The sequence below is a fragment of the Dama dama genome, chromosome 3 (genome assembly GCF_033118175.1).
Source record: "Dama dama isolate Ldn47 chromosome 3, ASM3311817v1, whole genome shotgun sequence".
NCBI classification, from domain to species: domain Eukaryota; kingdom Metazoa; phylum Chordata; class Mammalia; order Artiodactyla; family Cervidae; genus Dama; species Dama dama.
In genome coordinates, this window is record NC_083683.1 from 22,400,945 (window position 1) to 22,689,302 (window position 288,358).

The 288,358-nt window shown below is 37.7% G+C and overlaps 2 protein-coding genes and 1 pseudogene across 2 annotated transcripts; 1 reads left to right on the plus strand and 2 right to left on the minus strand.

Annotated features, from left to right (window-relative positions):
* Window positions 1-9,758: 9,758 nt before the first annotated feature.
* KCNC2 (potassium voltage-gated channel subfamily C member 2) lies at window positions 9,759-238,139 on the minus strand. Its single transcript, XM_061124653.1, has 6 exons — window positions 237,978-238,139; window positions 236,134-236,812; window positions 19,235-20,162; window positions 17,023-17,187; window positions 11,494-11,588; window positions 9,759-10,419 (listed from the first exon to the last, which is right to left on the minus strand). The coding sequence occupies exons 2-5, from the start codon at window positions 236,791-236,793 to the stop codon at window positions 11,527-11,529; spliced, it is 1,815 nt and encodes a 604-aa protein (XP_060980636.1). The 5' UTR covers window positions 236,794-236,812; window positions 237,978-238,139; the 3' UTR covers window positions 9,759-10,419; window positions 11,494-11,526.
* LOC133041378 (transcription factor BTF3-like) lies at window positions 156,804-157,552 on the plus strand. Its single transcript, XM_061121950.1, has one exon. It carries the CDS (start codon window positions 156,819-156,821, stop codon window positions 157,305-157,307), a length of 489 nt encoding a protein of 162 aa, XP_060977933.1. The 5' UTR covers window positions 156,804-156,818; the 3' UTR covers window positions 157,308-157,552.
* A 44,373-nt stretch (window positions 238,140-282,512) lies between the features above and the next one.
* Window positions 282,513-283,500, minus strand: LOC133049103 (cyclin-G2-like; annotated as a pseudogene).
* Window positions 283,501-288,358: the final 4,858 nt, after the last annotated feature.

The window sequence follows — 288,358 nt, forward strand, 5'->3', positions numbered from 1 at the left end:
ATAAAGTGAGTACAGTTATCTGTTAATTGCTGGTAACCTCCAAAGCCTGCCTCCTTCGTGGCCTTGGTGAATTTCACCCTTCCACAGAGTGAGCAGTTCCAGCTTTTGCCCTCCAAGCATGTATTCTCCTCCCCCATGGAAATAGCAAGCATATTCACTGCAAATGAGCCTTAGACCCTAAACTGAGATCTCTTTCAAAGGGTGAGACAGAGAAAGAAGTGAAATAGGAAAAGTAGAGAATGATGTTAAATACTTTTTTTCATATTAATTGCTCAGTTACACTGTTATAACCTATCCTGCTTTGGCATAAGCGTTGATATTTAATTTAGTCATTCAAAAGAACAATTTTAAACTCCAGAGTCTGCCTCAGTTAGTGAGCAATCACCTGAATGATAGACACACCTAGTATGTTGTTGGTTAAAATACCAAATAACAAATTGCTGTGTTTCAAACCTTAAGCTTTCCTATACAAAAACAATCACAGACACAACCAAAGTTAATTTGAAAACAGATTTTATCACCAGGGATAAAATAAAAAAGTATGATATCAACTTTATGTTAGCCACTTGAAATCACATTTAATCCAGAGCCTATGTCTTATGCTCATGTCAGGCACAATTTAAAAACATCTACCTTTATCTAGAAATAAGCAGAACTTATTTGCAAAGTATTTAAGAATATTGTCTCATTTTTTTCTGGCTAAAGAGAAATGATGTCATTTCTTCCATTTATTAAAAATAATCACTCAACTCCACTTTCCACATCTACAGTTGCCCTATTTCTCTGCTCCTTTTTCTAAAGAGAATTTCTCCATGTGTTATCTCCAGTTCTTCATTCTCTTAAACCTATCTTAATCAGATTTTTACCTCTAAGTGTCACCAAAGCTGATCTTGTCAAGGTTGCCAATGTCTCCTTAGTGCTAAATCCAATGATCAGTTCTCACAATTGATTGTTCCCTCCTCCTTCATTCATTTTATTTCTAAGCTTTCAGTTCCCTGCATGCTTTTGTTTCCATCCCTCCTCACTCTTTGGTCATTCTCAAGCTCATTTGTTGGTTGTAACAATCTCTCCCTACCTGCAAGTGTCCCAGGAATCCGTCACTAGATCTCTTCACTCTCCCATCTACACATAACTTCCTGGGTGATCTCACCCATTAGGATAGCTTTAAATGCCATCTTTATGTCAACAACTCTCAAAGGTATGTTTTCATCTCAGACCTCTTACTCAATCTGTCATATCTAGCAACCAAGCTGATTTACCCATCTACATCTTTACACGATCCACTTGCTGTTCATTGGAAATCTTATATTTATACATACGTGTGTATGTGTGTGTGTAGTCACTCAGCTGTGTCTGACTCGTGACCCCGTCGACTGTAGCCTTGCTGGCCATGGAATTCTCCAGGCAAGAATACTGGAGTGGGTTGCCATTTCCTTCTCCAGGGTATCTTCCCGACACACACACACACACACACACACACACACACACACACACACACACACACATATACGTAAAGAAATTAAAAATCAATTTTCCTAAGAAGCCAAAATACACAGTTAATTAACTTATTTTCTTAGAAAGAAATTTACAAGTAAAAAATATAAATACACTTTTTGTGCCTAGTCAGTTTCTTCAATAACTGAATCTTTCACATATTAATATGAAGTTTTAGAGACAGTGTTATAGATATTCTAGAAAGTGTTTTTACATTAGTAAATGTGCTTTAGAATAAGTTTTCTTTTCCCAAGTGTGCTCTATTTTCCTTCATTCAAAGAAAAATATGCCAAGTTATATGCCTCAATTTTGAAAGAGTTAGCTTATCTTTGCTTATTTTTATCTCAGAAGAAAACAAAACCAAAGTCTCTTACTGACATTGTTAACAATGCTGGCCACTGCTTCCACCCTTCTCAAGCTAGATGAGGACGTGTTTTCCATTTTCACAGGATTGTGAGAAATAACTAAGCAAATAACTATGTTACTACAACCATTGCTTTAACCAGTTCAGAATTAAACTCCCTCTTAATGTGAAAAAAAAGACAAACCACTTTTGTGGACTTGGTAATTTTTTACAGAATTCTCAATAAACTAGGGAAGTACCAATACCACATCAAAGATTATGTCAAATTTGGGTGGTCCTACTGTGACCCTGAGGATAATCTTGCAATCTCTTAAGCCTACTTTGCAGAATTAAATAGAAGTTATATATAATATTTTTATGTCCTTCAGAAAATATGCTAAGACTTTCTAAATCATATTGAACCTTTAAATTACCAGAGAGTTGGCTGATTTCTATTTATTGTTATAAAATGTAAACAACTCAATCTTTGCAGATTTAGTTTGTAAACAATAGAAAAAAAAACCTTTGAAAATACATTCATTTTTATGCTTGGATGAATTTGAAAGGAAGATATCATTATCTTTAAAGGCAACCTGGAAATGGATTTAGAAACGACTGCCAAAATTTTGTTACATAATTATTACCTGCACACACACAAAAAAACAATACTAGAAATAAAAACTATGCTACTACACTATGAAAATTCCTTGGAAAAAAAACGATGAGATAATAATTATAATCATAATTGCAGTTGATTTACTGAGCAGAATCTCTGTTTCAATGCTCTGCTAAGGATGCGTGCGTGCATGCTAGTCACTCAGTGGTGTCTGACTGTGTCACTCTCTGGACTGTAGCCCCCGGGCTCCCCTGTCCGTGGGATTCTCCAGGCAAGAATACTGGAGTGGGCTGCCATGCCCTCCTCCGGGGGACCTTCCCGGCCCGGGGATCGAACCTGAGCCCCTCGTCTCCTGCACTGGCAGGCGGATCATTGACCACTAGTGCCACCTGGAAAAGCCCCTGTGCTGAGTATGCTATGTGCATTTTCTCATTTATAACTCATGACAAAATCATGATTAGATATTACTGTTCTCAGCAGTTTACAAGTTTCTGTAAAATTTAAATTACTTGCCCAAAATCCGTATCGCTAGTAAAGGAGAACAAGATTCCAACTCAAATATACTTTGACTCTAAATGCCATTTGCTTTACCATAGGGCAACAAAGGTCCGTCTAGTCAAGGCTATGGTTTTTCCAGTGGTCATGTATGCATGTGAGAGTTGGACTATAAAAAAAGCTCAGCACCAAAGAATTGATGCTTTTGAACTGTAGTGTGGTGTTGAGAGTCCCTTGGACTGCAAGGAGATCCAACCAGTCCATCCTAAAGGAGATCAGTTCTGGGTGTTCATTGGAAGGACTGATGCTGAAGCTGAAACTTCAATACTTTGGCCACCTGATGTGAAGGGCTGACTCATTTGAAAAGACCCTGATGCTGGGAAAGATTGAAGGCAGGAGGAGAAGGGGACGACAGAGGATGAGATGGTTGGATGGCATCACGGATTCAACGGACATGGGTTTGGGTGGACTCCGGGAGTTGGTGATGGACATAGAGGCCTGGCGTGCTGTGGTTCATGGGGTTGCAAAGAGTCGGACACGACTGAGCGACTGAACTGAACTGAACTGAATTGAAGGGCTTCCTAGGTAGCTCTAGAGGTAAAGAACCTGACTGGCAATGCGGGAAACGTTAAGAAATGCGGGTTTGATCTCTGGGTCGGGAAGATCCCCCGGAGAAGGACATGGTAACCCACTCCAATGCTTTTGCCTGGAGAATCCCATGGACAGAGGACTCTGGCAGGTTACAGTCCTGCCAGAGTCACAAAGAGTCAGACAGGACTAAAGTGACTTGACACAACACACACCACAGGTTAAGTAGGTTTATCTACAAATTACAATAGAATACTTATTTGTGCTAATTGGTGGGGGTGGGGGGGAGGGTAGATCAGGGGATATTTTTAAAGTGAATTTCTGATCCTAGAAGTTAATTCTGGCATTGCTGTTGAAAAGTTTAGATAAATATATAAGAAGTTTAAAATAATAGTAAGCAGAAAATCTGTGGCAAATTGAAGTTTAACTTAGACAGTTATTTAGTGTCCAAGAAGGTCCAAACCAATAGGTGAGGCAGGACAGCAAGAGGTCCAGGGTCAGTGATGACACTGTGTCTACCATATCCCAGAGACTTTATGAAGCCCTGGAGATAGTGAACAAAGGAACGAAAGAAAATAATGAATTACTGACTATAGACAAACAAGAAAGAGCCAAATGGTAAGATGTGTTGAATGGTAAACTTAAACATCTGTTTTATTCCAATGTTGACAGATTGACAACTAGGAAAGAACATGGTGAGATGCAAATTCAAAAGATTCAGCCTAAGTAACAGTTCAATTTAACAAACATGTATTGAGATTCTTCAGTGAACTTGGAAGTTTGCCATGCAGTAGGGATACAGTGATGAATACACCTGTTGGGGGACTCTAAGGGACAGTGTCCAGAAAAAAGTGGATCTAATGAAATCATTTTATCATATTTTGGGCAGTAAAATGAAAAGAGATGAATGGCAGCAACTTAGTTTAATCACAGCTCCTTTTCAATTTGATCATTTCAAAAAAGGAAATTTAACTTTTTCAAAAAATGAAAGCTGTTTTTTTATTTCTCAAATTATATTTAGTATAAAAAATCTTCTAAATGTCTGTTTCAAGACTAACTAACAGAGAGGGTGGGATTCCTCCTCACCTCTGCTCTACCTGTGTAAATCCTCAAAATGCTTTCTTCATTCTGTTTTTGTGATTCACTGCAACTTACAATATCGACTGAGGAACTAGACAAACTGCATTTCACTGGACCAGTTAAACAGGCAAGGAAGATTTTATTTAAGATTATTGCAATAAGATTTTATTTAAGATTATTCAACTACACTGAAACATAAGTGGTAGAGTTTTTAAGCCCTGGGGTGAGCCAGTAAAAAATATCAGAGGACATTAGAGAGGAGGTTGGGTAATGTGACTGGATCATAGGTGTTTGCTAGTTGGCACTTAAGAAAGTTAGGCTCCTACCTTCCCAGAGAGACTAGGAGTTAGAGGTGCTATCTTTTGTGATTATTATATTTCAAAGAAATGGCTCCCAGGAACTTGAGAAAGGTATTCCTGGGTTGTAGAAATGGTGAGAGCTAGAAGGCTTACTACCCTTCCAAGGAGCAGAGAAAGAATTTACACTAGCAAGTTTTCAAAAGTAAATACTCTTAAGAAAAAGGGCTGTCAGGGGCCAACGCCAGAAAGAAACATGTGGTGACCTAGAGGGGTGGGATAGGGGCTCGTGAGAAGGAGGCTCAAGAAAGAGGGGCTATGTGTATACTTATGGCTGATTCATATTGTTGTAGGGCAAAAACCAACACATACTGTACAGAAATCATTTTCCAATTTAAAATAACTTAAAAAATAGCATTTTGTGGAATTGAGGGGCACGTAAGGCATCTTGGTCATAACCATTAGTTGGTAATTCAAAAGATAACATTTGTGATCATGAAACAGCCTCACAGTTAACCTGGTTTAGTTAGATGAAGGATTATTTGATGGTGTAAGGCTGCAGAAGTTTCTGTCTATGGATCTCGAGTGAACCACTGACGTCAGAAGATGCTTTCTAAGAAGTAATTCTGTGTCCTTTTTCCACAGGTCCAACATACTGTGTGTCCATACCAGAACATTTGGTGCCAAGAAGAAATGATATTAAAGGCAAAAACGCTATTTTACCTTAACATTTTGACACTCAATGTTATGGTTGCTATGTGTTATCAGTTCTAAAAAACAAGTAGGTGGATCTGAGCCTGAAGAAATTTAATTTTGGAAAATAAACCTTCTACTGATATTATTCCTAGGAATCTCATTTGTGTCATTAGGGAATTTCACATTAAAAGGCAAAGTGTTCTCAGTAGTACTCTGTCATTTTGTGCTCTTATAACAAATTTTTTAAAAACTTATGTAAATTCATTTTATACAAATCAAAACAAATATAAAGTCAGTAGTATTAAAGCCAGTAGTATTTTATATTTTGACAACTAGTTCTGAAAATATTTAACATTAATGTAAAAGTAAAGAAAGGATATTACTTTGTCAAAACTGAAAGAAGCAAATTAAAAACAGAGCATCTAAGAGGAAACTGTATAAATTCACTAGAGAATACGAAAATTCATAGTCTCTTCTCTAGCATCCCTGTGACGGAATGTGAACCTCTCAAGGTCTCCAGTGAAAAGAATGTCTGGTCTTTTTGTGCAGAATTTATTCTAATGTGACTTATGAAGCCGAATTATATAATTATTTCTTTACCTGTGACTTGTCGTTTTGTTTATTTCACACTAGCTGACCTTGCTTCAGGCGATATTCAGTGTTTGCTACTTTATCTCTGGCTTTTCTTTGTGTTTGCAGCAGTGTGTGTGTGTGTGTGTGTGTGTGTGTGTGTGTTTTGATCATTATTATCTTAGACTCTGGGGGGCTCTCTACCTGTCATCCATCTAGAATTCCTACAATTTTTTGTTAAGCTTCCTGCCACCCAGTGTGAGAAGGAACATCTAGTGCAACAGGAGGAAATATCACTGTACAGTGTTTAAACTAGTGTCTTTGTTTCCAGATAGAGACCAAATTACTGGTAAAATGTGGCATCTCAGGGAAAAAGAGAAAAGAAAGGAAGAAATACACAGTCAGTCCTTAGGTACTGACTTCATGCTTAAGTCTTTGCAATAAAATTACAGGTTTTGTTTTGTTTTATTTTTTATCAGAAAATTAAGTATATATTTAATCAATATACTTTCTCTTGGCCATTAAGAAATAACTGGTTTTAAATTAACAGTTCAGTTCATTGCTAACAGATCTCAAAAGGAGATTAAAAACACAGAGACCATTGATTAAAGTTTAATCAAAGGTTTTAGGAACTACGATCTTCAAATTACATTAAGAATCCTTTTATATCCTAGCTGTTATATCCTCACTATTCACTACTCCTAAGACAAATGTGAAATTGTCACTAATGCCAAAGTCATTTTAATCATTTTGGTGTGATGACAACTCTTTCTAACTCAGAAAAAACTGCTTACCAAATTTATAAGAAAAATTAAAAAAATTATTTTTCCTCAAAAATAATTTACTTGAGTTAGATGGAATGTCCTTATATCACTTCTTGATCATAAGAAATACACTGAGAAATGAAGATTTAAACTCTATGGATTTATAATACACCTACAAATTTTTTTTAGTGGCATCTCAATTTGGAATCACATTTGATGACTATGAAAAAAAAAGAATTTCCTAATAAAGGTACTTGGCTGATCTGCTAGTAAAAGACTGGCTAACGTATATGGTAAATAGGGGCATGATATTTATCAAATCTCCAAGTTAAATTCATGCTCATTTTTTCTTTGTTATGTTTCATTTGTTAATAATATACATGTAAGTCTTCTGTAAAATAATATATATGCCTAGGCCTCATCTCCAGATATAATTTAAAAGGGTTAGAGTTGAGCACTGGCATTTGTTTTTTTAAGTGACATCAACAATTTTTCTGATGCACAACCAGGATTAGAGATCAATATTCTAGGTGAAGTTTTCAATGCTTGGAATGATGTCTTATGCATCTGTGCTGCCCTGGGCTGCTCTGATGGAAACTATGGACTTTGGATACGCATATATCAGTGCAGATTCATCAATTGTAACAAACACCACTGGTGTAGGATATAGAGAGTGGGGGATGTTGTGCACGTGTGGGAGCAGGGGTAAATGGGAAGGCTGTATTTTTTGCTTAATATTTCTATGACTCTAAAGCTGTTCTAAAATATAGTTCATTTTTTAAAAAATTGAGTGCTAGGCACCTGGGGTTCTCAATGGAGAGGACATAGTCTTTGAACATTTTAATGTTCAAAGTACGTATTCACTGGTCTGTCACTTTGCCATGACAGTTTGATGAATAAAGAAACCATGCAATACTAATGCAATTAAATTATTCAATCTTTAGATAATAATGAAAACTATCATATTCTCAGAAAAAGCTGTTTCAGGGGAGAACAGGAAATAAAAGTTAAGATCAATAATAATGATACTGCAACTATGTCAGAGAAAATGTATATAAATCTATAGTATTCCTTTAGCTCTGTCTTCAAACATGTTATAAATCCTCCAAAGTCCTTGCTTTGTATTATAGCCTTTTAATATATTCACTGTCTCTTTCCAAGTTAAGTTCATTCTTGCTATCCCATTCATCTGTCTTGTGATTTATTTCAAAGATAAACCGAATTTCTTCCCCTTTTTTCTATAACTATTTAATCTTGATTTTTTTAATCAAAATTTGATGGCAATTATCTATTAAAATGCATTCTTTCCCCATCCCATATATTTCTCTTTTTTACAGTAAATCCTACATCCTGACACCATAGTTAACAACTTCTTGTCAGTAATTATTTTTAGACAGATTTCCTTTTCTGAATATTGGTTTCTTAATAGTCTCTTAATAATCAACAATCTCTTAATAAACTTCATAAGCAATAGTCTCTTAATAATCTAGCTCTTTTAGAGCTAGAAAAGATTCAGTAAAGTGTTGGATTTGTCAACCTTATTTCTCTTTTCCATTTTCACTTTCCTCTGTTCCTGTTGGTGACATAGAATTTACATGTAAATAAAAACATAACCCCGCCATGTGAATGGAATGCCAGCCACGTGTGGTATACTGCCGAGACACTCATCTGTTACCCAAAAGCGAGAGAGAAGTCATATTTAGAACATAAGGCCTTTACAAGAGGGCTTCCCAGGTGGCAGTGGTAGGGAGAAACCTCCTGCCAGAGCAGGGGACAGGGGCTCAGGGAAGCTCCCCTGGAGGAGGAAATGGCAGCCCACTCCAGTACGCTAGCCTGGAGAATCTGTGGTCAGAGGAGCTGGGCAGGCTACAGTCCATGGGGTCACGCAGAGTGGATAGCACTGAAAGGGCTTAGCACAAGAAGCTCAGTAGATAGTTAAACAAGAAGAAACTATGACAGGAAAACTGTGACAAATACATAAGTGAACAGTCTTGCCTCTGTGATCTTTCACTTCACCACCAATAAAATGAAACAAAAAATATTTACCTCCAGAATCACTGTGATGATTAAGTTGGAAAGTGTAAGTGAAAATTCAGTATCTAGTCATAAAATACCATATAACAATCAAATACCATAATAATAATTTTGCCACTTCAGAATTATAAGAGAAAAAAATCACTTAGAAGAGCAAAACACTGGCTACATGTCTAAGGCTTGAATGAAAATGTGACCTATGTATGTTTACAAATCCTTTCATCTCAAATTCTTTATTATGCATGAGTGTCTTGTTATCACGATGCATAAAAATGGTAAAGCCTGTTGAAAACTGCAAAACAAAGAGACGAGCCAAGGAAAAAACATGAATAATTTATTCAGATAGGATTCAAGTTTATCCCCGACTTATTTGCCTTTTATTCTTCATTTTAGTTAGTTACATTTTCACCGATTATCATCAAGGTTATGCATGCACCTTGAGATGGTCACAAAAGGTCCATGATACAGGGGTTCATAATTAGGTTGTATGTTATATTCAGAGTCCCAGGGGAACTAATAGATTCCAGAAATACTGATTAAGCAAGATGAATTTTTATACAGTTTCAACTACAACAGTTTTAAAGACAAGTGCAAGCTTCTTTGCCACAAAATTCACAAAAAAAGTAATCGATTGAAGAATATCTCTTTTATGCAAAATATACATTTTAGGGTATAATTCAATTAATATTCTACTATATACTGACATTAGTCTTGATAATTTAATAAAAAAATATTCTCATTGCCAGAATTTTATTTTTTTATTATTTATAATTGAGGTAACAATGACAAAATACTTGAATCATGAATAATATTAATGAGTTTAAGTCAAATAACTTTTAAGAACTTAAAACAAATATGGGACTCCAAATAGGTCAGTTTTGACAAATAGGCACTGAAAATTTTGCAACATAATATGACAAGCTAGTATAAGTGGCTTATTAAAAATAAATGATACAGTTAGTGTCGGTGGATCTAACCAACAAAGGGGAAATAAAGGAAATTAAGACAGACCTATAGTACACCAATATCACTGCTTTTATGATCACAGCACAATCTACTGCAGGTCCACAAGGGGTAATTCACAGAGGTGCGGGCCTTACTTGAAGCTCCAGAGATGCTGATCGTGACTCTGGCTTCCTTCGATGTGAGATGGCCAAAGCTGTTGACCCATGCATACATGTTGGTATTTACAGCTGTTTCACGGACACCGGCCAGTCCTCAGCAGACCACTCATATGGGGAGCACCAAATGAGTTCCAGCCACAGTTCTTGCATAGGCTTTTTTCATGCTTCATGAAGACGCCAGGATCTCTTCCAAGTGCAACCTGGTCACGTCAGGGCACATTCAGCAGCAGGAGTCTGTTTCCAGAATAGTCCTTGGTATGGCTAAATTCCACTGTCCCTTTTTCAGCAGTCAAAAATCCATGATAAATTCTGTACAACACTGCAGTCAATAACAGCAGCACCAGACAGTATATTAATTCCTTCACCATAAAGCTGTGTTTAATTATAACTTTCTATGTGTAGTGTTATCAAAAGCATCACTGAATCTCTAAATATCAGTTGTTTATGTCTGGGTAAATACATTGCTGTACAAGGTCTCTGACATGCAGGTCATGCTCTAGGACTTGGGGATATAAAGTAATACATGTTCTGTGGCCAATTCTAAAAGTGACAATTGTCTCCCTAACCGGAAATAAACATCAGCATTAGGAATTAGCAGTCTCAAGGATCCTAAATGCCTTAGAAATATTGTTTATCTCTCAGTTTACAGTATGGTATTTTCTTCCCTCGCATGTCCAATACATCAGACACACTACTGCTATTGCATTTGTAGGGATGTGCAAACAGAATGTCTCCCACTTGCACTGAATGAGACACCCTGAGGGTTTCACTGGCGTGTCCTGATGAATTCTGGTTGCTAGGGAGTTAGAAACTGACACTGCAGCAGGCAATCAAATGCAAGGGTAAAACTGCTGCTTAAATCCTGCCTATGAGACAGGTTCACAGCACCGGTTAACTTAGGTAGTCTACGGGCATCACTAATTCACACACCAAGCACAGAGGCTGTTCCGAGTAGTGAAGAAGGCAAGGGGCAGGGAAGAGGACCCAGTCCTAAAATCATGAACACCTCATCAAGGCATTTCTGTGCTTCATGGAGACAGATGGCATATACATATACGACAGGGAGCTAAGACATACGGACAGAACGACATACAGGACAAAGCACCTGATTAAACACTGCCTGAAAATCTGATTAATGCTGTCAGTCAGAGATTTAAGGCTTGTCAAGAAAGCTTCCTGTGAACAACAATGCTCTTTGTTGTTTGCAAAAAAAAAAAATAATAATAATAAATTAAATAAAGGAAGGGGGTAAAAAAGACAAGAATTTTGAGTGATACTTTGGCACCCTGACTCTGAAAACGATGACAAATTCTGGGATTAAAAGAAAGAAAACATGATTCTAGTTCCAAATAGCAATTCCTATCTAAACGACGCAAGCCTGGCTGGCAGTTACCTTTCTCTCATGTTTTGTGCCTTCCCCAAGCCATTAAGTAAGAGATCTGGCCTCAGCTTGCGTGTAACCAGTAATGACAATCTCTTTGCAGTTATCTGTGTGCAAACAACCAGAGACATTCAGAACTCCAATACAGCATTTTGGAAGAAAAGTAAAACAATCAAGAAATTAAACTATTTAAAACAAATATTTTTTTTTCAAAGAATAGAAAAAAAAAATTGTCAAGGAGAAATTCACCCTCCCTGCCCCACAATTCAACATGCAGAACAGTCAACCAGTGCTTTCACATCAGCAGAATGGTTCGATGCAAGTACACATATCCTGAGCCATCTGCGGTCCCCGAACACTGCGACATTGCTTTCAGGTGATAGAGACAAGATGGTCCATGCAAATGAGCTGACCAAAGTCATGTTGTGTGCATTCAAAACAGAATCCCAGACATCTTCAGAATGGTTCAGAGTCACAAGAAATGAAGTTCCCATGAAGTAGCTGGCATTTGGAAGCACAATGATTTAAATTATCTCCCTGAAGATGTGTTTATGTATTAGGGTACTCGCCAATATCTGATGCTATCTGTCATTTTATTGCAAAAGGAGATCAGGGCAATTCATATGGAGAAGTGGTAGCACTACTAGGATAAGGTTCATTTAAAGCCAGGGTAAGATTCGTCAGCTACCCAAATGGCATTTTTGACTTCAGACAGTAGTATCATGCAGGATTTATACTGTATTAATGGCGTCTGGAGTAACTCTACATTTAATTATTTCCATTATGGGGTAAACAGTACTTGAATTAAGACAGTTTAGCCAACTGATGCAGTTTGGTTTACAAGATAGATGGGATGGGAGATCGAGAGCGCCTCAGAGGACAAGGAGAGTTGTAAGGTGAAGTTACTGGAGAGAGCCTCAGAGCATTGCCTGCCAAGCCCGCTATGTTGTTTAAGCTTCGGGATTTTTCATATCCTTTTATGGAAAAATGCACAGACATCAGTTGAATTCAACCAGAAAACAGACACAGACAAACAATATCATGCAGGGTAATCAAAGTGCTATTTTTGAGCTCAAAGAATTTGTTTACAAAGAATTCAACATTGAGACAATTTACAACTCAAAAAAAAAAAAAAAAAAAAAGAAGCTTGCTGTAGCTGTTATTTCCAAAAGATTAAGCCAGATATCACAAATTACTATTGTAATACTTCAAAAATCTATTCTTTTCCAAATTATAGTTTGTATTGATGAAATTTTGGCATATTCAATATCAGAAAACTTATAAGAATTATGCAAAGCAACTTAAATAAGATATAAATTTGGCTAATATTTTTAAATTTCAGAATATGTTCCTGAAAAAAAATGAGCTATTTTTTCTCTTTTTATTCTTATTTTAGTGTTTACTAAGTTAATAAAGCATGCTTAAGTTTAAGTGCACCACTCTTTCCCAGCATATTTAATCTTCCAGCTTTATGGGGTTAAAAGGATGATTCCTCAATAATGACTTTTAATGTCATTATCTAGGTAATGTAGAATGAATGCCCATTCCTAATCCCTTGTATTTAAAAAAAAAGAAAATAATATAAACTGAGTCATCATTTCAGTAAATTTAAATCTGATTTTGATTATGTATTTTCAGCTGATTCTTCCCTGCCAGGAATGAAGAATAATTTGATATTAATCCACCTTTTCTTCCTATTATCTTGCGTTCTAATCTTCTGTTCATGATAATCATTGACTTAACAGAATCCTTCCCACTTACATGTCTTTCCCACAAACTTTAACCCACTGATTTGCCTTAGCTGCTCAAGCCACACCCCATCAAGGACACTAGTGGAAGGAGTATATATTGTGGTATTTTTTATTAGAAAAGACTAGAGGCAGGTAAATGAGGTAGTGAGTACCTACTGTAAAAGTAGAAGTAAAATTGTATTAAAAGTCAGGCAATCATTAACTGAAAAAATAGTCATATTATACGATTCATCAAATAAATGTTCTGACAGCTCCAGTGAAAAAGTGGTATAGATCTGGAAAATGAAACAGCTCTACTGCAGGGTAAGGTTTGACTAGTAGGAACCCCCTCTCTACATATACACCCACAAACTTTCAGCAGATTAGATGTTTTCTTTGATATTTTGTAGATGAAAATTTATGTCATCCACTGATTACAGTACAGTTCTCTAGGACATAATTTCTGCTAATGAGAAAATTATCTACCTATATGTTTTATTAGTATTTTGAGCTATAAAGCATGTGAGGTGGCATATATTTCATTCTGCTCTGGTGGGTGATGGAATAGTTAATGAAAGAATGTCTTAAATAATTAAAAAGGAATTGCAAGTCATTCATTCTTACATAGGGACCTTCACATTCCTAGAGGGCTAATTATCATTATTCTTCTGTAATGTGATTGGAAATAAAACTGGGACTTGTAGAAAGAATAATTTATCCAAGTTGACTTGGATTCTTAGTGTAACCTAAAAATGTAAACTAGACTATAAACATTGATTGGTTTTGATTAAAAGCAACCTCATGAATATACATGAATCAAAGAAGTTGTTAATAACTATAAACCATCCTTGTGAAAATATACATCTTGTTCCCCACAATATCTGTGTTCCCTATGAGACTTCCAAAAAAGGTAAAAATCTGTTTAACAATTTATATTAATCATGTTATTTACATGTAAATCTTGGTTGCCCTTGTAAATGTTTAGTTACTTTTCTGAATTATAGTCATTAAGATAAATATTATTTATTCTGTTTATAAGTCCTTTTATTTTTAATAACTATGATTTCAGTGTATGAGAAGGGTTCCCTTATAATTTAGTAACAAGTATTTAATTAGTAAAATTATGTTTTTCATATAAATTTATTCTTCCTTTATTCTGCAGGTTCATTTATGATTAGAAAATTTGACAAAATTTTGCCTCATCAAGCTTTTATTGAATGGAATGACTGAAAATATAATTTATGAGAATAAACAACATTGAACTCAATTTGAACTAACATCTAAATACATGATATACATTTTATACAGCTTTTAAGAGCACATATTTGTTTAGGGCAACGTTGAAACTGCCTATTTGTGCACTATCAATGAGTATGTTTGTGTTCATGTAAAATGATATATAAATAAAAATACTGTATAAAGAAAATCATAGGTTCTAAGTTTTGGGAGTTCATTCTTTTAGGTAATCCACATGTTTTCTTAATGTATGCCCAACTGCATTTACACTTGTTGATAGAAAAAGAATACAAAGGGAATCCAGTCATTTTTCTCATCTATATAGAGGAGAATTTATATAACCCAAAAGTTAGGTCAGTGTAGAAAATGATTAGAAACATACAGAAGATAAACATGTGAGTGGGAATAATAGGAGATATCTCTAATCTATATAAAGGAAACAGGAGAAGAAATGAATGGATTTCTAATAGACGTAACAAAATAAACACTGAGAAAATTAAGTGAAAATAGCCAGAAATGTTACCAGATCTAGGAAAAAAAAAACACAGACCTACAAAATAACTAAGCAAGAATGAAAAAGAACTTGTTTACAGTGAGAAATAATTAAAAATAAAAAGCTCATAGTTGGGTTTTCAAAGATGCTCTCATTGATAGAATTTGTGAAATAAGATCACGTGTATAATTTTCTCATATAAACACAATATCTTATTAATTGCTTTGCTATGGAAATTTGCCATTTTATGGGAAAACTGTATTTATATAGGTGCTTTATAGTTTGCAAAGTCTTTTAAAATATGTGACCCCTTTTGACAGTTTAAAATTCAAAATATTATCTAACATGGAAGAAAAACATTCTAGCTAGAGTCTTAACATGTAACCCTAGTATAAATATTGCATGTGATATTTTATTAAATGATGCTTAAAGTATATCCAAATATAATCACATAATACATAAAAATACATATATACACATATGGATATATGTATATACATATATAGTGATTTAAGATTACAAGGCACTTTAAGTACTACATTCTATATTATTAGCTATATACATATATTTTGCTTAAGTACTATGATAGAGTATTAACTATAAAAATATTTAAAAACTATTGTAACAATATAAAATAGTGAAAAATCAGATAATTGAAACACATTTTGGTACAAGAGATGCAAAGAGTGACAGTTCTTGGAATGAAGTATAATTTAAAATATTACACATTAAAGAAACAAAAGAAGAGTCCTCTGTCTTCTCTTTTGTTACTCACAAGTATGGAGACAGAAAGAACAATATAAAGTCCTCAGAAGAAACAAAAAAGAAGCACAACATGGGTAATGAGTTATTTCAAAGGAAGTAGGCATTATAAATATTTTAGGCTTAAAATGGTAAGGTATTCTGTAGGGAGAAACTGCAATGAATAGCAAATAAGCACAATGTTTTTAAAATGCAGTTGCACTAACATGAAAGTTTTAGAGTGGCTTTTCATTCAAATTCAGTCAATTGCCTAAGAAATTATTATTTCTTCATAAGAAATTTGTAGTTCTTTCTCTATTCTGTCGGTAAATAGAATAAAATAACCTTGGCACTAAAGCAACTGGAATTCTCAAAGTAGAAAGTATTCTAAGAGCATACCAGAACTTTGACAAGGGTGGGTTATAAGTGTCACGAAACTAAGTTCTTGAGGATAAAAAGGGTCCAATTGTTTGGTTGGTAAAGTTTACTAAAATGAAAATGAAAACTAGCAACTAAGGAATAGTCATAAATGGTTGACACAATCTAGGGAAATAAAACCACATGCTGAAGGGGAGCTTCAGTATCCTGCTATATTCCTTAACCAAGATGCCTATCTAACACAATGCATCCATTCAACAGATATTAAGGATCTTCTATGAGCCAGGAATTGTTCAGTGTCAATTAAAAAATAATAATAAACTTAAAATGATTATTGCCCGGAAGAGAAATTTTGTAAGTACATTTTGTAAGCACAGTAAGTAACCTTTCCACTGATTGGGTATACTGTTCTGTATGGCTGGAGGATCATGTACCTTAGTGAACTCCTGACATTCAGATTAATTACTGGGGAAAATCTGCCCAAACACTGGATAAGAGACCATTAGAGTATGTTTAATGTTTTACTTTGGAAAAAAAGTTTTATTATTGTTTTATAATTATCAACCACTTATCAAACAGATGCATAGAGTCAATTAGTGACTTTAATTCATTGTAGGAAAAATGATAACTTTTCAAGACTGCTGAATGTATTATATTAAAATAATTCGATGGTTGACTTAATTATTTAATACTTCATTACAATTCTGCCTATAGACAAATGAAAAACCAAATAATAAAAAAAAGAAAGAAGGGTGAAAAGTCTTTCAGATATGACAATCAAGTTGGCTGTTATGATACACATTTTTAAATGTTTATAATGAGATAAGATGTAATGAGGCAAAAAGCACTATGATGTCATAGTTGTTCCCAGAAAATGATGAACGAGCATTTTACATCACTCCATACATTTGCAGCATTTAATTGCTATGTCACCTGTTAGGATCTGATGAAATGCATGCCTACCTTTCCTGATCCCTCCATCAGAAGCACACGTGTAATCACCTGCCGTCAGCAGGAAACACGTCTCCCCTCTTCTGCTTTTGTCTCTGGTGCTAGAGCGCCTGATGGGGAGCCTTTCTGGGGGCGATAACGGCGGCTCACTTCCCGCACTGTCGTCACCTGCTAACACTGGTCACAGCACCACGCCCATTGACAGACAGTGATGATGAGGGAACGAGACAATACAAAGAGTTTACGCCCAGTGTCCAAAGTACAGTCACTCGATAATACAAAACACAGTAATCACAACATGATAAGAAAAGAATTTTCATCACTCGTCACAAAAACTTACATGGAGCAAAATGGAAATGTATTGAGAAGGAGAGAAATGTTCTCAGGGAAATTGTAACTTCATGTTGGATTTTATCTAATATGACAACAACTTTTACAAAACTAATATGATTCAAAGTAAGTGTGATAATGAAGTAGCGCATGAATTAGCATCTTTCCACTTTTGACAGGTTATCTAGATACTGCAAATAGACATCTTTAAAAATGGAGACTACTGACGGAAAAAGTCCTAAGTAAATATTTGTCTTTGCAGTGCTAAAAGACATATGCTTTCATTGCTTGCTGGAAGTAATGTTTCCCAAAATTCATAATGAAAACAACCCCAAAGTTTACAAACTTTGTGTCCAGGTTCTCTGTTTTGAGCATAACAATGGAACAAGATCAACTTCTCCAAACGCCCTTGAAACGTTTATGTCTAAATACTTGCCAAAGACTTTCACATCCTATCGCCTAGATGCTAGCTTATGACAGTGCTTGCCCAAGCTGAGTGTGTCCGCCTTTCCATGCCCTTCAGAAAAGCTCTGATCAAGCAGAGAACAGTCTAACAAGGGCAGCAACACAAACTACATTCCATCTTTCATAAGGACATTCCTGGCATAGCAATTCTCAGATACATACTGACAGAATTTGCAAAACAATCTGCTAAATAAACACAAGGACTTTGAATAAAATCTTTTAAAAAGCAGTTCAGTTCCAGCAGGTTTTATTTTTTTTTCCCCAATTTAACCCATAATAGCTTCTGGGAGTTAAGGAGACAACCTGTGAAAATGTCACCTGCTTTTCCCGTTTGTTTGCTAGTTTGCTTGGTTTGTTTAATTAGTGTTATTTCTAAATAATGCTAAATTATTCACGTGGGATTGTCATAAATCATTTTTCTACAAGAAAAAGATTAAATCTATCTAAGTTATAGGGAATGCATATATCTTAACATTTCATAGATGACAAAAAATTAGTTAAATTGTGAGATCTACAAAATATTTCATCTTTACTAGACATAACAGACTAGAGAAGACACTATTGACTATCACTTTGGCAAACTGAATTTACAGTCAATTAACTCTAGATTATCTATGGCAACAGAGAGAAGCAGGAATTCAGCTAATTTCAAGCAGGAAGTTATCCAAAATTCCATTCTGGGAGGGAAAAGAGCCCAGTGCAGAATGCATAAAAAAGGCAATCCACAGAGAAATTCAGCCTTCCTATTGATTAGCCAAAGCAGCTCATCCAGACCCTGCATAATGCTGGGCTGATTGTACTACACAGCACTTTACCCAAAGCAAAGGAATTACATTGAAATACCCTAATTTAAGAATAATGAAAACTTAACCAACACTCCCTAATATTACTGAAGAACACCTTTACTTTCCAAAGGGCATTCTTACATATCACCTCTTCAGTGTTGAGGCCTTTGAAATGTAAACATCCATTCTTTTTATATAACTTCTTCCTGTGAATTAGGTCAAAATGCATGGCCCCATGTGGCAGAGATAAAACTGAGAAAAACACACCAAGTCAAATGACATGGAGATCAACATTTTGAGAATGAAGGATGGAAATGTCCAATATCATACCGCCACATCGTGCAGGGAAACAAGGGAACATCGGCACGAAAGCAACAAACAGGCAAAAGAAGATATTGGCGCCGTCAGCACAGGGCATCCCCGTCAAAGCAGGAGAACTCTATAGACCAGCTATGCGGACTTCTGCTTAGGATTCATTTAGAAAAGCTACAGTCTAGCTATCTACAAGCCTGACACAGACACATTTGCAAAGGGGTGGAACCAAAAACTCCAAACATCTGCAGAAAATGAGAAGATGCCTTCTACCTAAGGGACATACTGGTCTATAAAGTATTTAACGGCATGCATTTGAACCCATGCCTTACCTGATCTGTTATGTTCCAGAAGCCGACTGTCTTTGCCCAGACACGTGTCACCCTGCTTGCTATTGCAGGCCATGTTTAATTCCGTCTTGCAAAAAGTAGGCGAGTTTGCCTGAGGAGCAGGAGGGATGTGTTTCTTTCTTTTCCTTGGAAGCTTCTGCTTTGCCATGGCCAAGGAGTAGTACATTCCAAAGTTGTTGACAATGACAGGCACCGGCATGGCTATGGTCAGTACTCCAGCCAGAGCGCACAGGGCGCCCACCAGCATGCCCGACCACGTCTGGGGGTACATATCTCCATAGCCCAAGGTAGTCATGGTCACTACAGCCCACCAGAACCCAATAGGGATGTTTTTGAACTGCGTGTGCTCGCTAGCTGAAGGGTCGTTGGGCTGGGCGCCCACTCTCTCCGCATAGTAGATCATAGTAGCAAATATCAAAACTCCTAGAGCCAGGAAGATTATCAGCAGCAGAAATTCATTTGTGCTCGCTCGAAGAGTGTGTCCAAGCACCCTCAAACCTACAAAATGGCGGGTGAGCTTGAAGATCCTCAGGATCCTCACAAATCTGACCACTCTGAGGAAGCCAAGTACATCTTTAGCAGCTTTAGATGAGAGCCCGCTGAGTCCCACCTCTAAATAGAAGGGTAGGATGGCCACAAAGTCAATGATATTCAAGAGGTTTTTGACGAATTCAAGTTTATTGGGGGAAAAAACAATACGGACTAAAAATTCAAAAGTAAACCATACCACACATACTCCTTCTACATACGTCAAGGCAGGATCTGTTTCAATTTCATACTGTGGGACCACACTGGTGCCATTGGTAACTGATTCTGTCTTGTTTTTAACAATATTGAAAGCTTCATGTGTCTCCAGGCAAAAGGTTGTGATTGAAACCAGGATGAAGAATAAAGAAGCAAAAGCAATAAACTGTAGAGGAAAAAAAAGAAAAGAAGAAATATAGAATGATCTGAACCATAATAAACTTCAATCCAAGTTTAAAAGCACTGATCCCTGTAGACGAAGACATATAAACACATATTTGGAGATTTAACTCAGGATGTTACTCAACTGTAAGAACTTAGACATGTAGGTAACATCCATTAGAGTTGCACGGGAAGGATGTTTCAAGTTCTTCTTTCAGCTTATATAGATTAAAAGTTCTGATTTATGTTGGAAAACAATTTGACTCTTCTGTGTAAGAAAAAGAGCAAAAAAATAAAAACCTTGCAAAAGAGTGTTAAAGGGCAGCAGGCTGGAAAAAAAATAAATGTAGACAATGGCTCCAGATATTGGTTATGATCCTAGAAATCTTCACGTATTAGGTCCAGATTTACAACCATAAATATAAGGTGTAGTCTACACTGATAGAAATTTGGAAGCCACCCATATTTAACTGCAGGCTTCTTCTCAAATGTTCAGATTATCATGACGTATGAACATGAAAAAAGTGTTTGAGCTGTGCTACCATTTAAATTATATCAACTAAAGGTGAAGTCCAAAAAGAGCAAACCTAGGGAAGAAGAGATGGCATTAAGACTGAAGAGAGAGAAAGAATTAAGGAACAAATTAAAAGGCATTCTTCCTCTCCTAAAAAAGAACTTCAAATGTTAGAAAAATATGTTATAAAACTATAAAATATATGTTATAAAGGTTTTTTTAAAATTCAACATTTCTTTGGCCAATAATATATGAATATGCACACACCTACTAATACAAAATAATAATAAAAGCTCTCACTTATATAGTTCTTACTAATACCAAACACTCTTCAAAGCAATTTACATAATTAGCTCATATCAATACTCATAACGACAAGCTGGCAGATTCCCCATGCTCTCTGAGTGAGCTCAGATTGAGCCTGCTCACTGAGCATCAATAGACTACCAAGAGTCCTTGAATATCTAAACAAATGAATTATTCAGGAGGAAGAGGTCATCAGTCAAATAGAGGGAGATCCTTTTTAGAAATAGTATGACATATCCCAAACCCAAAGCTCTTCCCTAATACCTGCTCCTCAACTAAACATTGAAAAGATCTAAGTTTCAAGAAGGAAATGGCAACCCACTCCAGTATTCTTGCCTGGAAAATCCCATGGACAGAGGAGCCTGGTGGGCTAAAGTCTATGGGGTCGCAAAGAGTCGGACATGACTGAGCGACTTCACCTTCACCTTCACCTTCAAGTTTCAAGAAGAGATTGAAATCATCTCCCTTTTTCCCTGGTTGAGTTTCAGTGTAAGAGATACACAGATTTTGCCAAGTACATGAGATACACAAAAAGACTTGGAAAAAAAAAAAAAAGGACTGAGATTATCTGCCATAAAGAAACTTCTCAAGGTGGGGGGAAGATAGGGGTAAAGGATTAAGAGGTACAAACTATTGTGAATAAAATAAGTAAGTTATAAAGGATATATAGTACAACTTAGGGAATACTATCCAATAGCTTTAATAACTATAAATTGAATACAACTTTTTAAAAGTTGTAAATCACTATGCTGTAGATCTGAAACATATAATATTGTACATCAACTATACCTCAACTAAAAAGAAGAAAGTGAAAGTGAAGTTGCTCAGTCGTGTCCCACTCTTTGCAATCCCATGGACTGTAGCCTACCAGGCTCCTTCATCCATGGGATTTTCCAGGCAAGAATACTGGAGCAGGTTGCCATATCCTTCTCCAAAAAAGGAAAGAACCACCCCAAATTATGGACTAGTTTGTCTGCAGTGTGCTAGTAGAGTACATCACTCATATTAATATCAGAAGTCATGCAAATCAAGGCTTTGACTTGTTGTTCCATTCCTATCTTCCAACTTCCCTTGGTTTTGACATTACAAATTGACTATGATCTTTTCCAGATATATTGTGAGACGATGGCATTTTTTTTCACTCAGCTTTTCCTTCATACAAATAAATACACTTTTCTTTTTAAGTCAAGTACTTGTTCTAACACTTAATATCACGAGGACATCACAGATTCTTTAAAATATTACATCTTTTAGAGAAAGAATCAACTACCTTTGATTTGTGCATTACCTCTTTATCTGATCACAATTTTATCTATGGATTTGAGAGTCACACTTGTTTCTGACTCCCCCCACACTCTTGTCATTAGAGCCTTTGCAGTGTGACATACTGACTCCTCCATAGCCACTCCCCACACATTCCACCATGGTATCCAGAATTTTCGGCTAAGCATCTAAAGTTTCAGTGGGCAAATTCTATCTATGAGACAGAGAGTACAAAGCAATTAAAGCAAACTGCAATTTTATCTTTGATTCCAGTGTTTCTGAGTCAGCATTTTTTCTGGCTAGTTTTCAGTCTCAAATGCTGTCCACCTATACTCTGCACTGGATAGAGTGGGACCTCCAACGTTGCTCATTCAAAATTAGTCCTGACTTACCACCTCTCATACAACAAAGACAGTTTTCAAGTATACTTTTACGCTCATCAATGTAAAGTGCTAAAATCTTTTCCAGTCAGATATTTTCCTACACTTCATTCATTAATTCAAGAAGTATGCTGAGTGCCTCTGTATGCCAGGCCACAGGGGTAGGGTCTTACTCTGACAGTAGTAAACAAAACACAATCCCATCCTTGGAGGAACTCACAATCCAATAGGTATATAGACATTAGATATTTAACTACACAAAATTACACAATTGCAATTATAATAAATTCAATGAAAGGAAAAATAACCTAAAGCTTATTTAAACTGAGAGGTTATAGAAACCTCTGAGAAAATATCAATAGACTGGACTTTGAAGGATAAACGGAGGTCAACCTGATAGAAAGGAGAGATGTGTATCGCACAAGAGAGAGTTTTAACAAAAAAGTCTGGAATTTCTTAAGTGATGCTTTGAAGGGAACACCAAAGGAAGAGTGGATTTTCCAGGTTTGCCTCTTTTACACAAAGTGTGATGAATAAATTCCAAATTAGCACAGAGATCCTCACTTTCCAAAGGTTTTAAATCAACCAAAAATATTACCTGTATTTGAATTTAAAATGAGACTGTAAGGTGACTTTTGAGGTTTGAGTGCTGGTAGAGTCCCTTTGGACTTTCTATATTGGGAGACCTATAGAATTCACTTGTCTTAAATTATTGCACCAGCCCCATTGACTGGGATAAAGTGAAAATAAAAGATATGTGTGTGTGTGTGTGTGTGTGTGTATATATATATATATATATATATATATATATATATATATATTAAGATGGCTTCTAATTTAAAGCACTATGAAAATATTTGAAATCATCATTACCTCAATAAGAATTACTGGAACTTACTATTTATGTTCATTAAATGAGTTATGTTACCAGGAAAAGGTCAAAAAAGCCTTAAGATACTGTGGTATACCTAGGTGGCTAGGATTTAAGTAACATGAACCACTTTGTACTAGGACATTATTTAAATACCCTACTCATATTTCCAAAAATGTGCTCACATTCATTATAACACACCTGGGCAGCTTACCTACATGTGAATTTCTTAGCCCTACATCAGATGTCAGATTACACTGTTTGGGGAGATGAAATTTGCATTCTATAGGCTTTCTAGGTGATTGCTCTGCGTAGTATAGTTTGAAACCTCTGTTTCTGTGTTTTTTTCAACAGACTGATAATACAAGATTGATAATTGATTATTAAATGAATTGGAGTAGTTTTTAAATCCTAAGCATTTGTAGTCTTCCAAAACCTTAACAAGAATAGCTAACTACCTCCTATGTAACAGGATGTTTATGGCCCAAGTGTGTTTATGTGTGTTTGTGTTAAGACATAATTCTGGCTTCTACACAAATAACTGAGTAAGCAAAGCAACCGAACAGTTTCTAAATATACACAATTCTAAGACACAAAACTTTAGAAACCAAAAGTTGTCTGGTTTTATGTCATTTGGATCTTTTAATCAAACATTTTATTAGAACTATTTAAAGAACCACATGATGATTTTTGCATTTGTATTATTCTACATTGTAGTCTTTATAACTCAATATGTCTTTAGCTTTTAAGGACTTTGTAAATCTGCTGGTGTGGTAATATTATAACAGGAAAATACAAAAAGTATGACAAATAGAAATAAACTTTGATATCCTTAGACATATACAAGATTCATCTGTATAAAATAATAGATGGTTATTTTGTTTAAAAAACAGCTAGATAGGCCATTAATAAAGGCTAAGGACACTTGATAGGGTCAAGAATAAGAAAGCTGTAACTGAAAGCCAAAGTTTACTTCACTATTACATGGTAGGGAATTGGAAGTTGGCTTCTGTCAGCCTGCAAGTGAGGATGTTAGAAGGAAGTTGAATTCTAACAAGAAGGAAATGGAAAAGGTCTCTAAAGACAAGGAGGGACTGTCCATAATGCAAGGACAAACAATTAGAAATGCCCCCACAGATATCAATCAGTAAAGAATCTGCCTGCAATGCAGGAGACCCAGGTTCGATCCCTGGGTTGGGAAGATCCTCTGGAGAAGGAAATGGCAACCCACTCCAGTATTCTTGCCTGGAGAATCCCATGGACAGAGGAACCTGGTGGGCTGCAGCCTATGGGGTCGCAAGAGTTGGACGGTTTAGCGACTAAACCACCACCACCACAGATATAGGAAAAGAATCTAGGGAGGCTAATGGAGAATATTAAATCCTAAGATGCCGCTTGCTTTCTGATGCCTCAATAAAAGGTGGGTTTACAAACAGCCTGGTGTTGAACGCGCTCTGAGTAATGAAGCTATTGAACCATGGGAGGATCACAGGAGGTGAGCAGGCAACCAAGGAGGCAACATACATAGTCAGATTCAAAAACACAAGATAGCAACAAGTAATAGTAAAAGGGAGTCAGGAGAACTTGAGCCCCTAGTAAAGTCCTTGGAGATATTGGGAGACAAAGCTTCCCATGGAGTGAAGAACAGGATCTCAGTTTACCAGGAATTTAGTCTGAGCATCAAATGAAAGCGTAGCTCCAGAAACCTTGAAGATCTAGGATTATCTAGAGGCTACACTTGGATTGTTTTAACAAAGAATTTAAATACTTTATTTGAACTTAAATCTAAGAGTCTCAGAGATAGAAAATGTCTTCCTTTGTTTCTAATTCACAAGTTGTATCCAAATGAGTAAATGTGAGGTTAGACTGAATAATATTAAGAAAAAGAAATTCAAAGGGAAATAAATAGGGGGAAAGATGTTATTTATTTATTTATTTTTCTCTTCACTGAACTGGTAACTGTTTAAGGACTGGAATGTTGTCATATTCATTTCTAGAGCCCCTGATTCTGTCACAATAGTTAGTATTTAGTATGACTGGATGGATGAATAGAAGGGTGGAAGAATTAATTAAAAATGTATAAAATGAAAAAAATAATAAGGTAGAATACATTTTGATGGGTATAAAAAATGATGTGAAAAGGAGAAATGAAAAAATAAAACATGCATATTGAAGTAAAAATTCAAATTTATAGCAGAAACAAATTAAATTGGTTCCTAGGTCCAAATGTTGCCAATGATAGCTTCCATTCATTCAGCTGATAAAGCTTGTGTCTTACCAGGGATTTGAGGAAGAAAACTATACTGCCATCTTTCCCTTCCTTTTCACCTGTGATAAGACTACAAACTCCTACAAGCATTAAATGAAAATAAAAAGAGGCATGTTAAATACTAATTAAAAATTTTAAAAGATTTCCAGACAAGATGCTGCATGTTGCCTGAATTCATAGGACTGCTACATCACCTAAGGCAGTTTCAGGATGGGAATATCCTGATAAAATACTGGCTTGTGGTTCCAAGAAGTAGTTACTTTTTCTCCATAAGCTCAGTGTCCATGCTTAGCAACATAGAGTGCCCAACACTCTCTAGTTTTTTTATTTTTTTTGATTAGCAATTATGGAGAAGCAGTCCTCAGAGCCCAGGTTGTACATGTCTAAAAGCCTCAAAGCAAACATTCCAGTAGTTTCTCCAGATATACATAATAGGCTGAAAGAAAGGTGAAGAAAAATGTGGTATAGTTTTATGTTTCATCATTTTCTCTTTCGTGTAAGTATTAAAATACATACAGCTGAACTCAATAGCTAACTAACATTTATCTACCATCATACACACAAAAAAAAACCTCAAAATGATTAAAGACCTAAATGTAAGGCTGGAAAACTTCTAGATGAGAACATAGGCAGAACACCCTTTTACATAAACTGCAGTAATATTTTTTTTGGATCCATATCCTAAAGTAAAGGAAATAAAAGCAAAAATAAAGAAATGTGACCTAATTAAACTTAAAAGCTTTTGCACAGCACAGGAAACCACTGACAAAAGAAAAAGACAGCTTAATGAATGGGAGAAAATATTTGCAAAAGATATGACTGATAAATGACTAATACCCAACATATATAAGCAGTTCCTACAACTCAACATCAAAAAAAAAAAAAAAAAAAAAGAAAGAAAAATTCACCTAAAGATAGGCAGGAAAAACTGAGTAGACATTTTGCCAAAGAGGAAATGCAGATGGGTAACGGGCACATCAAAAAATATTCAGCATCACTACTTATCAGGGAAATGCAAATCAAAACCATGATGAAATATCACCTTGCACTTGTTAGAATGGCTACTATCAAGAAGAACACAAGTAACAAGTATTGGCAAGGATGTGGAGAAAAGGGAACACATGTGCATTGCTGATAGGAATGCAAACTGACACAGCTACAGTGGAAAACTCACAGAAGTTTCTCAAAAAAATAAAAATATAACTACCATATGACTCAGCAATTCTACTCCTGAGTATATACCACCTCCAAAAAACCAAAACATTAATTCAAAAAGATAAATGTACTTCAATGTTCATTGCAATATTATTTACAGTTGTCAAGATATGGAAGTCACCTAAATGTCCATCAGCAGATGAATGGATAAAGAAGATGGGTGTATGTATATATACATGTACATATATACATACATACAATGGAATATACTCAGCCACAGAAAAGACTGAAATACTGCCATTTGCAACACCATGGATGGACTTATATGGCACTATGCTAAGTGAAATCAGTAAAACAGAGAAAGACAAATACTGTGTGATATCACTTATATGTGCAACCTAAAAAATACAACCAACTAGTGAATAGAACAATAAAGAAGCAAGCTCACAGATATAGAGAACAAGCTAGTGGTTACCAGTGGGAAGGGAAGCAGGGAGGGGAAATATACAGGGGTAGGGATTAACAGGTACAAACTATTAGGTATAAAATAACCTACAAGGATGTTGTACAACATGGGAAATATAGCCAATATTTTATAATAACTATAAATGGGTGTAAGCTTTATAATTGTGAATCACTATACTGTATACCTGTGACCTATGTAATACTGTATAGCAACTATACTTCAGTAATCAAGTTTTCTCTGATTCTACTCCCTGCGACCCAGTGACTGCTCCAGAGGGATTCTAACACCTTCGGGCACCTGGACGCACATCTTTGGCACTTCTCTCAGCCCAACGCTTTGGCCAGATGTTGCCAAGGAACACCGTGGTTAAGTGGAACGGCGGGAGCCCTGCACGCTCTGCTTCTTCATAGTGCGTGGGTCTTCGGCTTGTCTACAGTTGTGTTCTGCAGCCCAGGCCAAGCCTTTGGATGACTGTAGCTCCAGTCAGTTTCTCAGCAGTCTCATAAGAGACCCTGAGCCTGAGTCACACAGAAACCAGGCCCTGAGCCTCTGGAGAGACAGCACTCACTCCAAGACCCTGGACAACCAGAGAGCCAATGTTAGGTAGTATCACATAGTGAGAACTCACACAAAGGAAGCCACTTGAATACAAGACCCAGCAGCACCCAACCACCAGTAGCAACCTGTGCAGAACGCCTCATCTAAACAGCAAACAAAACAAAATACAAATGAATCATCAGCAAACAGGATTACCACCTCACTCAGCCTTGCCCATCAGAGGAGAAACAAACAAACAAACAAGCAAAAGAAAATCGAAGTCGCTCAGTCATGTCCAACTGTTTGTGAACACATGGACTCTTCCGTCCATGGAATTTTCCAGGTAAGGATACTGGAGTAGGTTGCCGTTTCCTTCTCCACGCAATGTTCCTGACCTAGGGATTGAACACAGGTCTTTCACACTGCAGGTAGACTCTTTACCATCTGAGCCACCAGGGAAGCCCAAAACAAGCAAACAAACAAAAACTCAGCACAAATCTCACCCTATTCGAAGCTCACACAAACCACCGGACCAATCTTGCTGCTGCTGCTAAGTTGCTTCAGTCATATCCGACTCTGTGCGACCCCATAGACGGCAGCCCACCAGGCTCCCCTCTCCCTGGGATTCTCCAAGCAAGAACACTGGAGTGGGTTGCCATTTCCTTCTCCAATGCATGAAAGAGAAAAGTGAAAGTGAAGTCGCTCAGTCGTGTCCGACTTTTAGCGACCCCATGGACTGCAGCCCACCAGGCTCCTCCGTCCATGGGATTTTCCAGGCAAGAGTACTGGAGTGGGGTGCCATTGCCTTCTCTGGGACCAATCTCAGGAGCGCAGAAACCAAAAGGAAGAAAGAATTCAACCTTCTTCAAGGAAAGAATTCAACTTTCCTTGAAACCTGGGAAGAGGAGACCTCAAACACAATAACTTAAAAAAAAATTATGAAAAGGCAGAGAAATGCTGCACAAATGAGGGAAGCAACTAGAAACAGAGAAGTCCAAATAAATGAAGAGGAAATAGGCAAACTACCTGAAAAAGAATTCAGAATAATGAGAGTAAAGGGGATCAAAAACCTTGAAAACAAAGTGGAGAATTTGCAAGAATCAATTAACATAGACCTAGAAGAATTAAAGAAAAAACATACAGAGACAAACAACAAAATTACTGAAATCAAAAATACTCTAGAAGGACTCAATAGCAGAATATCTGAAGCAGAAGAACTAATCAGTGAGCCGGAAGAGAAAATGGTGGAAATAACTTCTGATAAAGTAAAGTAACTTCTTTATTCTGATAAAGTATAAAGGATAGAAAAAGGAAAATAGTCCATCAAGTCCAAGAGGCACAAAGAGTCCTGTACAGAATAAACCCAAGGAGAAACACCCAAGACACATACTAATCAAATTAACAAAGACTAAACACAAAGAAAGAATATTAAAAGCAGCAAGGGAGAAGCAACAAGTAATATACAGGGGAAACCCCCTACATTTAACAGCTGATCTTTCAGCAGAAACTTTGCAGGCCAGAAGGGAATGGCAGATAAATTTAAGTATTGAAAGGGAAAAATGTACAACGAAGATTAATGAACCTGGCAAGGATCTCATTCAGAATCGATGGAGAAATAAAAAGCTTTTCAGACAAGCAAAAATTAAGAGAATTGTGTACCACCAAACACATATAGATTGAAAGTGAGAGGATGGAAAAATATATTCCATGCAAATAAGAAGCAAAAGAAAGCTGGAGTACGAATCCTCATATCCAACAAAATAGACTGTAAAATAAAGAAGATTATAAGAGATAAGGAAGGATACTACATAATGATCAAGGAATCAGCCCAAGAGGAAGACATGACAATTGTATATATCTAGGCGTCAAGGCTGTATATTGTCACCCTGCTTATTTAACTTATATGCAGAGGACATCATCAGAAACGCTGGGCTGGAAGAAGCACAAACCAGAATCAAGATTGCCGGAAGAAATATCAATAACCTCAGATATGCAGATGACACCACCCTTATGGCAGAGTGAAGAGGAACTAAAAAGCCTCTTGACGAAAGTGAAAGAGGAGAGTGAAAAAGTTGGCTTAAAGCTCAACATTCAGAAAACTAAGGTCATGGCATCTGGTCCCATCACTTCATGGGAAATAGATGGGGAAACAGTGGAAACAGTGGCTGACTTTATTTTTGGGGGGATCCAAAATCACTGCAGATGGTAGTTGCAGCCATGAAATGAAAAGACGCTTACTCTTTGGAAGGAAACTTATGACCAACCTAGATAGCATATTAAAAAGCAGAGATATTACTTTGCCAACAAAACTCCATCTAGTCAAGGCTATGGTTTTTCCAGTGGTCCTGTATGGATGTGAGAGTTGGACTGTGAAGAAAGCTGAGCGTCAAAAAATTGATGCTTTTAAACTGTGGTGTTGGAGAAGACTCTTGAGAGTCCCTTGGACTGCAAGGAGATCCAACCAGTCCATCCTAAAGGAGTTCAGTCCTGGGTGTTCACTGGAAGGACTGATGCTGAAGCTGAAACTCCAGTACTTTGGCCACCTCATGCGAAGAGTGACTCACTGGAAAAGACCCTGATGCTGGGAGGGATTGGGGGCAGGAGGAGAAGGGGACGACAGAGGATGTGATGGCTCGATGGCATCACCAACTCGATGGACATGAGTTTGAGTAAACTCCGGGAGCTGGTGATGGACAGGGAGGCCTTGCATGCTACGATTCATGGAGTCGCAAAGAGTCGGACATGACTGAGCGACTGAACTGAAATGAACTGAGGCACCCAACACAGGAGCACCTCAATACATAAGACAAACACTAACAGACATAAAAGGAGAAATTGATAGTAACACAATAATAGTGGGAGACTTTACCACCCCACTCACACCAAGGGACAGATCATAAAAAGAGAAAGTTAATAAGGAAACACAAGTCTTAAATGATACGTAGATAAGATGGATCTCACAGATATCTTCAGGACATTCCATCCAAATGCAGAAGAATACACCTTCTTCTCAAGCACACATGGAACATTCTCCAGGATAGACCACATCTTGGGTCACAAATCAAACCCCAGTAAATTCAAGAAAATTGAAATCATATCAAGCATCTTCTCTGACCACAGCACTATGAGACTAGATATTAATTACAAGAAAAGAAGTGTAAGAAACACAAATACATGGAGACCAAACATTATGTTTCTAAATAACCAACAGGTTACTGAAGAAATCAAAAGGGAAATAAAAAAATTTCTAGAAACAAATGACAATGAAAACATGACAACTAAAAATCTATGGGATGCAGCAAAAGCAGTTTTCTAAGAGGGAAGTTTATAGCAATACAATGCTACCTCAAGAAACAGGAAAAACATTGAATAGAAAACCTAACTTTACACCTAAAACAACTGGAAAAAAGAAGAACAAAAAACCCCCAAAATTAGTGGAAGGAAAGAAATCATAAAGATCCAGGCAGAAACAAATAAACAAGAAATGAAAGAAACAATAGTAAAGATTAAGAAAACTAAAAGCTGGTTCTTTGAGAAGATACACAAAATTGACAAACCTTTAGCCAGACTCATCAAGAAAAAAAGAGACAAGAACCAAATTAACAAAATTAGAAATGAAAAAGGAGAGGTTACAACAGACAATGTAGAAATACAAGGGATTATAAGAGACTATTATGAATAACTATATGGCAATAAAATGGATAACCTGCAAGAAATGGACAGATTCTTAGAAAAATTCAATCTTCCCAGACTGAACCATGAAGAAATAGAAATTATGAACAACCCAATTACAAGCACTGAAACTGAAGCTGTGATTTTAAAAAAATCTCCCAGAAAACAAAAGCCCAGGACCAGATGAATTCCATAAAACATTTAGAGATGAGCTAATACCTATTAACATTCAGAAAACTAAGATCATGGCATCTGGTCCCATCACCTCATGGGAAATAGATGGGGATTCAGTGGAAACAATGTCAGACTTTATTTTTCTGGGATCCAAAATCACTGCAGATGGTGACTGCAGCCATGAAATTAAAAGACGCTTACTCCTTGGAAGGAAAGTTATGAGCAACCTAGACAACATATTAAAAAGCAGAGACATTACTTTGCCAACAAAGGTCCATCTGGTCAAGGCTATGGTTTTTCCAGTGGTCATGCATGGATGTGAGAGCTGGACTGTGAAGAAAGCTGAGCGCCAAAATATTGCTGCTTTTGAACTGTGGTGTTGGAGAAGAGTCTTGAGAGTCCCTTGGACTGCAAGGAGATCCAACCAGTCCATCCTAAAGGAGATCGGTCCTGGGTGTTCATTGGAAGGACTGATGCTGCAGCTGAAACTCCAGTACTTTGGCCACTCATGCGAAGAGTTGACTTATTGGAAAAGATCCTGATGCTGGGAGGGATTGGGGGCAGGAAGAGAAGGGGATGACAGGGGATGAGATGGCTGGATGGCATCACCGACTTGATGGGCATGAGTCTGAGTAAACTCCGGGAGCTGGTGATGGACAGGGAAGCCTGGCGTGCTGCGATTCATGGGGTCGCAAACAGTTGGACATGACTGAGCGACTGAACTGAACTGAACTGAACTGAATGCCTATTCTTCTAAAACTGCTTCAAAAAATTGCAGAAGGAACACTTCCAAATTCATTCTACAAGGCCACCATCACCCTGATACCAAAACCAGACAAAGACAACACAAAAAAGGAAAACTACAGGCCAATATCACTGATGAACATAGATGCAAAAATCCTCAACAAAATTTTAGCAAACAGAATTCAGCAACACATCTAAAAGCTCATACACCATGATCAAGTTGGGTTTATTCCAGGAATGCAAGGATTCTTCAGTATACGCAAATCAATCAATGTGATACACCATATTAACAAATTGAAAGATAAAAACCATATGATCATCTCAATAGATGCAGAAAAAGCCTTTGACAAAATCCAGCACCCATTTATGATTAAAATTCTTCAAAAAATGCACACAGAAGGAACCTACCTCAACATGGTAAAGGCCATATATGATAAGCCTGCAGCAAGCATTATTCTCAATGGTGAAAAACTGAAAGCATTCCCCCTAAGATAAGGAGCAAGACAAGGGTGTCCACTTTCACCACTATTATTCAACATAGTTCTGGAAGTTCTAGCTACAGCAATCAGAGAAGAAAAAGTAATAAAAGTAATCTAGATCAGAAAAAAAGAAGTAAAGCTCTCACTGTTTGCAGATGACATGATACTGTACATAGAAAACCCTAAGGATAGTATCAGAAAATGACTAAAGCTAATGAGTGAATTTAGCAAAGTTGCAGGATATAAAATCAATACACAGAAATCACTTTTTTATATACTAACAATGAAAAATCAGAAAGAAAAATTAAGGAATCAATCACATTCACCATTGCAACAAAAAGAATTAAATATCTAGGGATCAACTTAACCTAAGGAGACAAAAGAACTGTACACAGAAAATTATGACACTAATGAAAGAAGTCAAAGATGACATAAACAGATGGAGAAATATCCCAAGTTCCTGGGTAGGAAGAATCAATATTGTGAAAATGACTATACTACCAAACACAATCTACAGATTTAATGTGATCCTTATCAAATTACCAAAGGTATTTTTCACAGAACTACAACAAAAAATTTCACAATTCATATGGAAACACAAAAGACCCTGAATAGCCAAAGCAGTCTTAAGAAAGAAGAATGGAGCTGGAGGCATCAACTTTCCTGACTTCAGATTATACTACAAAGCTACAGTTATCAAGACAGTATGGTACTGGCACAAAAACAGAAATACAGACCAATGGAACAAGATAGAAAGCCCAGACATAAACCTATGCACCGATGCGTACCTTATTTTTGACAAAGGAGGCAAGAATATACAACAGGACAAAGACAGCCTCTTCAATAAATGGTGCTGGGAAAACTGGACAGCTGCATGTAAAAGAAGGCAATTAGAATACTTCCTAATGCCACACACAAAGATAAACTCAAAATGGATGAAAGACATAAATGTAAGACCAGAAACTATAAAAACTGTTAGAGGAAAACATAGGCAAAACACTCGATGACATTAATCAAAGCAACATCTTCTATGACCAACCTCCTAGAGTAATGGAAATGAAAAGAAAAGTAAACAAGTGGGGCCTGATTAAAGTTAAAATCTTTTGCACAGCAAAGGAAACTATAAGCAAGGTGAAAAGACAACCCTAAGAATGGGAGAAAATAATAGCAAATGAAACAACTGACAAAGGATTAATTTCCAAAATATATGAGCTGCTCATACAACTCAATACCAGAAAAACAAACAACCCAATCAAAAAGTGGGGAAAATACCTAAACAGACATTTCTCCAAAGAAGACACACAGATGACTAACAACCACATGAAAAGATGTCAACATCAGACCTAAACAGACATTTCTCCAAAGAATACATACAGATGGCTAACAAACACATAAAGAGATGCTTAACATCGCTCATTATTAGAGAAATGCAAATAAAAACTACAATGAGATATCACCTCACACTGGTCAGAATGGCTATCATCATAAAGTCTACAAACAATAAATGCTGGAGAGGGTGTAGAGAAAAGGGAACTCTCTTGGACTATTGGTAGGAATGTAAATTGATACATTTACTATGGAAGATGATATAGAAATTCCTTAACAAACTAGGAATAAAACCACCATGTGACCCAGAAATCCCACTCCTAGGCATAAACCCTGAGGAAACTAAAATTGAAAAAGACAATATGTATCATATTGTTCACTGCAGTACTATTTACAATAGCTAGAACTTGGAAGCAACCTAGATGTTCATCAATAGATGAACGGATAAAGAAGTCATGGTACATATACACAATGGAATATTACTCAGCCATAAAAAGCAACACATTTGAGTCAGTTCTAATGAGGTGGATGAACCAACAACCTATTATACAGAGTGAAGTAGGTCAGAGAGAGAAAGGTAAATACCATATTCTAATGCATATAAACGGAATCTAGAAGAATGGCCCTGAAGAACTTATTTACAGGGCAGCAATGAAGAAGCAGACACAGAGAACAGACTTATGGACATGGGGAGAGGGGAGGAGAGGGTGAGATGTATGGAAGCAGTAACATGGAAACTTACATCACCATGTGTAAACAGAGAGCCAACGGGAATTTGCTGTGTGGCTCAGGAAACTCAAACAGGGGCTCTGTACCAACCCAGAGGGGTGGGGTGGGGAGGGAGACGGGAGGGGGGTTCAACAGGGAGGGGACATATGTATATCTATGGCTGATTCATGTTGAGGTTTGACAGAAAACAACAAAATTCTGTAAAGCAATTATCCTTCAATAAAAAATTAATTAATTAACAATAAATAAATAAATAATAAAAAGAAAGCTAGATAAATAAATAAAATTAAACTCAATAACTAATTCAAAAGTCCTAGAACTTGAAACTATAATGAGAACCAGACTGATTAAATGACCCTCCTCCATCCTCCCCTAGCCCAGGATCACTGATAATACAGTAGCACTTTTCTAACAGTTTTGTTACTGATGCTAAGTTCCTCATTAGCACTTTGAAGAACACTTTCACAAGTTCTTCAAAGAGAAGGACTTGATATCTATCCTTAAAGCTAAGGACCAGACCTAACCCATGGCAAGAAGTAGGTGCTCAGTTCTTATGAAATTAGTAAAGCAGCAGTTTTTAAAAATATGTTACATAAAAATTATGTTGGCCACAACACAGAATCTGTCTTTAAAATTCACTTCATCTTATTAATTCACAGAAATATGAACCTTCATTGCAAGTTTTAAAGGGGGAAAAAGTTGAAGAAAACTTAAACTCGCCTCTATTTTTTAACAACAGTCGATGAGATAATTTTATACTTGGACATAAACATTATAAGAAGTTTTTCTAAGGCATGCTAGCTAAAATAGATGCTAAGGAATTTGTTTTTACAATTCCACATGAAGTGCACCTATTTTTAGCCTGTATTTCAAGGGCATTATATATTTTCCAAATGAGATGCTTCATTCCTATTATGCTCATTCTGCTTTACTCTCTTAAATGAAATAAATACATGAGAAGAGCAAGGACTTCCAATGATAAAGTATCAGAACTCATGGTGCCTCCTGATCCAAAATTTCCACTTTCAGAAATTTACTCTGGTAAAATATATATATATAGAAATACAAGGTTATATGTAGGGCATTCATTTAAGCATTATTTATACAAAGAAGAAACAGAAAAAATATAAACATCCATGAGTCAATGGTATGGTCATGGTATGGTCGTAAAATTGCATCACAAAAGAATGATATAACAATATGTACTGACACAGAATGATCACTAAGGAAACATACTAAACAAAAGCCACCTGGCTCCTAGTAATTACTCTGTACCAGACTCTATCTAAACGGCTGTGGCACAACAATGCAGAGTTCAATCCCATTCCTTTCTTTATGTATAACTAGTACGTACAAATGCTATATTCTTAGCAGTGGTTATGTTTGGGTGTAAGAATGTGGCCTTGAGTGAGTGTGTTGCTAATGGAGAATCATAACTGATTTTATAAATGCATGCTAAGTTTACATTTTTCACAAAAATTTTAATTGTGTGTTTTAAGTTTTAATTTTAAAACAAAACTCACAGAAAATAATGACCAAAACCTGGATCTTCATTCTTGATGACCATTAAGTTTATTTAATTTGTCCACAGAAATTATACATTGGCAGTTTGTAATTTTTCTTCTTTTCTACAGCATCTGAAACTCAGCAGATGCTCTTAATCATTCAGATCCCATACACCAGCTTTGCTGTGTTGTTCACAGAACTGTGGTCTCTCTCACTAGTTAGTCTATTCTCAAAGGCCAACCAAACAGGGACAGCGAGAGCCCAGTGTCGGCTGGCCCCATGCAGAGTTGACAATCACTATGGCTTCTTACACCAGTAAAATCAGTTTCTCTTCATCCAAGTTTATCATTAAGAAGAAGTTTCACATACATTATTGCATTTATGGTACAGAATTAGGTTGAAGAAAGCTGATCACCTAACGTGATTACTAGACTCAGAAATCAGTGAAGAAGATTAAGCTAGAGGTAACAGAGGAGAGTGAAAAAGCTGGCTTAAAGCTCAACATCCAGAAAACTAAGATCATGGCATCTGGTCCCATCACTTCATGGGAAATAGACAGGGCAACAGTGGAAACAGTGTCAGACTTTATTTTCTTGGGCTCCAAAATCACTGCAGATGGTAGTTGCAGCCATGAAATGAAAAGACACTTACTCTTTGGAAGGAAAGTTATGACCAACCTAGACAGCATATTAGAAAGCAGAGACATTACTTTGCCAACAAAGGTCCATCTGGTCAAGGCTATGGTTTTTCCAGTGGTCGTGTATGGATGTGAGAGCTGGGCTGTGAAGAAAGCTGAGCACTGAAAAATTGATGCCTTTGAACTATGGTGTTGGAGAAGACTCTTGAGAGTCCCTTGGACTGCAAGGAGATCCAACCAGTCCATCCTAAAGGAGTTCAGTCCTGGGTGTTCATTGGAAGGACTGATGCTGAAGCTGAAACTCCAGTACTTTGGCCACCTCATGCGAAGAGTTGACTCATTGGAAAAGACCTTGATGCTGGGAGGGATTGGGGGCAGGAGGAGAAGGGGATGACAGAGGATGAGATGGCTGGATGGCATCACCGACTCAATGGACATGAGTTTGAGTAAATTCCGGGAGTTGGTGGTGGACAGGGAAGCCTGGTGTGCTGCGATTCATGGGGTCGCAGAGAGTCGGACACGACTGAGCGACTGAACTGTATGTAATCATGTATGTGTTTATAACATGTCACGTGTTTCACATATACATATAAAATGTGTTTATGTATGGTAGATGGGTATTATATATAGTAGCTATAGATTAAATATAGACACAACATATTATATAAATAGATATAGAAATAGGTATATATAGAAATAGACAAAAACCCCAAAGACATAGAACAATAAAAGATTTAGATTTCTTAAATCAAGAAAATATACCAAAATATTACTTTTGGCTACTGAGACTTACATGATCCCTAATAAACATCTTCCATCATGTGTTTTGGTATCTTCATCCAACATATACATGATTCTATCTGCACTTTTTTTGAAATACACTGATTTCACTGAAATTTTAGTTGTTTGTAATCAAGGCCTATTCACTCACACCCAAGTATAATTTTCCAGGATACAGGCAAAAGAGGCCTGTGTATAATATTAGTATCATCATAATGGACTGTGTTATACAAACTTAGAGAACTAGAATTAAAAGTCATCAGATATGAATATACAATGTCATTTTATGTCTCTAAGTCTCACAATACAATCTAAACTGTGTTATTAATATTCTTCATGAAAATAATTTTTGCAACTGCTTCATTAAAGAAAAATTCTGTACTTTTTCAATCATAAGAATAACAGATCACATATAGCCATTTCACAACATAAACACGAATTATATACCTTAGATGCCAAATATTGAAAACTCTCCTCAAACCAAATATTCCATCTTTAGCATATATTGATTTGCCTTAAATTTATTTTTTAAGTGATTCAGTTTGTCTTGAAATGATATGATGTATGCAACCATGACCTAGAATTCCTGGAGGGAGCACATTTTAAGTCCTATATCACAGGAACCCCAGTACATCTTTCTTTAGACTAACAACTACTTTCCAAAATGATTTAAGAATCCTTGATTTTACTTAGTTGAAAGTGAGGGAGGTGAAGGGAGGATTAGATGAAAGTGAAAGACGGTGACTAGTGTGAAAACACCTGCCAGAGATTCACTGACTCTGATAAAAATGTTTCAACACTATGGCACTGTGGTTTAAACACACTCTACCCAATGACATGCACGCCTGTCTACCCTGCAGTATCACCTCTGCTATACACCAGTGTTCCCCAGCTTCACTCTCAAATATACTGTTCCCTTTTTTCCATATGTGCTTGCTCAGTAATCCTTTCTAAAAATACGACCTATGCCCAGGTAACTGAATCCTGAGTCTTCCAACTCTAGCCATTGCTCCAATGAATCTGTCCGTTCCCAATACATACTAACATATTTGTTGGGGTTTTAGTATCCCCCTCTCCTCAAGATCATTTCGTTTAGGAAATACCTTGCTCTTCCATGTTACTCAACCTGGGTCAGGCCCCTTCAGTCCATCCTAGTCTACCTCTGTGTGGATAGAGGACACTAGATTCTCAGTTCCTCCTTTGCCTGAAGATCTTGAGCACTCTTGCAAATAGTTGCAAATTCTTCCCAGAAGGCAGAGGCAAATTTTCTATATGTCACAAAACAAAGCCCATGTGTAACTTGCAATTTCATTATAAGACAGAGAAATGACATATTTAAAAATGAAAGGGGATTCATTGGCTGTGTAATTGGAAACCCAGTAGGGTTGACCTTAATATTGCTTGCCTTAGCAATTTAATGATATCAACAGCTATCACGGTATAACCTGGGGACTTATAGTGGTCCTCAGAACTTTGCATGGGTCTATAAAATCAAAATTGACTTTGTAATAATATTAAAATAATTTTGGCCTTTTTCATTGTCACTGTCTCACCAGTTTACAGAGAAGTTTTCTAGAGGTTACATGACATGATGTGTTACAACAGACGGAATGCTCAAGGAGATGTGAGACTCCAGCCGTCTCCAGGTAAGCCAGGCATGAGATTTGCAAAAATGTAAAACGATGCCACTCTTCTCACTTTTTCTCTTTCAGAGCTGCTATTCCTTTAAAAAATTATTTTTGTTAAAAAGGTTTGCTTATATCACTGAGTCATATTCTAATCCAGGAAAACAGGTATCTCCTGATCCTTCTATAACAACTAATAGGACTCACCAATGACTCTATTGTTGGTGTTCAGTTGCTCAATTGTGTCCGCCCCTTTGTGAGCTCATGAACTTCAGCATGTCAGGCTTCCCTGTCCTTCACCACCTCCTGGAGTTTCTCATGTCCATTGAGTCAGTGATGCCATCCAACAATCTCATCCTCTGACGTCCCCTTCTCCTCCTGCCTTCAATCTTTCCCAGCATCAGAGTCTTTTCCAAGGAGTTGGCTCTTCACATCAGGTAGCCAAAGTACTGGAACTTCAGCTTCAGTATCAGTCCTTCTGACAAATATTCAGGACAGATTTCCTTTAGGATGGAACAGTTGGATCTCCTTGCTGATCAAGGGACTCTCAAGAGTCTTCTCCAGCACCACAGTTTGAAGGCACTCTTCGATGCTCAGCCTTTTTTATTGTCCAGCTCTCACATCCGTACAAGACTACTGGAAAAACCATAGTTTTGACTATATGGCCTTTTGTCGGCAAAGTAATGTCTCTGCTTTTTGATACGCTGTCAAGTTTTGTCATTGCTCTTTCTCTTAAGGAGCAAATGTCTTTCAATTTCATGGCTGCAGTCACTGTCCACAGTGATTCTGGAGTCCAAGAAAATAAAGTCTGTCACTGTCTCCATTGTTTCTGCATCTATTTACCATGAAGTAATGGGACCAGAGGCCATGATCTTTGTTTTGTGAATGTTGAGCTTTTTCACTCTCTTCTTTCTTTGTGACTCTACACAAGACCACAAATTCTCCATGGTGATCTTTAATAGAATTATATGCTTTATTAGATTATAAAATAAACAAATCATTCATTTATTATGTTAATAATTTTAAAACTATCATGCATGAACTGAGCTATAACCTAAAGAATTCTTGGTATTCACAGAAATCTGGAATAATCAGAAATACTTGCATCCACTGATTAAGTATTGAAATCACTGGAAATCTGGTAAGCTTCTTAATTTCCACAATTCCAACTACCACCAATGCATGAAATGTTAATCTTCAGCTTATACTTTTCCTTTATGACTTATAATCATAGTTCTCCAAATCCATACAATTCTTCCATCTCAATTAAGTAACAAGTAATATGGAGGTAATCAAAACAATAACTCTCTTGGTCCAGGTTCTCTAGAGAAATAGAATCAATATGATATATCTAGGTATACACAAAGAGATTTATTATGAGGGACTGGCTCACAATATTCCCGAGGCTGAGAAGTCCTATGATCTGCTGTCTGCCAGATGAAGGCTTAAAAAACCCAGCAGAGTCCCAGTCCAAGCTTGACAGCATCAGAATTAGAATAGCCAATGATGTAAGTCCCAGTTTGAGTCTGGTGGTCCAGGAATCATGAGTCCAAATGTCCAGGGCAGGAGAAGATGAATGTCCCCAAACAAGCAGAGACAGCTAATTTACCCTTCTAGTTTTCTGACCCTCAACAGTCCACCCACACTGGTCTACTGATCTTCTTTAATCAGTGGATAGACTAAAATGTTATTAACTTATTCCAGAAACACATTCAGAAATAATGTTTTACCAGTGATGAGGGCATTCCTTATCCTAACTGACACACAAAATTAACTATCAGAGGAGATGTTATACATTTTATTATTGAAGGTTTCAAAGGAACTTCAAACTGTACTTGCCTAATATACATTCAAATCTGATATTTCTCTTACACTGTATTTTCTGTTATTTTGAACCATCATTTGCCAACAAACTGTGGGAAATTCTTAAAGAGATGGGAATACCAGATCACCTGACCTGCCTCCTGAGAAATCTGTATGCAGGTCAAGAAGCAACAGTTAGAACTGGACATGTAACAGCAGACTGGTTCCAAATAGGAAAAGGAGTACGTCAAGGCTGTATATTGTCACCCTGCTTATTTAACTTCTATGTGGGGTACATCATGTGGAGAAATGCCGGGCTGGATGAAGCACAAGGTGGAATCGAGATTGCCTGAAGAAATATCAATAACCTCAGATATGCAGATGACACCACCCTTATGGCAGAAAGCGAAGAAGAACTTAAGAGCCTCTTGATGAAAGTGAAAGAGGAGAGTGAAAGAGTTGGCTTAAAGCTCAACATTCAGAAAACTAAGATCATGGCAACTGGTCCCATTATTTTATGGCAAATAGATGGGGAAAGAAAGGTAACAGCGAGAGACTTTATTTTGAGGGCTCCAAAATCACTGCAGATGGTGATTGCAGCCATGAAATTAAAAGACACCTGCTTCTTGGAAGAAAAGCTATGACCAACCTAGACAGCATATTAAAAAGCAGAGACATTACTTTACCAACAAAAGTCCATGGTCTAGTCAAAGCTATGGTTTTTCCAGTAGTCATGGATGGATGTGAGAGTTGGACTATAAAGAAAGCTGAGCGCCAAAGAATTGATGCTTTTGAACTGTGGTGTTGGAGAAGACTCTGGAGAGTCCCTTTGCCAGCAAAGATCCAACCAGTCCATCCTAAAGGAAATCAGTCCTGAATATTCATTAGAAGGATTGATGCTGAAGCTGGAACTCCAATACTTTGGCCACCTGATTGATGAAACGACTCATTGGGAAATACTCTGATGCTGGGAAAGATTGAAGGCAGAAGTAGAAGGGGACAACAGAGGATGAGATGGTGGGATGGCACCACTGATGCCATGCACCTGAGTTTGAGTAAGCTCCAGGAGTTGGTGATGGACAAGGAAGCCTGGCCTGCTGCAGTCCATGGGGTCGCAAAGAGTCAGACAAGACTGAGCGACTGAACTAACTAATATTTTCTGTTATTTTGAACCATCATTTGACCATCAACCAACTTGGTACCTAGATTCCTTATTTATTTTCCCAACACCTTCAGCTGTTGAATCACTGAGTCTTGTAGTTTCTCAGACTTAACATTTCTCTAGTATTTTTCTCCTTTGTCTCTATCCCCAGTGCCAGTGGTTTAGCTTTTAATTTGCCTTTAATGAGCTTGTCCTGGATTATTAAGAATAAGCACCCCTTTAAGGGAACAAATGTGATTATGTCACTCATCAGCTTAAAGGTTTAATAACTCTCAATTACAGGATAACACACTATGTTCTTAGTATGTCATTCAAAAAATTTCTTTATGTAGACCTTACACACTTTTCTACTGTGAACGTCCCTATCCTCCATGCTGCATGGATGTTCCAATCCTCATGCATTTGTACATGCACCTCTTTGCTTTGTATGACTGGCAAAAAACTACTTAATATTCTAGACTCAACTCAGAGATCACTTGGTCTTTGAAATAAATCCCTAAAATGTGAGGCAAAATTAAGCACTTTCTTGATAGGTTCCTGTTCATATCTCTACCATAGCACCTCCCTCATTTCTATATTTTATTGCTGTTCCTTTGGTTGAATATAATCTTATGACAGCAGGAATGTTTATTCCTATTTTCTGTCAGTGTCATTGAGTTGGTGCTTAATAAATATTGGCAATAGAATATGGTCACAGTAAACATAAAGTTTAACACACCACTTTGATTCACTTATTTACACCCAGCTACTTCCTTCAAATGGATGTTTAAAAAGGCTTATGAAAACAACACACACAATAGATTGGAAAGAAAAGTACAAACTAAGACTAATAAAGGAACAGATTGTCAGTCTGAGTGACAAGAGCAGGGCAATGTCAGAGATGAAAAAAGAAAGAGGAAGATTCAAGGAAGAGAGATTAAAATGTCAATTTCCGCAGAGTTCAAAGACGATAAAAATGGAGAAAGGTCTTCTAGATGAGATAATTAGGCCATCACTAGTTTCCCTTGATTGAGTACTTTTAGTGAAGAAATTGGAGAGAATCTAGATTTCAAGAGATTAACAAGCTGTGGGTACTGAGAAGAATGAGTTGTAAATACACACACACACACACAAATTACTGCTTTCACAAGGGTAAGTCAGTTTTGCTATTATAGATTTAGATTTTAATTTTTTCTCTACTTGCTATAAGAATAAACAAAATGGGCTAGCTCTGGAAAATGTAAAAAAGTTATTCAGCTAATACAGCAGCAGACCACATTTTTGAAACTGTGAAGTTAAGAGCTTTAGTAATGAAAGCTAATACCAAATATCCCAAATATGATCACTGAAACTGTCTAAACCATAGACATTTTCTATCCACAACCAATCAGCCAAATATGGTAACTTGTTGTTCAGTCACTCAGTTGTGTCCGACTCTTTGGGACCCCATGGACTGCAGCACGCCAGGCCTTCCTGTTCCTCACCATTTCTCAGAGTTTGCCCAAGTTCACGTCCATGGTTTTATACAGTTTTTAACTAATTCCACCTCCCAAATCTAATTCAGTGTCCGCTGTCCTCAGAGGCATCAGGAAAGCAGGAAATTGAGGGCAATACCACCAATGACAGTTTGTAGTACTAATGAGTGATTAAAAAAAAAAAACTAGGATTAGTTTTAAGATGTCAAGAGCAATATCGTCTTTGTCATTTAAAAGGTAGCAACTAAAAATAATAAAAAAAAAAAATCTAAAACAAAAAGCAATAATAATACTAATAGGTAAAATTCAATGAAGCTATCTGTCCTAAAAAAATAATTCGCATCTGTTTTAATCCTGCAACCATATTGCAAGTAGATTCCATTATCCCATTTTAAAGAAAAGTTGCAGAGACTAAGGTCAAAGTTCTCTGTTTTCTAACGTGAATTGATTCTCTGAATTTATCTCTTATTAAAACAAGAATCTTCAACTAAACTGAACACAAGTATTTAGAAAATAAGTATTACAATATTCCAACAAATAGCATTTTATACACATATATATGTACACTCATGCACAGACACATGCTAAACTTTGGTCATCAATAGTGCAAAAGTAGCTAAGCCACGAAAATGAAATTCCTAAGCTTTATTCCTGACTTGTCTTATGGGTCTTTATATATAGTACTTTTTCAAGGTCCTAATAAAATAAATAGAATAATAACCAAATGCTGATTCTACATAAGCAAAAATAACTAAGCATAGAAGTATCAGGCTAGAAAGCAACTGTGTGTTCATTATTTGGACAAACCATACATTTTGCTCCTAAAGTATCTTTAAAAAGTCTGAAGCTTGCATGAGTGGACACGTATGAGCTAGGTTCTTTTCCTTTACATATTTTTTAACAATCTATTTTCTAGCTAGAGAAAGAAATGGTTGTTTTCACAGGTTATTTAGCTTATTTAGAGTTTCCAGAGCAAGGTTCGTAGGACTTGCCCTTGATAGAGAGACAATGAAGGGAAGCTTCTGAATATTTAATAGAGCTAGAAAATCCTACAGTTAATATTCTCTTGAGCTTGCACAGTGCTGACTCAGAAAGAAACCTAAAGTGTCTCTTTTCCACATTGAAGAATCTTTAAAATGCTGTATGCTTTAAAATGATACTCACAACTTGAATTGGTTTCATTCTTAAAGATAAAACATTTCTTTTAAACTATGGGCTAAAAGTCCTTAGTTAATCAGGAAAAGGTAACTTTGACCTGTGCTTTATGTTTTTGCTAATGTCTCATTTTTTATCACTTTATTTCTTGTTTTTAGAACTTCAACAAGTTGGCAACAGCTCAAATTTTATCTAGGTTTTGTTTTGTTCTGCTTTGTCACTTTTGCTTTGTTTGAATCTGGGACACATTTTAGGAATGCTAAGCAAATCAGCCATCTAATGCCATTTTAACAGTTTTTGCACATCCAACATGCTTTGTTGATTTTGATTTTATAAATGTGAAAATTTCTTTAAGACAGTAAGTTTTGAAAGAACTAGGACTGGAGAAGGAACCGCCATACAAAAAAGTCCTTTTCAAATGGTTACAGTAGTCCTTCACTGAATATAGTTAATGACCTACTGTTTTATTTCTTCTCTGTTCTGCAATTTTATTAATTGTGCAAGACTAATTCAATTCAGTAAATGTTTCTTGTTTGACTATTAAGTTGAAGCCTCTCTGCCTGAGATTCTGGAGAAACCAAGACAAGTTCTTATATACAAAGAGCATGTATTTGTGGGGGAATATAAAAAAAAAAATGCCTCAAATAGAGATAAAAAGAGTTCATTCAATAAGAAAGAGACAAAATGTTTAAAAGTCAGCCATCCACCCACCTCATGTTTCTCCAGTTAGAGCACCCAACTCTCACAGAGGTCATCAGTTACAAGCCAATTCGAATGGATATTTTCATGTTCTCATTCTTAAAAGCAGTAAACACTAAAGGTCCTCTCTCTTTGAGATATTCATAGTAAATGAGTTTCAGGCTACCATGTTCTTCTGATCTCCCTACTCCTCTGGACAATACAGTTTTCTTTGCTAGGTCCTCTCTTCCACTTGATCACCAAATGATGGAACAACATACGACTTGGCTGCAGACCCATTTCTATATCTAGGTGGCCTCATATGGTCCAATGATTAAAAATTCATCCATTTGCTTCTGATTCCAAACTTGTATCCGCAGCTCTGGCCTTGCTGAACTCTAGACTGCATTCTTGCTCAATGGCTTTCCTGTCATTGTCACTGGACGTGATGTCAAGTAGGTTCACCAAATATTTTAATTTCCTTCTGATCTGTTCTTTCTCTCTTCCTCTTTATCTCAGTAGAAAGAACACTGGTAGATATCTCAGTGGATAGATCCACCACTGGTAGATATCTCAGTAGATAGATTAACCAGTCCATCCTAAACTGACTATTCATTGGAAGGACTTATGCTGAAGCTGAAAGTCCAATACTTTGGCCACCTGACACAAAAAAATGACTCAATGGAAAAGACCCTGATGCTGGGAAAGACTGAAGGAGAGAGGAGAAGGGGACGACACAGGATGAGATGGTCTGATGGCATCACCGACTCGATGGACGTGAGTTTGAGTAAGCTCTGGGAGTTGATGATGAACAGGGAAGCCTGGCGTGTTGCAGTCCATTGGGTCGCAAAGAGTTGGACACAACTGAGCAAATGAACTGAACTGAGAAAACTGTTGTGTGCGCACTCAGTTGTGTCCAACTCTGTGACCCATGGACTGCAGCCCGCCAGGCTCCTCTGTCCATAGCATTTTCCAGTCAAGAATACTGGAGTGGGTTGCCATTTCCTTCTCCAGGGGATTTTTCCTGACCCAGGGATTAAAGCCACATCTCTTGCGTCTTCTGCACTGCAGGCAGATTCTTTACCACAGCATCACCTGGAAAGCCCTGGAACACTGGTACTCAAGTACTCAAGTCAAAACTGAGAGTTCATCTTAGTCCTTCCTTTTACTTCTCACTTCAGGGTCTAATTCACCAACTCACTGGAGTCAGGAGGCAATCATCCCTTTGAGAAATCACCAGTCTTTAATTAATCTCCTTACTCCCATGCTTCCAGACACGAAAGTTATTATAATTATCTATTGCTATGTGAATATTGCCTCAAACTTAGCAAATTACCAGATATTTATTATCCCGCTTCCATATCAGTTAGGGTAGGTAAGGGTGGTTTAGGCACAGGGCTTCTCATGAAATTGTAGTAAAGATTTCAGCTAGGAGCTGTGGTCACTGGAGGCTTACCTGAGGCTTCATATATACTTCTAAGGTAGCGCAGTCACAGTCTGTTTCCAGGAGACCTCAATTCTTACTGTCTACTGAGAGAAGGCCTTAGCTTCTTACCATGTGGGCCCCTTTCCACATGGCCTTGAAGGCCTTCAAAATATCCCAGCATGGCAGCTGCCCACACCAGGGATCCATGAGGAATCCAAGAGAGAGAAAAAACAAGGAAGAAGATGCAATGTTTTTTATGACCTAGTCTCAGAAGCTGCTTTATGCACCATCACTTTCTCCACATTCAGTCTGTTAGAAACAAATCACTAAATCCAGCCCACTTTCCAAAGGGAAAAATCAAACACCACTTTTGAAGAGAGAAATATCAACATTTCAGGGGACATTTTAAAACCACCACAGCCTTTCTTTGCCCCGAGTGCGGGGCCTTTATACAAAACAACTCCAAGACAATTATAACATATGGAGAGTGGAATTAAAGGGTTCTGAAAATGATCGATTCAAGAATTGAGAGTTTGTGCAGATACCAATACAGAGAATAATCTTTACTAAAAGAAATTTAGGTGGAAAAACCTAATGTTAACAAGCAAGACCAGAAGAGATTAAAAAATTCTCTGGGCAATTTCAATGAAAAGGGATGGTCTAAATGTATAACCTACAGGGACAAACCTTCCTTCAAATGAGGAAAGCTTTAGAACATGTATAAACTTGGCAGCAAAGAGGAAAGTGAAAAGCACCTGTTTTCAAGGAATGGCAAAAGGAGGCCCTGATAATTAAAAGCAATCTCAGGAAAAGTTAGGTTTCACTTAGGCAAGGACAAGGAAGAATGACAGGAAAGTGAGCTATAAACTATATTAGTCTGGTCCACAGGCTAGGTCACTTAAGCAAAACATCAGAAATTTATTTCTTGCAATTCTGGAGGCCAGAAGTACAAGAGGAAGGCGGGTTGTTTCTGATAAGAGCTCTCTTCCTGGCTGCCAGATGGCTACCTTCTCCCTGTGTCCTTACGTGGTCTTTCTTTGGTGTCTACTCATTCCTGGTAGCTCTTCCTCTTCTCATAAAAAGATGACAGTTGTTGGACTAGAGTTTCACCAATGTGGCCTCATTTAACCTTAATTACTTGCTTAAAGGCTCTGTCTCCAAATACAGTCATATTAACAGTTAGAGCTTCAATATAGTAACTTGCAGGGTCGATCAGGAGACACAATTCAGTCCTTAATACAGAACTGGTTAATTCACAGTCAAAGTGCATTGTGGGTTTCATGGGACCAAATGATAAAAGAGAAGAGCATCACAGTCCAGGTTGTTGTAGGCACAGGAAGGAGTTAGAAGAGATGTTAAGAAAGTGGGAACATATAATATAGAATGAGATCAGAAAGCAAGGATAGAGTCAGATTTAGGTGTGGAAGGTAACTGACATATAATGGGGTGTTGATCTTCAAGCAAGAAAAAAAATGCACTTGCAATGAGATGGAGAACATTCCATACTGAGAGAGTATAAGAAGTTGGAAATTAGAAGTTATTCAATGTTCAATCTATATATTAGAAACTTGGTTTGAATTGGGGCAAAATTATTAGCCTCCTCAGAGCATCCAGCTGCCTTGTCTGAGCCTGAAAGGGAAATTATTCTGCACACAGAAGTGATCTTCAACATCCAGATTGAAAGAAGGACAGTGATAGGAGTGTGTTAGCAATAGGTTTAGGCTGGAAGGAGAAGGAGATCTGAGTAAGCAGTAGCTTGTCATTTCATGAACTGAAACACCTCAAATACTTCATTCAATAAGCAATCATTGACAATGCTGCTGGTAAATTCAAGAAAATGTTTGAGATCCTTAAGCTTCTTTTTAAACATTCTGGCAGAACAGGCCTATACACCAGAGACAGGACAAATTCTGTCACAATGTATGACAAACATGTTCAGGCAGGTTAGAAGTTGAATGAGGAAAATTAGATGCAGAGGCAAGATTGGTCAAGGTACACTTCCTTAGCATGCCAATGTATTAATTTTCACAATCAATTATTATTTTTGCCCAACAAATGATTCACAATAATTTGGATGAATTTTGAAATATTTCAACTAAAATTACATAATTTTCACTTTCTTGGTGTTAAAAAAGTGATTTCCTAACTATAAGTCCCTAACAGTAGGATACAGTTAAAAAAACAAAAACTACCCATCACACTTGAAACTATTATTAAATTGTTAAAACCAGACTGATTCCAGGGCTTCCTTGATGGCTCACCAGGTAAAGCATCTGCCTGCAATGCAGGAAACACAGGAGACACGGGTTTGATCCCTCGGCCGGGAAGATCCCCCAGAAAAGTACATTATAAGCCACTTCAGTATCCTTGCGCCAAAAATCCCATGGACAGTCCATGGGCAACAGTCCAGGCGGTCACAAAGAGTCAGACAAAATTTAGTGACTGAACAAGACTGATTCCAAGGTAAATAAATACTGAGAAGCAAAAATTGATATGTATGTCACTTAATCTTTCTTAGATTCTATTTTGAAATGAGCTTTCATTAGCTCCTTTGTTCTTTTTTTTTGACATGTAAATATTTAATCATAAATTTAAACGGTGGCAATGCATGTAACAGCTGATATGTCATTAATTCTGATATTGAAAAATCAATATTTTAAAATAAAGGTCATATCATTCCTTTACGTGTATCCAATGATATTTAAACACCATATCAAATTGATACGTAATAGCATCTTTTTTTTTTTTTTTTTCCGGGATGGGGAATACATGTAACTCCATGGCTGATTCATGTCAATGTATGACAAAACCCACTTCAATACTGTGGAGTCATTAGCCTCCAACTGGTAGAAATAAAAGCTCCTTTGTTCTTTTATTCCATTACTTCACTACTCTAAAGTGCTATAAGATCCAATCTCTCTTTGTAGATTCTAAGAGACTGCTAAGAGACAGCTAACCATGCCACATTGGATAAGCAGCATCACCTCCCCACAGCACCTTTTAGTTTTTGCGACTCGGCTCCATGTTCTGGCTGTGACATTGGAATAAAGCATCCCAATTTTTCTTGAAATAATTATAACTTTTTATTTCCTGGAAAAAAGCTTGTGTATACTAGATTCTTCTGATCAAGAAGTATAGTAAGTGTTTCAGCTAATTGTATTAGGAAGACAACAAATATTTCTCTAAATTATGTTAAAAAGAAGATACAGAAATGTTTAACTTTTTGTTAAAAGAGTTGGACGAGACCTAGCGCACACACAGTCTTCTCTGTATGCATTTAACCAGCACTTACTGAACACATACAACAGGTAAGACCCAGGAAAAATCAGCTAACATGGCAAATTCTTTACCAGCTGAGCCACAGGGAAGCCCAAGAATGCTGGAGTGGGTAGTCCATCCCTTCTCCAGCGGATCTTCCCGACCCAGCAATCGAACTGAGGTCTCCTGCATTGCAGGCGGATTCTTTACCAACTGAGCTGTCAGTGAAGCCCCTTGTGCGCATAGAGAGCGCCTACAAAACTTCTGTTAAACTAAACTGTGTTATTAGATTATGATTTCTTTCCATTGAATTTTTGCTTGCTGTTGTCAGCAGTAGCAATTATTTTCAACAAGACAGAGGCTTTCAAACGGGGCCTTTGAAATGGCAATAGAAATTATGCTCAAAAATGTCATTTGCAAGTTTATTTCCTGTGACAGGGTGTATAGCCTTTTAATTTTGAATTTAACTGATCAGAAATGTTCTCTTATTTTAAATTTTGAAGTTCCATGTTTGAATTTTGAGGACTTAACCCTAAATTAAAGTACACCATTTACAACTTTTACTCCAGGCAAAAGTTTTTGGTGTGTTACTTAGATTTTGAGTGTATACACTCCACTATATACATGTGTGTGCAGCACAACACCAATATGCTATAAAGTTATATAAAACTCATGAAATTGTGTGTATATTTTCCCAAATTACACAGGCAACTAGATAGGTGGAAAAGAGAAACTAATATCAGTGAATTTCTTTACAATTTGAGCATATAATAACCTTTACTCACTAATTTTATTTTATTAGTTACAGTTTACATTATGAAAACAAAATACAAAATTAAATATAATTATCAGTATTTGAAAAATAGATTTCATTGGTAATGTAAGACTGAATCGCTGGATTCAATGAGTCCCTAGTGGGGATGGAAATAGGAACAATATTTTTTGGCTCAGTTTCTTCAAAAGACCCCAAAAACGAAAGATTCAACAACAGTGTGAATTCAGTCTTTCAGAGTATCAGTGTGCCTCAGGGGAAGCCCCATTTGATCTAACGTTTTAGAAACTGATAAGCAAGTGAGTTCACTTAAATTTGATTACTTGGTATTTATAAATTCTACATTATAATTTTATAAATAAGCATGATGTTGCCAGTTATTTGTTTGCTCTGAATTTTTAATTGTATAAATGCTCAAGATAGCATTCCATATGATCAGGCTTTTCATGACTAACAACTAAAATTACATCCTTGTTTTCAATTTGCTACAAATCCCATTTGCACCAATTATTCAAAATGAAAAATATAGTTATCAAAATCTTATCTTGCAACACTTAATATCAAATGTCTATCTCTTAAAAATAAGACATTATTCTTTTTTATTAGAAATATAAGAATAATTCAAGAAGACCTAACTTTACAATAGTTATATTTTCTTCTCAGCCTTCTTTATGACTTTTTTTATCTTTACCATTTGGCACTATTTTCTATAGTTAGCCAATGTTTAAAGTGTCATAATAAAATTTTTACTTTGCCTTAAGTGATGCTACAAATTTTGATTTTATATGATGTCTGGTATAGTAAAAATTAATATTTTCCTACAAAGTTCAAACTGTAATGCACTCCTTACACCACATAAGAAATAGTAAGTTTTTTTTTCAAGAGAGCAAGATCACTTATAAGTTGGATTACATAAATGTCATAACCTATGTCTAAAGTTTCCTAAATAATTTAAGCTTTGGGGCTATAATCGCAGTTGGAACAATTCATTTGCACATAAAAATGAAAAATCTGGATACTGAACGAAATCCAATAATTCACTTAACTTCAATTAATGTTAATGAAATAAATAGCATACTATTACTATTTGAACGATACAGTTACATTACAGAGATCTGATTTTAAGCCATGTGTTCTTTCTCTTTAAATAATTATTCATCATTTAATAAATAAACTTAAACTGTTAATTTCAATAAATCTAACAAATTTAAGAACTGGAATTGATCTATGTATTCTTATCCATACTAGTTAATTGAAAATAAATAAAGATTTTTCAAATTTAACAGGACGTGGTTTAAAAGTTATATTGTTACCTTAAATGTATCAAGTAAATGTATTCCAATTGGTTTTTGTCTATTACAAGTTAATAGAAAATGAAATTTTAGAGCTATAAAGAAATTTAAAAGCATTTTGTCTAATCTCTTCAACTCATGGATGAAAAAAGCCTAAGAAGTCTCATGTCCAGAGTCACCTAGTTTGTGACAAAGTCTCTAAGTAAACACCATAGTATTTACATAGTTATTTAAAAAATTTTAAACACAAGTAAACACATAAATTATAAAACAATGTAGTATATTATGTCCTGTTTGAGAAATTCAGTAGGCTCAGTGGTAAAGAATCCATCTGCTAATGCAGGAGATGCAGAAGACACGGGTTTGATCCCTGGGTCAGGAAGATCTCCTGGAGGAGGAAGTGGCAACCCACTCCAGTGTTTCTGCCTGAAAAATCCAATGGACAGAACAACCTGGCGGGCTACAGTCCACGGGGTCACAAAGGAGTTGGACGAGACCTAGCACACACACAGTCTTCTCTGTATGCGTTTAACCAGCACTTACTGAACACATACAACAGGTAAGACCCAGGAAAAATCAGCTAACATGGCAAATATCAATAGAATTCCTTACCAGCTGAGCCACAAGGGAAGCCCAAGAATGCTGGAGTGGGTAGTCCATCCCTTCTCCAGGGAATCTTCCCGACCCAGGAATCGAACTGGGGTCTCCTGCATTGCAGGCGCATTCCTTACCAACTGAGCTATCAGTGAAGCCCCTTGTGCACATAGAGAGCGCCTATAAAACTTCTGTTAAACTAAACTATGTCTAATGGAATGATCATAACGTTTATCTCTGAAGCAATGAAACTGATTTTCCAGGGAAGGAAAAAAAAAAAATGGAAAATGTACAGTGTTAATAGACTCTACGAATCTGAGACAGAGTAGAGCCAATTATCCGTACTTGGAGGGTTAAACCATGGTATGGAAAGTGGCAGCCTGTTACTGGGCTTCTGCTTCCCGGTAGCTCAGACAGTAAAGGGTCTGCCTGAATGCAAGAGACCCACGCATGTCACTTGTGAAGTAAATGACGGGTAATGAGTTGGATCCAAATAGGGAATGGTCTTAGATGCCATATTGGAGAAAGGAATGGCAACCCACTCCAGTATTCATGCCTGGAAAATCCCATGGATGGAGGAGCCTGGTGGGCTACAATCCATGGGGTCGCAAAGAGTCGGACATGACTGAGCACCTTCACTTTAGATGCCATAATAAACATTGTGTATTTTGTGTTCACCGTAGGTATCCAAGAAAAGTTGTAAACATGGTAGGGACATAATAAACACCTTTTTTATGAATTTTAGTTAATGAAAAGGAGGAATTTGGGGAGAAAAAAACTAAATAGAGTATATTCCAATCAACTAAGCAAGAGAAGATGAAGGCATGAGTGAAACGCAGCAGTGTGAGGATGGAAAAAGGAAACAGGTTCAACAGAGGTTTCTGAGGTGAAACAGATAAAAGGGACAAACACACTTTCTTAGGAATTATTTGACGAGGTGAATTTGTAGAAAGCAGGAGTCAGAAACAGTAAGAGGAGAAGCTATGCAGACAAACTGTGCTCTGCTTAGTCGCTCAGTGGCGTCCGACTCCTTGGGATCCCACAGACTGCAGCCCGCCAGGCTCCTCTGCCCATGGGGATGCTCCAGGCAAGAACACTGAAATGGGTTGCCTTGCCTTCCTCCAGGGCATCTTCCCAATCCAGGGATCGAACCCAGGTCTCCCCCATTGCAGGCGGATTCTTCACCATCTGAGCCACCACAGAAGCCCATATAGACAAATTAAGTGTGCCTTACATCTGTGGGAATTGTCTACCAACAAAAAGATTATATTTGTGCTGATAAAGTTAAGTTGCAAAAATCCAAAGAAGGAACAAAATTTGAGGAGTAGAGTATTATTAACTAGTTGCAAATATCAGGGGGAAATCAAAGAAAAACTTAAGATGGGTCTTTGGACTTGGGTAACGGGAACTAATCAATAACGAGAATGAGAATCTTTTCAAGAGAGTATTCAGCCCAGAAGAAAACTGAGTTTAGAAATGACTGGCATATAGGAAAGAAGGGCTAACTGTTCTTCACAAAACTCACCCTAACAGGAAAACAAAGTCTTAAAGGGCAGGAACATTTCAAGAAGGTCTGTTTGTCTGCCTGGTTTTTGTCTTCTTTTAGAAGATATTTTGAGTACAATACTCAACATAGCAGAAAGAAAGAAATCAGTGGAAAGGAAGAGCTTGAATACACCGGAGTAAGCACACATCTATGTGAAAATGTCTTTAAGAATTAAAATTAAAGGACCACTGAAACTAGTCGAACTAAAACGTAGCTTTGCTTTCATATAATCTAAAAATCAAAACAACTGTCACCTTAGGCTTAGTGTACTGTTTCCACTGAATGATTACAGCGGACCAAAACGTCACTGTGCAATATTGTTGCTGCACAATGACCACTGCAGACAAATTTCAACGGCTTACAGAGATCTTTATTTCGGTTCTTCCTATCTAAGCATAACTGGGCTTAATTAACCATTCTTTATTACCAAACACTTAAAAAGATGAAAGGAAGTCTCCTTACTGTGTAAATCAAGAAAAGGAAAGCATTCCCTCCTCCACCTTCACCCTCTGGATAGAACCTTCTTGCAGCGCTAGGGGATAAATGAAGCTTCAAGACGAGGAGTTATCTTCTCTATGCCTCAACTATACGGTATGCATCTTTCCTATTTCAGGAAGACCCAGAGGAGTAAGGTTGGGCCTCAGGGGGTCATTTTTACTGCCGTAAAGTCAATTTCAATAGCCCAAACTATACATCAAGAAAACAATAAACAGGATCTAAGTGACTCTTCTGCAAAAATTTCATGAGTAGGAGACTTCTCTCTCTGGCTTTTTACTCATGCATAGAAATGTGGCTCTTACCAATCATTAGCTAAACTCTATGAGCAAACTTAAGAAAATGCACTTAATTAATAAAAGAATAAACAAGAATATGCTTGTTGACAGTAAAATAAATGTTTTATGATACATTTTTAGACAAAGCATAGTCACTCTTTAACTTGTATAATATTAAAAACTGCAAAAGTAAATTCTTTTGAGGAGAATGAAATATTTTCAGAGAAAAATTCCTATAGTCTTACACCTACATTGCCATTTCATCTCAATCCTCAAGGTGATACAAATAGAACTTAAAAAAAAAATGCCTGACATATTCTTAAATATAGAATTATAAAATGATAATATACCAATGTATAAATGCATTTATAATACATTTAATATATATATCTTTATAAGATGTCATGTATTAATTTCATTTGAGAAAATGACTTTATAAATTATAACTGTTGATTAAAACAGCATTTGTGGGAAATAAATGGAGAGTGCAAATATTTTGAAAAACATTTTTCAGACTAAGTGGCTAAAGTATACTCAGAGAACATATAAATGCAGAGGGAGAAAATTACATATTAAAATTATAAGCTTTAAAATTAATAGCCTATTTTATTAGCAACAAATGTGTTTTTCACATTCTTATATTTATTTTCCTAAATTCTTTATTTTCATCTTTCTCATGGTTCTCCTATACCTAATCACATTTTCATGGTTTAACAGAAAGCAAATCTTACTGGACTGAAGTTGAATCATATCTTCACCATTCACTATCTGTGCAACTCTGGCCATTAGATTCCCACTTTAAGGAGAGAGATAATAAAACTCTACCTAGTTACTATTTGATCTCCAGAATTACCTGATCTATGTAAAAGGCATTGCATAATGCCAGGGTCTCTTCTGGCATAAAAGATGTCTTGAAAGTAATTTAAATCAACAATCGCTCTGGACAGACTAATTTCCAAAAATACTACCATGCTTCACCAGGTCCCAGGATTTAAGAAACTGAAAGAAGGGATGTCGGATCCCAGCATACACCCCATGACAGGAGCCAGCACAAGCAGCACAAGCTGAGAAACCTAAATCATAGTCCTGAGCATTTATTGAGGCGGCACTTAATAAATGCTAAGTTTATTTGTTTTTTTAGTTTCTTTTCTTTTTTTTTTTCTTCATTTATTTTTATTAGTTGGAGGCTAATTACTTTACAATATTGTAGTGGTTTTTGTCATACATTGACATGAATCAGCCATGGATTTACATGTATTCCCCATCCCGATCCCCGCTCCCACCTCCCTCTCCACCCGATCCCTCTGGGTCTTCCCAGTGCTCCAGGCCCAAGCACTTGTCTCATGCATCCAACCTGGGCTGGTGATCTGTTTCACCATAGATAATATACATGTTTCGATGCTGTTCTCTCGAAACATTCCACCCTCGCCTTCTCCCACAGAGTCCAAAAGTCTGTTCTGTACATCTGTGTCTCTTTTTCTGTTTTGCATATAGGGTTATTGCTACTATCTTTCTAAATTCCATATATACGCATTAGTATACTGTATTGGTCTTTATCTTTCTGGCTTACTTCACTCTGTATAATGGGCTCCAGTTTCATCCATCTCATTAGAACTGATTCAAGTGAATTCTTTTTAACGGCTGAGTAATATTCCATGGTGTATATGTACCACAGCTTCCTTATCCATTCGTCTGCTGATGGGCATCTAGGTTGCTTCCATGTCCTGGCTATTATAAACAGTGCTGTGATAGATGAACATTGGGGTGCACGTGTCTCTTTCAGATCTGGTTTCCTCAGTGTGTATGCCCAGAAGTGGGATTGCTGGGTCATATGGCAGTTCTAGTTCCAGTTTTCCCTCTTACACTGTTGGTGGGAATGCAAACTAGTACAGCCGCTATGGAGAACAGTGTGGAGATTTCTTAAAATATTAAGTTTTATCTCCCCACTTCTACTTAGACACACCAGGTTTATGAATAAGGGAGTATCCTAAAAATATATGTACACTTTTTAAAATTTATGTTTTTGCATAAACACTTCAAAAGGAAACCCAACGCAGTCTTTCTTACCTTAAATGGTTAGCTTCATGACTTTTTGGGAGTTATCCTCTGTACTTTATGCATATTATATGTTTTCAAATAATTAGAACATAATGAACTATGCTTCTTACTAAAAGCATACCCCACCAAATAAATTTCTTTTGTCCTTCACTAAACACTTCAGAATACACTAATTCCCCAGAGCTAGCACCACAGAAACAAATAACCCTCCATCCAAGTGAGAGTCAGCTAAAGTGCTGGTTAATAGAATGCCAGATTATATTTATATAAATATCTTTCAAATGAAAGCTCAGTAGGGGTATTTCTTAAAATACTGTCAATTTGATATGTGCAGCATTGCTGAGGTAGAATTAATGTCAGGGAGCTAGCTGCAAAATTACATAGACTTCTATCTTTCTGTTAATGCCTCTGTTACTTGACTTTTCACAGCTGTTATTAAACATCATGTCATCAAAAGAGAGAAGACTTAAAGTGACTTTGACATTTGTGAGCACTGTGGCAAGACAATGTGATATCTAATTTGATTCAGTTAAGGCTTAAAATTATGCTAATTACTCATAAATAAATTCAACATAGATGATTTTAAATTATATTTATGGAAAAAAGCCTAATAATGGTAAAAAGGAAATTTATTCTTCTGTAATTATAAAAAAATACTTCATAAATATATTCTTCAAGAAGATCCTTCCTGAGATCTTTCAGGAAGTCCTATTATTTAAATGTGTGTGTTACAGAGGCTTATCTCACTACATAGCTGAAGTCTTAAAAATAGAAAGATAACATCTGGGAAACCCAAAGATATGAAATGTCAGGATATTTAAAAGAGAAAACCAACAGAAAAGTCAATTAAGTCCTATATACGATAGGTCATTTTATTATTAGCTTTTCAGCAACTCTCTTATAGAGCTCAAAAATTTCTCTGGAACTTGCTGAATGCCTGGGAATGACAACCTTAACTTGGAATCTTCTTTCGCTTGTCAGTTTCAATCAGACCTTTAATGCTATTTCAGTAAAGCTTTTTGAACCAAAGATCTTGAAATGGCTTTGATCTGACATGATTTTAAGACACAAATCTGTCAAAATTGCCAAATAAATATAACTTGTAGACTATTCAGGGATTTAGGATCTCCTGATAAGACAGTTTCCACTGCAGTGGGCAGAATGGTACCCATTCAAAGGAACAGAAATATACCCCTCATTACAAAAATGCCTATTTATATCAAAGGAAAACAAATATGATCTAAATTGCAGCAAACTGAGCTAAGAATTCTAAAGCTCATTCCCTGATTTCATAACTCTGCACAGGTTGTTTATCTGTTTTGACCTGACATTCTATCATCAAATAAAAGAGTTACTGCCATATCATTGATTATTTGATCTAAGCACACAGTATCTGTACAACTTTTTAACTTCTCTGAAACAAATGCTACCATTTGGTAATAACAATATTGCTATTTTTAAAATAAGCATACTTTTAAAATAAGTTCTTGGCTGGTTGGATTCTGCCTAAAAAAACTTCTGACTGAGGTAGGAAATACATTTTTAAAAAGCTTGCAAAGTCAAAGGAGTATTTCTATATAAATTTCTGAAACCCACTCTCAAATTCTGTATCACTTCCTTAGATAGGCAGGATTGTCACAAAATTAAACTTGTTTGGGGCTTTCCTGGTGGCTCAGTGCTAAAGAATCTGCCTGCCAACGCACATTAAACTTGTTTCACCATGACACCTTAACTGAGTGCTGTTAGTATGTTATGTTTAGTAGAAATTGTCCCTTTTTAGTTGTAATCTTACACTAGCTTCAGGTAGATATAGATGGTCGCATTTTGAGTATTTTGCTTGTTTCTTTGCTTAAAATATTTTTCACAATTAGAAAGCCTGCACCTAAATTTAGGAGATTGTGAATTATGCATATAAGCTATGTGCAACTAAGGTATCTCTTTAAAGAAGGAAGAATATAAAATACAAAAATAGATGATTTCAAATGCCTCTATTAAATAAACCATGGGAATCGTTTAATTTTCTAGAGAGCATAGAAATGTATGGGCTACGAGATCTCACTAGTTAATTGTCCTAATATATTGCTATGTTCCTAAACTGACAATTTTTAATTCAATGAGTCCAAGTAAAAATAGATACACTTAACCTAATCAAAGTTGATATTTTACATTGGAGTTCCTCCTAAATATTCTGGGCAAGTGACTTTTCCATTTGTCAATTTCACATAATTGTTGTTGTTCAGACCCTAAGTCATGTCCACCTCTTTGCAACCCCACAAACTGCAGCATGCCAGGCCTCCCTTCAATATCTCCAGGAGTTTGCTCAAATTCACATCTATTGAGTCAGTGATGCTATCTAACCATCTTTCCTCTGCCGCTCTATTCTCCTTTTGCCTTTAATCAAGGTCTTTTCCAATGAGTCCACTCTTCTCATCAGGTGGCCAAAGTATTGGAGCTTTAGCATCAGTCCTTCCAATGAATATTCAGGGCTGATTTCCTTTAGGATTGCAGTTTGATCTCCTTGTTATCCAAGGGACTCTCAAGAGTCTTCTCCAGCACTACTGTTCAAAAGCATCAATTCTCGAGCGCTCAGCCTTCTTTATAGTTCAGCTCTCATATCTGTACATGACAACTGGAAAACCCATAGCTTTGACTATATGAACCTTTGTCAGCCAAGTAATGTCTCTGGTTTCTTACATGCCGTTTAGATTTGTTATAACTTTTCTTCCAAAGAGCAAGCGTGTTTTAATTTCATGGCTGCAGTCATCACTTACAATGTTGCAAACGTTAGACTTGAGATACTGACACCACAGAGATATATATGATATATTCCCTGACCTCAAAGAGACTGAGGTGCTAAACAAGTGAGCTTAGTAAAGTAATGCTTACTGTAAAAGTTTAGTAAGTACTATGTTTGAGAGACAGTTCGCCTACAGAAGAAAAGAGGCCTAACTCAGGAGCACAGGAGAACTCACGTCAACCAACGTTCAGCTCACTGAAGGAGAGAAAGGGGTTCCTAGATCAAGAAAGAGAAGGAGCAGAAATGCTAGAAAACAAGATGTGTAGTATTGTTGAGTGACAGTTTTATGTGGAGGAGGAGATGAATGTGAGTCTAGAAAGGTCAGACAAAAAGGAAATAATTTAGGGGTCTGAATTTAATCTACAGACACTAAACTCTAAGCCCAAAACAATATTGAAGGTCTATGCAAAATAATGATAGAATCAGATCTATGCTTTATAACTCTACTAAAGTGTGAACTAACCACATGTAAGTGTGAACTAACCACATGTATATTTTTTTTTTTGGTTATTTAATTTTGTTTTATCTGTTTATCCTAAGCCCCATCCCACCAGGCAATGTTGGTAGTTAAACTATTTCAGTCAAGACGTGCTATGGTTCCTCCTCTTATTATTCCTTCAGAAGAAAACACCCTCTCAGGATCTGGATAATCTTCTTAACCTCTTTGTAGGAAAAATGAATGTCTCTTAACATTAAATCCAAGTCTCAGGAGAACAAAACACAAAAATTCCTCATTACATATACTTTCTAATCTGAAGACTGAAAGGGAATTAACGGAAACCTCTTTAGAAGGAAAACACATAGCTAGTCTTGAATCTATTGGGGTTGGGGGGAAGGCAGATGACAGCTATGATTGTATTATTAGTTTCTAAAACGTTAAGAGTTTTGACCTTAATGTTGAAACCTCAGACTTTATAATTTTAAAAAATAACGAAATTATGGTTGCATTCATGCTCTAAATTAAATAAATTGTATACCATTACTCATATTCAGGGCTTCCCTGGTAGCTCAGACAGCAAAGTGTCTGCCTACAGTGCGGGAGACCCGGGTTCAATCCCTGGGTCGGGAAGATCACCTGGAGAAGGAAATGGAAACCCACTCCAGTATTCTTGCCTGGAAAATTCCATGGACTGAGGATCCTGGTAGGATACAGTCCATGGGGTCGCAAAGAGTCAGACACGACTGAATGACTTCACTTCACATCTTCACTCATATTCATAACTTAGGAAGTATACCTAGGAAAAGGTAAAATATAGGATCTTTCCCCATATCATTTTACAAGCATCTATTAGAATGGACCTAAATAAATTAACTCCTATCTAAATTTACCTTAAAGATTACTTTTCTACTTAACATTTGCAAATGACATGCTTATTATAAAAAACAATGGCAATGTTTCCTAACAATCAAACTACTGGTAAAGTGCTTTCAGATAGAGATGCTAAATGAAGGCCCGATACACACTGAAACATTTTAGTTCCCACCAACTTAGACCAGATGTAAAAATATCAAAATGCATAAGCAATGCCATAACTTTCTCTGGACACAGAATTCTAGAACACTGACAGAGCCTTGCTATACGCCTAGAGTTTTCAATCAACTTCATGTCTGACTCTGTGATCCTATGGACTACAGTCCACCAGGCTTCTCTGTCCATGGGATTTTCCCCATAAGAATACTGGAGTGGGTTGCCACTTCATGCTCCAGGAAGTCTTCCCAATCCAGGGATCAAACCCACAGCTCCTGTGTCTCTTGCACTGCAGGGGGATTCTTGACCACTGAACCATTGGGGAAACCATAATAAATGGTAGGATTATTGTTAGGTATAAATTTCTAAATTTATGTTATGATTAACCTTCAGAATGTGAGACTCTTGAAACATTCATTTCAATAATCCCAAAGCACATTACCGTAGTTTCAGCATGAAAATTGTTGACTTGCTGTGTATTTTAATATCTTATTCTGCAGCTAAATCTATCTATTTCACTCTACCAAATTAAATGTATTAAAGCATTATTGAGGTTCAATAAAGCTTAAGAGTAAGATATCTTCTGGTTTGAAGTAGTTGCAAATTTAACTTAATCAATGAAAAAACATGTCAATCCATAGTTTCACCAACTTTTAATAGTAGATCTATTATATCAGTAGTACACCTTGTTAATGCCAGTGCTAGTTTCATTAGCATTAGCTGAGAAAAAAATCATTTTTGTCCTTATTATTTAAACACAAATGCAACCATATCTATAAACCTCATTAAAATCAGTCAATTTCCTAAGACTTAATAAATTCCTGTTTTCATGGACCTGAATGACTCATACAAAAATTACTTTCCACACAAGGTCATTTTGGTAATATCTCATCATATGCTGTCTGGCCAAATTTGCTTCCTAATTGGATATTCCACGGCTCCTAGAAACTTTGAGAAAACAAGGGAAGGTTTCTGATGCAAATCAACTTCTTGGCAGTTCATTTGTTCTTTTATTGTTAGTCCGTTTTAAATTTGAAGGACAAAACTTCCTCTCTTCTAAAGGATTCCAAGATACACCTTAATTTGTAACCATGGACCTGTCCACTATCTTAAAATAAATATAGCAACCATTAGACCCCTGGAGGGGAAGCCTAGGTTTATTTAGGCAATACCCTTTGTTAGACTATCTAGGTAATGATGGGATAAGACCTCCCAAACATACTACAAAAATTTACAAGGAAAGGGGCAAATAAGGTGAACCTCCACTTCGTCGGGTACTTCTGACAGGAAAGGAAGATGGAAAGCAGGATATTGAAGGGCAGAATACATAGTATCCAGGCTAGGAGGCTGGTGCTGCAAAAAGATATCATATGCTCTGAGTCATAAGCAGAGTCTATTCTTATTACTGCATTCCTTTCTCTGCTTCAGAACTCAAGCTCTCCGGCTGCACTGTTCTTGTCACGGGTCTTCATGCTCTGGTTCTTTCTTCCATTTTTGTGTGACTATGTTTAATAAAACATAACACATTCAGCCCATCCCAGGCAATTCATATATAATATTCATGAGGCAGAATGGTCAAGAATAAGAAACCATAAACTGTGAATAAGTGATAGGAAGAAGTAGTCTGAATGAAGATTCTGTTAGGGGAAGCACACTGATTGAAACCGCCCACCCTGGCCAGGCACCATAGTAACCATTTGCATGAGTTGTTTTATGGCAGGAGATCCTGATAAGGAATACGGAACTAATAAACCACCAGCCGGAAGAGTTCGGGAAAGGTCAAGAGGAGATACCGCCTGTCCGTCCACTTCCCAGAATCCCTCTCGACAGCATCCATCTTGGCTGAGCGATGCGTGCGCCACCAGGAAAGACTCTGAATTAGAATGATTGGCCAAAGACCACCCGGAAACTAATCCCATCACCATAAAACCCAAGACTGTGAGCCATGCGGCAGAGCAGTTCTCCTGGGTTCCCTTACCTACTGCTCTCTACCCGGGTGCCCTTTCCCAATAAAATCTCTTGCTTTGTCAGCATGTGTCTCCTCGGACAATTCATTTCCGAGTGTTAGACAGGAGCCCAGTTTCGGGCCCTGGAAAGGATCCTCCTTCCTGCAACAATTCCAGAATGCTGGGTGTGTTCCTTCACAGGCTCACAAAGCCAGAGTGGTAGTGGGAGAACAAACTGGTTGGAGTGCAGTTTACAATAACTTCGGTTTTTAGGATATATAAGTATAAAGGAGTTTAACTCAAACTTCTGTGTTTGAACATTCAATTTGACATTTCCACATAAATCTATATTCTGTCATTGTAATGATTTTCAAGAAAGTGTGATACTAAGTAAAGAATACAGAAAGAGTTGTTGAATGGTGATTGCAATTTCCTTCAGTACAATCAGTCTTCATCATCATCACAGTCAACACATATTGAGAGTTCTTATCACAAAACCAGTGTTTTCATAAATGTCCTATATATGTGCCAAATCCTGTAATCCTCAGGGAAATCCTCGTCTATAAATGAAGTGAAACACACAGACATTAACTTGTGCAAGTTCACATAGGCAAGGCTTGGATTTCCATCTAGTTTCAGCTTCTGTTTTAACTAGGAGCATAAATCTGTAAGCAAAAGAAATGACTTGAAGGTATTAGTGAGGATATTTTTTAACATAGTTTATATCCCTGAGATACTGGAGTTTCAACAGCCTTTTTTTAATACTACAAGTCAATCAAGTTGGGTATGACTAGAGAATATTTAAGCAATGATAGCATAAATCCCTCTAGATTCTATCTATACCCAAGGGCTTCCCCAGTGGCTCAGCAGGTGAAGAAATCTGCCTGCCACACATGAGAGGCAGGAGACAGGGGTTCAATCCCCGGGTTGGGAAGATCCCCTGGAGGAGGGCATGGCGACCCACTCCAGTATTCTTGCTGGGAAAACCCCATGGACAGAAGAGCCTGCTGGGCTACGGGCCATGGGGTTGCAAAGACTTGGACACGACTGAAATGTCTGAGCACACATTTATATCCAAGTTTAATATAAGAGCATAGAGAATTTTATGTGTATATTCTTACATCACCAAGATAAATATGTACTAAACACAAAAGCTTCATGTTTTAGCATAAGAAGCTGAAATTTGACTAGGAGGTCAGAGAAATTATGTGTTTCACATATCGCCAAATGGTATATGCAACTTACAAAATGTTTTTGGTGTTGTGCTAACAGTATATAGGAATATGTTAAGCCATATTTACAGTCTGTGCCTCTTCCACTGTTAAACATGAATAACAATCAAAGGCTTGATCTTTCCGATGGATAAATTACCAAATGCTTTAGAACTATAATTTATCCATGATTCCCCAGAAGTTCTCCAGTGACCTACCTTAAGGAATGCAATTTTCTTCATTCTTGAGTGGAAAGACTATATGTAAATTTTCAATATTAAAAAAAAAAAAAATGTTCAACTGTGAAAAACAACCTAAGGTCTCTAGATCTTTAGAACAGTATATTTAGTATAATAGGCATGTAATACATATTTTGGAATACTTTGTTGACTAAATGAATGACTGAATGAATAAATACACACTCAGCCCCTTTGCTAATGTATCTCTGTGTTTAAAATAGGTATGTTTGTATGATGGTGTATATGCTTATAAGCTGTTTGATCACCATAACTAACTGCAAGGTAAATTTTATCATGCATCATAAAAATAAGCAGTTTCTATACAAGGCCAGAATTCTAAACAAAAATAAAACAAAAACTCAGCTACTGAACATCAAAATCTGGAATAAATACAAGCATATAAAAGTCTACTAAATTTAACAGCTCTTACTCAGAGTTTCTCAATATAAAATAACCAAATAACCAAAAGTTAAGATAATTGTCTATCATGTTTTTAACATTTTAGATATGGAGAGAGGGGGGAAAGTATAGCACCCCTTTTTGAAATAAAGCGTTTTTTTTGTGGATATACTTCTTTTGGTGGGGGACAATGAGTTCTCTTATTTTTGTCTCTGAAGACTTTTCACATTTTATCAGCAGTGAGAATAAAGAGGAATAAATGAGCTTAATTTTACACAACCAGTTTAATTTTACACACAAAAAATTCCCTTCTTAATTTCAACATATATTGCTTTTGTTCTTATTTTCTTGCTTAACCTTGTCATCAGTTCTGTTGGCAATGAATTACCCCTCCAAAATAACTTGAGAATTTAACTGAAGATAATTTTTAAAAATCAAGAATGTAGAAAAAATAATTAGATAACATGCTAAGACAAGTAGATGAACTATGCAAACAATCTTTTATCTATGGCATTTGTGCACCAAGGTTGAGGATTAGAACATCTTGTTTTGAACATGTGAGCAAGGAAATGCTTGTATTCACTATCATGCACAAGCTTCACTCACAGTGATACAACAGAAGAAAATGCAAAATGCTGAGAAACTACTCAAGTTGTCTCTTGATATAAACCAACTAGCCATGCATAAAGAGAACACAGTTCAATTCAACACAGATGTTGAATCTGAGCTTCAGCTTTACAATGAACAAAAAAGGCATTTTTCAACACACATAAACATCTCTATAAATGGAAATGTTGTACTGGGCTAGAATTGTACTAAATGACACATAACAGATCAAATTTTAAGATATGATTATCCTTGAAGAATTACTTTGTAAAAATAAATACAGGAAACCTCATTTAAAAACAAACAAACATAACTAAACAAAACCAGAGACATTGATACAGAGAAAAAACAGATAGTTACTAAAGGAGAGGGGGTGGGGGAGGAGAGAAACAGGTGAGGGAGATTAACAGTACATATTTTCAGTTACAAAATAAATGAGTCACATATGTGAAATGTATATTGTGGGGAATATAGTCAACAATTATGTATCTTTGTATGGTGACAGATGATAACTGGACTTATCCCAGTGATCATTTTGAAATGTATAGTATATGAAATCACTATGTACCAGAAGGATTAATTAATACTTCAAAAACAAACTCATAGAAACAGAGGTCAAATACGTAGTTACCATAGGCAGGTAGAGAGAGGGGTAAAAGAGGAATTGGATGAAGGTGGTCAAAAGGTGCAAGCTTCCAGTTATAAATAAGTACTCAGAATGTGATGTACAACATGATAAATGATGTACAACATGATAATTAACATAGCTGTATGTTATATATAAAAGTTGTTAAGACAGTAAATCTCAAGAATTTTCATCAAAATATTTTTCTATTTATTGAATGCTGTTGTCTATTTAAATGATGGATGTTCACTTTATTACTGTGGTGACCATTTCATGTGTATGTTAAGTCAAATCACTGGGCTGTACACCTTAAACTTGAACAGTGCTGTATGTTGATAATATTTCAATAAAACTAGAAGAAAACATAAAGTTGGGAAGCTCTAAGGAGGAGCTCTCACCACATATTACTCATCACAGGTCACATACTGCAGCAGGAGAAAAGGTCCCCTCCTGACCCGGCAACAAGCGGCCCACCGCCTGCAGCCAATGAAGAGCCGCCGCCGCTTCCCCAGCTCCTCCTGATACCGACGAAAGGCCAACCTCGCATCTGTCTCCTCGGACTTGCTATAGTTTGCCACAGTCTGCATGACCCAAATTGCAAATTTCTCTGATCTTCCCAAATAAATTTATTTTGCTGGTAAAATAACTGGCTCTTTTGTTTTTCAAGGTAAATAAACTTGAGGAATAGTTCTAAACTGAAGCTTTCCCTGGCCCCTTTAGCACACACCACCTTTCTCTAACCCTCTCTCCTCTGGTTACACACCAGTCACCTCTCTCTGCCCACCCCCCCCTTCCCGGCCACATACACACACTACTGTAACATGCCTATACTAGAATTTCATTCCTAGATAGTGGTTTGAGTTTGTATTTGATCACCCCATGATGGCACAACCCTCAGCACAGACTGCAGAGCTGAGCATTACTCAGAAGTCACACTAATTAACAAAAATTGAAGGATCAATTATGGCTTCTTAATATTCTTATGGCAAATTCCTCCCAGAAAGAAGATATGCTAGCACAGGGTAAAATTAGTGGTTTTCAGAATGACTTTCTATTGTCTGTAATTATATTCTATAGCCTCCCTATAACTTTACACATTATGTCTTCAGTATCCATTCTATTAGAAGAGTTATCTTTAAAAACTTTTTCCCAATAATCTTTAAACGTTCTGGTACAGCATTCCAACTAAACCAAATCCCTTCCCAGAGAGTTTCTTTTCACAGCAGGACTCTGGTATGTCAACAGATTTAAATAATCAATGTATTCTGCCACATTCAATTCCCAGGCAATTTATATTTTGTTTATATCACTGTGTTCCTATTGGAATAAAATAGAAGCACCATCTAACACTGCTTATTCTTTTCTCTTCTCTCAAATTGCTACTTTTTAACATTTATTTTGACCTTAGAAGACTCTGGCAGAAGACGAGCTTTATAGAGACAATAAAGTATAATAATGAGACCTAAGACTGACTTCACCAAACTCAAAATACTTTTTTTCTATAGATTTACAGCTTTTGTAATAATTTGGTTGCTGGGGATAGTTTGCTAAACATTTTATCTGCAAACAGCCTGATTCACTTCTTGTAATAAATTTCCTCAGCTATCCTGGAAAACTCTAGCAATAAAAATTTCCATGGCAGGTAATGAAGTTATGCCTATATAATAGCTTGAGACTATGAGAATTATTTATACCTAAGAAGAGAGAAACATAAATGCCTCATGGAAATACACACAAATTGAAAATAATGACGCATATCTTCTAAATTTAGAAACACAAATATAACCCATATTAGCAGACGTGTGTGTGTGCTCCGTCACTCAGTCGTGTCCTACTTTTTGCAAACCTTTAGACTGTAGTCTTCCTTGATCCTCTGTCCGTGATATTTTTCAGGCAAGAGTACTGGAGTGGGTTGCTATTTCTTCCTCCAGGGGATCTTCCCAACCCAGGAATTAAACCCACGTCTCCCATGTTTCCTGCATTACAGGCAGACTCTACCACCGAGCCATCTGGGAAGTCCATTAGCAGACATCCTTTGATCTAATTCTCTGGTACCTATAAGCGTGTGCTGGACACAAAGCCAATACAATATGGACTGGACTGTTTTACTGGTTCCTATGCATACTAAGCATCTTCAAAACGATTATGTTACCAAACTAAAAAAGTATTCCAATTTCCTAGAAGTATGCATTTCCATAGAATCTCTTGAGAACCACTTAATTTCTGCTCAAGCTTCAATAAGTTGCCTTTCTGCTAAGTACTTTCAGAATGTATGAAAGATGAAAATTAGTACTTATATCTTATTATTACCTCAGTGGTGTGAAGATTAATTAAAACACTGTTTGTTGACAACTTTGAAAAGTGCTATATAAACACAAGGTATTACAATTCTGAGGAATAAGAAACTACCTTCAGTTCAGTTCAGTTCACTTCGGTCGCTCAGTCATGTCCGGCTCTTTGCGACCCCATGAATCGCAGCACGCCAGGCCTCCCTGTCCATCAACAACTCCCGGAGTTTACTCAAACTCATGCCCATCGAGTCGGTGATGCCATTGAGCCATCTCATCCTCTGTCGTCCCCTTCTCCTCCTGCCCTCAATCCCTCCCACCATCAGGGTCTTTTCCAATGAGTCAACTCTTCACATGAGGTGGCCAAAGTACTGGAGCTTCAGCTTCAGCATCAGTCCTTCCAATGAACACCCAGGACTGATCTCCTCTAGGATGGACTGGTTGGATCTCCTTGCAGTCCAAGGGACTCTCAAGAGTCTTTTCCAACACCACAGTTCAAAACCATCAATTTTTTGGCGCTCAGCTTTCTTCACAATCCAACTCTCACATCCATACATGACCACCGGAAAAACCATAGCCTTGACCAGATGGACCTTTGTTGGCAAAGTAATGTCTCTGCTTTTTAATATGCTATCTAGGTTGGTCATAACTTTTCTTCCAAGGAGTAAGTGTCTTTTAATTTCATGGCTGCAGTCGCTATCTGCAGTGATTAGGGAAGTCTAAATCATGGAAATCAATGATTCATCAGAAGGCAATATAATAATAATTTTAATTAAATTTATGACACGGGGCACAAGTGTGGCCAGGAGGAGCTACCCCTAGTCCAAGGCAAGGAGCAGCGGCTGCGCTTTGCTGGAGCAGCTGTGAAGAGATACCCCACGTCCAAGGTAAGAGAAACCCAAGTAAGACGGTAGGTGTTGCGAGAGGGCATCAGAGGGCAGACAGACTGAAACCATAATCACAGAAAACTAGCCCATCTGATCACAGGACCACAGTCTTGTCTAACTCAGTGAAACTAAGCCATGCCATGTGGGGCCACCCAAGATGGTCTGGTCATGGTGGAGAGGTCTGACAGAATGTGGTCCCCTGGAGAAGGGAATGGCAAACCACTTCAGTATTCTTGCCTTGAGAACCCCGTAAACAGTATGAGGAGGCAAAATGATAGGATACTGAAAGAGGAACTCCCCAGGTCGGTAGGTGCCCAATATGCTACTGGAAATCAGTGGAGAAATAACTCCAGAAAGAATGAAGGGATGGAGCCAAAACAAAATCAATACCCAGTTGTAGATGTATCTGGTGATAGAAGCAAGGTCCGATGCTATAAAGAGCAATATTGCATAGGAACCTGAAATGTTAGGTCCATGAATCAAGGCAAATTGGAAGTGGTCAAACAGGAGATGACAAGAGTGAACACTGACATTCTAGGAATCAGCGAACTAAAATGGACTGGAATGGGTGAATTTCACTCAGATGACCATTATATTTAATACTGTGGGCAGGAATCCGTTAGAAGAAATGGAGTAGCCATCACTGTCAACAAAAGAGTACGAAATGCAGTACTTGGATGCAATCTCAAAAATGACAGAATGATCTCTGTTCGTTTCCAAGGCAAACCATTCAATATCACGGTAATGCAAGCCTATGCCCCAAACAGTAACGCTGAAGAAGCTTAAGTTGAACAGGTCTATGAAGACCTGTAAGACCTTCTAGAACTAACACCCAAAAAAGATGTCCTTTTCATCATAGGGGACTGGAATGCAAAAGTAGGAAGTCAAGAAACACCTGAAGTAACAGGCAAATTTGGCCTTGGAGTACAGAACGAAGCAGGGCAAAGGCTAATAAAGTTTTGCCAAGAGAACATACTGATCATAGCAAACACCCTCTTCCAACAACACAAGAGAAGACTCTACACATGGACATCACCAGATGGTCAACACCAAAATCAGATTGATTATATTCTTTGTAGCCAAAGATGGAGAAGCTCTATACAGTCAGCAAAAACCAGACCGGGAGCTGACTGTGGCTTGGATTATGAACTCCTTATTGCCAAATTCAGACTGAAATTTAAGAAAGTGGAGAAAACCACTAGACCATTCAGGTATGACCAGTCAAATCCCTTATGATTATACATAAGGAAGTGAGAAATAGATTTAAAAGACTAGATCTGATAGAGTGCCTGATGAACTATGGAAGGAGGTCCGTGACATTGTACAGGAGACAAGGATCAAGGCCATCCCCATGGAAAAGAAATGTAAAAAAGCAAAATGGCTTTCTGAGGAGAGCTTACAAATAGATGTGAAAAGATGGGAAGTGAAAAGCAAAGGAGAAAAGGAAAGATATACCCATTTGAATGCAGAGTTCCAAAGAATAGCAAGGAGAGATAAGGAAGCCTTCCTCAGTGATCAGTGCAAAGAAATAGAGAAAAACAATAGAATGGGAAAGACTAGAGATCTCTTCAAGAAAATTAGAGATGCCAAGGGAACATTTCATGCAAAGATGGGCTCAATAAAAGACAGAAATGGTAGGGACCTAAAAGAATCAGAAAATATTAAGAAGAGGTGGCAAGAATACACAGAAGAACTGTATAAAAAAGATCTTCATGACCAGATAATCATGATGGTGTGATCACTCACCTACAGCCAGACATCCTGGAATGTGAAGTCAAGTGGGTCTTTGGAAGCATCACTACGAACAAAGCTAGTGGAGGTGATGGAATTCCAGTTGAGCTATTTCAAATCCTGAAAGGTGATGCTGTGAAAGTGCTGCACTCAATATGTGAGCAAATTTGGAAAACTCAGCAGTGGCCACAGGACTGGAAAAGGTCAGTTTTCATTCCAATTTAAAAGAAAGGCAATGCCAAAGAATGTTTAAACTACTGCACAATTGTACTCATCTCACTTGCTAGTAAAGTAATGCTTAAAATCCTCCAAGCCAGGCTTCAGCAATATATGAACCATGAACTTCCAGATGTTAAAGCTGGTTTTAGAAAAGGAACCAGAGATCAAATAGCCAACATCTGCTGGATCATCTAAGAAGCAAGAGAGTTCCAGAAAAACAGCTATTTCTGCTTTATTGACTATGCCAAAGCCTTTGACTGTGTGGATCACAATAAACTGTGGAAAATTCTTACAGAGATGGGAATACCAGACCACCTGATCTGCCTTTTGAGAAACCTGTATGCAGGTCAGGAAGCAACAGTTAGAACTGGACATGGAACAACAGACTGGTTCCAAATAGGAAAAGGAGTACATCAAGGCTGTATATTGTCACCCTGCTTATTTAACTTAGATGCAGAGTACATCATGAGAAACGCTGGACTGGAAGAAGCACAAGCTGGAATCAAGATTGCCAGGAGAAATATCAATAACCTCAGATATGCAGATGACACCACCCTTACGGCAGAAAGTGAAGAAGAACTAAAGAACCTCCTGATGAAAGTGAAAGAGGAGAGTGAAAAAGTTGGCTTAAAGCTCAATATTCAGAAAACTAAGATCATGGCATCTGGTCCCATCACTTCATGGCAAATAGATGGGGAAACAGTGGAAACAGTGACAGACTTTATTTCTGGGGCTCCAAAATCACTGCAGATGGTGACTACAGTCATGAAATTAAAAGACGCTTACTCCTTGGAAGGAAAGTTATGCTGTCTAGGAAACCGCGACAGCATATTAAAAAGCAGAGACATTACTTTGCCAACAAAGATCCATCTAGTCAAAGCTATGGTTTTCCCAGTAGTCATGTATGGATGTGAGAGTTGGGCTGTAAAGAAAGTTGAGCACTGAAGAATCGATGCTTTTGAACTGTGGTGTTGGAGAAGACTCTTGAGAGTCCCTTGGATTGCACGGAGATCCAACCAGTCCATACTAAAGGAGATCAGTCCTGGGTGTTCATTGGAAGGACTGATGCTGAAGCTGAAACTCCAATACTTTGGCCACCTCATGGGAAGACTTGTCTCATTTAAAAAGACTCTGATGCTGGGAAAGATTGAGGGCAGGAGGAGAAGGGGACGACAGAGGATGAGATGGTTGGATGGCATCACTGACTCAATGGACATGAGTTTGGGTGGACTCTGGGAGTTGGTGATAGACAGGGAGGCCTGGTGTGCTGCGATTCATGGGGTCACAAAGAGTTGGACACAACTGAGCGACTGAGCTGAACTGAACTGATAGAATGACATTGGAAGTGAGATTCCTCCACCTGAACCTCTTACTATCAGGAACAGGTTTTGTGTAAAAGAAAAGTCAATCACAGAAACCAATCTCCAGGAAAATACTGCTGCCAGCACTCTTAACACACATATGAAAGAAGGATGTGCGTGCTAAGTCGTTTCAGTCGTGTTCGCCTCCCTCTGACCCTATGGACTATAGCCCGCCAGGCTCCTCTGTCCGTGGGATTCTCCAAGCAGGAATATCGAGTGGGTTGCCATGCCGTCCTTCCAGGGGATCTTCCTGACCCAGGGATCAAACCCACATCTCCTATTTCTCCTGCATTGGCAGGCAGGTTCTTTACTGCTACCACCACCTGGGAAGCCCCACCCTAGAAAAGGACAGACAGTATCTAATAAGCACTATGGTACTAGTATAGCAGACTGTGCCAATTGTTTTTACAAAAAGATCTCATTTGAGACTTACAACAATCCTGAATGTAAACAGGTATAGTTTTAATTATTTCAGAGGTGATGAAACAGTCTCAACATGTTCAATAATGTGCCCAAATCAAACAGCCTTTAACTACCAGAGCTAGGAATTCTATCCAGGTCTTCTGCTCTTTGCATTTCAACATGTTGCATTTATTTTAATGGTCATTGACCAAAATATAATTGATATTTCTACTATTTAATGAGAATTTAAACTTCCTAAAAGTAGAGAGACTTCTCTGTGTAAGTGTAGACTCCTCCCTATGAGTGAGTGGGTATCACCTGGTATGTAGGTAGATAATGCCATAATTAAAATTCAGTGGTCACTACCACTGCGCAGAGGACAATTCAGATTGTTAACATCACATAAAATGAAGAGACAATAAACAACTTAAAAAAAATGGCATTTGTAACACATGTGACCTTGATTAGCATAGTTGATATGTAAAAAACTTTTATAATTATGCACTTTTATACATGAGTCAAAGAACACAAGCAGTGAATTCACACAGAATACAAATGTCCATTTTCTGTTCTTTAATGTTTAGCTTCACTCATAAGACTAAAAAACACAATTCGAAACCATAAGATATTTGCTGCCAATCAAATGCATATTTGAGCCAATGTTTATAAAATTGGAGGATGTTTATTTTTCTGCCTGGAGTATAAATTCATACAACATTTCAGATTAATTTAATAATCAAATAAACCCAAAATTTTAAAAATGTAAATTCTATTTGATCCAGAAACTCTTCTAGAAAATCACTCAAAGGAATTAAGCTTTGATGTGTTAAAATTTTTGCTATGAGAATATTCATTGTGGTGCTGCTTTTCATGGTAAAAATATGGACACTACCTCAATATACACGTAATGAAGGATAATTAAGATAAATCCTGCAGCATTCATATATTGAATTACTTGCTAAACAATTAAAACAGCATTTTGGAAAAATACTAAGTGATATGAAAAAAAGGTTCATAAATTTACTGAAAAGTAATCAGAATGCAAGTTAATATTGAGGATGATTCTATTTTGTTTGTATAAAGACAGCATATATTTCATTTTTTACATCCAGAGATAGAGATACATATAGAGAGAGATGGAAAGACATCTCTATAGCAGAGATAGAACCAGAGATAAATTGAGAAAGACAAAGACAGATATACCTCCTGAGATAGGTGTGGAAATAAAATACAGATAGAGGTACTCACATAGAGAAATAAAATATATCTATAGAGATAAAATTACATTTTCAGAAATACATGAATATAGATATGTATATATATATATATATATATATCTTTAAACAACTAAAATTTAGAAGTGGCTATCTAAAGGTAGTGAGAATTGAAAGTTTTTTTCTGTTCATCTGTCTTATTTTGCTTAAAAATTTACTAATTTTAGAAATTTAAAAAAAATTAATATGCAATATTATGTTTAAAAAGTCATTTGTAAAGACAAAAAATTATGAATAAAGGTCAGCATCATCTTACCAAGAACAGTATCACTGCTGTTTTCTGTTATCTGTTTTAATTCACAGAAAGAAGAAAAAATCAAGACCCTTTTAGATGTCTCCAATCACAATTTCTGTTTGTTAACTGTATCTGTAATTAATTGGCAAAATATTTTAAAACTTTCAGGTTTACAATAAAAAGTCCTTAGAGACAACCACACTAGGCACATTTAACTGGACAATGTGTATAGAACGTAATTATTTGTAGTTAATTTGATAAAATTAATAAGGGTACATGTTAAAGCCAAAAGAGAATAGTAAATTAGAAGTCATAAAAAATAAGAGCTATAATCTTACTTCTGCTATTTGCCATGCACAAAGCTTTGAAATGTTTCCTGAAAATTTCTATACCTCATTTAGTTCATTTATGAAATTGGGCTAAAAATAACTGCCCTAGTACCTTAATAGATATATGTAAATACTAACTCTGGTAGTATGTATAAAATCTAAGAAGACTTACATAAGCATTATAATCAGTGTAATTATTATTATTAATAATAAATCAAGAAATTGAGAACTTCAATTAATTATCATGTTTGTCAATCAGTATAAAATACTTAAATTTAACATTTTAAGACTTTAAGAAATTTTACTATAATAAATACATGATTTTCTAAGTTTTTCTTACCCTTCTTTAATATTATAGACTATAAATGCACTGTACTATGATTAAAAATTCAGAAACATCAAGGTAAATAAAATACTTCATTAAATTCAAAGAATAAATAACTTCATTTTTATTCCCTCTATACTATAGTCTTGGGCCAAGTGAAAAATGTAAGCACTAATGTTCCTAAATTGGAATGTACCCTTTAATTAGAATCCTCTGTTTAATTTTTGATTTGAGTACTTCATACTTCTCTTGAATATCCTAGAGTTAAACCACTTCAAGTGTGTTCATAAAGAAAGCTGGAAAATGTGGACAAGAAAGAAAGTAATTCACCCAAAAGTATCTAAGGAGCAACTTCTTTACCAAATACTATATGAAAAGGAAATCTTGCTCTCCAGGGGTTCATAATCTAGTTGATTTTATATCTGTATCTACCTATCTGGCTATCTAATAAATAAAATACATATATATAAAAATATATATACATATATTTAAAAATGCAAAATGGTAGAATTTTAAACCTCTCCAAATGCTATAGGAATTCATAAAAATAGGACATCATCTTAGTTCTAGTATTTTTTGAATTATGCTGCTACAGTTAGGGAGTGACTGAGCTAGGAGTCAAACTTTTGTCATTTGAATTCAGAGCCTATGATCTTGCCATCTACAGAGAGGCTGACATTTTTGAAAATTCCATTATCTCTCTTCAGTCACATATATTTTACTGTGGTTAAGAGTGATTTCTCAAATAGTGTCTCTAGGAAGTTTACTGGTCCAATAAAAGGTCATTATTATTCATTTCTCACACTCGTCTCCTAAAGATAGATTCATTTCAATTGATTATAATCCCTTATTTAGTAGCTTTCCATATTCTCATATCTCAAAATACAAAGAACAAGAAAACTAGAAAATTAAAGATGAATCTAAAGCTGTGCCGTTAATACAGTGATTGTGATGGAATAACATTATGTGGGGATTCAAAACACCTGATTTTCCCACTCTACACATTTCTTAGTGAAATTTCTTTTCTGGTGAAGGTATGAGCATAATCATGCCCATGCTAGTTCTAAAATTTATAGTTTTAATATAATTCAGCTTTTTTAAACAAATATTTTCCACCAGTAGTATGTTCCATTCATATTCTAGAATAAAGATTTAGGTTGTAGGAAATATCAACAGTGACTATAAAATTTCTCTACGCCAAAATTCAAGAAGCCATCATTTTGCTCTAAAACCACCCGGAAGGGCTTCTGTTGGTGTGCGTGTTGGGTGAAATGGGAGGAAGCGTAGAGGGGACAATGGGTGAGAAGTGTGATCATTAGAAGGCGTGATTTTGTGCCAAATGTGCCACAAATGGCTCATGGCTGCTGAGCCATCTGCATTCCCTACCATCTGTCAAGTAAGCAGTTTAAGTGACTTGGAAAAACATGCATAATAAAAGGATAATGAAAAGAATTTAGCCAAAACGAGAAATAAGATGTGTTTTTCTACCTTCATTTGCTTGTTATGTTCTACTGTCTTGGTGCTCTCCTCTTGAAATACTAAAATGGATGTGACTAAGTCAGATCTATCGAATGTGTTCTTAACCTGGATTTGGTCACATAATAAACAAGCTCAAGGAGGTAGTAAGTCAGCACCAGGATTCAGGGCTAAGACATATGTTTAGTTCACCTTCAAACAAGTAGAATACAGTCCCTTAAAAAGTAGATTCACTTACCAAAATATATATAATTTATGATAAAAGTTAAGAGGAAGTTTAAGAAGTGAAAAAAAATGAACATCTGAAATTTCCCACAATAGCTAATAATACTATTCAAGCGAACTGAGTTTATTTAGTTAAGTCATCCTTCTGTAGTGTGGAGTCCTCAACCTCAGGATCAACCAAAGACAGATTGAAATACTCAGGCTGAGAACTGGTTGATAGGGGTGCCTAATACTACCCCATTTCATATACTCATTCACAGATTTGGGTATCCACGGGGTCCTTGAACCAACTCCTCTCAGACACCAAGAAAAGCTGTACCTGGCTCAACCAATAAACTGGAGTGGAGTAACTATAAAATTTTTTCTTACAATGCTTCTTAATGTTCAATAGCACTTTTAGATCACTTATTCATGTAGTTATTCAACAAAAGGAAATCATCAAAATAATTCTTTTGTACCAAGTTCTTCGCTACATACTAGGGATGCAAGAATAAAGAACTTTGTCAGCCTTTACACTTATGGAGCTTGGAGTCTGAGAAGGAAAACACGTAAACAAATCATTACTGGTCTACATGAGGAGGGCCATATGAAAGAATGTTCAGTGCTGAACCACTTATCTTCACCAAAACCTCTGGTTAAACTTAGTTAATGTTTGCATCCCCATACTAAACGTAGCATTGGCCTTTGGAGGTATAGCAGATTTTTCCAAGGTCTGAGAGCTAAAGCAGAATCCTAAGACTTTCATCTCTAACATTCACCTTAGCATTAGTGCATGCCCTCTCTTCCAATTAGTAAGGATAATATTCTAGAGGCTTAGATTTATAAATGCTTTGGCTATTATTTTAGGTATATAGAGTAATATCAGTTGGTGATCTCAGCATCATTTTATAAGCAATTTTTCCCACAATTGGTCACTTCAATAATTTTTAAACCTCTAATAATTGTGTAAAGACATGATACTTTTTTCTTGTTTTTTTAATTAATTTATTTATTTTAATTGGAGGCTAATTACTTTATAATATTGTAGTGGTTTTGCCATACATTGACACGAATCAGCCACGGGTGTACATGTGTTCCCCATCCTGAGCCCCTCTCCCACCTCCCTCCCCATCCCATCCCTCAGGGTCATCCCAGTGCACCAGCCCTGAGCGCCCTGTCTCATGCATCAGACCTGGACTGGAGATCTGTTTCACATATGGTAATATACATGTTTCAATGTTATTCTCTCAAATCATCCCACCCTCGCCTTCTCCCACAGAGTCCAAAAGTCTGTTCTTTACATCTGTGTCTCTTTTGCTGTCTTGTATATAGGGTCATTGCTACCATCTTTCTAAAGAAAAACACCAATACAGTATATTAACGCATATATATGGAATTTAGAAAGATGACACATTTTTAAATTAATCTTTTCCTAATGCTTTCATTATTTTGAGGTTCCTGACCTTTAGCACCCAAGGCAATTACCATTTGGTTTTTCTTTTAGATGCTTATGACCTTAGTTCAATTTGTCCACATTCAGTTCAATTCAGTCCCTTAGTCATGTCTGACTCTTTGCGACCCCATGAATCGCAGCACGCCAGGCCTCCCTGTCCATCAACAACTCCCGGAGTTTACTCAAACTCATGTCCATCAAGTTGGTGATGCCATCCAGCCATCTCATCCTCTGTCATCCCCTTCTCCTCCTGCCCCCAACCCCTCCCAGCATCAGGGTCTTTTCCAGTGAGTCAACTCTTCGCATGAGGTGACCAAAGTATTGGAGTTTCAGCTTCAGTTTTTCTAATGAACACCCAGGACTGATCTCCTTTAGGATGGACTGGTTGGATCTCCTTGCAGTCCACATTAAACTCTTTCAAATTAAATCTTAGGGAAACCCAGGGCAACACTGCTACTTACCTTACAGATCCCCATCCATGGGGGTATGTTACTGCTGGGTTTAACAATGCAAAACCTGGGAAGAGGCTAGGAGCGGGCCAGGGATGAGAACATGAAGATAGGCTAGTGGAAAACTGCCTCTTACCCCAATAATCTGACTAAAGTGCTTCAAATGTAACCCTGTGGCCACCAGTGTCATCCTCTTCCTTTCGTCTTAAACTCTTGACTGTCCCAAGTGGCAGAACTACAACTTCCATGGTAACAGAAGCTAGCCTAATACTTGAGTGACAGACTTTTTATTTGATGGATCTGGGTTTATATCCAGCCTATGACATTTATCAGCTATATAACATTGGGCAGCATGCTTACCCCTCATCTGTGAACTGGAGGTTAAAAACGCTATTGATCCAGTAGGGTAATTATGAGGATTTAATGAGGCAATGAACGCTGTGTTCTAGCACAGTGTCTGGCTTATAGTGAAATCAATGGGATTTTTAGCAAACTACAAAAAATGAAGTTCTAAGTTTCAATTTCCACATCTGTGTAAGCAAAAATAAATTATCACTTAAAGTTTGAGAATCTAATGAGGTAATGCATCAAAGTATTTCACCTGGTGTCAGATCTATAAAATGAGCTCAGTATATGTGACCTTTTAAAATACTGCACAAGTGTAAAGTTACAGTGGAAGCTCGTTTAACCTCTAATTAACTAACTGCCCAGATTAACCAAAAATTCTGTTCTTTGTGCAAAACATATCAACTGATGTCCAAAGCTTCCAAACACCATGGCTAGTAACACACTTTGTAACTATGGTAAATGTAGGCCTTACTTTGCCTGGAACAATCATAATTTTATTCTCAAAAGCTTCTAGGTGTGGATAATAAATTATATGCCTACTATACAAATATGCCCATGCCCGCCACACCTGCCAGAAAATTTGTATGCTCACCAAGAACTCTCTGGATTAGTTAACAGAGCTGTTTTTGCAAGTTTTCCTTATTATTATAAACTCATTATCCAAAAAAATTTATAAAAACTCATGAAAATGCTATATTTGTTTCATATATACTTTACCTATAAAATGCTATAGAATTAAATATAATTTAATTAAAAAATTACATAGACTAATGAAAACTTCTACAGCATTGGACATGAGAGAGGAAAAAAAAAAGATCAGAAAATGGGACTAGAGACTTTTTGAAAATGTAGACGCTTCAGCACTCTTTACTTTCCAAGTTTAAGTGCTTGTTCTCATTCACTGAAATTCAAAGTAAAAATTATAGAGAACGAAGGAAAGAAAAAATTAAATTTGTCACTGGATTCATACTCACATACATACATTACCACTGCACCTCAAAATAACCTTGCAAGGAAATAATTTGTCTAAGTCCACCAATAAGCAACAGTGCTGAATCACAAACCTAAATGTGTCTGAAACTGAAGTCCTTGCTCTCAGGAGCTAGAAAATAGCTCCCCTCACTCCGATGACGAAGACACAGTATGTAAAGGCTGGCTGCTGCTGCTGCTAAGTCGCTTCAGTCGTGTCTGACTCTGTGCGACCCCACAGACGGCACCCCACCAGGCCCCTCCATCCCTGGGATTCTCCAGGCAAGAACACTGGAGTGGGTTGCCATTTCCTTCTCTGTAAAGGCTGGAGTGAGCAAGAAAATATAGTATCTTTCGAATTGAAGCCCAAAGGGCTTAATTTGTTAATTCTGGAAGACTGACTATATACAATTTTTTATACAAAAGAGCATCATAAGTTAAGCGTACATCATTGTGCTCTATGTCAGCATTCCATTGCGACAGAAACATAGATACGGCTTCCCAGGCGGCACCAGTGGTAAAGAATCCACCTGCCAATGGAGGAGACAGCTTTCAGGCCCTGGGTTGGGAAGATCCCCTGGAGGAGGGCTTGGCAGCCCACTCCAGTATTCTTGTCTGGAGAATCCCCATGGACAGAGGAGCCAGGCAGGCTACAGTCCATGGGGCCTCAAAGAGTCAGACATGACTGAATGACTGAGCACATAGACAGATATATTTTTAATTGCAAAAGGAAAAAGTGAAGAGAGATTGAGTACATCCTGGTGATTTATTTTCTGTTATCGTTCTACTGAAAATTAAGTGCCTATATAATTCTGCTGTAACACACTAAAGTCATATTATTTATTCTGCAGCCCTTCAATACATAAACTTTAGTGCTAAGTACAAAACTGCCATTCATTCTCAGTGCCCACTATGTAATACTTCTAAATTGATAACCTTCTATTGGAGCACTGTATAATATAACCATAAAATAGTCTGTAAAATACTATCCAGCTTCATCAGTAATTGATTTTGGCTCTGCTTTGAAAGATTATCTTAATTACAGTGAAACCAGGAAAATAAAAATGCAACCTAGTTAGATTTAAATTATGATTTATGAATCTTAAATTATTGAACAGTTTTACCTACATGTTTCACTAATGTCAGTGGGAGACGTGCAGCGAAAAGAACATGGAACACTTGACAATTTTATACTTAATTGGACACTTCTTTCCCATTTCCTTTATCAGTGATGATGGTGGATTATTACAAATGTAATTGCGACCTCCAAATTTTTCATAATGCACTCTGTTTTAGATTAAAATACTTATATCTAGATCTATAAATTACAAATATAAATTATAAATATTTAAATTATAAATAAGTAAATTATAAATATCTAAATTACAATATTATCTAAATATCTAAATTATAAATAAGGTATTACTTTAATACATTACATAAGATGTAATGTATTTTATGTATCTAAATTATAAATCTAAATTATAAATAAGGTATCACTTTAATACATTACATAAAATGTAAAACACTCTCGACAGTCATGTTTCAAGTACTTGGTAAACACACGTGGCTGTTGTCAGCCATCATGGACAGTGCAAATACAAAATAGCTATTGAAGAGTCCCCATATAGGCTGTAGAAGAAACTCTTTTCAGATTTAATTTTTCCATGCATGAAACTCCAGTTTGTGACTTTCTAACAAACTAGAATGTATTTTTAAAATATTTTCATTATTATTAATAAACCAGGTAGGTTTTGGATGCTACCTTCTAGGGAGCTCCAAATCTTCACATCAATAGCCTGACATCTCTACCGGAAGTCTCTAAATATCCTCAAACTCATTACTTTTGGAAACTCTATGTATCTGCCATACACAGCTCTCCAAAACCTCTGTTTACCTTCTTCTTCTCTTTATGTTTATGGTACTGCCATCTCCACAGCCACATCAAATTAATTTTCAAAGTCAAGCCTTTGATGACTTCCTTTACCTCTCATCATGACCTCTAAGATGGTCACCACGCCATTTCTTCAACCACGTAAATCTTTTTTACCCTAGTCCTCCTCTCTACCCCCACTGTAACTCTTAACAATCTTTTGCTCACTTTAATCTATCTTCCAAACAAAAACAATATCAGTCTTATTAAAACACAGATAAGATGACAGATACAACTACAAAATGAAAGGCAAACTCCTGAGCATAGCATTGCTGCTAAGTCACTTCAGTCGTGTCTGACTCTGTGCGACCCCATAGACGGCAGCCCACCAGGCTCCCCCGTCCCTGGGATTCTCCAGGCAAGAACACCGGAGTGGGTTGCCATTTCCTTCTCCAATGCATGAAAGTGAAAAGAGAAAGTGAAGTTGCTCAGTCATGTCCGACTCTTCACGACCCCATGGACTGCAGCCCACCAGGCTCCTCCGTCCATGGGATTTTCCAGGCAAGAGCACTGGAGTGGGGTGCCATGTCCTTCATAAACCTCAACACATGTTATAGATACCCCTTCACAATGCCTTGGTAACTTCTGTTGGCATATTCTGAAGCCTTTTCCAAATAGATGAAAATAAATTCAAGTACTTTAACCTTTATGACCCTCAGTTTTTCTACCATAAGTGGAGGAAAGAATAGCTACTTTCACAGATAATTTAGAGCTTAAACTAAGCCATGTAATAAATTTTTGCTGTTGTTATTATCATCTTCAACATCGTCATTAATTTGGCTTTAAACCTCCACATCTCTAGTTGCATTTTCAAAGAAGTCTGCATAGATGGAGTGGTAAAGATTCCTATGTTTCATTTCACTGGTGAAGGAAAATAGGTCAGACAAGGTACCATCCACTTGCCATGACCAATCCTGTCACTGAGGGGTAGCCTGAGGATCGCAATGACCTTCTTATTACCACTAAAAGTTACTCAAAGGCTGTTGAGGTCCAATGCTATAAATAATCTTAAATTATTTTTATAAGATTTCTGAATGCAGTACAAAAATTCTGTTGTACTCCACCGCCTGATACAAAGATTACATCTGTAGTCTTTATGCCTTATTGCCCAGACAGATTATAATCCTGAGTCTATCCAGTTGGTAATGTTATCCCCTTACTACTAACGAAGAATTGCTGGAATATTGTTCTTATAAGGCTTATCTCAATTTTCATTCTTTTTTTTTCCTCCAGTTTTTATTTAATTGATGTACAGCACAATATAATTTCCAGGTGTACTGCATAATGGTTTGACTAGGATACATCATGAAATGATACCACAATGAGTTCAGTGAATACCATCATTTCATTTAGACACAGCATGAAAGAAATAGAAAAAATATATTGTATCCTTGTGATGAGAATTCTTAGGATTTACTCTCTTAGCAACTTTCACATATACTGTACAGCAGTGTTAATTATATTAATCATTAATTATATTAAATCGCTAATTATATTAAATCCCTATTACCTGTTTTTCTTAAACTGGAAGTCTGTACCTCTCAACCACCTTCAACAATTTTCATTTTTCACTTTGAGTTTTTTTAATTCTTTAAGGTTTTCTAGCTCTTCCTGCAACAACAATTTAGGAACAGTTGTCAATAAGATAGGTCCCTTTTGATTTAGTAAAGGCAACTTGTTATTAGCAAAAGCATCAAATTTGCTGAAGGATTATAACATCTGAGTGAGGCTGGCTGAGCAAATGAATCTTTGAATCTCAGCTTTCTGCACGCACAGTCCTATTCTGAAAAACATTTAAAAACTGATTGAAAAGTAATTTATAAAATACTACTTTTATCCCCATAGAAAATAGGTGGAGGGTCAGATATTAAGTTGCTCTAATTAAAAGGTCTTCAGTTTCTACAATGCAAACTATGTTTTTGTTTTTGTTTCATTTTGTTTTTGAAACAGAGTTTAGAAGTTGTAAGAACATGTGGAGAATTCTCTCTCACTGATGATAAAACTATTTATGGGTATTTTTGAGAAACAAAACAGAACAGAATGCTAAAAGGCCTTAGTGTATGTGCTTAGTCACTGAGTCGTGTCTGATTCTTTCTGACGCTATGGACTGTAGCCCACCAGCCTCCTCGGTCCATGGGATTTTTCACGCAAGAGTACTGGAGTGGGTAACCATTCCCTTCTCCAGGGGATCTTCATGGCCCAAGGATCGAACCTCAGTCTCCTGAGTCTCCTGCATTGCAGGTGGACTCTTTAACCACTGAGCCTTCAGGGAAGCCCATAAGGGCTGTAGACAAATACAAAGTTGTGTCCTTTAAAACATATGCAAATACTATCCACTTTGGTTGTAAGACACAAACTTATATTAGCTAATTTTGTGATTAATGGCAAATGTTCAACTCAATTGTGGTTAACAGTTAATTGAGGAAAACAATGTTGACTTTATAGTAGTTCCCTCAAACACCAACATTATTTCATTATAACCAATATTTCATGATAACCATGTGTCTCAAAGTGTGTTTCCTAGATCAACAGTATCAAGGTACATCTGAAACACTTGTTTGAAACATAGATTACTGGAAAAATTTGAATTTTGAAGGTAGGGCCTAATCTGCATTTTAACAATCTCCTCAGATAACTACCAGGTATTCAAAATTTAAAAACAATGCACTATGTTATTTAGAATGAAAGCAATTAAGCGATAGAATCAAAGGCAGATAAAAGGTCAGGTGGACCATTTCCCTCTCTCCTTTAAATCACACGGAACAGTTGAAGTCCTTACTTTAGACACAGGGTATGTGTGCTCAGTTGCTCAGTCATGTCTGACTCTTTGCGACCCCATGGACTGTTACCCACCGAGTTCCCCTGTCCTTGGAATTTTCCAGGCAATAGTAATGAAGTGGGTATCCATTCCGTTCTCCAGGGGAGCTTTCTGACCCAGGGATAGAACCCTTGTCTCCTGCAAGTCTCCTACATTGGCAGGCAAATTCTTTACCACCGGGCTTCCCTGGTAGCTCAGCTGGTTAAACAATTCGCCTGCAATGCAGTTCAGTTCAGTTCAGTCGCTCAGTCGTGTCCGACTCCTTGTGACCCCATGAACCATAGCACGCCAGGCCTCCCTGTCCATCACCAACTCCTGGAGTCCACCCAAACTCATGTCCATTGAGTCGGTGATGCCATCCAACGATCTCATCCTCTGTTGTGCCCTTCTCCTCCTGCCCTCAATCTTTCCCAGCATCAGGGTCTTTTCAAATGAGTCAGTTCTTCTCATCAGGTGGCCAAAGTATTGGAGTTTCAGCTTCAGCATCAGTCCTTCCAATGAACACCCAGGACTGATCTTCCTTAGGATGGACTGGCTGGATCTCCTTGCAGTCCAAGGGACTCTCAAGAGTCTTCTCCAACACCACAGTTCAAAAGCATCAATTCTTGAGTGCTCAGCTTTCTTTATAGTCCAGCTCTCACATCCATACATGACCACTGGAAAAACCATAGCCTTGACTAGATGGACCTTTGTTGACAAAGTAATGTCTCTGCTTTTCAATACACTGTCTAGGTTGGTCATAACTTTCCTTCCAAGGAGCAGTGCAGGAGACCCCAGTTTGATTCCTGGGTTGGGAAGATCCCCTGGAGAAGGGATCGGCCACCTACTATTCTTGGGCTTCCCTAATGGCTCAGATGATAAAGAATCCACCTGCATGCTGGAGACCTGGGTTCAGTCTCTGGGTCGGGAAGATCCCTTGGAGGAGGACATGGCAACGCACTCCAGCATTCTTGCCCGGAGAATCCCATGGACAGAGGAGCCTGGTGGGCTACAGTCCCTGGGGTCACATACAGCCAGGCCAACGAGAGACTAAGCACAGCGTGCATACGGGGTGTGGTCAGCGTGGTCAGTGTGGTCAGTGTGGTCAGCGTGGTCAGGAAGGTCAGCATGTGCAGTTACTGGAGCGTAACAGATCTGGTTTTTAAATCTTCTTTTAAATCTTCTTGACAAAGTTTTGATAGTTTAAATAGGAAAACAGACTGATGCTTATATTGCCAACATAAATTTACTTGTAAAAATATCTTCATCAGTGTAGCACTTCTCTAGGGGAAAAAAAAGTTGATTTTTCATTGCCTTGCAAACATATTCAAATATATTTTACTCAACCTAGCATTAAAATTCATTGATGACAACTTGCACAAATATCTTCAAGGCAAATTGAACACAGACATCTATTCCTAAAGAATGAGACTTCCCTTGGCAGAGTGATAATTATGATAATCAGTTGTACAAAACTCTGAACAATGATAAAAAAATTAAAATTTCATGGTTGAGGAAAATAAAAGAATAATTGTCAATCTTCCCTTCTCCCTTTCATATTTCTGCCACAATCTCTAAGGGAAAGACATATCAAATATTACATTTAGTCCTGAAGACAATATTCTTTGAATAAAAGGAACAAATTAATAACTTTCCTCAAAATTAAACCTACTATGTGAATAAGCTTATCATATTCAATATTCTTGCATACTGTTCAATCAGCTCATCACAAATCTATATCATAAGAATGATGCTAAAAAAAAATAAAGAATGATGCTGACTTGAAAAGGTCATGAATCCAGTATATCATTGTAATTTGACCTTCAGTGTTTTTTTTTTAAATTGGTTGAACAGTTATCTGTTATTTCTCCTATCCTTGAAACCTCTAAGAAAATTAGGATAGAGAGCGCAGAGAACCAATACAACAATTGACAAATGTTCCTTTTTATTGTTTTATGAATTCATAGACTCTAAATACTTTGGCAAACATAAACATAAAAAATATGCATATTCAGATGGAATGGCAGCAATTCATAAATTAAATGAAATTCAAGAATGTCTTCTTTTAAAATCTGTTCCCTTTTTTCACAATATCAGTTGTCTCAGTAGTGTTAACTCTACATATGTTATAGGATTAGTTTATGTCCATTAAAAAGAAAAAACTGCATTACAGTATGTTCCTTCTCTCCTCTATTTCATGGAAAATCAATCTCTGTAAGAAGCTAATGGCCCAACAAGCCTGGTTTCTTTGGATGCAACATCTATTCTTTAGACCTCTTCAGCACTGATTGGTCATCCATGAAGACTTGAAACTCGTTTTTAATTTACTCAGGGATAGAAGGGCTTATTTCATCTAGAAGTATAGACAGCAACATAATACAAGTAAATTATTCTTAAAGTAAAAGGGCTAATGAAGTTTCATAGACAATTTATACCTGGGACAGTATTTAGGTAGAGAACATAGCACAACCTGACACTGACTAGAGCCTACTGAACTAATTTTGCTTTAATTTAAATGACCAGCCAAGACACACGGCAATGCACAAAAGAATCAAGCTTTTCAGAAAAAAATTAACGTCTAATCTTCATGATTTACAATTAGTAAAACATACATGTGTGACTTTTCAGATGGCACTAATAAAGAATCTGCCTGTCAAGGCAGGGGGCATAAGAAATGCGGATTTGATCTCTGGGTAGGATGATCCCCCGGAGTAGGAAACTGTAACCTGCTCCAGTATTCTTGCCTGGAAAATTCCACGGACAGAGGAGCCTGGAGGGCTACAGTCCATGGTGTTGCAAAGAGTCGGACACGACTGATCGACTGAGCACACACTAATATGTATGTACTGACTGGTGAGAAACAGGTGACGCGAGGCTGCTTTATTAGGAGGTTCCACTTTCAGAGAGCAGCTTAGTACATTCTGAATTTATAATAACGCATAGTTTCAGTATAATGCTTTACTCGGCCCTTTTTAAAAAATATTTTAAAGTAATTTAAAATTGTTCTCCAGTACACACACACACAAGCAAACTCTTGCCACCCTTTTGGGTTGAGGCTCAGAATACAGTCTGCACATTTAATGACTAGTTCACAGTTTGGGTGGATACAACTTTCTGCTTGTTAAAAGTAAAATTAAATGTGATTTCTCTTTTAAAGTTACCTTTTGATTTTTCAATTACATAAATATTGAACATACACAAGTACATATTGAAAGTAAAAAGCTATCTGCTCTTATACTAACAACAAATATTCCACCAACTAATACTTTATGAATGGACTACCAAAGCATATGGCTACCGAGATAATACATGGTTAAATGAATTGTCATTCTCAAGTTGAGTGAATTAGAAGTCTGTTTGCCAAAGGTGATACAGCAAAATATTCTGCTCTTGTATGCTTATGAGTAAATGCGCTTATTCTCTTAGCTTAAAAGTGGAAACAGAATAGCAAAATTCTCCCCTACCCTCTCATATTTATATCCAGTAATATTTTGCCTTCTCATTTATATCCATTCTATATATAAACCTTCCCTTATCAAGGGAAATGTCTGACTCATAGAATTCTTGTTTCTACTTAGCAAAAACATTCACCTTTCTAACAGCAAGGTTTCCAAAAGGGTAATTCAAACAACCATTGAGAAGTTTCCAGGAATTTTTAATTGAATCAGAACTGATAAAAATTAATTAGCTACATCTGTCCTCATGACAGTCCTGATGTGGGAACAATAATCAAATGAAAACTCTGTCAACAGAAATTGGCAGTGATAAAGACTTACTGCATCCCTCTCTCAAATGTAAATCCCCACCGCAAAGACATTACAGAAAATGATGTTACAATGAGATGGATGATAAATGACCTGCTGTGCTTGGAAACAGACCAATGCAGTCTAGGAACATCTAGCTTTTTAAAAAGCAACAATGGGTAAAACTGGGAATTAACAACACCTAATGTCCCCTTGATTGATCAAAGTCTTAAAGGCATCATGCTTCACAGAGTGAACAATACATTGTCAGCACATTTAAATACTGAAGGAAGACTTGTGTTTATGCATTTCTGTTATACAGATAACAGAAGAAGTGTAAGGGTAGAGAATTATAAGGATGGAAAATGATTTATAGCTGATCATTAACAAAGAAAATCATACAACCATACTTTCTGCTGTCCTGTCCAATTTATGATTTTAATCCTTAAAATGTCCCTCAGTGCTGGCAGGGAATTTTACTGTAATCTCTTTTTCACCTTAAAATGCATACGTGTATTTGCACTTAGGACCCATGCTTGGTTTCATGCATAGCTTTCATAGACTTGAGTTTTTTTTTAAACAATTTATTAATAGGACTCTCACATTTTGTGTTGCCTATGCTAGTCAAATCTCTATATTCTTCTACTTTCCCAAATAATTATTATTGCTTTCTTTTATTCTTCTGGTGTCTTCTCCTTTCATCTCTCAGTTTGAAGATTTGGGTATATTATTTTACTAAAAAGGAAATGAAAACAATCAAAAGAATTTCTACCTCCTCCTGAAACCATATTCAGCAACCTACATCTGTATACATATAAAGTTGGGCCTCCTTCTATTAAATTAAATAAGTGTTTCTCATTTTATCTAAAACCACATAACCCACAGGGAACATAACTTCTACTTAATGCCTGGTCTACACAATCCCATGAAAAGCCGATAAACCTGCCTAATTGTGGAATGCAGTATTAGGAAACCCATTTTGCCCTTGCAACTGAGCTACAATCTCCATTCCACCTCTGTTAGTACTAGAGGTAATATTTTAGGATCTCTGTCTATTCCTTCTTTGTCTTATTTTTCAGAACAAAAAAAGTTTAATGTTGTTTGTGAGTCCCTCAAAGACCTCAACAGCGATCTCTTAATTAAATATTTGTTCAAAGACTGAATAAGTGAAATGTGTTCTTTAACATTTGTTTACATTTACCTAATCTACCAAGTAACCTTAATTTTTAAAATTTCCTGAGTTTTACTTCCTTACCATAATTATTATATTTTTCTTATCCCATTAATAGTAACGTAGATGGGTATAGGGATCTGTTTTAAGTAAGACAGTGATGCTCAAAGACTCAGTTTAGTTGAGAAAATAACTTAGAATGGCTTACAGTAAAATGGTAAATTATGGATAACTCTACAGAATTGACTTTTCACCCTCTCCCTACAACTTCAATTTATAGCTTGATTAAAGTCCTTAATTTTCTCCATATACCACAATGAACAAATTCCACAATTTGCACTCCGTTACACTACTTCCCTGATCAGGGGCTTCACTGATAGCTCAGTTGATAAAGAATCTGCCTGCGATGCAGGAGACCCTGGTTTGATTCCTGGGTCGGAAAGATCTGGGAAGATCCCCTGGAGAAAGGATAGGCTACCCACTCCAGTATTTTGGGGCTTCCCTTGTTGCTCAGCTGGTAAAGAATCCACCTGCAATGCAGAAGACCTGGGTTCAATCGCTGGGTTGGGAAGATCCCCTGGAGAAGGGAAAGGTTACCCATACCCACTCCAGTATTCTGGCCTGGACAATTCCATGGACTGTATACTGCATGGGGTCACAAAGAGTCAGACCCGACTGAGTGACTTTCACTTCACACTACTTCCAACCAAGTCAACTGCAAACAGCTCAGTTCAATTTTATCTCCCTTTAGGAATAAAGATAAACATTAATTTCCCATGCTTATAGGAGTTTCAAACTGAGAAGAATGGATTCGATTAATGTTTGCTAATATTGTTGATTTCATGAAAATATTTTAGCAAGAGTTTTGGGGAAGCGGGGAAAATAGGAACGAACTTCAGTGGATTCTCCACTTTTTACCAGAGCAAATATGTATTTGCTTTCATTATTCATTGAGTTTTCTCATAACATTTGTTTAAGATATTCTTCTGCTAAAACTTGTCTAAGTCCCCTTAATAGTTCTAAATGATTAAATAAAATATTATTGTTGAATATAGGAAAAAAGCATATAGACAATTTGTTACTCAAGGATCTATGTTAAGAAAGAAATGGTACACCTTTTCAGAAGAAAAACTGAGTAAAAGGCAAGTGATTAATTATACAATTATAGGGGGAAAAAAAGAATGAGTAATAAATGACAGAAGAATGAGAAAAAGTTGCAAAAGCACATATTCATCCCTATTATCATTACCCTACTCCCCTTAAGCATTTAGGAAATGAGCTTAACCAGATTTAGGAATCTTAAAAAAATTCTGCAATTCTTAGATGGAGAGATGAATTTAAAATCAAGTATAACTCATACTGCTTAGTGAATAAATAGTATCCTCACTATTTTCAGGCCTTTAAGGAATTTCCACTATGATATTATGGAGAATAATTTAATTTACATAAATGTAAAACTAAAAACAGAACTACCTTGTGACCCAGCAATTTCACTCCTGGGTATATATCTCAAAAATACAAAAACACTCATTTGAAAAGATATACACACCCCAGTGTTCATGGCAGCATTACTTACAACTGCTAATATATGGATATAACCTGAACGTCCATAAACAGATGAACAGATAAAGAAGATGTGGTATATATGTATGCATATATATGTATATATATGAATTCTTTACCAGCTGAGCTACCAGGAAAGCCATGTATATACATATATATTCCAATGTGTAATATTACTCAGTCATAAGAAGAATGAAATTTGGCCATTTGCAACAACATGGATGACCACGGAGAGTATTATGCTTAGTGAAATAAGTCAGACAGAGAAAGACAAATACTGCATGATATCACTAATATGTAGAATCTAAAAAATACAACAAACTAATGAATATAACAAAAAACCAAACAAAAACAGATTCACAGATACAGAGAAGAAACTAGAAGTTACCAATGGGGAGAGAAAAGGGGCAAGGTCAATATAATGGTAAGGGATTAAGAGGTACAAACTGTTTTGTATAAAATAAGTTACTAGGATATATTGCATAATATACAGGATCTGGCCCAAATTTTACAATAACTGTAAATGGAATATAACCTTCAAATATTGTTAATCCTTATATTGTACACCTGAAATTAATAATATAGTTATAAATAGAGTTACATAATAGAACTTACATAATCCAGTGTAGCTCAGTAAAAATAAGTAAATAAATAAAATAAGGAATGAGATATGTTCATGCAAAAACCTGTATATGAATGTTTATATCAGCTTTTATTTTATTTCTAAAACTTGGAAGTGACCAAAATATCCTTCAATAAGTGAGTGGATAAACAGGTACATTTGTACAATGGAATATTATTCAGTGATTTTAAAAGTGAGCTATCAAACCAGGAAAAGACGCGGAAGAAACTTAAATGCCTATGTTGGTAAAAGGCCAAACTGTAGAGACAGCAAAAGATCAATGGTCCCCAGGAGTTTGGGGTGGGGAGTAAAGAATGAATGGATGGAGCATAGGGGATTTTTAGCACAGTGAATATACTCTGTGTGGTATTATAATGGCAGATATATGTCATTGTATATTTGTCAACACTATAGACTGTACAACACAAAGAGAAAGTGTGAGCTGAAGACTTAAATAATGATAATGTGTCAGTACTGGCCCATCAATTGTTAACAAACGTACCACTTTAATGCAAGAAGTGGAAATGGGAGGAGAGGAAGGAAGATGCAAATGGGAACTCTGCACTTTCTGCCCAATTTTTCGGAAAACCAAAACTGTTCAAAAGTAAATAAAGTCTATTTTTAAAGTCCATAAAAATGAGAAGAGAAAATAAAAGTAAACTTGTGAAGTAATTTTACCTTATAAAATAGCACTAGAAGCCTATATATACCATGATTTCTAACAGCAAGGATTTTGAAGAGAGCTCAACCAGCATTTCAACTGAAGCTTTGCTATTTACCACCTGTTTCACCTTGGAGAAAAAGTTTTAATCACTCAAAAACTAAGTTCCATCATTTACCAAAAAAAGATGATATTTCCCTCGTCTGTTTTATCTCAACATGAAATATTAAAATAACCAAATAATGTTCTTTTATTTGTTCTTTTGGAAATAAAAACAGTATCATGTTATGAGAGGGTTCAGTTTGAACCATTGTTTTAAATTACTACCTTCTGCCTACTCAAGTTCTATAGTAAGAAAGCTTACTATTTACATTATTATTAATATGTATAATTAAGAAGTCTTGCTCATTTTCAAGCCTTAAAGAGGTGGTGAATTTATAGCAATAAGGCTCCAAACTGAGCTTCATTATGTAGATGCAGTTCTCATCCAGATAAGGGCAACTTAGAGACATGATAATATTATTGAATATTTCATGTTAAAATACATTACCACCATTTAATAGAAGAGACATTTGCTTCTATTGTTCATTTAAGAAGTATGAGAAGCCTTTTAAGCACTTACATGTTTCACTGGGCACTTATATTACTGTGCAATCTGTTGCTATTTGTAAAATATTTATTTCACATCACCTCGGTTTGTTGATTCAGGTTTTATTTCCATGAAGAACTACAAAGAAGCTTTTCAAACACTCTTAAACTACCTTAAATCCCCCATATCTGTGGAATTCTTAAATTGTGTTGGTCTGGTGCAGGATATTATTTCTCAGAAATCATGCTGGAAGAATTCTGAAGCAATGCAAAAATCATAAGCCAGTGTGGTCTGAAAAAGGCTGGTAGAGCTGTTGATACACAGAGTAGGGCTTTGCCCTCAGAGAACTTGGAAAGATTCTGTTCTCAGTGTCCTGCTGATTCATTGTTTGACCTCTCTCAAGGACTCTTCCTCACTAGTTGCTGAAAATGAGCAAAAGATGTCAGTATCTTCTACATTCTTTAATGACAAATTATAAATTAATAACCTTATCTTATGATATGAATCTGAAACAGAAATATTGCTAAGAAATGTAAAGCATTATCATTATTTATGCAAAATGTGATAAGAAACTGGAATGTATTAATTTGAAGAATTATGAGTAGTGTCTAGAGGGCTGGCACAAATGCAAGGCATCATTTGTTCTGAGATAAATTTACTTTCCATTTCTAAGATTCAAATGAGAGAAAGAACTTGAATATTTCACCCACAAACACACAACTCTACAATGCATCCAGGGATTTTGGAGTTGAATTTAATTCACATTCAAATAAAGTTCAGTTTTTGCACATTTTTGCTTTGTTTTGTCCATGAAAGGCCCAGCTGCTTGCTCAGCTGCCTATCAGTCATTCCAGATCATAGCTTTATTTGTGTGATTCTGTACTTCTGCTATTTCCTTTGGAACTAGAAATTGTAGACGTATATTTTCTTTGTTTGAAGGTCATACGAAAAGCTTCTGACTCTATGAAGATGAAGAGTATAAAGAAGACATTATTTTACAAACATAAGGCACTTACAAGAATTCACCCTGATTGAGTTATTATGGCTTCCTTAGCTGTTGAATGACCAATCATCTCACGATAAAGAACTCAGCTTGTGCTCAAATACTAGATTTCTATTATACCCATTTCAATCTCAAGTCTCCATTGAATAACTTCAAATTAAAAAACAAAATATATCACAAAAAAATGTCAGGTTTCTAAGACCCATAACATTTGTCAGAATGAACAAAACAACTGTGAGCTGTGGATAAGTGAAACAACAGACCAGGATCAGAAGAGCTTTCTCTGACTCCAAATGATGCTACGACCTTGGGAAACTATCTGGACATCCATTTACACATAACAGCTAAGGAAAACAGGCTAGATGAATGATTTTCAAATTGAATTCCAGAACATCTGGGTTCTACGAAGGTATTTGAAAGGAAGGCTAAGGTAGAAAAAACGGAGAAAGAAACGTTCAGATGGGTAGGATTTTTGCTCCCCTTCTCATTAGAATCACTCTGCACTAATCTTTCTTTGGTTTAATAAAAATGTTTTCTATACATGCATTAAACAACTGGGTTATTTCTATAGTGTTTTTTATATCTAAGAGTCGAACCAGGAAAAAATTGATGAATTTCAGACAAATCCTGATCAATATGTTCCTGAAACAGGTTTACATCAAAGGGTTGCTCCTCCTTTGATTTGTTTGTTGTTAGTATGGTATTATGTACTTAAAGTACAAATCTCAGCATGTCCACACAGCAAAATACATTCTGGAAATCCAAACCAACTGACAAAGACCGTAAGACAATGTAAGATTATACTAATAAATAAATTTCCCTAAAGAAGTTACTGATATACAATTTTGCATACTGAATAAAAGACACAATTTTACATGTAAATATTTATATAAAACATATGCACACAATAAATTTTTGGATATCATTAAGAACTCTATATTGCTCTTATTATGAACCATATTGCTACTACCATTTCAGTGGTCCTCTTTCCTTGCTGCCTACATTTAGATAGTCTTAATGTATATTCATAATGATTACAACAAATCCCAAATTATAGTATGAAATGTTGACTTCACATATTTTTAACACATTTTTGTCTTAGGGACAAATTTGACAAATCTAAATATCAAATTAATATTCCTTAGATCAGAAACTACAAGTTCTGTATAAGCAGTTAATGATAAAGGTGAAATCAAGAGTTTAAATAATCAGATATCAAGAGAAATACAACATGAAAAAATAGTAGGAATTATGAAGCAGTGGAAGTGTTTAAATAAAGCATATCTCCAAACATCATACATAAATATCAACTCAATTTGGATGAGAGACTTAAAGGTAAAAGCAAAACTAACAATTTTTAGGGACTTCCCTATAGCTCAGATAGCAAAGAATTTGCCTGCAATGTAAGAGACCCAGGTTTGACCCCTGGGTCAGGAAGATCCCTTAGAGAAGGAAATGGCAACCCACTCCAGCATTCTTGCCTGGGGAATCCCATGGACAGAGGAGCTTGGTGGTCCATGGGGTCACAGAGTCGGACACGACTAATACAGACACACACACAATTTCTAGAAGAAAATACTTTTTAAAAATCTTTGTAAAACTCTGTTAAACTCATCCTTAGATAGGACACAAACTAAGGAGTCTTAAAAATAGATAAATAAACAAAAATTTATCAGAAGTAAAAATCTTCTATTTTCTCTTTTCATGCTAAAAACATGTCACAATAGGCAATAAACTATAAGAAAGTAATTACAAAATGCATTATTAAAGGACTTGAACCCACAATATGTAAAGAACTCTTATAGCTCAATAATATATGAAAACCAACAGTACAATCTAAAAAAGAACAAAAGATTTGAACAGACACTTCATCAGAGAAGAGATGAAGATGATGAACAGGCACATGAAAAGATGCTTAATGTTATTAGCCATCAGGGAAATGCAAATTAAACCACAGTGGGATACTACTATATGCAACTACTAGAATGGCTAAAATATTTTTAAGAAAAGGACAATATAAAATTCTAACTAGGAAACTCTCAAACATTGCCTGGTGAGAGTGCAAAATGGTACTACTTTGGAAACCAGGTTGACAGTTTCTTATAAGATTACAATCATATCTACCATGTGACCCAATAATTCATAGAGTAATTACCCAAGAGAAATGGAAACGTGTGTCAAACAGAGGCCTATATACATAGTCTTCACTCACAATTGCCCCAAACTAGAAACAACCCACACTTCCATCAGCAGATGAATGGATAATCAAATTGTGACAGATTCACACCATGAAAACTTTACAGCAATAAAAAGCAACAACAGTGATGAATCTCCAAAGCATTAAGTTGACTGAAAGACAGAAAACTACACACTGTGTGATTCCGTTTATTGGACATATGGAATAGGGAAAGCAGTGGTTTCCAAGGGTGGGACGACTGGGAGCAATGAAAGAAGCAAGACTGAATACAAAGGTGCATCACAGTGTGGAGTGACGGAAATCTTCCTATTTTAATTAAGGTGTTGCTTCCACATGTATACATTCACCAGAACTCATCAAACTTTGACCTGAAAAGAATGCTATTTCTAAAATGAAAATTATAATTCAATAAACGTATCTTTTCAAAAAACAGATCTACTGTATCTGTGGTTCAACAATAGAGAGCTATTTTTTTTTCAAGTCATTAGAAAAATATATGCATAGACAGAAAATTCATGGACTCTTTCAGTTTACTCAGAGCTTTTCAGTATCACTTTAGAGAACCACGTGTGATCTGAAACTTCCTTGAAAAACCCTATGCGAAATTAAAATATGAAAAAAATAAAAATGAAAATAGAAATAAAAATAGAAATACTGGTAAGGAAGAAACTTAGAAACCATAAAACAATAAGTGCTGTGGCATATCATGCATATCACAAGAGCAGTGGGGCTTTAGGTAGCACACTTTCTCAGGACCTCTATCTTGATTCACTCCAGAGTGCCTCTCATGGCATACTCCCCTTCCTGTGGCCTTCCGAGTCTGCTGAGAATGGAAGAGCATCTTCTTATGGGATTTACTACTCTCCTTCCCCCTCAGTTCTTAAGGAATTGCCAACAGGGCCCTCCTGGTCAGACCACAGTAAGAGTAAGCCATCCAGATTAGTTTTATTAGGGGGTGATAAATTTGGGAGGGTTACTCTATTAATGTATTTGCCTGTTCCTCTACTGGTTGATTTTGGGGGACACATAATATAGTTTGCTCCATTAATTAAATAACTGCTGATAAGGTGTTTTGAAAAGTCTAAGGAATGACAGGATTGGGCAAAGCACAAGGAAAATCTTACAAAGCTTCTATTCTTTCCTTACTGTGATAGACGCTCAGCCGTGTCTGACTCTTTGCGACCCCATGGATTGTAGGCCACCCAGCTCCTCTGTCCATGGAATTCTCCAGGCAAGAATTCTGGAGTGGATAGCTGTTCCCTTCTCGAGGAGATCTTCTCAATCCAGGGATCGAATCCAGGTCTCCCTCATGGCAGGCAGATTCTTTATCATCTGAGTTACTAGGGAGGCCCTTTCCTGACAGTATATGGCCCTAAATGCCTAGAGTGGCTAAACAGATGTCTCCATTAAAAATACTAAAAGAAAAAGGTACACAGCTTTTCAGTTTCCCCTGACATATGCTCACATATGAACAATGATACCATACTTTGGGGGAGGGATCATATGGACAATTTGATATTGGTCATGAAAACACAGACTTCCCAAATGATTCAGAAAAAAAGGGAATATTTATCCCAGAAGATATGAATCAAGATCACTCTGAAACTACAAGATCATCACACCAGTGTGTAACCACAAAAAAAAAAAAAAAAGTGGTAATTCCTAAAGTTTAGATTTCATGCATATAGTCAACTATCTGCCTTGTTTTTTGTTTTTTGTTTTTTTCGGAAGCTTTAGGTGAATTATTTTGCATTCATTCCACATCCTTCTCCTACATATGGGTTTTCTAACCTTGGGTCTGATCACAAGATTATACAGAAATACTACTACACAGAGGTGAGGAGATCTAAGTCCTTGTTACCTCTGCAATCTGACCAAATCAATTAACCTCAATGACACTCAAGCTTCTTTTTAATAGGTTCTTTAATGATAAAAGATATCATTCTATTGGATGACAAATGAAAAGGAATAAAATGTGGTTTTCTGAGCCATTTATGTCATGACGTTGAATTTAAATTATATTAATAAAATCCTAAAATTTTAATAGTCTTTAATTTTTCAAAGTACTCTCACATATCTCATTTTTAGCTCACAAAATTACTGTTTTAAATTTTGTCTTTGGTTTTATATATATTAATCAATGTAACATTAGTGAGAACTAAATATTTATCACATGTAAGTATATACATATAAATATACTTTGGTCATATATTTATCAATGTAATTAATGAGTTACATTAATTACTACTGAATAGGTTAGAGTAGAATAAGTGTATCCTGTATGTTGTCAACGTAGTATGATCTAGATGATTCCTGATTTTTCTGAGCAGTGTAATTGTATTAATATCTCTGCTTTGGAAGAATATTTAGTCAGAGTCACCTACATATATACGAAACAATTTTCTGTTGCATTGGATAGGAAATCAGCCTTGTCCTCCAAAGAAGAACTGGTTGAGAGACACTTTCAATCACATTTACTAATGGCATAGTAGTAAATTATAACACTAAATTACATTTAATATCTAGCTTTTAGGAAGAGAAATAAGGGCTTCCCCAGTGGTTCAGTAGTAAAAAATTCGTCTGCAATGCAGGAGACACAGGAGACTAGAGTTCAACCCCTGGGTCAGGAAGATCCCCTGGAGGAAGGCATAGCAGTCCACTCCAATATACTTGCCTGCAGAAATCCATGGACAGAGGAACCTGGTGGGTTACAGTCCATGAATTCTAGAAGAGTTGAGCTGCACAGGACTGAAGGGACTGAGCCCCCATGCAGAAAGAGAAACTATATCCTAAAGAAAGAATGTTTCCTTTCCTCTATTACAAGAGTATGGAGCGGTGGCTGCACAGCATAGGAGCTACCCCACGTTCAAGGTCAGGGGTGGCGCCGAGAGGAGCTACCCCACGTCCAAGGTAAGGAGCAGCGGCTGCGCTTTGCTGGAGCAGCCGTGAAGAGATACCCCACGTCCAAGGTAAGAGAAACCCAAGTAAGACGGTAGGTGCTGGGAGAGGGCATCAGAGGGCAGAGAGACTGAAACCACAGTCACAGAAAACCAGCCAATCTGATCACAGGACCACAGCCTTGTCTAACTCAATGAAACTAAGCCATGCCGTGGGGGGCCACCCAAGACGGACGGGTCATGGTGGAGAGGTCTGACAGAATGTGGTCCACTGGAGAAGGGAATGGCAAACCACTTCAGTATTCTTGCCTTAAGAACCCCATGAACAGTATAAGAAAGCAAAACGATAGGACACTGAAAAATGAACTTCCCAGGTCGTTAGCTGCCCAGGATGCTACTGGAGATCAGTGGAGAAATAACTCCAGAAAGAATGAAGGGATGGAGCCAAAGCAAAGACAACAACCAGTTGTGGATTTGACTGGTGATAGAAGCAAGGTTCAATGCTGTAAAGAGCAATATTGCATAGGAACTTGGAATGTTAGGTCCATGAATCAAGGCAAACTGGAAGTGGTCAAAGGGGAGATGGCAAGAGTGAACATCGACATCTACTGTGGGCAGGAATCCCTTAGAAGAAATGGAGTAGCCATCATAGCCACAAAAGAGTCCTAAATGCAGTACTTGGATGCAATCTCAAAAACAACAGAATGATCTCTGTTTCTTTCCAGGGAAAGCCATTCAATGTCACAGTAATCCAAGTCTATGCCCTGACCAGTAACACTGAAGAAGCTGAAGTTGAACAGGTCTATGAAGACCTATAAGACCTTCTAGAACTAACACCCAAAAAAGATATCCTTTTCATTATAGGGGACTGGAATGCAGAAGTAGGAAATCAAGAAACACCTGGAGTAATAGGCAAATTTGGCATTGGTGTACAGAATGAAGCAGGGCAAAGGCTAATAGAGTTTTCCCAAGAAAACTCACTGGCCAGAGCAAACACCCTCTTCCAACAACACAAGAGAAGATTCGACACATGGACATCACCAGATGGCCAACACCGAAATCAGACTGAATATATTCTTTGCAACCAAAGATGGAGAAGCTCTATAGAGTCAGCAAAAACAAGACCGGGAGCTGACTGTGGCTCAGATCATGAAATCCTTACTGCCAAATTCAGACTTAAAGAAAGCGGGGAAAACCACTAGACCATTCAGGTATGACCTAAATCAAATCCCCTATGATTATACAGAGAAATAGATTTAAGGGATTAGATGTGATAGACAGAGTGACTGATGAACTATGGACGGAGGTTTGTGACATTGTACGGGAGACAGGAATCAATACCATCCCAAAGGAAAAGAAATGCATTAAGTAAAATGGCTGTCTAAGGAGACCTTACAAATAGCTGTGAAAAGAAGGGAAGCAAAAAGCAAAGGAGAAAAGGAAGTATATAAGCATCTGAATGCAGAGTTCCAAAGTTTAGCAAGGAGAGATAAGGAAGCCTTCCTCAGCAATCAATGCAAAGAAATAGAGGAAAACAACAGAATGGGAAAGACTAGAGATCTCTTCAAGAAAATTAGAGATACCAAGGGAACATTTCATGCAAAAATGGGCTCAGTAAAGGACAGAAATGATAGAAATTAAGAAGAGGTGGCAAGAATACACAGAAGAACTGTACAAAAAAGATCTTCATGACCTAGACAATCAAGATGGTGTGATCACTCACCTAGAGCTAGATATCCTGGAATGCAAAGTCAGGTGAGCCTTAGGAACATTACTATGAACAAAGCTAGTGGAGGTGATGGAATTCCAGTTAAGCTATTTCAAATCCTGAGAGATGATGCTGTGAAAGTGCTGCACTCTATATATCAGCAAATTTGGAAAACTCAGCAGTGGCCACAGGACTGGAAATGGTCGGTTTTCATTCCAATCCCAAAGAAAGGCAATCCCAAAGAATGCTCAAACTACTGCACAATTGCACTCATCTCACTCGCTAGTAAAGTAATGCTCAAAATTCTCCAAGCCAGGCTTCTGCAATACATGAACCATGAACTTCCAGATGTTCAACCTAGTTTTAGAAAAGGCAGAGCAACCAGAGATCAAATTGCCAACATCTGCTGGATCATCGAAAAAGCAAGAGAGTTCCAGAAAAAAAACATCTATTTCTGCTTTATTGACTATGCCAAAGCCTTTGACTGTGTGGATCACAATAAACTGTGGAAAACTCTGAAAGTGATGGGAATACCAGACCACCTGACCCGCCTCTTGAGAAACCTGTATGCGGGTCAGGAAGCAATAGTTAGAATTGGATATGGAACAACAGACTGGTTCCAAATAGGAAAAGGAGTACATCAAGGCTGTATATTGTCACCCTGCTTATTTAACTTAGATGCAGAGTACATCATGAGAAATGCTGGGCTGGAAGAAGCACAAGCTGGAATCAAGATTGCTGGGAGAAATATCAGATATGCAGATGACACCACCCTTATGGCAGAAAGTGAAAAGGAACTAAAGAGCCTCTTGATGAAAGTGAAAGAGGAGAGTGAAAAAGTTGGCTTAAAGCTCAACATTCAGAAAACAAAGATCATGGCATTGGTTCCATCACTTCATGGCAAATAGATGTGGAAATAGTGAAACAGTGGCTGACTTTATTTTTGGGGGCTCCAAAGTCACTGCAGATGGTGATTGCAGCCATGAAATTGAAAGACGCTTACTCCTTGGAAGGAAAGTTATGACAAACCTAGATAGCATATTAAAAAGCAGAGACACTACTTTGTCAACAAAGGTCTGTCTAGTCAAGGCTATGGTTTTTCCAGTGGTCATGTATGGATGTGAGAGTTGGACTGTGAAGAAAGCTGAGCGCCGAAAAATTGATGCTTTTGAACTGTGGTGTTGGAGAAGACTCTTGAGAGTCCCTTGGACTGCAAGGAGATCCAACCAGTCCCTCCTAGAGGAGATAAGTCCTGGGTGTTCATTGGAAGGACTGATGCTGAAGCTGAAACTCCAATACTTTGGCCACCTCATGCGAAGAGCTGACTCTTTTGAAAAGATCCTGATGCTGGGAAAGATTGAGGGCAGGAGGAGAAGGGGATGACAGAGGATGAGATGGTTGGATGGCATCACCGAGTCAATGGACATGGGTTTGGGTAAACTCCCGTAGCTGGTGATGGACAGGGAGGCCTGGCGTGCTGTGGTTCATGGGGTCACAGAGTCAGACACGACTGAGCGACTAAACTGAACTGAACTGACCTGCTCATTTAAAATGAATGTATCAACTGAGAATTGTTATTTCAGTGGCAGTCTCATTTGCCATTTTTGACATGAGACCTTTTCACATACATTTAGGTCTCTGTGGTTGGGACTGCAATCCCTAACGTCTACTCAAAAGTCAATCGAGCAAAATCTAAGAGGGCAGTTTTACCTACTTTTGTTTGATAAAATGACTATTACAATTAAATTTTTCACATTAATGAGAATGGTTAGCTCAAGATTACACAATGTTCAGAGATTTGCCAATTCATTATGGGGCAATTTCATAGGGTGGAACTATTCTGGGAATACATAAGCAAATGTTAGATGTGATTTGTAAAAAAGAAAAAAAAAATACCTTGTTTCAGAGTTGGCCAGTTGATCTGTTACACCCTTTGACGGTGCAACTCTGAGTTTAAAAAGGCAAAAACAGCAAAAAGAATTAATTAATTCAGTGTGTGAGCATAAAGAAACCTTGATTTTCACAAAAAGAGTATTTATAAAAAAGAGAAAACCTGACTAGTTTCTAAAATCACCGTTTCTTCCTGCATGTAAGCATACTCTTCCTTAAGAAACTAAAAGGACCAAAAATAAGGATTCCATATTGTCTGCTTTAATACCAATTTCCCAAAGCTTTAGGTGCAGTGCTAGTAATTATGTGGGATTTTCCTTACTCTCAGCACCAGCGATGAAAGTAAGAACAGAAAAGAAAAATAAAAATTGCATATATATTCCTCTGCGGCCAAATTTAACAAGTCTTGAAATTGCTAGAAAATGAGATTTCATTCAAGAGGAAGAGATGGCATTTAAAACACCAAATCATCAAGTTCAAACTGCTTATCCTAGCAATGCAAACCGACAGCATATGCACACACATAATCAAATGGAAAATAATAATAGTACATCTTAACAGACTGCCCAGCATAAAAAGTCAACGGCCCAAGGGGTATGTCAAGAATAATTTCTTCACATGCATTGCTCCCATGCTGTGCTCTGTCACAGAGTGATTTCATCAATGGAGAGTATATGAAGCTCTCAGGCAACAAGACTAGATCTTTATTCACACCCAGCTTCTTTACCTGGGAAGAAGAAATCAGGTTACCTTCTTAAAACAAGCAGCTCTTTTCTTGGAGTTTAGCATGAAGGCTTTTTCTAAAAACCATATTTCTGCATAAGAATCAAGAGAGAAGGAAAAGGAACTATTTTCCAAAAGCGAGTAGAGACAAAAGTATGTAGTGGGATAAGATTTGATCCTTTTACAGAGGAAAATTCTATCACTTGGAAGTTATTTCAAATATAATCATTAGATGCAAATTAGATAACTAGGGTGACATCTGCACTGGTTACATACCTCTAATTTTGGAGAGCCCTAGTAGCTAGCCCAGAACACCGTCAGCAGCCAAAGCAACCCTCAATAAAAGCTATGGCAATGCAAACGTTATCCGGACATTTCTTGAAGGTCTATATTTTTTAGAATTCTCCCCCAAAATCAGTTCAGTTCAGTCGCTCATTCATGTCCAACTCTGCGACCCCATGAATCGCAGCACGCCAGGCCTTCCTGCCCATCACAAACTCCCGGAGTTCACTCAAACTCATGGCCCCAAAATATTTATTATCAATAGCCAAAGAAAAGATTTTTAATTATAAATATGCTGTGCTTGGTTGCTCAGTCATGTCCAACTCTTTATGACCCCTTGGAGTATAGCCTGCCAGGTTCTTCTGTCCATGGGGATTCTCCAGGCAAGAATACTGGAGTGGGTTGCCATGCCCTCCTCCAGGGAATCTTCCCAACCCAGGGATTGAACTCACGTCTCCTGCATAGCAGGCAGATTCTTCGCCGTCTGAGCCACCAGGGAAGCCCATGAATACTGGGTATACATGCTTATGCGTGCGCGCGCACACACACACATTTGTAATTACACATACAAACAGGTTAAATTATATATATATGTGTGTGTGTGTGTGCATGTGTGTGTGTGTATATTTGTAATATATAACAATGTGCTTGTGTACATGCTCAGTCACTTCAGTCGCGTCCAACTCTTTCCGAAGCTATGGACGAGGGCCCACCAGGCTCCTCTCTCCATGAGATTCTCCAGGCAAGAATACTGGAGTGGGTTCCCATGCCTTCCTCCAGGGGATCTTCCCCACCCAGGGATCAAACCTGCATCTCCTGCGTCTCCTGAATTGGCAGGCAGGGTTCTTTACCACTAGAACCACCTGGGAAACCCAATTATATAACAGTACAATATATTAATTATAAAATAATATTATATAATAATTATATATACATACAGTTTAAATTTGGGCTTTCTTGGTGGCTCAGATGGTAAAGATTCTTCCTACAATGCAGCAGACCTGGGTTTAATCCCTGGGTCAGGAAGATTCCATGGAGAAGGGAATGGCTACCTACTCCAGTATTTTTGCCTGGGGAATTCCATGGACAAGGAGCTTGGTGGACTACAGTCCAGATTCAGTTCATGGTGTCACAAAGAGTCGGACAGGGCAGAGTGACTAACACACAGTTTATATACGTATGTATTTCTAGTAGAATACATACATATATGTCTATGTTGTTTTCAAGATCGCCGAGCTGTCTCATAATGGAGCTAATTAGGGGACTACAGGAAAAATTAGGTTCTTATACTATGGTGAGCTTTCAGAGTTTTTAGAAAGTGCCCATTGCCCATGGAACATGTCCCCTCCCATACAGGTTTATTGATAATGGATGCTTTAATAGAGAACAATGCCTTTGATTTTACAAGATAATTTCTTTCAAATAGAAATCTATGGATGGAATGTTTTGATTTGAACTTTTCCCGTGTAATATAAAAATCTGTAACTAACACTTCTTCAGTGCAGGTCTTCACAGCTGGAGAACACTGGGATGGAAGAAGCCTCCACCGAGCACAGCATGAAAGACAAACCCGGGCGCCGAGAGGGGAAATTAAGAATGCTGAGACACACCCAGCTTTCCCTAAGAAGGCACTGAATTGCTGAAAAAATTATCTTTAAGGGCAAATCATAAGCTCTCTAAATGAAAACGATTAAAAGGGTTAAATCTAACTCTATGGAAAACAAACAAGCCAAAGAATGTAATTGGACATTTCCAACCATGAGTCAGACTAGATGTGGGGCTTCTATGACCACTATTATCGTTTCCAAACATGTGAGGGGTTTTCTCTCCTTACTGTGCTATATAAAATTGTTAAGGAGGGCCTATTACTTGTCCTTATCCATTTGTTTGAAACCTGAAAATATAGCCCCTCGTGAAATCCCACTAGTAACTTTCCATAAGATATCAAAGCAAGGACAATATTTACGCATCCTGGGGATTGATCCTTATTCTTCACCGCCAGGGTTACTGAGTAATTGATCTACTTAGTATCAACCATTCTTCAAGACCTTCTATATCGGTTACCTCATTTGCATATTATACTAGCCCTTTATGGTACAAAACTATCCCCATTCTAAAATTAGGTGGATAAAATTTAACATTAGTAACTTGAATCCACATGGCTAGTGGGAAGACTGGAACCACAAACCAGATTCCAAAAATCCACACTCATTGTATGATGTGACATTCATAGTACATGGGGATCAGTACAGTGCAGTCCCCACAAAACAGGCACTGAAAGAAACAATACTAATAATCAAGTACAGTCAGACTTGTTCTATGACCGCCATTATATCTATACAGTTTACTTCTGAGCATAGTTTTGAAACATATCTAGTTCATATATCAATTTAATAATACTCCTTGTGCAAGATATATATATGCATATAAGGAAACTGACAGAATAATTAACTTGTCTAAGGTCACGCAAAGTAAACTGTAGAGCTGGTTTTCAAACCTGGGCAATATGGTTCCAGTCTCAAGAATCTTACCAGTAGCTTGCCCTGCCCTTTACAGAACAAAACCATGTTCCGATATTAATAGCAATTACTATAACCCACTAATTCAACAGGCTTTGATCTAAGTGCCTGAGATGGAGCTAGAATCAAAACTTATCAAGGTCCCTGACCTCAGGGAGGCTGTATTCTAGTGGAGAAATCAGGAAACAGGCATTATCAGTAAGTAAAATATATGGCATGTCAATGCTTTGGATAAAAATATAAATAAGTGAAATAAGAAAGTTTAGGTATATCAGAGGTGAAGATATACTGTTTTAAATTTCCTTACTATAGAGATGGCATTTAAAGAGAGAGCTGAAGGAGGTGGTGGTAGTGGTTTAAATTTGGTGGTAGAAATGGAGAGAAATATCTAATTCCAGATATATTTTTGAAAGCAGAGCAAATAGAATTTCTTAGGGGCTTCCCAGGCGGTAGCACTGGTGAAGAACCTGACTCTCACTGCAGGAGACATAAGAGATGCTGGTTCATTCCCTGGGTTGGAAGATCCCCTGAAGGAGGGCATGGCAACCTGCTCCACTATTCTTTCCTGGAGAATCCCATGGACAGTGGAGCCTGGAGGGCTATAGTCAACAGGGTTGCAAACAGTTGGACACAACAGAAGCGACTTAGCACATACACATGCAAGAATAGGAAATAGGGAATAAAAAAAAAAGGAGAGCTTAAACTTGACTCCAGTGTTTTGGAGTCACAGGATAAAGTTGCCGTATCTTGAGATGGGGAATGCTTTTCAAGAAGCTGTTTCAGGGCTTATCAGAATTTCACTGAGTCATGTTAAGTCTGTAATGATGGCTATAAGGCAACAAGGAAGAGATGTCAATTAGAGAAGCTGAATACAAGAATCTAGTTTGGAGAATAAGACTACATGAATGAATGTATAGAATTCGACTTTCTTAGACTGGAAGAAATCACCTACAGAGGGAACTAGAGAAAGTGCAGCTTTGAGGACTGAGTTCCCGGAGACTCCACCATTAGGACACTGGGCAGAGGGGAAAACAGCAGAAGAGACGGAGAAGAACTGAGATGATCAATTGTGTCAAGGGCTGCTGGGAAGTGTTGGTGTTGCAAAGATTAATGCTTTCACCTTAGTTGCAGCAACCAGAAGTCACAGGCAACCTTGAAAAGGGCAGTCTCTCTGATATTGAGGGCTGAAAGCCTGAGAGCAGCAGGTTCAAGCATGACTGGTAAAATGGAGAAAGCAGAGAGAGAAAACAGACAACTCTTGAGAAAATTCTATGTAAAAGAGAGCAGAGAAATAAGGTGGTGGCAGGAAGAAACTATAGTATGTCTCTATGCTGATAAAAATTATTCCTGGCTAAGAGAAAAAGCAATGACAAATAAGAGAGAAGGGAGAATTGCTGGGGTGTGTCACTGAGAAGAGGAGATGAGCTGGATTTATTGAACAAGAGGAGAGACTGCTATCAGATGGGAAGAGGGAAGACCACCCATGGAAATAGGAGGGAAAGCAAAGGATGAGGATATGGCCAAAAGATGCAGACAAGTACCTAGAAGCCCAAGTAGGTTTCTTCAAATTGCTACTATTTTCTCATTAATATAGGAAGTGAATAAAATACAATATAAATACAATCACCACTAATACAGACTGAGCATCAACTGTTGGCAGGCCACAGGGCTGGGTCCATTAATTATGTGATAATACCTCTTTTAGTTTAGATACTATTCTTACATCACCGGGCTTCCCTGGTGGCTCAGCTGGTAAAGAATCCTCCTGCAGTGTGGGAGACCTGGGTTTGATCCCTGGGTTGGGAAGATCCCCTGGAGAAGGGAACGGCTACCCACTCCAGTATCCTGGCCTGGAGAATTCCATGGAGAAGTCCATGGGGTCGCAAGGAGTCGGACACGACTGAGTGACTTTCACTTTCACTTACATCATTATGGAGAAAGTTTATATCAGCAAGAAAATAATTCATATATTCAATTTCAAAAATATGTTTCTAATTCCACACAAACTAATATTTAGGGAAAGTCAAAATTAATTGAATAACAATATATAGTAACGAATAGCAGTTTTTAGAATCAAGTCAATTTTCTGTCAGCAAATTTAAAGTTATTCTTTTTTCTTTCATATTAAGACGATAAGCCTCCAAAAATATCACAGGGATATGAACAGAGTTGAAAGAGTAGGGATAATTGCTCATTATAAAAAGCTTTTCTAATAGAGTTTATTATGAAATCAAAAGCACATAAAAAGTCAAATAATATTTTCCATCATCTATGTATTATCTGAAATGCTGAGTCTATTTTACTAACTTCTGTCAGGAAAAGAAAAATTTCTCTAAGATTAATCTTCAATTAATAATATGGCCACTCAGTCTTCTCAAATCTCTGTTAGATTTATGTTTTCAACTGAACAGCAGAAGGAAAACACAAGTGCATATTTTTATTTGAATATATTTCTTGCAAATATCTTTCATGTAACACAGCTATAAATTTTTTAAGTTTAAAAACCAGAGGAAGAAAAGGAATGTGATGATGACAACCATAAAGAATATAAATTTTAGAATACGCTGTAAGAGCAAACAAAGAAAAATAAGGTCCAGGTCATTGATTTTTACCTTTTCTAAACTATTCAGGAAAACCTGGAAAAGAATTACTTTACATGATGCATATTAAAACACAGAGCACTCCAGATATTCTTGTTTTCTGAAAGTAGCAGGCAGAATCCTGCATAGAAACCTAATTTACTTTTCAATTCTTTACTCACATCACACAACATGAAAAAGAAAATAAAAAACAAAGCAGGGAAGAGAAAGAAGACAATTGCAGAGTAGAAAATAAAGCTTCCAGAGCTGTCCTTAGACCTGTGACCTCTGGGAAGTGACACATTACTTCAGTCAATAGTAAGAAAGAATGTTTGCTGAATAAATCAATAAATAAATGCCAAGTAGATATCTGGCACAGCATTTTGGGTTATTTTCCACCTATCTCTTTAGAAAATGACCTCTCTGAAGCTAACTGAATATATCCAAGAAAAATTAATTAACAGCCTGGCTTTTGACTCAGAATGATGAGTGTTTCACAAAGCAGAGATGCAATAGGCCTATGTGACCTTGGGCAAACTGTTTAACCTCTCTGATCTCTAATTTCCACATTCATTAAATAAGAAAAAAGAGTATTACTTCGTAAAGGCTTTCCCAATCTCACTGTGATGATATATTTCTCGCTTTTACTTCATAATTTTAAAAGGTTCAGAAATACCCACGTCCATTCTTTAGGAACAACATTTCCTCAGCTACTTAGCCCCTTATATTATCATATGACAGTGAATTTGAGAACAAATTTTAATTAAAAATTAGAGGAGGAAACAACAGTGACTAAAATTTGGCTCTGATTATAGATATATAAAATAATTACTAATATTTTCATATTTTTGTTTACCCTGTGTTTTCTGTGACTAGTCAACTGAAAACTATTTAAGGGCAAGAAAAGGAGACCCTGCCATTTATTTTTTTAACCCCTCAACAGCTTCAAGAACAATTTGTCTAATATTGTTGTTTACCCATTCATCTTAGAAGCAATTATTTTAAAAATATATTTAGAATTGAGACTAAAGTTTACCATGACTGAGCCTTTAACTGCCCTTATCCATTCCAAAACAGCTGCTAAATTTCATAAAGCCAGCAATTACAACTTGCTCCCTCCCCCAAGCCCTCATAGCTTCTTATAAATGGATTGTTAGCTTAATTCCACTCTAAACCAAGTAAGAGTGTTTTCATGAATCCAATGTGGTTGTTTCAAGGCTGAGATGGTTTTGTTGGGCATGGATATTTAAGCATTTTTTCTTCTAAACTGAAATTCAAACTATCAGATACAGGCACTTTACAGCAAATATCATCCCAAAGGAATACCCATGCTAGAAGGAAAGAAGGGAATATGACAGCAACTGTCACAATTCTTCTGCAATTAAGTTCAGAGTAACTCAGAAAGCAAGAGAGTTACCTCCTGGAAAGAGTGCAAAAGTCTAGAAAAGAGTGAAGAAGTCTATAAAGTCCAGAAAAACTGGACTCAAAAATCTTAGCCACTTACCCATGCATCTGTGAGCAGGTTACTTATTTATCTAAACCTCAGTTTCCTCACTTTAAGTGGGGCAATTACTATATACCTCAAGACACTGTGATGTGTTGATTTAAAAGTAGATAAAACCTGACACATAGGAGACCCCAGAAACAGTATTATCTTTTATGTAAAACTGATCAGTCTCATAAAAAGTTCTGGGAGGTTCTGGAGAGATGGCATCTCCTGAACTTAATCCTTAATGCTCCCACAATACTCCTTCTTGCTCAATGGTTCCAGACAGCAGCCACTGAAGACAACCGTTCACTCTCTGTGTTTTGATGGAAACCAGAAACCACTGGTCCAGGGTGATTACTTGGACCTTCGTCCACCCAGAGATAACGTCATCCTTCAAAATCTGTGAGTTATTTTAGGGAAGTCATGCTTATGTGAGGTCTGAGAACCTACAGAGGAGCCAAAATTGGGGCCACACTGCTAACTGTCTTGAAAGTTAATCCAGTATTAAGACTTGCATTGCACCCCAGAAGGTGCAATCTGAGAAGCTCCTCCATGGTACCCCATCAGATTTCAAGTCCCCTGTCTACTCACAGGTCTAAAGGAACAAAAAACTATCGGGCTCTCTTCGCTGGTTGGCCAGCAATTACAGGATCCGCATAATCTGACCCGACGGCTACCAACAGGCATTGGAACCCAGACACCTATGGGAGGACCTTCAGGTAGATGATCCCAAACTGAAGGCTTTTACACAGGTCACTGAGAAGAGTCTGTTGATGATTTGAAACTAATAAAATAGCAATAAGACCATATAAAGATATCTTTTGGGTCTTAAAAAATAATCTGAACTTTTAAAAACTCAGAGCAGAGGAAATGAAACAGAGGCAATGTTTAGGTAAAGATCAATAAACAGGAGTATCTCAAAACATACAAAAGAGACACAGAATATAAAAAGTCATGGGAGAACAGCTAAGAGTCTGAAGGAAAAATACAGGAGGTTGGATATGCAAATAATAAGAATTTCAGATAAAGGGAAAAGAACAGATGGAGGAGAGAGAATAATCAAGCCAACAATAGACAAAATGCTTTCTGAACTGAAGAAACATTTGAGCTGCAGATTGAAAAGATTCGCCACATCCCAGAAAGGACTAATAAAAAAAAAACCCCATATTTTTATATGTACTCCAGTAAATTATTCTGAATTCCTAAAATGAGGTAAATTCTTTCAAGCATCCACACAAAGTCACTTTCACAATAAAAAGAACTGGAGTAGCATTCAAATCATCTGAAATTCCAGAAGTTAAAAGAAGCTCATATACACAGCCTGCTGAGAATGGACAATAATCAATTACCCATATCCAGATGATACTCCTGTCACCTGGGAAAAGAAAAGAAGTCTATCTCTGGATATACAGAGATTCTGAGATTACATCACTCACATATTCCCGTTTGAGAAGAATATGAGAAAGTATCAAACATCACCTGAGGAAGACTGCAGACCCTGGGATATAGAAAGATGAGAAGAGGACAGCAGTAGGCCAGGGACATTGTAGCGCACACGGTGACGTGTGTACACTGTACACACAGCACACAGCACACGGGGACGTGAGTACACGCAAGGCACACGGCACCTGGGGATGATCTCCAGGAAGATGCTCGTCACTGATATGCTATAAATAGGCTCTTTCTTGAAAACATCTTAATGCAATGCTTTTAGTTATAAAATATGCATATAAAAGCTATAAAGAACAACAAGAAAAAGAATATCCACAAACCAACTGCTTGACCATTCCAAAAAACTTTAGGATACAATACCTCTGCCTTACTGGATCAGCAGTGTTGTGTAAGTCGCTCAGCCATGTCTGACACTTTGTAATCCCATGGACTGTAGCCCACCAGGCTCCTCTGTCTGTGGGGATTCTCCAGGCAAGAATACTGGAGTGGGTTGCCATTCCCTTCTCCAGGAGATCTTCCCAATCCAGAAACTGAACCAAGGTCTCCTGCATGGAAGGCGGATCCTTTACCGTCTGAACCACCAGCAGAGACCATTATATTTTTCTTGCTTTTTTGGAACTTATGTTTTAAACAACATATGCATATTTCTATATGATACAATTTTTGCTTTTCTTGTTATACTATGCAACTTTCTGAACCTTGCTTTTTATGCAATAATATGCTCATTCAGTTCATGAATGTTTTTCTGTAGATGATCTGCTTTCAGTGCAAGACATATCCATTGAATGAACTCATTGCACATTTTGTCTGTTTTTTGGTTGGAGAAACTTGGTGGTTAGTAATCATGAACAATATTGATATAAACTGTCTTATTTATATTTACTGGTGCAATAGTTTCTCTAGAGAACACACCAAGATAAATATTTTAATTTTATGTTAATATAATAAATATATGTTCTACAAGGTAATGCCAATTTCATTGTCTCAAGTAATATATATGTTTTTATTGAAAGTTGTCAAGATTTGGCATTGTCAATACTAATGAGTCTTAAAAGATAAAGTGATTCAAGAGAAAACATTAAATCTAGAGTAAAGAATATTAAGCTATCTCCTCAAAAATCTAAAAACTTGAAGCAATTTAGGAAAAGATGGGAAATACATGAATTTTTAAAGCACATGAATTTAAATATCCATTTTGTGAACAGAGGAACATTATACTTGTTTTTAAGTAATAATTACAAAATATGAATTTAAAAATTAATGATTAGAGTGGGAATGTAAGTACCAGAAGAAATGAAAGTTGTATTAAAAAGCTCTAAATTTGTCAGTTTAGACAGGATAAATTCCTTACCATTTTATAAAATAAGAAATGAAAATAACTAGAAAAATTCAGAAAGTAGAATTAAAAATCACACATAAAGTTATCATTATTTACATTAAATATGACTGACTTGACTGCTGATTTCCCCTAAGACAGGAGAAGGGCCCCTCAAGAAAGGCAATAAAACCCCTTATATTTGTTTCTTTCACACTACACATAAAACAAAAGACTTAAAATAAAACGAGAGCCAGCTACTAGACAAATGCAAGCAGAACCAAAGCAGAAGTGACAATATCAGTAAAGGAGAATTTAAAGACAAAGCACCAAAGAGGACAAAAGGCATGTGATATAATAATAAAGACACAATTTACAAATTTCCTCTATAAACTTTGCAGCTAAATATAAAAACTCAAAGTTACTCAAAGTACAAGGTAACCTTGACAAACAATTATAGTGTGAGATACATCTTTCTGAATAGAACAGAATACAGAGCAAAAACATTTTGTTAAGGAATGAAGGGGTCTGAAAACTACAACTAAAATGTTCGGTTATATTGATTTATATTTTCTACCCATATCTGTATATAATTATGTCTTATACTATAAGCACTGAAGTGCTATTCAGGTCTTATGATGAAGGGAAATTTATAAATATGCATCATATGCTTAGGAATTAAAAATCTTTAACATATTTTAAAAAAGAAGAAATCAACAAGTAAACTTAGAAATAATAAAATTAAGAAACAGAGTAATTTTCCTTATAATTGCATCCAACTGATTAAGAAAAAAAGTACATATTCTTCAAATAAAAGGCCACAATATAGAAAATATATTAATGTTTATTTTTAGTCAATCAACCAATAAACTTTAAAATGAATTAATTATAACCATACAAAGAATGAATACTGATAAAAGTCAGCATACCGGAAACTAAAAGTTTGAAAATATGGGAGATATATACGCCTAGGGTATAAAGATACTCAATCTTTTCTTGACAATTAATCTCCCCTTGATATTCAAATAACTGGAATCACCCAATAAAGTCAGAAATGATAAAAGGACAACTACATAACTTACCACAACAGCACCTTCTAAATTCTTTCCTAATCCCTGAGTCAAATAAAAAACCAAAACTAAACATACAAAATGCACTTTTTTAAAAAAAGATTTATGTTAGAAAGAGTTCAAGATCTACACAGAGGAAATCTGATAGACTTGAGTATCATCATTGCTAAAAACTGGAACTGAAAAAAGTAACTTAGCATCATTTTAAGAAAAAGAAGATAAAAATAAATAAATAAATAAACCAAGAAAATTAAGAAGATGTAATTAAAACAGGTAAATACAATTGGCCCTCCATATCTGCTGGTTCCACATTTGCAGATTCAAACAACTGCAGATCAAAAGTATTCAGAAAGATAAAATTCTAGAAAGTTCCAGAAAGCAAAATTTGAATTCACCATAAACCAGCAACTATTTACATAGCATTTACATTGTATTTACAGCTATTTACATAGTGTTAGAGAGCATAAGTAATGTAGGGATGATTTAAAGTATACAGGAAGTTGCGCACAGGCTGTATGCAAATACTGTTACACCATTTTATTTCCATAAGGAACTGAGCATCGGCAGATCTTGATATCCATCGGGATCCTAGAGCCAATCCCTCACATATATTGAAGGATGACTACATTAAAATAAAATAAATAAAAAAGGCACTTGTAGTTTCCAAACTATCTTTTAGTATTTCATTCTAGCTGCCTTTATCATCAGTGTCCATTAAAGTTAACCATTAATACCACAACTCTCATAATAATAAGGGGTCAGGAGTTTTTAGCAAGAGAGGTGGTCATAATTCATTATTGCTACATTAGTTCATTAAAACAGGCCACAAAGTCAAATGCCTAAAGAATTCAGGTGAGTGACATAATTAAGTGCATCAAGACAGGTGAGGGTACAGTAGTGAGGGAGGTCACTGCCGTGACCTGGAACACCCAGGCTGATTCACGGGGACGCTGCCGGCTTCAGGCAAACACCGTCACGTGGGAGCGTGGGCCACTGTAGCCAGATCTCCCAACTTCTCAAAAGATGCCTATTAAGCTAGTTTTGTTTTATTTTATTTTGCTTTTACATGATATTACTGGGAAGCCAATTAAAAAGTTTTAAAATACAGTGAGAAACTATACTGTATGAACTAAAATTGGTGGGCCTAGTAAAACAGCGCATGCCTGCTCAGTCCCTTCAGGCGTGTGCAACCCTATGACCCCGTGGACCAGAGCCCGCCAGGCTCCTCTGTCCATGGGGACTCTCCAGGCAAGAATTCTGGAGTGGTGGCCATGCCCTCCTCCACGGCATCTTCCTGACCCAGGGATCGAACTAGCATCTCTACTGTCTCCTGAATTGGCATGTGAGGTCTTTATCACCAGCACCACCTGGGAAGCCCAGTGAAACAGATCAACGGCTAAATTCAGTCCATGGACTAGTTGCTATCACCCTCTTCCTTAAACCTCAAAATTAATGTTCCCTGGAATATTATACCAAACATATACACAGCAGATACAGCGATTTCATTTTTAAAGTTCCTTAACAAATTATCCCATCTGTGCTGTGTGAAAAAAAAATCAGACACTTTTAAAATACTCTCATTGTTTAAAAAATATTCTACAAACAAGATAAAGAAAATTATGAAAATACTGAAATCTCCATCCAATTCACATTAGAATTTTTATCTTAATTTTTAGAAATATTTTCTGTTAAAATACATAATATCCCTATTGTATTGTATTGTATTGTGAGGGCAGAAAAAAAGAAAACCTCTTCCTTGTATTTTGATTCTGAGGTTTAGTCCTGTTTGTGTCCACTATAGGACATTATTAGTACATTCTCCTGCCCTGGGTCATAAGAATCATGCTGATGCTAAGAAAGAGCATCTAGACATTTAAATATCTCCTCTAGGAGAGAGAATTTTTTTTTAATCAACAGAATCCAACTTACTATGTAGCTTATTTATTTTAAATCTACTTTTCCTTACCCAAAGTAACTCCCACACTCACATTTATTGTTTATGGAAGTTTACTTTCATAGGTAAGTAAAAAGAAAAATCAAACAAGTTCATTAATCTAACTCATATTTGAATGTGACTCAACTAAATTTTTAATTTGAAACAATGAAAAACTCACAAAATATGATGGATAACATGTAAAGCAGTAAACCAAAATGACAGTTTTTCTAACATTATGACTTAGAGATTCAAAACCAGCTATGGACACATATATTTTAGTATCAGATATCACTAAACAAAAAATCCAAAATTTAAAAATAAAATTGTAGAAGGCAGCCAGTCTTGACTTTGCCCTCCTTTTGTACCCTACAGCCAATCTGTCAGCAAAAATGATGGGTTCTTGTTCCTAAATATTTTTCAGGCATTATTAATTTATTTAATAAATATATAGAGAATATTTAATAAATATCAGACACTGTTTTGGCAGCAATGACATAATAGTGAGCAAAGTAGACTAAGCCTTGCCCTCTTGAGCATGTGTTCTATGATGCAGTATTGCTGTTGGAAAAATAAACCAGGACAAGGAAATGTTAGAGGGTAATATTTCAGATGGGGATTACAACCTATGGGGTAACATTTGATCAAAGCATAAGTGATGCGTGGAACTGAGCCTTCCTCAAGGTGTGTGCAAAGGACCTGGGACCCTGTCTGCATCAAGAGTTCCATCTAGTATTTCCTTTATCTATGCTTTTGCTTGTAACTAAAATGCCCACCACCCTTTCTGCTGCCTTTTGGAATCCAAGCAGTTTCGTGCATGCTTCCAGGACCCTGTCTCAGGAAACTCCAGTCTATACTCAACTTCTGACGTTCATGGCCAGCGCTCTCACTTACTGTGACCTGAACCAAATGTCACTGCACTTAGAATCTAAAAGAGAAATGAAGTGAAACTTTAGAAGCTCTAATACGAGCCAAGATCCCTGCCAGTAGCCTTTTGTATATTATCTCACTTAACAGTCATGCTACTTCTAGAAGGTAGCTATTACTGTTCAGTTTTACAGATGTAGGAACTCACCTGAGAGATTCTGACCACACAGAGATTCTGACCACAAAGCCAAAATCCATATTCAGTTTTATACAATTTCATCTATCTAATTAATTTATTTATTCTTGCTCCTACATCAAAACAGTTTGTCCCATGTCTTTTTTTCCAGGTGAAGGAGGTAGATGATTTTCAGTGCTTTTGCCTAGAATTCTGTTAGGTTTCTTTTCTGCATATCAAAATTTTCAGAGCCCAGCATGCTACAATGCTTTTTAAAATAGTTAAGGCAGAATTGATCTCTTCTCTGAATTCCTGGTACACTTGGAATCAGAATTGCACAGACTGGAACCTGTTTATTTCTCTGCCTGTGTGGTTCTTAATCGTTTTTTCTAAACAAAATTATTGAAGAACCTAATGTGAGCTCTAGATACCCTCCTCTGAGAAATAATGAACACAATTACACTATTGTGCCTTCCTGAAGCTCATCCCCTGGACTTCCGGTTTTGAATGCTTATATTTAAACCACACCAAGAAAATTACATGCTCCTTGAGGACAGCAACTATGATTTATTTTCTCTTGAGCTCCCTGCAGTGCCTGGCACAGTGCTGAGCAGATATACGAGGTGACATACTTGTCAAAGAATCTTGTGCTATAGATGATGCCAAGTGATAGGTTTTCAGCATAAGCTCATCTAATTCCAGTTTGCAAAATAAGAAAGTTGGGTGTATTTTGCAGAACCAAAAGACCAGGGGATTACAATTTCTAAAAGGAAGCACGATAGAGTTCATCTCCACCATTTCAAGGTCGTTGAGCTGTGAATTCTCAACCTGACTATAGAATCTGGATTTTTTCCTTTGATTTTTAAATTAATTTTTATTGGAGTATAGTTGATTTACAATCACGTTAGTTTCTGCTGTACACTATATATCCACTCACTTTTAGATTCTAGTCCCATACAGCTCATTACAGAATATTGAGTAGAGTTCCCTACGCCATAGAGTAGGTCACTAGTTATTTATCTCATCTATAGTAGTGTGTATATGTTGATCCCAATCACCCAGTTTATCTCCTCAACCCCCGCTTAGCCCTTGGTCAGCATAAGTTTGCTTTCTACATCTGTGATTCTACTTCTGTTTTGGAAATAGATTCATTTGTACCATTTTTTTTTAAGATTCCACATAAAAGCAATATCATATATTTGTCTTTCTCTGTCTGACTTACTTCACTTAATATGACAATGTCAATGTCCATCCATCTTGCTGCAAATGGCACTACTTCATTCTTTTTTATGGATGAATAATATTCCATTATACACACACACACACACATATATATATCTCACATTTTCTTCTTTATCCATTCCTCCTTTGATGGACATTTAGGTTGCTTCCTCATCCTGACTATTGGAAATAGTGTTGCAGTGAACAATGGGATAACACATATCTTTTCCAACTGTGGTTTTCTCTGGATGTATACCTGGGAGTAGGACTGCTGGAGCATATGGTAGCTCTGTTTGTAGTTTCTTAAGAAACCTCCATACTGTCCTCCACAGTGGCTGTACCAAGGTAGATTCCCAGAAACGGTGTAGGGGGGTTCCCTTTTCTCCACAACCTTTCTAGCATTTCTTGTTTATTGATTTTTTTTGATGATGGATATTCTTGACTGGTGTGAAGTGATACCTCATGGTAGTTTTGCATTTCTCTGATAATTAGTGATGTTGAGCATCTTTTCATGTGCCTCTTGGCCTTCTGCATGCCCACCTATCCCTCCATTTCCCTTCAGACATTGCTCTTAAGCAGGAATCCATATTACTAGACATACAGAAGGAGGGCTCAAATGGGACTCACATTCCCCGCCTTAAAGAGACTATCAGACATATAGTTCCTCCTGGTTGGAGGAATAGTCCTGCTACTGCTGGACTTGCTCATTATAAAATAATAATAAAGCAAAGGGAAATATTATTAGGTTTCAAAATCAAACTATAAAGGCAGCTACTAAAAATCACTGTTAGGAAGTCTTCCAATTCACATAATATCATTTTCTTATTCAGTTTCAAATGAAATGAACATTCGCAGGGAACTGGCTGACTATACATATTCCAGCAGGAGAAAATACTGCAAGAGCAAACCAACATTTAAAAATAGCCAAATAAGCACAGGAGGAACAAAGACAAAACACAATATTTCATCTTAAAATTTAGATCACTAGATAACAAAACAATATTTAAAAGTGGAACAAAACAGTAATGAGTGTAGGAAGGGTTAAGCTGCGAGATGGCCCTGTTCCTGACATTCTCTGTCTTGGCACCTCAGTGCCCATGCTGCACCCACTCTTTAGCAGACCCCACACACCGACCCCTACACACATGTCTCCAGTTCACGGGTGATGAACTTTTTCCCTGCAGCCCACCCACCTCCAAATAAACAGCTTTACTTTAAATCATCTAACAGGAATAAATGGCATCTCACTTGCTTCAGCTGTAATTTTCAGCCTAGCATAAGAAAGTTTTCCTTTACAATTGCCCTCCCTAAAATTCCATTCACATAGCAACACATTTTTTCTTCTGTTTTGGGCACATTTACTTCATGACTCTCATTATCACTGGTAATTGGGCTTTTTAATTTACTTATTTATTTTTTTTTGTATTGCACTTTGTTGTTTTTTTTTTTAAGGAAAAGAAATAGAAAATAAAAAGAAAGAAATAGCTTCCAGATTTAATTACACATTTGTCTCCATACATTGAGAAGTTTCTGGGTGTAAAGGCTTAATGTTTTTTGTTCTTTCTAATGCTCTGAGAAGGTTTTCTTCTGAATTCATTTTGCCTGCTCCTTTCAAAACATACAAAGGAGAAAGTCTGGGGAAGATACAAGTTGCCTTATCAACAGGCTGGCCCTGCATTACTTTTATTATCTTGACTGCAGCCACCAAGAGGACAGTAGACACTGTATATAAGCTACCCATAGCAACTGCCCCCCTCCCCCAAAAAACTGTAAGGCTGCTATTTTTTCTTTTGTGCAATTGTTAGAATCATGGATAGTCTTGGGATCTTTCCAAACCAGGGGTCGAACCCATGTCCCCTGCATTGGCAGGTGGCTTCTTAAGGACTGGATCACCAGGGAAACCCCCTCATCAGCTTTTTATGAATATCATATGAGTTAATATTTAAAAGTGTTTAAAACAATATGCTACATAATTTAGGGCAATGAATCTGGGCTTAACATACCACCAATTGAAAAGTACCCCCGGAGTTGTACAGTTCAGCGGCCCAGTATAGTGATCAACGAGTGTCAGTTATTTGTCTAATCCTTGCCAACCTCACTGTGTGGTGCTCTCTTCAAAACAAGCCCGATCCTTCATCCTTGTACCTCCATCCAACACAAGGCCTTGAAAGGTGGATGCTAACATTTTTCAGAGAGTGCCACAAAATCTCTGGGCATTAATAGATAGAGAAGATCATTATTATTCTCTGTAGACAAATCAGAGGCTGAATCTCAGAAAGGATAAGTGACTTAATTAAGAACTTTCACTTAAATGATCATTGGCCATTTCTGAACACCTATGATGTGCCGGACTCCAAGGGCACAGCCAAGGGTAACACATAACCATTACTGTACAGTAGCTACCATTCCACTGGGGAGAAACAGAGGAAGAGCGTGGACGTGAATAAAAGAACTTCAGATACTACTGATGAGAAAAAGGAATACGGTGGAATGGTAGGGTCTAGAGTGGTTTGGTTGGCAGGCTTACATAATGTACTTGGGGAAGTCCTCTTGGAAGAGGTGACCTTTGCGTTTCAACCCCAGTTCTGAAAAGACTGCCTTGTAAGAAGCAGAAGAAAGCATCCCATCAGAAAAAAATCAAGGATCAAGACCAGAAAGAAGCCGGCAAAGAGTAGTAAGAAACCCAGAGAGTTTGGAATGCTGTGAGTACAGAGATTTTAGGAAGAAGTCAGAAGGAAAGGCCGGGCATTACAAATCATGGTCAAGGAGGTAGACTTCTTTCTGGTTACTGTGGAAATCCACGAGATGGCTTTAAGCAAGGAAGCAGTGGGATTCAATTTAAACTTTAGACAACTTACTCCAGCTAACTGTAGAAAATAAGGTAAGAAAAGTACATAAAGTTCAGTTAAGGGCCCAGTATCATAATTCAGGAAAGAGACTATGTTTTGCAGTACATCCCTTTCTACCACTATGACAGAAAGAACTAACTGGACAAAATGCAGTGCTGAATGAATATGATATCCCAACTCTTATGCTTTTATAAATTAACAAACACAGAAAAAGGGAATTTACTAGCAAGCCAAATGTGGAACCTGCACTTCTTAGCAACTTCACTCTAAGTTACCAGGCCTTATGAGAGTCCAGCTAAATTGCAGTAAGACAGTGAAATTATGAAGAATAAAGCAATGCATCAATTACATTAAAATGTTATATGGAATATGTTTGCTGAATATCCCCTTTCATTGTATCCTTTCAGGTCTTTTCACTTCACTCAATGCCTCTTTTGAATAGATTAATATTGAATGCACAACTTCGTATCTGCAAGACAGGGATTTGCAAGAATACAACAACAACAAAAAACCCTCGCAGAGACTGCCAAATGAGGCATTTCACACTAACTTCAAAATTTAGGTTTTCTTTAAAAAGTAGCCTTGACCAAACCAAATCATAGCTAGGAAGGTAGACATTCTTTCTCTCTAGTGGAGAGAGTGAAAAGGGTTTGGTTAAAAATAACTAATATTATGTATCAGTTTACTATTTGTAAACTGCTTTCCCATACAATGCCTCATTATGACCCCTAAAGTAACACTGCGATTTAGAGTAGTAATAATTATTCTTATCTCTAATATAGAGATGAATAAATAGGTTTCGAGAGTTAGTGACCTAACCAAGAAAACTCAGCCAGTAACTGGTCAACTGGGTCAGAGCCAGTCAACTGGTTGAAGCCAGTTCTTCTGTCATTCACCATCATGCTAGTTCCATCACTCTATGCAGCTTGCATTTAGTAAAGGCCCTCTTCCCCCAGAAGCAGCAAGTTCCAGTGATAAAAACAGACTTTGAGGTCAGAGGTAGCTCCATGGCGCTACACTCTCACGCTCTTACCTCACTGGCACTCTCAGTGTCTAATTGTTCCCAATTTTCTTACATGTGAAATGGGATACCAAGTTCCAACTCAAAGATCTTGTTTTGAGGATTAAGACAATATCTAGAAAGAGTTTAGCACACTATCTTAAGCAACAACAATAGCTTAATAAATGATAGCTTCAGAAGTGGATGACCCTCACAACTAAATGAAGCATATATTCTGTCTTTAGAATACAACTGCAAAACCAGGTCAGGGATAAGGTGACACAGACAGTTATGGTACTCTGCATAAAACTTTCAAAGATGATTTCTAGCCCATCCTCTACATCTCACTTATAATTAAGGCTGGGGATTTAAATGCAATATGTACAGAATGAATACAACAGCAAATTAAGTCTCTTATGAGCATCGGTTGAATAGTTCTGGTCATCTGCATTTAAGGGGTGTTTGGAATAACTCACTTCCAATTAACCCCAAATATTCTATCATATTAACAGTTGCAGAGACTCCCTAGTATGGCAGCAGTGTCTCATCAATATTCAGGATTGATTTATGTTGGAGCACATGTTGGAACACAGGGCTTCCCCAGTGTCTCCGCAGTAAAGAATCCGCCTGCAAGGCAGGAGATACAGGAGACGCAGGTTCAATCCCCAGGTTTGGAAGATCCCCTAGAGGAGGACATAGCAACCCACTCCAGTATTCTTGCCTGGAGAATCCCATAAACAGAGGATTCTGGTGGACTACAGTCCATGGGGTCACATAGAGTAGGACACGACTGAAGTGACTCAGCACATAGACACACAAGGAAAATACTTAGCACCTTCTTTTCTGAAGGCATGGATCATGTCTACTTTTCAACGGTATGTCCTTAGCATCTCACTCTATACCCTGCCCTGAGCTCAATAACTAGTTGTAAAATGAGAAAGGGGTCTTGTTAGCAAACTGTCCATTGGATCATCAAAAAAGCAAGAGAGTTCCAGAAAAACATCTGCTTCTACTTTATTGACTATGCCAAAACCTTTGACTGTGTGGATCACCACAAACTGTGGAAAATTCTTCAGAGATGGGAATACCAGGCCACCTGACTTGCCTCCTGAGAAATCTGCATGCAGGTCAAGGAGCAACAGTTAGAACTGGACATGGAACAACAGACTGGTTCCAATTCAGGAAAGGAGTACGTCAAGGCTGTATATTGTCACCCTGCTTATTTAACTTATATGCAGAGTGCATCATGAGAAAGCCGGGCTGGAAGAAGCACAAAACTGGAATCAAGATTGCCGGGAGAAATATCAATAACCTCAGATATGCACATGACACCACCCTTATGGCAGAAAGTGAAGAGGAACTAAAGAACCTCTTGATGAAAGTGAGAGAGGAGAGTAAAAAAGTTGGCTTAAAGCTCAACATTCAGAAAACTAAGATCATGGAATCTGGTCCCATCACTTCATGGCAAATAGATGGGGAAACAATGGAAACAGTGAGAGACTTTATATTGTTGGGGCTCCAAAATCACTGCAGGTGGTGACTGCAGCCATGAAATTAAAAGACACTTACTCCTTGGAAGGAAAGTTATGACCAACCAACCAGAGAGCATATTAAAAAGCAGAGACATTACTTTGCCAACAAATGTCCATCTAATCAAAGCCATGGTTTTTCCAGTAGTGGTCTATGGATGTGAGAGTTGGACTATAAAGAAAGCTGAGTGCTGAAGAATTGATGCTTTTGAACTGTGGTGTTGGAGAAGACTCTTGAGAGTCCCTTGGACTGCAAGGAGACCCAACCAGTCCATCCTAAAGGAAATCAGTCCTGAATATTCATTGGAAGGAGTGATGCTGAGGCTGAGACTCCAATACTTTGGCCACCTGATGCAAAGAGTTGACTCATTAGTAAAAACCTTGATGCTGGGAAAGACTGAAGGTGGGAGGAGAAGGGGATGACAGAGGATGAGATGGATGAATGGCATCACCGACTCAATGGACACGGCTTTGAGTAAACTCCGGGAGTTGATAATGGACAGGGAGGCCTGGTGTGTTGCAGTCCATGGGGTCACAAAGAGTTGGACACATCTAAGGAACTGAACTGAACTGAACTAAACTGAGGTATGTAGGAATTAGGGGTGAGAGGAATTAAGATCTGGAAACATCAGAAGAGCTAGAGATGGAAAAATAGAATTTATCAAGGACAATCTTGGCATTGCAGATCATGTGGCCCAGAGAGAGGTATACACAGAGGTCTAGAGTAGACAGAAGGAAAATGCTGTCCAAGAGTTTGCTCTGAGTGAGTTGCACATATTAACTCATCTTAGCTACAGAGAAGGGGGTAAATTATAGCCATCACCTATTGTTGAAAAATGCATAAAGTAAATCTCTTGTGGATTTATCATCAGAGATAGTGTTTAAGGAAAAAATGTCACAAAGATTAAAAGGAAATAAAAAGATGTATGAAGCTAAAATGAGGTCTGTATAGTCAGAGCTATGGTTTCTGCAGTAGCCATGTACAGATGTGAGAGCTGTACCATAAAGAAGGCTGAGTGCTGAAGAACTGTGCTGCTGGAGAGAACTCCTGAGAGTCCCTTGGACAGCAAGGAGATCAAACCAGTCAATTCCAAAAGAAATCAACCCTGAATATTCATTGGAAGGACTGATGCTGAAGCTGAAGCTCCAATACTTTGGCCACCTGATGCGAAGAGCCGACTCATTGGAAAAGACCCTGATGCTGGGAAAGATCGAGGGCGGGAGGAGAAGGGAACGACAGAGGATGAGATGTTTGGATGGCATCACTGACTCAATGGACATGACTTTGAGAAAGCTCCAGGAGATAGAGAAGGACAGGGAAGCCTGATGTGCTGCAGTCCATGGAGTCGCGAGTGAGACACGACTTAGTGACTGGACAACATCAACATGACAGCATAATCTCACAACCTTCAGAAAAGAGATACGTGGAGCCCCGTTCGGGTAATTCCTACAATTCGTCTGAAAGAGACACTTTCTGAGGACCACCAAGCATCTACCTTTCCTGGAGGGCAATTAATAACCAACTGCCAAGGAATGTTTTGTCAGAGACTCTCCTTGTTGCCAAAGTCTTTCATCAAATTTAGCACTTTTGTGTTTAGGGATCAGGACATTCCTTTGATGGCTCTGGCCTCACTTGTGGCTTCAGTCCATGCAGTTTCAGAATCTTAAAAGGGCACCATTCCCAAGGCCTTAGGATGTAGTACATGGATTTGTTCCAGCTGTGAAAGGAACTAGCTGGACTCAGGCATGGCATTAAAAAGAAGCGCTGCTCCATATAATCCCAGCTATAAATCCTGCTTGATTTAGAATCCTGGGTCAAAGGAGGCCAGTGGGAGAGGCGAGGGCTCCTGGTGGGAGGCAGGCTGGGACTGTGTCTGCCAAACCTGAGTGCCAGAATGCCCACAGTCTTAGCATCCTTCAGGAAAGAGGATGCTAAGCAAGGAACCACATATATAACTAGAAAGTGAAGGTTGTGATACATGCTAGTAAAAAAGGAGAGGAGGTGGGAGGGAGTCAGAGAAGGCCCCTGAGGAAGTGATTGCCTTTGTCACAGGACCATAAGCACTCGTCTTTGCTTAATTGCACTTCTTTATGAGCTGTTGAAATCCAAATGTTGTATTAGCTCAGTTAATATTCAGCATGTGACTCAGATACTCTTTGGCTGTGCCAGAAGAGCTTGGTCCTGTTTCTTTTGGAATTTCCAGGGCAACAGAAGCATCCATTTCCCTTGCCTATACTGGATGGATTAAAGTAAGTGCAACTCACTCGTCGGCTCAGCTGTAGCCACATCACAGTAAAATTCTCCATCCCATATCTAGTATTCACTAAGATCCTTGGCCACCTCCCCTGTATGGAGGGGAAAAGTGAGGTCCTCTGTGCTTTAATGATCTTATCCAAAGGACTCCACAAGCTTATGATAGAGAAAAGGTCAGAACACAGAGCTCTGGGTTGTTTGCGCCTGTACACTGCCTCAGCATCTACACTGGGTGACCAGAGGCATCACACGGACGCTGCTGCAGACACTGCTCAAGAGTCTCACACCCTTCAGTCTCAGCCCCAACCAAAGCACACAGAAGGATGGTATGTGTGTGCATGCTAAGCTGCTTTAGTCGTGTCAGACTCCTTGTGACCCCATGGACTCTAACCCACCAGGCTCCTCTGTCCATGGGATTCTACAGGCAAGAATACTAGAAGAGGCAGTCATGCCCTCCTTCAGGGGATCTTCCTGACCCAGGGATCGAACCAGCATCTCTAAGGTCTCTGGCATTGGCAGGTGGGTTCTTTACCAATAGCACCACCTGAGAAGCCCAGAAGGATGGTACACTGAAGAAGAAACTGAAAGTCACGTTCCACCATCACCAAGGCAAGAATATTAGCCTTCTTTCCAGAAAAAAATGGAGTTCTCTCTGCCCTCCCTAGACTCATAGGTAGTAGAGTTCATTTGTTAGTGTAAAGGAAGGTAGGAAATAGGAGTTATTTTATACAGTCATGACCACCCTGCAAAAATCATCATCCAAATATTACAACAACCCTAGGATATGAGATATTGTTCTACAGACGCAGAAACTGAGTCCCAGAGTCATTTATATAGTGGGAAAAAACAGCACTCATTTCAGTACCCACACAAGTGGGAATCCAAACTGCCAAGCTTCCCATTACACCTACCAATGCTGAAATACAGGGTATGAATTAAGAGTTAAGTTTGTCGTATAACTCTCCTTGAGGAGTACCCTGTTCTATATGTTGACTTATCAACAGAACATTTTCTTTTTAAAAAGTCATAGCCAGGACATGGAAGCAACCTAGATGCCCATCAGCAGATGAATGGATAAGGAAGCTGTGGCACATATACACCATGGAATATTACTCAGCCATTAAAAAGAACTCATTTGAACCAGTCCTAATGAGATGGATGAAGCTGGAGCCCCTTATACAGAGTGAAGTAAGCCAGAAAGATAAAGAACATTACAGCATACTGACACATATATATGGAATTTAGAAAGGTGATAACGATAACCCTATATGCAGAACAGAAAAAGAGACACAGAAATACAGAACAGACTTTTGAACTCTGTGGGAGAATGTGAGGGTGGGATATTTCAAAAGAACAGCATGTATACTATCTATGGTGAAACAGATCACCAGCCCAGGTGGGATGCATGAGACAAGTGCTTGGGCCTGGTGCACTGGGAAGACCCAGAGGAATCGGGTGGAGAGGGAGGTGGGAGCGGGGATCGGGATGGGAAATACGTGTAAATCCATGGCTGATTCATATCAATGTATGACAAAACCCACTGAAATGTTGTGAAGTAATTAGCCTCCAACTAATAAAAAAAAAAAGAAAAAAAAAATAAATAAAAAGTCAGAAGAACAGGAAATAGAAGTTCAAAGCTGGTGGCTCTGAAGCTCAACATACTTGGGTTTTTATCCTGGCTGTGCTGCTCACTAGACATTTTGTCACCTGTAAAATCAGGTCAGTAACTTGTATCATTCTATTTGGAATTTTTCAAGTTTTTTTTTTTTTTCCAAAATGTTTCAAGTATAATTTTTCAAGTATCAGTGTCTGGCACACACCCAGGAAATGTTAGCTATCTTTTTATCATCTACATTCACATGAATGAAATGGTTTCTGGAAGCTGTGTTAAATGACTTTTAAAAGGTTCAGTTAAATGAGCATATATCATAACACATTTTCAATAAAAGTTCAGTTCCACAGTACATGTCCTAAGGTCTTTAAACCTTTTATTTAGTTAAGTCTCAACCTTCTAGAAAACTTAAAGCAAAGCATAAGCCATTCAATAAGTAGATGACAGATTCAGAATCCAAAGACCAAAGTTCAAGTCTCAGTTTCTCCCATTTGTGGCTTTGTGATGTTATATATTTATTTAATCCTTATGAGTTGATCAGTACCCTATATTTAAGATAAGGAAAATAGGATTCGCTTCCTCCACATGGCTTCAGTATCAAAGTAAATCACTGTTAAAACAGGGAAATCTATTAAGTATGCTTTTCAGTAACTACAACAGAAAAATTCAAGGACTGAATGTTCTTATTTGATGTCTTAGGCCAAATAAGCACTAAATACAATTACAAGGCATCAAAGCAAACCAGAAAGCACAAACATTTTTTGTTGTTGTTCATCTGTGGAATATTCATTATCTTCTAACATTCACTAAGATTGTATAATGAAACATCAGATACTAATTAAAATCAGAAAGCTGGAAAAATATCAGAGTGCTGTAGGTCATAGTTTTACTAAAATAAATTTATTCTTTGAAACTCAGATTTATTTTAATCAGAGGATATTTTAATTCAGGTATTAGGCCAATCTGTCTTGATAATTTATAAAGATATTTTATGAAGTATTATGTCTTTTAAATTGAGTGTTTAGCAAATCCTAGGTGAAATAAAATCTCTACCTAACCAGATCAGATAATTACATTAAATTAAATATATTTCTTCAAAAGTACAAATTTTGTAGAAAAAAAAATGAAGATTGGTATATAGGTCTTGCTCATTTTTAAAGGATAAATGCTCTTTAACATCATTATATAAATTTAAGATACCACTTAGGACAAAAATGGAAACACTTTCATAAAATTCTGCTTAAAATTTGGGTATAGCAGAGACATGCATAACAAAATAGTCTTTTTTTCAAGGCAATTTTTAATGCATCGATTAAGCCTAAACATTAAGTTTATGTTAATTGACTCAGAATCAGTGACATGTAAATCTTAGAGTATCACTTGAACCAGTTCTATTCTTAATAGTACAAAAATAGGCACAACGAAGTACTTCTCTTCTAATTAAATGTTTTAAAAATACATTTAAGAAGCAGAGCAAAACAAACAGATTGGTATCCACCCACCATTCCAAGCAACTACTTTTCCTAAATGCCTCTTTGGGGGCTGAATAGGCAGTACATTTGTAATCCTTACTTCTACCTGAGGTCCTCTTCCCTAATCATTCATTCTGCAAAGAAAACTAATACAACAGAGTCCCCTCCTTCATGTGGGAACAACAAGACTTTATCTGAGGACACGCTTTAAGGTCTTGATCCTAGATCAAATTCATCCCTAGATGAATTAAGTGAAGGCTTAGAAGCTAACAGGTTCCCTGACCTTCATTTCAGTCCAATACAATCTGAATACACTTCTTCCTCTGGGGTACAAACCCCTCCACATTTCTTTCTCCTTCAATTCTTCCCTACCGTGGTAGAACCCTTGGGGATCTGATGTTCTTAGAACCTCAGGAATCAGTGAGCATCACTAGAATCACATAGAAAACAGCAGAAACTTCAAAATCAGCAGCACTTGGGACACTGTACTTAGAGGAAGCTGACCAGAGGAGGATGCAAAGGTTATTTGTCAAAAACCAAATCTGAATACCACTTTTGCAACACAAGAGAGCTATCCTTCAATAAACACTACATTTTCTAAGCCTCATAGGTTCCCCATTTGAGTGAAGGGAATGAAATTTCACCTAGGATTGCTAAAGGAAGAAAGTACAAAATGCCAAAAAAGAGTCCAAACCTTTCAAATCTTTCTAATAACATTTGATTACCTTCTGTATACAGGATTTGGTTCTATATGAACTTAAATCATCCTCATTCCCCCAAATCAATTCTCACCATGTATATAACTCCAGAGGAAGAAACCAGTTTGTCCTCTACTGATCAATATTCATGCTTTAAATAAACCCAATGATATGATTATCCACACTTCACAAAACATATCCAGGGGATTTATACACCCTAAATTGCCTTTACACCACATTTTTTTTAAGTTAAAAGTCTGCACATTTACTTGATCACAATCTATAGGGATTTACTATATAGAAGTTTTATGCCTTCACTCAGGCCGGTACAAGAGTTTAGACTGCAATGAGAAGGTTTTTATGAGATTGAAACATGAACTGACGGTAAACGGGACTTTTAAGATACTTTGATAAATGATTAAGGATTAACTCTCTGAGATGGCTTAAATATTTAATCATCAGCAGAGACAAAAAATGAGCTCTGGGGATCCCTTACAGACCTATGATTGTATAGAAATGAGCCATGACACAGGTGAGTCTTTTAAGACAAAGATGTTTTCTACAATCGAACAAGGATTAAAGATGTAGAATTTGCATATTCTGTGATTAAATCTCTATCTCCTACCAGGCTCATAATACTTTAAAAACAAACACCAAAAAATTAAAATAATTTGCTTTCTCATTGGTGATTACAACATTCTGCAAAGAAGTTCATAATATTCCCACTGAAATTTACCATCCTTCATGTCTTTATTACTATTCCTATTTAGGAGATCGTAATCAAAGTGCATCAAAAGGTGTGGGCAAACGTAATGATCAAGCTGGCAAAGAACATCAAAGAGGTTCAGATGATTGGTGTGTGGTCCACCATAGCAGGAAAATAACTAAGACATGTGACAAACTCATGAGGCTACCATTCTCCTGCAACGAGTTGTTCATAGTGTGAGTGATAAACAGATTAACATAGCATGCAAAAGTATGCATCTCAATTAAGTGTTTCAGAAAATAAATCTGAAATCTTGAACTTGAGCCAAAATCAGACCAATCCATTTTAGTCAATCACAAAACAGTTTAGGTTCCATGATTATAATGTTATTCTTCTTAACAGAAACTTATCAATAAGTTTACAGTTAAAAGGAATCAGCTGTGTTTTCAGCAGACGATCCAAACAAAGGGAAGAAGGAGCAGATGTTTCTTGGCAGCAGTATATGCATATATCCTTAAGAAATGGTGGCATCTTTCATGATTGGATCTTTCTGTTTCAGAAAGTAATCATTCTGACTATGAGCCACAGCTTCTGTTTCAAGATCACCTTTTGTAAGGTATCTAGCCAAGACTATTAGAACATGTAGGAGAAAACTTTAAGTCACTGCTATTTTATGTGTCAAACAACCCTTCTGCACTCCTTTCACCTTTCTGGAAGGTGATAACTTACACACTCGGGCTATGGGCCAGGATCCTCAAACTAAATGCACTTATTTTTCTCATTCCTCATCGGAATACTCCCTTTCATAGAGTCATGCACTGGGAAATAAAGTGTTCAATGCAAATTTCTACTTGAATATTTCCCTTAGGAAATACATAGACGAATAGACAGATACACAGATAGATAGATAGATAGGTAGAAATAATGAGAGAGAGTGAGATCTCATTTTGCTCCTTATAATAATCCCATAATATGAATGTTATTTTCTTCTTTTTAGATGATAAGGGAAATAAGGCCAAAGGATGGCTATCTAGTGAGCTGTGGAATCAAAACTAATACCCAAGTCCCTCTTCTCTTAGACTGAAGGCCTTACTACTTCACAAAATAGTAAAAAAATAATAATAATAATAATAATTATAATCTTTATAGCCTAGCCCAGGGATACATGAACTAGTTTTAAAAGTTGCATTGAAGGAGGTAAAACTAATTGAATTTACGTGTCATCTCATTTATAATATTTTGCATTTTAAAAGAGAATAATTGGGTAAATTAGATCTTTAAAATAGGAAAATGAACTTCCAATGTTGAAATATCAAGCATTAATTTACTCATTCATACATTCATTCAATAAACTCTCACTGAGCACTGTACAATGTGCAAGTCACTATAAGCTCATTAAGGATACAATTTGAATAAGCTGTTTTTACATCTCTAAGTATTTTATATCAGGGCAGAGAGAAAACTAAACATCATTGATTACTGTGGAGTGATATACGAGAGGTTTACAAAGGATACCACGAAAACAAAAGGAGTTTGGAGAAAATATACTATAAAGGTTTCATGTGTAATGTGACAAACGATCTGAGTTTTTTAGGATAAGGAAGTTGGTGATACTAGAGAAAGAATGTTCCAGACACCTGGGACTGCATGAAGAAGGCACAGGTGTGAAACAGCCTGAGACGAGGAAGGAAACACAAGTCACTCAAAACGGCTCTGAATGATGTGCAAGGCTCAATGAATGCACAGACCGAAAATGAAGGGCCACAGGCTACACTGAAAGTTCTGAACTTCACCTTGAATCCTATGGGGTCATCAAAGGATTATAAACAACAGTGTTCAGAATAAGGCTTTTGTTATAGAAAGACCACTCTGGCAGTATTAGAAACATGCCTTTGGAGAAGGAGTTGGGGGCAGGAAGGGTTTCCCAGTGTTCTTAAATCACACTTTTGAAGAGAATCAACTCTTCAAAGTGACCTGGATATGTTAAAAGAAAAACTCATGCATAATAACCAAACATTTCAACAAACTTCCCATCATGCCTATTAAAACACAATGTATCATTATATATTGTACTGTATATTGTGTGTACTGTATAATGTATATTGTTAAAAATTTTTGCTTTTTAGTTTGTCTCAGTTAATGTTTTGGGTTTGCCACTTGTCTCAAAGATTTATGAATGAGAACTCACCATGGAAATTACAGAAGACAGGTAGTAACAATCACTCTGTTCTGGCGAAATCCACACTTTAATAAAGTGTGAATTAGTAGCTGCGTGACAGCACTAGTTGAAAATGTAGCTCAAATTAAATTCAAACATATAGAAAATTATAGGATCTCTCACTTGCTTTCAGAGAAAAAGGTCAGTTCTCTTACTGCTGACATGAAGAAAAAAGGGAGCTTGATATTTAAGGAAAATTGCCTATGGTTTTATGGAGCCATTGAGAAAACTGGCAGTCTCAATGGTATGTTTTATTTAAGTCTAGTGATGGTTTGGAAATAATAATTGAGCATGTCAATTGGAAAATATAAAGAAGAAGGATCGGGGAAAAAAACTAGTCCTTTATTGAGTAATCAAAACACATAAATTCTCATTCCCAAGGTGAAAAGCTTTAAAGAGGATGATGAGGCAAATATACACATTGTCCTTAGGAATGAAAATAATAAAGACTAGAAATGATGGAGAAGTGAGAATGGGAAAGCAAATCATATTTCTCTAAAAAGAGGAAGCAAGTGGAAAAGAATTTAACATTTGAAAATGTGAGCATGTTTGGAAGACAAATGTAATGAGAAAAAAGTTTAGCCCATTAAAAAAACTCAACAGAATATTCCTATTTCACAAATCAATGTACCTTTTCAAAAAGTTATCAATTATGGAATTCCTAATATTATTCCTTTCTTATCTTTAAGAAAATATTAAAAGTTTTTCATCGATTTAACCTGGAGAGGAACAAAGACTATCATCATCTAACAATATATGGATACAACTTGTCTTCAAACTAAGAAAAAACATATCAAGCCAAAACCTTTATTATTTCATTATAACTTCTCAATATCAAAGTGGTATAGCAATGAACATGTCTAGTAATCTAATAAAATGTCCCAGTTTCAAAAGCAATGTTCAAGAAAATTCTTATTACAAAGTACTTTCTACAGTAAATTTTCTATTACCTTTTCTCCTAATAAATCTACTTTCTTATTATCTTTAACCCCCAAATATTTACTATTTAGATTTTAAATGTGCATTGGAAGGATAAAGGAAAATATTCAATATAATTGCCACAAAACTAGTCAATAAAGAATAATAACTCAAATATGTTTGATCTTTTGTGGTCCACAGTAGAAGTCTATTGTATTATACTCATTTATAAGTAGAAATATATTCAACATAAAAAATGCATGTAAATTATTAAGCCTAATTCTGAAGAACACTGTCAATGACCAAGACAATGAGAGGATATTGGAGGAAGTAAATAAATTCTTACAAATCAGCTTCATATTCAGTGTACTTTTAAACATGCCAGGGTATGTGGACTTTTCAAAGTTCCTCATAATTTTAGGATCTCAACACCTAGTTTATAAAATCAGTGAAAATGGCAAGCCAACAAATTCTACCATTGAATAGGTGTTGCTTAAAATGCTAAGAGAATGAGACTCCCTTGTGCTTTTAAGTGTAAGCACCTACTCTCCCCATTTACAGACTCAAGGAAAACATAGTTACCTATGTTCATATGTTCTAAGAGAGTAGTTCATATTTGCATTTTCAGAAATTTTAGACTTTAACATTTATGCATACCCAGTACCGGTCTCCTGTGTTAAGAAAAGAAAACCTATCTAGGAAAAAAAAAAAAAGAAAACCTATCTAGGGTTTTGTCTTTCAAATCCTACAAGAGACAAATAATAGATATTCAAAAGCCTCAGGAGATTTTTCAGATTCTGGTAATATTATTCAAAAAGAAGGTTAAATTTTAAACTCATTAATTTCACATAGGAGGCAAAGAGAAATGCATACAATCAGATAATCACCAGTAGTGAGTCCCATTATTTGTTGATTCATGCTTTATTTATTTTCATGTTTTCTCTAGAGAAGATGCAATTAGCCTCTCACCTGCTAATCAAATGTGTGGTTTCATGCCTCTCAGCATTTCAATTTATATTGATTCAAGAAACCAAGGTCAGATTGTTACCAACTTGAAAACCCTCTCCAGGGACTTCTACAAGCCAAATTATTATCCTTGTATCAGAAAAGTCTTTTTTTTTTTTTTTAAAAAAAAGAAAACTTTAATAGTCATAAAAGACATTTTAGTTCATTTTTTATTGAAATATGTTTGAAACACAATATAATGCTATTTTCAAGTGTGCCACATAGTGGCTTGACACTTACATACATCATGAAGTAATCACTATGGTAAGCCTAATAAACATCTGTCCCCAACAAAATTACTACAATATTACTGACAGTATTCCCACACTGTATATTATATCCCCATGGCTTACTTATTTTATAATTGGAGGACTGCACCTCCTAATCCACTCACCCCTGTTTTAACTGATTTTTGATGTTGAGTTGTAATGAGTTCTCTGTATATTTTGGATTGTTGTGTTGTTGTGCTAAGCTGTTTCAGTCGTGTCTGCCTCTGTGCAACCTGGGACTGTAGCCCACCAGGCTCCTCTGTCCATGGGACTCTCCAGGTAAGAATACTGGAGTGGGGTGCCATTTCCTTCTCCAGGGGATCTTCCCGACCCAGGGATCAAACCTGTGTCTCATGTCTCCTGCACTGGCAAGCGGGTTCTGTACTACTAGTACCACCTGGGAATTTAACCCCTTACTGGATATATTGTTTGCGAAAATCTTCTAATCAGCAAGCTGCCTTCTACTTTTGTTGATAGTTTCCATCACTGTACTAAAGGTTTTTAGTTTGGTACAGTCACATTTGTTTATTTTTGCTTTTGTTTCCCTTGCCCAAGGAGGCAGATCTAAACAAATATTGCTAGGACCTATTTTATAGAGTTTGCTGACTATCTTTATTTCCAGGAGTTTTATATTAACAGGTCTTACATTTAAGTCTTTAACCTATTTTGAGTTTATTTCTGTATATGATGTGAAAAGGTACTCTATTGTATGTAGCTATCTACTTTTCCCAACACCATTTTTAGAAGAGGCTGCCTACCGCCCCCCCCGAATATTTTTGTCTTATCACAGATTAATTGATCACATAAGTGTAAATTTATTTCTGGGCTCTCTATTCTGTATCATTAATCTATGTGTCTGTTTATGTGCCAGTACCATACTATTTTGATAAGTGTAGCTTTGTAGTTTAGTTTTAGATCAAGGAGTATGATCCCTCCAGTTTTGTTTTTCAACATTGCTTTTGCTATTTGGGGTCTTCTGTGCTTCCATAAAAATTTTAGAAATATTTGTTCCAAGTTCTGTGAAAAAATCCCCTTGGTATAAGACTGCATTGAATCAGTAGACTGCTTTGTATAGTATGGTCATTTTAACATTATTAATTCTTCCAGTCTATGAGCATGTTATATCTTTCCACTTGTACTGTCTTAAATTTTCTTAACAATGTCTTATAGTTTTTAGAGTACAAGTCTTTGACCTTTTGGTTAGATTTACTCCTAGGTATTTTATTATTTTGAATGCAGTGTAAATAAAATTTTTGCTTAATTTCTATTTTTGATAGTTTGCTATTAGTGTATGGAAAGATAAAAGACTTCTGTATATTAATTCTGTATCCTGAAACTTGACTGAATTCATTTATTAGTTCTAATAGCTTTTTGGTAGTATGTTTAGGATTTTCTATACATGATATCATGTCAGTTGAAAACAGTTTTACTTCTTTCTTTCCAATGTAGATTCCATTATTTATTTATTTATTGTCAGATCACTATGCCTAGAACTTCCAATATTATGCTAAATAAAAGTGGCAAGCATCCTTGTCTTGTTCCTAGTTGTAGAAGAAATGCTTTTAGCTTTCTACAGTTGAGTATCATATTGGCTTTGTTCAGTTCAGTTCAGTTCAGTCACTCAGTCGTATCCGACTCTTTGCGACCCCATGAATCACAGCACGCCAGGCCTCCCTGTCCATCACCGACTCCCGGAGTTTACTCAAACTCATGTCCATCGAGTAAGTGATGCCATCCAGCCATCTCATCCTCTGTCGTCCCCTTCTCCTCCTGCCCCCAATCCCTCCCAGCATCAGGGTCTTTTCCAATGAGTCATCTCTTCACATGAAGTGGCCAAAGTATTGGAGTTTCAGCTTCAACATCAGTCCTTTCAATGAACACCCAGGACTCATCTCCTTTAGGATGGACTGGTTGGATCTCCTTGCAGTCCAAGGGACTCTCAAGAGTCTTCTCCAACACCACAGTCCAAAAGCTCCAATTTTTCGGTGCTCAGCTTTCTCCACAGTCCAACTCTCACATCCATACATGACTTCTGGAAAAACCATAGCCTTGACTAGACGGACCTTTGTTGGCAAAGTAATGTCTCTGCTTTTTAATATGCTGTCTAGGTTGGTCATAACTTTCCTTCCAAGGAGTAAGCATTTTTCAACTTCATGGCTGCAATCACCATCTACGGTGATTTTGGAGCCCCAAAAAATAAAGTCAGCCACTGTTTCCACTGTTTCCCCATCTATTTCCCATGAAGTGATGGGACCAGATGCCATGATCTTAGTTTTCTGAATGCTGAGCTTAAAGCCAACTTTTTCACTCTCCTCTTTTACTTTCATACATAGTCTTCATTATATTGAGGTATGTTCCCTCTGGACCCACTTTGCTCAGAGTTTTTATCATAAGAGGATGTAGAATTCTGTCAAAAGTTTTTTCTGCATCTACTGAATTAACCATGATTTTTACTCTTCAATCTGTTAATGTGGTGTATCTCATTAATTGATTTGCAGATATTCACCCATTCTTGTATCTGTGGTATAAATCCCACTTGATCATGGTGCATTATCCTTTTAATGTGCTGTTGAATTTAGTTTGCTAATATTTTGTTGAGAAAATTTGCATCTATGCTTATTAGTGATACTGATCTGTAACTTCCTCTTAATGTGGTGTCCTTGTCTGGTGTTAGTATTAGCATAATGCTAGCTTCAAAGAGTGAGTTCAGAAGCATTCCTTCTTCTTCAACTTTTTGGAATAGTTTAAGAAGGTATGTGTTAATTATTCTTCTTTTTTTTTTAAATTCACCTGTGAAACTGGTCCTGGACCTCTGTTTGTTGGGAGTTTTCTTTTTCTTTAATTACTGTTTCAATTTTGCTACTAGTAAACTATATATTCATATTTTCTATTTCTTCCTGATTTAGTCTTGGGAGATTATACATTTCTAGGGATTTACCCATTTGTTCTAGGATGTCCATTTCATTGGCACATAACTGTTAGTAGTAATCTCTTATGATCCTTGGTATTTCTGTGGTGTTGGTATGTATACTCTCTTTTGTTTCTAATTTTTATTTATATGGGCCATCTCTCTTTTTTCTTTATGAGTCTGGCTAAAAGTGTATCAATTTCATTTATCTTTTCAAAGAACTAGCTCTTAATTTCACTGATCTCTATTTGTCTCCATTTCATTTATTTCTGCTCTAATTTTCATTATTTCTTTCTTTCTACTAACTTTGGATTTTGTTTGTTCTTCTCTTTGATAGTTCCTTTAGATGTAAGTTTAGATTATTTATTTGAAATTTTTCTGGTTTCTTGAGGCAAGCTTGAATCACTATAGGCTTCCCTCTTGAAACTTTCTGCTGCATCTCTTACAGTTTGAATTGTTCTGTTTCCATTTTCATTTGACTCCCAGTATTTTTTTTTTCTTCTTTGATTTTTTCAGTGACCTATAGGTTGTTTGGTAGCATGATTTATGTTCCACATGTTTGCAGTGTTTGCTCTTTTTTTCTTGTAGTTGATTTCTACTAGTCTCATAGCATTGTGGTCAGAAAAGATGCCTGACATGATTTCAACCTTCTTAAATTTATTTAGGCTTATATTGTTGCCTAGCATGTAATCTATCCTGGAGAAATTTCTACATGCATTTAAAAACAAAAGTGCATTCTGCTTGGCTTTCTGTATATGTCTATTAATTCTACCTGGTCTAATTTGTCATGTAAGACCACTGTTTTCTTGCTGATTTTTTGTCTGAATGACATGTCCAGTTATGAATGGACATTTAAAGCATGAATCAACACTGAGGTTACCAATATGCCAACTTGGAATTCTCAAAGCCAGTTATACTTTCTCTCCCTCATGGTTATGTACTTCACTTTATATATAAACTTCTTGCAGTTTTGCAAGAGTATATAACCTCTTGCAAATCTACTGTCTTACAAAGGCAAGCTATAGTAGATCTCAAAGGAAAATGAGAAAATGGTGGCAAATCAGCACAAGTAAGTACATTAACACCACGGGATGAACAGCTCCTCAAACATATGGTCCAGCCATCCAGGAGTCGTGGCGCTAACATTCTGTGAGAGAGTCCCCGTTTCCCACTGTAACTCTGCCATGGTAGCCAGTTAGTCTGGATAACATGTCAGCACAAGTACCCAGGGATGGCTTTCATGGATAAAGTGGCTTACACTGAGCTCACTTTTCCCTACCATCCAGTTTACCAAGTGCCAAATGTTAAATAGTAGAGAGCATTGTGGCTTCATTGGTATTTATGTTTGACTCTTGTCTATGGTCTCATTTCTTTACGGGTAAGACTGTCCCTTACTGTTCTGGTTCCCTTTTCATTGCATACCACACTGTTTGATGTACAAGAAGTGTTTTAATGTATACACCCTGAAACAAAGGAAAGTAAATAGAGACAATAGAAAAAAGAGTGAGGGAAGAAATAAAGATGATTTTCTGTTATCTGTAGCACTATATAGAAATCATGCAGAAAAAATGAGGATGGGAAGGGTTTGCTAGAAACAGAACATTCTGAACAATCCTGATAATCATTATACTAACAAGATATTCATAGAATGTAATGATGCCTAAGAGCTCACCATATTTTAGAAGACTGAAAATATTATAGAAGAATAGTAATTTGATTATATATTTGCTTCACTAGGTAAATAACTTATCAGAAGACATATGCAGAAATAAATTTCATGTATAGTCCTAAAATTATTAAGTCTACATAATGCTATTTAAGCTATGTTTAGTATCCATGATATGTTAGTAGGCTTAATTTTTAAAACTACAGGAACAGTCCTAATCAGTTCTGAGGTGCCATATAGATATAATTGCTTATTACATATTTTTTAGCCTTAGTTCATATAATTGTATGAAAGTGCAAACAGCACACAAATATTTATATCTTTCAAGTCTTTAGGCCTCAGTTGGGTCTATCTCTTCTTTGTTCCTTTAATACTCTTGATCATAGCACTCATTACTGTATTATAATAAATTTATTTACGTGTTGTTCATTTCTGCTTGTCCATAGACTTTTTAAGAATCTTTTTCCAATTTCTCTCTCTTGTGCCAGGACTTAACAATGACTAATATAACATAGGGCCACAATAGTTCTATGCAAAAATAAGTGAATGAAAGGATTAATCAAAATTGAGCACATATTTTGTACTAGAATCAGTATTAGGAAATGTCAGTGCTATAAATATGAGTCACATTTAAATCATGACCAGAATGAACCTACAGAAATTACTGTAACATAGAAAGTGATAAAACAATCAACAAAAATTATTATAAGGATGGGATGAAGAACTAATTCATTTGCATCAATGTGGATACTGAAACTATGTGTTATCCATACTTGTGAGGGCAAGAATTTTTTATTTGACTTTGATACTTCCACATAAGCCATACAGGGAAGCTCAGATTCAGTCTATCTACCCTACAATCCACTTTAGTTCACTGGCCATTCTTAATGAATGACCAATATCTGCCATTCACAGATAAAAACAATTCCATCTGTTGAGTCTTCTGAACTTTTGATGCTTGGATGCACCAATGCAATGATGTGTGGGATACCCTTCAGGATATAACTAGAATAAACATATGTTGAGAAAAGACCTAAAGCTTCTGAGCCATTGTGGCATTTTGTATATTTCCGCAAACATAAATAAGACTAGATGATTATAAATTTTCAGATATGCAATGCAACAAGTCAGCTAGAATACCTCAAATAAAAACAGAATGACTCACAGCCTATGAAAGTGAATATTTCACAGGAAGAGGACCACAATTTTTATTGTTATCTTGAAATATTTGGTTTTCAATATATATCCAGAAATCAAAAGGTAAATATAAATATTATAATAATTTCCCACAGATCTTACCCTCAAATATTAATTAAATTCTTTATAATTTACTCTTGATAAAATTTTTGCTAATCAGGAACTCTCTTTTTAAAATAGGACTACTGAAAGCAATGGCATATAACTGTGATTGCAGCAGGCAGAGGGAACTCCTTAACATAGTCAGACTTGTGAATATGTCACTTTACATAACAACAGGGATTTTCCAAATGTTACTAAGATTATAGATACTAGAATAGGGAGATTACTCTGGTTTATTGGAGTGGATTTAGTCTAATCAGATGGGTCCTTAAAAGCAGAGAGCTTTCTCTGGCTGAAGGTAGAGAGATGAAGTAGAAGAAAAGTTAGAGATATTCGAGAATGAGAAAAATTCAACTCATCATTGCTAGAGTGGGGCGATATAGAAAGTTTAAGGAAGTCAGACAACCTCTAGGGGCAAAACAGCCCCCTTATGGATACTCAGTAAAGAACGGAGGACCTCAGCTCTACAACTGCATGGAACTTAATTTGACCAACACATAATTGAGGTAGAATCTTCTGCAGAGCTTCCAGATAAACCAGCCCAGATAACACTTTGATTTCAGCCTTGTGAGACCTTAGACAATGGATCCAGATGAGCTATGCTCTGCACAGATTTCTGACCCATGAATCTAGGAGATAAATGGATGTTGTTTTAAGTTGCTAAGATTGTGGTCATTTGTTATAGCAACAATAAAAAACTAATACAGATGCTCTTGTTCTGGAATTAAGACTCTTTACATTCAAATCCTAGCCCTACCACAAAGATATAATCTGAGAAGGTTTACTAGTCCTAATCAACCTTGCAAATTGACCAACCTCTACAACTAAGAATATTGGGGAAATTTTGCCTCCATAATTAAGGTTCTGTATTTTCACCTGGAAAGTTTATTTAATAAAAGCAACACCTTTCTCATACTTTGTTGGGCGTTATCAGTAAGATACTGCAAGGAACATATTTAGTTAAGTGCTTGGTATAAAATAATGCGCTGATCAGAGATTAGCTACTTCTATTTAAAGTCAAATGGACTTGAAATATTTAGCCAGAGCGTAAGTACCTTTAATTAATCTTGAAATGTATCAAAAATAAGCAGATTGATGGATAGACATTGGGTTGAATAAATGGATAGATACATGAAAATCCAAGTATAATACATTGTTAATGGCAGAAGGGAAGTGGGTAGATGGATGCTCCCTGTGAAATTCCATCCAACTTTTGTGTGCTTGGCAATTTTTATTACAAAAAAATTGGAAAAAAAATTCAAGCCAGTGGTCTTCTATGAAGAAAACACCTTATATTAACACACAGATAGTGTTATTATTAGCAAAATTACAAGTTTTGAGAAGAAACCTTGGTTTTTGCCCTTGCTTTTTCTCTCTGACCTGTCTTCTCTGAGATGTTAAGAAAATCAAATTATATGGAAGCAAATTCTCAATGCTAAATAAAAGTGTTATATGGTATCTTTTTATTATACAATTAATTCTTCACATAGTGAAGTGATACATTAAATGTTCTAAAATAGACTCATTAAATCAAATTAAATGATTCTGCAACATTGCTGAAGAAATGTAACATAAATTTAACGACAACCCCCCTGCTAATCTGTGCTCCCTGACACAGCATTATCACTGCTACTCAGCTTCGCTCTCATTCATTCCTTATTGACTCCCTCTCACATTGACAACTGCATCCTCAAGTTGATTAATAAGCACGTGAGGTTATCTTGAGCCTTGAATCACTGTAAATTCTGAATTATTAAAGAAAAATTAATAAAGCTACTGTAAGATCAATGGTAGTCTTTATCAAGTGTATTACATACTTCACTTTTATCCAGACACCAAAAAGTTTAATAATTCTTCTTTTAATTATTAGCTGCCTGTAACCAAGGATTTTAGTTTTCATCTATTCTAGGTGGTTTGGTTGAGAGTTCTGAAATTGTAAATATCTTAGCATGACCCCTTACCCTCACGTGTAGACTGTATACAAAATTTCTACCACTTAGCAGTTGGATTTTCATGAGTATTCTTACATAATATGGCAAATTTTTCCTTCCAGATTTTACTAAATCTTATATAATTTGAAATGTAATACCAAAAATATGGTCTATGGTTTATATACAAGTGAACTGGATACTAACTTGGAAAGTTAGGAAAAAGTTCATAGGCTTTAATAATCAAGTGATAATTACAAAATTCTATCTATGTAATGCATGCTCTAAATTCTAAAAGAACTGATAAATGAGTGCAACACCAGACTGCAAAACCAAGTCAAGATGAAAGCATTTATTAAGCACTGAATTTGATGTTCACCAGTTCTTATCAGCTACCCTCTGAATACTAGTCAATAGACCTGGTTCTAGTATAACCTAGAACAAAATTATGTGTACTCCTTTCAGATACATGTGGAAAAAACTAAACTGACGTTTTTCTAACTCATGAATAATAAATTACTTGCTCTCCTAAGTGAATGGGGAAATTACATTTCTCGTGTTTACATTACAGTGATTATGATTGATTATTCATTAGATTTTCTTTAAAATATGCATTCCCACAATCAGATAAAATGTAAAGAAAAATTTAACTCAAGGACAATATATTTCATCATAATTAAAGTAGTATTGGGGAAACCCACTGATTCTAAGTTCAGCTTGATCATAGTGAACAAAAATAACCTAGCTGCTAAGAGCTGAATGCGGATGTGATTCAATTTTGTGCATGTACTCCTGATCACAACATTTCACTGGTACAGAGACCATTTGGATCAAGTTAGGAATCATTCCATATGCAGAAAGTCAGCACATATAAGCCAAGTGAATCAGCTCTATTCCTAGCTCAGGAGCACTGTTTTTACAAATAGTGAGTAAGTAGGGAGGGCCCAGGTGGTCCTAGTGGTAAAGAACCCTCCTGCCAATGCAAGAGACATAAAAGACATGGGTTCGATCCCTGGGTCGGGAAGATCCCCAGTGAAGAAAATGGCAACCCACTCTAGTATTCTTGCCTGGAGAATCCCATGGACAGAGGAGCCAGTGGGCTACAGCCCATGAGATCACAGAGTCGGCACGGCTGAAGCGACTGAGCATGCATGCAGGACCAGGGCAAAGCAGAACCCTAACAGAGCGCTAACCTCAGAAACACCTTCAGCCAGTGAGCTGGGAAAAACTTAGGGAATAAACATACCAGTGATACTTTTGTCTCTTCACATTTTCACACTTTCACACGAACAGTAACAGGACTAACATCAGGGTCAGATGATTTGAATTGTAATTAATACCTCTGCATTTGAACTAGGTGATATCTTAATTTCTCCCTGTATCAGTTAGATGGACTATGCAAAATTGACTAATTGAGGATCATTGAATACAGAATGGGGGGGGGGGCGCATTTATACAGGTATGGGAAAGGTTTGGAAATCCATGACTGATGGTGAATCACCTGCGGTAGGCAATAGTAGAACCTTGTTCCCACCCCTGGGTTGAAGACAAATGATGGGACAGTATCAGGGGGAGCTGCAGCTACAGGGGAGGGACCTTTGGTCAATGATACAGCTATTATCAATTTAAGCTCCAGCAAGGAGGGAGAAGAAGGAATAAGTACAAAGACTTCCGGTATTCTTCTGGTCTCTTGCCAGTCCTTCCAAATGGCTAGACTCTACTGGGATACAGACAGGAAGGAGGGAGCCCGCTGAAGGTATCCCCAGGAGAAAGAGGTTGGGAAAAGGACTGGGAGGGGCAAAGATACCCTACACATTACCTGGCATCCAATGGGACTCATTCTTCTAAACAGTAAAAAGAAAGGGATGAGGAGAAACATGAAGAAAGAAGCCAAATGTGGTGCTAGAAATCTCCACTGCTCTCCCCCAGAGGCTAAGTGGCTAAATAACTCCACTAACACAGTCCTCTCTCAAACCAGAGAAAATGGCAAAATATGGGCCTGAAATGGTAAAAGGGAACGGTTCCCCGTCCCAGTAGAAGGCACTCCGCCTTTGACCAGTGAGATACCAGCTATAAAACTGTCTTAAATGTACTTTAACTGTGCTTGGCTGCTCAGTTGTGTCCTCCTCTTTGTGACCCCATGAACTGTGCCCCCAACTCCTCTGTCCATGGAATGTTCCAGATAAGAATACTGGAATGGGTTGCCATTCTCTTCTTCAGGGCACCTTCCCAACCCAGGTCTCCTGCATTGCAGGCAGACTCTTTAGCATCAGAGCCACCAGGGAAACCTGGGGATATTCACTTTTATTCTTAATCTGTGGAAAATTTTTATCATGAACTATGATTGCTGTTTTTTCGCCTATGGGGAAAATTATACCATTTTTGTTTTACAGTTTGTTTATAAGGTGAGTTACATTGTTTTGTTCTCAAATGTTAAAACTACCTTGCTTTCTTGCAGTAAAACTCAGTTGGTTAGGAGATATATATATATATACATATATATATATATACACACACATAAACATATATATACATATAATGTATTGCTAAATTCAGTTTTCCAATAGTTGATAATGACTATTCATGAGAGATACTGATCTATAGCTTTCTTATGTTGTAATTGCTTTATTTTGAATTTGGATAAAACTGGCCTCATAAAATGAAGTGGGAAACATTCCCTCTTTGTTTACTTTCTGAAGGATTTTTGTAGAACTGATATCATTTCTTCCTAAATGTTTTATAGACTCTACTAGTGAATGTATCTGGAATTTTTTTTTTGATAGAAATGTTTTTTAGGTATTAATTTCTTTAATAAATCTTAGGCTATTCATACTATCAATTTATTTTTAATGATAATCTTATTTAGATAATTCACCATTTTGAAGTGTACAATTCAATAGTATTTAGTAGATGTATACAGTGTGCAACCACAACCATTACCTAATTTTAGGATGTTTTAATCATTCCACAAAGAAATTCTATACCCATTAGCCAACATTTTCCATTTATTCTTCCCCTGAGTCCATGACAGCTACTAATCGAATTATTGTCTCTATGGATTTACTTATTCTGGACACTTTGTATAAATGGATCAAACAATATTTGGCCCTTTTCACTGTTGCTCTTTTTTAAATTTATTTTTAATTGGAGGATAACTGTTTTAAAATATCGTGTTGGTTAACACATAGCCTTTTGTATATGGCTTCTTCCACTTAGCACAGAGTGTTCATGGTTCATCCACATTGTAGCATGCATCAGTTCTTCATTCATTTTTATGACCAAATCATACCACATTTTATTTAGCTTTCCATCAGTTGATGGGCCTCTGGGTTGTTTCTGCTTTTTGTGTATTATGAATAATGCTGCTAGGAACACTCATGTCTCCATTTTTGTGCAGACAAATGTTTTCAATTTTCTTGGGTATATAGCTTGGAGTGAAATTGCTAGGTCATATGGTAACTCTGTGTTTAACCAGTTGAGGAAGTACCAAACTCTTTTTAAAAGTAGCTACATTTTATATTCTCACCAACAATTTATGAAGGTTCCAATTTCTCCAGTATCCTCAACAATACTTCTTATTTTCCATCTTTCTTGTTACAGCCATCTTCATAGATGTAGATGGTTATCTCATTGTGTTTTATTTGCATTTCCCTAATGACCGATGACACTGAGCACCTTTTGATGTGTTACTGGCCACTTGTGTGACTTCTCTGGAGAAATATCTATTCAGATTATGTGCCCATAAATAAGTTATTTGTCCCTTCTGTTATTTAGTTGTAAAACTTCTTTTTTTTATCAAGGATACCAGTCCTTATTGATATATAATTTGTAAATATTTTATTTCAATATGTGGGTTATCCTCTTTAATTCCTTAAGACTTAATGGTCACTATATTTATTTTGCTATGTTTCATTGATTTTTCTCCTGATGATTGGGCTGTATTATCCTTCTTCTTTGTGACTTTTGGTCTTTCCACTTGTCCTTGTTGGAACATGAGCTATGGCCAGTCCTCTGTGACCTTTGGGATTGTTCCACCTTCCACTTTTCACTAGGTCTTTCCTTGTATATGCAGATGAATACGCAACCAAAAATTGAAAGAAACTCCTTTGCAAAGTTTGAGACAATCTGTGTAGTTCCACCATCTTTCAAATTTTGCTCTGCAAATTACAGCAGTCCTGACACATTAGACTCTGTATCCTCCACTGAAAGGGGTTGTCGGGCTTTTTTCAAACTCTTTCTCCTTGCCTGTGGCCTGGAAACTCCAGGGAATCATCTAGGGCAGTGGTAGAAATCACCTTATTTGTTTTCCTTGTCTCAGGGATCACTACTCTGTGGCTTGGATATAGTTGGGAGAAAAACCAAAAGCTTGGAAAATGAGTTTAGAAAGTCATAAAATCATAAATTCTATGCTAAGAAATTTACCTCTACTATTTTTATTGTTTTCTGTTGTTTTTCCCAAAAAGGAACATAATCAGTTAATTATATGATGAGAAAATCACCAAGTAACAGTATAAAGGATGAGTCACAGGGTAAAAGTTATGATGAGGGCCTGAAACAGGGTGAAAACAGATGAAATGGTGAAGGACTGTAATCACTCTGGATAGAAACTTATTCTGACGGGTATACCACTGAATCTCGAGAATGACAGAAATGAAAGTGTTCATCATCATACCAGGTTTTGGAGCTTAAGAAAATTGATGATAATGATTCTAGAGAAAGCATTAATGATGCAAAAAAAGGAGGAATATTTTTTATGGGAAAGTGAAAGTGAAGTCGCTCAATCGTGTCTGACTCTTTGCGGCCCCACGGACTGTAGCCTACCAGGCTCCTCCGTCTATGAGATTTTCTAGGCAAGAATACTGGAGTGGGTTGCCATTTCCTTCTCCAGGAGATCTTCCCGACCCAGGGATTGAACCCGGGTCCCCCACATTGTAGGTGGATGCTTTACTGTCTGATCCACCAGGGAAGTGCTTATTTTTTTTTTTTTTAATGGGGGAAGAAGCTAATTAGTTAAAATCAGGATACAAAGTTTTAGGCATTCTATGAGATACAAACGTACATGTATTAAAACCCAAAAATGATACTCTTTGACATCTGTAGTTACCATATTTTATTTGGTTATCCTATATTATACAGTGGTCAAAGGCTGAAATTTGAATAAACAGTGACTTTTCATTCCTTATAAGCTTTATTTAAATCTTCATTCATTAGTAATTTCTTTATCAAAATAATTGCCCGATTGCTTATCATCCTGTTTTAATTGCAGCACAATTCAATTTTAGATGCTTCAAAATTCTGCTGCAAAACCAGTTGTGGATCAACTTTCATCTCTCTTGAGTCTACTTATGAGGTTTTGGCAGAAGTGTCAGGCTACCTCAACAGAGTATTAAAACCTTTGAACAAACTAAATTAAAAGATGTCTCTTACTTAAGCAGATTCTTAAAGCAAAGTTGATACAGAAGTTTAAAATAAAGCCTTCTTTTCTGTATTGCCAATAGGAAAAGAATTTTGAAAGATATTCTGGGCAAAAAAATAAAAATAAGAAAATAAAGCATATGTGCTGATGGTTGGATAATCCCCAAACTGTAATGTCTTTTCTAAATTCAACAGGCACTGAAAGTTAGCTCCTATATTGAATGAGGACCATAATTCATCAAAATTGCCCTGATCTAAATTTTTGTCTCTTATCAAAGGAAAATGAGTTCAACCAACATTTAGACTGGAATGCCAAAACCTTTCCCTGATTAATCAACTGTTCATTTCTGGCTGCAAGACTCCTTTAGAGGTTTTCAATATGTCTAAGCCTTGGAGCCTTGGAGACATACATCTATAAATCATGATATTTTAAACAAATGATAAGAATTTCAGCAACACTGTATTACAGACATCTAACAGGAACTTTTTTTTTAAGTTTTCTATTTGACTGGCTTTTATTCCCCCTAGAACTTCTACTGGCTGGAGAAGTTTGAACATTTGTTAAAAGTTATAAATGACCTCCTGATTTCATCCATCACTGAACAAATATCTATTTGGGTCTACCTTTAGAAATAAAAAGTATTAAATTAATAGTTTTAGGTTTAAATAATGTATAAGACTCAATAACTTCAAATAAAACAACTTATAACAAGTTTATAGACAGGAAAGGATTTTATCCAGTAATTATCTTTCATGCTTAAAAATATCTTCAAGATTTTGCTACCAGCATAACACAAATCAAAACTTGTGTTAAAGAATGGTTTATAAACCCAGTATTGATATTGACTGAGGATCATTTCGGCCAGGGGTTTGTAGTTAAGCTCAGAAGCTCAATGACGTTATGTCCCTGTCATTTAGGACAGATGAGCATTAACTGTAATTAATGATTTCCATAAAAGGAAAGCTTTCCAGAATCCACTCAAACCAATTTCAAAGTTTACACTAAGATACTACCAGGAAAATCTTCCTTGTGTATCCCTTCACACTTCCAATGCTAGATTTGAATCATTTCCCTTCATTTTTTTCTCAGTTGAGATGATCAATAGTACCCTTTTTTTATTTTTGGTGAGACTTCTTCAACAACTGAAGATCAGTCACTGAACTCTGTGTAAAACTGGTTACCATTTTGGGCAAACAGTACTGAATAAGGCCCAATGGAGGAAGGGACAGATAGACTCTGAAATATAAGAAACAGATTCTGATTCTGTCTCTAGAAAGCTGAGCAAACATTTTGATTTCTCTGTAATTCATTTTTTGATAAAATGGGAATTCATTCATCCAACAAATATTACAAAATATATGCCCTGTGCAAGAAACTGGGCTAGACAGCAGTGACAGTGATAAACCAAGATACAGTTCTTGCCTTCAACAGAACAGTAGGGATGAACAACCACAATAACAATAATGAACAAAAACCATAAAAAAAGAAAAAGGTTGCAGAAGTGGAAGGATAGGAGTATTACAAGAGCATATAACAGTAGGCATTAATTAATATTTATCCTAATTTCCTCAAAAGTTTGCTGTAATGTACATGTATGAGAGCCTGAAACAAATGAAATTCATCACACAAATGAAAAACAATCTATTGTTATCTTCAATAGTGATTTAAAATGTGTCTGGACAGTTGTCAGAGTCACCTGGCAGACTAGCCATCATCCATTAAAAATAGTATAATTAAAATTAAAGCATAATGAACTGCCTATAATAAACATCAAGTGATTACTTGCTGAATAAAGTACTGTGATACTCCAAATATATAATTATATGTTTCTACTCATACCATGAAATAATATGATTAAAGCAGACACATGCTTTTTAATAACACAAAAGGTGTGATATCTATATTCTCTGAAACAAGAATATGCAATTCTATTAGCATAAATTATTATTTTTTAAACTTGATGTTAGAATGACAGAAAAATAGGTATAGCTATCTTCATGATGACTTAAAAAAAGATTCACCATCTAAGCTCATGTTGGAGGCTGTTGTGATGCACAAAAAACATGTACTGTACATGTTTGTAACACTGCCAGTCCCAACCCATCCACAGACCATAAACGGCATTGTTATTCTCTTTTCAAAGACCAATCCAATGTTTTGAGTTAGATTCAGGATGGATTATGCAAGGCACTAAGATTATAAATTCTTTTAAAGTAGTATCAGTCTTTCTAGAAACAACTATTCACAGATAATTAATGGATACAATTATAATCATTTTATAATAGAGCGAGTTTCTTAAAGCCTACTCTTAGAAAATGCTTTCAATCTAATATTAAATGCAATGCTCATTTGCAAGTAACAAAATCACCTTTGCTTTCAATGTTCTAAAATTCAGATTTAAACTAGAGTTCTCTCCAGTTAGTCTGATTAATCAGGTTTCATACAATTATAATTACACTCACAAAAAAAACTGTTTCTAGTAAACTTAACCATAACCAGTATCAGGCCATTTTTCTCTAGATAAATACAAAATATTTTCCTATTTGCTCTCTCAAATGTTACATAGCCCCAGTCACTAAGTCAAGATTATACGGATTCTTATGACCTAGGGTCACAAATATCTGTTCTCCTCAGAATCCCTATCCACAGCGACACAGTGAATGGGAATGAGTCCAGGAGAAAACAGATGGGGAGTAGCTGGGTTCATTAGGCACCATGCCAGGGTTTGTTTCTGGCAAAATTGTAAGAAAAAAATGCCACCGAATCCCTGACTACTATGTACTCAGAGTTCTGTGGGAATGTGATAATGGTGGTAGTCAAATTAATGTGTCCTCTTTACTACCAGGCAGATTGTGTTATTTCAATCACACATTCAAAAGTTTACTGCATGGAAACCCAATGTGCAGTTTCCTATTATTAGTCTCCTAAAATTCCCTCTAGAGAAAATAAGAGAGATAAACAGTCAGCTAAACAAATAAATGTGTGCGTGTGTATGTGTGCTCGCTCGGTCATATCTCTGTGACCCCACAGACTGTAACCCACCAGGTTCCTCCATCCATGGAATTTTCCAGGCAAGAATACTGGAGTGGGTTTCCTGTTCCTACTCCAGGGGATCTTCCCAACTCAGGGATCAAACCCACATCTTGTGCATCTCCTGCATTGGCAGGCGGATTCTTTACCACTGTGCCACTGGTAAGCCACCCTCCCAACCCAAGGATTGAAGCCAGGCCTCCTGCATTGCAGGATTTTTTACAGTCTGAGACACCAGGAAGTCCAAAAAAATAAATACTTAAATTCAAACTTCAGACAACATTCTGAAAATAACTATTTTTAGTCCAAGAGAGAATTTATAAACTAAGCTGTACAACAGATGTTACTGCAATACTTTTATAATTGCAGAACTTTTGATGAGAACTTATTACCAAAAATCAGAGGGAGAAAATGTAAGGACAGCCGACATTTGTTCTGTGCCAAATAGCTTCCCTTCTTTCTCCACACACCACAGAACTGTGGCTATCACAATGGACATGACCTCTGTCTACTCACTTCCTCAAATCAATGACTCATCTGAGCTCTTTAAAATAAAATAATTGGTTCATTATAACCCCACATTTTTGATGATTAACTGCACAAGGGATAACTGCACCCTACATATACCCTGAGCATGATTATTTTCTAATTTAACGTGGTTTCTTCTTTGACAAGTGTGTGACCTATAGAGAAAAAACACATTAAACTTATCTTCAACTCCTTTTCTCTAATCTCAGAGGAAAGGTGCCCATGCAGTTAAGATTAATCTGTCAATTTAAGCAATCAGAGATCTCCATATTATCTAGGGGTTTTCCACGTGGCTCAGATGGTAAAGAATCTGCCTGAAAAGCAGGAGATGTGGGTTCGATCCCTGGGTTGAGAAGATCCCCCAGAGAAGGGAATGGCAACCCACTCTAGTATTCTTGCCTGGAGAATTCTATGGACAGAAGAGTGGGCTCATTTCTTTGTACATATAACAACTTTCTCTCTTTGTACATATAACAACTTTCTTTACTCTCACCCTCTCTTCAGCCTGCTGGGAAACCCAAGTTCCTTCTATTTTTTAAAAATAAAGCCACCTTTGCTTTACTCTGTATGATCCCACCACAATCCACTGCAACTTTTTCTCTTCCCTTCTCAACCAAACTTGCAAAAATAACTTACTCTAGCTATCTTCCTTTATTTTTTTCTTTCAAATGACTACAGTAAGTTTTTCTGCAAATGCCTTTACTAAGGTCTGATCACCTAGCAGCTGAATCTGATGGACTTTTAGGGATTTTCTTCTCTCTTTGGCCCTCAGGATACTGTCTCACCTAGATCTTTCCTACCTTAGTGGTCATTCCCTTTAAGTGCACAACAGTAGGCTTTCCCCCCTTTTTGTCACATATATACTAATTCCTCAAGGATCCCATCCTCAACTCTTTTCACACATTACATGTACCAGCTGGAAAATCATATAACCTACTGGTTTTACCTACCACCTCTATAAAAAATTTTTACAACTGCATCTGTGATCCTGGTTTCTCCCCAAAGTCCCAGGATCCTATGTACAGTTGCAAATAGTCTCTCTGTATTTTATTACTGTTGTTCATCTGTCATAACTAAATTCATTATAATACCATGGAAAAACTGGACTAATCACATTTATGAAAAAGGAGAATGTATTAAAGAAATGATGATGTGGTCAAATCCATTAAAAATAGCAGGATTATCATTAATATTTTGTCCCAACACACTGTTGTTATATATCTTCATGCTGAAACAATTCTGCATAGATCACTCTTATTTCTGGATGAAGAAAGCTTTACAGTCAATATGAACTTTAAAGAAAGGATATAAAGGAGACAAAGTTATATTAAATTCCCTTCCTCAGTTCACATGTCCATTAGCAAATATCTATCACCATCAAATATTCTCACCTCTTCAGCCTGGGCAGAAACAGAGTACCAATACCTCTGATTCAACCTTGGGACACAAAAATGTGCTCATGAGCAGTTTACATTTATTTTAATAGCTACAAAAATGAAAGTACAGTGTTGAGTTCATTTCCCTCCTAAAGAGGAAAATCTAATTCATCAAGATTATGAGCCTGACTGAAAGCCCACGGTGGGAATGCATGGTTGTTTAGAATGAAAATGAAAGTGAAAAGCACTCAGTCACTGTCCTACTCTTTGCAGCACCATGGACTACAGCCCACCAGGCTCCTCTGTCCATGGGATCCTCCAGGCCAGAATACTAGAGTTGGGTAGCCATTCCTTTCTCCAGGGGATCTTCCCAATTCAGGGATGGAACCCAGGTCTCCTGCATTGCAGGCGGATTCTTTACCATCTGAGCCATCAGGGAAGCCCAAGAATACTGGAGCGGGTAGCCCATCCCTTCTCCAGGGGATCTTCCTGACCCAGGGGTCTCCTGCATTATAGGCGGATTCTTTACCAGCTGAGCTACCATGGGTTGTCATTAATTGGCAGTCACCCATGCTGTGCCCTCACGTGGACTGACTCACTGATATGGACATAAACAGAATCCTGCTAATTCCATTTTTTAAAGCAATGCTCATTTTAGGAAGATTGCATATCTGTTTCCTGACATGAAAGCATAGCAACCACCTGAATATTTAGTCACTGAATTTCATCTTTGTCAAGGGAAAAAAATCCACTGTTTAGTCACTTGCTTGCTAGTGTCTCAGTTGGTAAAGAATCCGCCTGCAGTGTAGGAGACCTGGGTTCAGTCCCTGGGTCAGAAAGATCCCCTGGAGAAGGGAACGGCAAACCACTCCAGTATTCCTGCCTGGAGAATTCCATGGACAGAGAAGCCTGGCAGGCTACAGTCCATGGGGTCACCAAGATTAGACACAGCTGAGTAACTAACACTTCACTTTACTGTCTTGTATCCACTACAAAAAACCCTATCACTTAATGTTCTGTTTTTATCATAGGTCTAAAAAAACTGTTTATACAAGTATGTGACTTACCAATACCAATTAGAAGATAATAACAATATAATTATATATAAATTTAAAACTATGGTTTAGGCCATTTCAAAATCACCTGGATTCTTTTTAAAAAATAAAACACAACAAAAACATATTCCTGGAGCTTCTCAGGAAATCCACACAGTCCGAAGACTTGCAGTGAATCAAGGTCTATGGTTTAGTGGACTTCCCAGGAGATGTTTATGCACACTAAATTTGAAAAAAGACTTTCTCATTGCTTTTACTAAGTTGACTTTGAACACGCAATTACAAAGAGGGATTGAAAGAGAACATTGTCAAAAATGTTTCACTTGAAAAAAGAGAGAGATCTCATTTACACAAGGTTCAAGGAGATTCCTGCTAGCACTCCTCACCTGAGAAAAAGCCAAATCAATGAAGGCATTCTAGCATGGCGTCCTAGAGACCTCGAGACCTAATAAATCATATTATTTACTGTCTACTTCTTTAAGATCAGCTTGACTACCTTTGCTCTCTTTAGAGTTAAAATAACCAATTCACTTCTCTTCCTTCTGCTGCACAAAATCAGTCGCTTCAAGCATCCAAGTTGGCCCAGATAAAATAATAAGGCCATGCCTTGAAAAGGAAATGAAAAAGAATAAAACATGAACCAAAATTGTACCTCTTCCTCAAAGGAAGCTGTGAATTATGGTTAGAAATAAGCTGATAAAACTGTAGGCAATGCTCTGCTTTAAAAACAGCACAAGTGAAATACAATTTGGCAGACAGAGAGAACACAAAATTCTTTTTTAAAAAAAGAGATCACTATTGACGGTGAAATTTCCTTATGTGAACAAGAATTTCTGGGTAAATTCAGTTCAGCTCTAACTGCTATTCCACATCCATAAATACTATCCTCACTCAGGCTTTCTCTCTTTTTTTCTAAGTGTATGTTCTGATGATGGCTAATACAACTCTTCTCCATACCGAGGAAAAGACGTCTTAGCAGAAATACATTATAGCTACTTTTTCAAATATAAAAGAAAATAATTTTGACTTTGGAAATATGACTTATATTTTGTCTTAGAATTTTAAAAAATTTCTAAACAACTTTGGTAACATATTAGACTTTTCTTCTAAATGTGCTGAAGGAATTAATAAAATATTATAGAAGAAAACCTAGTAGCAACCCTATAGACTCCTCATGTGTAAAACTGAGACAACAAAATCTTCCCTAATTGGTTCCCAAGGTTGATATACCCACATGCTTCAAATAGCAATATGTGTATTAGTCACCTATTGCTATATAACAAATCACCCTGAAATTCAGGAATCCAAACAAAAACAATCTGTTGACTTTGTATTCTTCTTTGGGATGGATTTAGCTGAAGAGTCTTCTAATCACCTCCCCCATGTTCTCGCATGAGGGGATTAGTGGGTGTAGACGGTCCATAGTGGACTCATTCACATGCCTGGTGGTTCACTGGGACTTCTGTTCTGAGTACTTTTGTTCTTTGTATAACTTCTCCAGCATGTTCCAAGGGAGCAAGTCACAATGACCAAACATCAAGACTCTGCTTGCATCACACTGATGAATATACAGTTGGTTAAAGCAAGTCACATGGCCAAGCGTAGAAGTCACAGGAGGGGACTGTACAAAGATGTAGACACCAGGGGTGTGATTCATCAGGGACGGTCATTATCATAATCTAACAAAGATGTATTACAATTATTTGGGAAACTATAAAGAATCATACTAGCATAACAATTATAACATTAAAAGTAGTAAAATAGCCTCTAGATGCCATCTTGCGTCCCCGCGTGTGTGCGCCCAACCTCAGCTGGTCTGCCCGAGACCACCTGAGCGCCAACCCTAGTCCCCTGCGCGGCCCCGTTTCCGCTCCAACAAGATGAAAGAAACTATCATGAACCAGGAGAAACTTGCCAAACTGCAGGCACAAGTGCGCATTGGTGGGAAAGGAACTGCTCGCAGAAAGAAGAAGGTGGTTCATAGAACAGCCACAGCAGATGACAAAAAACTTCAGTTCTCTTTAAAGAAGTTAGGGGTAAACAATATCTCTGGTATTGAAGAGGTGAATATGTTCACAAATCAAGGAACAGTGATCCACTTTAACAACCCTAAAGTTCAGGCATCTCTGGCAGCAAACACTTTCACCATTACAGGCCACGCTGAGACAAAGCAACTGACAGAAATGCTCCCCAGCATCTTAAACCAGCTTGGTGCCGACAGTCTGACCAATTTAAGGAGACTGGCTGAAGCTCTGCCCAAACAATCCGTGGATGGGAAAGCACCACTTGCCACTGGAGAGGAGGATGATGATGAAGTTCCAGATCTTGTGGAGAATTTTGATGAGGCTTCCAAGAATGAAGCAAACTGAATTGAATTAACTTCTGAAGAAGATAAATCTTGAAGAAGTTACTGGGAGCTGCTATTTTATATTATGACTGCTTTTTAAAATTTTGTTTATGGATCTGATAAAATCTAGATCTCTAATATTTTTAAGCCTAAGCCCCTGGACACTGCAGCTCTTTTCAGTTTTTGCTTATATACAATTCATTCTTTGCAGCTAATGAAGCTGAAGAAGCCTAAGAATAAAGTTTGAGACAAAGATAAATAAAATTCTTTGCCTAGTAAAAAAAAAAAAAAAAAAAAAAAGTAGTAAAATAGTAAAAAAAAAAAAATTAACAAAAATAGTAAAAAAAGATATTAAAAGTAAATTTGGACTAAGTCTATCAATGCATTTCTCTCTTGATCATTCCTATAATGTAGTAAATTTGATTGATTCAAATTTCATCACTTTTTAAAATCCCGTCTGGAGTACATGTCAGTGGAAACATTGAGATATATATCTGCTCAAGAATAAGTGGAAAGACCAAGAGGTAGGCCAACAGAGAGAGATATCTGCTACTTAACAAGCAAAAAAGAAAAATAAAAACCTTAGGCAAATGACTATTCACAAATGCAAGTGAAATAAAAGTTAGAAGTAGAGATATATAATCCATCATTGTTTTAAAAATGGAGTGATTTATGTTATAGACCCAGAAAGATAAGAAAAAAAATTAACGGATTGTTTACCTCCTCTAGAACACTATATAATGCCACTTCAAAAATAAAAAATAAATCTATACTTTTTAAAAAGTGAACAAAAAAATTCATCCAACTCTTCCATTAGCCCCACTCAGTAGCCTCTCATTGAGGGAAAGATGTTTTTTTTTGTGCATCCAACCTACGCTACTCCCGGTAAAATGTGTACTAAATATCTTTGCCCATCTTTGAGCATGAAATGTACATGAAAACTGGTTACCTCCTTTACACAACCACATAACCCTCCATTCACCTGAGGGATGTTCTAATGGTCTCTCTCTTTTTTCCCTTCTATAGACTAAATTTCAGTTTTATAAACTGTTCCTCAAAATGTGTTATTTTCAAACCCCTAAATCACTTTCACTTTGCTCTTCTAAATCCTCTCAAAAATTTTAACACTCATCTCAAGAGACTAAGGCTCCTTCATGTTAGATTGTGATTAAGCAAATGCAACCATAATGCAGTTAACCTCTCCAATATTAGATTGTCTTAAGGATTAAATCATTTTAGAATGAGTTTAAATAGTAGCCAGTATAAATATGGCTAGCAAACAGTTGTTATATCAATAGTCACAGTGACAATAGCTGTTTGGCACATTAATTTTAAACCTTCTCATGTACTGGCAATTTTTATTAATAATATGTATTTTATTACTGACTAATATGTAGCTTCTCAGCAAGTATGACTACTAGCCCTTCTTCACCTTTATTCAGACTGAATCAATGATTTCCCATTTGAGTATTCCATTGTTTAAAGTTTATTCAATTAGCAAAGTCATTCAGAATTTGAATCAATCTTCTTACTTTTTCATGTCTGAGTAAGGTTGTTAAACTAATATAAGTGTTTTATTATGGACTGAGTGAGCTATGAGGTCCTGAGAAGGAGTTGGGAGAAGGACAATGCTCTTTAGAAGATATTTCTATACACCTGAGGAGAAAACAGCTGTTTGTTTTGAAGGATCGTATCATTTAATTCCAATAATAATAAATAACAGCTAACATGTTTTGAGTATTAACTATGATACATACTGTGCTATACAATTTACATGAACTAGTTCTTTTATCTTCACAAAATTATAATGCTGTACTAGGTACTTACACTGTTCTCATTTTTTTTTTTTTTTTTTTACTTTTTTTTTTTTTTTTTACTTTTTTTTTTCCAGTGGGTTTTGTCATACATTGATATGAATCAGCCATGGATTTACATGTATTCCCAATCCCGATCCCCCCTCCCACCTCCCTCTCCACCCGATTCCTCTGGGTCTTCCCAGTGCACCAGGCCGGAGCACTTGTCCCATGCATCCCACCTGGGCTGGTGATCTGTTTCACCATAGATAGCATACATGCTGTTCTTTTGAAATATCCCACCCTCACATTCTCCCACAAAGTTCAAAAGTCTGTTCTGTATTTCTGTGTCTCTTTTTCTGTTCTGCATATAGGGTTATCGTTATCACCTTTCTAAATTCCATATACATGTGTCAGTATGCTGTAATGTGCTTTATCTTTCTGGCTTACTTCACTCTGTATAATGGGCTCCAGCTTCATCCATCTCATTAGGACTGGTTCAAATGAATTCTTTTTAATGGCTGAGTAATATTCCATGGTGTATATGTACCACAGCTTCCTTATCCATTCATCTGCTGATGGGCATCTAGGTTGCTTCCATGTCCTGGCTATTATAAACAGTGCTGCGATGAACATTGGGGTGCACGTGTCTCTTTCAGATCTGGTTTCCTCAGTGTGTATGCCCAGAAGTGGGATTGCTGGGTCATATGGCAGTTCTATTTCCAGTTTTTTAAGAAATCTCCACACTGTTTTCCATAGCGGCTGTACTAGTTTGCATTCCCACCAACAGTGTAAGAGGGTTCCCTTTTCTCCACACCCTCTCCAGCATTTATTGCTTGTAGACTTTTGGATAGCAGCCATCCTGACTGGCGTGTAATGGTACCTCATTGTGATTTTGATTTGCATTTCTCTAATAATGAGTGATGTTGTGCATCTTTTCATGTGTTTGTTCAGTCTTAGATGGACTGTGTGACATGGCTAATGCTGCAGACTTTTTAAGTGTCAATGTCTGATAAATCCAGGTCAGACTCTAGAAGCTGAATGTCTCATCCTTAAATAAACTTCCACAAAAGTTTACTTTTTGTGCAACTGCCACAAAAAGTCTTGTAAGAGAGTTATTGGCTCAATTTCATAGGTCAAGTACATTGAGACAAAGAAAAGTTAAATAACTTGCCCAAGATCTCAACATAAATGGCAGACTAAAGATCTGAACCCAGGGCAGTTTGGCTTCAGATAAAACAACAACAAAAAGATAGTAAAAACTGCGGTTCCAGAAAGCGCAAATCCACAAATATAAATTTCTTGTGATGCTATCTGGGTACACTTGTCATTCACAAGTCCAACTTTAAGCTTTGAAAAGAAAATGATAGAAACAATGAAACTTGTACGCTAAACAGTTTTTGAAATTCTCCTGATTTATAGGGACCTTCACTCAAGTAAGCAAGCACATGGTATCCACGTGACAAACGACCCCCAAAACTTAGTGGCTGACAACAACAGTCACTTCTTATTTTACTCATGGGTCTGTAGTTTTGAGATGAACATGCCATTTCTGCTCCACACAGCATCAGCTGTTGGAGATCTGAACAAGGACTTGACAGTCTATTTCAAGATGCTTCTGCAGACTGGCAGCTTGGACTCAGCCAGGGATATCAAGCCCCTTCCTGGACTGCATGACTTCTCTCATGGCATGGTAGCTAGTTTCCAAAAGTGAGCAACTTCAAATAACCATGTAGAAGCAGTGTTTTCTGTTATGAGTTAGCCCAGGACACAGGGACACTTTGCTGCAATCACAAGTCAGCCTGCCAGCCAACGTTCACAGGATGGGAACACGGCCACCCATCTCTTGGGAAGAGTGTCAAAGCAATAAAGTACTTAAGCTCCAGACACAGAATTTGCCAGCCTCTGAAAACCTACCTCTGTGAACAGGCACCTACTACCTACTCCTGCCACCCTCTCAGAGGAAAACCTGCCTTCCAGGATTTCTATCACATGTAGCTCTATCCCTCAGCTATCCCACCTGACTGCAAAGATAGACCCGAGATTTGGTAACTCATCTGGATGAGGTTCTAGCAACCTACTCCTTATGTAGATTGACTTGTCAGGGATTTATCTTTAGACTCATGTCTGCATACCTCCACCTAGCACACCTTTCCTTGACCCCCTGCTCTCCTTGACTTTCACATGGCCAAGAAGGTTCTAGTCAAAATCTCTGACTTTGTGGCTCAGAATTCCCCAGTCATTTGGTCCTGGGTTCTTACGTTTATTTTATGCCCTTCTTTTTCCATTACCACAAGGGCTTCTCTCGTGGCTCAGCTGGTAAAGAATCCGCCTGCAGTGTGGGAGACCTGGGTTCGATCCCTGGGTTGGGAAGATCCCCTGGAGAAGGGAAAGGCTGCCTACGCCAGTATTCTGGCCTGGAGAGTTGGACATGACTGAGCAACTTTCACTCAGTCTTTCCATTATTACCTCTAACAAAAGTACTCAGTGAGTTCTTACATTTTTTATCTTTTTGTAAAAATAGTGGCAAAACCCTTCAATAAAATTTCATGTTAAGTCAGCTTGAAAACTCCTATTATGCATGATATGTTTTGATGGGAGTTTTAATTAGACATATAAAACTAATTAAAGTGTCAGCAATATTTTTTCTAATATGCATGTAGACATACTTTTCATCTGATAATAAAACTGATACAAAAGGTAAAGAAAGAATTATTGTGTGGGAGTAAAAATTGCCTAAGAAAACATTGCAATTCATGGTGAATACCCATTTTTGTATGACTGACATTGCATTAATAATTATTATAGTTTTACTTGTCACTGAAACAAAAAAACAATATTAGTTTTATTGTGCAAAGGTAGATTCACCAAATATATTGTCTGATGAGTCTATTATTTATTTTTAAAATTATTCAATATCATCTGCTTTTTAATTAGCACATCTCAATATTCCCTGCTTGGCTCAGATGGTAAAGAATCTGTCTGCAATGCAGGAGACCTGGGTTTTATCCCTGAGTTGGGAAGATCCCCTGGAGGAGGGCATGGCAACCCACTCTAGTATTCTTGCCTGGAGAATCCCATGGACAGAGAAGTCTGGTGGGCTATAATCCATGGGATCACAAAGAGTTAAACACGACTGAGCAACTAAGCACAGTGCATAATATCCTCAGGGCACTAAATATTCTGGAATACAAGATATTGAAAGACATGGCTGTTATCCCCAAACATCTGAAAAAGACGCAAATCTATGACTCATTGTTACACCTAAATTTAACAAAGTCCCAATTCAATCTTTTACATGGCTAGTAAAAAAGTAATTAGGATAACCTCTATCCACACGGATAAAACCTTACAGCTCTTCCATGACTGACATACAATCTGTACCAATTATTCATTTAAAATGAGCTTGCAGGAGATATTCTTCCTCCTTGTCTTGCTTTTAAACTATACATTCTTAGAGGTCAGGAGGTCTTCCTGGTCTCAGTTGTATGGGTAATTTATAACAAGTGTTTTGGCCATTTTTTTCTCCTGGATATATCTTTCTAAGGTTAAAAATAGTCAATTGAATCAAAAGATTAGCTTAGTGACTATGATTTCAGTATTTCCACTTAGCATGTTAAAAGATTTCTTAAATGTTTTATGCTGTATTTTATAGGTAAAGATTTTACTTTGTTTTTACCAAAAACAGAGTGGAAGCTTAATGGCAAACAGTATTATAGCTTTCTTAATATTTTTAAAATTTATTTTTGATTGGAGGATAACTGCTTTGCAATGTTGTGTTGGTTTCTGCCATACAACAACATGAGTCAGCCATAAGTATACATATGTCCGCTCCCCCTTTAACCTCTCTCCAGCCCCCACCCCAGGGTGTCAGAGAGCGGGGGTTGAGATAGCCGTGTTACACGGCAACTTCCCATTAGCCATGGGTCTTACATACGGTCATGTATACGTTTCAATGCCACTCTCTCAATTGGCCCACCCTCTCCTTCCCCTGCTGTATTTTTACATTTCTCCTCAAACTTTGGTCAAATTCTTCAAAGAATAATGGAATCCTTTTTTGCCTTAATTCTCCTTAACATCTGTCTAGGGAAGAAAGAGTATTTCAGCATTGCCAATTCAGTTTTTTGCCTCAATTTCACCTCAATAGTTCCAGGATTTCCCATCTGCCAACGTAAACATGTTTTAAAGTGGTTTATTGCTTATACCACTTCTTATGTCTCATGGCATTTCAGGATGTCAATGAACGTGAAAAGCTTTTTGAAAACTGACTAACTGGGGGGAAAAAAAGATTCTTGGTGGAAATTGAAAACTGATACCATCTTATCACTCTCTACCAGAATATTAAAATGTGAAGTACAAGTGAAGAATGACCAATATTGGATAACTCAATGAATCAAGGATGCAATTTAAGGAAACCTTTATCCAGTCATTACAAAAGGTAATGATGTGGAAAAGCTGGAGGAACTCTGTGTGTGTGTGTTTGTGTGAAGTATGCATTTTATTTTATAGTTTCCCCACTTATTCTACTCCTTATATTACTAATGTGTAAAAATGAGCATATCCTGCATCTACATATTTTCATTCACAGATCAAGACTATATACTATTTCTCATTACCTTTTAGTCATCTGAAGATCACGTATTTGCCTCCCCTCCAAAAATTATTCTGTAATATGGTGAAAGCCAAAACATCTATACCATTGTAATTGTGAACACAATCCACACTGTGGAAGTTTTCCTTATGATCCTTCTAACATATACAAGTGAAAAAAGCAGTCATTATCTGTGGCATGTCTTTCCACAGGTATTCTAGCTCAAATCTCCTATTAGGCACCTTTTAATCTTCATTATGTATATATGCTTAGTCCCTCAGTCGTGTCTGACTCTTTGTGACCCTTTGGACTGTTTGAGACCCTTTGGACTGTAAACAACCAAGCTGCTCTATCCTTGAGATTTCCCAGACAAAAATGCTGGAGTGGGTTGCTATTTTCTCCTCCAGGGGATCTTCCCAACCCAAGGATTGAAGCTGCATCTCCTGTGTCTCCTGCATTACAGGCAGATTCTTTACCCGACGAGCCATTGGGGAAGCCCTTAATCTTCATTGGTGCCCCACATATGTGAATTAAACAGCCAATATTTGTTTTATGTTTTGACCTCTGTCCCAAAATTTAAAATATTGGAAGGCATTTTAATTATCTGCCAAGAAACAAAAAGTTAGGTATAAGTACTACTAATAATAAGTTCAGTTCAGTTCAGTCCAGTTGCTCAGTCATGTCCAACTCGTTGCGACCCCATGAATCGCAGCACGCCAGGCCTCCCTGTCCATCACCAACTCCCGGAGTTTATTCAAACTCATGCCCATCGAGTCGGCGATGCCACCCAGCCATCTCATCCTCTGTCGTCCCCTTCTCCTCCTGGCCCCAATCCCTCCCAGCACCAGGGTCTTTTCCAGTGAGTCAACTCTTCGCATCAGGTGGCCAAAGTATTGGAGTTTCAGCTTCAGCATCAGTCCTTCCAACAATTAACACCCAGGACTGATCTCCTTTAGGATGGACTGGTTGGATCTCCTTGCAGTCCAAGGGACTCTCAAGAGTCTTCTCCAACACCACAGTTCAAAAGCATCAATTTTTCGGCACTCAGCTTTTTTCACAGTCCAACTCTCACATCCACACATGACCACTGGAAAAACAATAGCCTTGACTAGACGGACCTTTGTGAGCAAAGTAATGTCTCTGCTTTTTAATATGCTGCCTAGGTTGGTCATAACTTTCCTTCCAAGGAGTAAGAGTCTTTTAATTTCATGGCTGCAATCACCATCTGCAGTGATTTTGGAGCCCAGAAAAATGAAGTCTGACACTGTTTCCACTGTCTCCCCATCTATTTCCCATGAACTGATGGGATCAGATGCCATGATCTTAGTTTTCTGAATGTTAAGCTTTAAGTCAACTTTTTCACTCTCCTCTTTCACTTTCATCAAGGGGCTCCTTAGTTCATCTTCACTTTCTGCCATAAGGGTGGTGTCATCTGCATATCTGAAGTTATTGATATTTCTCCTGGCAATCTTGATTCCAGCTTGTGCTTCATCCAGCCCAGCGTTTCTCATGATGTACTCTGCATCTAAGTTAAATAAGCAGGGTGACAATATACAGCCTTGTCATACTCCTTTTCCTATTTGGAACCAGTCTGTTGTTCCATGTGCAGTTCTAACTGTTGCTTCCTGACCTGCATACAGGTTTCTCAAGAGGTGGGTCATGTGGTCTGGTATTCCCATCTCTGAAGAATTTTCCATAGTTTATTGTGATCCAGGCAGTCAAAGGCTTTGGCATAGTCAATAAAGCAGAAATAGATGTTTTTCTGGAACTCTCTTGCTTTTTCCATGATCCAGCGGATGTTGGCAATTCGATCTCTGGTTCCTCTGCCTTTTCTAAATCCAGCTTGAACATCTGGAAGTTCTTAGTTCACGTATTGCTGAAGCCTGGCTTGGAGAATTTTGAGCATTAATTTACTAGCGTGTGAGATGAGTGCAATTGCGCAGTAGTTTGAGCATTCTTTGGCATTGCCTTTCTTTGGGATTGGAATGAAAACTGACCTTTTCCAGTCCTGTGGCCACTGCTGAGTTTTCCAAATTTGCTGGCATGTTGAGTGCAGCACTTTCACAGCATCATCTTTGAGAATTTGAAATAGCTCAACTGGAATTCCATCACATCCACTAGCTTTGTTCATGCTGATGCTTTCTAAGGCCCACCTGACTTCACGTTCCAGGATGTCTGGCTTTAGGTGAGTGATCACACCATTGTGATTATTACTACTAATAATAATTACCTAATAATATTTTTAAAGAAAGATAAATCAAAATACATGCATTTATTTATTAAATTTGGACAGGAAAAAACTCAACAGCTTCTTACTGAAGTCATGGACATCTTAACTAAGAGATACAATTGAAGATTATTGAGATAATTCAGCAACAATTTCTATTTTATGCAATAAGCAGATACAGTGCTATTGAAACACTAAATTTAAATATTGTTTGGTTGGGCAAAGACTCAATTGACCACAGCGCCCTCATATCTTCCTAAAAGCCACTGCTTGCTACCTGCCTGACCCCTGAAGCCACTTGACTGCAACAAGCGCAAATAAAAACCAACACACTGATCCTCCATTCAGAGTCTACTAGAGCTCACTTCTGCTATATATGTATTTTTGCATAGGCTTTGTTCTATTGCCTGTGCTACTTTCAAAAAAATCAGAAAATCATTCAGTTTCAATTATGTGGATGATTAAAAAAATAACTTTAGTGACCTCTGCTTAACAATTTTCTCCTTTTACACTACACCCTCATAACACACTATATACTCTCTAGTAATAGTGAGCTTAGCGTTCTATGTTATACTGCTCTGCATATAATGCTATGCCTTTATAAGCTACTGTCACCACAGTCTCCAATGCATTCACTTGGTAAATGCCTGTTACATAGCAAGACTCTTCTTAAAAGCTCCTTGATTCTCACAGGCAGACTGAGTGGATCCTTCCTCTAAACACCATTAATATGTACATGCATTTTGAGGTATCTAGTTACTTGATTGCATGGGTATCCATTTACTAAACTATGAGGTTCATCAAAGCAGGAACATCCCATGTGCTTTGGGAAATCTTGGGACATAGTAAGCATTCAAGAAATAATTTTCAAATGAAGGAATAAAGTGTTACATAAGTATCCTCAACTTTCCAAGTCACTTAGAGAATGAGTAAATGTACTGTAAATGTATTAGAATTAGTAAATACACTGTTATTTAAGAAAACTGGATCCTGAAGCCGTACTGTCTGGGTTCTAAATCGGGCATGGCTACAACTAACTGCGTAAATATGGGTGAGCTACTCAGACTCTCTGACCTCAGTTTTTTCATATATAAAACAAGTATTAAAAAGTACCTTCCTCAAAGGGTCATGACGAGGACTGAGTAAATAAGTTTTAAAAATTTAGAATAGTCTCTAGCACATAGAGGTGCTCAACAAAAGTTAGCTATTTTCATTACTGAAGAAATAATGCCTTTTTATGGACACCATAAACAAATCATTCCTAAAGTTAAACAAATGAAAATGTGTCATTCTCACAGTTCTTTCATTTTTAACAGAAGTTTTTAAAAGTCTGGAAAGGCTTACTGGCCAAGTATATTTTTGTATATGCACATGAAATACTGCAAAAAAAATTACATGATCACATTATTCTAATGAAAGATTTTATAGTTATGTTTAATATAAATAATACATCAATAATTTATATTCACTTTTAATAAATTATGTCCAGCTGAATATCAACAATGCTTCATTCACCAAATCTGTCTTCATTTGCTTTCAAGAAAAAAATGTACATTATATAATAAAACCTCAGCTATGTAAAACATTCCCTTCAAAACCCTACAGTAAAATTAGGTGTTAAAATCAATCTTTATGCACTTGCAGTTCTTAACACCCAAAATATCTAGTTCCATTTTTACAGTGGATTATATACCTTCAGTGCCTCAGATGGTAGAGAATCTGCCCGTGATGCATGAGGCCTGGGTTCGATCTCTGGTTCAGGAAAATCTCCTGCGGAAGAGAATGTCAACCACTCTAGAATCTTGGCTGGAGAATCCCATGGACTAAGAAGCCTAGCAGGCTACATGGATTTGCAATGAGTCGGCCAGAACTGAGAGACTAACACTTTCACTTCCATATACCCTGCTTGACGCTCTTTACTGAGGAATTAAAATTACAAGTAAGTGTCTGTGCCACTGTGCATGTCTGCGTAATACATGTTATTCTGAACACGTCACTGAACTCATGCAAAAATACAAGAGAGGAAGCAAGAGCTCTGGAAAGTGAGCAAATACCACAGGTGATTTTTACCTGGACATTTTTTGCCTGAAACCAAAAGACTTTGAGCTTCCATTGTGATTACTGCACCAAAGAACAAAACTGGTAAAGCCTGAGGTTCTCACAATGCAGCGAAACTAGTAAGAAAGCTTTACACAGAAGATTAAGCATGGGGAAATAAACCCTTCTGTTGGGAAAGACCCATGACTGTCTGGATGCTGGATGTGGGTAAAGAGAAAAGTTAAAATTTCTCCTGAGAATCTCTAGCCACAGATGAGTTTCAAACCAGGTTTGGAGTTGGAATTCACACTATCTGTTTAAACCCAAGATCCTCATGTGGATAAGGTCAAGGTGTCCCGGGTAGTGGCCCTGCCAGATGACTATAAACTCTCTCTGGAAGAACTCAATTTCAAACCAGACCTCAAAGAGTCCCTACAGGTAAAAATTCCAAAAGAAGTGAATAGCTCACAGTCAAAATTCACAACTTGTGCCAAAACAAGAACCAGCAGATTGTAATATATAGATGGGTAGATGAGGGAAGGAAAGAGGGAGGGGGAGAAGGAGAGAGAAAGTAGATTAGACAGAGAGATATACAGAAAAATAAATAATACTCAAAGAAAAACAGACAGTGGATTCTGGAATTATCATATACCTATTTAATATATTTAAAGCAATTAAAATCCTAGTAAAAATATTTGATAATACGACCAAGAATCAAGCAGACCTGAAAAAAAAATAGTATTTAGAGAAATGGAAAAAATAATGGAATTAAAAACTTATTGGCAAGATCAACTAAATGCATTAGTTTAAGAGAAAATTAGTGAACCACAATAAACATCTGAAATAGTGTTCAGAATATAATGCAAAAGGTTAAAGAGAAGGAAAATATGAAAAAGAGAAAATGTGACATGGAGGTAGTGGAAGCAAGTCTAATATAAAATTGTAGGTCAAATAAGTAGCCAATAAAGAGAAAAGGGAGTAAAAAGATACAGCTGAATACATTTCCAAGACAAGGGTTAAAGATTCAATCCTCATATCCATGAAGCTCAATGAATCCTAAAGCAGAAAAATAAAAAGAAATACAGTAAAATAAAAATTACCCAAATGCACGGGAAGATTATAATATCGGTGAGAGTAAAAAAACAATCTTCAAAACATGACTATTAAAATATTTGCTGGTTTTTGAACAACAGTCAGAGAAGAATGGATCCCTTGGTTTACTGAGCGTGAATAATGGTTAACACAGTTCTAAAATTTCCAGTATTGCAGATTTCAAGTCATATTCAAACAAGTAATAAACAAGAGTTTCAGATATGCAGATGATAACACTCTAATGGCAGAAAGCAAAGAGGAACTAAAGAGCGTCTTAATGAAGGTGAAGGAGGACAGTGAAAGAGCTGGCTTAAGGTTAAATATTAAAAAAAACTAAGATCACAGCATCTGCGCCCCATTACTGCATGGCAAATAGAAGCAGAAAAGGTGGAAGTAGTGACAGATTTCCTCTTCTTGGGCTCCAAAATCACTGAGGATGGTGACTGGAGCCATGAAATCAGAAGATGACTGCTTCTTGGCAGGAAAGCTGTGACAAACCTAGACAGTGTGTTGAAAAGCAGAGACATTACTCTGCTGACAAAGGTCCGTATAGTCAAGACTATGGTCTTCTCAGTGGTCACGTCTAGTTGTGAGAGCTGGACCATAAGGAAGGCAAAGTGCCAAAGAACTGATGCCTTCGAACTGTGGTGCTGGAGAAGACTCCTGAAAGTTCCTTGGACAGCCAGGAGATCAAACCAGTCAATCTTAAGGGAAATTAACCCTGAATACTAGTTGCAAGGACTGATGATGAAGCTGAGGCTCCTGTATTTTGGTCACCTGATGTGAACAGATCACTGGAAAAGTCCCTGATGCTGGGAAAGACTGAGGTAGAATAGGGCATCAGAGGATGAGACGGCCGGACAGCATTACCAATGCATGGACATGAACTTAGGCAAACTTTGGAGGATGGTGAGGGACGGGGAGGCCTGGCGTGCTGCAGTCCATGGGGCTGCAAAGAGTCGGACACGACTCGGCGACTAAACAACAACCAACTACAATAGTACCAAAAGACCCTCACTGAAAGAAATTTCCATCTATATCCTTCAGGACAAAGGAGAATTATCCCAGATGTGGGATTTGAGATGTAAAAAAGAATGGTAAGATAATATAATAAATATTTGGGTAAATTTAAACAGTGACTGTCTACATTAGCTATAAAAATTATCCCAGATGTGAGATTTGAGATGTAAAAAAGAATGGTAAGATAACATAGTAAATACTTGGGTAAATTTAAACAGTGATTGTCTACATTAGCTGTAAAAATTGTTAATTGTATGTTGGTGTGGAGGAGAGGGTAAATAGGCTAGAATTAAAATACCGAGCCAATAATAAACTAGTGTTCAAGGTAAAAAATTTTAAAGCATTTGATTAGTTGTAAAGAAAGTTATGATATGGCATAATAATTTAGAGGCCTCAAGAAAACTATGCTTGTTATATATAGGAAGATAGGCACTAGAAAAACAACATAGACCATAAAACTTGCAAAAATTAAAGGAGAAATATATAATAAGAAAAATAAATTTGAAAACTCAATTTATCACAAAAAACTGGGGCAAGGGTGGGGCAAAGGGGGAGCAGTAAAACCATCTACAGCCAACATGCATAAATTACAACATGTGATGTTGAGGCAAAATCAAAAGAAATGCTCTATGATTTCATTTAGCATTCACAAAAAGTTACTACTAAACCATACTATTTAGAAATACATTTAAAGGAACTGTGATTTGGAATAACAGACACTTTGAGGGAGATATACTAGCATGTGATGGGACAGGGGTCACGAAGGGTTTCCAGCATACAAATATGTCTCAGTGATGTGACAATGATGTCTACCATTTTTCCTGAAGTATGCATATAATTGTACGTAACCTAATTAGAATGATGTAGCTTTTTATTGGAGCATAATCGCTTTACAATGTTGTGTTATTCTGCTGTACAATGAAGTGAATCAGCTACATGTATACATATATCCCCTCACTCTTGGACCTCCCTTCCACCCCACCCCCATCTCACCCCTCTAGGTCGTCACAGAACACCAAGCTGGGCTCTCTGTGTCCTGAACCAAGCAGCTGCCCACTAGCTGGCTATTTTACATGTGGTAGTGTATATATGTTAGCTTCCCTGGTAGCTCAGCTGGTAAAGAATCCACCTGCAATGCCAGAGACCCTAGTTCAATTCCTGGGACAGGAAGATCCCCTCGCAAAGAGATAGGCTACCCACTGCAGCATTCTTGGGCTTCCCTAGTGGCTCAGATGGTAAAGAATCCACCTGCAATGAGGGAGACCTGGGTTCAGTCTCTGGGTTGGGAAGATCCCGTGGAGGAGGACATGGCAACCCACTCCAGTACTCTTGCCTGGAGAATCCCATGGACAGAGGAGCCTGGCCGGCTGCAGTCCATGGGGCCGCAGAGAGTTGGACACGACTGAGCGACTAAGGACAGCAGAGTGTATATGCGTCAACCCTCGTCTCCCAATCCATCCCACCCCGCCTTCCCCTGCTGTGTCTACATGTCTGTTCTCCACATCTGCGTCTCTAGTCAGGATTCTTTATAAAGTCATTGACTTTCATTCCATTGGGTAGCTTCATGAGGGAAATGGCAGAACAGGGCACCCTGAAGTAGATGACTCCCTGGGGTCCAGTCTGATATTTAACTATTTGGTAAAACATACAACTACCGCACTTGTTGTATCAGGAGAAATAATTGTGGAAGATTTAGACAGGAGCATCTGAAAGACTGGCATCTTAAACAGGTCATCCTCTTTAGACAAAACTGACTGTCAGGGACCAAGCAGCTGAGATCTGGGAAGCCTTCGCTGAGATCTCCTGCCCAAGTATTATCACGCTTGTCCTCACGGTTGTCCATTTCCAGACTCCCAGCCTGATGCTCTCATGGACGTTCAGGGGCTCTCATATTACGCAACTTTTACACCTTAGCAAATGCCAGGCATTAGGACTCTTCCTCTCTGGCATTTGTGGTGTATGGAAGATAAGTGACAATAAATCAAACTGACTAAATTTCCTAATCCCATCTGGAGCTACCGCTGCACAGATAAATGCAATCATATTTTAAAAGAGACATCTGACTGGCAACGGTGTGTCTTGAGTCATGAAATGTGGGAGCTGGTCACCCAAATAAGTAAGAGAGGATAACTCACTTAGAGCTTTTATAATTCTGAGCTATTTCCATTTGATGTCATTTCATAAATCATATGGTACTGGTGCTACAAAGCTAAATACACAGTATATAAATAGATAATAGAAAAGCCTTTGGTTTTCTACAATAGTTACAACACGGCAACTGCTATGTGAGATTTCTTTCACATTTTAACCATTTTGAAAAACTAAAATACACTTCTTTCAATTTTTCTGTTTTTACAGTCTCTATTGTCAAGAAGTACCTTTCAAGTTCCAACACACTTTTTCACTGGTATGCCATGCTGTGTGCTAAGTATAAAGAGAGCTTCAGAACTATCACCAAACAGTCTGGAGTTCAAAGTTCAGGGCAATCAGCATTAGATTCAGTCCTGTCTTCCAACTCCCTCTTCCCAGAAAATTTCCCTTCTTCATCATGTCTGCACAAGCCGCTGGCTCAAATGTTACCATAACAACTACCAATGCACAGATTGGATTAGGGCTGATTATATAAACTGAGGGATCCGTATTCTGTGGAGCCTATAATGAAGCCACGTTCTCTCATGCATTCTTTCAACGGCTGATTTAGAGGCAGTGAAATAAAGTGAAAAAAAAAAGAAAAACTAAGCAGGCAACAATTCTTGCCCTCCCCCACGCAGAGCTGGTCTCAAATCCAAACGTCAGGGGTGAGAAGGACAAAGGAAAATAAACTCACAATCACTCAAGAGAACAAACTCAGTGCCAGCACAACTGCCCAAAGATGGAGTCCCAACCAATTAATGCAGGTTTCCTTCAAAAGATAATTTGTGTTTATGTTGGCAAGGCTTTACATCTAACCCTGACATAGGAGTTCATATGCTACATTTACCGACTGATGATAGAAAATGAGAGGGCTTGTAAGACTGCAGGGGATCCTAACTTGAGAGGGTACATAGCAAGGAAGAGGACGGGAGAAGAATTAATAAGTTAAACATTGCCAAGCAGCGGAAGAGAAGCAGAGCACCATTATATAATGACAAGGTTAAGAAGCTTCAAGTACTGGCTTAAGGGCTTTTTACACAGCTCACCAGTTCTTCTTGCAATAAGACTTCAAGGTAGGTAACATTTACAGAAGGAGACAACGTAAAATCCCAAAGAAATAAGAGTATAAAGAAAGCTGAGAGCTGAAGAATTGATGCTTTTGAACTGTGGTGTTGGAGAAGACTCTCGAGAGTCCCTTGGACTGCAAAAATCCAACCAGTCCATCCTAAAAGAAATCAGTCCTGAATATTCATTGGAAGGACTGATGCTGAAGCTGAAGCTTCAGTACTTTGGCCACCTGATGCATAGAACTGACTCATTTGAAAAGACCCTGATGCTGGGAAAGATTGAAGGCTGGGAAAGATTGAAGGGGACGATAGAGGATGAGATGGTTGGATGGCATCACCAGCTCAATGGACATGAGTTTGAGTAAGCTCCAGGAGTTGGTGATGGACAGGGAAGCCTGGCGTGCTGCAGTCCATGGGGTCACAGTCAGAAATGACTGAGCGACTGAACGGAACTGTGAAGTGAAGTCGCTCAGTCGTGTCCGACTCGTCGCAACCCCATGGACTGTAGCCTACCAGGCTCCTCCATCCATGGAATTTTCCAGGCAAGAGTACTGGAGTGGGTTGCCACTGAACTGAACTGATAGTAAAAAGGGGGCTTCCCAGATGGCGCTACTGATAAAATGAAACTGCCTGCCAATGCAGGAGACCAAAGAGGCGCAGGTCGATTCCCTGGGTTGGGAAGATCCCCTGAAGGAGCGCATGGCAACCCACTCCAGTATTCTTGCCTGGAGAATCCCATGGACAGAGGAACCTGGCGGGCTCTAATCCATAGGGTGACAAAGAGTCAGACACGACTGAAGAGACAGCACAGCATAGTAAAAAGGAAGAAAAAGGAGAAAATGTTGTCATTAGGGAGCATAAGCAAAAAATAAACACCTACCATGTAGCACTATGTAGTTAAAGAAAGTGGAGTTTGGCTTCAAAGTTTAGAAAAAATGCTCTAATGGTCTGATTTCAGATCACCAAGAACAGTGGTTACATATTTCTTCCTCATACTTTCTGAGGGTAGAGACTACAGATATCTAGGAAATGCTAGGTGGATATATCTACAGCAGCTAGGCATAGCAGCAAAGTCAAATACACAGGATTTACAGATCAGCAAGCTATGACCCATGGACCAAAGTTGACATCCCTGCCCATATTTTTGTACAGTCCACAAGCGAAGAATGGCTTATACATTCTTAAGTGGTTGAAAAATATGAAAACAAAACTAATATTCTATCACATGTGAGCATTATAACTCTTGCAATCTAAAATCTTCACCATCCGGCCCTTTACAGAGAAAGTTTTCTGACCTTGCTCTGGGTCACTGGGTCTTGAATTCAAATCCTGATTAATGTCTAGCTAAACACAATTTCTTTCAACCTCATATCTTCATCAGTAAATAATACCCATCTTGAAGGTTTATTGTGAGACAAAATGATAAGCTCAGTGGCTCAGTTGTATCCGATCAGTTGCATTTCTCCCCACCCACCCACCGCCCCATGGACAGTAGGCCATCAAGCTCCTCTGTCCGTGGTATTCTCCAGGCAAGAATACTGGACTGGGTTGCCATTTCCTCCTCCAGGGGATCATCCCGACCCAGGGACTGAACCCAAGTCTGTTGTGTCTCCAGCATTGGCAGGCGAATTCTTTACCACTAAGCCACCTGGGAAGCATTCTACCTCAAGACTTCTTGGCAAATCAGAAAAATAAAGCCTTCCATTTATTTTTTGGTTTCTCTGTTTCTTATAGCCAAATCCAATCTTAACTAATATATCCACCCTTAAAGAACTATTTGATCCGTATCCTAATTTGGGTCTAGGTGTCCAAACATCAAGACTACAGTTTAGTCATTTTAATCAGTTTCCTGTCATTTTTGCCTGAGTAATATTATGTAACTTACTAGCACCAAGCATCAAAAGTGAAAGAAAAAGATAAAGAAATAGGAAAAAGGAATTTGAGATGCTAAACTTTAAATGAGACTCCCTGCCACTGACTTAACTGACAAGATCTCTGATTTGGGAGCTTGAACTCTGTAAGCAAACCAGCAATATAATTAAGTTACTTCAAGACATTTTCAATGGAAACTTCAAACTTCATAAGACTTTTGCTTCACCCACTCCTCTGGAAACTTCTCTCTCTTAGAAAGATTAGATTAAATGGCAGGGAGGCTTTATTGATGTCAAATCCATTTAAGTCATAACTCAGGAAGGTCACTGATTCAAGTTATGTTTGTATTTGGCCAAACTTTGTCATTAATCTGATCCTATGAACTTTACTTAAAAGATTTACATTTGAAGTCAACAGAAGTCAGTGGGAGACTTATTTATGTTTTCTCACAGGGTTCAGTAATGAATATATAAAATTTTACCAATCTCTTAGTTTATCAATTTATTGTCTGAATAAGTCTGTCATCTACCAAAACTCAAGATGTAAATAAAACAGAAACAAAACAGTGTTGCCAAAAAACTGTAGTTCTAATCTTCAACTAATAGAATCTTTTAACCTTAATTGAAAGTGGGGGCAAAGGTTACCGGCACAACTTTGCTGCCCACCTTTAATAAGAAGGAAACCATACGTATATCTGGAAATCATTCACTTTATCACTGAAGATTATACTTTCAGATATACTTCAAGGAGAAAAAAGGAAGTAGCCACACATTTTTAGCTAAAGCAAAAACAAAGTAATAGACTATATTCTCTCATCTTTACATTACCTTGATTTTCCCCACCAAGAGGGCTTGACGCCTTGAGATCCAAACCAAGGTTTTTCCTTGGTTATGAAATTCCCCATGACATTTATTTTAAAAAATCAATCTGGCTTTTCAAGTACTGGAAACAAGGCCTTGTGAAATGAGGAAACCATAACAAGGCTTCAACCAACAAAGTTACTTTGAGGCTTTTTTTTTTTTTTTTTTTGCCCAAAAACCTTCTGAGAAGCTTTATCTGAAAATGGAACTAGTAACACATCAAAGGCAAAGACCACCTAAGCAGCTTTTTATTAACAGCAAGACTATCTTCTTCTACAGATTTAATTTTAGTCCCCTGAGACTTTAAATATAATCAAGTCATAGAGTCAATACTGAGCAAAATTTAATTTGGTCTTGTCCTAATCAGACCCAAGAAATGAAACAGGAATGACAAAATTCCTATTAAAAAGGCTTAGAGGTATGAGGTGGAAATGTGACCTCAGTAGGGGCAGAATGAGCAGCTAAAGATCTGTGCAACATCTTTAAATTGTATCTGAAAAGTAAATTATCAAATATATATGTGCATATATATACACATACATATATATATATGGGTCTTGATTTGGTTTTCTCCCAATAACACTTCCTTAAGTCCAGTAAAATTTATGAAATAGTTTGCTGATGGCTTTGGAAATACTATCATTGGCAGCTGTATATAAAACTCTAATGAACCCAAGTTGACAGCTGAAGATTATCTCATGAAATAATCAAGTATTTATTTATGTTAGGGAAACACAGAAACAAGGTTCAACCCAACTTCTTACTCAAACTAGATGTGCAATCTTGGGCAAAACACTGGAGATTCTCTGAAGCTTAATTTTTATCATTAGGACTACAAGGCATAATGATCAAAAAAGGACTCAGTCACTTACAAAGCACCTTTTAGGGCCTTGCACCTAACACAAGCATCTGCCCCAGAGTAGGCACTTTACAATGGGTGTGCTCAGTCGCTCAGCCGTGTCCGACCCTCTGTGACCCCAGTGACCGTAGCCAACCAGGCTCCTCAGTCTGTCCATGGAATTATCCTGGCATCAGTGCTGGCATAGGTTGTCATTTCCTGCTCCAGAGCATCTTCCCAACTCAGGGATAGAACCTGTATCTCCTGTGTCTTCTGTACTGGCAGGCAGATCTTTACAACTGAGCCACCTGGGAAGCCCAGGTACTTTATAAGTGAGTGCTAAATGAAAATATATAAATGGCTGAACAGATCATGAAAACACCTAGTTACTATTATGACTCCCTCAAAATGTACATGTTGAATCCCTAACCTTCAGCATCTCAGAATGTGACTACTTACAGACAGGGGCTTTAAAGAGGTAATCACGTTAAAATGGAACTGAGTAGGCTCTAATCCAACAAGGCCATTGTCCTTAGAAGAAGAGGAAAGCTGGACACACAGAAAGATACAGCGGATGTGCCAGCATAGGAGGTATGTGAGGGAACAGAAAGAAAGTGGCTCATCCACAAGAAAGACAGGCCTCAGAAGAAACCAGACCTGCTGACACCTTGATCTTGGACTTATATCCTGAAGAACGGACAGAAAATAAAGTTCTGCTGTTTAAGTCACCCAGTCTGTAGTATTTTGTTATGAGAACCCTGGGATCTGAACACTGGTCTAGCAGTTATAACTCAAACCCTTTGCCTACTGTACTATGGCATGGAACATGCTCTTTCTGTTAACAAATCCAGAATTATAACCACCTTCGAAAGATTGATCCAATCTGTAAAAAGACTAAAGTGATCTGTTTAGAAGCCGCATGCTTTTCGGATAACATCTTTGTCAAATGCACATTGATATCTTCTCTCTTTAGATCATCATTTGCTAAATCATAAGATAAATGCAACCCACTCCAATATTCTTGCCTGGAAATCCCATAGAGAGAGGAGCCTGGTGGGCTACAGTCCATGGGGTAGCAAAGGGTCACACACGACTTAGCAACTAAATTACTCAGATAAACATACTCAAGGTTTCATTAAGATTTTAAAAAATACATGCATTTAACATCTCAGTTAAATGCACTATCACAGTTTCACAGAAGAAATGTATGGTAGGAGATAGTAACCGCAAGAAACAGAGAAACAGTTTTAAGACATGTAACAAAATTTTCAAGTTCATTATTGATTTGAAAAGCTTGCATCTCCCATGAAAAGCAAATGATAGATTCTGTAAGGTTCAGTTCAGTTCAGTCACTCTGTCATGTCCGACTCTTTGCGATCCCACAGACTTTGGCACACCGGGCTTCCCTGTCCATCACCAACTCCCAGAGCTTGCTTAAACTTATGTCCATCAAGTCAGTGATGCCATCCAACATTCTCATCCTCTGTCATCCCCTTCTCCTCCTGCCTTCGATATATCCCAGCATCAAGATCTTTTTGAATGAGTCAGTTTTTGCATCCGGTGGCCAAAATATTGGTGTTTCAGCTTCAGCATCAAATATTCAGTACTGACTTCCTTTAGGATGGACTGGTTGGATCTCCTTGCAGTCCAAGGGACTCTCAAGAGTCTTCTCCAACACCACAGTTCAAAAGCATCAATTCTTGGGCACTCGGCTTTCTTTATAGTCCAACTCTCACATCCATACATGACCACTGGGAAAACCATAGTCTTGATGAGACGGACCTTTGTTGGCAAAGTAATGTTTCTGCTTTTTAGTATGCTGTCTAGGTTGGTCATAACTTTCCTTCCAGAAGTTAGCATCTTTTTATTTCATGGCTGCAGTCACAATCTGCAGTGATTTTGAAGCCCGAAAAGATAAAGTCTCTCACTGTTTCCATTGTTTCCCCATCTATTTGCCATCAAGTGATGGGACCAGATTCCACGATCTTAGTTTTTTGACTGTTGAGTTTTAAGTCAACTTTTTCACTTAATTGGTGTATGCTCAGTTGTGTCTGACTCTCTGCAACTAGACTCCTCTGTCCATGGAATTTCTCCAGGCAAGAATATTGGAGTGGGTTGTCATTTTCTACTCCAGCAGATCTTCCCAACCCAGGATAGAATCCATGTCTCCTGCATTGGTAGGTGGATTCTTTATCACTGCACAATCGGGGAAGCCCAAATACTAATCTTTGGATATCAACCAGCCTGTACCATTAAAGGTTGTAGGCACTTTCATAAATTAGATCTCATGTTTCAAGAGATTAATGGACACTCGATATCTTTAAATATAAACTCAGGACTGTCTTTGCTTTCAAAAAAAAGCATGGTAGCAACAATAATATTATTCAGAACTTTATATTTTCAAAGTTAAATCAAAGTTGTAATCTAAGTTATTGTTGTGAACATCTATGGATTCACCCTACAAACATACCTTTAAAGTGTAAATGACATCTACTCAAGTATCATTGAATTTAAATTGATATCAACTAATTTTACCCAAAGCCATATGGGAAGCTACTTTTAAGCAGTAGTTCAAAAACAAAGAGTTCAAACAAACCAAAATAATCTGTCAAATGGAGCACAGTGATATCTTTTAAATGAAAACTTCATTTTTATCTAATATCAGGGTCTTTTACAGAATAAAGTTCTGCAAAATCTGAACATGAAGTTAAGGCATCCTGATTTCTGCTCAGCAGAGAACTCTATTGCCATTTCTCCTCCAGCAGTGTGAAGAAAGAAAAGTGATTACTCTAAATACCTTAGTCAAATTTATAGTTCTGGCAAATTTTACAATCTAGAGCTGTCACATACACTCATGCACGTTGGCCACTACCCAGTCCTAGAGACTTGAATGTGAATTGCAACCCTCTGTAGTCACGTAATGCTTTCTAACTGGGAAATACATCTTAACTCTAAATTTTTTTACTGAGAAAAAAACGTCTTATTCCCCTACCCATGGTAGATTACTATGACTTAAAGTGTAGGGTGGAAAAGTGAAAGTCGCTCAGTCGTGTCCAACTCTTTGTGACCCCATGGACTATACAGTCCACAGAATTCTTTACCAGCTGACACAAGGGAAGCCCGAAGGCTCAGGGTGGAGAAGGCAGTGGCAATTGAGAAGCAATACTCAGGGAGAGATATGAAAACACGCTGAAGAAGGGAAGTGATACCGTTAACAGAACTGACATCTTACAGTAACTAAATCCCTTCAGAGTCGTGAATTCTGTGCTTTTAAAATCCCAACCCATACACCATCCAACATTCATCAGCCAGTAATGTCAGGGTCCATGATGAGCAGAGAGCTATGTGAGGTTCTGTGAGGGATTACAGAAAATAAGGACATTCCCGTCATGTTCCCATCCTCTATTATAGACCAAATGCCTGTGCTCCTGGAGGCTTCATGTTCAAACCTAACCCCAGGGGGATGGTATGTGGAGATGGGGCCTTTGGGATGCGATTAGGCCATAAGAATGGAGCTCTCATGAATAGAATTAGTGCCCTTATAAAACAGACCTCAGCGATTTCCCTTGCGCACTTCCCCATGCAAGGACACTGAGAAGATGACTGCTTATGAACTAGGAAGCAGGCCCTCATCAGGCATCTCTTTCTGCCAGGACCTTCATCTTGGACTTCCTAGGCTCCAAACTGTGAGAAATGCATCTCTGTAATTTATGAGTCATGAAGTCTATAGTATGTTTGTTATAGCAGCCTGAAAGACTAAGGTATCCCCCTCCCCACTGAGTCTTTCTGCATAATCAAGTTTTCCAATGAGCCAGTTTACTTCATTACAAAACACAACATCTTGCTTTAAAAAAAATTAATGCTGTATGAATATCTTTATAAAATGTATTAAATATAGCTTCTTTGACCAATACTGTATACTAATGCATACATATGGAATTTAAAAAGATGGTAACGATAACCCAATATGCAAAACAGAAAAAGAGACACAGATGTACAGAACAGAATTTTAGACTCTGTGGGAGAAGGCGAGGGTGGGATGTTTCGAGAGAACAGCATCGAAACATGTATATTATCAAGGGTGAAACAGATCACCAGCCCAGGTTGGATGCATGAGACAAGTGCTCAGGGCTGGTGCACTGGGAAGACCCAGAGGGATGGGATGGGGAGGGAGGCGGGAGGGGGGATCGGGATGGGGAACACATGTAAACCCATGGTTGAGTCATGTCAATGTATGGCAAAAACCACTACAATACTGTAAAGTAATTAGCCTCCAACTAATAAAAATAAACGAAAAAAAAATTTTTTTTAATAAATAAATAAATAAATATAGCTTCTTTGGCAGAATACTTGACCTTAGTTTCTTCACTTGTGAAAGATTTAGGTTAGGTGGACTCCAAGGTTTGCTTTTCAAATTTTCCTAAATGATCAGCACTGTTGGTCTCAACCTACTGATAATTCTTTCCCAAGACAGCCTGAGGCCATCAGGGTTGGTCAAGTTTATGGGACTCTTTGCCAGCCCACAAAATGACACCTGGTAGCACTGTCATTCGAATTATTAGATTACATCTATACTTTTGTTCTTTCTTCTCTTGCTGTCACACTGTCAGAGGCTACACTTTGCTCTGCTGAACACCATTAAGTCCTTTTCCCTTCACTCATTTCCCATCTTAAATGATAAGCACATTTACAATCAGACAACCCTGCCTACTAAAACTCCACAAAAAGAGGCTTGCCCTGTAGAAGGTTAGATTTTGAAGAGAAAGGACAGATTTACTAACATCTGTGTTGCCTACTCAGAAAACCTGTTCACCATCAGAAAAACCTCACTTTCTCCCTTTCTGTCCACTCCATTTTTCAAAGTAGGTAACTGCACCCCCGCTGCTTACTTGCAGATTAGTGGAAGGCAACGTTTCCAGCTCCTTGGCTGCTGCTTAGTCGCTTCAGTCATATCCAACTCTGTGCGACGCTGTGGACTGCAGCCTGTCAAGCTCCTCTGTCCATGGGATTCTCTAGGCAAGAGTACTAGAGTGGGTTGCCATGCCCTCCTTCAGAAGATATTCCCAACCCAAGGATCGAACCCAGGTCTCCAGCATTGCAGGCAGAGTCTTCACCTTTCCCACCAGGGAAGCCCCTTCCAGCTCCTTCAGCAGTCCCCATCTCAAGACATTCACACAGGAGGTGTATTTTACTAGAGATTTAAAAGTCTAAGGCCATGACCTACTTCCTCTTTATTTCCTGTAATTAAAGGCAGGAAGATCTCTCTTGCAGTTTGTCTTCACAGAGCAGACCTATTTAACTGGTGTAAATCCTGGAGATTTATAGATCTACAGATCTCTGTGCAGGCAAGCTTGAGTTTCAGTTCAGGGGAAGATGGCATACTCCATTTGCCAGGCTGATACTGCAGCTTTCCTGAGAAACCCAGCAAGGAGGGAGTGGGGGCCGAGGAGGAGGTGAAGGAAGACAAGTGAGATGTGCCTTCATCCTGTGCTTTTCCATTAACTAATAAAGCTGATATTTTATTTCCTTTTTGTCTGTAATTTCTTGACCAAGAACCCAAAAGGAGAAGGATTGACAGGTCATCTCCAGGTAAAAGAGATTTTACTGAGAAATCACTGTGGGGAATAAACACAGGGTTGCTGAGAGAAACCTATTTTCTCAAGTGGGATTCCTAAGCTGAAAGTCAAACAGATGGTGAAAAAGAACACTTCTCATTTGGAACAAATGTATTTAGTTTCTACACATTAATAATCTGCTTTAGTATCAGCCACTTACAGATGAAAATTTCTGAGCATTAAGTATAACACTCAGCACACACCTACTTCTATAGACTGTTAAACTTCAAAAATATGAAATAGATGCGTAACCTATATAAGAAATATCTATTGCTGCTTACTTATTCCAACCATTTCACTCTATTTGTTTTTTTAAAAAGCTAGTGACATAATCATGAATGTAATTTAGAAAATCACACTACTACATTTGGAGAACTGTAACATCAATGACTCAAAAAATATAGGTTACATTGTGTAAAAGGAAAGATGAGCTATTTTCCTGAAATCTAAAAATTTGACATGCTAAGTGTTGATGTTATAACACTTATACTTTTGCCAGACTTCTCCAAACTGTAACCTCATTTCAAAACTGCCATGAGATTTCCTGCAAAGATTGTTGCTACTGCTGTGAAGCAAATCTCAGAAATTCTTAAACTACATTGGGGAAAATTATACTTCCCTTGGTTGGAATTTGCAAGAAATATATGAAAGCAAGCAACAGAATGACACCGAAACTCAGGAATTCTCAGAACTACCATAAGAATTACCTTTTATATATGACTCAAGCTCCTGTTCCATAACTTTTATTTTCTTCAGTCATTTGAGGGGAATGCAGGCCCAGCATCTGAACATCATTAGCCTCATGCTTATTTCCTATTGTGTTTTTAAAATATATTTTCATGAGAAGAGAAATAGTTTGGACTTAATGCATGTGTTGCCCTGCTTATGTTCACTCAGCCCAGCACAACGCACTACCATCTAATCCAAATTTCTTTCACTTCATCTTTAATGATAAGTCAGCATTCACTGTAGGGACTACTCTGGTCATGTTGTTACATGAATACCCTGGGGTATAACAGGTCAAATCATATTCTTAGCCCCACACATATTCTAACACATTTCACACTGTGCCCTCACTTGAAAATTCTAGTTCCTAGAAACTACTCAGATTTCTGATCCTTTGCCAGTAGCCACTGTCACTTAATGCATTTGGGCATAACTACTGATCCTTAACTAGAGTGCATTCCTCTGGACTAAACTGTTGCCAGGTAGAACTTGGCTAATGGACCCACCAGTCATCTGCAAGGAGACCATAAATGTTCTCTGGATAAGTCAAATGGAGTCCCTTAAACACACACCTGTAACAAATGTTGTTTGGTTTCCCCTCCCAAATCTATTTTTTATTTATGAGGACAGCCAGGGGTATGGTGCCAGAGTTTTCTATTTATATTCATAAACCAGAAATGACTGAAATAAAACTATCTTCATCTGCATGAGTTATCAAAATGTTTGTTTGATATTCATTAATATTTTGAAAGCCCATTTAACAAACTCTGTCAATATTTCAATTACATGCTTTCCTAACTTAACCACCCAAATATCCACCAGCCTACTGCAGTTAAAACCATTATCCTTAGGCCAAGCCATGACTGCTATACATACTAAAATTCCTATTTCATTTCTTAGTGATTTTAATTTGTACAGGTCAAGATAGTGATCAAGATATTTTCCTGGCAATGTCTCCCAAATCCATGGGGCCCATTTGTGAACATTCTATGGGAAACTGATAGAAGGAAGTCTGCAGTGTTATCTTTGAATCTAATTAAAGTATTTATAAAATCTACCCTTTAACGATTATTTTCCCATATTTTATCAGTGGACCAGATAGAAAATCTCAGTAGAACTAAAACAAGTAATGAGATTTAAGAATTAATTTTAAAAGCTCCCCCCACCAGACAAACAAAAACCAACTACACTGTTTCATTAGTGAACTCCATGAAGTATTTAGAGAATTAACGCCAATCCCTCACAAGCTGTTCAGAAACAGAAGAGAAAGGAACACGTCCAGTCCTTTCTGTGAGACCATTACTGTCCTAACACACAGCCCAAAAAGATCTCTCTCTCTCTCTCTCTCTCTCTCTCACACACACACAACAATGTTCCCTATAAATATACACCAGAAAATTCTCAACAAATACTAGTTCAGTGAGTTGAGTAAATTATAAAAAGGATTATATATCAGGACCAAGTGGATTTATCTCCACAATTCAAGATTAGATTAAATCTGAAAATTAATCAATGTGATCAACATTGATTAATCAATTAATCAACATTCTATTAATAGAATATAGCACTCTATTAATAGAATATAGGACAAAAGCCACATGATCATCTTGACTAATGTAGAAAAAGGCATTTGACAAAATCCAACAATCTTTCTTGATAAAAAGTACTCAAAAAAACCTGGAAATAGAAAGGAACTTGCTCATCTTGATAAAGGGAATGTACAAAAAAACACTTACACTTAGTGGCAGAAACCTAAGATCAAGAACACTCTAACATCAGGAACAAGACAAGAATGTTCCCTCTTGCCACTTCTATCCAATACTGCACTGGAGGCTCTAACCAGGAAAATTATGCAAGAAAAAGAAATAAAGGGCATTTGTAATGAAAAATGAAGTATCTGTATGTAGATCACATGATCATGATGATAAGGAATCCACTGAAAAATGTTATAACTCATAAACAACTTTAGCAAGCTTGCAGGATACAAGATAAATATGTAAGAATCAATTGCATCTCTACACACTACCAATGAACAAACTGAAAATAAAATTCAGGAGGCAATTCCATTTAAAATAGCATCAAAAATACTTGAGAATAAATTTAATAGAAGTATAAGATTTGTACACCAATAATTACAAATATTTTAAAAGAAACTTAAAATCTCTAAAAAATGGAAAGATAAGTCATGTTAATGGACAGAAGAATTAACACTGCTAAAATGGTAATACTTCCCAGTTGATCTACAGACTCAAAAAAAATGCTAGCTGCTTTTTTTTTTGCAGACATCGATAAGCTGATATGCTAAAATTAATTTGGAAATTCAAAGAACTAAAATAGCCACAATAATTTTGAGAAAGAAGAAAAGTTACAGGATTCATGCTTCTCAGTTATAAAACTTACTACAAAACTATGGTAACCAAGATAGCATAGTATTACCATAAAGACAGACATATTAATCAATGGAATAGGATTGACATTTCAAAATAAACCCTTAAATTTATGGTCAATTAATATTTGACAAGGGTGCTAAAGGCAGAAACAATTGTCTTTTCCACATGTGGTGCCAGAATATCCACAAGCAAAAAATGAAGTTAGTTCTTTAACTTGGACTCTATATAAAAATTAACTCGAAATGGATAACAGACCTAAGCATAAAACTATAAAACTCTCAAATGCAGGCATAAATCTCTGTGACCTAGAGGGATGTTTTTTTAGATGCTACAGAAGTGCACAGAACAGTTCCTGACATACAGTTGGGTCTTTATTTCTTAAACTGAGTTTCTTTTTGCCTGTAATTATCAGAAACTTGGATAATATGTGCCTGTGAAGTCGTTCAGTTGTGTCCGACTCTTTGTGACCCCATGGACTGTAGCCGCCAGGCTCCTCTGTCCACAGGATTCTCCAGGCAAGAATACTGGAGTGGACAGTGTGTGCCTAGGCGGGTTTAATTTTTCTCACTGAGGGTTCCTTAAACTTCTTGAACCTGAATTTTACCAGTTTTGGAAAAGCCTCAGCCACTATCACTTTAAAGTGATTTAAAGCATTTAAAGTATTTAAATACTATTTCTTTCATTTGGACTTCCCTGGTGGCTCAGACCGGCTGCCTACAATGCGGGAGACCCAGGTTCGATCCCTGGGTTGGGAAGATCCCCTGGAGAAGGAAATGGCAACCCACTCCAGTATTCCTGCCTGGAAAATCCCATGGACGGAGGATCCTGTTAGGCTACAGTCCATGGGGTCGCAAAGAGTCGGACACGACTAGGTGACTTCATTTCACTTCACTTCTTCACTTCACTTCTTTCATTCATTCCCCTCTTTCTAGTACTCTAATTTCCAGATGTTTACACCATTTATTATGCCCCAAATATCTCTTAACTTTTTTCTGTTCTTACTATTCTCTTTTTCCTCTGTGTTACAGATGTGTTTTATTGATCCGCCTTTTGATTTCATTAAACCTATGTTCAGCTATCTCTAGTCTGTTGTCAATCCAACCTAATACACTCAAGTTTAGAATTATTATTAACAGAATATTCACTGAAACTGATAGTTCAAAAGGCTATATTAAATTCTCCAGTTTTCAAATTTCATCCTTTTTAAAATACAAATTTCCTTTATTTTTAAAATATATCCATTGTAGTTAAAGATTTTGTTTGCCAGCCCTACCATGTAAATTATCTGTGTGTCTGATTCTAAAATTTTCCCTTAATATTCTTTCCATTTTACTTATAATTTTTCATTTATATGTCAAACATTGTGCATTAAAAAAAAATACCTAGAAGCTGAAATTTAAAATCTCTTCCCTAGAGCACATTCATCCTTTCCACTGTTAAGACAGATAGTTTGAAGGGCTAAATACTTAAACCAATAAGGATCTGAGATGGATTAGAGACATTTTGCATTTTCTGCATGATTCACTACATCTTTGATTTAAATGTCTAATGCAGAGACTTGTAGAATATTTCAGGCCTCTCCCTCTAGCAGGATTTTGTTTCATCAGCAATGAGACAGTGTACAAGATTTCATTCTGCTTTCCTAGTCCAAGGTTAATCTTAGTTTTATAAATGTTATAGTTTTCATCACTAAGCTATTAAATCCTCATAACCGTAAGTTAATTACTATTATAATTACTGTTTTACCTGTGAGGAAACCCAGCAACAGAATGATTTAAAAACTTTTGCAAAATTATTCATCCTGAGTGGCAGAGCTGACATCTGAACAAGGGAAATCTAGATTTAGGACCATGATCTTAACCATTACATATCTATTACTACCTTTCAAAAATATTATAAATGTTCAAAAATGGGAATTTGTTAAATATACAATGCAGCTTTCTATGAATAGTATGTAACCATTAAAATTACCATGTAGATCTATATTTAGGCAGAAATGATAGTATATGTATACTGTTAAGTAAAAAAGAGAACAAAACTGTATTATATGATTTAATTTTTGCAAAATAAAACTGTGTGGTGCAGACACAGAGAACAGACTTTGGACACAGTGGGGAAAGGAGAGGGTGGGATGAACTCAGAGAGTAGCACTGAAACATATGCATTACCACGTGTAAAACAGACTGCAGTGGGGAGTTGCTGCCTAACACAGGAGCGCAGCGTAGTACTCTGACAACCTAGAGGGCTGGGGCGGGGGGAGGCTCAAACGGGAAGGGGCACACGTGTACTTACAGCTGATTCATGCTGTATGCCAGAAGCCAACATAATATTGTAAAACAATTGTCCTCCAGTTAAAAAAAATTTTTTTAAAGTGTGGTTTATGCACTCGTGTATATGTGAATATATAAAAAATGTAAATCAGTGTATGCCCAAATAGTAATGGTGGTTATCAGCAGGCATAGGGTTATGGGTGAATTTTTACTCTATTATCTGTATTTCTTTCTTCTTTTGTTTCTATTTAGTAACTACCATGTAGTATTTATTTTAATTTTTCATTCATAAAATTTATGTAGTAAATACTACAAAGTGTAAAATTTTCTCAAAAATAGAAAACAAAAGTTTCTGATGAGTCACATTTTCTTCTTTAGAAATAATGATAATTATAAGCTAGGAATCATTCATAATGTATGAAAAGAATACTATGGATAAATACTGGAATGACACAGTGAAGAAACTGCACAAAGATAATAACCTTGAGGTTAACATATGTAAAGACACATGAAATTAAAAACAAACAAGCTGATAACCAGAGTTGTTTTAGCAGAGAGGTCTTTCTCCCACCAATCTGAGTTGTAATTGATGCATTGTGATTACAGGTCTATATTTTTGGCATTTCCGTTTTCTCAAAAGTATTACTGAGAAAGATTTAGTTACTAAATTATGCACTCTCCTGAATAATTTTTCATTATTTTCACTTTCAAAATCCTCTTTCTTTTCAGATAATTCCTATTTTATAGCAGGATTTAATCATGGCTTTGTATATGACAGTATCTCAAGATTTTCTGACATACGGATGGCCTTTAATCTTTAATACATAAAAAAGTTATCTTAAATTCTCAATCATCATTTCCAATTTTGCTTTAATCTCCACATTTTATCTTCCATATTTGAATGATAACTCTTTGTTACAAATGTATAATATGAGGCTGCAAAAGACCAAAATCAGCTAGCTCTACACGTCCAAGTGATTTGGAGTACCTGTCTCCAAAATGCTAATCTCTTCTTGCTGTTCATCATTTCCCCTCCTGTAAACTGACAAAATGAATGTTAAGTTTTTTATTTTGTTTAATGAATGACTTGAGAAAACTGAAAGGCATGGTGGATGTTGGGCTAATCAATCAAGCAGTGGAGGAAAATAATTCTTCAATGATTTTTATATCTCTTATTTTGAATATTTACTCTGTGTATGTCTAGTAGGTATACATGGTAAATATATTTGATAAGAAATAATAATGAGGGACTTCCCTGGTGGTCTATGATTAAGACTTCACCTTTCAATCAGAGAGCACAGGTTCGATCCCTGGTCTGGAAGCTACGATCCCAAACGCCTTGTGGCTTAAGAAACCAGAACATTAAAAAAAAACAAAAAAGACAGAAGCAATCGTGCAACAAATTCGCTTTTAAAAAAAGGAGCAATATTGGACTGTTTATTATGCACTTCTCTCTTTGCAAGGTATTGTGTTTAGTCCTTACACAGCAAATGAGAGCACCAGCCCTGTTTTGCAAACTAGAAAACTAAGTTAAGGAAGCTGATTTCCCAGAATCATCAAGAAGCTAGAAAGTGGTGGTACCAGGATGCAGAGCCAGAGATGTGGTCTAAGTCCTATGCTCTATAATTATAAATTGCATGGTTTCCATACAAACAATACATTTCATTTAAACTTGCTAGGAAAATATAATGAAGTAAAAAACAAAGCACAACAATTTTGAAATTCACAAATGATAAATATAATTATTTGATTTTTTATTTTGACAACAGCATTTTCTGTTTAAAGCCATATCAGCAGAAGGAGAATTGATCGAATATTTTTAAAATATTTATTCCCTCATCAAACTTATTCCCAAATAATTTTGTAATAAGTATGGGTTGTAAATAATGTATAAGTCTATGACTGGCTAGAATCTGTTCAAATGTCTTTAACTCAGCCAAAATAAATATTAAAAATCTGTTTCAATATTTTTGGAAGCAATGTAGTTCACACAATCTTCATTTAAAGATTCCCTTACTTGGTTTAAGCCATTGCTATGACTATTTGTAAAGATTTGCTCACAAATACAATGCAAATATTAAGACTAACAGAAAGGCTTTCCTTTGCAAAAGTCAGGTAAATGATGTTTTAAACCATCAATCTTCTGTTGAGATAGATGCCAAATGAAAAGAACATACATTTTTTCGGTCAAAGTTTTCTCTCTACCAAGGAATTAACTTACTATGTGTAGCCTCCATTTTTGAAGGCCAGAAACCAATGTGATCAAAACTAAACCATAGTAATTAAAATAATCTCTTTCAAGCATAAAGCTAACTGGGATTGCCTTTGTCTGAGGCCTTGATAGTCTTTCCCAAGAAAATCACTATACTAGCACCTAGCATGGTGCCCAGCACACAGTGAGCACCAAACAAAAATATTTTTGAATAAATGGATGAATCATTGATTATCACAAAATAGATGTAAAACTGCAACCACTCTGAAAAAAACTAGTAGAACTAATTATAACAAATGAAATAGCACAAATTATTCACAATGTATATATAAAAAGATATTCAATGATATTCCATTACAAGTGATAAGATAATGTCATTTAGGGCAAAAAATAAAAATATTTGTGAAATCAAAAGATATATATATATATATATATATATACCTTCTTAATGGACCAAACTTGATTTATACTTTATCTTCACTGGGCAACAAGGTTAAAAAAAAAAGTTGGGAAGGAATTTTAACCAGTACAATCACTTTCAGGGTACTTTCATATCCTCCTCTTCTGAGTTCCATTGTTTTAACCTTCAGAATACACGTAATCTTTCTCAACAACAACAACAAAACAGTCATTTTAGCAACAGTAGTTTCTTTAATGGTGCTTCCCTGGTAGCTCAGCTGGTAAAGAATCCGCCTGTAATGCAGGAGACCCCGGTTCAATTCCTAGGTTGGGAAGAACCCCTGGAGAAGAGATAGGTTACCCACTCCAGTATTCTTGGGCTTTCCTGGGGGCTCAGATGGTAAAGTATCCACCTACAATGTGGGAGACCTGGGTTTGATCCCTGCGTTGGGAAGATCCCCTGGAGGAGGGTATTCTGGCCTGGAGGATTCCATGGACTTTATAGACAGTCTCTTTAATATAGATTTTGATTGAATTTGGGTTAAATATTATTCTTCCTCAGAGCTGTAACATTTTTCCCACCTGGTTCCTTAATTTAATCAGGTGATCAAAATCATAGGAAACTTGAATATCCTAGATCACTGATTAAACTTGATCAGAATTCTTAAATATTAAGAAACACATAGCTAAACTGTCATAAAACAGGTGCTTACTTTTCCAATGTCCTCAGATAGAATGATTGGAGGGCCATTCTAATTACTTCTGATGCGCCGTCTTGATGGCACATGGATCCCCGAGTGAATATAAAACAGAGAGCAGCACAAACCTGTTTTATCTGCTTCCTTCTCACCACAAGAGAGATGGTCACTTTGCAGCACTGTCACACAGTCTAAAACCTCTTACTGAGACACAAATGAATTTCCCTCAACACAATGAATGCGTTGCCTCAGATACACTCCTTTCATATATAAAAATGATCATTTAAATCCAGTCTTCACTTAAGGGTTTAAATGTATTTAGAGAAATATATCTTTTCAGTTTATGGAAAATGAAGTCTGGATTTCTGGCAGAAATCCACCAAGATTTGCTATTTATCCCAAAGGGATTCAAAAAGAAGTCTCATTTGAGTAGTCAACATATTTTTCTATATGTTGTATTGAATTAATTGTGGTTTTGTACACATGTGTTTATGTGTGAACATCTGTTATCTGACCTGATTGAAAGGATAGTAGAAAAGAAAAAGGTTAAAGGAAATTAATATCAGATTAATTACTCTAAGCTAGAAACAGCAGTAGTAAAGAGGTACAAAAAGAAAAGAATTTTTACTGTCCAGAAGCAGACGAATCTTGCCTGCCACGTAGAACCTCTGGGTAAACAGCCTGGTAAATGAGAAGCAGAGGGAAGCCCGTATCTGAAGGACCAATGAAGACCACAACAGTGTACGTCTCAACAGCAAAGCTCAGATGAAATCACAACTTCACACAGCACTGTCCTAGAGAAAGATGCTGTTGTTGTTGCTTAGTTACTACATACCCAACTCTTTTGCAACCCTGTGGACTGTGGCCTTCCAGGCTGCTCTGTCCAAGGGATCCTCCAGGCAAGAATACTAGAGTGGGTTGCCATTTCCTTCTCCAGGGGATCTTCCCAACCCAGCGATCTAACCCACGTCTCCTGCATTGGCAAGCAGATTCTTCACCACTGAGCCACCAGTGAAGCCTCAGAGAGAGATGAGTGAGGCACAAATGTAAGATGAATTCAACACACATGGATTGAACTTACACTCTCTGTCAATATAATTCCAGGTTCTGCCTCAAATAATTTATCCCAAAAAGATTAAATAAGTAGAAAATGGTTAAACTGCAAATTAAAATAAGATAAATATCATTAGGAAATTACAAATAAATCCCAAGGGGCTCTAGAAAGGGAAGATTACACCCATGGCAAATTGCACCTAGAAATTATATCATTCCTGCTTCCCCTAGCTCCAGTCTAGCTCCAGCCCCCTCCTTCCCAGGATATGATAGAACTGAACTCTTATTCCTCTTTAGCCCATGGGCCCAAAAGACTTTTCTGGCCAATGAGTTGCAAATGGCAGTTATGTTTGTTTCTTTCAGACCAGAGCAATTACTTGCTAATGTGAAATTCTGCAAAGCTCTCCCTCTGGCATCATAAGAAGCAACTTTGAAATGGTAGTCTCTGAAGAACTAAATTAAGAGGGCTTCTGCTATGCTGTAAAGTACATGTAGCATAAACAGGAAATAAAACTTTCTTGTGTAAAGTCTCTAAGACTTTGGAGTGGCATAACAAAACCGATCCTCATTGAAACTTCAGTGCTCATTGAAACTTGAGCACTAAAGCACTAACCTGTAAATTAATTACAGCTTATTTATAGTGTTGCCAGATAAAATTCCTGGCTTGCAGATGAATCCTAGTTTTAATAAACAATGAAAAGTAGTAAACTATGTCCCATAGTTCTACTTTTAAATTATTAACTGTTTATCTGAAATTCAAATTTGACTGGACCTCCTATGTTTTTACTTGCTAAATTTGACAACCTTATTTATGAAGGCAGTAGTATCTGAGATGAATCTTAAATCATGAAAACAATGTGACAAGTAGGAAAGATAAACAAATGGTCAGGCAAAGGGCCAAAGAGCAAAAAGTACAGAAGAATGTCCAAAGATCAGGAAGTCTAACTTAACTGAAACACTGTGTACCCAGCATGGCAGATCCCCTTGCATTTTGCTGTTTCCTAGTCTTCCATCTACAGCATGACTCTCATTATTCCACCTGCTTGCTCCAAGCACTGTTATCCAGCCCAGCTTCCTCTCATCTGAGGTGGAATGGGACAGAAACGGTAGATTGGGCTATAACTCACTTCGAGAACTTCCTCTTTGTTGAGAGCCAGCTTATCTAGCCTATATTCTTACAACAGCCCCCTAACCCAGATTCAGCCCTTGCTGTCACTCCTATAATAAGTTTCACAATAGTGACCACAGTAATCATTTCAAAAAGAAGCCAGGTCATGTCACTCTTCTGCTTACAATGTTTCAATGAGTCTGACTCAGAGTAAAAGCTGAAGTCGTTACAGCAGCCTCAGGCCCTGCAAGCTCTCTGGCTTTGCTTACCACTGCTCTCCACCAACCCCGCACCAGGCAAACGCGTCCTCAAAGGCAACAGGCACACGTTCCAGCACGGAATCTTTGCACTTGCTCCTGTCTCCACCTGGAGATACTTTTCACCTAAATTTTTGCCGAGCCTCCTATCTCACAACCTTCAGGCCTCTGCTCAAATATCCCCTTTCCGCTGTAGCCTTTTTTTCTAGTTATGAAATTGATGCCCTCATTTCTTGTCAAACATTTTTCTCCATACTTTCATCACCATATAATACATGGTATTTAATATTTGTTAATTTTCTGTCTGCACCCTCAACAAAATGTAAATCCACAAGAGGAAAAGTTTTGTTTGCTTTATGCATTTCTGTATCTCCAGGTCCCAAAACAGCAAGCTGCACATGAAGATACTCAATATTTTTAAGTGAATGAATGTATCCATTACATGGACCACAAGAATAATGCTGGCTGGTCTGAAGTCAGTAAGCATGTTGCCTGAGTTGTGCTCTATCACGATTAGTGACAGACTTTAAGGGTAGTGGGCATACCCCAAATAAATGACTTAAAAACAAATTAAACCATAAAATAAGTGTAGGGAAGTCTAATAAAGTTATCTTTTCCAAAATGTTGCTTTCAATGTATTTTTTATCTTTTATTTCTTTCTATGTATTTTTAAAAATATCTAATACCAATTTTTTAAGAAAAATAAATGCCCCAACTTTCCCAATACCATAATATTCCCATGAATAACTGACACAGGGGAGATAGGAAGTTCACTGTGGAAGCTATTTCTGTAATATCAAAAGAGCAACAGTTGTGGGAATAAGAATATGTATGTGAGAGAACAAGATATAAATTTTAGAATTTAGTAATCAAATGGATAAAGAGAAAATTGTGGGAAAATTTTTAAGATAACTCTAGAGTTTGAGACCCATATGATTTCACTGACAGTTGGAATTTTTATGCTTTATGGACTACTCTTACTTCCTTTAGTCACTTTTTAAAGTCCATTATCTATCTCTTAACAGACCAGGACTCCGTCAACTTTGCTCATCCCTAGCCCATGTCAATAAGCAAACTATTTGCATTTTCCTCAGAATATGACTTATGTGAAGGTCAGGAAGCAACAGTTAGAACTGGACATGGAACAACAGACTGGTTCCAAAGAGGAAAAGGAGTACGTCAAGGCTGTATATTGTCACCCTGCTTATTTAACTTAGATGCAGAGTACATCATGAGAAATGCTGGGCTGGAGGAAGTACAAGCTGGAATCAAGATTGCTGGGAGAAATATCAATAATCTCAGATATGCAGATGACACAACCCTTATGGCAGAAAGTGAAGAGGAACTAAAAAGCCTCTTGAGAAAGTGAAAGAGAGTGAAAAAGTTGGCTTAAAGGTCAATATTCAGAAAACTAAGATCATGGCATCTGGTCCCATCACATCATGGGAAACACAGGGGAAACAGTGTCAGACTTTATCTTTTTGGGTTCAAAAATCACTGCAAATGGTGACTGCAGCCACGAAATGAAGACGCTTACTCCTTGGAAGGAAAGTGATGACCAACCTAGATAGCATTTTAAAAAGGAGAGATATTATTTTGCCTACAAAGCTCCGTCTAATCAGTTCAGTTCATTCACTCAGTCGTGTCCAATTCTTTGCGACCCCATGAATCGCGGCACCCCAAGCCTCCCTGTCCATCACCAATTCACGGAGTTTACTCAAACTCATGTCCATCGAGGTGTGATGCCATCCAGCCATCTCATCCTCTGTCATCCCCTTCTCCTCCTGCCCCCAATCACTCCCAGCATCAGGGTCTTTTCCAATGAGTCAACTCTTCACATGAGGTGGCCAAAGTATTGGAGTTTCAGCTTCAGCATCAGTCCTTCCAATGAACACCCAGGACTGATCTCCTCTAGGATGGACTGGTTGGATCTCCTTGCAGTCCAAGGGACTCTCAAGAATCTTCTCTAACACCACAGTTCAAAAGCATTAATTCTTCGGCGCTCAGCTTTCTTCACAGTCCAACTCTCACACCCACACATGACTACTGGAAAAACCATAGCCTTGACTAGATGGACCTTTGTGGGCAAAGTAATGTCCCTGCTTTTTAATATGCTATCTTGGTTGGTCATAACTTTTCTTCCAAGGAGTAAGCGTCTTTTAATTTCATGGCTGCAATCACCATCTTCAGTGATTTTGGAGCCCCAAAAAATAAAGTCTGACACTGTTTCCACTATTTCCCCATCTACATCCCATGAAGTAATGGGACCAGATGCCATGATCTTAGTTTTCTGAATGTTGACCTTTAAGCCAACTTTTTCACTCTCCTCTTTCACTTTCATCAAGGGGCTCCTTAGTTCATCTTCACTTTCTGCCATAAGGGTGGTGTCATCTGCGTATCTGAGGTTACTGATATTTCTCCTAGCAATCTTGATTCCAGCTTGTGCTTCCTCAGCCCAGCGTTTCTCATGATGTATTCGGCATATAAGTTAAATAAGCAGGGTGACAATATACAGCCTTGACGTACTCCTTTCCCTATTTGGAACCAGTCTGTTCTTCCATGTTCAGTTCTAACTGTTGCTTCCTGACCTGCATACAGGTTTCTCAAGAGGCAGGTCAGGTGGTCTGGTATTCCCATCTCTTTCAGAATTTTCCACAGTTTATTGTGATCCACATAGTCCAAAGCTTTGGCATAGTCAATAAAGCAGAAATAGATGATTTCCTGGAACACTCTTGCTTTATCAATGATCCATCGGATACTGGCAATTTGATCTCTGGTTCCTCTGCCTTTTCTAAAACCAGCTTGAACATCTGGAAGTTCACGAATCACTTATTTCTGAAGCCTGGCTAGGAGAATTTTGAGCATTACTTTACTAGCGTGTGAGATGAATACAATTGTGCAGTAGTTTGAGCATTCTTTGGGATTGCCTTTCTTAGGGACTGGAATGAAAACTGAACTTTTCCAGTCCTGTGGTCACTGCTGAGTTTTCCAAATTTGCTGACCTATTGAGTACAGCACCTTCACAGCATCATCTTCCAGGATTTGAAATAGCTCAACTCGAATTCCATCACCTCCACTAGCTTTGTTTGTAGTGATGCTTTCTAAGGCCCACTTGACTTCACATTCCAGGATGTCTGGCTCTAGGTCAGTGATCACACCACCGTGATTATCTGGGTCATGAAGATATTTTTTGTACAGTTCTTCTGTGTATTCTTACCACCTCTTCTTAATATCTTATGCTTCTGCTAGTTCCGTACCATTTCGGTCCTTTATCAGACCCATCTTTGCATGGAATGTTCCCTTGGTAGCTCTAATTTTCTTGAAGAGATCTCTAATCTTTCACATTCTATTGTTTTCCTCTATTTCTTTGCATCGATCCCTGAGGAAGGCTTCCTTATCTCTCCTTGCTATTCTTTGGAACTCTGCATTCAAAGGGGAATATCTTTCCTTTTCTCCTTTGCCTTTCGCTTCTCTTCTTTTCACAGCTATTTGTAAGGCCTCCTCAGACAACCATTTTGCCTTTTTGCATTTCTTTTCCATGGGAATGGTCTTGATCCCTGTCTCCTGTACAATGTCACTAAACTCCGTCCATAGTTCATCAGGCACTCTGTCCATCAGATCTAGTCCCTTAAATCTATTTCTCACTTCCACTGTATAGTCATAAGGGATTTGATTTAGGTCATACCTGAATGGTCTAGTGGTTTTCCCTACTTTCTTCAATTTCAGTCTGAATTTGGCAATAAGGAGTTCATGATCTGAGCCACAGTCAGCTCCCGGTCTTGTTTTTGCTGACTGTATAGAGCTGCTTCATCTTTGGCTGCAAAGAATATAATCAATCTGATTTCAGTGTTGGCCATCTGGTGATGTCCATGTGTAGAGTCTTCTCTTGTGTTGTTGGAAGAGGGTGTTTGCTGTGACCAGTGTGTTCTCTTGGCAAAACTCTATTAGTCTTTGCCCTGCTTCATTCCGTACTCCAAGGCCAAATTTCCCTGTTACTCTAGGTGTTTCTTGACTTCCTACTTTTGCACTCCAGCCCCCTATAATGAAAAGGACATCTCTTTGGGGTGTTAGTTCTAAAAGGTCTTGTAGGTCTTCATAGAACTGTTCAACTTCAGCTTCTTCAGCGGTACTGGTTCAGGCATAGACTTGGATTACCATGATATTGAATGGTTTGCCTTGGAAACAAACAGAGATCATTCTGTCATTTTTGAGATTGCATCAGACTCTTTTGTTGACCATGATGGCTACTCCATTTCTTCTAAGGGTTTTCTGCCCGCAGTAGTAGATATAATGGTCATCTGAGTTAAATTCACCCATTCCTGTCCAGTTTAGTTCGTTGATTCCTAGAATGTCGACATTCACTCTTGCCATCTCCTGTTTGACCACTTACAATTTGCCTTGATTCATTGACCTAACATTCCAGGTTTCTATGCAATATTGCTCTTTACAGCATCAGACCTTGCTTCTATCACCAGTCACATCCACAAATGGGTATTGTTTTTGCTTTGGCTCCATCCCTTCATTCTTTTTGGAGTTATTTCTCCACTGATTTCCAGTAGCATACTGGGCACCTACCGGCCTGGTGAGATCATCTTTCAGTATCCTATCTTTCTGCCTTTTCATACTGTTTCTTTCTGACAGAATATGGTCCACTGGAAAAGGGAATGGCAAACCACTTCAGTATTCTTGCCTTTAGAACCCCATGAACAGTATGAGAACCCTTTAGTCAAGGCTATGGTTTTTCCAGTGGTCATGTATGGATGTGAGAGTTGGACTGTGAAGAAAGCTGAGAGCTGAAAAATTGATGCTTTTGAACTGTGGTGTTGGAGAAGACTCTTGAGAGTCTTTTGGACTTCAAGGAGACGCAACCAGTCTATCCTAAAGGAGATCAGTCCTGGGTGTTCATTGGAAGGACTGATGCTGAAGCTGGAACTCCAATACTTTGGCCACCTCATGCGAAGAGTTGACTCACTGGAAAAGACCCCGATGCTTGGAGGGATTGGGGGCAGGAGGAGAAGGGGACAACAGAGGATGAGATGGCTGGATGGCATCACCGACTCAATGGACATGAGTTTGAGTAAACTCCGGGAGTTTGTGATGGACAGGGAGGCCTGGCGTGCTGCGATTCATGGGATCGCAAAGAGTCGGACACAAGTGAGCAACTGAACTGAACTGAACTGAAGAATATAAGAGCAGTTTTATTGTAGCCTAATTTTCAATAAATAGGGACATTCTTCCATGACATATGTGACTTTCATTTTTAGTAGTTTAATTTCATATAGTATAGTTTTATTTCAGCTATTATGCTTCCTTGTTCATACAATTAAAAAGTAATTCATGTGATGATTTATTATTAAAACAGATAAAAGTAATATAAAAGTCTTATAAAAAATGTAGGGGTAGGAACCATGATGTTGGATACGGCAACTATTCCTTACATATGGTACCAAAAGCACAGTAAACAAAGGAAAATCTATAAATTAGACTTTATCAAAATTAAACACTTTTATACATCAAAAGATATTATCAACAGAGTGAAAAGGCAACCTGCAGGGTGAAGAAAATTTGAAAAAATTTTCAAATCCTATATCTGATATAGAAATAATATTTAGAATATATAAGAAATTCCACAAGTCAACAACAGCAGAAACAAAAACCACCTGATAAAAATATGGGCAAAGGACTTAGACATTTCTCCAGAGAAGATATGCAAACGGCCAATAAGCCCACTGAAAGATGCTGAACATCTCCGGTCATCAGAGACATGCAAATCAGAACCACACTGAGATACCAACTTCACACTCATTTAAAATGGCTAGCGTGGTTAAGACTCTGTGCTTCCACTGCAGGGGGCATGGGTTCCATCCTTGGCTGGGCAACTAATTTCCCGCAAGCCATGCGGCATGACCATTAAAAAAAAAAAAAAAAAACTAGGTATTTTTTAAACAACTATTATCAGAAAAACAGAAAATAACAAGTGTTAGAAAGAAAGTGGAGATGTTAGAAACCATGAGCATTGCTGATGGGAATGGAAAAGTGTGCAGCTGCTAAATGGTATGGCGATTTCTCACTAACCTAAATGTAATTAAACGTTTCTCACTAAATTAAATGTGATCTAGAAATTTCACTTCTGCTTAAGGGTCCAAAAGAACTGAAACCTGGAACTTGAGCAGATATCTGTACACCCATGTCCACAGCAACATTATTCATAATAGCCAAATATTAAGCAACCCAAGTGCCCACCCAGAGATAAATGGATAAACAAAATGGGACACAACAGAATAGCATTCAGCCTAAAAAGGGGAGGAAATTTTGACATATGCTATATAACACAAATGAAACTTCAGGACAGCGTGTTAAGTGAAACAAGCCAGTCACAAAAGAAAAAATAATGTATTATTCCTCTTTTATAAAATTTCTAGAATGGCCTGATCCATAGAGACAGAAAGTAGGATGACAGTTGCCAGGGGTAGGGGAAGATGGCGAGGGAAATTAGTGTTTAATGGGTACAGAATTTCAGTAGGGGAAGATGGGAACACTCTGGAGATGGATAGTGATGAAGGCTGCAGAACAATCTGAATGTATTTAATTCCATAAAATTGATCACATAAAAATAATTGGAATGAGGAATTTTACATTATTTGTATTTTACCATAATATTTTTAAAAATCAGATAGCGTGTATCCAATGTGTACTGCACCCAACTCACTTTTTTCAGCTTTGAATTCAAATCCTCTCATTAAAAAAAACACAAAAATTGATAACAACATGACATACACTGAAGAGAAATAATACAACATACCATATTTCTTGGCAAGACCGATTAGTTGTTATCTTAGTGAGATGGGAATCAAGAGATTTGCCCTAATCGCCCTCTCCTGTCCACATTCATCTCTCTTCATTGAGAAAAATCTCCAAACACAGATAATATTATAGTTATGTAGCAATCTTTCCTTCCTGATAAATTTTCTTTTTCTCAGTAGTTTAATGTGTATGGTACAAGCTTTTAATATCCTCTCAAATGTCCTACTCAACTTCTCGCCTTCTATTTCATCATAAACACCAAAACCTCAGAAATAAACTGGCTCATCTCCTGACTGGTTCAGAATTTATCTACATTTACACCTAATACTATACAATTATCTTCATTCTCAGAGGATGTGTGATTCTTCTGCTATTCACTAATCCTTCACCTATATCCACTCATTTATTCATTTAGGAAATATTGAGTCAACCATGAGTCATTTCATTTTCTGCCTTTTCTTTGATTCATTTCAAGATCCTTTTATTTTCCTTTTTTCCAATTTATTGCTCTCTCCCAGCTCTGAATACAATCAAATCATCCGTGTATGTGAGCTTAGTTGCTTCAGGTGAGCCCAACACTTTGTGACCCCAGGGACTGTAACCCACCAGCCTCCTCTGTCCGTGGCATTATCTAGGCAAGAATATTGGAGTAGGTTGCCATGCCATTCTCCAGACGATCTTCCTGACCCAGGGATCAAATCTATGTCTCTTTTGTCTTTTGCATTACAGACAGATTCTTTTACCACTGAACCACCAGGGAAGGCCCATGATCAAGTCATACCCAATCTCAAACAATATCCTTCTTTTAATCCAAATGCACACTTCTCTGAACCTACAATTCTTTCTTATGAAAAGAAATTCTTCACCCTCAATTCTTTCACCTCCTTTTCGTAGACAATCTTCTTGAAGTAATGCTTTATGCCAGACTTTACTATTTCCCCTCATCCTACTGGAATATGGAAACTTCCCACACAGAAACTGCTCATTCTAAAGTCATCCGTAATCACCATGTCTATAAACTGGATAGCCACTTTTCAGGCCTTATATTATTGGACTTCTAGACTGTACATGACATGTTCATCTTTGTTTGAAATCTTTATAAATATTTGACTCCCTTAGTTTGATGGTTGGCTCTATTGTGGGTGATGATATCTTACCTCCATGGCCATTATTTATCACAGTACTTTGTGAGTCCTCTTTGCCCACTCTACATTTTTGCCATCTCCCAGGTTTTATACTTAGAATAACTCAGAGGGCTTCCCTGTTGGCTCAGACAGTAAAGAATCCACCTGTAATACAAGGGACCCGCATTCGATCCCTGGGTTGGGAAGATCCCCTGGAAATGGAAATGGCTACCCACTCCAGTATTCTTGTACAGAACTCCATGGACAGAACCTGGCGGGCTACAGGCCATGGGGCTGCAAAGCATCACACACGACTGAGCGTCTAACACACACTCACTAGTGTCACTACTCTAAACGCTTGCTCTTGACCCTGTAATACATTCCAGCCTTTCCTCTCACTAAGCCTCAGGCATATATTCAATTGCCTGATAGACACACGCATCTACATAGCCCACGAACACATCAATTCAACATGCTTAAACTGCATTTATCATCTTTCTCTTACCGTCTCCGTCTCAGTAATGACACCTGTCACTCAGACCAAAACCTAGGAGTTATCTTACTCTCTCACGCCCTACACATAATCACTGTGGCATTGTGTTAAAATCGCATCCTTAATGGATTTCAACTACAAGTTTCTTTTCCATGTTTGCTAACATTGCTTTAATTGAGATAACCATTATAGCCCATAAATAACTGGTGAAACCTCCGACCTTTCTACTTCCATTCTTGCTTTAATTTCTATAAAGCCATCTTCCTTACTATAGTAAGAGTGATCTACTGATCTGATTAAACTCTTCCCCCACTTCAGTTAACAATGAACCCCTACCATCTCAGCTTTAGAAACAGAATGATTCATTTCAAATTATACAGTAAATTTAGGTAATCTCTTTGGATATTAATTTAGCAATTCTCATTTAACATTTAAAAGTATTTGTTATCTCTGAAACAACAATCTAGAGTCCTGAAAGTTTGTCAAAAATTTTTTTGAAAAAATATGTGTATTTTCAAACATGTTCTTGGCACTAATGTCAACAATGTTCTCAATCATTTAATTTGTAGAAGTGAAAAAAGAAATATAATGATGGAATATTGTGTTTCATCAGAAAGTATAAACAAGATGACTGCATGAATATTAAGTGTTAAAGAAAGTTCCGTAAAACAATGCTCCAGATTATTGTATACTGTACTTCAACTGTGCACATTGGAAAACAGGAAGAAATGAAACCAACTGTTTTAGAATATAGTAGTTTGCTACAGATGCTATAACCAAACACCACAGTCTGGATGACTTTAGCAGCAGAAATGTATGTTCTCATAGTTCTGGAGGCTGTATGGTCAAGATCAAGGCATTGACAGGTTTAGCTTCTCCCAGGATCTCTCTCCTGGGTTTGCATATGGCCACCTTCTTGCTGGGAGCTCACACAGTTGTTTCTCTATTTGGTATCTCTGTGTCCTAATCACCTCTTCTTACAAGGACTTCATAATACTGGATTAAGGCCCACCTTAATGACCCTATTTTAGCTTAATTTGTCTCTTTAAAGTAGCTAAATCCAATACAATCACATTCTGAAGGTTAGGGCCTCAATATGTGAATTTTGGAGGGCTTATAATTCAGCTCAAAACATACGGCAGTGATACAGAGCCTCTGTTTGAGTTTTCTGGGCCACACAGCAAATTCCCACTGGCTGTCTATTTTACATGTGGTAATATAAATTTCCATGGTACTCTCTCCATACATCTCACCCTCTCCTCCCCTCTCTCCATGTCCCTAAGTCTATTCTCTATGTCTGCTTCTCTATCGCTGCCCTGCAAATAAATTCTTCAGTACCATTTTTCTAGATTCTGTATATAAGCGTGAGTATACGATATTTATCTTTCTCTTTCTGACTTACTTCACTGTATACCTATGACTGATTGATGCTGAGGTTTTACAGAAAATAACAAAATTCTGTAAAGCAATTATCTTCAAATAAAAAATAAATTTAAAAATATAGTAATGGAATTATAGTTGAAATGTTTTTATTATTTTGTCTTGTAAATATTATAATCAAATGTTAACATGAAAACAAGAACTACTTTGGGGGAAGTTGCTATTGGCTGAAGTGAGAATTAAGGAGGAAGATTTAATAAACTTATATTAGAGGATTTAATACAATCTCATATATTCCCCTACATCCTAGTCAAAAAAAAAAAAAAAAGTGGGGAAACACCAGGGAGAGGTAATGCGATTCCATGAGACAGGGTTCAGGAAATGTACTTTTAATTCTATAAACTTACTGTGGAATATTAGTTTTATATATATATATATATATATATATATATATACATTTTTTTTAAAAGAATCAAAATGGAAGGAAATTTGGGAACTGTGTAAACTTAGAGGCTTTCAGCTGCAATAAACAAGAAACACTGAATAAATCTTACTTAAAACGTAGGAAAATTCATCTTAAATTTTATGAAAACTAGGCTGGTTGACTCAGCAGCTCACCTAGTGGTCAGGTTCATTTGATTTTTCTGCTCTAAGATCCCTTGTGCTCATTTCATCCTTCATCAAAAAAACTGTTTCGATTATGGTATCTGGACATAATATTATATAGAGAAGGAAATGTAAGTTCTAACCTTGAGGCAAACTCTTTGGAAGGAAGATAATTTCTCCAAAATTTCCTTGGAGACCTGCCCTAAAATTTTGTTGTTTTTACTGAGCCATTCATTGACAAGAGAAATGGGATTGTTCTTAGACCACTGAGGCCCATCACTGTATCTAGGCTGAGGTCAACATCACCTGTAACATACAGCTGTACACAGACAGTGGTGTCCACCTGAACAAAATCAGAATTATCTTCTAAAGGAACAAAGTGGAAAACAGAGGGAAACAACAATGTTCCTTGTCTTCATATTAACACGCTAAAAACGATATCCAGATTTGTATATTAGCACTCTAAAGGTGATACGCATAAAGACCAAACACCTTGCTCAAGAATTGAGTGACAAGACCTACCATTGATGCCCATGTCTTCTGGAATGTGGAGTGCCCATGAGAATACTAGTTAATCCTCTCAACTTTCACAAAGCAATTATTCCCAAGAACACACTGAAGGCATGGCCCAGATATGAAACACTAATGAAGTAGTCAAGACGCTCTTCTACTTTCATCATTATTACAAAATAGTTCAGTTTTAAAGTTGAATCAGAGCACTAGTAAAAGAAAAAAATAGGCTTTCTATAGGAAATAATACAATGTTTTACTTGTCTATAAACATTCAGAGGCAAATAAATTTTGAAAAGTGAAAATCAATTGCTCCGTAGAAAAAAAGATCATTTATCATTTTTATCAATCTCAGTTTTATTTTTCCTATTTTGGTTAAAATATAGAAGAAATCTAACTAGTTAAAGAAATGTTCCTTAAATCAAGGAGCAAGAATAAATTTACAAAGCTTTAAAAACAATCTCCCACACACTGTTTGTTGTTGCTTAGTCGCTTAGTCATGTCCGACTCTTTGTGAACCCATGGACTGTAGCCCGCCAGGCTCCACTGTCCATGGGACTTCCCAGGCAAGAATACTGGCGTGGGTTGCCATTTCCTTCTCCAGGGGACCTTCCTAACCCAGGGGTCAAACCTGGGTCTCCTGCAGTGGCAGGCAGGTTCTTTACTGCTGGGCCACCAGGGAAGCCCCAGTACTTGAGTGGGTTCCCATGCCCTCCTCTGGGGGATCTGCCTAACCCAGGGATCAAACCCAGATCTCCCACATTACAGGCAGATTCATTACCGCCTGAGCAACCAGGGAAGCCCAGGAATACTGCAGTGGGTAGCCTATAGTCCTCCATTCAACCTAGAGCCCGCCATTTAACCTTTTTTTTTTCTTTTTAACTTTTGCATAGAAATTACCACAAATATAGAATGCAAAATTATAAATGGACAACTTGCAAAATGAATTTATATTTTAAAATATAAAAAATATAAATAAGTCATCAAGTTTCTTATTTTACCTTGTGGATCATTTTCTTCAGTATTGAAGATTGTCCAGGAAGGCTCTCTTTTCAAGCATTTATTGTAAAGCACCTGTACTCAACAAGCTGAAAGTGAAAGTCACTCAGTCATGTCTGACTCTTTTCAACTCCATGGACTATAAACAGTCCATGGAATTCTCCAGGCCAGAATACTGGAATGGGTAGCATTTCCCTTCTCCAGAGGATCTTCCCAACCCAGGGATCAAACCCAGGTCTCCTACCCACTCCAGTATTCTAACAGCCTTCCTGGACAATCTTCAAAAGATTAAGGACCTCATGTGAATTAAAAAATAATTATAATTCCTCATCCTTAATTTAAGAATAATGAACTGAGTTCATATAGTAAACCATTTCCCTACTTGTAACGATATTACTGTTCACTTTTTCCAATGCTTAATCACCCTTTTAATCACCTCTTTCTGTCTGTTCAGGACATACCTGCATATTTACACCAATGCAGATATGACCATTCCTAAACAATATTGTAGAGCAGAAACGCTATTCTGAACTAGCTACGCTTCAAGCTGGGCTTCAGCAGTATGTGAACTGAGAAATTCCAGATGTACAAACTGGGCTTAGAAAAAGCAGAGGAATCAAGAGTTCAAGTTGCCAACATTCAATGGATCATAAAGTGAGGGAATTCCAGAAAAACATCTACCTCTGCTTCACTGACTACACTAAAGCCTTTAACCGTGTGGATCAAAATGAGCTATGGAAAATTTTTAAACAGTTGGAAGTACCAGACCACCTTACCTGTCTCCTGAGAAAGCTGCATGCAGGTCAAGAAGCAACAGTTAAAACCAGACATGGAACAATGGACTGGTTCAAAATTGGGAAAGGCGTACATCAAGGCTGTATATTGTCACCCTGCTTATTTAAATTATAGTCAGAGTGCATCATGTGAAATGCTGGGCTGGATGAAGCACAAGCTGGAATCAAGATTGCAAGGAGAAATATCAATAACCTCAGATACGCAGATGGTACTATTTTAATGGCAGACAGCAAAGAGGAACTAAAGAGCCTCTTGATGAAAGTGAAAGAGGGGAGTGAAAAAGCTGGCTTGAAACTCAACATTCAAAAAACTAAGATCATGGCATCTGTTCCCACAACTTCATGGCAAATAGAAAGGTGAAAAACTGGAAACAGTGACAGATTTCATTTTCTTGGGCTCCAAAATCATTGTAGACGGTCCCTGCAGCCATGAAATTAAAAGATGCTTGCTCCTTCAAAGGAAAGCTATGACCAACCTAGACAGTATATTAAAAAGCAGAGATATCATTTTGTCAAAAAAAGTTCCATATAGTCAAAGCTGTGGTTTTCACAGTAGTCATGTATGGATATGAGAGTTGGATCATAAAAAAGGCTGAATGCCATAGAATTGATGCTTTCTAGTTGTGGTGTTGGAGAAAACTCTTGAAAGTCCCTTGGACTGCAAGGATATCAAACCAGTCAATCCTAAAGGAAATCAACTCTTTAGAATTAGAATATTCCAATACTGTTGGAAGGACTGATTTTGAAGCTAAAGCTCCATTACTTTGACCACCTGGAGAAGGAAGAGAAGACTCATTGAAAAAGATCCTGATGCTGGGAAAGATTGAAGGCAAAAAGGAGAAGTAGGCGGAAGAGGATAAGATGGTTAGATAGCATCACCAACTCAATGGACACGAATTTGACCATACTCTGGGTGATAGTCGAGGACACAGGAGCCCAGCATGCTGCAGTCCATGGGGTCACAAAGAGTTGGACATGACTTAGAGACTAAATAACAACAACAACAACAAATTTTATTTAACACTTTTATTTCAGCCTTTGATTTCTGCCTCCTCCCTTTAATATACTCAACTAAACTTTCATGGATGATGAGGGCCCCCAACTAGAGTGCCCACCCCCTGACTTTCTCTAAGCAGCCTCTCTTTCCCAATATTTTAATTGCAAGCAATTCACTAAAGCACACCTTTTTACAGAGAAGCAATAGAGTACAAGTGTGAAAAGAGTAGACTTGATGCCATCACAGGTATGGATTCAAACTCTTCTTAATGACTTTCCTGCTGTGTGAACACAGGCAAGCTATCAAACTTCGTCAGATCTGTTTCATCATCTATAAAATGATGATCATGGTGCCAGTATCACAGTTTTATCAAAATGATTAATAATAATAACTCTGTGAAGCATAGTTATAAGTGCTTGGCATCTCTTAAATCATTTAATCTCCACTACAAGTCTATTAGGGAAATTTTACCTCTGTTTTGAGATGAGAAAACTGAAGCAAAGGGAGGGGAAGGACAGTTCCCAAAGGCATACGGATGGTTAAAGATGGAGAGGAAATCGCAACCCAGGTAGTTCAGCGTGCAAATGCCTGCTCTTTCTACCCTGCAAAACCACCTCTCATTATTGACAAGGTTACATGTGCTAATAAGTGCCCCGCCTGACTTGTGGGAAGTGCTGAAGATATGCTACTTTCCAAGATCTTCAGTTTCTTACTCAAAACACTTAGGGCCAGGTGTATTTCTGAATTCTGAATTTTTTTTTAGATTTTAGAAAGGCAATACAGTATCTTTAACACATGTTATGTAATACCTCCAGCAGGGTCTGGGGCAGCGTCCCATAATCAAGCACATTAATATTTCTGCAGCAATCAAAACTTTCACACTAAGTGGGATAAATAAGGACTATAAATAGCCTCACCTCACTTCAGGACAAGCTTTACTGCAAATCAGTTCCTAAAAAAAAATGTTCTCTTCCCAGAGCTTCCCTTCCCTGCAGGATATAAGAACTGAGGACTAGATACTGTGGGCTATTTTATGCCAGGCATTGCTCTGGGTGCCACGGACACGTGATGCCAAACAGCAGACCGTGAGAGACAGAATGAAGACATCATCATTCCGACCTTCTATCCCCAAACAGAATGCTTCTTGCTTCTGACTTCTTCCAGACCCTCACTGACAAACAGTTAGCAATCTGACTGCTACTTTAGCATAGTGTCTGTGGCTTAAGAGAGTCCAACAAGGTCAACTCTCTCAGGAAACATATTTATATGTTAACAGAGACATTCCAAAATCACAGTGCTTTAATTTAAAGGAGTAACTTCCACCACTAGAAGTTTTTTTACAGAGCAGTTTTTTTTTTTTTTAAACAAAATAACATAACGTAGAGATTTTGGTGCCCTTAGTTCAAATATTCCCCAGAAACAGACTATTCATAGAGAGAGGTCAAACCTAAATCTGAGAAATCCTTTGTGTTAACCAAGTAGGAGCTCCAGTAACCACAAACACCTCTTTAAAAAAAAAAAAAAAAAGGAAAGAAAAATGTAGTCTATTACAGCAGGTATCCACCATAATAAAAATACTTAAACTTTCTTTTCAGTGTCCAATTCAAAAAGCAAAAAATACAGAAATCACTGTGTCCAATGCACCAAAATCATCAGTCATACTCAGGAATGAAATAACCAGTGACTGAAAAGACCAGGAAATGACAAGGCCCTAGAGATGAAAGCATACTACATTTGAAATTTCTGTAAGGCTTTGATGTGTCTTTGAAATATTATCTACATATGTTAGAAATTTTAGCATAATCATTACGCTTCTTTTAAGTCCAACTGAATGACATCTTTTTCTCCTCTCCATAAAGGGATGTAGGAATATGAAACAGCTCTCCTAGAGATGGTCCCAAAACTTTAACAAAGAATCGATTTAATAAAGAAATTGATTTTATTCTGGAATTTGAAAGGAAACTAAATAATTTTATAATATGTTGTTGGTCAAAAAAAAGTGAAGCTGCTATTTTCGCCAGATAGAAACACAGAAGTAAAGTCCAGATGGTCCAGTTAAAAAAAAAAAAATTGTTTTGCTTTTAAGTAAGCTGTAGTTCAAGTTTGCTATTCACTGTGTACACTTCTAAATAGGCAAAAACACTCTATAACAACAGCCATGAAAGGGAAGTACACTAAGATGCTCAAATATTATAGAAAAATCTCGCCTAGATTAGTATAATGCCTCCTTCACTTTTGAGTCTCCTTACATTCTTACCCTTGCTCTTTTATCCATTCTCCAATGCTGTTTCTAAACCTTACAATGGATTTTGTCACTCACTTGCCACAAATCCTTCGCTCAACACTCACTGCTCTTAGGATAAGCCTCAAGTCCTTCACGTGGCTTACTGGGCTCTCCACTGCCTCCATCTGCCCTTGCAACCTCACTACCGTCTCTCCCCCGCAGATTCTTAGAACCCTAGCTTCCTTCAACTTCATTCTCTTCCTCAGGAGTAAGGGTCACATTACCGCTCATCCACCTGATAACTTTTCTGTCTTACAGCTCACACACGTTTCCTGTTCACAACCATTTCTCTTAATCCACACTCTTCCTTCATGAATCTATATGAATTTTAATTCCTGTAGGTTTTCCTTGATCATCTTTGGCTTGGTTAGATCCGCTTTCTATATGTTCCCCATATACCCACTATTATAACAATTATCATATTTGATTGTAATTATTGGTTCTAATTTTCTAGATGTAAATTCTATAAGGATTTATAGAGTAACTCGCGTAGCCCCATTAGTGACAGTCTTCCCTTTCATGGAAACAGAAAATGAATAATTTTAATAATCATGCATCACTTTGTAGAAGCTAAACATTTCTGTACTATTCAAGAGCAGATACTTATTAGTGTCAATTTAATCATCTAGCTGAGAGTCTTCATAGATATCAATCAGCTAGGCTAAGGAAATTCGGGTTAATAGCACTGGATTTAATCACTAATAATATTAGGAAGCACTAGATAAGCACCTTCTATGCAAAGACAATTTACATATTGTTCTCACTTCAGGTTCAGTTCAGTTCAGTTCAGTCACTCAATCGTATCCGACCCCATGGACTGCAGCATGCCAGGCTTCCCTGTCCATCACCAACTCCCAGAGCTTACTCAAACTTCTATGTCCACTGAGTTGGTGACGCCATCCAACCATCTCATCCTCTGTCATCCCCTTCTCCTCCTGCCCTCAATCTTTCCCAGCATCAGGGTCTTTTCCAATGAGTCAGCTCTTCGCATGAGGTGGCCAAAGTATTGGAGCTTCAGCTTCAGCATCAGTCCTTCCAATGAACACCCAGGACTGATTTCCTTTAGGATGGGCAGGTTGGATCTCCTTGCAGTCCAAGGGATGCTCAAGAGTATTCTCCAACATCGCAGTTCAAAAGGATCAATTCTCTCTTAACCTCTAACTCTATCTCTTTCAACAGGAAAGCAGGGTAACTTCCTGGAGATCAAAAATTTAACTGGCAGAGCTGGTATGTAAAGCCAGGTCTAATTCTGCCAGGTACTTTTTTATACTTAGATTGACTGGTAGGATGTGCTGCCACAAAGCATTTCTTTCCAGAATTAAGGAAATGAAGATAGAAGTCATGAGACACAGTGATCTCTTTTAATTATCTCATAGAACCTAAGAAAGATTATATTAAAAATATTCATCTAGTCCTCTATGATGCATTGATTGCAGGGCCACTAACATATCTAAGTGCCTGTTTGGGAAATGATCTGTGAACCCACAAAGACAGAACAGAGTTTAAATACTAGTGATGGTTACATGCCCAATCTTCACTGTTCAAAATCAGATCTGAGCATGGCCACATCAGTCCATATTCTCATGGGAAATTTTTAGTATGTAAGTATCCATTAGTGGACACATGAATGCAGGCTCTCTCTGAAGGGAAGGCTTCTCTCTGAAGAGGTATAGAGCTGGAACAATATAGAGAATATATTGGAATGGTAAGAGTTAGATTCTCCATCTGAAATAATATCTGTTGAATCCTCATAGAAGAAAATGAATAGTCAAGAGTTACAAAGAAAAACAAAACTTGACATGTAACCCTTTATAGGAATGGTAACAAATGTGTTTAACCAGATAATAGAGGACAGAATTATGAAAGACATCTTTGGACTGGCACAATGGTAACACATTTCACTTAGTTTCTGTGATTTGTTAGTTTGCATATTAGTAGCTGAGCATTGAGCATTGCAAGCTTGCTCAGTTGTGTCCAACTCTTTGTGACCCCATGGACTGTAGCCCGCCAGGCTCCACTGTCCATGGGATTTTCCAGGCAAGAATACGGGAATGGGTTGCCATTTCTTACTTCAGGGGAGCTTCCCAACCCAGGAATCGAATCCGCATCTCTTGTGTCTCCTGCATTCCAGGTGGTCTTTGCCATCTGAGCCATCAGTTACTTACTCAGTTTGTATGTATTTCTGAAAACGCTATAAAATCTGCTACCTACTAAATAAATGTACTATCGTGGTCTCCAAAAATGTCATTTTAGTTATTAATTTCAATTTCATTGGAATGCCAATAAGGAAATTAGAGGTGTATCAGTGAAGACAGAGTACTAAAGACCCTACAAATTCTAGACTATTGGAAATTTTCTTTGAGAATGATTCTTAAAGTGCTAGAAACATTTTAAGGAAAAACACTGGGCTCTCCCTCACCATTCCTCCCATGCCTCAGTACTCTGCTCAAGCCAAAATGATTGATTTGTAGGTTGTTCTCAAACTCAACGCATTCCCAGTGTTGCCCCTTCTATGAGGAACATATTTCTTTTTACTCTCCTCCCTACATGGAACCTGTCGTTTGACTCAGCTCAGGTGTTGCCTTCTCAAGTAAGCCTCTTCTGAACCTTAGGTCTGGATTAGATGCTCATGCCCAGGTCCCTAAGACAGTCTGTGTGTCTCTCACGCATTTACCAGACTGCGTAGTTGTCTGTTTACCTGCCTGCTATACCGCCAAGCCCCAGTTAGACTGTGTGATTCTTCAGGCTAGGGATGATCTCCAGCACCAATAGCATTTAGGAGGCATGAAGCTCGTTAAATATCCAATCAGTAAAAATATAAAAATTAAAATGGGTACTTATTTTTTCTCACTGAATTTGTTTCTGTGGTATGCATTAGAGTTGAAACATTAGAACTGAGATTTTTTAAAATTTTACTAATTCCTTTAAAGCAGAAAGACTTACAGAATTTCCAGCCAGCTACATCTTCAGTGCTAAGGGCTTTATTTGCACATAGTGCTATACCTTAGAAACATGCTTTTAAAATTGGGACATTCATGCTTTTTATAAAGTTAACAAATGACCACTGGACAAAACTGAGAAATACATAACCTTTTTAGGATGAAAAAGTAAATGATCTCAAATCTCTATAGTTCAGTTTATAGAAATAACTTTTTACTAGTTTTCAGAGTTTATTCAATGTATATGAAAAATATGTATGTATGTATATATATATATATGTATAAGCAAAATTTAAACCTGCTATTATAATGTTTTATAAATAGTTTTCCATATTACTAAGATTTTTTCATAAATATTATTTTTCAAAGTACAATAATATTCTATTATGTGGACTGCCATAATTTGCATATATCTTTTATCTCCCTTTGTTGGAAATTAAAGTTACTTCAAATTTTTATGAATATAAAATAATTATTCATGGAATATTTTTGTTCAAAGATTAGTTTCTTCATATTTAATATACTTTTAAAAATTAATCCTAACAGATGTCTAGATTAAGAAAAAAAAATTGGTTACTTACAAAGTTGACAGTAATCTTTTCTATTCACCAATCTTTTCTATTTTCTGTTAACTTGCATGAAAACATTTTTCTTTCTTTCTTTATTTTCCCACTCATAATTCCTTAATTTATGATGGAATCATGTGATCAAACTCCTCAAGTATTATCTTGTGCATGCATGTTCAGTCATTCAGTCATGTCCAACTCTTTGTGACTCCATGGACTCTAGCCCACCAGACTGCTCTGTCCATTATCCAGTATTATCCAGCAAGAATACTGGAGTGGGTTGCCATTTCCTCTTCCAGGGGATCTTCTGGACCCACAGACCAAACTCACATCTCCTGTGGTTTCTGTATCGGCAGGCAGATTCTTTTCCACTGAGCAAGACTGGGAAGCCCAAATATTATCTTGAATGGTGGCCAAACTCAAAGACACACAAAGTTGAGCTGAACTTTCATTTCACAAAACTGTTCTTTTCCCATTTCAGTCCTGCACTCTATTAGATGACTGAATCACAGGTGTCATTTTCCTTCCATCAGCCATCTCAACACCTTTCCTACGATATGTGACACTAAAGCAATGGCTTTAAAACCACACAAACCAAAACTCACATAAGCAATGACATGATCTCCTTCTTTTAAAAAATGCCCAAAGAACAGTATTTTTTGAAAGATACTCCATGAAATTGTACATTTGCAGGGGGGAACTGGAAGATAGATACCTTTCCTTTTTGTTTTATTTATAATTAGTGGGATTTCTCAGAGGCCTAATGCACAATATTGTCCTGTGGATCAGCAAGTGGAGATAGGGTGTGACTCAAGAAGAATTTGCTTTTTATGATGCAGCATCTCAAAGGACTTGTGTACTTAGAACACACTTCTGCTTGGGGTAAGACACTTAGTAAGACACTACCATGGTTTAAAACATTTTTAGAAGTCCTCTATTAGAATCAACTTCAAGAAACAATTTACCACACTAGAAAAATCAGTCTTACCAAATTACAGTTACAGGATATGCTTTTTGTTCCAATCTCTCTCTTTGTCCTTATTTTCTCTGCTGTATTCCTTCACTTGCCTGTTCCTCACCTACTGAACCATGCAGAACTCACAGTGGGGCATGCTCGCTCTGAACACAAGGACAGTTATTTGTAGAAGAGACAGTGAAGGCCAAAGGGAATGACTGTTGGAACCAAACTGAACGCACAGGCAAGATGCAACTTTGCCCAAAGCACATCATGGAACGGACTATTTAATTGCCCACGGGCTACTGCCTGCCTGAAAACAGCACAATTACTAACATAAATAACCTGAGGATTATAAAATAAAATTATGAGAAACCAAATTCCCAGAAGTTAAGAATGCAAATACCGATGTATTTTAAAACACATCTGAAATAAGATGAATTTCTCTGTAGCTCAGTAGCAGTTACTAAGTCTTCCTCAAATAACATAGCCTTTGTGTACAATTATTTAGCAATAATTAGAAGTCCTCTTTTTTGCAATCATCATACCTGTTTTGAGTAAACTATTCTAGGAAGAGGCTACTGACATGCAAATATAAGTTGTATGAAAGCCAAGAAGAGAAAAAAAGACAGAAATGTGTTGGTCCAATAACATTCGAAAGAAAATGGTATTAAATTCTACCCTTTCTCCAGCTCTGAGATCACAGAAATGACCTCTGGCAAGGACCCAGCCATCTTTGTTATTGTTCTGGCAGTGATGTCCCTGGACAGCTGGAGAAGTTATCTATCTCTATTTGAACACTAACTGCTTCAAAAATTAGAGCAAGTGCTCCAGTAGACAGTGCACGGCACCATGAATATATTCAGCTGGAAGATCTGTGTTTGGAGTTAAACGTAAAACTGTGAGAAAGACTGCAAAATACAAGCACCAAAAGTTTATTTCTGCATTCTCTTTAAAATGCAATGCAGCATTGCCAGATTCAGCAAATAAAAATTACAGGGTGTCTGCTTTCTGGAATGTCAGATAAGAAACAGAATGCTTTTAGTGTATGACCCATAATCTGGCACACATATTTACCCAAAAGCACTTACTTTTTATCTGTAATCAAAGTTATCTAGGTGTCATGTTTTATCTGTCAAACCCGCAGTCATAAAAACATATGATATAATACAACAGCGGAGAAAATTTAAGGACAAAAACTCACAACATGCCAGGGTCCAGGAAAGTTTATACTAATTAAAGTATCTACTGATGAGAATGGTTAAGAATCAATGTTCATAGCAGCTTTTGCGCAAACTCTTAAAGCAAACGAAACAACTGACAAAGGGTCAATTTCCAAAATATACAAGCAGCTCTTATAAGTCAATGTCAGAAAAACAAACAACACAATCAAAAAGTGGGAAAAAGACCTAAACAGACATTACACCAAAGAAGACATGCAGATGGCTAACAAACCCATGAAAAGATGCTCAAGATGACTCATTATTAGAGACTATGAGAAATCAAATTAGAGAATTAGAGAAATGCAAATCAAAACTACAATGAGATATCACCTCATACAGAATGCCATCATCAAAAAGTCTACAAAAAACAAATGCTGGAGAGGGTGTGGAGAAAAGGGAACCCTCCCACACAGTTGGTGGGAATATAAATTGATACAACCACTATGGAAGACAGTATAGAGACTCCTTAAAAAAACTAAGAATAAAACCACCATATGATCCAGCAATCCCACTACTAGGCACATACCCTGAGGAAACCAAAATTGAAAAGGACACATGTATCCCATTCGTCATTGCAGCACTGTTTACAATAGCTAGAACATGGAAGTAACGTAGACATCCATCGACAAATGAATGGACAGAGAAGCTGTGGTACATATATACAATGGAATATTACTCAGTCATAAAAAGGAACACATTTGAGCCAGTTCTATGGAGACGGATGAACCTAAAGTCTATTATACAGAGTGAAGTTAAGTCAGAAAGAGAAAAACAAATATGGTATACTAACATGTATATATGGAATCTAGAAAGATGGTACTGATGAAATTTGCAGGGCGGCCGTGAGGACAGACATAGAGAACAGACTTATGGACACGGAGAGGGGGAGGGATGAGAGAGTGGGACGCATGGTGAGAGTAACATGGAATCTTACGTTACCATGTGTACCTTAGACAGCCAACGGGAAGTTGTGTGCCTTAGGGAACTCAAAGTGGACCTCTATAACAACCTAGAGGGGAGGGAGGTTAAATAAGGAAGGGATATATACACACACATATATATATATATGTATATGTATACACACACACATATATATATGTGTATACACACACACACACATATATATATATACATACCTAGGACTGATTTATGTTGATGTTTGGCAGAAACCAACATAATTCTGTAAATCAAGTATCCTTCAATTTAAAAATAAATAAATTTAACAGGTCATAGATAAACCTCCCCGCCGCCCCCCCCCCCCCAAAAAAAGGAATTGATTTCATAGCATCTTGTCCTCAAACTCCTGAAATGGTAGTTGGAGGAAGTGAAGACTGGCCAGGATTAGAGAAACATAAAAACTGCCTTAAGCTTAAAATTTACAGTTGATTCAGGCTTTACCTCTGACTAGGAAAATGACATTAGCTAAGAATCAGTCCCATCATTAAACCAATAATGGTTTAAAGAAATGGGAACTAATTAGTAAGAGGGGAGAACTTTACTTCTGTAAAAGTGTTAGTTACTTGTTTGTTACTCCTTTGATAGTTCAGAAGTGGAGAGAGCTGCCAGTGTGGTATGTTCTCTAACACCAGCGATGTACCAATGGTCAAGGGCCCCCCATTCCTTATTGTCCACTAACCATCCCAGGGAGCCACAGAGCTGGCAGAAGAAAGGTTTCTGGATGCTCCCCTCAGAGATGCACTGGTAGATGATGCAGCAGAAGCCTTTGGAGAACTGCATGCTGGGAAGTCTGCACAAGTATGTGCACGCACGCTTGAGCATGAATGCTTAGTCACTCGGTCGTATCCGACTCTTGCAACCCCGTGGGCTATAGCCTACCAGGCTTCTCCGTCCATGGGATTTTCCAGGCAAGAATACTGGAGCGGGTTGCCATTTCCTTCTCCAGGGGATCTTCCTCTCCAAGGGATGAAACCTGGGTCTCCTGAATTGCAGGCAGATTCTTTACTATCTGAACCACAAGAGAAGACTTGTCCCCAGATCTAAACATAAAACAAGCATTTGAAAGATGCCACCAATTATTAGACTGAAGATTTTGCACATCAGCCTGCCCTCAGGCTTCATATAATAATAGTTACAATTTTCAGAAGGCTTGGGCTTCCCAGGTGGCACTGCCTGCCAAAGCAGGGGACAGAAGAGACACTGGTTCAACCGCTAGTTTGGGAAGATATCCTGAAGAAGGGCATGGAAACCCACTCCAGCATTCCTGCCTGGAGAATGCCATGGACAGAGAAGCCTGATGGGCTACAGTCTATAGGGTCACAAAGAATCAGACACGACTAAAGTGGCTTAGCATGCCTGCACACACACAGAAGGCTTAGTTTTTGTTAGGCATCCTACTATGTGCATTATATGCACTATCTTATTTAGTTCTCCTATCATTCAATCCTCATAATACCCAGCTTATGAGGAAGTTCTTTCACAAATAATGAGACAAAATATTAAAGAAGTTAACAATGTCATCCAAGGTCATGAAACCTAATATGTCATAGGGCCATATCCAGGTCTGCATGATGTCAAGATTTCTACTCTTAGCCACTATGTATGCTTCTTCTTAAAGAGAGGTTATGCCAGAACTTAAATGGATTGGGAGGAAATTCAGGTCCATTCTGAGTCTTGGCTGCAGAACACTGAGAGAATTGGAGACTAAAGGTAGAAGCAGAAGCAGAACTTGCAGCAAGAGATATCCTGCCTGGGGCCGAGACTTGTTTAAAGCTCCTGCCTGTGCTTGTAACACATGGGAATTTCCCTATCATTGTTTTTGTCTACACTTCATTATTTCTAAATATCACATGGAAACAGCAGATTTTAGTAATCAAAACTGGGTATCCAAAAGTTCTAAACTTAGCCAAGATAATTTTCATAGGTCAATGCAACAGAAAAATATCCTCAGATACATGAATACCCACAAAAATATATCATACTCAAGTCAATCCTGAAAAATAAAATTTAAATATATATTACTAGCATATCACAAAGAAATGTTTCCCAATTGACTCAAAAATGAGAAATAACAACAAAGGAATAGTGGTAATTTGTTAAATAGGTAGAAATATATCTGTAAATAAAGACCATAATATAGTTACAAATTATATACATATAATAAAAATTAAAAGAGAAAAGATATATTAGTTAAAACCATTAGAAATTATAAAATGTATTATCATTTACACATGTGGCATATCCACAAAACCTAAAACAATAAACTGAAATGCTATTTCTGTCAATAAGGATTCAACAAGACAACTATTGTTGTTTAGTCGCTAAGTTGAGTCCTACTCTTTTGCAACCCCATGGACTGTAGCCCACCAGGCTCCTCTGTCCATGGGATTCTGAAGACAAGAATACTGGAGCAGGTTGCCATTTCCTTCTCCAGGGGATCTTCCTGACCCGGGACCAAAGCCGAGACTCCTACATTGGCAGGCAGTTCGTTTACCAGTGAACCATCAGGGAAGCCAAGCTAACTATATATATGATTAATACACTAAAAGTAGTACTTTATTCATATGCCATCAGTAATTAGTTAAAATGTAAGGGACAGCAAGACCCCATTCACAATAGCACCTAAACATAAAATATATGTAATAATACTTGCAGTGAACACGTAGGACAAGTATGAAGTAAACAATAAAATTATTTTATAAGATGTAAAATCAGATTTGAATTAAATCAGAAGGTACTGTGTTCCTCATTACAAAGATTAAATATTGGATAAAGAACTCTCCATGCCGCTATGTAATTTAGAATTATGTTACAGAAAATAAAAATAATTATACTAAGTTTCTAATAGCCTCTGGGGGATAAAAGGGCTATTTTCTTCTTTAGCATATTATATACATTCCCTTAATTGTCCATAATCAGAATATTTACTTTCAGGATTTAAGGCTATTTTTCATTTTAAAAATAAATTACAAAGACCCCTTATCTTAAAAATATAAATTTGTTCTAAAATTACTGTTTTAAGTTTCATGATTTATTTTACAATTTTTATTTTATTTACTATCTCACAATGGTTTTTCCTAAGAACAATATAGCTCTGCTTGATCTCTATAACATATGTGTGTATAAATTAAGGATTTTTCTCATCTCCTCCATTTGCATCACCACTATAGTGTATATGTTGCCATGCATGTGTGTTTCTGTAAATATCGTTCTCAGTCTATTTGCCACAACTCAGAATACCTGAGCATAATTAGGTTTTAGATGTAATTATCTTCATTACTGCACCGGTTTGATAAAGTGTATTCTAGGTAGCATGGGGAAAATTCACCTTTGGATATTTCCATTTTATTAAATGAAATGAGATAACAATACTGTGATGAATAGGAATCTTTTTTTTTTTTTCTGTCCTTCTTGTCTAATTTCCTTGCTGCTGACACATCCATTCTTTAGCATCTTTTCTTAGGACACAGCACCCTTCATGAAGGCCCAATTTCCATGTAATTAGCAGGACAATCAGTGCCATCTATTATCATCAGTCAGATCTCTCTCTATAAAATAAGGACTAAAGCATGTGGTCTCACTGGCAATGTCTCTGTGTAAAAAATTAAAGTAGGCTAACATGTAAACGTTATTTCAGCTTGACTCTATTACTTTATCAGGAAAATTTAAGTACCACAAACATCTGTTAAACCATCAAAGTTCACGTCCTTACAAATGCATTCTCAGTGGGCAAATGATAAATTAACGTGTCACTGTTCTCCAAGTAATAATTTTCTAGGATTTTGTATTAATGTTAGTCTAACAAGCCTCTTACAGTCAATGATAAAATCACACACTATACATCAGCTTTGAATTTCTTCATTAAGATTGTATATTTGGGCAGCAGAAATAGATAAAAAGTGGATATAGAAGGTGGGCCCAAAGAAGATAAGAGACAATGACTTTGCAGGGAAGAATCAAAGAGGAATGCATCTTTGTAGACAAGGAAACTCATTGAATTATTCATATGATAATTAAAAAAAAAAAAAAGATCACTGAGAAAACTACCAGGCACTGTGCATCACTCTGGAAAATGGCAACAAGAATGGAATGGTGTCCCCATTCATGAGTTCACAACTAGTGCAAGGAGGCTATATACATACAGTCAAGTTCTACTTGGAAGATAGTACACTTCATCTCCTTAGCCAAGTCTTGTTAAAAATGATGAAAAATCATCACAGGGATAGAAAATAGGAAACACTGCTATCATTGACCCAGAAAATAATAAGATATAAAGCAAACATAATTAAGATGCAGATTTAGGGGAGAGGAAGAACAGAATTCAATATAGGTGCAAGAGAAAGCTTTGCCTGAAGTTGGTCAAGTTCTTCCCAGAGAGCCACAGAAGCCAGAGGAATCTCAAACTCAGAGGCAACAGGCCCTAGGACAAGGAGTTGACTGTAGGACAACTTCTTGGAAGACCCTGACCTCCTTTCAGTTCAGTTCAGTTCAGTTCTGTTGCTCAGTCGTGTCCGACTCTGCGACTCCATGAATCGCAGCACGCCAGGCCTCCCTGTCCATCATCAACTCCCGGAGTTTACTTAAACCCATGTCCAGTGAGGCAGTGATGCCATCCAACCATCTCATCCTCTGTCCCTTCTCCCCCTGCCCCCAATCCTTCCCAGCATCAGGGTCTTTTCCAATGAGTCAACTCTTCGCATGAGGTGGCCAAAGTATTGGAGTTTCAGCTTCAGCATCAGTCCTTCCAATGAACACCCAGGACTGATCTCCTTTAGGATGGACTGGTTGGATCTCCTTGCAGTCCAAGGGACTCTCAAGAGTCTTCTCCAACACCACAGTTCAAAAGCATCAATTTTTCTTTAGTGGCTCCTAAATAATTTTCCCTCAGGATACAGCCAGCAAGAATAGCTCTCCAGGGGGCTTCCCAGGTGGTCCATGGTTGGAAGTCCACCTGCCAATGCAGGGAAGCCAGGTTCAATCCCTGGTCCAGGAAGACCCACACACCACAGGGCAGCTAAGCTGGTGGGCCGCAACTACTGAGCCCACTCTCCCAGAGCAGGGGAGCTGTAACGACTGAAGCCTGCGTGCCTAGAGATCACGCTCTGAAACACGAAGCGCCACTGCAGCGGGAAGCCCGTGCAGAGCAACAGGAGAGCAGCCCCCACGCGTTGCAACTAGAGGAAAACGGAAGAGAAGGACCACACACAGCAATGAAGACACCGCACAGCCAAAAATAAATAAATAAACATTCTTCAAAAAAGAAGCACTCGCTAAATTACCTAGAGAATCAACAGAAGACAGTTTCTAGTTAGGCATGCTGAGACAGAGGGCAGTAATGTAAATTTCTTAGTGCCTCATATTTACTCAAAGTGTATGGAGAAAAAGAAGAAAGGTCACTCCTCATTAATCAAAACTCATTAAATTTATTTCCCCAAATACAGATTCCTTTCTTGGACCCTGAGAGGGTCCCTAATTTACCCAACCTGTTCCTCCCTATCCACCCTGAAGGGAATTCTTTTTTCTGCACAATCCTGCCTGTCTACCCACATAACACTACAATCACTGCCACATTCTTTAAAAGGAAAAGATACCTGAAGAAAATAAATACTATAAAAAGGGACAAAAGTGAAAGAATAGAAAAAAAATCTACAGAGGAACCCAGAGTTAATACCAGAAATGAAATAGAACTTTGAAAATTGTCTAACTAGTATCTTCACAAAGATTCTTAAAGACATTGTATCCATTAAGTGAGAACATACCAAAATGGCAAAGGAGAAATCAGACAATAAAAGATTTATCAGATACTATGAAATTGTTGCCCAAATGGACAAGTTAGCATCCTGGGTTAAATGGTATCTCCCCAAAACACACATTCACCTCAAACCTCAAAATGTGACCTTATTTTGTGACCTCTTTGTAGAGGTAATTTAAGTATAGCCCATAGTAATCCAGCATGACCACATCTTGATTTATTTAATTTACTGAATTTATTTAAATTAACATGTGGTCATACTGGATTACTGTGGGATATAACCCCAAAATTGGTGTCTTTTAAGAAGAGACAGCTGAGACACACCAGGATGATTCTCTTGTCAAAACGGTGGCAGAAACTGGGGTAACATACCTACAAACTGAGGAACGCAGAAGAACTACCAGCAGACTTTTCCCTCAGAACCCCAGAAGAAACAAATTCTGCTGAGGCCAGGATTTCAGGCTTTTAGCCTGCAGAGCCATAAGAGAATAAATTCTGTTGTTTCAAGTCATCAAGTTTGTGGTAGTTAGCTACAACAGCGCAGGGAAACTAATACAGCCAGTTAAATGCTACAATACTATAGCTACCAAGTGATACAGAAACTCAGAGGAAAAAGCAAACTGCTTTTGAAAGAGTTTAGAGGGTAAGTGAGACTTGATAATTTTACAGACTACTGAAAGATGGTCGGATCAACATGTAAAATTGAGGAGGAGAGAGCGCAGGCTGGGAGAACAACGTACAAAAACGCAGAACACTGTGAACACATCGCTTATACTCAGGAATGGCAAAATTTGTAGATGATGGGCAGATTCTGGAGAGCCAGGCTAAGAAAAATATGGGGTTTTTTTTGTTTTGTTTTGTTTTGTTTTGTTTTTCTAAAAAAATATGTTTTAACATGTAGCCACTGGAAAAGGATAACAGGCTTGTAAGCAAGAAAACAGACTGGCACAGTAATGCTTCAGAAGGAACCACCCTGCCCTGGATCTGAACTCACCACGTTCTTCCCAGTTTGATTCCTTCGGTGCCTGTTCCCATTTTTGTTTTTCTTCCTCATTATCTTTGCTCCTTCCTGGACTTTATCTAGAGGAAATAATTATTTAAAACAACTTTCCAAAGAGCCACAGAATCTCATTGGTATTTTTCAATCCCCAGTTCAATTTAAGCTTCTAGCTTTGGAATCTACATGAACTACTATATTGAATGAGTCAGTTACATTTCACAAAAACTATGCAAAAGTTGATAGTATTTTCTTGGGCATGAAACCAAAACAATATACAGCAATACAAAGCTGACATTTCTTTTAGAGAGGACTTATTCTTCACCATCTTTTACGGAGGTGAATTACTGCAACCAAAACTTTTAAGGGGCATACTCTGCATCTAATTTCACAACAATAAAATCTATGAAACAGCTATTAATAACTGAGTAATTGGTACTGAAATAGAAAAAAAATCACAAAACATAATACAAAATACTACAGTGTTAAATCCATAAAAGAGTAACTACTGATTTCTCAAATCATATAACCACTGACTCTTGAATTAGAAAAAAGTCATAAAGGTTGTCTTGTCCCATTGGGCAAACAGAAGCTAGGGAGACATCCTTGACTTCTCTCTGTGCCTTGCTCAAATGGCGCCTAATTAATAAACAGTTCCACTTTAATTGTCTTCATTTCATTTCATGCCTCTGGTCGCTGTTTTAATTGAGATCACCAGTATCTTTTGGGCTGGTGGCTCAGATGGTAAGGAATCTGCCTGTAATGCAGGAGACCTGGGTTCAATCCCTGGGTCAGGAAGATGCCCAGGAGGATGAAATGGCAAGTATCTTTTCCAGTATTCTTGCTTGGAGAATCCCATGGACACAGGAGCCTGGCAGGCTCACAGTCCATGGGGTCGCAAAGAGTCAGACACAACTCCGTGACTAACACTTTCACTTTTTAGTATCTCATACCTGGATTACCGCACTCACATGCTAAACTGTAGCTCTCGTGACAAACGTGCACTCATTTTCCCCAGCCCAATCCTGTCTTCAAGTATAAATATTTCAGAATAATAGTCCCAGTTACAAAGATGCATGCCATTGCTCTGCTTAAAAATCCTTCCAAAGCTACCCAGTCCCAGAGAAAGACCAGACGCTCTCAACAGAGCTTGCCAAGGCTGTGGCTCCAACCTCAACTCGTTTCTGGCAACACCTCCACATCCCTTACACAAGGCTGGGGCTGTCCTGAATTATTTAGTGTCTTGCACAGGCCTTTCCTTCCTTCCCTTCCAGGATTTTATTTCAACTTTTCCTCTTTAAAAAGTCTGGCTACCTCCTCTTCAGCCTCTGGTACCAAGAGAGGTATATTTCTTCCAGGAAGACTTTTCCCAACCTTGGCAAGACTACGGTAACTTCTCCTGGAGCTCTCCTGACACTGCACTTTAATTTCCTTTCTGTTGTTCTCTTCCAGGACACTACAGCTGCTTAAAGGAAGGAAATATACCATTATCTTACTACTTGTAAAATGTTTGGTATAGGATATATACATGTTAGATATTTTCCTAATTAATTATCATTTATTCATGTGGAATAGAATTATTCCTACAATTTCCCAGATAGCTATCCAATAATCATACATGAAAACAACCTCAGCGATAGACAACTTACCTTTTTATGAACAATCTAAATGCTAGAATGCTCCCTTAAGGTATTCTATGCAACGACACAATCCCTCTCAAATAACCAGTGCTTGGCATAAGGAATAGTGACGATTGTGACGATGATGGTAACAGTAATAATGATACAGCTAAAATTGAGATAACTAGACACCATGCTGGCTTCTGAACATGAATATGCACAATCCACCCTCACGGCAATTCTTTGAGTCAGATACAAGTATTATCTTCCCAGTCCAGATGAAAAGAGGGAGGCTTAAAGGAGCGACACTGGGAAAGTGATACAGCCGGCAAGTGGTAGAGTCAGGATTCAAACTCAGTGAACTGAGTTCAGTCCTTTGCATTAATTCACTCCTGTCTCAAAACCAACTGTCAGCTAGTATTTTAACTCTCTGCCCTGAAAAAGAGATGTAGTAAAAATGACATCAAGAAGAAGAAGACAGATTGAAAAATAAAAATCTAGTTAAAAATCTTTATTTTAAATTAGTTTCCAAATTCATCTGTCTATGGAACTCTTTTGAGGGCAACACCTGTTAACATTCTGGATTGCTAGAGATCTAGAAAACACACTTGGGGAAATACTGGTTCAAGCATGATTATTACCCTATTTCAATGTTAAATTGTATTGCTTTGGCAGCAGTCACATCACAGTACTGACATGAACTGGGTCAGTAGCCAACTACAATGCCAAAGCTGTTCATCTTATCTGAATCCTATCCAAGTCCTACTGGACTGAGACCTGGGAAGTCAAACTTCTAGTCATCATCTCAAGTTATTACTACACACATCTAAGTTTTAGAACCACCATCTAAGTGGTTAGAATCACTATTTTCAAATATGCTGAGATAATATTCCTGCCCTGGACTAAATATCCATCTCATCAGAAAAATCTCAGTTATAAACCCAGAGGCCCTCTCTTCCTTTCAAACCTGTTCTCCTGCATTCTGGTCCTTTTATTACCCCTTATGACATGGCATAGGACGCTGTGTCAAGCCCGCATGTTTGCACACTACTCTGCTGACCTAATCCTTGACTGCTGGAAAACACATCTCTTGCATGTTAACTATTAAAATCTCATCCCCTCTTCATAGGACAGTGGGTCCCTCACAAATCTCTGTGTCCACAGTATGCCAAGATCTCTATTATAGTTTTAATGCATTATACTGTAACCATGGACAGACAGTTCTTCTTTTCCAATAGAATACAAGTGTCTTGAAGGTAAATGACAAATGTTAACCCTTACATTCTCTGTACTAACCTAGTTTTGGCCAACAGTTAAAACCCAAGGACTGTCAGCACAGAGACTCAAAAGCATCTGACAGCTTTCATCTTTGAGGCTGGGTTCTCCTCCAGTTTGTTTAATTGAGAGAAATGTACTAATACCTAGCACATTATTTCATCAACTAATCAGTCCTGAATATTCATTGGAAGGACTGATGCTGAAGCTGAAGCTCCAATACTCTGGCCTCCTCATGTGAAGAACTGACTCATGGACGGCATCACCGACACAATGGACATGAGTCTGAGTAAGCTCCAGGGGTTGGTGATGGACAGGGAGGCCTGGCATGCTGCAGTCCATGGGGTCGCAGAGAGTCAGACACGACGAGTGAACTGAACTGAACTGAAGCAATGCAAGCCAAAGCAGAGGAAACACAAAAGGTTGCAAACAAAGAAACTCAGCACTGAAGCACAGTCAAGTACTCAAAACTAGAGAAATTTGAGATGAATGAAATCAATGATTAATACATAAATAGAAAGATGAATAGGTATTGAAAATAATCACTAAATTTTAAAAAACTAAAGAACTGACAGTATGCACATATTACAACTAAAAACTGAGCAGCGGACTCTCATAAGAAAGTGGAACAATTAAAGAACCCTGTTTTTGAATTGAGACTAACCTATTTTGAATGTTATTGAAGCCTATTAGTGCATTAAAATACATTTGATTTCATTGCTTGGCATGAATTTTATATCTCTAACATTGTACTCTAAATATCAAAGCACAGTGAACACCATTTTCAACCTGGGAATTAAGTATAAGTTCACAAATGCTTCTCCATCATGATACAAATATGATGGTTGTTCAACTTTGATGCACCCACTAATCACTTTATGTAAACTTGATAGCTCACTCAGGCCTGATGATAAAGTTATAGCTTTAAAAAAAAAAAACCTACTTGGTACTTTAGAATCTCTTGGCACAAAAAAGGGCTAGCTAAACCTTTGTTCTGTCCATTTCCTACTCAATTTATATGTGAAAGATGGGTCTCACTAAGAATATTATGATAATTTTCATAATTGCCCTCTCACTGTTCACCTCAAGAGGGAAGCAGGACAATTGAAACAATAAATCAAACTGTAATGATGTACTGTTCTGCTTTCCTAAATATCAATTTTATCCAAATTAATACAGTAAGGAAGCTTCCTTTTGCCATTGTTTTCAATGCCATTACTTTGTCAGTTATCATATAATATTCAGTTATTATATAATATTCACTTGAAGCAAATGGCATTTTATCCTCAATCAATAAATATAAAAATAAGCAACCCCATATCTGAATTTATGTAGTAAAATTTACAAACAAGACACAAAATTTACAGAAATTGTGAATAATCCTTGGCCCTTTCACTGAACCCAATCAGACAAACTGCTCTAGGAAAAACTGAAAAGTGAAAGTGACAGTTGCTCAGTCGTGTCTGACCCTTTGCAATCACATGGATTATAGCCCGCCAGGCTCCTTATATTCATCCAAACAGAGTTTACATAAACATGCTGTCTTAAGTTTAGAATTAATAGTGTCATTTGGATATCTTGACAATATTATTTAAGATCATTTTATATAAAAAAGTTTTTGCATTTTATCATTTAATGAATGACTTTAAAATTCTGGACAGTTTTGGCGTAAAGGAAGAGAATATCTGTGGCCAAAAGGTAGCATATTTTCATCACTGAGACTTTCTCCATGAAGACAACTCAAAGTAGAACATCTTCCACTGCTGAGACTAAATCACAGAACATTTTCCAAAGAGCTGTCTTGACTTTTGCTCCAGTTTTTAAAGACATCAACAGTGTTGTCAGATGCAGAAAGAATGGCAAAGCTCTAAGTTCTGATAGAAAACCCACCAGTGTCTTCAAAAAGAAAATTAAGACACTGAGGTGTCTGCATAGGGTTTTCTTAATACACGAACACTGAGGAAATATCAGGTTACACAGATGTCTCTATCATTATGAGCTTTCAGAAGAAAAGGTCAGTCAAGTAACCATAGCAATTATGGAGTACTTTTTCCCCCAATACTACCAGCAACTTCTTCTGTTTGACTCCTATCAAATGTCTTCTCTCAAACACACACAAAATTATAGGGCTGCTTTACATTCCACCAATAGGGAAGGAAGCACCACCTTTGACTAACTATCTACTAAAGAAGGTTGAAGGAAAACTTTTTCAGTCTTGTATTTATTGATCTCACAAAAACATAAATCTCATTTTAGATCTTAAAAACAGCTCCGACAATCTTCACTCTAATTTACCAGCTATCCCTGTGTGAACCCAACCAAAATTTGGAGCTCCAAAATCACTGCAGATGGTGACTGCAGCCACGAAATTAAGACACTTGCTCCTTGGAAGGAAAGTTATGACCAATCTAGACAGCATATTAAAAAGCAGAGACATTACTTTACCTACAAAGGTCCGTCTAGTCAAGGCTATGGTTTTTCCAGTGGTCATGTATGGATCTGAGAGTTGGACCTCAAAGAAAGCCGAGCACTGAAGAATTGATGCTTTTGAACTGTGGTGTTGGAGAAGACTCTTGAGAGTCCCTTGGACTGCAAGGAGATCCAACCAGTCCATCCTGAAGGAGATCAGTCCTGGGTGTTCACTGGAAGGAAACTCCAATACTTTGGCCACTTGATGCGAAGAACTGACTCACTAGAAAAGACCCTGATGCTGGGAAAGATTGAAAGCAGGAGGAGAAGGGGACAACATAAGATGAGATGGCTGGATTGGCATCACCGACTCAATGGACATGAGTTTGAGTAAGCTCCGGGTGTTGGTGATGGACAGGGAGGCCTGGAGTGCTGCAGTCCATGGGATCTCAAAGAGTCCGACACAACTGAGCGACTGAACTGAACTGAACTAAAACCCAACCATGATCTGGTTAGTTACATGTGAGAAGAGAATGTTCTATAAAACATTAACCATCACCAATAGGTTGAACAAGTGTTGCATTTAAAAATTCCAAAGGCAATAAAGCCAAAAAAACATATCAAAAGACACACACACAAGGATAAAGGGATAAAATAGGAGGTAAGTGAAAAAACAGGCAGATTAGTTCTGATGTTTTAAAGGCAGTAGAACATTAAGATGTAGAACTCATAGAGAAGGCAGCAATGAAAGGATGCATCTGGAGGGTATCTGGAAATAGAATAACATGATAGTGACAATTTCCCTGCTATTGTTGAACAATAGGACATTGAAGAGGACAGACCCTACCCCAACTATTTCTCACAGGCTTGTTACTTTCTGAAAGCTAAAGTACTTGTTACTTTCTGTGCACTTTCTGTGTACTTTCTGGGATATTAAATCCAATTAAGACTAAGTAATCGAGATGGGATGGGAAGAGTGCCGGGAGTCAGAAGGTCTAAGTTCTAACCCTGCTACTATGACTGACTAGCCATGGCTATGAACAAGTCAGCTGCTTTTTTTGTGATTTAAGGTCACTGTTTCAGGTTTCCTGACACAATGACCGGTTTCCTTCCATCACCAGTTTCCTTCCAATTCTAAGTCTCATGAACAACAGAAGTCTGTTACACATACCAATGTCATTGAAAAATGGTGTGGTGTGGTGGTGTGCATGCTCAGTTGTGTCCGACTCTTTATGACACCATGGACTATAGCCCGCCAGGCTCCTCTGTCCATGGGATTTCCCAGGCAAGAATACTGGAGTGGGCTGCTATTTGCTCCTCCAGGGGATCTTCCTGACCCAGGGACGGAACCTGCATCTGCATTGACAGCTGGATTCTTTACCACTGAGCCACTAGGGAGGCCGCATTCAAAGATTATATACCACATAATATATAATACACATACGCTCACACACAAATATTCTCAATCAAAACTTTAAGCCATATTCCCATGAGTCTCTTCCTTCACTATCCATATAAACATTTTATAAATATATACAAACACGGAGTATGTATCTACATTATGATAGTGAATATATCTTTTTTATGCAAATATGTATAGGCTGAAATAGAAAAACTATTTTTTCTCAAAAGAGAAATAGGGTGCACTATATAATACATATATATTTTCCCCTTGAAATATTCTTCATTAGTGAGTACATTAAAACAGAAACTTACAAAGTGTGCTAGACAGCATACTATTCTCTATGCTTATCCTGATTGAATGAGTTATGTAAAAGATTAGAACTGAATAATTTGACACTATTTGGTAAACACTTAAATGTGTTAGGCATATCTGTAAATCCTCAAGTGAATAAGGCTTTCCCTTCTCTATGAGATATGGGAAGGGGAAAAGGCTGGTGTCTTTGACAAGGCACTTTTCAAATGGAAATAAAACTGAGATTACCTAATCAGTTACCCTTGTGGGTGGATGGGTATACACCTGCACTGAATCTTAGACTTGGAAAATGACAGAGCTGATCATCTTTATGGGTTTCATGACAGAGCCACAGCAAAATGATTTCCTGAGATCAATATGTGGTTGAAAGAAAGCTGTTTTCAATGGAAACAGGAAGCTAGGAGCCAACCTGTTTCTATGGTAACCAGAGCAGCAGTTACCCAACAGCTGTAGGAAAAGAAAAGGGCAGAAAGTTAAAACCCAAAAAAAACAAACAACTAAAGAAATCCATACTAGATGACCTTATTAGTGTGATGGTCCCTAGAGGACAATCAAAATGAGTGCAGACATGCTCTTTCCCCTACCCAGGGATTTTTAGCAGTCACTATGCTTATTTTTCCCTCTAAACTTCAGAATCTTGGAGCTGGAAAGATGTTTGAATACTTATCTAGACCAATGTGTCATCCCCATTTTTTTCTTTCAAAATAAAGCCAAAGGAAATCAAGAATTAGAAAGACAAAGTAAATTCTCAAAGGTCACACAGCTAGCTGTGAAGTCAGAATTAGTGCCTAGGACTCATGGGTTCCAACTCAGGCATTTTTCCAGTGCTCTTTCCATATATTCTCTACTTCCACTCCCTTCTCCTCCCAACACCCACACTTTAGTCACCTTCTGTGAAAATATTGACTACACAGTATTAAAATTAATCACCACCCTTCAAACTCTAAGAAAAGCAAAAGGCAGTGCTATCCTGTCATAAAAAAATCTTGACTGCTTTTCCAAAAGAAAAGCCCTTCATACTTCAAAAAGAACTGGAGCAAGTTTATATAATCTACTGATGGTTATAGTTTAGATTATCTTGCCATTATATATTTCCTTACAGTGATCTGTGTTTATACTGTATCAGTCCTTCGGTCCTCTTTACTATTTCATTCAGATATATTTTTAAAGGTCGCCATAATAAAAAAAAAAGGGTAAATGATTCAGAATTTGAAAATAAAAATGAGATCTGAAAACTCCATTTACTTTATTTGCAGTAGTTAAAATAAATAGTAATATACATATTTCTAAATGGGAAAGGTTGACCTGCATTTTTTATAAAACTACACATTTCCTCATTTTCAGTTGCTTTGAAAATAAGCGTCTTGACAGAGAAGAAACATTTCTCTGGCTCTCATTTAGTTTTGTCAATCCGGGTCTACAAATTAGCTCTTGGGAAAATAGTACAGGGGAAAAAAAAAAAACCCCTACATAAACTGTCCAACTATTCACCTTTGGCATGATAATGCCCCAGCAACAGATTAGGTCACCTAGTTTGGGGTCAAATACACTACCAAAAATACAGTTCTAGTAAAGTTACTTGGCTTTTTAAATTATGTGTTGAATGAGGCACTCTCTAATCTTATCCAATGCTCAGAACATATGAATAAAATTAAATATATTTGTGAACTGTATAATTAGTGGCCCGGAAAAAGTCAAGGGAGACTTAGATGCTTATATAGCAAATGCAAAACACCAGACTCTTAACAGCAGACTTTTTTTAGGGGTCTGAAGTTTGGATTTGCATTGTCATGTGATTGGCCATAACTTTTAATTGTGAGATTAAAAAGATGGTCAGATAGCATCACCGAATCAAAGGAAATGAAACTGAGCAAACTCTGGAAGATAGTGAAGGACAGAGAAGCCTGGTGAGTTGCAGTCCATGGGGTCACAAAGAGTCAGACATAACTTAAGTGACTGAACAAACAACAACAAACTTTTAATTAAAATAGAAGGGATGAAGACACTCGAACACACTGTAAATAATTCAGTTGTTTGCTCTGCAAATAATTCAGTTGTTTGATATAAGTACAGCTTGTCTCATACTCTTCAATAATATTGCAAAGAGAGAGCCTATAAATCATTCTGAAAACAGAAAAATCAAGGCTGAAAAAGCCTAACACTTTCATAATACAATAAAGACTAACAAAAGCATAAAACCGTTGTTTCTTTTTCTTTTTTTTTTTTTTGGCCACACCCCACAGCTTCCAGGATCTTAGTTCCCCTATCAGGGATTGAGCCCCAGCTTCTCCTAACCAGTGGACCACCAGAGAATTACCAAGATCATCATTTCTAAATGCAGTAGTTTCTTGCACATCTCAAGCAACATTTCCACATGAGTTTTGGTTTTTTTTTTTAAGGGAAACATCTTTAGTATCTCTGGAATTTTGCTTGTTGTTATTTTGTTGCACTTTTAATTGAATAGATAATGTTTTAGGAAATATTGTATTATAAATAGAGTGGTGAGCTTACTGAGGGCAAAGTACCATATCTGCTCACACACTCCTAGTATCTTATATAGTTTCTGGTCTACAATGACTGCAGAAACAATATTAATTGACTAAAGAAAATTCTAAAATTTTAATAATTAACAATATTTTACAAACAAGCTTTATTTGGCCATTATTTCTTTTAACTGGAGCAAGGCTCACAAAACCAGAATTAATATATTTTCTTTCTTTAACCTTACTGTATAACTCAAATTGTCCTTACCATATTATAATTTTTAAAAATTAAATGCTATGTCTAAACCTAGAAAATAGTTATTTAGAAGATCATTCCTTTCCTGTTTTATGCTTTGAGGTAGAGGAAAAAATGTCCCATAAAAAGTAAATTATATATATGCAATTCTGAATCCAATTCTAGATAGTCCTTTTTTAATTTTAATAGTTTTAAGGAGTATACTTTAGTAATTCTGTAGAAATAAAACCATTTAAATGCTTTTTACTGTTTGTAAATATCATTCAATGCCATCAACAGGATAATCTCTCTTCTATCCAGATCTCATTTTCTCCACAATAGGTTTCCATGACAACTTATATTTAAATTTTTATAAATTTCTAATATATTTTTAAGGATGCAATTCATAAATAAAAAATATAAACTTATTTAACAAGTTAACCTGAACAATTTAGACTGCTCAAATATGTATTTACATCATAAATTAAAAGCAACAGAGGAGGGGAAATGCCAACCAAAACGAAAGGCAAAAATACAATGTTGTAAAATTCAATTACCTAGTTCCTATCACTGTTGTTTGAGTGGGCCACTTTAGACTATACAAGTTAGAAGTAAAACAAATCTACTATATAATCAAGTCACTCTCCTCAATACTGGGAAAGGATAAGGACAATGATGAAACAAGTATAACAAATTGAAAACAGAATTTGCACAGTTAAAATAGTTCATCTCAAGTACATCAATAAAAGATGAACTAATGTAATTTGAAAAAGGGTTTATAAAAGTTAAATACTTCTATTAAGAACGACATCAGTAAGATCACAGCTGAAACAAACCACTTGATAATTGATTTTATGTCTCCTCAAATCATGTCCATGAAAAATATAATTTCATCCAGTGACCTCCCAATGTAATTCTATTTACCAAAGTATTCAGATAATATTGTCAGTCAATCATCTGAACTATAAGTGTCCATAAAAAATATTAAATCACATGTAAATAGAATGGTGACTTCTGAGTACTCTTTTTTAAGCGACCTCTAATAATTTGAAAAGGAATTTTTCTGAAGGCAAGTCCCACAAATGTTAGTCAATCTGGGGGAAAAAAAGGAAAAACATTACATATAAACTGGTCAATAAAAATCAAAAGTTAGAACAGGGTTCATTTTAAGAAAACTGGAATCCCATATTTGCAATCTAATGTTGGGTAGTGCAACCAAAGACCGTGGAAAAAATGTATATGTATGCATACACACACACACATATATATATATACACACACACATATATACACACACACACACAGAGACATGTCATAGATGACCTTTCAAAGTTAGAAGACTAAGGACTGTCCTATGCTGCATTAAATCTCAAGAGCAACACTACCTGCAGAGATTTCACAAGCCAGATAGTCAGTTATAATCAGTGGTTGCAGTGGAAAGGGCGTGGGGAGGGTGTCATGAGGCCTTCAGCATCATTTTGGCTTTGCTAATAACTTGCTCTACGACCTTGGCCATCACTTAGCATCTGCAGTCTTCATTTTCCTCATCTGCAAACTACAGGTTCCTCATGAGGTGACCTCAACGAAATTTTCCAGGTCTCTCATTCTCAGCTGATTCTGTTTCTAATGGCTCTTTGACCTTAAATTAATCTCTAATCTATCTGTGTTCTTTTCCTCACCTAAAATGGATGCAGGTCAAATTCTTAATATTATTACAATAAAATCTTAGTAAGATTTTTAAAAAACTGTTTTCAAGTTAATGCGCTACCCTTGGACCATTAATTCATAGAACCAAATTCCATAGCAGCAATAACCTTGAAGCTGTTCCTGTGCAACCTAGCCTACAAAAAGTGCATTTTATTATCATGAATAAAGATAATAAAACACCCTGGTTTTTTATACCACATAAAATAACAAAATTATATGATGAGTCTGAAAACAAATGCAGATTATCTTTTTAGTCGCCAATTGGACTATGGCACACAGCTGGAATCCAAAACAACAGAGATAATGGTCATGAGTCTGTGATTTAATTTAAATAAATAAATAAGTGCACTTTTTTTCCCTGAATGCCAACTCTTGCTGAATTCATAGAATGGTCTTAAAAGGAAGATCTCAGAGTTGAAGTTATTAATTCTATATTCAAATATGAGAATATGGACATAATAGAATTTATGTGTGCACTTAAATACCAGATCCCATAAAGTAGAAATGCTTTAAATTGTCACTTTGATAGTCTGTATCAACTTGCAAACAAAATACAAGCTCGGACTTCTAAAGTGGTATCAGAAGCACATCTTCTGACATGTTACCAGACAGCTGCACAATGTCTCAGCTGCAGAGACTTCTGACACGCAGAGGAACACAATGATGAGGATGGAGCCAAACTCAAGCTGGGAGAATTCCCATTTTGCACAAGGAGGATCTTTTATGGGTGTCAGAAGCAAACTAGACACATGCAGTTGCAAAGATTTAACTAAATACAGTACTCCATTCTCACATATAATCAAAAACCATCCACATGCTGCATAATTTGGGGTTATTTATATTTCCTTTATTTCCTTTAGAATTAGAGTAACCATTATTAGTTACTTTTATCATCTCTTCACTGGGATTTTGAAGAATCAATCCAGTGTGTTAAAGACTAAATTTAAACTGTCACTCAAACTAGAAACTGAAAAGCAATATTGAGTATGGGATCAAAATCTATAGAATAAAATAAAGTTGCCTACAATCTAAATTAATAGACTCCCACTGAACCAGGGTCACAGAAGTGTCCAATCAGCATTGAACCTGTAAAAGACACAGAGCGCAAGGGGAAAGACAGGAGACTCCAAAATTCACTGCGCAGGTGGGCTATCCCGTCAGCTCACTGGGGCAAGCGGACTCAGCACTGCTCTCCCTTGGATGGAGGCAGGACCAAACGATATTCAGGAGGTCTCTTTCCAAGATGAACCTGTTCATCTCCGGGCCCAGCCACAGACATATATTCCGTTTCCCTCTCTATTGTCCTCAGATTAGATTCCTAAGTGGGGCCACTGCTCTGGGTGAGTCAGGAGTGCCAGACCTCACTGGAAAAACCAAACCCTGATGATCGGAAGGCCTGGAGGACCCTCGGAACTCAAGAAAAGGTTGGAATAAAAGAGAAAAAGAAATTCCACAGGAAGCGTGGTAGCAATTTCAGAACGAGGTTCCAACAGACTTGCCCAGAGTAGTGGACATTTGCCCTGCTGGTCCCACCTGGGGAAGTAAATCTCGGTTTGAGTTGAGGAGGAGAGGAGGGGGAGGCTGAGGGGATCGGGGCGGGGGTAGAAAGGGAACGAGGGAGGGGGGGCCCTGAGTTTGCCCTGAGCGACGGGCCCCCCACCTCCCGATTAGGGACACCCCGGCTGCTCCCCAAGGCCCTCTGCAGAGAGAGCACAGGGGTTAGGAGAAGCTGGAGCAGCAGGGAAGGGGGCGCCGCTGGCCTTACCCTGGCGGCTCTGGACGAGTAGGGGTCCTCGAAGAGAGCCCACATGCGGGGCTGCAGCCTCCTCCAGCGGCCAGACTTGCCGTCGGGGCCCCCCAGGCCCGCGGCGTCCTCGATGCCCAGCCTCTTGGCCGCCAGGTCCTCGTCGTCGCCGGGGTCGCCGCCGAGGAGGTCGGGGGCCTCGAAGATGTCGAGCGCCTCCTCGGCGTCGCGGTGCTGCCGGTAGGTCATCCAGCAGCAGGGCTCCACGTCGGTCTCGTCGATGCCCCAGAAGGCCAGCTCCTCCTCGAAGAGCGGCCCGCACACGTCGGCCGGGCAGTGCAGCTTGCCGGTGCGGTAGTAGTTGAGCACGTAAGCGAAGACGCCCGGGTGCCGGTCGAAGAAGAACTCGCGGCCGCCCCCGGCGGGGTGGTCGCCGCCGCGGGCGCTGCAGTTGCGCGCGCCGCCCTCCAGGCAGCCGCCCGGCCCGGGGGACCGCGGGGGCGGCCGCGGCGGCGGCGAGCGCGCAGGGGGCGGCGGCTGCAGCGGGTCGCCCTGGGGCTCGGAGGCGGCGAGCAGGGCCAGGCGCGTCCCGGGCAGGGTCTTGAGGGTGCTGCGGTAGGTTTCGTGCCGGGTGCCCCCGACATTGAGGATCACCCTCTCGTTGCTCTCGATCTTGCCCATCTCTGTGCCTCAGACATGACTGGGGGGAGGCGAACACAGCGCCAAGTTAAAGAGCGCGGCTGGCGGAGGCGCGCTGTGTCCCCCGCCCCCACTCCCAGCCCCAGCACCCCAAGATGCAGCGTGGACGGGGAGGCGAGGGGCCACGGGGCCTCCCTGGAGAGGTACGCCGCCCAGCCCCGTCCCCGCCTCGAGCAGCACTGAGCCTTCCCCGGGTTTCTAGAGAACTGAGACAGCAGTCCCCATCTTCCTTGACCTTTCACGACCCCTCTCCCCCAGCCTCACACCTTTCTCCCTCGGCTCTGCCTCCTGCATCTTCTCACCCCTCACCTGCTCTCAAGTTGAACCCGTTTGCAGTCCCTACCATCTCCCCGGCTCTCTCCCCAAACCCCTCATTTTCCCCTCCGAGGTCCTCCCGCGCCTTCCTCTCCCGCCCCATCCTCTCCCGAGCCCGCTCCCTTTCCTCGCTCACATGGAGACCCGCTTCCCCCTACCCTCTCCGGGAAGCAGTTCCCTCAGGCAAGGAGTTCTCTGTGCCCAGGCAACTTGACAGTGCTGGGCGAGAAACCCCCGGACTGGGCGGCGAGCCCCCCTCAAACGCCTACCCTCGGTGAACTCTGGGCGGCCCGCCGCTCCCAGGCTCCCGGGGGCTGCCCTCCGCACGACCTGTTCTCGGTTCACCTCTCCTCTGCCTCCCGGGCCAGGCAAACAGACCGAACGCAGAAGTCGGAGCAAAAACAAACGTCCCTGCTACTGCCTTTCACCAGGAGACCTCTGCCTAATTTCCTGATCCAGTTTTCTTTTCACATGATTGCTGTGCAAATTATTATTACTTGGGAGAGGAAACGACTCGCTAGAATCCATTTTGGAGAGTAGAAGTGATCCACGCATCCCACCCATCCCCCCTTCGCAAGAGAAACAAACGCCTCTCGGGAGGAGAGTGGGGGGCTGCTTCCCAGGAGGGGCGAGTGGGGCGGCTCCCCGAGGGAAAGCCGCTGGAGGCACGCCCCCTGCACCACCGAGTTGGGAGTCCTGGCGACGCTGTCCCCGATTCCGACCTCCCAGCCACCTCTCCCCGGGGCTTCGGCTCCCCAGTCCTGGAGCGGAACGGAGCGGGGATGCCTGCCTCGCGGGCTCTGCACGCCCTTCCCTGCAAACCCGCCCCTCGCCCTCCCGCCCCTAGTTACCTTAAGGAGACCGAGAGGAAAGTGCTGCTGCTCCGGCGTCCGAGCGGACGAGGGGCTCGGGGCAGCCCGACTGAGTCCCGACGCCCAGCCCAGCCGCCCCGCGCCAGCGAGAAACTACTTGTTGGCGTCTTCCGGGTGCAGGTGGTTGGGCCGCTGCCCCGGGGGCCGGGCTCGCGGAGACAGCGCCCGCCGGCCGCGCGCCGCGCCGCCCGCCCTCATTCCGCGAGCGGCGGGCGCGCCCCGCGCCGACCTCGGCGCCCAGAGGCAGCATCGCGCGGGGCTGGGCGGACCGTGGAGCGCGGAGCGGGCCCCGCCGGCGCGCCGCGACCCCGCCGGCAGCGGCCGCCGCGCCGCCCACCCGAGGCCGGGGGGCTCATCCGCCCGCAGGCGGGCCCGCCCTCCCGCGCGGCGCGGACCGCGGGTCTCCTTCCGCCCCCCAGGCGGCCGCGGCCGGAGCCGCCCCTCCGCGCCGCTCGCCGCCGGCCTCTGCGCCCGAGCCCGGAGCGCGCAGAGCGGCGGGTGGGCGGCGGGTGGGTCTGGGGAAGCGCGGCTGTGCCAACCAGGTTCAGCCCCTTTCCTTCAGGGAGCCTCTGTCCCCGCCCTCTCTGGAGCGGCTGTCCGCCTTGTTTACACCCCACTCCACACCCTTTCTCTTCCCGCTACCCCACCCCTCCCAACAAGTGACAGAGAAAATCTGAGCCCAAGCGCGGTTTTTTGGTTTGGTTTTGTTTTTCTTAATGGCAGCCGGAGGGAGCGAGCTCTACTTACAGGTGACAAGTGAGTCCGGTCTCCGGCGTCTTATCCATGGCTGTGGCTTGCTCTTTTCAGTCAGATGTAGGTCTCCAGTCACCACATCATGGTTATATAAAACAAAACAAGTTTTAAAAGTTTATTCCAGGAGCATAAGGCTCTAGCAAGTGAAAAGTCAGGTTTATCAGAAGCTTAAAAAGACGAGCTACAGATATCTAAATACCAAAGCAGTGACCTCATTAGCAGGTTTCTCCCTTTATAAAAATTTTATTGGGCCCTGTATTAGTTTGCCAGGGCTGTCAATAATAGAGTACCACGAACTGGGTTTTTTAAACAGCAGGAATTTATTATCCCCCAGTTCTGGAAGCTCAAAGCTCCAAATTAAGGTGGTGTCAGGGTTGGTTTCTTCTGAGGGCTGTGAGGCATGGACCTCTTCCAAGCCTTTCTCCTCGGTTTATAGATGGCTGTCTTCGCCCTTTGTCTCTACCTCATTTTCCGTTTATGCACGCCTGTCTGTGAACAGATTTCTCCTTTGAACACTAATCATACTGGATTAGGGCCCATCTTCATGATTTCATTTTAACTTAATTACGTCTGTAAAGACTCTAACCACAAAGAAAGGGACACTCTGAGGTACCGGAGGCTAGGAGTCCCACACCTCTTTTGGGGGGCAGTGGTGTTTGGGGGGAGATTTGAGGGGGAGCCTGAGACACAGTTCAACCCATATTAGACCTCACCACCAGATAGAGGGTGCGTTTCTGTGACTGTGTATATTTTTAGAAAGAAAAGGTTGGAAGAGAGAGACCACAGTCCATGGAGGTAGTTTGATAGGATTGACGTTGAAGTCCATGGAGTAGGTGAAACACCAGGTTGTATGTAGGAGAAAGTGCCCGAAGAACAGATACTAACATAGACACTATGGAAAGAGCAAGAGTTGTGAGTTACTAATGGAAACGTTTTAGCAGTATATAGTACTACAAGATAGGCAATTAACTATAAACAACTCACTAAAGAAAATTCCTACCTCTTAAAACTGTAAATACCTAAACAAAGTGAAGAAAGATCTTTGGAAGGGCACTGATGTCTAGGAAACTAATGCAAGAAAATATGGTAAGTATACATTTGTAAGAAATTTACTAACAGTATGACAGTAAATGTGTAATAATAACCTACCTAGCCTTGTGAAAGTATAAATTTGTTTTCCTAACATGTAAAGAAATGTAACACTTAAATACTGAGGTAATGATTCTAGTTTTACAAAGGCATGGAGGCATTTCTTAAAATAACAGTAATAGTATATTCGGTTGTCAGAAATTTACAAAGAAAAATTGTATTCAAATTCTAACATGCATTCTCATTATTGTCTAGATAGTTCCTTATATAGCTTTAGTGTAAATTCAATAGGGAGAAAAAGGTATATGGTTTGCTTTAAAATAAATTAGCAATAGTAAGTATACTAGCAGCAGCATTTATAATAATAGCATTTACTGAGAGCTTACTATGTGCAAAATGGTTTACATAAATTACTCCTGTTGATTTAAATAGTGGAAATATTTATACTAAATTACAAGACTTCCAGAAAGATAACTCATACAGATGGCAGGAATCAATAATGAAAGCCTTCAGCTTGGTAATGTTAAGGCTGTATTATAAAGGCTCTATATAGAAATGAAAAGAAAGGAGGAAAATGATACAGAGGACTCATGGGGGAAAGGAAAAGACAAAGACCTAATGAATCAAGTTCAGTCTGAGATTATATAAGCTTCTGTGGAAATAATCACATTGGCAAAAGGATCATCTTTTAGAAGAATTCAGATTTTCTTGTGATTCATGAAAGAATAGCTGTGAAAACAGAAGATTTTGGATAAATCTGAAAACAAGAATATGGGAAGATAAAAGGATAAGATGCCCTTATCGATGGAGAACTGATAAATGAAACAATGAATGAGAAATGGTCTCATTTTTTTTTCTTCTTGGTCAATATAAGAAAGGAAAATCCTAGAACAAATGTCCAGGCTTTATATATAAGACAGGAGAAAATAGAACCCCGCACCCCCCTGCACCCCTCCCGCCCCACCGCCCCCACCACCAGCTAAGTCCACTGATTCTGCTGTAAAAGACCCATAGAAGTGGGAGGTGGAAGACGGGAAGCAAATCTCTGAAAGATAGCAATGGAAAACCTAGGGGGGAAAACAGCTGTGATTTCCTGTGTTGGTCTGTGTGGAAAAAGAATTCAAAGGACTGTGTGGACATTACTTCTTGCAGAGAAGCCACTGAAATGCTCCTTCCTTTGTACCCTTAAGTCAGCATCACAGCAGGCTTCAGAAACTGAGCAGTACATCCCCACTGGAAATGGGGATCTCATGAAGCCACATTGTGGCTGTCGGATGGCATACTTGTCATATTTTAACATTTGAACAAATTAACTCTCTTAAAATCCAATAGAGGATTATTTAAATATTATTAACCTTAAGGAAGGAACATGTTCATAAGCAAGATTTCTCTGCAGTAGTCTTAATAAATGGCTGCGTTTTCCCATCCCTTCCCTTAGGTACGCCCTTTTGTAATGTGATTTTGCATCTTCTCCCACTAAGTCTGTTTCTCCAGCCCTTGAATCTATACTGACTTTGCATCTTGCTTTAGCCAACAGAAAAAGTGGAAGTGATTCTGTACCATTTCAACACCTTGGCTTCAAAAGGTCTTGCATGCTTCTGCTCTCTCTCTTTCTTGGAACCTTACCCTAGAGCTATGACAAGTCTTAGCTGACCTGCTTGATGGAAAGAGACATATATTTCAGTGTCCTCCCACCCCACCCCAAACACACACATCTCTTTGGTGCAATGAAAAATAGAACTAGAAAATAAGTAAGAGGACATAATAGAGCAAGGATTTAAAAGAAATAAACATCTAAAAGATATAAAGTACCCCCCCACCAATACCTAAAACCTTATCTCTGCCCCTAGAGGATGGCCAGCTAATCTCCAGAGTTAGAACTGCCTTGTTCTTATGCATGTGTCCAGAAGAGCTGTCCCAGACGTGCTAACACACAGAATCAAGAGCTAAATCCATGGCTGATTCATATCAATGTATGACAAAACCTACTGAAATGTTGTGAAGTAATTAGCCTCCAACTAATAAAAAAAAAAAAAAGAAAAAAAAGAGCTAAAGAAAAAACTATGTATAGAGGTTATTAAGTTTTGGAATGATTTGTTATACAAGCTGATTCATCCTCTAAGGTCCCTTCATCTGAAAATTAAAGGACATGAACCTACTTACCTGCTCTCTTAACAATAACTAACATTTATATCAAGTATTGTGAATTCTAAAAAACCCCAGCAATATATGATATATATTTTTCCTCAAGCTATAATTTTTTGAAAGGTAGTAATTCATGATGGTTAATTCCACAGGCCTTGGAGACAGGTAAAATGAAGTTTTATCTTCTGAGTGTTGCTTGCTAGGTATCTGACCTGGAAAAAAGTACTCATCTCCTTGAGCCTCAATTTCCCTTTTCATAGAACAAAAGAGATGTCACTATAGTTACTATGGGGATTAAATGACATAAGGCCAATAAAACACCTACGTTTCTAGCATATTTTAAGCATCTATGAATAGTACTTTTTATTGTCAAATGAGGAAGACGTCTCGTCCCAAAGTCACCTTGTTAATAATTGGTGGGAGCAGACCATAACCCAAGTTTTTTGATGGCAGTTCTAACCCTTAACTTTTACAGCTCACTACCCTGTAGAGAGGTCAAAACTAGTTCAAATATTGAATAGTCCATAAAAATGTAATGAAACCAAAACTCTAGAATACTTGCAGTGTGTCTGCATTCTTCTCAAATTATTTCATTCAAAAATATATGTATTAACCATCTTTTAATGACTTAGTTTATGCAATACACTTTCTACTACCCAACATAGTTACTTGTGACAATTATAAGATAGACCTACATACAAAGAATTCATGGATTACTACTTTTGCAACTTGGTCATTTGATTTGTAAGGAATACATATTTGTGTTGGTTATCAAGAGTCAGAGGCTTTGCATAAATACTCAGCATGACAACATAGACATTGAACCAATTTGAGCTTGTCATGTGCCTAGAAAATTAATGTGCAAGAGTTCTAAGAAGAGGAATTTAGATTGAAGAAAGAGAAAAAATTCCCATGAACATAGGATGATGTTGACTGATGAGCTTTAAAAGCAAGAGTTGAAGGTAGCCTTCTCATTATGAAAAATTCTTTATAGTCCTCTGCATCATCCATTTAAAACAGATGATGGTGATGATGATGAAGATAGATGGGTAACTTTGGTAAATGGAACAAAGTACTATTCACATTACACATCTTGATGTCATTTTAACTTACACGGGGGTCAGTGTGCAGCAGTTTCTCCTGGTATGACTGATTGTTTTACTACTAAGGGTTAAATTATTGGCAGATACCGATAAAGTGCACTTAACATCCTATTGTCCTTGTTCCTCAATAGGTCACGGGCGCAAGATAAGATGTTTCATTAAAATTTTATAATCTGTATTTTTAGTACTTCCCTGCCTTCTCCTGCTAATTATTTCATACGTGTATGACTTACTCTACTACGTATATACATTTATAGATCCCTCTCTTTACATTTTCTGCCTCGCTCCAGACTGGAGAGTTCTACCCTTTGAAGTGCATCAGACTCCCCTGAGAAGGCTTTTAAAATGCAAGGCTCCACCCTGAGTTTTTGTTTCAGTTGGTTTGGTCTGCACCAATTTCTGCAGTCAGAAATCTGTGTTTTTAAAAAGCATCCCACAATTTATGAAATGTCCATAGAAAGCTGTATGGAAGTGAGTGTTTATAAATATGTAACAAGGAATTAGCTGAACATTGCATCTGCAAAATATATTAGACAGTATTGGAGCAAGAAGAGAACTAACATTTATTAAGGACAAACTGTAGATATTATACTTATTTTTTTTTATTATTACAGTAAGTGAAAGAGGCAAGTATTGAAATACTAATTTTCTTCATATTAGGTTAGGGATTGTCAGAGTGGCAGGAAAAAAAAAAAGAATTATTAGCAACTGCAGTAGTCAAAACTTTTTTAGGTACTTAGTTCAGTTCAGTTCAGTCGCTCTGTCGTGTCTGAATCTTTGCAACCCCATGAATCACAGCATGCCAGGCCCGCCTGTCCATCACCAACTCCCGGAGTTTACTCAAACTCATCGAGTCGGTGATGCCATCCAGCCATCTCATCCTCTGTCGTCCCCTTCTCCTCCTGGCCCCAATCCCTCCCAGCATCAGGGTCTTTTCCAGTGAGTCAACTCTTCTCATGAGGTGGCCAAAGTATTGGAGTTTCAGCTTCAGCATCAGTCCTTCCAATGAACACCCAGGACTGATCTCCTTTAGGATGGACTGGATCTCCTTGCAGCCCAAGGGACTCTCAAGAGTCTTATCCAGCACCACAGTTCAAAGCATCACTTCTTTGGTGCTCAGCTTTCTTCACAGTTCAACTCTCACATCCATACATGACCAGTGGAAAAACTATAGCCTTGACTAGATGGACCTTTGTTGGCAAAGTAATGTCTCTGCTTTTTAATATGCTGTCTAGGTTGGTCATGACTTTCCTTCCAAGGAGTAAGCGTCTTTTAATTTCATGGCTGCAGTCACCATCTGCAGTGATTTTGGAGCACAAAAAAATAAAGTCTGGCACTGTTTCCACTGTCTCCCCATCTATTTCCCATGAGGTGCTGGGACCAGATGCCATGATCTTAGTTTTCTGAATGTTAAGCTTTAAGCCAACTTTTTCACTCTCCTCTTTCACTTTCATCAAGAGGCTTTTTAGTTCCTCTTCACTCTCTGCCATAAGGGTGGTGTCATCTGCGTATCTGAGGTTATTGATATTTCTCCTGGCAATCTTGATTCCAGCTTGTGCTTCTTCCAGCCCAGCGTTTCTCATGATGTACTCTGCATCTAAGTTAAATAAGCAGGGTGACAATATACAGCCTTGACGTACTCCTTTTCCTATTTGGAACTAGTCTGTTGTTCCATGTCCAGTTCTAACTGTTGCTTCCTGACCTGCATACAGGTTTCTCAAGAGGCAGGTCAGATGGTCTGGTATTCCCATTTCTTTCAGAATTTTCCACAGTTTATTGTGATCCACACAGTCGAAGGCTTTGGCGTAGTCAATAAAGCAGAAATAGATGTTTTTCTGGAACTCCCTTGCCTTTTTGATGATCCAGTGGATGTTGGCAATTTGATCTCTGGTTCCTCTGCCTTTTCTAAAACCAGCTTGAACATCTGGAAGTTCTCGGTTCATGTATTGCTGAAGCCTGGCATGGAGAATTTTGAGCATTACTTTACTAGCCTGTAAGATGAGTGCAACTGTGCAATAGTTTGAGCATTCTTTGGCATTGCCTTTCTTTGGGATTGGAATGAAAACGGACCTTTTCCAGTCCTGTGGCCACTACTGAGTTTTCCAACTTTGCTGGCATATAGAGTGCAGCACTTTCACAGCATCATCTTTCAGGATTTGAAATAGCTCAACTGGAATTCCATCACCTCCACTAGCTTTGTTCATAGTGATGCTTTCTAAGGCCCACATTCCAGGATGTCTGACTCTAGGTGAATGATCACACCATTGTGATTATCTGGGTGTTGAAGGTCTTTATTTGTACAATTCTTCTGTGTATTCTTGCCACCTCTTCTTAATATCTCCTGCTTCTGTTAGGTCCATACCTTTTCTGTCCTTTATTGAGTCCATCTTTGCCTGAAATGTTCCCTTGATATCTCTAATTTTCTTGAAGAGTTCTCTCGTCTTTCCCATTCTGTTGTTTTCCTCTATTTCTTTGCATTGATCACTGAGGAAGGCTTTCTTATCTCTCCTGCCTATTCTTTGGATCTCTGCATTCAAATGGGAATATCTTTCCTTTTCTCCTTTGCTTTTTGCTTCTCTTCTTTTCACAGCTATTTGTAAGCTCTCCTCAGACAACCATTTTGCCTTTTTGCATTTCTTTTCCTTGGGGATGGTCTTCATCCCTTTCTCCAGTACAATGTCAGGCAGAGAGGGACTTTCCTCTTGGTCCAGTGGTTAAGACTATAGGGGGGACAGGTTAGATACCTGGTTGGGGAACTAAGATCCCATATGATTTTTTAAAGAGGCTAAGAGCTTTAGATGTGACTCATTTAATCCTAAACCTATGATTTTACCAGCATTTTACTAGTAAGGAGACTGAGAATTTTAAAATAAGTCACCCAATATCACACAACTAATAATATACAACTGGTGCCATTCAAAAACATGTGCATTTAATCTCAATACCAGTGTTCTAGTCAGAGTCAATAGGAGAGCCATGATTTGAACATATGTAACCATGATTTGAATCAGAATTAAAAGACAATAGACATAACAAAAGGTAAATACCAAATTTGATGTATACCAATTGTTTAGCTAATTGAAAACCCTTCAGTTTTTAGATCCTGTGATACTCATTATGACAGTGTCCCAGAGCTATATCTCTCCCTTCTGTTTAATTAACAGCATATGAAAAAAAGCAGAAGTCAAAATAAGAAAGTAAAGCAGATTTTTTAAAAGTACTTTGGATTTATTTAATGCAAGAGAAGAATGGAAACCATGAGTCACAAATATTGTTTTGCAAAAAGTTGGAAATAATCTGATAGGTTTCCCTAGAAAATAAAGTAAGAGCTCAAAGAATGAGGAAAGCTTAAAGAGACTTGCAATAAGACTAAAGCAGATATAAGCACACCATTTTGGCTTTATTATTTAGAAAGATGTCTAGACAGAAAAGCAAGCTTCTGAAAAATCACTATAGCAGGTTTCAAATGGAGTTGAGGGAAGTAAAAATAATGTCAGGGCAAAGGAGGAGTTTTTATTGAAATTCTTTAACCATACTGTGGAAACCTGCTTTTCAATTTGTATTTATTTCTTTCTTTAAAGAAATGGAACTAGGGGGTAACATAGAGTATCATGTAAGTTTGGGGACAGAAGTGAAAAATAATTTAAAACTCCAGTATGAATTAGCATGGCAAAACAGCCTCTCAGAGAAAATGTTAAATCCCACAATAAAACACACTGTTAATTGTTTCCAAGAGATATAAAATACTTTACGAATTTTTGTCAGAAACACACACACACATCAATTTTTAACTCCATAGTAAGATATATAATCTTTGAAAGTCCAGTATTCTCTGAAAGTCCTGAATCTATTTTATTGCCATAATTAAATTTGGGCTGTTAGTTAAATAGATTTAAGAGTATCTTTAGCTGATTTCATTTCATCACACAATTTATTAATGAAATGTTAAACCAAGAGAATACTCATATACTCTTCCCTAGTCCTAAAGATGATACTTTCTGCTTTTACTAGTAGTCATTTCAATTATTTTGTCCCCTTTTAGGCAAGGAGAGAAAATCAAGGACGATAACAAAATTAAATAAAAAATTTGTCCCAAAGGCATTGCAAATAGAATTTCTAGAACTAACCTCCTCAGCCATTGTCTTCAGTCTCCAGTTCAGCTTTCCCAACTGTTGCAGGAAGGGGGACCCCTTCCAGGGCCCGAAACTGGGCTCTTGTCTAACACTCGGAAATGAATTGTCCGAGGAGACACATGCTGACAAAGCAAGAGATTTTATTGGGAAAAGGCACCGGGTGGAGAGCAGGAGGGTAAGGGAACCCAGGAGAACTGTTCTGCGCGTGGCTCGCAGTCTTGGGTTTTATGGTGATGGGATTAGTTTCCGGGTGGTCTTTGGCCAGTCATTCTAGTTCAGAGTCTTTCCTGGTGGCGCACGCATCGCTCAGCCAAGGTGGATGCTAGCGAGAGGGATGCTGGGAAGTGGACGGACACGCAGTGTCTCCTTTTGACCTTTCCCGAACTCTTGTGGTGGTGGCTGGTGGTGGCTTATTAGTTCCTATTCCTTATCAGGATCTCCTGTCATAAAACAACTCATGCAAATGGTTACTATGGTGCCTGGCCAGGGTGGGCGGTTTCAATCAGTGTGCTTCCCCTAACACAACCCCCTCCTGAAATCTGTGAGTGGTACTGATATGCTCAAAGTGAAAACTTGGGAAACAATTGTGACTCAATCGAACTCTATCTTACATCCAAGATCAACTCTGTCACCAGGTTGAAAAAATTCTTTCTCCTAAATAGCTTTCAAGTCTGTTCACTCTCTTCCATTCTTGACTGTCCAGGTAGTCAACATGTGTTATCTCCATAAAATCCACAACTCCCTAACAGAGTTCTTTGCCCTCAACATTGATACTAAAAAAAAAAAAAAAAAAAAAACTATTCTGCACGTTGCAGTCAAAATGGTCTTTCAGAGAATAAAGATACTTATGCTGCCCTGTCCTATTTTATTACTTCTCAGTGGCTATTTCTTGCACCTGGGATAAACCCAATTTCCTTAGGATGTCCCTGTCCATCTCACCTGGGTCGTTTCTTTCTCTTGCTTTCTCCTTTTTTGTACTACCTCAGGATAGTCTCAGAGACTGTTCTTTCTTCATGGAAACTTCCCTTCTCTCCTCACATGTCTAACTGCTACTCAACCTTCAGATCTCAGTTACAACATTATCTTGTTGCAAGCTTCCTCAATGCTGTAAAATATGTTGTACTCTGTGGATCCAAAACTATGCATGTGTACATAGCATGCTATATTTTCTCTATCAGGACACTTGGAAGTCAGAATTACAATTCTTTTTTAATTGCTTATCTCCCATGGCAGACTATGAGGGCTGGAATCAAGTGTGTCTTGGCTACAATTATATCCCCAATGTCTAGGTTAATGTCTGCTTTACAATGATCAGTGATGGTGATGATGATGATGAAGAAATAACTGCAATTGTGATCATATTGCATTTGATGATATTATATTATTGTATAACTACCATCTTCCAAGTTCTAGGCTAAATGATTTATATTTGTTCCTCCATTTAGTTATCACAACAATGCTTTAGTATATGTATTAGATTGCTCCCATTTTAGAGATAATAACTATTCCCATTTTAGAGATGAAAGCTTGTAGGTATAGAAAGGTTATTAAAATTGCCTGAAATCAAATCTCTAGTAATTGGAGGAAATGAGACTTGAATCCAGGTGTTTTAGCTGCCACGATTGTCTTTTTCAATAATATTTGTGTTTAATTTCATTGAATGTTGCAGGCCATTTGGAGAAAATTACTCTTTATGAGTTTGAGTTTCTATATCTGAGAATTTTAGATATTTTGCATTCTTATTCCATTGGATTTCTGATGTTTCCATCTTATTCATTCATAATGTAATGCTAGTGCTCTCAGCTCTGCTTCTTGTTCTTAAGAATTCCAAATGTAGTAATTCCTTGGAAAATTACAAAACTCATATAAGTTTATAAAGTAAAAGGGTTTTAATGGGTATTCAGAAGTTTATAGTCAAAGTCTTTCTAATTTTAAAATTAATTTAATGACACTATTTTTCAATGTCTTGTTCTAGTATTAGTCATCTATATTCAAAAAGAGAAAATCTTCCAAAATATAAGGATGCTTCTCAACTTGCTTCTTACTTGAAGTTGATTAGAGTCCCAAATCCTCTTTTCATTTTGAAATTTACCTGCCCCTTTCAATCCAAGCTAATATAATTCTTTTAAAATGTTTGTTTATCAAATTAATATCTATTCTATTAAACAAACGATATAGTCATATATTTTCTTTCTCAAAGCCCCCCTAAACCTTGGGTTCCCAGTGAGGCTGCTATGATACAAAACAAAAGATGTACCCTTAATGGTCTTAGTTCTATTGTTTTAACAGGGAAGGTCTTTGTGGCATGCCCTTAAATTCTTTAGATGGCTTGTGTCTAACTGAAAATATCTATGAGACACACCAACTTATATCTTTTGGGGCTTTTAACAAAGGATCTTATAGCCCTGTCTGAATTTGATTTGTTACTTTGGTAGTCTTTTGCTGGGAAAGCATGAGAAAAGAAAAAGTTTTATTTTCAAATCTAGCAAGTTCTAGTTCATGTAATCTCTCTAAATTCAGCTCAAAAATGTAGAGGCTTCTTCTCTGGTGCATCTCTTCTTCTCCTGTTTTATCGCAGCCAGTAAAAAGAAGCCAGCTGTCACTTTGTACATTTTGCCTGAAAATCTCCCAGCCGGATCTGAGTTCATTAGGTTTCCTTTCTATTTTTCATGTGACCATAGGCAACAGTACTGTCAAACTTGCTTCCACTATGTAACAAGAATCCCTGTGTTTTCAAAATTTCCAATAACATTTTCCTCACTTTCCTTCAAGCCTTCGCCAGTGGTTTCCTCAAGGTTATTTCCAGCTTTGGCTAATAGTCTTCATGAGATCCTTTCCACTTTGCTCAACCACTGGGTCTCAAAGCCAGTGGAAAATGCATTGGGTTTTTATTACGGTAGTGCTACACTTACAGAATCAAATTCATTTTGCTTAGATGTACAGCACAAACTACTGCATATACTCTGTGGCTTAAAACCAGAGCCATCTTATTATTATCCCTAATGGTTCTGCAGGTCAGGCACCATAGAAAGAGATGGCCCATCCTTGCTCCATGATATCTGAGGCCCCAGATGGGAAGATTGAAATGGCTATGGGTTAGATCTGCTGAGGCTGACTGGGAGTTTGCTGTCTACATAATCTCAGGATCGTTCCATGGGATGTCTTCTTGCACTTTTTCCAGTATGTCAGCCCAGGAGAGTCATACACTTCACATTGAAGCTTGGAGTTTCAAAAGCGATAGATCCAATAGATGATACCATAAACTACAGGATTCCTAAGATGCTGCAAAACTAGCATTAAGTTTCAATCCTAGTAGTTTTATTTCTATTCTATAAGGTACTAAATTTGTTCTATCTTGGGACTATTTCATTAACTGTTTCCTTTCCTGAATTGCTATTCTACTGGATCTTTTCCTGGATTGCCCTTTATGTCATTCAACTCTCTGCTCAGACTCATCATCACACAGTGACCATCTTGACATAGTTACCTCTTGCATCAGTCACCCAAAATCCAAGGAAGCATGTCACTTTTCTTAATGAGATGGAGGGTGTGCAGTGGAGAGGTCAAAAGGAAAAGGAGAGCCCTCTATTGCAGGTGGTGAGATACTGCAATTACTTATGACTATTTTTTCCCCTCTGTGAATCTTTGTGGTTTTACGAAAAGCAAAATGATACACAATCTAATCATATATCACTTTTTTTCTTGCCCTTCACCTAATAGATTTGGGGAAGATGTAATTATAAAGGGCTTCCCTTGTGGCTCAGCTGGTAAAGAATCTGCCTGCGATGCAGGAGACCTGGGTTTGATCCCTGGGCTGGGAAGATCCCCTGGAGAAGGGAAAGTCTACCCACTCCAGTATTCTCGCCTGGACAATTCCACGGACTGTTCAGTCCCTGGGGTTACAAAGAGTTGGACACGACTGAGTGACTTTCATGAAGGGCTTCCCTGATAGCTCAGTTGGTAAAGAATCCACCTGCAAGCAGGAGACCCTAGTTCAGTTCCTGAGTCAGAAAGAAATAAGTTAGAATCTAGACTTTAAAAAGTGGGGACGACAGAGCAGAATATTTAACCCTTAAACTCCTCAACTTGTCTCTAATCAACTGTGTCAATCACCATCTTCCTGTTTTGTTTTACTCCCACACCCCAACCAACAGCAACAATAGTTAAAAGAGAAAATATCCAGTATAAAACAAATGCTTATGCATTTTATTTATTCAACTATTTCTTAAACTCTAATTATTTCTCATCTGAACAATAGAATGCCAAATGAAACTGCAAGTTTGGAAATTATATTAGAAATTAGAAAAAGTCTGATTTCAGTGGTTTTCAGTACAATGTGTTGTGTTAGCATAGCAGATGCAAAGAAATTATTAGAAAGCACTGCCTGGATCAACTTGGATGAACTCCCCCTTCAGGCAATAGAGGAAACTGGAAATTTAATTGTAGTCTTGTCTCTGTCTTAGAAACGTGCACTTCAAATCGCAAGGGAATATCATTAAACATCAGGTTTCATCACTTCTACCAGGATTTAGAAGCAAGTTAATTTCACATGCATTTTTTTCTTAGTAAGGAAAATGTTTCCACAGAATCTAACTCATGGGAATCGTACTAGAATCTATTACACTGAAAAAAAGTAATACAGAAATATCTTTGTGCCATTGCTAGACTAGGAAGCACAGGCAAAGCTAGTAACACATAATCCATGAAGAAAGTGTACCCGGAAGCCCCATTCTCAGGCTAACAAAACTAAGGTCTTGAATCTCTTCTTGTGAAGATAAAATTACTTTTTTGGAGTAAAACTACTTGCAATGAAATGGAATGGAGGAACTCTGACTATAAAGGACAACCAGAAACATAATTTGTCAGATTATATATTAGTAGTATATTACCATCAGAGAAGGCAATGACACCCCACTCCAGTACTCTTGCCTGGAAAATCCCATGGACGGAGGAGCCTAGTGGGCTGCAGTCCATGAGGTCACGAAGAGTCGGGCATGACTGAGCGACTTCACTTTCACTTTTCACTTTCATGCACTGGAGAAGGTCATGGCAACCCACTCCAGTGTTCTTGCCTGGAGAATCCCAGGGACGGGGGAGCCTGGTGGGCTGCCGTCTATGGGGTCGCACAGAGTCGGACACGACTGAAGTGACTTAGCAGCAGCAGTATATTACCATATACTACTACCCTGGAAGAAATAAGAGACTCCACAGGGCTGGATGTTTTACTTATAGAAAAAAAAGTGGCAGCTCTCTCTTAATATGTAATAACATTAAGATTTTGTTTCTGATATCTAGGATAGCTGGTGAATGTTCTGATTGTTCACATTTTCAAGTCATGTAACAATTATTCCTTTAGATTTTGAATATTTACTTTTCACTATTTCAAGAAAAGCTATTTAAAATATATTTTCTGCCTTAGTAAATTCTGTGAAGAAGCTTAATTTATCTTCTCTATTGATTTAGGAGGGAAATATCTTATTGTTTTATTACCTTATATTTATTTATTATTGGTGAATTTAACTTACTTGTTAAATACATATATTTAGTTACATTATATATATATGAATTTACGTTATATATATAAATATATACACATATGTATGTGTATATGAGTGTGTCTGTTGCTGAAGCACGTGAAAATAAGCTATAGATGGCTTTATGTTTTATCCCTGATTACTTCAGTATGTGTTTCCTATAAATGAATACATTCTCTTATATGTATAATACCTAAGAAAATGAACAGTTCAGTAATGTGTATATAAACATTCCATGTTGAATTTTTCCCATTCTGGGATTTACTTATATATGAAGTGTGACATCATTTTTTTACACAGTTGAATGTGTTCATTATGTCTCTTTAATCTCTTTTCACCTGGAACTTGTTGCCCTTTCTTTGTTTCTCAAGAGACCTGGCCATTTGTCTTGCAGGACATCTGATGGTCTAAATTTGTCTGCTTGTTCTCTCATTATCAGATTCAACTACACATTTTAGGAAAAAATAGATGATATAGCCTTGTTTTTTATTGTATCACATCTGAAGACATGCAATAGCCAATTGTACTATTGTTGATGCTAAGGTGACCGTCTGGTAATCAAGCGACCACCAAGTCTCTTCAGATAAAGGTACATTCAGTTCAGTTCAGTTCAGCCACTCAGTCGTGTCCGACTTTTTGCAACCCCATGAAAGGTACATTAGACTATAGTAATTAGTAAATAATCTGTGGATGATTCTTTGTGATCACATGAAAGTTCTTTTTCCCAACACTATTTTTTTAGCACTCATGGATAATCTTTATCTGACTAATTTTGATTACATTAGTTGTTATAAGAAATCCTAGAAATAAAATATTAATAAAGTATTACATAAGTGTAACAGGACATTAGACAGAGCTGATGAAGTAATTAGTAAAGTGGAAGTTCAGTCAACTAGTAGAAAATATCAAGACTGAAACACATATAGGGTAAAGGAATAAAAAATGAAGAATGTAGAAGATTACAGAACACTATAAAAGGTCTAATAAGAATTAAAAGCCCTGAAGGAAAGGAAAGAAATAAAAGGGCAAGTAACTATGCTTTTTGAACATACACAATAGTTGCCTAAAATTAAATGATGTTATTGACCTGAAAGAACATGGACTTAAAGTTTAAAGTTTTTACCCCTGGCATTACTAGTGTCTGCTCATGGCAAAAATGTCTTTATTTATAACACATATCATTCAGCTTTAATGGTCTTCAGTAGCCTTAGTTTTCTAAATGGTGATTTTAAACAACACATATTGCCAACAGTAAAAAATACGTTATTATTTTACAATTATTGTTCTTCATAGAGAAAAAATCTTGTCTTCAGATAACTTAATATGTCAAAATAAAGTCCTTTTTTCAACAAATTTAATTAAAAAGAGTGAATTCAAAATATGTAGCTATTGTTCAGTCTATCCTTGAATAACCATGCCTTGATTTACATATTGTCTGGGAGTTTGTGATGGACAAGGAGGCCTGGCATGCTGCGATTCATGGGGTCACAAAGAGTTGGACACGACTGGGCGACTGAACGAACTGAAGGTATTATTTGGAAAACATCAGAAAATAAAATCTTTATCAGAACTACAAGACAGTTTACAAAATAGTTTGTACACAAATCCATTCTCTTAAAAAAATTATTGTTAGTTATGCATATGTTTGCTTTTTAAATAATGTATCTACCTTTGAAGAGTCAAAGTCATGAATGGACTTAAAACTGCATATACCAAGTTTATAGTTTAATAGTTTTTTTGTTTTAAGTGTTAGGTATTAGGAATACCTTTGACCATTTTTAAGAAAAATTTTTAGGTTTATAATATACATGTAAAGTTAAGGAAGAAAAATTTCCAACATATCCAAACTATTCTTTCACTGGCTTGCCAATCATTTCACCTTGGCTTCCAACAACAAGCATGTCTTTGTTATTTTGATGTTCTGGAAAGAGAGAGATGGAGCTTCCCTGGCGGCTCAGTCAGTAAAGACTCTGCTGCAATGCCAGAGACTCGAGTTCAATCCCTGGGTCGGGAAGACCCCCTCGAGAAGGAAATGGCAGTCCACTCCAGTATTCTTGCCTGGAAAATCCCATGGATAGAGGAGCCTGGTGGGCTACAGTCCATGCGGTGGCAAAGAGTTGAACACAACTTAGTGACTAAACCACCAACAAGAGTCATTCAATATGTATCCTTTCATGTCTGGCTTCTTTTCTTGGACATTATGTTTGTGAGATTCAGCCACATTGCTGAGTGTAACCACAATTCATTTATTTTCTTTTTTTTTTTTTAAGAGATCTTATCTTTAGAGCAGTTTTAGGTTCACAGCAAAATTGAGGAGTAGGTACAATTTCTGTTTTTCTGAGAAAATTTCAATTTCTCCTTCCCTTTTGAAGTATAATTTCATAGAGTACAGATTTCTAAATTGGTGAGTTTTTTTCACTCATTCCTTTAAATATTTTACTCTACTTTCTTCTTACTTGCATGGTTTCTGAGAAAAAGTCAGATGTGATCATCCCTTTGTTCTTTAAGGATTTTTTTATCTTTGATTTTCTACAATTGAAAAATAATGTGCTAAGCTGTAGTGGTTTATTGGTATTTATCTTGCTTGCTGCTATCTGAGCTTCCTGGATGTGTGGCTTGGCATCTGATTAATTGGGGGAAGTTTTCAATCATTATAGCTTGAAATATTTCTTCTGTTCCTTTCTCTCTTTCTTGTCCTTCTGCTATTTATATTATACATGTGTTACACCTTTTGTAGTTGTCCACAGTGCTTGGATATTTTATTATGTTTCTTTCCATCACTGTTCTCTTTGCTTTCAATTTTTGAGAATTCTCTGAACTGATTCTGTAGTTCAGAGATTCTTCCTTTTGCCACATCCAGTCTAGTAATAAACCCATTAAAAACATTCTTCATTTGTGTTACAGTGTTCCTGATTTCCAGCTTTTATTTTTGGTTCTTTCTTAGGATTTCCATCTCTGCTTAATTGCCCATTTGTTCTTACATGCTGTCTACTTCATTCCTTAGAGCCCTTAAGCATTGTTAATAAAAGTTATCTTAAATGTGGGGGTCTGGGACTTCCTTGGCAATTCAGTGATTAAAACCTTGCACTCCCATAGAAGGGGGCACACATTCAATTCCTAGTCAGGGAAATATCCCACATCCACAAGATGCAGCCAAAAATTTTGGTTGTTGTTTAGTCACTATATCTTGTCTGACTCTTTGTGACCTCATGGATTGTAGCCTTCCAGGCTCCTCTGTCCCTGGGATTTTCCAGGCAAGAATACTGGAGTGGATTGCCATTTCCTTCTCCAGGGGATCTTCCCCACCCAAGGAATGAAACTGTGTCTCCAGTATTGGCAGGCAGATTCTTTACCATTAAGCCACCAGGGAAGCCCTGTGGCCAAAAATAAATAAATAAATAAATAAATTCAGGGTCTGATAATTTCAATATTTCTGCCATGTCTTGTTTGTTGTATCTTCAAATTATGGTTTTTGCTTTTTGGTATGCCACTTTTTTTTTTTTTTTCATTTATTTTTGTTAGTTGAAGGCTAATTACTTTACAATATTGTAGTGGTTTATGTCATACATTAACATGAATCAGCCATGGAGTTACATGTATTCCCCATCCCTCTGGGTCTTCCCAGTGCACGAGGCCTGAGCCCTTGTCTCATGCATCCCACCTGGGCTGGTGATCTGGTGATCTGTTTCACCCTAGATAATATAACATGTTTTGATGCTGTTCTCTTGAAACATCCCACCCTCGCCTTCTCCCATAGAGTCCAAAAGTCTGTCCTGTACATCTGTGTCTCTTTTTCTGTTTTGCATATAGGGTTATCATTACCATCTTTCTAAATTCTATATATATTTGTTAGTATACTGTAATGGTCTTTATCTTTCTGGCTTACTTCACTCTGTATAATGGGCTCCAGTTTCATCCACCTCATTAGAACTGATTCAAATGAATTCTTTTTAATGGCTGAGTAATATTCCATGGTGTATATGTACCACAGCTTCCTTATCCATTCATCTGCTGATGGGCATCTAGGTTTTTTCCATGTCCTGGCTATTATAAACAGAGCTGCAATAAATATTGGGGTGCACGTGTCTCTTTCAGATCTGGTTTCCTCAGTGTGTATGCCCAGAAGTGGGATTGCTGGGTCATATGGCAGTTCTATTTCCAGTTTTTTAAGAAATCTCCACACTGTTCTCCATAGCAGCTGTACTAGTGTGCATTCCCACCAACAGTGTAAAAGGGTTCCGTTTTCTCCACACCCTCTCCAGCATTGATTGCTTGTAGACTTTTGGATAGGAGCCATCCTGACTGGGGTGTAATGGTACCTCATTGTGGTTTTGATTTGCATTTCTCTGATAATGAGTGATGTTGAGCATCTTTTCATGTTTTTGTTAGCCATCTGTATGTCTTCTTTGGAGAAATGTCTGTTTAGTTCTTTGGCCCATTTTTTGATTGGGTCATTTATTTTTCTGGAATTGAGCTGCAGGAGTTGCTTGTATATTTTTGAGATTAATCCTTTGTCTGTTTCTTCATTTGCTATTATTTTCTCCCAATCTGAGGGCTGTCTTTTCACCTTGCTTATAGTTTCCTTTGTTATGCAAAAGCTTTTAAGTTTCATTAGGTCCCATTTGTTTAGTTTTGCTTTTATTTCCAATATTCTGGGAGGTGGGTCATAGAGGATCTTGCTGTGATTTATGTCGGAGAGTGTTTTGCCTATGTTCTCCTCTAGGAGTTTTATAGTTTCTGGTCTTACATTAGGATCTTTAATCCATTTTGAGTTTATTTTTGTGTATGGTGTTAGTAAGTGTTCTAGTTTCATTCTTTTACAAGTGGCTGACCAGTTTTCCCAGCACAACTTGTTAAAGAGATTGTCTTTTTTCCATTGTATATCCTTGCCTCCTTTGTCGAAGATAAGGTGTCCATAGGTTCGTGGATTTATCTCTGGGCTTTCTATTCTGTTCCATTGATCTATATTTCTGTCTTTGTGCCAGTACCATACTGTCTTGATGACTGTGACTTTGTAGTAGAGTCTGAAGTCAGGCAGGTTGATTCCTCCAGTTCCATTCTTCTTTCTCAAGATTACTTTGGCTATTCGAGGTTTTTTGTATTTCCATACAAATTGTGGAATTATTTGTTCTAGTTCTGTGAAAAATACCATTGGTAGCTTGATAGGGATTGCATTGAATCTATAGATTGCTTTGGGTAATATAGCCATTTTCACAATATTGATTCTTCCAATCCATGAACACAGTATATTTCTCCATCTGTTTGTATCCTCTTTGATTTCTTTCATCAGTGTTTTATAGTTTTCTATGTATAGGTCTTTTGTTTCTTTAGGTAGACATACTCCTAAGTATTTTATTCTTTTTGTTGCAATGGTGAATGGTATTGTTTCCTTAATTTCTCTTTCTGTTTTCTCATTGTTAGTGTATAGGAGTGCAAGGACTTTTTGCTTTTTTGTTTTTGTTTTTCCTGATAATCAAGCATGCTGTGCCAGGTAAAATAGACTGCTATAAATAGGCCTTCACTAGTATGGTGGTGAGGTATGGGAGGGTGGATGCATTCTAGAATCCCACAATTAGGTCTGAGTCTTTTAATAAACCTATGCTTCTGAATTATGAGCTTCACAAATTTCTCAATTTTCTTCTCTAATAATGGGACAAAAAGGACAGATTGAGCTGGATTTGGGTATTTCCCTTCTCAAGATCAGTTAGACTCTCATCATGCTCCAGCTGCTTAGGCTCTGATTAACTAGTTTCATCTGCAGGCATGCTTTGTTGAGAACAATGCTCTGGATGGTTCAAATTGGTTCATTTTCCACCTTCCTCTACTGGAAGCCTTAGGGGATTTTCCTCTGATTGTTGTTCAGTCGCTCAGTCATGTCAGACTCTTTGCGACCCCATGGACTGCAGCATGCCAGGTTTCTCTGCCCTTCACCATCTCTCAGAGCTTGCTTAACCTCATGTCCATTGAGTCAGTGGTGCCATCTAACCATCTCATCCTCTGTCACCCTCTTCTCCTCCTGCCTTCAATCCTTCACAGCATCAGGGTATTTTCCAGTGAAGTTACTCTTCATATCAGGTGGCCAAAGTATTGTAGCTTCAGCTTCAGCATCAGTCCTTCTAGTGAGTATTCAGGTTTGATTTCCTTTAGGATTGAAACAGCTTTGATCTCCCTGAAGTCCAGGGGATTCTCAAGAGTCTTCTCCAACACCACAGTTCAAAAGCTTCAATTCTTTAGTGCTCAGCCTTCCTTATGGTCCAACTCCCACATCTGTACATGACTACTGGAAAAGCCATCGCTTTCACTGTATGAACCTTTGTTGGCAAAGTGATGTCTCTGCTTTTTAATATGTGGTCTAGGTTTGTCATAGCTTTACTTCCAAGAAGCAAGAGTCTTTTAATTTCATTGCTGCAGTCACCGTTGCAGTGATTTTGGAGCCCAAGAAAATAAAGTCTGTCACTGTTTCCATTATTTCCCCATCTATTTGCCATGAAATGATGGGACTGGATGCCATGACCTTAGTTTTTTGAGTGTGGAGCTTTAAGCCAGCTTTTTCGGTCTCCTCTTTCACCTTCATCAAGAGGCTCTTTAGTTCAGCTTCACTTTCTGACATAAGGGTGGTGTCATCTGCATATCTGAGGTTATTGATATTTCTCCCAGCAGTCTTGATTCCAGCTTGTGCTTCATCCAGCCCGGCATTTTGCATGATGTACTCTGCATATAAGTTAAATAAGCAGGGTGACAATGTACAGCCTTTACGGACTCCTTTCGCAATTTTGAACGAGACTGTTGTTCCATGTCGGTTCTAACTGTTAGTTCTTGACCTGCATACAGGTTTCTCAGGACGCAGGTAAGGTGGTCTGGTATTCACGTCTCTTTAAGACTTTCCCAGAGTTTGCTGTGATCCGCGTAGTGGATATCGTGTCATGCCCCTGGAGATATATTTCACACCACTGTGGGAACCCCCCATGGCTGGGTTCCCTTGGAGTTTTAAACTCTCAGAGTTGTCCACACTGAGCCTCCAGGAGTCGCTCAATTGGAGTTCAGTTTTTCTCCTACTCCTAGGACTAATTCCTGCCACTGTTCCCGCTTGTGATTCTCTGCTCCAGTAAGCCACTGCTCCCCAGCTCTACAGTTCTGGGGACAGCACTTTGCCCTGTGGCCGTCTCGCTCTTATGTATCCTAGAAAAGTTACTGATTTTTCAGTCTGTTCAAGTTTTTAGTTGATTTAAAACAGGATAGGTGACTCCCAAGCTCTTTTATGAAGAACCAGAAACTGGAAGTGTTTGCATTTTAGTCATTATTAACATAGAATTACTGCAATTTAAAGGAGATAAGTCCTGGGTGTTCAGTGGAAGGACTGAAGTTGAAGCTGAAACTCCAATACTTTGGCCACCTCATGTGAAGAGCTGAGTCATTTGAAAAGACCCTGATGCTGAGAAAGATTGAGGGCAGGAGGAGAAGGGCAGGAGAAGGCAGAGGATGAGATGGTTGGATGGCATCACCGACTCAATGGATATGGGTTTGGGTGGACTCCGGGAGTTGGTGCTGGACAGGGAGGCCTGGCATGCTGAGGTTCATGGGTTTGCAAAGAGTCGAACATGACTGAGCGACTGAACTGACTGACTGCAATTTATGTATCAATTTATGAATAATGATAATTTTATTGTTTTTTTCAGCAGTCTTGACTTATAAAAGTCTAAAATAGCATATTTTTTTTAACCTCTTCTTGAAAAAATTCAAGGGTTTTAGAATAAATTTGTTTATTTAGATTTAAATTATATTGTCATTCATTACATATACAGAGATATAACTATATGACATACATATGTATAATGTGTATCATATATATTAAATGTATATATACCAGTATTCTTGCTGGGAAAATCCCATGGACAGAGGAACCTGGTCAGCTACAGTCCATAGGGTCGCAAAGATTCAGACACAATTGAGTGAATGAAGACACACAGTGTGTATTAAACTCTATAAAATATTATTATTATTTTGTATAGTCACTGTTTATATATGTCCATATATTTCTGTCCATTACTCTTTATTTATTCTTTCATCTCAGTGCTCCTTACAATCTTTTTCCTTCTTCCAGAATAACAACCTTTACTATTTCCTTCAGAAGTCAGCTGATAACAAATTTTTCTAAGAATGCCTATGTTTTATCATCAGTTTTAGAGAATATTTTTTACTGGGTTTAGAATTCTCATTTGGTACTTATATTCTTTCATTACTTTGAAGACATCATTCTATTATATCCTGATTTCTAAATGCTACTGAGAAATCAGGTGTCATTCTTGTTCTATTTTTCTGTTGTTATGAAAACTTTCTATTTATATGTATTAGTTTATATTTTTACAGTTTTACCTTGAGGGATCTCAATAAATCTTTTTATTATTCATCGTTTTCTGTGTTGGAAGGGCTTCTTAAATTTGTATATTGGTGTCTTTCATTATTTTTAGATCTTTGTAACTATTAGGTCTTGAAATACTGTTTCGGTTCTGCCCTCATTTCTTTTCTTCCATTAATACAGCTGCACTTATGTAAGATCTTGTCACTGTATTTCTTATATCTTTTGTATTGCTTTCTGTATTTTTTCACTGTTTTGTTTCTCCATGGCTTGTTATGGACATTTTCTTTTGACCAATCATAACAACAATTTTCTTATAATATGCATATTTAAACCTATATATTAAATACTTAATTTTGCTTTTTATAATTTTTCTTTAAGTTTGCATTTTTTTTACAGTTTCAAGTTTTCTGTCAAAGTTTTCAATCTTTTTTTAATTCTTGAACAAGTACTACATATTTATTTTAAAATCTGTAACTCTGTTATCTCTATTTCTTATTGATCTATTTCTATATTTTATTGTTTCTCTTGGTTTTAAACCATGTTGATTGCCTCCATTAGTTACTCAATCTTTTTTTTTTTATCTTATTTACAAACATCATGTGCTGTGCTGTGCTTAGTCAGTCATGTCCAACTCTTTGCCACCCTATGGACTGCAGCCCGCCAGGCTCCTCTGTCCATGGGCATTTTCCAGGCAAGAATACTGGAGCGGGTGGCCATGCCCTCTGCCAGGGTTGTTCCCAATTCAGGGATTGATCCCAGGTCTCCTGCACTGCAGGCAGATTTTACCATCTGAGTCACCAAGGAAGCCCAAGAATACTAGAGTGGGTAGCCCATCCCTTCTCCAGGGGATCTTCCCTGCCCAGGAGTTGAACCAGGGTCTCCTGCTTTGCAGGTGGATTCTTTACCAGCTGAGCTATGCAGGAAGCTTAAAAACTTCATAAATGAACTTTTATGGAAATAACCTGAGGCCTATGATGACATTAACTTCTACTTTTGCTAGCTTCTCTGTTACTGCTCTATGATCTTTTGCTACAAGTTACTCAAAAACATGGATTAGCTGTTCTAATCTAGCGATTATACAAAAAGGGGCTCAACTATTTTATTTAGCTCATTTTGGAAAAAAAATTCTGATATTTTAGTATATCCTTTATTCATCTATGTAAGCAATTATTTATTGTTAAATAGTCATTAGATTCATGTATCCAAGAAAGCTAATAATAGATCAGTTACATCCCTTTACAGAGATTAAAATGACTTGATATCTTTCTTGAAAGGCTTTTCTATTTCTGATTCAACCTTATTCTAGGGTGCATTCTTTCACATTCTAACTCAAGATGGAATATTTGCCCGTGCTATTCCTTCCTGATAAATTCTTGATACTAATTTGCCTCTCTAGTCCTATAAGGCTATTTAAAACTCTGCTCAGCCCTTACCCTCTGAGACCCATTTCTCGGAATTGTTATTGGCAATATTGCCCATAAGACTAGTGCCCCAAATGTCAGGATTACCTCTCTCCTTCATAATTCTTCATTACCTTGTTAATTTTCTGTGCCTTTAAACAATTTTGATCTAATACTTAATCCATTTTTTCTAGATGTTCTATAGGGCCTGCATTTCTTTGCATGCTATTATTAGAATCACTTTTTTTGAGTAACCTTTACTAAAGGTTACTCAAAACAAGTATGAATTGGCTGTTCTGATTGAGTAATTATGTATAACAAAGAACTTCTCTACAGTTTTATTTAGTTGATTTTTGCAAAGAACATACCATTTTAAGAATATCTATTACTTACCTATTTAACAATTATTTATTGAGTATTTACTATGCACAAGTTAATGGGAAAACACACACTTTTCCTACCTCAGCATTTACTTTCTCATTGGTGTAATATAGTAAACAAACACATAAGTATATTAACCTCAGATTGTAATTAGTACCATAAAGGGAATAAACAGCAGGTTATTATAGAAAGTAAATGTTAAGCTGAAACAAAGATTGAGAAGGAACTCACTCTATAGAATATTAGAAAGACAGTGTCCAGGCAGAGGAAAGTGAATAAATGAATACCCCATGGAAGAAAAAAGCTTGCTGTGCAACAGATCATGGGAAGTGTGAGAGCAGATTAGTATGAACTGAAGTTGGAAAGAAACAGCATCTGGATTATACAGAGCTCTGGGCTGTAGTAAGAATAACTTGTCTTTGGTCTGTAACTGTTTTAATACAATATAGTATGAGTTATGGTGCTGTGTTGTAGCTAAGTTAACTATCATAATATTTCTACCCAAATGACTACCAAACAAAAATGTTTTCAGGCCACTAAACTGGTAGGAGTACACTGGACTGTCAAATTAATTAGTAACTAAATTGTTTCCACTGATAATTTTACCTTTAGAGGGTAATGGAAGCAACTTGGGAAATTGCTACTCTGAACTTAATAATGACCAAGAAGGAAAAATTGGTTGGCAGAACATAGGAAAATTGGTGACAAGAACCTTGACGACAGGAAACAGTGCTACCCTAGAGTCTTAAATCACAATGAAAGAAAATTCTGGGTACATTCAGACAACATTTTTTTTTATGTTTTTGAAGAAAAGCTTGTTAGTCTGTTTAAGAAGAAAGTGAAAATGAACTCAGGCCATCAGAAGCTATAAGGTAAGACATTTGAACTCTTTAACATCTGAGTTGCCAGGGAAACCCATCAAAATGCTTCACAAGATATAATCCTGCTTATATTGTACGGAAGAGATACTGATGATAAAGAATGTGGGGACAGAAACACCATGATATTTCCACCATAAAAGCTTTCTAATACATTTATTCAAAAAACGTATTCTAAAGGCAAATAAAATAGTCACAGTATTATAATAGTAGCACTTAAGAATGTTTTCAAGAAGTCTTATTCACAATACATTTAAAATTACAAATATATTAAAGGCAACTAAAATAATTCTTTGCTCATTTTTGGAGCAAAAGACAACCAAAGGAGGAAGAACTTGGAGAAATGTTAAGGTATTGTAAGAAGAAAATGAAACAACTATTTTTCATTTGTATTCTCCTACAAGGTGAATTACTATATTTAGAGTAGAATAAATATGCCAAAAAGAGGGAGTTGAAAGCCAGAATGTAAGATATTAAGGAGACATAGCAACATCTCAAAATGAGGCCAATTCTCAAAGACCAGGTGAATTACTGGAGTGGTAAAATAACTTGGAAAGAATCTGCTGAAGGATGTATACTGGGCATTAAATCTTTGAGAAATTCTGGTGGATACATGAGCTTCCAGAAGCCTGGAGAGAATCAGGTTTCCCTAATATTCAAAAAGGCAAAGAACAAAGTGAAAACCCTGGAAGACTGTCTTATCTGAAGAACATTTCTAGAACAAGATATAATGGTATAATTTCTAAGCTTTATGAAATGAAGCTGTAGCTATTTGGAAATTATTAAGAAACAGTAGGAAGGTTACTAATGACAAGCGATTTAATGTTAACATGCTTCCTTTCCTTTTTGCTCTCTATGCTCCCACCGTAGAGGGTTACCTTTCATCCAAAAACCTGGCACATAATAGAAACCAAGTAAATTTTTGTTGAGTGGGTGACAGTTTTCATTCTCAATCTCTCTAATATGATATCCTCCAATCGGTTTTTTCATACATGCTGTTCCCTCTGCCTGTAAACCGCTCACTCCCTTGATTGAAACTCCCTTAAGCCCAACAGCTTTAACCTAGCTAACTCAATTTGCCCTTCAGGCCTCAAATTCAACATTATTTATATGAAATCCTTCTCTAATACCACTTTCCACACAGAAACACAAACATTGGACAGAATCCCCTGTTACAGCCTTAGTTCTTCATTCATAATATTATCACCTTTATAATTGATTAATTGTCTGCATAATTATTTGTTTAATATTTGTCTTTCCCACCAGACTAAACCTCTGTCAGCACGAGAAACATGTCTGTCCTATTCATCTCTATACACCAGGCATCCGGGTCAGGGAAAGTTACGGATCATAAGCTCTTTGTAGGACGGTTTGTGGATGTAGGCAAGGTCTTTTATACAAATCTCTAAGAAAAGGTAGTGAAATATGAGCTGGTCATGGTTCAGTTAAACTGAGTAGCAACCTTGGATTAAATGACTGTATCTGAGGGTTAGAGATTAAAGATTCTGAAGCAGTATATATTGTGTGTCCAGTGTCACATCAGATGATAAAGCAGTGATTCATTATCTCTAGTGTAAGTCAGAATCACCTTTGTACTTGCCAAAATAAAGGCAAACTCAGGACCCCATCCCCAGCAATTCAGGTTCATGAAGTTCTCTGTGCTCTGTCCATAGGGAAACTTTCTAAGAATTTTGTGGTTTGCAACAAGGTCTCTCACTATAATATCACAAGGGCATTCTTTCTCCCATTGATCTTTTTCTCTCAGGCATATTCAGTTACACATTACATTAGTGAGAGTCTATCTTGGTGGCTTTTCTATTTTAAGCTACTGTATGAATGACATACAGGATAGAATTAAAATCAAAGAAAACATTTTCCTGGGGTGGGGGGGGTAGAAAAATATATTCCCAGAACAGATTTTTTTTTAATTTTAGTTTATAATAGCTTTAGATATACAGAAAAATTGAGACAATAGTAAAGAAAGTGGCCATATACCCATACCCCGTTTTCACTATTAATAGCATCATACATTATTAGGGACATTTGTCACAATGAACTAATAATGATTATTATTACTAGCTAAAGTCTATATTTTATTCATATTTCCTTAGTTTTTAACTAATGTCTTTTTTGTTGCAGGATTCTATCCAGAATGCGAATTATATTTAGTTATTATATTCACTTAAGTTCATTGTGACTGATATTTCTTAAGTTTTCCTATTTTTGCATGACTTTTACAGTTTTGGGAGTACTGGTGAGATATTTTGTAAAATGTCTCTCGATTTGGATTCTTCTGATTCATTTTTCTAATGATTTGGCTGAGGTTATAGGTTTTTAGGAGGAAAAAAAAGTGAAGTCCCATTGTCACCCCGTCATATCAGTGGTAAAACAATCAACATGTCTTATCACTGTCCATGTTAACCTTGACCCCCTCAGCTGAGGTAGTCTGTGTCAGATTTTTCCACTGTAAAGTTACTCTTTTTTTTCCCCTCCCATTTCCATATCGTATTCTTTGGCAGGCACTATGACAGATCACACTTAAGAAGTGGAGGATTATGTCCCAACTCCTTGAGGACAGAGCATAGTTACTTGAAATCTTCTGCTTGAAAAATTTACCTATTGTCCTCTTTTCTTTATTGATTTATTTATATCCATATGGCTCATGGACATTTCATAGCTTGGGTTATAATGTAATAGTTATTTATTTATTTTTTTGCTCAAATTGTTCTGGCTTTGGCCATTACAAACTACCATCACTGTGGAGCTTTGGGTTGTGTTTCTGAAAAGAAGTCAGCCATGATTCTTCTACTTATTGCTCTATAGTAAGATTCGCCCACCTCTTCTTCTTGGATATTTTCAACATTTTCTTTTGATTTTCTGAGGTTTGAATATGATATGCCCAAATGTGGATTCTTAATATGTATCCTGCTCTGTATTCTATAAACTTCCTGGATCTATGGTGATTGTCATTAATTTTGAAAAATTCTCCAAGATGATTACTTTAAATATTTCTCCTGCTTTGTTTTCTTTTTCTCCTTCTGCTTTTCCAATTACAAGTATGTTATATTTTTTTGAAGTTGTTTCACAGTCTTAAATGTTCTTCCTGTTTTTTTATTGTTCTTTTTCACTGTGAATTTCAGTTTGGGAGGTTTTGTGTACCTGTAATCACTAACATAAAGAAACAATGATACATTATCTTGAGACATCTGGTTGCAGCATACCCATAGAAAAGAACTGGCAGTATAAATTTAGTCATTTGTGTTTTCAGGTAACACCTGTTCCATTTATCATTGCATTCTTTTCTATTTAATTTGTGCTTAATCGTTCAGTCATATCTGACTCTTTGCGACCCCATGGACTGTAGCCCGCCAGGCTCCTCTCTCCATGGTGATTCTCCAGGCTAGAACACTGGAGTGACTTGCCACTCCCTCCTCCAGGGGATCTTCCCAACCCAGGGATCGAACCCCAGTCTCCCACATTGCAGGCAGATTCTTTACCATCTGAGTCTCAAGGGAAGTCCCTATTTAATTTAGGAGGATAAAAATACTAATACATTGCCAGTATTCTGTATAATCCAATACACAGTTTTTTCCTTTGATTGCATTTTCAAAATCCAGCAGGCATATTTTTAATTTCCAAATATACTTCTTGCATCTAAAATGACTCCTTACTCTAGTTTTCTTGAACTTTAAGACATTTATATATTTCTCAAAGTTTCTCTTTCTTATAAGTATGTTTATTTTATATGGGGGCATTTGTTCTGCTTACTCATAATAGTCTCAATTTAAAGTGTATAGTTTTCAATGTATCAGTCAACTTTTTGGTTTACCTAACCCTAGAGAGGGAAGCTTATGTTTGAATAATGTTGAGATTGAGATGAATTGTAAGAAATTGAATAAATCCCTGTGCAAATCATAAAAGCAAGAAAAGAAAAACATAGGTTTATGATCATTTTACTTTGGAAGATTAGTGATCAAGGACATTATAGTTGGATGCAGTCATAGCATGAATTGTCTGTTCTTTGCTGAAGAGTTTCTCCACTGTAATTATGGAGTAGTCCCAGCACTTTTCAAGAAATTCTTCTCACTGGTTTGACAGCTCTCACTGGGCACCAGCCTCAGCTGTCTCCCTGATTTAGTTGAAAGTGTAATATGAGAATAAGCCGTACAGCAGGTTTCTTTCCCTGCATAAACTCTGGCATCCAGAAAATTTCTGGTGGTATGTTTAATTAGGACCAAGTTATACTTCTTACCAACTGCTCTGCAACCCACACTTTATCCAGCACATGCCATTCAAACGTAGGCAATGGTAATAATTTTTTCAGTTCTAAGATATGCTTCAGTCTTATATGCAGTAAATATGGGGTGATATGGCTTCTCTCTATATTCTCATCTCTTCTGTGGCCTGCAGACTTCTCAAATCTTTGAAACAAGAACCACATTCTTTTCCAAGTTTCATTGTTGATCCATATTTTTCACTATATTATATTCCCTTGGTAATTTAATGATTTTTATGAGAGAATAATGGTACATGTCTTAAAAAGTGAGGGTTATTATTTTTTACTTTTATTATCTATATTTAAAGTTTTAAGCCAATTAAATGCCACCAATCACAAATGTTATATTCATCTAAATTTTACCACAGTGAAGTCCTCTCTCTTGATTTCCTCTAACTGCTTTTGAGATTTTCTCCTTACCTGGTTTTCAGCAATTGGATTAGTGTCGATTTCTTAAAGGTTTCCCAGGTGATCTAGTGATGAAGAATCTGCCTGCCAAAGAAGGAGACAAAAAAGACTGCAGCTTCAGTCACTGGGTTGAGAAGATCCCCTGGAGGAGGAAATGGCAATTTACTCCAGTATTCTTGCCTGGGAAAATCCCATGTAGGAGCCTGGCAGGCTACAGCCCATGGGGGTCGCAAAAGAGTTGGCCACGACTGAGCACAGTTCTAATGAGGTGGATGAAACTGGAGCCCATTATACAGAGTGAAGTAAGCCAGAAAGATAAACACCAATACAGTATACTAACACATATATATGGAATTTAGAAAGATGGTAACAATAACCCTATATGCAAGACAGAAAAAGAGACACAGATGTACAGGACAGACTTTTGTACTCTATGGGAGAAGGCAAGGGTGGGATGATCTGAGAGAACAGCATTGAAACATGTATATTATCAAGTGTGAAAAAGATCGCCAGCCCAGGTTGGATGCATGAGACAAGTGCTCGGGGCTGGTGCACTGGGAAGACCCAGAGGGATGGGATGGGGAGGGAGGTGGGAGGGGGGATCAGGATGGGGAACACATGTAAATCCATGGCTGACTCATGTCAATGTATGGCAAAAACCACTACAATACTGTAAAGTAATTAACTAGCCTCCAACTAATAAAAATAAATGAAAAAAAAAAAAACATTGTTTGGAGTTTGTTGATATTCTTGAGTCTGCAGATTTGTAGTCTTTCACAAACTTGGAAAAATTGTCAGTTTGTTATTTGAAAGTTTTTCTCTCATCCCCTGTCTTTCTTTTCTCCTTTTGAGGCCACAATTGCATGTACATTAGACTGTCTGATATCATTCCATAGGTCAATGATGCTTTGTTCATTTCTTTTCTCTTTTTTGTGTCTGTGCATAATTTTGTATAATTTCTATAGCTCTGTGTTCAGGTTCACTGTTTTTCTGCTGTGTCTGATTTAATATGAACATTATCTGTCTTAGTCTTCTCAGGATGCTAGATAGTAAAAATACCATAGACGATTGTCTTAAACAACAGATATTTATTTCTCCTAGTTTTAGAGGCTGGGAAGTCCAAGATCAAGACACTGGAATATTTGTCTACTGACAGCCCACTTCCTAATTCACAGATGGCCCTAATGTGGTAACTAGGGCATTGGAGCACTCTGGGGTCTCTTTTCTAAGGAAACTAACTGTTTTTTATAAGGGTTTCACCCTCATGACTTAATCATCTTCTGAGGGACCCACCTCCAAATATCGTTACATTTAGCATTAAGATTCAGATATATGAATTTGCGGAGAAAACAGACAGTTAGCCTATATTATGATCTATTTTATTTTTCATCTCAGATACTGTATTTTTATCTCAAATAGATAATTTAAGTATTTTAATTCAATTTGATTTACTTCTTTTTAAGTGCTCGGGCCTGGTGCACTGGGAAGACCCAGAGGGATCGGGTAGAGAGGGAGGTGGGAGGGGGGATCGGGATGGGGAATACATGTAAATCCATGGCTGATTCATGTCAATGTATGGCAAAAACCACTACAATATTGTAAAGTAATTAGCCTCCAACTAATAAAAATAAATGGAAAAAAAAAAAAAAACTGAGGATAAGCAACCAGTAAGTTAGGGAGAAAGTCAATGAAGTACAGTGTCCTGAAAATTAAATTTTTAAAAACTGAAAAAAAAAAAAATAAATATTAAAAAAAAAATCCAATTTAAGTCTTTGTGTTTTTCAGTTGTCTCTTTTTCATGACCATGTTTTTCTCTACCTTCTTGTCCATATGGGTTGTATCGATAATTAAAATAGCTGTTGTGATGTGCTTCTCTACTAATTCCTTCATCTCTTCAATTTCAGAGCTGGTTCTAGAGAGTGATTAAAATTCTCTTTGCGTTAATTCAATTCCAATATGTCTTTTAAGAACCTCAAACAAAAAATTATCAGAGTCAGTTATTCAGGTGAGATTGGGTGCATTCAGGGTGGTATGGCCATAAATGAAGCCAATCATTCATAGTAACCAGAAACTAGAAAATAATCCAAATGGATAGTCAAATTTCTGTATATTTATTCAATAAAATACTATTTGGTAATAAAAGGAAGCAAACTGCCAATATACCAAAAACAGAATTTCACAGATACATGTTGAGTGAACAGATCAGAAAAATCTTTCAGAGTAGATATAGTAAAATTCTATTCAATGAATTTCTACAGCACAGAAATCTAACCTATGGTGCTAGGAATCAGAACAATAGTGGTGAGCAGGAAGCACGGGAGATGGGATCAACTGGAAGGGGATAGAAAGGAACTTTCTTTGGTGATATAATTGAACTCTACAATGATTAGAATGTTTGTCACATGGATTTACATGTTTGCCAGTTCATCTAAAGTACTCTTTAAATCTGTGCATTTCACTGTAGTTAAAGTATAGCTCAATTTAAAATGTTATAGAAATTGCACTTAAAAGAAATAGTTCAAAAGGTACAAACAAAATAAAATGAAAAAATTGCAGCCTACAATACAAAGAGTCAAAATCATAACTATCAGGAAATTTGGAGACTCGATAAGGAAAAGATGCCTCTCTTAAAGAGGTAAGGAAAAAGAATAAAAACATGTATTTTTCCAAATAAGTTAAAATTACATGTAGGATGGTAAACTCCCTTGGTAACTGGAGAAATGAAATTTTAGATCACATTGAGATATATATGTTTTTACCTTTCAGATGTGTTCATTTATTATAAATATCACATAGTTTCATATTTCAATACTGTAAGCCCCCTACATACAAACCTTCAAGTTGCAAACTTCCGAAGATGCGGGTATCCACTCCATCGATGTCAGCATGAGTGAAACTGCAGCTCGCCCTCTGTCTCCTAACTGCTGACAATTCTTCAGCTCTGCCATGTCCCACCTCCTCTCACTTCTCTAGTCACTAACTTTTGCTTTTCACTAAGTGCCAGTCCTGTATGCCAGCTATTGTACTGGGCCACTGGACTTTTCAAAGTACTATACTGGAAGATTAAAAATGTTTTCTTTATTTTTTACGTTTGTTTTCTTATGTTTATTTGTGTGAAAAGTATTATAAATCTATTACAATACAGTAATATATAGCCAATTGTGTCCGTCAGGCACCTAGGCTAACTTTGTTGGACTTAGGAACAAATTGGACTTACAAACATGTTTTCAAAATGGAACTCATTTGTATGAAGGGGCTTACTATACTTTTTGTATGGTAGACCCTCAAATAGATGGTGAACGAATAAAATAATGTTAATTTAATTTAAATAGCCCATGTTTAAATTAATTAATGTTAAAAGTAAATTTTACACTTTTAATTTAAAAACTGGAATACATCCTTACAATTTAACAGTAAAACAAGTATCAAATTATATGACAGCCAAACAAAACTGTAACAGAAGTATGAATTTCAGAGCTTTCATTACTTTATTTTTTTTTTTTTTAATTAGTTGGAGGCTAATCACTTCACATCATTTCAGTGGGTTTTGTCATACATTGATATGAATCAGCCATGGATCTACACGTATTCCCCATCCCGATCCCCGCTCCCACCTCCCTCTCCACCCGATTCCTCTGGGTCCTCCCAGTGCACCAGGCCGGAGCACTTGTCTCATGCATCCCACCTGGGCTGGCGATCTGTTTCACCATAGATAGTATACATGCTGTTCTTTTGAAGTATCCCACCCTCACATTCTCCCACAGAGTTCAAAAGTCTGTTCTGTATTTCTGTGTCTCTTTTTCTGTTTTGCATATAGGGTTATCGTTACCATCTTTCTAAATTCCATATATATGTGTTAGTATGCTGTAATGTTCTTTATCTTTCTGGCTTACTTCACTCTGTATAAGGGGCTCCAGTTTCATCCATCTCATTAGGACTGGTTCAAATGAATTCTTTTTAATGGCTGAGTAATATTCCATGGTGTGTATGTACCACAGCTTCCTTATCCATTCATCTGCTGATGGGCATCTAGGTTGCTTCCATGTCCTGGCTATTATAAACAGTGCTGCGATGAACATTGGGGTGCACGTGTCTCAGATCTGCTTTCCTCAGTGTATGCCCAGAAGTGGGATTGCTGGGTCATATGGCAGTTCTATTTCCAGTTTTTTAAGAAATCTCCACACTGTTTTCCATAGCGGCTGTACTAGTTTGCATTCCCACCAACAGTGTAAGAGGGTTCCCTTTTCTCCACAACCTCTCCAGCATTTATTGCTTGTAGACTTTTGGATAGCATTACTTTAAATAATAAAAATAAGTTAAAAACAATTATAAAAAGTGAACAAAAAAATTATAAATAATTTACTTAAAGACAATAACAGGATTGATATCAAGAACTGATTCTTTGAGGCAGTAACAGTAAAATTAAAAATTCAATGGTAAACCTTATAAAAAAAGAAATATAAACATAAATAAAATAATACTGAAGATGTGAAGTGAAGTGAAAGTCACTCAGTCATGTCCGACTCTTTGTGACCCAATGGACTATACAGTCCATGGAATTCTCCAGGCCTGAATACTGGAGTGGGTAGCCTTTCCCTTCTCCAGAAGATCTTGCCAAACCAGGGGTTGAACCCAGGTCTCCGCATTGCAGGCAGATGCTTTACCAGCTGAGTGACAAGGGAAGCCTACAATACTGAAGAGATTGTAAATTATAAGAAATACACTGTTCACATTTGAATCTAAAAAATTTCAAGTAGATTTACTTTTAATTATCATATGTTAATTTTAAATGATAAATTTCAAATGATAGTTTTAAATTGTCAAATGTTTCTGAAGAAAAATCAGAAAATTTGAAGATAAAAATAATCAAGGATGATAATGAAAAGCTAAAAAACCCCAAAGAGTGAAGAATAAAACTATGGAAGTTTACTGAAGACCCAAAAGATCTGGAAAAGGAGGAGATACATCATGTATCATGAGGAGCAAATAAACCTATGTTTAAATATCACCTCAACCAATGACAAAAGAAATTAACCAAGAACTAATTCTAAAGTTCATAAAAAGAATAAAGTAGGAATTCTATGAAAAATATAGCTATAACTTTTTTTAATTAATGAAAAAGGACTTGAATGACATAAGTTAAAATATATCACAGACAGCATCCATAAATAGACCTACATTTCTGTTTTAATTTAGTTTGTGGTGAATATAGCATTTCAAGTAAAAATGAAAATATGGACTATTTTATTACTAGTGTTTTAACAACTGGATATGCATCTTTAAAAAATAGAATAGGCCTGTGTGCCTGTGTAAATTCCAGGTTAATTTCATTAATACTACAAAAGTCATAGAAGAAAATACAGTTAATATCAGTAAGGATATTTTCTAAGTCAAATACAAAAGCCAAATTAAAAGACCAACAGATTTTATTTCATATAAATGAAAGTCTCCCTAAAACAAAATAAATTATAAATAATGTTAAAATTTCAGGGAAGTTCTGGGAAAAAATTTTTTACCTCGTATTACTGAGAAAGATTATTAACCAGAATATACAGAGTTCCTAAAGTCAATTAAAAAAAATAAATAATGGGCAAGATATAAAGAAACAAGTCACAAAGGATGATAGTTGCAAATGTCTACATAAATATATGTATAAGGTTGTTGAACCTGATTAGTTATAAGAAAATGCAAATTAAAAGGAATTGTTTTTCATAAGTTTGACAAGAATCACAGTGATGATATCATGCCCTGGCAAGTATACAAGAAATAGTACTTTCGTACACTTTTAGTGGGAGTATAAATTGAAGAAACCATTCTGGAAAACAAGTTGACAGTCTATCAAAATAAAATTGTACATTTCCATTGACTCAGCAGTTCTATTTCTAAGAAACAATTCAAGGGAAATATTAACAGAAGAGCATCAAAATGTACATAGTAGAATGATTTCTTTGTTGTGGTAGTGAAAATTGGAAATCTGAATGTCCATCAATAAATTATTTTTACAATATTTTAATTATACAACTTTTTAAATGAACAAGATAATTTTATGTACTTATACAAACCCTTACCCCAACTCTATAAAAATAGAAGTTACAAGATACAAAGACTGAAGATCAAAGTATAAATTTCCATCTGATAGAAGTTCCAGAAAGAAAAAAATAAGACAATAGAGAGGAAAAACTTAAAGATACCACATCAGTCAGTTCAGTCACTCAGTCATGTCCCACTTTTTGCAACCCCATGGACTGCAACATGCCAGGCTTCCCTGTCCATCACCAACTCCCAGAGTTTGCTCAAACTCATGTCCATTGAGTCGGTGATGCCATCCAACCATCTCATCCTCTGCCTCCCTCTTCTCCATTTGCCTTCAATCTTTCCCAACATCAGGGTCTTTTCCAATGAGTTGGCTCTTGGCATCAGGTGGCCAGAGTACTGGAAATTTTGCATCAGTCCTTCCAATAAACATTCAGGGTTGACTGGTTTGATCTCTTGCAGACCTTTAGGATTGACTGGTTTGGTCTCCCTGCAGACCAAGGGACTCTCAAGGGTCTTCAGCACCACAATTCAAAAGAATCAATTTTCTTGGTGCTCAGTCTTCTTTATGGTCCATAAGAAAGCATCTATTCTCCAAAAAAAAACAAAAACAAAAACCTCTAAATGCTCTATTATTTTATTTTTCACATTTTTAATCTATCTCTATATCTGAAAATCTCTAAACTTGAGCCATATATTTGCCTAAAATGCTCTTTAAATCAATCATATATTCTTTTATTGTTAGTTTTTATTGAAGGATAATTGCTTTACAGAATTTTGTTGTTTTCTGTCAAACCTCAACATGAATCAGCCATAGGTGTACATACATCCCCTCCCTTTTGAACCTCCCTCCCATCTCCCACCCCATCACACCCCTCTAGATTGATACTAGATTAATCATATATTCTTATAGCTTCTCTATATTATTGATTTCCAAATTAAAATCTGTTTTTTCATCTGGATATTTATGCTTTCATAGCATTCTACTACCTCAAACTCAACATAAATCAATTGAATCTCATTATCTTCTATCCCAAAACATCTCCCATTGCCAATTGGCATCTCTGGATACATTGCTATCCCAATGGACTTTAAAAAAAAAGATTCATATGTTTTGCTCTTTTGCTCTTTTCCTTCTCTGATCAATCACATCAACTCCCATAAATTCACATCTGTGTTAATTTCCTATTGTTTTAATAAAGTATTGAAAACTTAGGGCTTAAAACAACATCAATTTATTATCTTACAGTTTTAGAGGACAGACGTCTGAAATGGTGCCAATAGGGCTGCATTCCTTCAGTTCAGTTCAGTTGAGCTGCTCAGTCCTGTCCAACTCTTTGCAACCCCACGGACTGCAGGACGCCAGGCCTCCCTGTCCATCACCAACTCCCAGAGTTTACTCAAATTCATGCCCATTGAGTCAGTGATGCCATCCAGCCATGTCATCCTCTGTCGTCCCCTTCTCCTCCCGCCTTCAAACTTTCCCAGCATCAGGGAAATCTTTTTCCCTGATGATGAGTCAGCTCTTCGCATGAGGTGACCAAAGTATTGGAGTTTCAGCTTCAGCATCAGTCCTTCCAATGAACACCCAGGACTGATCTCTTTCAGGATGGACTGGGTGGATCTCCTTGCAGTCCAAGGGACTCTCAAGAGTCTTCTCTAACACCACAGTTCAAAAGCATCAATTTTTCAGCACTCAGCTTTCTTCACAGTCCAACTCTCACATCCATACATGACCACTGGAAAAACCATAGCCTTGACTAGACTGACCTTTGTTGGCAAAGTGTTGTCTCTGCTTTTTAATATGCTGTCTAGGTTAGTCATCACTTTTCATCCAAGGAGTAAGCGTCTTTTAATTTCATGGCTGCAATCACCAGCTGCAGTGATTTTGGAGCCCCCCAAAAATAAAGTCTGACACTGTTTCCACTGCGTCCCCATCTATTTCCCATGAGGTGATGGGACCAGATGTCATGATCTTAGTTTTCTGAATGTTGAGCATTAAGCCAGCTTTTCACTCTCCTCTTTCACTTTCAAGTTCAAGGGAAGGATTCAGTTTTTGACCTTTTCCATCTTCTGCAGGCTACCCACATTCCTTAGGTCAAGGTCCCTTCTAACTTCAAAGCCAGCAATGACTAATTGAATCAGTTTTATGTCGCCTTTTCTCTAGTTCTCTTTTTTTCTGTCTCCTTCTTCCTTAATGACCCTTTAGATTACACTAAACCCACCTGGATAATCCAGAATAATTTTCTACATTAGCTGATTAGCAATCTTAATTGCAATCTCAACCTTAATTTCCCCGTCAGCTGGTAACATTCACAGATTCTGGAAATTAGGATTTGGACATCTCTTTATGTCCAAATCATTATTCTATCGATCACATTATCTAATCCAAGTCAATTCAAATATCACCTCACCCTCCCTTCTTTGGTCTCCTCCCCTTATTTCATAATTCAGGAAAAATTCTGTGTAAATTTCTTTCACTTCCAAGCACTCCTGGGAGTCCCACCAGCTCCCTTACATGTGCTTAAACCAAGTCATATTTTTTAACGTTTCCCCAGTACTGTTATCTCTCTTTTCTTCCTCAACCTTGTTCGTTAAATGCAAGCATGTCTTCTTGGTAGTGATGCAGCCTCGGAGGTTCACTTTCCAGCCTTGCCCACCCTTTCTGCTGATGCTCCAGCAGTGGCAATGAAGTCCCAGAAACAACAAATCTTTGAATTGAGGGATAATACCCCTTTCCACGTTTTGTATTATGTTCTGCTAAAGGATAACACAGCAGAGGTACTTGTTCCCATCTTAGAGACTTTAAAAAAAAAAAAAAAGTTTTACTTTAAAATATAGATGTATGGAGGAGACAAATCTAACTGGCAGAAATTGTGTGTGCTGAGCATCATTATGCCCCAGAGATGACAGACGCCTGGTTTGGGTTCTGATTACAGACTGAGTCACTGACTCCCTTATCTGTCTGGTTGAGTTCTCATCCAAGAAGCCTCCTCAGTTGGGCTGGCTAGACTCTGGGAGACCTAATCAGCAGCATACAGAGCAGATCTGAAACCAGTGGTGGAAACAGTCTGGCTTAAATGCAGTCAGCTCTCACACCGATCCCTTCTTTACTTTGCCGTAATCACAAAACCTGCCCCATGAGGGAGGTTTACTTAATATTTAGATAATTGCAATAGCCACAGCCATCACCCTATTGTCTATATATAATCCTCTCCCATCCAACATGACATCATGGATTAAGATTCCTAAATCAGTGCTAGTTTTCTATTTGAGGATTTGTAGAATTTATCTGTTACTGTTTAGACAAAAGTCCAATCTATCATATAAATATCTTCCTTATATTTATAATATGACTTCCATTATTTTATTGTTAGCTATTGCCTTTCTTCATTCTAGTCCTTAGTCACACACTTTCCTTTTCAAATTGTCTAAGTCACATCATATTTAAGTATCCACAACAAGTCCGCACTTCCTTTCAATACAGTTGTGAAATTTTCTAGGGCAATTCTTTCTAAAAACTTGGTAAATCAGTTGATATTTAAATGATTGAAAAAGTTTCAATTTTGTTTAATATATGTCACCTGATGCTTTATTGTACTTCAGTGAGAATAGTATCTCTTAAAAGTAAAAATTAAATAATTCATCCAAGAGTTGGCATTATTTTATTATTGCTCCCCCAGGCTAGCAAACCGCTGATAACAGCCCCAGGTGTTACTCTGTCCTTTCTTGCTGACTTAATAATTCAGGTTAAGTCTCATCCTGATATCCTCAAAAACCCAATTTGGCGGTTCTATTATTTCCTGTCTGTACCCAGTACCCTTAGCAAGTCTCCTTTCCTGAGGCCACTGCCTGCCCTTTTAGAAAAAATTTCCTTTTATCCATTTCTCTAAACCCACAATATTTTTCAACTGGCTTGCCTTTAGTCCTTCCGGAAATGACTGCAGCTCTTTCAAGCTAGGGCAAAAATATACTTCTTGAAATTCCAAAATTTCTCATAAAAAGATTTTTTATTTCACCATTTACAGCCACACCAGGTCAAATTGCTGAGAAATGATTATTAATAAATCATGAAATTAGTTTATCGGAAGATAATGTGATCACGTTCACTGACAGGGAAAACAGGGACTATAATTCAATATCCAGTAACATTTAAGGAAGGAAGTATTTTTCACAAAGCTTTCTGGTTGAAAAATGCTGCATAATTTTAAGATAACAGAATCATTTTTGGAACAGGGGGAAAAAGCTTCAAGAGTTCTGAGGTATGTCTTTACTCATGCATTTTTAGAGATCTTTCATGAGGATGAAATAACCCTTATGGAGGAAAAAAATACCAGTGTTGCTGTAACTGTTGTTAAAAGCAAATAGTACCAACAAAAGAACCATGACTTAAGACACTGTGGACAGAAGGCCGAAAGATCTGATATTTGGGCACTTTAATGGTAAACTTGCTGAGAAACTTGTTACCTGTTTGCATGTACTGCCCTACTGTCTGTCCTAAAGAGGTTGAAAAGCACTGTGAAAACCAGTTTTTTAAAAAGGAAAGATCGTGTTTTGGGGGCTTCTTCACTGTCAGCCTCTGACTTGACGGAAAAGAGTTACTGGGCTTAAGTAAGTCATCTTGTCACCATTTCAGTTAAATATAAGACACAAGGAAGGTTGTGGTGAAGGGACTGACTCTAACACCATGAAAAAGCCCTGGATGGATGCATGAGACAAGTGCTCGGGCCTGGTGCACTGGGAAGACCCAGAGGGATTGGGTGGAGAAGGAGGTGGGAGGGGGGATCGGGATGGGGAATACGTGTAACTCCATGGCTGATTCATATCAATGTATGACAAAACCCACTGAAATGTTGTGAAGTAATTAGCCTCCAACTAATAAAAAATAAAGAAAAAAAGAAAAAGCCCTGGATGTATATTATCTATAGTGAAACAGATCACCAGCCCAGGTGGGATGCATGAGACAAGTGCTCGGGCCTGGTGCACTGGGAAGACCCAGAGGAATCGGGTGGAGAGGGAGGTGGGAGGGGGGATCGGGATGGGGAATACATGTAACTCCATGGCTGATTCATGTCAATGTATGACAAAAACCACTACAATATTGTAAAGTAATTAGCCTCCAACTGATCAAAATAAATGAAAAAAAAAAAAAAGCCCATAGTGAGAAAAAGCCCTGGATTTTTCAGCACTCTTAAAACTGGTTGAAATCTCCTCCCCATGTAGTCCTCACTACATGCCTCAGACAAGCAGAGTACAGTACTGCCTGCACACAAATGACTTTTGCAAAAGTTAAAATGGAAAATATCCAAGAACAATCACATGTGTACAATCCTCATTCCTATTTTTCTTAATCACTGAAAAATGACAACATCCCGCACTTTCTCCTCTGTTCTTTTCCTGGGCTCCTGCACTATTACTATTTTCAAATTTCTTTTCCTGATCTCTCTGTTAAACAACCCAACACCCACCCTATTCGTTGCCATGCAAGATTCCTTTCTGTGGATAATGAATGCCTTGTGTTCTTTTCTTTTCTTTCAGGGTCTCCCCCTCCCTTTACCTCCTAGATAATTTTAAAGTTTTTTTCCCACATAGATGACAGTGAAAAAGAGAATCTTTGAATAACCAGAGGACTAGCTCAAAGCAGCAGTTCAGAAGTGTAAATTTTCTTTGACATTTGCTGTTTTATCATTAACATGTACATAAATTTGGCATCCTACTTCAGAATGGATCTGAGTTTCTGTTACTCTGAGGTGTATGACATTGTTTGCCAAGCATGGAAACTTGCTTCAAGACGTGCTAAGCCGCTTCAGTCGCATCCGACTCTTTCTGACCCCATAGACTGTAGGCTGCCCAGCTCCTCTGTCCATGGGATTCTCCAGGCTAGAATACTGGGTGGGTTGCTATGTCTTCCTCTAGGGCATCTTCCTTACCCAGGGTTCAAACCCTCATCTTTTATGTCCCCAGCATTGGCCACTAATGCCACCTGCTACAGAAAGACAGACCTTGATTAATTATGACTTTCAGGATTCCTATAAGCCTCTCTGTTGAAAGCTACTCTTTTCCCCATATTCACAGGTAAGTGGATATTAAGAGACAGGGAGGTGACATTTCCCTGATTCCCTAATTCTTCTTCCTGACCTTTACTCTTCCATCTGACTACAGAAATCCATCCTCATTTAAGGCTATTTATCATATACCATCCTTGTTGAGGTCATTTCATTGAATGTAGCCTTTTGGATCTGGATCACAGTCTTTTTCTGCAATATTTTGTCATAATTCTCCAAGATTTTAGTGTTCATGTAGACAAAAGGTGGCATCCTGACTTCAAATTCCCTAGACCTCTTTCACCTTATCCTTTCCTCCTCTGCACTACAGCCTTTCTCCAAAGAGCACATGTTGATAGTTCACTCAGAAATTTTGAAGTTCCATATTCTATACTTTGCAAACAATTTTTTTCCCCTCTCTCATACTATCCTTCCCACCAAATCTGCACAACAATTTCCACAAAACCTCCAGTACCTGGATTCCCCATTTTGGATTTATCAGTTCAATCCTGGGCTACGCTTCTTTCTTACTGACCTTGAACTTCAGGGTTGTTTGTCTAAAGTTCAACATCATCAGCAACCTGTAAAACCCAAACCCTGGAGCAGTGACACTTCACCTTTTTTGTTTTTACATTTTTTTTTCATTTTTTTAAATGTTTATTAGTTGGAGGCTAATTACTTTACAATATTATAGTGGGTTTTGTCATACATTGACATGAATCAGCCATGGATTTACATGTATTCCCCATCCCGATCCCCCCTCCCACCTCCCTCTCTACCCGATCCCTCTGGGTCTTCCCAGTGCACCAGGCCTGAGCACTTGTCTCATTCATCCAACCTGGGCTGATGATCTGTTTCACCCTAGATAATATACATGTTTCGATGCTGTTCTCTCAAAACATCCCACCCTCGCCTTCTCCCACAGAGTCCAAAAGTCTGTTCTATACATCTGTGTCTCTTTTTCTGTTTTGCATATAGGGTTATCATTACCATCTTTCTAAATCCCATATATATGTGTCAGTATGCTGTAATGTTCTTTATCTTTCTGGCTTACTTCACTCTGTATAATGGGCTCCAGTTTCATCCATCTCATTAGAACTGATTCAATTGAATTCCTTTTAATGGTTGAGTAATATTCCATTATTTTGATATTTGAGAATACCAGATAAAAATCTCCTAATTCTTTGATTTGACACTACTTTAAATTCATGGTTTTCAGCCTTGACTGGAACCTCAGGATCACGCTCAGTACTCATCCTTGTTCCCTCCACCTTTCCCCTCAAAACATACTTCAGAACTTGCACTTCCCTCAAAACTCATCTTCACTCAGACTCTATTCTCAGCAGATTTCAGTCTTCTACTTGATATTTCATCAGGGGAAAAAAGATCCTCTCTGACTCCCTATATCCTTACTGATGAAATATGCTATCCATATGGAAAAATAGCTAAAAATTATTTAAATCAAAGAAAAAAGTGAAAGTGTCAACACTTAAATTATTTTCAATCATTTGAGGAGTAGGGTCCTAAACCATTTAATGGGGGGCTTCTCATGGCACTAGTGATAAAGAACCTGCCTGCCAATGCAGGAGATGTAAGAGATGTGGGTTTGATACCTGGTCAGGAAGATCCCCTGGAGAAGAAATTGGCAACCCACTCCAGTATTCTTGCCTGGAGAATCCCCATAGACAGAGTAGCCTGGCAGGCTACAGTCTATGGAGTTGCAAAGAGTCGGACACAACTTAACAAGTAAACCACCACCAACAACCCATTTGATAGCTTAAAATATGAAAATAGACCAGATCTGATTTGAATAATTATTGACAAGAGGTGTTTCCATCTTTGTATTCCTGCCTATGTAGGGACCGGACCAAAAACTACCTACTTTCCTATTTATTACTCATAAGTTATATGTATACTTTGAAGTCTGACCCAGTGCAATTAGATTTCTAAAACAGAAAGCACAGAGACTGTGCCACTTTCAAGTTGAAAAAGACAGCGCGTCTTTGATCACTGACCTGGGGAGAGAACTGCTGAGACCTGATTCCCTGAAACTCACGTCTTCCAAGGCTTCACTTTCACTTTCATCAAGACAACAATCCTCTGGTATTGTTGACAACTCAGGAACATTGTAGTTGCTGTATTAGATGGTCTGGGCTCTGTACCTGGAAGTAATCCAAACCAGTTCCTTGCAACATTCAAGAGAAAATATTCAGCTAGTCTTTTAGAAGATATTTCCCTCCAGTAACAGGACTCAGTATCATTAATTTTTGAATACTTTATAACAAGCCAGAGAAGTTGCAGTAATTTAATGAATTATGTTTCTACTTACGGATTGAAAAGGCACAAAACCAATACAGGTGGCTTTGCTTTTGAAAAGACTACTAGAAAATTGCAAGCTTTAAGCAGAGCTTCCAATTTATCAAAGCTCAATATTTCTTTCCTTTCTGAAATATGAAGTATAATAGTCTTGGGTAAGCAAAAAAAAAGTTTAATAAGCAGTATGTTCCATTTCATAGTTCTGATTTTTTTTCCCAAAATTACTTTTTCCCTTTGTTTTCTGTCAGAAGCAATGCATTTACATTGACTAATCCGGATTACTTCTTGAGTAGATGAAACATTGCATTCTTTTTCAACTATTTTGGCAGCCAGCAAAAACAATAGACTCCAGTGAAAGACAAATTTTAGTGTCCACCTTCATAAAAGCCAAGAATCTGTCCAGAATATTGACAACCAGGATAAAAGTTTATGTGCAAGAATGAAAATTTTAAAAGGTGCTAAAAGCCCTTAAATCTCAACATGTCTCTGTCTTCAACACACCATGTTCTTGTTCTCAGAAGTAGCCTTCAACAGGCTCAGTCATTTTTTTGTGGTTGGAACTTCTGTTCCTGTTGCAGGTAGAGTTTCAGCAGCTCAGAGAGCTGACCTTCTTCCAGACTCCCAAGACCTATGTCCCCCCCATCCTTCATTAGATGGGAGAGGGAGCCTGTGGTCTGGAGAGGGGTGAGCACAGAGGAACAGACGGACTCCACCTGGGTCAGTGACCCAGCAGCTCAACAGTCCCCCAGCAAGCACCCAGCCCGCCCCCGCCTCTGCCGTCTCGCCGTAGCCTCACGGTCAAGCTCGGTGCCACTGTGCATGCCCACCCTCCTACTGGCATCGGCTCCTGCTGCGGACTCTGGTCTCCCAGCAACTCTTCAGCAGAAACTGAAGCAAAGCTCTTCTTGTTCATCATATCTTTAATTTCCAAGGTTAAAAACTGTTCTTTGATTTTCCTTTTTTCATAATATCCCATTTTGTCTCATCAACAAATAACTTTTTTTTCTACCCTTGATGATAAACTATGACTTCCTTTTAGTTCTCTGTTCCATTGGTTGCTTTTGTCCACATTTCTTTTTTTTCTAGTTATTTTTGGCTCTGCTTCTTGAGTGGTCTTTTCTCAAACGTCCAGTGATTATCGACACTCCTTAATATGTGAAAATGAGAAGCTGGTTGGAGGAAGTGTCTAGGTGTGGGTTGGTGGAGGGTATAAACCCTGCTGTCTAACAAAGCAGGAGAAGCAGGCTGCTCGTCCAGCATTTTAATATGTAGATGTTTATATGACGCCACTGTTCTTAGCACTAACAGTCACCCCTACCTTATCCTGTATCTGCTGTCGCTGAATCCAGAGCTCTGTGGCGGAGTTTCTCCAGACTGCACCTGGTGCCCTGAAGGATGGATGTGGTAAGGAAGTTCCCTGACTTCTCAGGGAAGTGCCGGGGAGCAGGCAAGTTCAACCGATGTACAGGTACTAAACCAATCATGTTGCTCATCATACCTCAGTCTTGTTCTAGGCATTCTGCAAGGCAAATTAGATCAGTTCTTGTAGGTACCTCACCTCCTGTAGGCATTGCATTTGGATTTCTGTTTCTTCTATCCAAGTCCATCAAATCTCCCCCAACATTTTGTTGTCTAAACATTTTTCGAAGTCTTTCATCCATACTTGTCTCTTCTGTTGTCTTTATCCTGGTGGTTAATCCTTTTTTGATTCTTCACTGGTATTTTAGTGAAGTTTTTGGAGGGAGAGCTAATGGACAAGAGTGGTCAATCCACTAAACTTAATTGGAAGGGCTCAGTAGTTAGCAGTTGATATTTCTAAAACATTGGACAGTATCATAGCATGCATATGGATGGGTTGGAGGTCATACATATTGTTATGTATCATTTGCAGCATTAGAATATCATTTATGACTCTACCTTCAAAATATGGTTGAAATTTGAACACCCCAGAAGAGGTCATCCTAATCCAGTGATGTCATTTTAAACCAGGACTCTACCATCTATCATGCAGACTGAAACAAGGTAGCAAATGAGAAAAGCCAGTCTGGATTTATCATGACTGCCTGAAATCTGCCCAATAGCTGACTTCAGCTCCAAGTTATGCCTGATAGCCTTCAGAAGAGAGGTCCTAGCTAAGGCTTGAATTGTTCAATGAGTACAATGCCTAGCAGTCATTTCAAGGAATAGGCTTTCAATTTTACCCGAGATTTAAATCTGACCTAACATTCATTTCCTGCCTTAATATGTGCTCACCAGCCTCTTAACTCCCTTTCATTTCTGCCTTCTATAGAAGGGATATAGACCACTGACAACCATGTATTCTATGGCAAGAGAAAGAGTGTGGAATATAAAACAGAAAAATCTCTTTAATGCAAGAAAAGATCTTTAATACATGAACCTTCACTGACAAGGACAATCTCGGTTGATGTTTTATCAGTCAGTCAGTCAGTTCGGTCGCTCAGTCATGTCCAACTCTTTGTGACCCCATGAATCACAGCACGCCAGGCCTCCCTGTCCATCACCAACTCCCGGAGTTCACTCAAACTCATGCCCATCGAGTCGGTGATGCCATTCAGCCATCTCATCCTCTGTCGTCCCCTTCTCCTCTTGCCCCCAATCTCTCCAAGCATCAGGGTCTTTTCCAGAGTCAACTCTTCACATGAGGTGGCCAAAGTATTGGAGTTTCAGCTTCAGCATCAGTCTTTCCAATGAACACCCAGGACTGATCTCCTTTACGATGGACTGGTTGGATCTCCTTGCAGTGCAAGGGACTCTCCAGAGTCTTCTCCAACACCACAGTTGAAAAGCAGCAATTTTTCGGTGCTCAGCTTTCTTCACAGTCCAACTCTCACATCCATACATGACCACTGGAAAAATCATAGCCTTGACCAGACGGACCTTTGTTGGCAAAGTAATGTCTCTGCTTTTTAATATACTATCCAGGTTGGTCATAACTTTCCTTCCAAGGAGTAAGCGTCTTTTAATTTCATGGCTGCAGTCACCATCTGCAGTGATTTTGGAGCCCCCCAAAATAAAGTCTGACACTGTTTCCACTGTCTCCCCATCTATTTCCCATGAGGTGATGGGACCAGATGCCATGATCTTAGTTTTCTGAATGTTAAGCTTTAAGCCAACTTTTTCACTCTCCTCTTTCACTTTCATCAAGAGGCTTTTTAGTTCCTCTTCACTTCCTTCTATAAGGGTGGTGTCATCTGCGTATCTGAGGTTATTGATATTTCTCCCAGCAATCTTGATTCCAGCTTGTGCTTCTTCCAGCCCAGTGTTTCTCATGATGTACTCTGCATCTAAGTTAAATAAGCAGGGTGACAATATACAGCCTTGACGTACTCCTTTTCCTATTTGGAACCAGGCTGTTGTTCCGTGTCCAGTTCTAACTGTTGCTTCCTGACCTGCATACAGGTTTCTCAAGAGGCAGATCAGGTGGTCTGGTATTCCCATCACTTTCAGAGTTTTCCAGTTTATTGTGATCCACACAGTTGAAGACTTTGGCATAGACAATAAAGCAGAAACAGATGTTTTTTCTGGAACTCTCTTGCTTTTTCGATGATCCATCAGATACTGGCAATTTGATCTCTGGTTCCTCTGCCTTCTCTAAAACCACCTTGAACATCTGGAAGTTCTCGGTTCATGTATTGCTGAAGCCTGGCTTGGAGAATTTTGAGCATTACTTTACTAGCATGTGAGATGAGTGCAATTGTGCAGTAGTTTGAGCATTCTTTGGGATTGCCTTTCTTAGGGATTGGAATGAAAACGGACCTTTTCCAGTCCTGTGGCCACTACTGAGTTTTCCAAATTTCTGGCATATTGAGTGCAGCACTTTCACAGCATCGTCTTTCAGGATATGAAATAGCTCAACTGGAATTCCATCACATCCACTAACTTTGTTTGTAGTAATGCTTTGTAAGGCCCACTTGACTTCACATTCCAGGATGTCTGGCTCTAGGTCAGTGATCACACCATTGTGATTATCTGGGTCATGAAGATCTTTTTTGTACAGTTCTTCTCTGTATTCTTGCCACCTCTTCTTAATATCTTCTGCTTCTGTTAGGTCCATACCATTTCTGTCCTTTATTGAGCCCATTTTTTGCATGAAATGTTCCCTTGGCAGCTCTAATTATCTTGAAGAGATCTCTAGTCTTTCCCATTCTGCTGTTTTCCTCTATTTCTTTGCATTGATTGCTGAGGAAGGCTTTCTTATCTCTCCTGGCTATTCTTTGGAACTCTGCATTCAAAGGGGAATATCTTTCCTTTTCTCCTTTGCTTTTCGCTTCTCTTCTTTTCACAGCTATTTGTATGGCCTCTTCAGACAACCATTTTGCCTTTTTGCATTTCTTTTCCATGAAAATGGTCTTGATCCCTGTCTCCTGTACAATGTCACAAACCTCCGTCCATAGTTCATCAGGCTGTCTGTCTATCAGATCTAGTCCCTTAAATCTATTTCTCACTTCCACTGTATAGTCATAAAGGGTTTGATTTAGGTCATACCTGAATGGTCTAGTGGTTATCCCTACTTTCTTCAGTTTAAGTCTGAATTTGGCAATAAGGAGTTCATGATCTGAGCCACAGTCAGCTCCCGGTCTTGTTTTTGCTGACTGTATAGAGCTGCTTCATCTTTGGCTGCAAAGAATATAATCAATCTGATTTCAGTGTTGGCCATCTGGTGATGTCCATGTGTAGAGTCTTCTCTTGTGTTGTTGGAAGGGGGTGTTTGCTATGACCAGTGCGTTCTCTTGGCAAAATTCTATTAGCCTTTGCCCTGCTTCATTCCGTACGCCAAGGCCAAATTTGCCTGTTACTCCAGGTGTTTCTTGACTTCCTACTTTTGCATTCCAGCCCCCTATAATGAAAAGGACATCTTTTTGGGGTATTAGCTCTAAAAGATCTTGTGGGTCTTCATAGAACTGTTCAACTTCGGCTTCTTCAGCGTTACTGGTTGGGGCATAGGCTTGCATTACCGTGATATTGAATGGTTTGCCTTGGAAACTAACAGAGATCATTCTGTCGTTTTTGAGATTGCATCCAAGTACTGCATTTCAGACTCTTTTGTTGACTATGACGTTTTTTAGTTTTGTCAAAATACATGCAGTAAACTTTCATTGAGTAACCAACCTTCTCTTGCTGATTGTGTAAATACCATTCTTCAGCAAACCCATAAAGAAAGATATGAATCACATGGTCTTTAGAGGAGGTAGTTGGTCCAGTACTAAGATTAGGAACTTAGCCTTGAACAGTTGACCACAAGTTCAGTTAATGCAGCTGGCAGAATGGTCCTGGGAGCATATGAATTACCACTTTCAAGCCTGCCAGAATAATCTGGGAATGCTTCAAAGTGAGCTTATATATATGTATAGACATATAATTTCATTTATTTAATGTAGCTGTTTATTTCTGACTGCACTGGGTCTTCGGTGCTGTACACAGCCTTTCTCTGGTTGTGGGCGCGTGGGCGCTACTCTTCACTGTGTGCAAGCGCTCCTCACTGTGGAG

Coding starts and splice junctions, on each gene's coding strand:
- KCNC2 (XM_061124653.1), bottom strand. CDS start 236,793: ATGGGCAAGATCGAGAGCAACGAGAGGGTGATCCTCAATGTCGGGGGC. Junction 17,188..19,234: donor TCTGGAACATAACAGATCAG/GTAAGGCATGGG, acceptor TGCTGTGACCAG/TGTTAGCAGGTGACGACAGT. Junction 11,589..17,022: donor TGATGGAGGGATCAGGAAAG/GTAGGCATGCAT, acceptor GTTTGCACACAG/ATAACTGCAAAGAGATTGTC.
- LOC133041378 (XM_061121950.1), top strand. CDS start 156,819: ATGAAAGAAACTATCATGAACCAGGAGAAACTTGCCAAACTGCAGGCA.